Here is a 232,923-nt window from a genome sequence, read left to right as displayed (position 1 = left end):
AACCACACCTAAACTTCAGTCAGGTACCACGAGCCCTGGATGGCATCCTCTGACCACGACAGATTTCTGGCTGCCTCACCCACACCCCTGTGCTTGGCCCCAAGCAACATTAGGCAATAGCTCATGAGCTCTGAATAATTTATAGATCTATTTTATTATTATTCTGATTTCCCAGAACCAAGGCAAGACATCTTGTGCCTGCCCCTTACATGGCAGCAGGGTGCTCCAGGGACCAGACTGAGACTTGCTGGTTTTCCATACGTCTGTACTTTTTTCTGGGTGGTAAGGATAGGGATTTAAAAATCAATGAAGCAAAATGTTTCAGGCCAAATTCACTATGAATTCACAAATTCATAGCTGTGCGCTATGGCTCTCTGAAAACCTGATGTCCTGGAGAAGCTGGCAGGAGCTGCCACAATGGAGCAACTGGTCCTGCCAGCCCAGGAGCCCCAAGCACACATGGATTTGGGATGCTCCAGGATGGAATTCCCATCACAGAAATCACAGGATAGTGAGCCACTAATGCAGTTTCTTCCTTCCCATCCTGAAGTGTAAAAGAACCCCAAACATCCCTCCTCACCCCCAGCAATTATGGCCATTGGATTGTTCCTCCAAGAATCAGCGGTGATCTTCAGCACATCAGTGATTTGTTCTGCATTGCTGGGTCGCTGCATAAGACGGCAAAAGGCAGACTGATCAAAAATGCTCTTCGACTTTGCCACAGTCTTGGCACTGAATCACCTTTTAAATTTATTCTGCCATGTGATTTTCACATCAGATGCCAAAAAGTGCTGCTTTACAGCAAATGGTAACCAGGTCCAGCAACTCAAGCATCTAAATGGACAATTTACTTCGTCTCAAATGTCTCTAGAATAGAGGAAAAGCAGCTGTCCTGCATATTACAGCTCCCTGGCCCCAGAGCAGAACCTTAACTCCTCAAGCCCCAAAGGAGGGCTGTGAAGGGAAGAGCTAAAGGAGGTGGCAAACCTCCTTCGGGGCCTGTGCCTGATTATAAGGATTAAAGTAGCTCCAGGGCTGCTCTGACTTCTGCCTGGTCTGGCTCCACCCTTCAGTCCCAAAAAAAAGGAAGAAAACAAAATGAGTGTTTGGAGCTGCCTGTGCATCGTCTGGTCTGTGCAAATGACCAAGTGATAAAACTAAATTGTTTAAATGAGGATGAGGGGGGAAATGGTTTTGCAGAAACCACAGTACCCTGGGAGGGGTTTAAAAAGGGGATTCATATTTGCTGTGGCTCTTTATCACCAGTTTGAATGATGGTTAAGGTGCAGTGTAACTCTTCAGAGATGCGGAGTTTTATACAGTGTAGAAATCCCTACCTGCACCCTAGGTAATCCAACAAATCAACAGCAAAGGCAAAATAAGAACATCCTAGGCATCCTTAATTTGCCCATTATGTCTTTTTAATTGGGGTGTTTTACTCATTAAAAGCATGGCATGTAATTTCATAATCCTATTTTAGGCTCCAAAACTAAGCTTCCAACCTGCACATCTCATGCAGATGAAATCTTTACAACAAACATACACCTAAAAACCCCAGACCACAAGAATAAACAAAATTATCTCGTTCAAGTTGGGGCTTTACTGCCTCACACTAAAACAAAAGTGAGCTGCTATCAAAATGAACCAAATGCATCATAGCCAATAATAAATTGATCCATTTGCTGTGTGTCTGGCTTCATAGCACACACATCATATTTTCATGAGCAGGGTGATATTGCTGCTCTTCAGGTCAGATTTTAAGGGGTAGCATCACCAATTCAGAGACATGACAGGCTTTTTATTATATTTCTGTTTATAATTTTGATTCAAATCCTCAGCAACACTTCAGATGCACAAATCCTTATTGAAACTGGCTTGATGCGGATTACAGCCTGAAGCACAAAGGAAGTCTTTATCACTTATGGCCAGTGTTTTAGGAGCTTATAACTGTAATCAGGTAGGGATTATATCAGCATGATCCATACAAGCTGAACGATGGCAAAAAGCTTTTTTCTATTTGACCTTCCCATGACAATAACAGAAATGGAAAACATGCAACAAACAGATGCCGCTGAAGTAGAATCACTGTCCACTGCAGGCAGAAATTACTACTTTGTATTTTGAAAGAAAAATTAGTCATTAATTAGTGGAAGCAGATCCTTGTATGGTGCATTGTTATCCAGGATTATTTCATTAGGATCTGCTGACCTAATTTCTGCATTGGAAAGAGAATTACATTTTTTCACACTATTGGGATTGGGGAAAAGAAAAAATAATAACATAGATTATTCAAACTTTTAAAAATATGGTTGCAAACAAGGAGAGGTACCTGTATTGATACGTCTACAGAAGCCAAATGAAACAAGGACCATTACAAATATGTAACGATGTCTTCCCTGGAATCGGATTTTGGTTTTCTTAAAATACATAATTCCTAATTAAAACATATGGAATCCAGCTAATACAGCCTCATGACTAAGGGATTTAGTGAAGAGCAGGAATTTTTTTTTATTACTGCTACGATGGTCCCTCTGTCACAGGTCATCCTTAGCTTACTCCTCCTGCAATCACCCTGGGGATAGCTGACTCAGATAAATTAAAAGAGCTTCATTTGGGAAGCTTCCCCAGCACACGAAAGGATTCGCCTCCTAATCTGTCAAAATCCAATAACGTTAAAGCAACTGCAACCTGCTGACAGCTCAGCAGGGCCCCAAACCAATGGGCAGGACCCACAGCCCAGCCCTGGACAGGACTAACACCCACCTGGGAAGCAGCAGCAGCAGAGGTTTCTGCTGCTGAAATATTTTGTGCCCAAGTGCTGTGAGCTCACAGGGTCCGAGTGGTTCAGCCACCCCAGGATGTTGCCAGTGACCCCTCACCCCCTCAGAGGCTGCACACAAGGAGGGACGTGTGTCCCCAGAGCCCTGTCCTCTGCCCCTCATCAGCACTGGCACAAAGGCTCATCTCCACATGTCTGACATTGAAGGTCCTTGCTAAGAGCCCACCACAGGTGTGCTTAGTGCTCTGCTCAGATCACCTTCCAGCCACTCACCTGCATGGCTCAGAGCAGCAGCTGCTCTTTCATGAGGCCTTATGGAAGCCTGGGAAGGGGGCAATGCCACAAGCCCTGTTTACAAAGTGCAGGACAGAGGAAAGAGCTCCCCCAAAGCTACCCCATAGCAGGGACATCTTCTAATACTGAGCCTACAAAGCCACAGACAGGTATTTTCTCTTTTTTATGAACTACTCTCCCTCGCTAATAATCTCCATGTGCCAGTCAAGTAAGCAGGAAGCCTGGGAGTAACATCAGTTTGCATATTCCTAAAGAACAAGATCACCCAAGAAGTTCAAGAAACCCTTTCTACCAAGCTCACAGGCAAGATGGGACCCTCATAACCTTCTGAAAGCAAAGGCTCAGGTTACCTTGGAAGGCAACTTGTCCTGCCCAGGAGTGATGCTGGTTTGTGGAGGACAAGAGAAACAATGCTGGTGAGAAGAGCTCTGCTGCCCTCCCAGTGCAGACAGCTGGATGGGGTTTTAAGACCTGCCAACCTCCTTCTGCCATGCAGCTCACCTTGTTGTTAATGATAGATATGTGTAAAATTCTCTGACAGGTTGTACCAGCAATATTTTTAAAGGGGTAGCTGTGGTTTTTTGCCATTACACTGCTGGTAAGGAATCCAGATGCCACTGCATTCCCACTCACACCAGCCCAAGCCGTTCCTGCAGCAGCAGGAACAGTCACTCCAGGGGAAAAACTCTTTCCCCGTCTCTAAGGACTTTTCAAGGAAAGTTGCTTTTTCCTTTTTTCTTTCTGTTTCAGCTCAGTCAATAGCACTTTTGTGTAAGCACAGAGCTGCAGCAGGCCTTGTTTTCAGTGTTTTGGAACCTGCTTGATTTTTGCTATTTTTATTGATGTTTTATTGCAGAGCCCATTAGGGAGGAGAACCTTCTGGTGAGTTACCTGCCACTTATAGCACCTGGTGACAAGGGCTAATGTACCTCCTGCTTGCCCTGTCACAAAGTCTAAGATGAAGTCTACAAAGTCTGCAATTTACCCATTGCCTTTAATCCTGCAGATAACAGCATAACGAGATCCACTGTCTGGGGGCTGAACCTAAACTATACACTTAGGTGTCCATTCCAGTGAAAGTAGGATGGATGGATGTGAGAGCAAGGCAGCCTCTCCTGCCCTGGCAGGTGACACCAAGACCAGATGCATCTCTGGAACAGATGACTGAGGTCAACCATAAATTAACAGGCTCATTTTGAGGGAGGAAAGAATAATTCTGTGTCCAATTGCATGGTCTGATATGAAGGAGACCAGAGGAGATGGGCCAATAAGTCTTTTCTGCACTCATGAACTTTCTGAATCTTTCTTATCCGGAGGGGAAAAATGGCAAGGGCTCCCTTTGCCATGTTACCATGGCTGACTTTTAATCACTAGCAGGGCTGGCAGTAGCTGTTGTGCAACACCACTTTCCCCAGCACTGGGCCCTGTTCCCCTGCAATGCTCCCAACCCCTGCTGGTCTCAGAAGAATTGAGCCCAAAGCTCCACATAGCAATTCAAATGCATCACCAGACATTAGGCCACCGGGTTAACCACTGTTTAATTTCGTCACATTTGTTTGTGAGTTATGTACGTGCCTTTCTTTTGTCAACATCTCCTTTTAGAAAGGATATTGATTTTGTTTTCAAAGGCTCTCGAAAATAAAATGAATGACTACATTCTAAGGAAGAGTCATTTTCTCAACAGCTGTAAATAATTTATTGTTCGCAACCCACCCAGATCAAAAGATACTTCATCAACTGATGTGGCAAAATCTGGTGCAAGCTGCATTTCTATTATCTCAGATCCAATTAACCATTTGGAGCAGACTAAAACATAACTAGATCAATCCAGAATCAGATTAATATCCAATCCATAATCACATTAATCACAATCTGTCCATAATTAGCCATCAGATAATCCCATTGGACAGGAGGTGACATGCAGTATCCCATTATCTCATTAATTATCTATTTTCAGTATCAGACATTGTGCCTAAACACAAGGAAATGTTTTTAAAGGAAAATGGATAGGGAATTCTCATTTTGCTACATCTTCCCCATTGAAGCTCCCAGTGTCTCAGTCTTGGAGTTTTACAACATTTCTTTGTTTTGCCGTATTCTGCTAGGACCAAGGGAGGTTTTTTGAGAGACATCGTCTTTTTAATAAAATATGACTATCTTAGGAAGATGGATAAATGAAACATTTGTTTCATGTGAAGAAGTTTGTGAAAGAAAGAAAACTCTTCATCAAAGGTTTTAATGGTAACATGATAACAATAGCTTTGCAATGCTAAATCTTATTGCAGATGGTTCCTGTCCTTTTTTGTAATGTAAGTGAAATTGCGTTCCATCTGTTTTAATTTTATAATGGACTTAATCCACGGTTGGCTCTGAAAGAATCAGCATTTACTGCCTTTGCAATCTGCTGCAAACAAAAAAAAAATTGTTACCGTTTCCCCCTTCTAGAGGGAACTTGTACATCTATTTGGGAGCAAACCCCAGAGCTGCTCTGTAGAGAGCAGGGAGCACCCTTAGGCAGCCTCAGCCCGTGGCCAGCAGCCCCTGCCAGCTCTCACACCAAACCCGACTGGAGCTGCTGCAAAAGAGGCTGGAATCTCCGGGCACTGGGTGGAGGAGAGCGAGGAGGAATCAGTGTGGCAGGAGAGATTGCTCTTGGCTTTGACCAGAAAATGCTTCCAGCACTTCCAAGTCACCTGAATGCAGGGGTCCAGAGGTGCCTCCTGGACTGAATTATTCCATGATTTCATGATGTGCTTTCCCTTACCCTCCCTCACCAATTATTGTACAATTAACCTGTTTGTAAAACATGCGGTATCAAGCTGGTTCAATGCCTCATAGCATTACCTGTAGTCATTTTAAAGCTTTTTGTATTTCATAGAGGAGATGCAGGGCTTTCAACACTTTTCTAGCAAGTACTTTTTTTGGCTTTTCTACTATACTGCCTGTGCAGCACTGCTACCCTGTTCCTACCTGCCTTGTTGTGAAGTGAGTCCAGTCCAATCACACCTGCCTGGTGTGAGCACATTGCTCTGTTCAGATACAGGTGTGACTGCAGCACAGCTTTGCATAGGTTTGGAAAAGTTTGGTTGGCTCAACTGTAACTTTACAAATTCCTAAACTGGTGGGAGGTTTGGGAGAGAAGACAGGATCCTGCCCTTGAGTGGGAAAAGGGTGATGCAACACAGACCATCCCTGCCAAGCTGCTGTATTCTCAGACATGTCTCATTCTCCTATCACTCTGACATTTTTGCATTTTATTGTTAACACATGCAGATACTGACTCACCCGGAATCTGAATTCTGGCTCAGGCTGAAGTCACCTTCCTGTACCCTCTTTTCTGCAGGTGTCCAGGCATGGACCTGTGGTGCCCCACAGTGCTGCAGAGGTTCCCATCCCCTATCCCTCAGGGTGACCCCAGTTTGAAGAACTGACCAAACTTTTCCAATTGCCTTCGTAACTCTCACCCTGCACCCAGCTCTGCCACTGGCCAGCGAGCCACGCTAGCGGCAGGCAGCAGTCAGACCACAACCCCCAGCAGGGTACACAGGCAGGGAACACATGGGCTCACCCTGCCCTGAGGATGTCACTGCTGCACCGCTCCTCTGCACCTTCGCACACGCAGGAGCAGGCAGGGATACCAAAATCCCTTGGAGACATGCGTGCCAGCTGAAGCGGGTGCTTCAAATGCCATCCACCCTCCTTTCCCCCGCAGCTATCATACAAATTTAAGAGCTTGCTTTCAGCATTTGGGGCCCTCAAAGGGGTAAGCAGGAGCTGTGACCAGGCTGGGAGAGCGGGTCAAATAGTGAAGCACTTTAGCCAAGAGTCCTCTCCCCCTCCCCAGCTTCTGGGGCTTCATACCTGCAGGGTGCCTGTCTCGCACAAGAGACAAGTGCTTCAGCTGGAAACCCATCCCGCCTCCCTCCTCTGAGGAAAATGAGCGCAGCCTGCCCTTCCTGAGCCAACATCCAAAGTCACCAGGTCCTCCCCAAGCCATACAGGTTGGCAAATGTCTGTCAAATTCCACGTATAAAATTCAAAAGGTGATTGCATGGGGGTGAAGGAAAGGACCAAAGCCCCAAGACAGCAGCAATCCCAATTCCAGCATATTTAAGCTTTCCTGGACCTTAAGAGGCACTCGTGTTGCTGTGTTGCAAAGTCTTTGGGAATTTAACACTGAGTCAAAGGCCACGGAAGTGCTCTCCCTATTTTTCTGCTAATGCACGGGAAGCCCATGGTGACTGGGGGGAAAGAAGGAAGAAAAAAGAACAGAAGGAAGAAAAAAGCAACAGGAGAGGTTCGGCTGCGGGAACAGCATGGAACCAGGTGCATGAAAATGCGGTAAAATACTATTTTTCTCCTCTAATTTCAGCTCGTCACGGGGCTGCTGCCCGGGACGGCCGCCCGACGATGCGGTCGGTTCTGTTCGGGTCCGTTGGGGCGGCTCTCCCGCACACGGGTCTCAGCAGGGAACTGCTCCGCGGGTGCGCAGCGTTGAGCCGGCGGCCAGCGCGCAGCCCCTTCCCGTCTGCCGCGGAGATGCTCCTGTGCGCAGCGCCGGAACTGTCCCGCCGAGCCCGCCTGCGGGCACCTGCCAGCGGCACGCCGAAACGCGGGAGAAAGAACAACGAAATAAAATGCAAAAGAGACGAGAAAGAAAAGGAAGAGGGAAATTAAAGGAGAAAAAAATAGGCGAACTAAAAGTCAAGAAGAATAACAGGGAAAACAGAGGAGGGAAAAAAGCTACAATGCATCTCCTTCTCCTCGGGCTGCCGATGCCGCCGTTCCCCGTGCGCGCAGGGCCGAGGCGCAGCACGGCGGGCGGGGCAGAGAGGGTCCCGCGGCGGCCCGGGGCGCGGGGCGCGGGGGAGCTTCTCCCGCGGGGCGCGGGGCCGCGCGTCCCGTCAGTGCCGGCGTCGTGCGGCTCCGGGCCGGGTCCCGCGGGGCGTGCGCCCCGCTCCGCGCCCGCCGCGCGCCCATTGTTCGGCACCGCCAATCCGCGGGCTCTCCCCGCGGCCGCCAATCGCCTCCGGGGGCCGCGCGGTGAGGTCAGCGCCTCTGCGCGCTGACATCACGGCGCGGCCCGGCGGGGCGGGCCCGGGGGGGCGGGCGCGGCCCCCGCCCCGCGCCGCGCGGGTAGTGGTGGAGCGGCGGCTCCGCATCCCGCATCGCTGCCGGTGCGCAGGGGGCCGCCCGCATGGTGGACATCCTCCTCCCGCGGCCGCTCCCGGGCGCCATGGGGGAGCCCTCCAAGAGTAAGTGCGCGCAGCTCAGCGAAACGCGGGGCCAGGGCGGGCGGGCGGGCGCGGGACCCTGCGGGTCGAGCTCCGCGCCGCCGCTGCCGTCGGGGGGACTGGCGGCCCGCGGGCGCGCTGACAGCGCCGGGAAGGGCCGCGGCCCCACGGCGGGCGCGGGCGGCTGCGGGCTCGGCCCGCGGCAACTCCGGTGCCGCTATTCCCGTTCGTGCCCAGCGCTTCCCGGCCCCGCTGTCCTTTCTGCTGTCCGCGCCGCTGAGCTCATTTCTTTCGACTGTTTCCATTTCTTTCTCTGCTGCCCTCTGCTCTTCCTTTATTTCTTTCTTTCTTTGGTCGTGTTACCGTTTTTCTTTCTTTATTTTTTTCGTGTTTGTTTGTCTTTTTTTTTAATTTCTCTTTTCGTTTTTAAAACCAATTATTTTCTTTCTGTTCTTGTTTAGTTTTATTTCTCTTTCTGTCTCTTTGATTCCATGTCTCTTACGGTTATAATTTGTCCATATTCCCATTTTAACCGTCTCTGGGTTTTCGATGCTTTTGTATCTCCTTCCGTCATTCTGTTTTAATTTCTTTTTCCTTCTTTCTTTCCTTTCTTCTTTATTTGTTTCTTTCCTTATTTCTTTCAAGTTTTCCTCAGCCGTTGTTTTATTGTTTTTGTATCTCTGCTTTTATTTTCCTTTTCCAAAATTCTACTTTTACGTCTCTGTCTTTCTGCATTTATTTGCCTTGCTCAAGCTTCTGTCTTTTTTTTCTTTCTTTCTTTCTTTTTTTTTTCCTTTTTCCTGACCGTATTAATTTGTCTCCTTTCATGTTTCCATCCTTTCTGTCCGTGTGTCTGTCTTTATTTCTCTTTCTTTCTATTTTGGAATAAAACCAAAACAAATCAGAATAAGAAAAAAGGATGAAGTGTAAAAAAGAAAAAGTGCTTTTCCCTAATTGCTGACCTCTGCTCTGGCACTGCTGGCTCTGACCGTACCCCGCTCGCTCCCGGCAGGGCGGCCGGGGCTGGCCCTGTGCGCGGGCTGCGGGGGCCGCATCCAGGACCCCTTCCTGCTGCGGGTGTCGCCGGACCTGGAGTGGCACGTCGCCTGCCTCAAGTGCGCCGAGTGCGGGCAGCCTCTCGATGAGACCTGCACATGCTTCCTGCGCGACGGCAAGGCCTACTGCAAACGGGATTACAGCAGGTGACCCCGAATGCGCCGGCGCTCGTTAGACAAAAAAATAACCTAGACCCGGAAAAGCACAAAAGCCCCTTAAACTCCCCGAATTTCCCCCAACGAAAGCCCGACTCTGGGCCGCTGCCCGCCCCCGCGGCACCGCCTGGAGCCGTCCCGACGGTGCGGCCGCGGGCCCTGACGGCGCGTCGCGTCCCCGCAGGCTCTTCGGCATCAAGTGCGCCCAGTGCCGGGCGGCGTTCAGCAGCAGCGACCTGGTGATGCGCGCCCGCGACCACGTCTACCACCTGGAGTGCTTCCGCTGCGCCGCCTGCGGCCGCCAGCTCCTGCCCGGCGACCAGTTCTGCCTGCGGGAGCGCGACCTGCTCTGCCGCGCCGACCACGGGCCGCCCCCCGACGGCGCCGCCGCCCGCGGACCGCGCAGCCCCGCGCTGCCGCCGGCCGCCGCCGCGCACCTCGCAGGTACCGGCTCCCCGGCGGGGCGGGCGGCGGGGCGGGGAGGGTATCGGGAGGGCTGCGGCGGGCGAGCGGGCGGCGGCGCTGACGGTGCGCGCCCTCCCCGCCCGTCGCAGAGCCGGTGCCCGGGCGGCCGCCCGCCCCGCGGCCGCCGGCGCACAAGGCGGCGGAGAAGACCACCCGCGTGCGGACGGTGCTGAACGAGAAGCAGCTGCACACGCTGCGGACCTGCTACGCCGCCAACCCGCGCCCCGACGCCCTGATGAAGGAGCAGCTCGTGGAAATGACGGGGCTCAGTCCCCGCGTCATCCGCGTCTGGTTCCAGAACAAGCGCTGCAAGGACAAGAAAAAGTCCATTCTCATGAAGCAGCTCCAGCAGCAGCAGCACAGCGACAAGACGGTGAGCGCCCGCCCTCCCCGGCGGGGAGGGAGATGTGGGTGGGGGGCTCGGGCGGCAGTCGCGCTGAATCCCCGTGTGCCCGCAGAGCCTGCAGGGCCTCACCGGGACTCCGCTCGTGGCCGGCAGCCCCATCCGCCACGAGAGCGCCGTGCAGGGCACCGCCGTGGAGGTCCAGACCTACCAGCCGCCCTGGAAGGCGCTCAGCGAGTTCGCCCTGCAGAGCGACCTGGAGCAGCCCGCCGCCTTCCAGCAGCTGGTGAGCCGCGCCGGGCCGTCCGTCGGGCCGCAGGGGACGGGCAGATGCCGGCCCGCCGGGCCCGGGTGCTGAGGGAGGGGGACGGGGCAGGGGGCGACCGCGCCAGGCCCTCACCGCCGCTGCTCCCCCAGGTCTCCTTCTCCGAGTCCGGCTCCTTGGGCACCTCCTCCGGCAGCGACGTGACCTCGCTGTCCTCCCAGCTCCCCGACACCCCCAACAGCATGGTACCCAGCCCGGCCGAGACGTGAAGCGGCCGGTCCGCCCCGCCGCGGGACCTCCGCATGCCTGCGCTCCCTGCATGAGACACCCGGCCCCGGGCCGCTCCCAGAGCGCCGGACAAACGCCTTTGTTTTTTAATTATTCTTATTTAAAAACAAACAAAAAATATGTTACTGTCGGCCAAAAAAGCACCGGGATCCTCGCTGCCTTCACCAGACCGGAGAGAGAGCCCCCGCCCTGGTTTTTTCGTGGTTTTGGTTTGGTTTTTTCCTGCCCTGCGGATTTCGGTGTTTCTTTTCCCCAAAGAAACTCGGATTTCCCCGCCGAAGCCCGGCACAGTGACAGGCTTCCTCGCCCGCTGTTTGAGCTGGGGACGGTTTTTCTTTCCTTTTTGAAAGGGAAAAATAAATAGTAAAACCAAAATCTACAAAATGGGGAGAGACTCCTCCGGCGTGCGGCCGCGGAGCTGGCCTGGACCTTCCTCCGCGGAGCCGCGCCATCCAGCCTCATCTCACACCGATGCCTCACTCGGGCCACGCTGCCCGACCCCCCACGATCGCTGGAAAAAAGGGACACGGAAACGAGACTTTTTAACGGGAAAACCAGTACTAATAATGTTAAGTTATCAATGGACGAAGGACGGATTGTTTGCGCCTTTAACGATCAAAAGTAAGTTATTGTTATTTATTGTCAGAGTCAGCGGTTGAATAGTGGGATTAAATATTTTGGACTTAATAAAAAAAAGAAAAAAGAAAACAAAAATGGTTTTAAACGAAAAAACCAAAAACGAACTAAAAAACGTCGCGAAAGGGAGGCGAAGGGGCACACCAGGCGCGGAGCGGTGCGGCCATACGGATCGGGAGCGGAACAGAGAGGGTCGGGACGGGCACAGCGCCGGCTTCTCCCGCACGGCCTCACCGCACCGCGCTAATCGGCTTTCAGAACCGGGGCCGCTTATTTATAGCCGGGGAGGCGGAGCGCAGGTTTCCCTTTCGGAGTAGCCCCCAGGCTCGCCCGGCCGTGTCCGCACCTGCCGCGGTGCGGGGCCGCCTCGCCTCCTCCCGGGGGTGGCGGGGCTGGGCGGCGGCGCTCCCCCGGGGCGGTGAGGCGAGCCCTACCTTCCCGCGCCTCCATCCCCCCGTCCAGACCCAGGCGGCGACTCCTTATCTGCCTCTGGCATCACCTGGGAGCGCGGCAGGGCCGCTCCAGCTCCCGCGCCCTCCCCCTTACCCGCGCGGGACTGCTCAGGGCCAGCTCCCCGTGGGACCGCAGGCCCGGCCAAGCTCAAGCCACGGGGAGCCGCTCCCTTATCCCATCCCTGGGCAGCGGGGCGAGAGCCGGGCCCTACCGGAGCCCTCCGGGTTGCAGGGGATGGGCAGCGCAGCGCCGCGGCCGCTCCACTACCCCGACAGACTGCGGAGAGGGGTGCAGGGACCGGGCTCCCAGGGCGAGCTGCCGTCGGGGGGCACGGAGCGGCGCGGGCTGCGGGGCCGCCTCAGCCCGGGGCTGCCCTGCACCGCCGGGACGAGCAATCTCCCGGCTAGGGACAGGTGGGGATGGGCATCCTGCCGCCCTCCCAGCCTCGCCGCGAGGCCCCCGCCGTTACCTGGCTCCGTCCGGGTCGGGCTGGAGCTCGGCGCGTTCTCCCGGGGCCGGGCTGGAGCTCGGCGCGTGGCTCGCCTCAGGCCCGCGCCGGGCCGGGCCGGGCAGCTATGGGCGGCGCTGGGGCCGCCGAGAAGGGACCGTTCCGCTGCCGGTGGCGATCACGGTGCTGGTCCTCGCTCCGGCACCGGTCGCGGTCCCCGTCCTGCCCGGGTCGTGCTCCCGGTGCCCGCGGGCCGGGATCGGCGGCGGCCCCGGCGCAGCGCAGCCGGGGCGCCGGGAGCCCCCTCAGCGCCTCCGCGCGCCCCCTCAGCGCCGCCGCGCGCGGGAGCGGCCCCGGGCGGAGCCGGCGCGCGGAGCCCCCGCCGCGCACGGAGCCCAGAGGGCTCCGCGGGCCCCGCTCGAGTCCAAGCGAGACGTTAAAAATGCATGAGCTCTAAAATATCTGTCCTAGGTGACGTGTCCTCAATCACCCAAAAAAATATAAGCAAACTTTCCCCGGGGCCAGATCTGACGAATTACTTTGATTTGATTCCGATTGACTCTTGATTACCGAGAAAAACATCTTATGAGTGTTTTTTTCTCTCTTTCTGAACCGTGTTGCTTATGGTAACTCAAACATACTGATGATTTTAACACAGGAATCACACAAGACAGAATAAGTTATTTTATTACAAGATATATAGAACATATTTTCTCTGTTTGCAACCTTATTTCAGCAGTTCTGCAGTGCAAGTCCCACCACAGGGCAGAAAACACCAAAAATCATGACATTGGATACAAGAACGAAATAAACTCAAATTATCAAAATTACAAAACAGAACTTGGAAGTATCTACAGTACTTATATAAATAGTGCAAATTATATATCTATAGGATAAGTATTTAGAGTATCAAAACCATTTTGGAACAGCATTTTAAAGAAGGTAGTCAGCAGGAACTGGTCAGTGTGACGATGTTAGGGATTTAAAAGCTAAATACAACTCTTATTTTTTCAAGAAGAACTGTCGAGCTTCTTCCCAGGACTGCCGGGGGAATCTGTTGGAGAGCTCAAGATAATCTTGAGAACTGAAAAATTTTTCTGTTGAAGAAAGAACATAAAATTACCAAGTTATTCCCTCTTAAGATAAGATGGCAGTAAAACAAGAATAATGAATGTGCAGCCAATTTAAGTGATTTACTCCCCTCCCCCTATCCAAATCTCCTCAGACCATGGGGTGACACTTCTGTGGAGCTCATGGCATCTATGCTTGCCTTTAAGAATGGGAGCAGAGGCTCTGATGAGCAAAGGCTTCCATTTGTTAGCTGCTCAGGCTCTCTGCCCTGTGCAGAGGAACATTTTACATCTTTGCCCACTTCATGTTCTTGGGCACACCACTCAGCCTCCTTACACTCTGGGCAGCCTCATTTTCTACTCAGCAGTTTCTTTTTTTTACAAAGGGCTGCAGAAGAGTTGTGTTCCTGACTGCCCAGAGCTCAGGGCACAAATGCAGCTTTCACTCCTGAGAGTGTGCAGTGACGTGGACAGGACTGCACTGTGCCAGGTTTGAGGGTCTGACCCTCCACGCAGCACCCAACTGTGAAGTTTGTGCTTTCAGGTTTTATTCCCATCAGTGTTACTATTCCCATTTTTTGGGGGGACACCATCCTTCACGTTCAAGTGATAGAAGAGATAAAAATAATCCTGCCTACACTATTACTAAGTTAACCTTTTTGCAACTGGGGAATGTTTAGAAATCACACTCACACGTTACCACATTTTTGTTTAAAAGTTCCTCCAGTTTGAATAGTGAAAATAAAAAGCAAGTTTTCTACTTGGATTTTAGATGTTTCTTGAAAAGAATCTCATGGAAATACAATCCTGGAAAGTTGGTGCTGCAGACACTGCACGAGTCTGCTTCAGACTGAGATGGCTGATGTTGACAGTAACAATGTCCATAAAGTTACTTTCACTTTATAATTTATTTTTAAACAAAAACTTGATGCTTTAGACCTAGAACCACTCATCTCCTAGCAAATGCTGAGGAAATGGTGGTGGATTTCTACTTATGGGGAGGGAGAAATGACTGTCTGAGCGTCACATTTTATGCACAATTCTCAAGACCAGATGCCCATCGACACTTGAATTTCAGATGTGTTTAGCAAGTAACAGCCATCTCAGCCGAGAATCTTTCAAATGTTTAGCCTAGAAAGGTTGACTGCATTTAAAATAATATCTATAACTGAGGAGGGAAAAAAAAACCCCGACTCTTCTGCAAACTGACAGACTTTAAAGGACAATTACAGACAGTATTTTAGAGATTTTTGGCTCCCTGAGTGTATTGGCATGGCTGTGTAGCTTCTGCAACCTAAAACTCTTGAAGGCAGCCTTTGTGTCAGCTAATTAAATATGTACAGGTACAGTATCACATTTTAAGACACGACACCACATAGCATTGAATAAAGATTAACAGCCTGAATCCCCGACAGAGGAGCAGCAGGCTGGAACACACGGATGTGCAGGTCAGGATGTGAGGCAGAGAGCCCACCCCAAACTGTACATTTACTGTATTCCTCCTCAGCCACGCCGATTCAAGGAACTTAAATCACAGCAACTCCACATTTTGCTACCCAGTTGTTACTCTGTTACACTGCAGGGAACGTACCCCTCTGCTGAGATAACTGATTTTCCATTTGGCCTGAGCTCTGTGCAAAATCCTATGGGGGAAAACAAACAAAAAAAGACATCAGGTTTTCAGATCTTATATCTGAGGAATTAAAACAACATTTAGAAGTCTTCACAGTCATTCAAAAATACTAATACTTCATGTAATCTGTAAATGAACAAACTCTGGCTTGTTTTCTACATATCATAACACAGTACTGCCAGCACTTAAATTCTGTAATTTACAGTGGATTTTTACACATTTATTTATATCTGTTTTCAAAAAATATATTTTTAGTGAATGTCTTCTTAGGAAATAGTTATTACTGTGATTTTTATTTAGCCATTTAACCATAGCAATGTTTCTGTAAAACAAATGGTGTTTCAGACTTTTGCTCCCGACTCCAAATACACTCTTACAAAATTCATGACTGATCCCAATTTCAATGGCCGTGCTTCCCAGCAACCTGGGAGCCTGAGGCGCTATCTCCTGGGAGAAGGTGGAGGTGCTGCCCAGTGCTGCTGGCCCTGGCAGCCAGCTGTGCCCCAGCTGTGCCCCAGCTGTGCCCCAGCGCAGGGCACCACACGATCTCACTGCTGTGGGGTGTTGGGGTGCAGCATCCTCGGAGCCAGCACGGACACAGACCTGGCCTGGAACCAGCCAGCTCCCCACTACAGATCCTGTCCTTTGCTGGAGTCTCCACCCAGCAGAATACTGAAGAAGGGACTACCCGAGATAAGATACAGCACAGCAAATTGTGGATACTCCTGAATGTTTCTACTTATTCCTGCACATCTCCAAACAGAAGTAACAAAAATAAACAGGCTGATGCAAACTTCAGTTGATGGAAATAAATCTATCGGTAGGGTAAGTGCTGTAAAATGCAGAAATGCTCTTCCTTTGATTTTGGCTGCACATTTAACACACTGTATTTAAGTGTTATATTCGTACACACCACCAAACTTTTATGCAAACAGGACTTCTTTTGGCGTTCCCTGGCAAAGGAAGAATCTCATTTTCTAGTCACAGGCCAACATTTTCCAGTCTTTCCCAAACCTTTGACTGAAGCAAATGAGAGATTTGCTTGACAAACAGCAGCGAGTTGAAATAGAAGTGGAGCAGCGAGTCCCTTCTGCGTGCACGGGATCTCCGCATTCCTTGGATCCTGCCAGCACCGCGCTCCGTGTGTGCGTGTGGGCAAAATACTGAAGGACCACCGAAGCCAGCAGTGACAGCACACTTCACAGCACACACAGCTCTTCCATATTTTCATAGAACACCTTTTTTTAAAAGCCTACAGGCATAGTACATGAACTTGCCATCTAGGATATAACTAACTGGAAATTGTATTAGTAACGTTGACCCTTATAAATATACTTACACTTTACCGTAGCTACTGGGGATTTTAGTGCCATTCCATCTCTTACAGAACAGAAATCAACGTAAACAACCTGAATTATTCATATAGGGAACATTCTCCTCCACTCTCCTGTTTTTTTAGCTGAAAAAAACTCAAACTAAACTTGCTGCAATAACTAATAATGCACAAATTATATTTTTCAGTTTCACTATAAGAAAGGCAAAGAAGATGAATTATAGCTGTGTATTTAACCAGAAGTTCATTACTATACGGCAAATGTTTTTAATACAAAGTTCCAAACTTCTTTTTAAAAATTGCTGTGCAATTATTTTAGAATTAAAAGGATAAAAAGTAGCTGCACTCATAAATTTGATGTTATGCAAAGACTTTTAGTAAATATTTAGTTCTTGTACTTTCTCTTTGAAATGTATGTAGTGTATTATTGGACTAGCTGTAAAGCATTAGAAAAAGGACTTTGATTAACATTTCTTTATCAACAGCAGTAACTTTCAGGTGACTGATACAGGGTTACAGACTCCCAAAAGAGTATTATTTTTAACAGTACTGTGTTTATGAAAACTACATTTATTCACTGGAAACAGCAAATAAAATGCTTGAAAACCATGAGGCAGGCAAAAAATCTGATGGATAAAACAATATATAAATTTAGACAAAGGGAAGAAAAATAACGCAAATCTTTATTCAAAACAGTATTTGTAATGACTTCGGTGGCTTACTGTCAAAAATAAAGCTTGCAAGATTAGACTGGTAACATATGTTTTGTGTATTTTCTGCATAAAATGCATACACTAACCCAGCTCCCTGTAAATCTATGGTACACAGTATACAACTGTACATTTATATGTAAACACATTAATATACTGATTTCAGATATGCTATATGGGCAAGAATTTTTAAAAAAATAAATATTTTAAGATCTACATCACATCTTCCCAGTACATCCAGAAACTTGAATGCAAACTGGAATCTGCACAAACAGTGAGAACCTGAACTACTCAGTAACCTTTGAGTGTGATAAAATGCCTCAAGTACAGGCATCATGTGTGGTTTGAGAAGAGCTGCAGAGAGTCTGGAAGCACTTGAGTGCTGTTTGCTTGTCCTAGCGCAGTGAGGATCCCCACCCTGAGAGCAAAGGCGAGCACAGCCGTACCTGGATGAAGGTGGCCAGTAAAACACAGCTCATCTCCTGCTCCAGGATGATCTTGTTCTGAGGGTTATTGTAACATGCAGCTATGAGTGAAGGGAAGAGCACTTTGATTAAACGAGGATCACTGAAATACTGGAAAGGCAACTGGCAGAGCTTCTGCAGCACCGTGGGGTGACGGCCAGACTGTACAATGATCTGAAAATACAAACAGAACAAAATTCAACCACGTGATCTATCTGTTCCTCTCTTCCTCTTAACCACCAAGGGTGCTGAAGTCATGCTAAAAAAATGAGCACGGATGAGGAGTAAGTACTAAAAATAAAGCCCATAACATTTACTTCAAATAACTTCTGTTTCAGTGTGCAAGTACTATTTTTATTGTGGAGTAATATAAAAAATACAAAGCTCTGAAAGTTCGTTTTTTCTGTATCACCCAAAAAGACAACAAATAAGCAAGGGATTAATTTACAGATTACAGTAAAATAGATAATTTAATACCTTAATTCAAAAGACAAAGAATTACAGCTCAGGGACTGTTCTAAGGTAGAGCCATGAAAGACAAAATGCCGACCTCTGCCATTTGAATGCACTTAGCACAGGGGAAAGAAAAATCCAGGATTTTAAAAACCCTCCCGAAGCTTGACCATCCTTCCTGGGGCTGGCAATTCGAGAGGACTGTGTTTCAGGGGAGATGTCTGCCACGAATTCTCAGGCACCAAAAAGAAAAGGGGATTGTGAGCTGCCCAGTGAGGAGTTTCTGTAAGGAGAGACTCAGAGAGATCCTCCCATCTGTGCTCCTTATCTCGGTTTCTATCAGTGCCATTGGCTCTAAAAGGAGAATTGTTTAGATAAATGGGACTGTTGTCATGAAGAAGGCTAAGTTTACAACTGTATACATCTGAAGAAATAAGGCAATGCTATCACTGGTCTCCTACAAAGGAACCTTTCCATTTCACTTGATATTCTTATAAAATCTTTGCCATAAACTAAAAAATGCCCAAATCGGATCTGTTCCAAGTAACCTTGATTAGACAATTACAATATGAAAGAGCTGTTTGACCCAAAGTTGGCTTTTCAGCATAGGAGGAAGCTCCTATAAGGCTGGAACACTGTAAAACTGAGGGTCATGACTGTAAATTGTACTTGGAAAAACACAATTTTACAGGTACACACCCAGACAAGACTGCATTCAAATTAAAACCAGAAGGACAGAAAGAAGCAGTTGAGACTACAGGAACATAAATTACAGGGATTTACAAGTTTTCAAAGCACTTTTAACAATACCTTCAGAGCACACACTAAGTTGATAATGCAGTTCAATTTAAAAACAAGATGAACAAAATAATAGTTTGCATTTTTTTTTCAGTTCACCAGTCAAAAAAGACATTGAAAAACCTTTCAAAATACTGGTAGCAATGTCTTAATGTCCTTAAAGACAGGAGCAATTTTTAAAAGACAGCAAAAAAAGTGACAATTAAGCACACATTCAGACATTGTTTTGAGGAAAATATCACTGAAGCATTTGGATGATTCTAAACTCTCAGCTCCCACCCTGTAAGCAAGAGGTGCCCCCAAGTTTGGGAGTACTGTTGAAATTTTAAATTAACCAGAGTGGCTATTATACTGTTCTATTTTGCAGTGGTAAATTCTATAATCAGAAAAGTATTTAAAGTCAATCACAATTGCTACTAAAATAACTACAATTGGCATTTCTGATCCAGGACAGAACAAGAGAACTCTTGGTTTCTTTTTCATGGCCACCATACCTTTGATGAATAGGCAGAAGAAAATAAGTTTTTGGGACTTTTTATTTTTCATTTCACAGTTCACTTCCCTTACCTGTCCTAAAAATGCCATGGATAGTTAGTGAAGTCCTGCCACACTCACAGTGCAGATACCCAAATAGCTTCCACAGAATTACTATTTCATTATCTTTTTATTTTCAACAGCTTTACTACTATGATGCTATCAACATTAAAGATAGGAAGGGATATAGAGGGGTTGCTGGCTGTTTTAATCTGGTATTTATCACATGTGGAATCAATTTAATGATTTCAGCTCATTGTACTAATGCAGCTACTAAACCTGATACACTATATTATGTACTCCGAAAAAAAACCATGAGTCACCCCTTACTGGAAAAGAAGCCAATCAAATAAACCTGCAGCAGAGCACATATTCCTTGCTTCACTGTCAGTGGGTGGAGAAAGAGAAGGCCAGCACTTGACTTAGCAGATGAACATCAAAGAAAGCAAATGAAAAACTTACACTTCTCTTGCTTGATTTTTTTTTTTTTTTGAATGGTCACTTGGCTTAATAATCCCAGGGACTTTTGCAGGCCTGGAATATGGAATGCTCATCTTACAAACTGCTCTCATACAAGAGATACAAGCTCCTTGCTGAAATGCAGCTTGCCTCTCCTCCTGCCACAGACTGGGATCCAGATGCATTTACCTAGAATTAGCTTTTCTTGTTGCTCTCTCTCTAGCCTGCAAATCAGATATGCCTGTCAAATGTAACAAGATCCTAATTAAATCACTGCACTTCTGTACAGCCAAGCATTTAAGCACCTGCTTAACTTCAGCTATGTGCCTATGTTCCATTAATATTTCCTTGTGGTTTTCTTTTTCTGAACTGAGGCCTATCAAATTAGTCCAAGCTACTGCAATTATTGTTTTTAAATCAGAGCAGGAAACTCACATTGATGTTTTCTGTATTTCTTTTTAAAACCTTGCTTATTCTCAAAATTTACACATATTCATACAACTTTATTGGTTTTGCCTGTGCTTAGCTGGAATTAATTCCAGCTTAGTTTATCTTATTTATGGCCCAACATGTACTAAATGCTGGAACAATCCTGTGAAGACCCAAACAACACACAGGTAGGAGACATAGCAAATAGGTTTCTGAAATGCTATTTCACTGAATGAAGGGAGTTTTCCTTTGTGCCACCAGTCAAACTCCAGGCCCTGGTCCATCCTGGAGGTGGAGCCCCTGTTACAGAGTGGGTGAGAATTCAGGTTCAGCACAGCAGAAAGCACTGGCCAACACTGCTCTCAGTGTAAAAGCCTGCTGAGGAGAGACTGGAGCAACTCAGATGCTCACTTTCAGGACTGCAGCCTTGCCTGGTTGGTGTCTGTCTGCACGTCCAGGTCCCCCACACCACGCAGGCTGCACCCACAGCCAACTGTCCAGCACCATGAGTGATGTGGTGACCTGTGGGAACTTTCCACTGAGCAACACCTTGCAGGGCTGCCTATCAGTTATCTTCTGTCACTCCCACCACTTTATAGCCCTCTGCAGGTCCTGCTAATTGACTTAATCTCCAATAGCCAGCGGGTCAGGCTCTCTCCCCTGCCCTAGCAGCAATCCCTGCTCCCGTGTGACTCTCTGGGAAATGCACTCTGCTCTCACCAGTGCAATCACCATCCCCATCCACTGCACTGGTATTTCTGAAGTTTATCACTTAGGAAAGCATGATTCATGATTTCTGAAGTCTCTAGATGGAATCCATGTTTTCCTTACATTTACTCAGGCCAATATTCACTGTGAAGTGTATTGCTTGGCCATTTGCTGCACTTCTCACTGTGAAAGTCTGAAGCAGTATAAAAGTCAGTCTTTCAAAACAGACTCCAATGACAAAAGCCAGCAATATGCCACACAGCACTTGAGCAATAAAATAGGACAATCAATCAAAAAAATTAAAAGCTCCATGTGGTATGAAACAGTAATAAAGTAGTGAGGGGAACTCATCATTCTCTGCAAGATAAGGCTTCCCCTGTCACTCAGGTAGGGTCTGGCTCCAGACCTGATGTGACTGCTGGAAGGATATTCCAGAAGGATATTCCATCCTGGGTACTCAGTCCTTCCCTGTATGACCCCAGGACAGCAGCCTGGCACTGCTGCCACTGCTTCCTGGCACCTTGCAAAGGAGAACTTCCCAGGACTGAATGCCTTTGCTAAGGAATTAACAGACCATAAGAATCCAAAATACTTGGGCACGATTTTCTTCTGGGTAGCAAAGGGAAACGCTGCAGCTCATTTCATTTTTCAGTCAGCTCCAAGGGCCCCAGAATTAATGTTCTGATGCTGCTGCAGGAATGAGAATCATAAAAGTGCAGCTCCTTTCCTTCCTTGCAGGGAGACAATGAGTAGCACACAGAGGGACAACTTTTGCCCAATAATTAGCAAAGGAAAGATGTTTTGCTGAACACCTCCTAATTCTATTTATATACTGCATATATATATATTTGTTCTTCACTTCATCTTTCTCTGTATTCCTTTTATCAGTGAAAACTACCATTACTTTAAAATGCATATGTGTGTATTGTTGTCAAAGGACGGTAATAAAATCCTCATACTTAACAGGATCCAGAACTTTGGAATGGTACAGCAATGACACAGCATGTCTCAGCAGCTACATGTCAAATCAGATGTAAAATCTTACCAATTCAACAGTTAATTTTACAGAAAACTAAAATAAGAATCTTCTTGCCTTTGAAACTGGATTTTCATAATCAGGTAACTGAGCGTACAAACAGGATTTTCATCAACAAAACTAAAATGCCATTTAGAAAGTTGAAGAATGTCTGTATGTAAAATACTGACAAATATTAGTTACATTGAAGTGAATTGATAATTCATAGATTCATATCATTCATATATTCATATGTTCTGAATAGACATGTAATGGAGATGCATGCTAGTAATTTGTCAAGAGCTAACAGTTCAATTAAACTGCCCTGTGAAGATTTATTATGGAGTAGCACTTTTGGGGACAATCTGAGTTTCTTTTTCCAAGTTGTAACTGCATTCAAAAAAGAGGAACTAACTGAATATAAAACTCTGCTTGCCATCTTCCAGAAATTTAAAGAAGATTATGATCTCAGATTGTTTTCCAATGGTTCTCTGTGTGTATGTTAAATATTGTCAGCTATTTTATTACAAATAACAAAATAAAGGGTTCAGTGTCAGACCAAGAACTTTTTCACCACTTGTGTACCACACAAGGTTAGCCCAGGATTACTGCAGACTGGAAGTGCTGATTTTTAGAGCAATATTTAGTCTAGTTCTACTGGTGGATTTAGGTTTTCTTGCTTCACTTGGACATTTGCAGCTCTGTAAAAACATCATTCACGTGAGTTGTTTCTGTCAATATATACAATAAACCCACCAGAATGATCTTTTAAAGAAGCTAATTAATTTTGTAGAAGGTAGAATTAGGTAGAAGAGTAATCCAGCAGCAAACTATTTTGTCTGTGGAAGGGCAAAACAAAGAACTGAAATGATTCACTTTGGGAAGAAGCTTTGGGAGCAAAGGCACAGCTGGCAGGAGTGGCACTGCTGGGGCACATGGCAGCCACAGGGGCATGGCCAAGGCAAGAGGAGACAACACCCAGCAGCTGAGGCCTGGCAGTGCCTCCCAGCACCATTCCCAGCCAGGCCATGGGAACCATGCCTGCCTTCTGCAGCCCATCAGCTCCTTTCATCCACACAGGAAGGGGAAAATGGGCAGCAGAGAAAGGAAAAAGATTGCCAAGGAGAGAACTGAAATCTGTAGGCACAAACCCAAACGTGGAGTTTTGAACAAAACCTTACAAGCCATCCAAGTGCACTGCTCTTGTGTGACTGACTCTGCCTGAAAAACTGAAACTGAGACAAAGTTCTCCTAATGTGGATACAGGAACAAGCAGTTGGAAAGCTCAGAACTTCCTGAAGCAAAACTTTCTTTGGCTCTTGCAGACAAACCTGGCAGTGACATGGGGTGTTCCACAGGTACTCAGAAACAAATACAGTGCTTATTAGCAGGAGCTGAATTCACTTTCTAGAAAAACATCCTTCCCAATAGAATTCCCTTTCATTTTTATGAAACCAAGCATTAAAATGTGCCTTTTACTTGTCTGTGCTCTTCTGCTCTTATGTGGTTCACGTTCAGATGCAATTTTCTTAGAACAGCTCAGTTTAAAAAGTGAGTGGTTCTCTGAGAGGCACTCCCTGCCTTCTCTGCCATCTCAGATGACCTGTGCTGCCAAACTTCAACATGGCCATGACAAACATTAGCATCTTCAAATGGTACTCCCTATGGGAACCACTAATATTTCTAATCCATGGATTTTTCATTTATACAAATGCCAATTCTAATTTGTACTAACAAGTAATAACTTCATTGAACAGGAACTGTGCATCTAATTCCTGTACCAGTATTCTATCAAGCAGTTAAATCCTTTTGTTTGATGTTAGGCTATTTACAACTTTGTAAAAGAAATAAGTCTTTATATTAGTAGTGCAGAGTTTCTCTTCAAAGCTAGATCTGCATTATTTCTTTGCTTCTATATAAACAGATCTCATACTGCTAGTATTTAATCAGCAGAATATGTCACCACTTAGGCTCTTCTTCTGTTTTAAGGTCAAGCTCTTTTCTTTCCATTTTGCAAACTCCACTATTGGCAAAGCTCTGAGCAAAGAATGTTCTAAATTCCTCCTGGCATTTCTCAGGAATCACAGCACTATTTCCATGCAAAAAGAAAGTTCCAGAATGCTACACTGAAATTTAGAAATAAGAATTTTGTCTATTTGAAAAATTCCAGTGTTTATTTTCTTAGTGTCACATGTAAGTCTTCAGAGGGAAGATAAGAGTGGTTCAGGAATAACATCAGCCTTCCTATAAAGCACATTCTAAGCATTGTCCTTTTAGAGCTCTATGGTTTAAGCAGATTCAAGGGTGCTCTGTGTATACATCACAGAAAAAAATTGTTGCATCAGTTTTTGTGTAACTATCCTAAGACATATGAACATTTAAGATAGGACAAGGGCCAACCACCAGGACAATGATGCACTGGAAATGTAAAAATATTTATCAAAAGTGATGCTAGTGGAAAATCTAGCAAAAGGTCATTATACAAAGCTTTTGAAAAAATGCAGCCCAAAATGACAACTAACATGTCCTCTTAGTTATAAGACAATAAATGAAGTATATGTAAGATTAAATTTAACAATAAATAAATAATATTAAACAAATATTGTAAAATATAAACTTCGTTACAATGTGATGAAAGGAAAATGGAAGCAATTCTAATATGCATTGAGGTTACTTGTGAATTTAATACTTGTCCAAGCTCTAGGAGAAAATAATAATCCAATATCTGACCAGGAGAAGGTATTAAGGAAAAGCCTAACTTCTGGAGTGACAGCATTTTAGCATTTATTAACATAAAAATAAATATTTAAATGTGAGGTTGTTCTCACACTTTGTGTTAATGATATACTTAAGGACCCTGTAAAACCAAAGGGTATCACTGCTTTCTAGAAAATTCTAAGCTTCATTGTTTCCACAATAATGTAACAGAAGATTCGTATGTTCAAGTGTTGGCCTAATAATTTTAAATCAGAAAGTATGATTATACATCCAATGTATGAGAAATACCTATCTTCTGTCAGATAAAATTAAAAATCCATCACGACACATCTCGGATCCTCAGGGGTTATTCTGAGCCCTGAAGTGATCAGAATTAGCCTTTGTAGCCCTGCACTGTTTTTGAAGAATCATCTTCACACTCAGATAACATCCCCAGCCTCGATGATGAACCCCTTTAAACTCAGGCTGCTGCTTTGGGCACGGCTCTGCAGTCATTTACTGTGAATGAAATCCAACTGATCTGAATGAAGATGATTTAAAGGGCAGAGAAGAAACAGGACCAGTCAACAGAAGTTCAGGCAAACTGTTGGCTGAGGTTTCTGCCAGCACCCTTGGAAACTGCTAGTTTGGGTCAAAATCCCCAGAAGGTGTGAATAATTCCAACATTACAGTCTAAAACACATAAAATCTTCTTGTGTGTCTCAGAGCATTTTCTCTCTTCAAAAGCAAATATTTCCTGTCACACTCTGGAACTCTACTCACAAGTAAGCTATATAGTCTTGGAATTATTATTCCTAGCACGTTTTGTCTTATGGTTTCCACAAGAAATGTAAAGGGTTTGTCAAAGAACCCAATCATCAACTAAAAAGCTTGTGAAACACTGAGCCACTGGACATATTACAGAGCTGTCTGAGACAAAGCTTCAAAGAGAGAGCAAGAAAATGTTCTTTTCTGCCACGAAAAACAAGCTCCAATTTACCCTTTACTAAGGGGAGAGGAAGACGAGCAACATTTTCCACAGTACTCCATTAATGCATTTTGTTCTTTATGTTTCAGTATCGCTTCAAACAAGTGTGACCGGAGCTGAACACGAGCCAAGGGGCTGGAGAGACTCCTCCGGGGCTCTCGCAGGCTGCCAGCCTCGGAGCAGCATCCGAGGAAGAGCTGTCAGCTCCGGGACACAGAGCAGCCGCCGCTGCCTCGCCGTGGGGCCGGGCACAGCCACGGCGGCTCTGCGGGGCCGCGGCAGCCGAGACTTTATGAGAGAGGCACAGGGAGTTCCCTCACACATCAGGCGAGACAGACAATAGCTCGCAAGGCTGATTAAAGATTTGCAGGCTTTAGACTCTAATGTTGAAAGTGTCCGTGTGAAAAGCGGTTCCCAAGCGAAGGGCGAGCGCCGCGCTGGGTGGGAGCGGCAGCGGAGTTGCGCAAGCTCTGCCTCCGTCCGAGCCCAGCTCCGAGCGGGAACAAACTGCGGATGGAGCAGGACTACGCCAAACTCTGCGGTGTTTTCTCCATGTGGACGAAGTTCCACCAGGGATTAAGCCGAGACCACCAAACTCCTTTTATCCTAACCCAGGAGTGAGATTAGAACGCGGCTGTCCGGAGGCAGCAGCAGCTCCCTCTCTTCTCTAAGCCTCAGTTAGGGACTGTATTGAAGGCTGATGAAATTACTGGCTTTTATGACAATGAGAGATAAGTTTATCCTTCCGTGTTTACAGTTTGAGAGGAAGACAGTAAGATAAATCCAAATGCATTAATTTCTCACACTAATTCCCATACACTCTCTCTTCTCCTCCAGACAGGAACGAGCAAGTCATCATGAACTGAAACTAAATACACTTTACTTCATGTTAAGTCTTTGCTCATATTAAATTACCTTCCCCACCTCCTCTCAAAAACCCCCCAAAATCCAGGATGTATTTTGGAATGTTAGAAATACAATCAGGATGTGCAGTCATGAATGTGCAGTCCCAAATGCTTCTGACATACTTGATTTGCTTTGTCATAGATCATTCTTTAAAAGAAAAAGTTCATCAGGAAGCTCAAACAACAACAAAGGTGTCTGACAAATTACCTAAAAGGCATCCCCACTTTTGCCTGACTGCCCAGACAGGAATGCCATCTCTCCTGAAGACATTGGTTCACTTAAGTGAATTTATGTGGCTGAGGATGTAAGGCTGTGAGAGCCAAGGCATACATTACAGAGCTGCCTTAATGTACTCAGCTCTAACTCGGGCACTTTAATCCTCAGGGGATTTCTGTTCACAAGCTCAAGTGCCTCTAAATGTGAGTCAAGACTACAACTTCACATTAATCACTCACTTGCCAAAATCAGATATTCCACAAAATTTACCAGGTATTTCTTGTTCAAACCTCTAAAGCTTTAAAACATCAGGGTGTGGGGCTTTTAAAAGAAGTTTTAATGAAAAAACCTGTAACCTCAACATGAAATCAATACTCCTAAAAATCCCTGTTTGAGAAGAAACTAATAAAATCAGAATTAAGTAAATTTAGATCTTATTTACTTACAGATAGGGATGTTAACTGCATGGTAACTACCAATTCCTGCCTCTTTGCCATATTTTCATAAAGTCCACCTACCAGATCAAAATTGTTCCAGTTCCTCCACAGCCCCAAAAGCAACATAAACTATGAAAGCTTAATGATTGCCTCTAGTAAACAACCCATATGGAAACTCTACATATTTTTATAACTTGCAAGTTTTCCTGTTGACTTCTATTTTCACAATTTTTCCATTTTAGAAGTATTTTTCTTCCTTCCTGTTAACACTAGAGAAAACTGGCTCCATCCTAAAACTCAGTATGTACTAACTCTGTCAAAACCACAAAATAATTTCTCTCCAGAAGGTCACTTTTAATCTTAAATCCCTTTGTAAGTGTTCCTTGCAGCCCAGTACCTATAACCACAGCTAGGATGTGTCATACACAGATAGATATTTGTGATACACACTGTGGGACAAAGGCTCCTGCTACTTTATGACAAAAGAAGGACTTACCACACAGGAAAAATGCTTAGAAGAAAATATGACCATAAGGCAATCATTTAACAAAAAAAGGAAAATAATCTTGGAATGAAACCTTTATTGGGGACTAACTACCACGCTTTGAGTGCCACAAGCGAGTCCTAAATTTCAAGGTCCTTTCAGAACTATGCCTACCATACAGTATTTCTATTTCTTTACACATTATATTTTTACCTGTGATACTGCTGTGTGGTATTTTACATATTTAACATGGGAGAAATTCCCTCCCAAAATATCCTGTACTCTCACTGCTCCTTACTCCTTTACCTGGAGTTAGCAGGGATGCCTGAAACATGTTTTGCAACAAATTTTCCTGTATAGCAAGGAGTAATTTCTAGTAGGTGACTGATACTATTAAATCTAATTCCACGTGCTTCTATTTTCAGCATATGGATCATCAGATATTAACATTTCAATTATTTAGAGTTTATAGTAACAGACCTTGTTAAGGACACAAATGTCTGGGGACAGAGGGTTTGGACAGAGAAGTAAGTGAGACTTATGCAGCTGGAAGACTTCTGGGAATGAAATTCCTTCTTCAAGGACACATAGTGTGCATGTAAATTTTTGAAAAACTTCTGAGAGAACTTTTTACTTCTATCTACAAGCCTATTTTTATAACAAAGTTCTGAAAAGCTGCACACACTTTTTCCTAACTCTTTCGGCAGAGATTTTATTTTGCAGTCTAGCAACTGTATCTTCTAGAAACATCCAATTCATATCTTACAAACCTTTAAAGTTGGTGGGATTCTTCTAGAGCATTCTAAATACAGTGTGTACCAAAGACTGGCAGAACAAAAGCTATTTTTATTTAAAGAAAGGCATAGCAATGCAACTTCTTTTGGAGCCTATCAGCAAGATCCTGAGTCTGAGGATCTGATTTGTGAGGACTTTCCAGATGAAAAATATTCCCTAACTGCAATGAATATGGAAAGATTTCTATTCCCAATGCAGCAATGTGAAAGAAAGCAAATCATCTGTCATTCCTGTTAATTTAATTACAGGACCACATTCAATTATTCAATATAATATGCAAATAAGGTGAGTTGACAGCACATGATAATTATATTCATTATACTAATTAAGTCAAACAATAAAAGGGAATAAAAATGTAATGAAACAGAAGGATAATTTAAATTAACAAGACTATTTTAATTAGAAACTGTAATTCTACAGTCTGATATAGTAGGGTTGGCTATTGAAAGATTGGACATTATTTTTATTACACAGTTTAGTTTTAATGTCCATCCTTGGTATCATGGGACCTGTTTTTGTATAGCAGCAGATTAAATGGTGGCCAGAACAAGAGAATCCCTTTTCCCTGCTGGTCCCTCCCGAGGAGCAGATGCCCAGTGAGGCTGTGAGCAGGGGCTGTCTGGCTCTGCAGTAAACAGAGCTCACGTGTGGATACAGAACAGACAGGGCAGCTCAGGCTCACCACTGGCTTTGCAGAGCTTCAAATATTAAAGAAACACTCCTTGCCTTCTGCAGTTTGCACTTCCATAACTGATTTATTTCTTCAGTGACAGCAGCTGCCCTGGAAAAGCTTTATGAATGTTAAAACAAAATAGGAACGAAGGAAGGGAATATTACTAATATATTATATGTGGGCAGAGTCAGCAAAATCACAGCCTTTTTAAAATAAACAGAGCAAGCACTATCAAAACACTCAGGAATGTGTTCCTCAGGAATCCATTGTCCTCAGTGCTCCTGACAGAATCACTTGGGGCTGCCCAAAGCCAGGCGTGGTGCAAACACCAAGTGGGAGCCCAGGCAGAGCCTCTGGGTGGGACCCAGCAGGAGCTGGGGGGAAATCTCAGGCTCCAAGCTGCACAAGAGAAAAGCACTTTCCTCATTCCTTCTTCATTTGCTACTCAGTTAACTCTAAAGACTTCTACAGACAGCATAACAAATGAAGCCAACCCTGTATTATATTAAATGACTGGCATATGATGCTCTTGGAAGATTTTGTTCTATGAATGTGAAATGTTTAGGAAATTGCCCTCTTATGATTTTGACTGCATAGTGGTAGTAGTTCACTTACTTAAATCACAGTACTACTACAGAAGGTCAATGCTGAGGTTGACAGGCCGTAAAATTTCTGTTTTAAAAAATCTATCTATTCTCCAAACTGGGGAACTGCTTCACTTTTTTTTTTTTTTTTTAAGTTGCTTTATTTTCCTTCTTCCAGTATGCTGCTTTGGATATTTATCTGTTGATGTGGATAGAAAAAGGAACAACAAAAAGGGATGCTGAAAACTCCAAACTGTTTGTCCTTTTCTGTTTTGAATATGGAAAGGAATGAAAACATACCTCCGTTTGTAATAAGAAATACAAATATACAAATGTAGAGAGGAAAGGACTTTAAACTACAAACAAATGCGTATTTGACTGCAAGAAGAACCTGAATCTGCCTTGAAATACATCATTTATGGACTCAGTTAAAGTTGATTCAAATACTAAATAGAGCTTTCTGGCTTTATAGAAATTTGTTTTCATAGCTCAAGTCTAGTGTATCTATTTTTATTACACTGTACTTGCCAGGACTTCAAGCCTACTATTTGAAAACTTTCACTGTGAGACCAATTTTTTATTTTTAGTAGGACTCCCCAGATGATCAACAAGGGAAGAAAAAATTGGAAGCTCTTAACATAATAAAAAATTCAACCATAACTGAATGAATAGAAAGCACTTCCCCCTCCATGAAAAGCAGCCTGTCTAGTAGAAGTCACAACACAAAGAGCACCTTAAAATAATGACCATAAGCAAGTCATACTGCTTTGCCTGGTAGTAAAAGAAAAATTACTTCCTTTCACTAAAAATCCTTCCCAGTATTTTTCAAGTACCTGAGTGAGGAAAGCCGCAGTTTTTCAAAATGCTTTTTTAAACAAAAAAGCCAAACCCAACTGCCTCAGTTAAAATCTCATTAACGAGGAATATTAGAAATGACATAAAAAGTTAAGCACGTCATGACATCTGACATTGGTGGCTCCAAAGCAAAGCACCCTAAAAGAGAGCTTCTAGGGTATGAGAAGGACTGACACAGCAGGGCTGTCTGCCTGAAACCCTAAACCCGACACTGAGGGCTGCAGAGGCCATCTTCAGCCCCAGGAGCACAAGCTGAAGGCTCCAGGATCCAGCTGGAAAGCCCAGGCCCAGCCCAAGGCTCCCCCCAGGGAGCTTCCTGCTGGCACTGCTGGCATGGCAGGGTGGCACTGCTGGCACTGCTGCAGGAGCCCTGTGCTGCAGGAACCCCTGTGCTGCAGGAGCCCTGTGCTGCAGGAGCCCTGTGCTGCAGGAATCCCCTGTGCTGCAGGAACCCTGTGCTGCAGGAGCCCTGTGCTGCATGAGCCCTGTGCTGCATGAGCCCCTGTGCTGCATGAGCCCTGTGCTGCAGGAGCCCCTGTGCTGCAGGAGCCCCTGTGCTGCTTGAGCCCCTGTGCTGCATGAGCCCTGTGCTGCATGAGCCCCTGTGCTGCATGAGCCCCTGTGCTGCAGGAGCCCTGTGCTGCAGGAGCCCTGTGCTGCAGGAACCCCTGTGCTGCATGAGCCCTGTGCTGCAGGAACCCCTGTGCTGCAGGAACCCCTGTGCTGCAGGAACCCCTGTGCTGCATGAGCCCTGTGCTGCATGAGCCCCTGTGCTGCAGGAGCCCTGTGCTGCAGGAACCCCTGTGCTGCAGGAACCCCTGTGCTGCATGAGCCCTGTGCTGCAGGAACCCTGTGCTGCAGGAACCCCTGTGCTGCAGGAACCCCTGTGCTGCAGGAACCCCTGTGCTGCATGAGCCCTGTGCTGCAGGAACCCCCTGTGCTGCAGGAACCCTGTGCTGCAGGAACCCCTGTGCTGCAGGAACCCCTGTGCTGCAGGAGCCCTGTACTGCAGGAACCCCCTGAGCTGCAGGAACCCTGTGCTGCAGGAACCCCCTGTGCTGCAGGAACCCCTGTGCTGCAGGAACCCCTGTGCTGCAGGAGCCCTGTACTGCAGGAACCCCCTGAGCTGCAGGAACCCTGTGCTGCAGGAACCCCTGTGCTGCAGGAGCCCTGTGCTGCAGGAACCCCCTGAGCTGCAGGAAGCCCCTGTGCTGCAGGAAACCTCTCTGCTGCACTGCTCCTGCAGTGCCAAGTCCTGCATGCAATGAATCCCATCTGTTTGGACTTTGTTCCAGAACAGAAATCCTTGAGCTGCAGAGAGAAGATGACAGGGTTTGCTGTCACTGCTGGGGCCAGCTCGACCCTGGGGCAGCAGAGGGACTCAAAATGGCATCAGCACCACACAGGGTTAAAAATGACCGCTCTGAAGTGCTGCCAACAGGCAGATCCAGATCCCGAGTGGGATTTTGGTCACACAGGGTAGGGAGGCTGCAGCATCCTCCCTCCAGCTGTGGCCAATCCCACAGAAGCATCACTGTATAATTATATAATACTTGTGACAGCACTGTCAGCTTTAAGATATTACAGTGTTCCAATTACAGCCAATAACTGTAAGAATGTTATAGAGCAGCTTTTCTCTAAAATCTTTCCTGACAAGTTTAACACTTCCTCCAGTTCATCAGCTGAACTGAGGGCACTGAGCTCCTCACCCTGAACCCCTATCCCAAAAGCTGAGCAGAACAGGGAACGAGCACACAGAGAGAACACAGTGAGTACCTTCCCAAAATGCAGCATTCACCTGAATCATACCCAACACATGGGCACTGTAATGCAGTACCTACACACTCAGAGTCAGCTTCTCATATTCCAAGAGCCAGTGCCAAGCCCTGCCCAATACACCCTGAGATGTTACAGATAAGCTGAGGAAACCATGAGATTTTTAAGACCAATAAATTTGAAATATTTTTTGAGTTTTGTGTCTGTTTTACTTTATAAGCCAGTAAGAGAGGTCACGGAGTCCAGTGGCAAAAGTGGACAACAATTAAGGAAGCTAAAGGGGAATTTTCACTGTTTCTTGAATAGGGCATTTAGTTTATGACTGAAAAGATTCATGGAGAAGAATGGCTTAGACCTGAGCACTGGCAAGCAGGGAGACAGCTACATTGGCATCCAAGGTCAAGTCTTCATGGGAGAGTAGCTTAGTTGGTTTTAAAAAGGTTTAACTTGGGTACCACAACCATCTGATTAAGCTGATGTGAAGCTAACTTAGAATTAAAAATATCAGTGGCTAAGTGTGCCTTGGCAGGGTGCAAGGCCAGTTCAAATCAATGCAATGGCAGCAGAGGAACTACAAATGGAGTTTGCTTATGGACACACAAAATCAATGTCTTTGTCTTAACAACAACTTCAGTTTCTCTTTAGCAAACACATCCGTTTGTGCTCACAGAATCCCAAGTGCTTCAAAAGCAATGCTGAGGGGATGAATTTCCTGACTAAATGAGAGATCCATGACTAAATGTGCCCTTGATAACTTCTGAGCCCCTTTTCCATTTGCCTTACCTGGTTATCTGGGTTGTTTACAGTGAAGTAGCCCACACAAATGATGACTTCGTGCAGCAATCCTTCACAGGTATGCTGAGAGCAGTACCACAGCAGGGAGCTGATAATGTGCCTGAAGGCCAGGGACAGCCCCTCAGCTCCCACAATCGACTGAAAAACACCAAGAAACAGAAATCACACTCCAGCAGCATGTTCTAGAACTTGTGTGAATTGCATACACACCAACTGCACCCTTCTGGGGTGTTTTTGCAAAGTACAGACTATGTTCTTCCTTGTGAAAGGCCACAATCAGATTTCTTTTTTCAGCTGCTTACTGTTCACAACTGGAATATAATATTAAAAGCCACAGAAGCAAGAATAAATTCAAATTTTCAAGGGACACAGAAAAAACTCGATTCTGCTTATCTGACATTCAGTGTAGCATTAGGTTGACAATTTCATTTGACATACATTACATGATCCAGGAATATTTAGTAATATCTCTTAGAAATAAGCAAAAGAAACCAAACCATCTTCATTTTTGCAACAGAGCAAAATGCATTTCTCATTAATAACTCACGCTCTGAATGGAATAAAATGATTAATAACAAATAATGACTTTTCAAACATTACAAAAAGTTAGAAACATCCAAAAGGAGAGAACAGTCAGCTGCAAAGCTTCTTGGGATGTTTTTTAAAAGTAGGCAAATAGCTGTAACGTGGAGCTTCAGAATTAGATTTTATCTGTGCAGCCTACAGCCTCTATTTAATAAACATGTCAAGCAGACAGAGCGACACAGGGTCAAAGGGGAAAACTAAAGCACAAGGAATGAGCATGACAGTCTCCTAGCTCTAATGAAACAGCAATGCAGGCCTGAGAAAATCTCTTTCATTTCAGAGTTTTCTTCATTTTCTACCTTGTAGCCTGTGGTAAATATATATACATAAATCCCAGGCTGTGGCATAGTTTAGTCCTGCTGAATTCCAAATACACCCAGAAAAGCAGGATCATCCTTGACAGTGGAAGCAGGCTCAGCTGTGGATGCTTTCGATCTTGAACTTCAATAGCATTCTGGTAAGTCAGTGTATTTTCAAAATTTAATGCCCAATACAGCCACCATTTACTGCTTTATGTCATGTGAATGCCATGTTCTCAGGTCCATCCTTATTTAATTAGTGCTGCCTGTGCATGCTGTGACCCAGTGCTCTGGGTTTGACCTCCTCTGATAACAACAGGTCAAAGGGCACCTGAGTTTGTGTATAAAAGTTAAACTAATTTTTCAAGGAAACTATGCTTCCTTTTTAGCCAGAATTAATATCAGCTCAGGACCCTGTACTGTTTCTCACTACCATCTTTCAATTGTTTATACTGTCAAATTAAATGAAATATATACCCATGAGCCATCTGTGCTAATACAAACTCGAGAATACCAGACCTCTTTTGCTAATCAGAACTCCTATTCCACAGTCCTACCAATTTGTGATAAAACTATTCCTTAGAGATAATGATCACACAGGAGGCTCTTCCCTCTTCTGTCTGCCAGCCTGCCATGGCCCATGGGGTCAGTGTCCAGCAAACTGCCTCAGGTGGATGTTATTTTAAACAGTACAGAAACAAATCCCATTAATGCACGGAAGGGAGAGCTGCTGAGCTAGCCCAGGGTGCCTGTCCATCACACACAACAGCATCCCCACAGTCCAGCAAACAGCTGGACACCTCAGGGTGCCTGTCCATCACACACAACAGCATCCCCACAGTCCAGCAAACAGCTGGACACCTCCTGAGCAGAGCCCTGTGCCCCTGAACTGAGAGAAGCAGCTCCCACTGCTGGGGTTCTTCATGCAAGAGTTACTGACTTGAACCATTTTGGGTAGAACAGACTAACACAGACCATGGGGTTTGGAGGTTAATGCTGACTGTTTATTACAAATGCTGGGATGTAACAGCGTGGGTAGAGGGTAAATACAGACAGGGTAAGCAGGAGCTGGTGTTTTAAAACACCAGTGGTTTCTTGGGATAGCAGGGAGCAGCCCTCCAGCCAGTGGGATCTGCTACAGCTCCCCTGCCAAGTGTACCTGTTCCAGTCAAGGCTGACTCTGGCATACACCTGTAACACCTACAGCAGCACACAGACAGCCAGTCTGTCACAGACCCAGAGTGCTGAACCAAGGTCAGGAGGGAACTGCCTTGACTGACAGAAAGAAATGGAGTCAGTAGTGTGTGCAATCAAACTCCAGTCAATATCCTGCTTCTGTCCCTGCAACAAACCCTGACTGGACTGGTGCTGCAGCTGAACTCTGCTGCACACACAAGTCTTGATGCTGTTACAGATGATACCAAACGTACTGAAAGTCCATGGCAAGAAACACCAGCTGAAGGAGCCACACTAAATTCTTCACTTGTGAAAAGCTCTTGCTGAGTTTAATGCACTTCAGACGGAGAGTGTGGTACAGCACACTACAAATTACACATTAAATGGAAAAGAAAACTGTTCTGTTGAATTGTGTAAGATTGATGCTGCTAAATGTGTTTTCAAAGCAATGCCTTCTGACAAGTTTGATATTAACAATACAACTTTACTAACTTACCTGAGAAATATACCACTATTTGTATGGCAAAATCATTCATTTACCCTTGAACTCTGTTCATAGACAAAGGTAAATAGTCCTTCTCAGGACTCAATTTTATTTTTAGTTTAATAAAAATTATGAAAACATATTTTCCAATTTTTGGTCAACAAAATTTTACTTGCTAAGGAAATTATATCAAGTGATTATCAGTTTCAGCTGCACAATCTTAAATCAATTGGCCCCCGAAAGCACTGGAAAATATAATATGTGGTTATAATACAAGCAAATCCTTTCACATAAAATAAACTGTTATTTCATCCTTTGGACTAAGATTTTTCTTTTTACACTTTTGGGGCTTAATAAATATAAAAAGCATTATGCTAGAAACAAGTAAAAAATAAGTTGGAAAACATAATGGATTTGATTCAGTATTCTAAATTTTCACTTTTTGGTTAAAGTCATCAGCCACAGCTATATGGCAGACATAACAACAGTTAGAAATTTCATGCCCAAAATCTAACATTTAAAAACTCCTTCAGTAACTAAGATCTTAAAGACAAAACTTAGTCCAAAGCTATAATCAATAATTAACATCATCCCACTACGAAAAGTTTTAAAACACCCGTTACCTGGAAGGCAGGCAGGTCAAGAACAGCAAAGCTATTGAAGAACCGTAAGCTCTGGATGGCCACCTGCACGGTGCTGGCAGCGTAGCTGTCCTTGGGGCTGGCAGTGCTGGGGTCGGAGCTGGTGCCGTGGAACAGGACGCAGTAGAGCATGTGCAGCACCCCCACCAGGTCCGTGGCCTGCAGAGCCGCGCTCAGCCCCGTGGGCTCCTGCCGCCCGCTGTCAAACACGCTGCAGCACCTGCCAGGGAACAGCCAGGTGACACACTGAGCTGGGAGCCAGGGCAAGCCTGATCCTGCAAGTGCCCCGAAACCACAGCACTTCCAGAAAACACTTGCAATGATTGCGGCACCGTCTCATGCTCTCTCTAATTGCAGTGCAGCTGTATCGTTCGGGATCCTGCTTCACATCCTGCCAGCGCCCAGCCTGGGGACACTGGGAGCACGGAGGGGCTGCATGCAAGCCCTGCTTCGGGTCAGCAGCCTGCTCTCACCTTTGCTGCTTGCAATAGCAGCCAGCAGCAGTGGGAGAACTCCCTGGAGCCTCTCCTCTCACAGTGATGGGCTGCAGGCACTGGAACAAACTGCCTACCTAAGTAGCGAAATAAGTTACTGGGAACAGACGATCTTAATCAAACGGGTCTGCAGGAATTCAAGAATGAAGTGTGGAGCAGTAGGAAAACACACTGCTCCTTACTTCAGGCAGATGCTGTTATGGGAGAGTGCAGCAGGGCAGCAAAGCACAGGGAAGCACAAACCAGCACAGCTCATGCACACAGACTGGGTCCCTTTGCCACCTTCTGGGTGTGCACATAAAATAATGGAGAAGGTTTTTGGTTATCTTGGATATCAGCACAGATAGGCAAATAACTCAGGACTGCCCTTTCCATTCTCACATCCAGACTTCCAAAAATACTTCACATAATCCTTCACGATTTTTACTACTCATGTTTTTTCACGTTATTAATAATCCAGAGGATGATGCAGGACAACTACTAAGGAAGACTAAGAGTATCACTACCCTGGAGGCTAAATAATATGTGCAGGGTAGGCAACCCCAAAGTGAAGCCTCAAAATAATTCAGCAAGTTTTATATTCTCTGAATTCTATTTCAAACCAATAACATAAATTACCTGAATTTCATTTTGGAAACATATTTTGTCAATACTGGTAATCAAAGGAAACACTAAAATAATAAAACACAGCAAACAGTAACAATGAAAATATGCTACATCAAGGACTGGTTTTTACCTCATCTACTATATTTCCATCTTAAAAAAAAGAAAAAAAAAGGAAAAAAAGAAAGGAAGTGTCAATATCAAAAGAGACTACACAGATTGAGTGTATATATGATTCCTTGCTATAATTAAAAGAAAATATGACAGACTATATGAGAAAACATTATAAAAGGACAACTTAAATGAGGGTATTTTCCCCTTTTATAACTACTAAAAGCAAAGGAAATGGAAGTGAAAATCAGAACCATTTTCTAAAATAATCTGTAAGTTTGAAGACCTCAGTTTAAGAAAGCAAAGACCAGACACTCACAGGGCTCAGAATATTCCTGTTGAGCAGAATCAGAAGGATTTCCCTTGACTAGAGCAGCTCTCAATAATCTCTCTGTATCTGTACCAGGAGCACCCTGCACTCCTCTGCTACAAACACTGGCTCCAGTGACATTTCCAACACAGATTCTAGGCAGGCTGACTAATCCTGCTTTTTACAATTGCAGACAGACTTCTTCAACAGAGAAACTAAACCATGAGCTCAGCAACGACCACGTTTTGGCAACCATCATCTTGTTCTGTCCTTTTCACTTTTCCTAGTGAAGCAAATAAAGCAGGCAAGAAAGCACCACCTTACCCAAACCAATGTCTGCCCACAAGAATTTCTGTCTGTCAGCAGCACTCCATCCCTTCCTTGGACCTCAGGGAGGGAAAGAGGCAGAGCAGGATGAGGAACCTGTTTTCCCCAGGTCCCAGAGCAGCCCTGGGCTCAGCTGAGTATGACAGGGCAGTATTTGGGCTGTACACAACCTGCTCTACTGGCACCCATCTGTTTCCACCACTGTCCCCTCTTTACCTTTACCTTACCAGATGAGGTAAGCAGTGCTCTCATCTGAAATTAGCACTAATGGGTACAATTTCTGAGTTATTTCTATTTACAGTCTGTGAATATTCAGTGCTGCTGAAAAAGCTGTTCAGTGCTGTACCCTCTGCTGCTACCCCCAGGACCAATGTCCCAGACCCACTCCAGGGACACCTGAAGCTTTGAGGCACAAAAACCACCCCACACTGCATGAGTAGTCCACAAGCCTGTGACACAAAAATCAGATCTTTAGTAAAACACACAGTAAGAAAAAAAGCAACACAGTTGTGTCTGCTCTCCTTAAGACCCTAAGATTTACTCCACAAAGAATAAAAAGTGGAAAAAAACCCCTAGAGTTCTAAGTGTGTTTGGGTGGGGCTATGCTGCACAACAATTTATGGCAGGGCTTTGCTTTCCTTGTGCCTGGAATCCATGCCCCAAATCTTCATTTTGAAGCTCTGTGGTCTCTAAGTGAGTGTGTGTGAATGGAGTCAGCAGAGACACTCCCAGAGCCATCACCTGCCTGTGCCAGCTGTGCCTTTGGAGATCCCTGCTGCAAAGTTCCAGGTGTGCTGGCACATCAGCCTGGCAGGGAGGGAGGCACAGGCCTGAGGAGGGAGAGCTGGCAGCTCTGGGACCACCCTGAGCACAGCTCTGCTCTGTCTGGGCTCCCTGGTATCCCAGGATTTATCCTGCAGGATGCAGTAGCCAAAATGTGCTAACCATCACTTAGTTACACTGGACTAACTAGAATGTTTATTGCCACAGGATCACATGAGAGCACAGCTCCTCCTGCCAACCAGGATTTCCTAACTTCACTCTTAGCTTTTTCAGCTGTACAAAACAGAAAAGTACACTCACAGTCAAATGATAACCCCAAATTAATTACTGCATATGATACCTCACAGAATTTTTTCTGACTCTGTGCAATCAGAAGATTGACCAATTTTACCAAAGGTTAAAGTTAGCTTGCTTTCAACTCTCACTCCATCATTATTTTTAAACAATTCCATATGAGAAAGCTTACATTGCTGGATGAAATCCTTTTACCATTTTGTGCTGCTCTGGGGCAGAGAATGAATCAAAATATACATTAAAAAGTCAATTGTAAAATAACTAAATGCAAGCATTAGTTTTTTCACACAAAAGATGAAAAATTTTGAAGTTCGTACAGAACAAAACTGTTAAAGAGAAATTAAAAATCTGTCTGCTACATTTGATGGATTGAAGGAAATGCCAGAAAAAATTTATTTTGGATGTTGCCTGTACTACAGCTAATGTGCATGTGAACAGAACACTGGCTCCTGTTGAACTGTTGGTTCCACCACTTTAATCCTAAATGTTTACAATAAAAAGGTAAAAGAAGTTACTTGTACTTGCTATGGGCTTTAGAATGAAAAAAACCTAAATGAAATGATGTAAAATAAAGCATGAACCTCTGCCTCTACTGCTGAGTGATTTTTGTCAAGTCTGCACCACACTGGGTTTCATACATTTAGCAGATTTTTAGTTCACCTCAAAACATGAGCCCAATGAAAATTCAGTTCTGTTGGGACAGACTGAAGTAAAAACCCCCAAAACCTTCATAACATAAGACAACAATGTCACACCAGAAAATCAGACTTTACATAACTGAAGTTAAGAGATCAGATTCCTAGAGCTGCAATTCCTCTTAATTCTCCTATTTAAAGGAATTTGGTCTCTAACAGCTGCAAAAGTAAAATAGTCACTATGGACAAAACCTCTTCTATTAATCCCTGCAGGGAAGCAAGACCCACTGGATTTTTAACACTGGTTGACAGAGCTGGGAAAACAAACAAGCTTTCATAATTATTGTGACTTTAACAGTCACAATAATTATGTCTTAAATATAAATACAGAAGAACAGACAAATATTTATATTATGGTCAAACAACCTGCACTATCTTAAAAAAAAAAAGGGTTTAATGAAATGCACAAATTTTCATTATGGGCTGCCACTGTGATTTTCAGCTTGGCCATCAAGGGCTTTCAGGAATTGGTATGTGATCTATGACATACAAAAAGAGTTTAAGAATTAAAAAATATGGATATATCCATCACAAGAAAGAAAGAAAGATACTAAGCAGTGTTACTTTGTTGCTTAAAATACACCACTATTTATTAAAAACAGGAATTCAATACAGCTTGATAAGAAACAGCATACTCTGCAGAACAAGTATAAAACTACAATTTCTCCAAGCTTCAATATGAGCAAACTGTTTATATCTGAAAATATATTGTTTTGAAAACTGGCTGAGCTAACAAGCAGACAAGCCCCTCTAAGGGTATACATTATAATGTTTGTATATTTGAAATATATACTCCTGATTAAAAACACTGAGTGAAATGAAAACATGACTTTCCAAGAGGCTTAGAATATAATCTGTTGGGGTTTTTTATTATTAGGATTTAAAAACTATCATCGGTACTTTTTGCTTCTAAATTATTTTATTTAGAAAGAGATGTCAAAATAAAGAGGCCAAATAATATAATAATAAAAGAAGAACAAGGAAGTATTTAGCACCTGTCAGACCTTGCTGCAATTCCCACTGACTGCAGTGCTGCACAGAGGTGATGAACTGAAGCCTTCCAGTAACTTCAGACCCAAGTTAGAGTGAGTTTAACAGCAAAACCAAGGCTCAGACAGGCTTACATCTGATTCCCCATGCAGCAGCCAAAACAGACATTATCTTAATGACTGCAATAAAAGTGAGCCCAGGCCACTTCCCCTTGTGCATCTGGGGCAGGACAGGCAGGGTTTCCCTGGGCCTGACCTGCATCTGCAGCTTTCTGCCTCTGCAGCTGGGAACCACAGCTTCATTAGCTGCTGACACACATTTATACACCCCACCACTGCTCTGGGATAGAACAGCAGCTATTTCATTACTGCACTGCTCTGGCACTGTCTTTTCCAGGGGTAATGAGAAAGCTTGAAGGCAATTTTTAAATAGAGAAAACAGCAAAAATTTTGAACAGCTGGTGCTCCCAAGGACCTACATAATTTGAGAGACTATTATTTGCAATACTCCCTGATGCACAATGCAGTATCCCCCTTGGATCTGTGTTATTGCTCTCTGCTGTGCTGCCCCAGTGACTGACCCTCACCCTGCAGTGCTGCCCTGCTTCCCCCTGCTCCCTGCACTAACTCTGGGCCAGGGGGACTTCATTCACTCACACTCATGGGCAAAAGTGAAACAAGGCATTAACTCCAGCCCTCCACAGAGCAACAACTTCTGGGACAGCAGCCTTAGGTCCAGAGAATTAGGGAAAGGGGGATCTAGGCTGGATGAACTCTGGGCAGTACAGGAGAAGACAGGAACACAAGCAGAACCTTTGCTGTCCTGATTAAGGACCTGCCATGGAGATGCTCACTCAGTGCTCCCCCTGCTCTTAGGGAAGGTTGAGCTGAGGCTGCAGGGAGGCCCATGCCTTCATTAATGCTCCTTGCATTCCAGGCTGCTCATTGTTTTCTGTCCTGTGGGTACAAGCCAAGCACATTCCAGATGTGTAGTCAGGACCTGAGGGCTCAAAAGAGGCCTTGAATCTCTCATACTTCCAGTGATACACTTGGAAAACAGGGCTGTCATCTTGAACATTGCTACTGGACATCTGCAATTCCACACAGATTCCAAGAGGTCTATATGGCCACACAGCATTGTTATTCCATACAAAGTGTATTTAATATTTTGATTTATTTCAGGTTAATAAAAATGTCTCTGTTCTCAATTCTGGCTACTGTTACTCCTAATGGTGAGCAAAAGTCAGTTAAGCATTACCAGGGTCACAATTTTCAAGTCTAAGTATCAAATGCCAGGTTCACCTGCTCAGCAGAGAGAGCTCAATATTCAGACCTGTTGCATTTTCTGATTTCTCCCTACAAACAATAAGGGACAATGTCCTCTTTTCAGCTCTCATACGCTTTTTTTAAAAAAACTCATCAGGGAGGAAGGAGCTCTCACCTCCACTGTTAGCTATAGATGCAAAACAGCATCAGAAAAATGGGACTTCCAGTTGGAGGTCTCAAGCCACCCACAATGATTCTCTCTGTGTAAGAGAAGAGGACAAAAAGTATCAAAACAAGCTTGAAACAGGATAACAAGTTATTAAGGTTTTCAACAATTGTTCTTTTATGTGTATTCCACCGTGTTTGGAAAATGTGCTATTCCATCCACAGCAAAATTTCAATTAAAAGAATCAATTAAGCATTTATTAGCCAGTATCAAAAATGATAATTTGAAAAGTAAGATCAATATCAAAGTTAAATCTTTTTTAAAGACCTTGATCATTAATGGAAAGAAAATCCCTCTCTTATAATAGGGTATGTTTATAACATATGTTCAGAATATATTCCCTTATTTCAATAACATTTTATGATTTTAAAATTGAAAATCCTCCAATTTATGCTTCTACATTAGTAAGACTTTTCTTTACTGTATCTAACTCTATGATTTTGGACTTTTTTTCCCCTACAAGTCTACCACAGTAATAAAAGAAGTCTCTTAATTCATGTCTTAAAATTTTACCATCTACATTATATCAACCACAGACCTCATTTAAAACATAATGTTGATTTATATTTATATATATATATATATATATATAATTTGAGGCTATTCTCTAATAATCACTATTTTTGTGACACCTTGCCTGATGTAGAGGCACATGCAGAGAGGGACCTGGCTGAGATCTCTTCACTGCCTGCAGAATTCTTTCCATGAAGGAACTGTCCAAATACACACTGGGTGTCAATCCAGAGCTTGGTTTAGAAATACTCTGCTGAATTTGGAGTTTCATGAGATGTGCTTTTGAGGAAGGCAGGAAAGTCAGATTGACAGCTCTTCCTACCTCAGAGCTCCAGAAATGGCCCAACATACTTTGTACCCACAGGACTCGATCTTTTAATTGTTTCAAACCTGAGTTTTGAACAAGAATTTCTGGCCCTCTGGGGATATGGCAATTACAGCTGCAGTACAGTTCCCAACAACCTGGTGGGATCTGAATGCACAGGAGAAGGATCCCACAGCTCATAGGGGATTTCCCAGTTGTGCTGGGCTGGTTTGAGCCCTGGGGTGGTCCTGGTACCCCACCCAGTATTTACTGTCCTGTGTCAGCTTCCCACTGTGCCACTCACTGCTGAGTGCTGAGATCTGCACACAGCCAGACAGCAACACCACAGGGATTTCATATGGAATGACACCTTCCTGTGTGACAGGTAACAGCCTGAAAAGCTCCACTGAAAAACAAAAAACCAGATTAATTTTATATCCCCATCCTCTGGTTACCAATGAGGAGCATAAAGAAATTTCCAACCTGGAACCATCTTATATAGGAGGATATATGAAAAGAACATTTCAAAATTGCTCTTGCAACAATGGTGAAAGCCTGCCATTATTTTGGCAAAACTTCTTTTCATGCTGCAGTGAAATACTTGAAATACTTGCTGGGCTCCTCAAACCTCAGTAACAAGCTCAGCCCTTGGCTGATCAAGGGCTGGGATGCACAGAGGGCTGTGACAGGCAGGCTGCTTTGGTGCTCAAGGCTGGATCAGCTGAGCTGAGTGACAAAAGCTCACTGCAAAGGCTGCAGTGCCCCCACCCCATTCACCAGGAATGAAAGAGGCATCTGTCCTTCTCACAGAGGGGCTGCCTTTTGTGCTGCAAACAGGTCTCACACATCATGTATTACTGTAGTGTGACATATTTAACAATTCAATAAATTTGAGCTCTGTTCCTGCCACCTTAATCTGTGTTTGGCAGTACCTTTTTCCACTTAAATCACCTCCAGCACTGAGGACTGCTGTAACAAGACAGAATTACACTCTGCATACACTGCTTAAATGACAGGGGCTCAGGTGATGAAAGACATGTGATTTAAATTGCCCTTCTAATCAGTTACTTCAAGGCTTTTGATCTTGAAGTGAAAGACAACAGTTTTGAAATCTCCAGGTTCATTCCTCTCATTTCTTCTCATGCTCAAATGAACGATGTAACCTGGAATCAGGAACAACCAGCACCTTTGGATAAAATCCAGAGCATTGCTGTTTATGGATGTGGTAGGATCAGATACTTCTTGGTGTAACTGTGAAGAAAAACACTCAATCCCCCAAAATTATCCTGGTGCTGCAAAGAACAGATGCTCTTGATGGATGTATGTCTGCAGTGCTGTACTATTTTGGGGTGCAAAGATCTCTAATATTTTGATGAAGTGTGTGCCTGCTACAGAAATTGCAAATATTGTATTACTCACTCTGAGCTAGAACTATTATTCCACTAACAGAAGGGTGATATTTTTATTATTTTATTTAGTGAGTATTTGACTTCTGGCAGTGCTCTGCTGGAGTTTAAAATGCCAAGTTGGCAGTTTTCAGAAAGGGAAATTTCAGTAAGTTGGGATGGTCTCTTTGGGCTCATATTTCTTGTAGTTCTTTTTCCATGTGTTTGTGTCCCTGGCTACCAGCAACAGCTCTTACCTAAAGCTTTGTTTCTTATCCTATGTTTTATTAGCTCTACTTTTTCAATCCTAGCATCATTTTACCCTTCAGGAATGCATTGTGAAGTTCTGCCAGCCTTGATTTTTTCCTGAAATGTGTAACAGTAATGGTGTGGTAGGTTCTAGGAAGTGCAGCCCAAAGCTCTGAAATTTTGACTCTCACATGAGTGTCAAGCTGTCCTACACTGCAGACCACAGAAGTCCAGATTTGCTGGCAGGCACAAACCCTCATGCACACGTCCCACAGCCTTGGTTAGGTTACAACAACAAGCATTTTGCATTAGAAAATTCCCTGACAAATCTAGTAATAGCTTTCTTTATGGAAAATAGAGTTCCCTTACTGACAGTGGTATTTCAAAGAGCAAGAGCTGAATTGGCTGCTCTAGAGACAAATCATAGAGACAAATCAATTAACAGTTGATTTTAACCCATAATGAATTCCTCTTGAAGTCTTTGAGACTGAAGATTCAAACTATCAGTGATAAAAGGCAGTGGGGAATGATGAGTAAAGGAGGCAAAGTTTGCAATTCTGATAGGTGGCTCAGAGGAAGCAGGTTCAGTGCAAATAACTCATTACAGATTGCTGGTAAGAGGCTGAACAGAGGCGATCTCCAGCACTGTCTCTGGCCCTGTGGGTCTCACAGTTCAGGCTGGCAGCCTCAGCAGGAGGCCCCTGCCTGAGCACCACGCTCTGAGCTGCCAGAGACAGAGCACCCACCTTCCACTGAGAGCCTGGCACATCCCATTAGAGTGCACCCACCTTCCACTGAGAGCCTGGCACATCCCATTAGAGTGCACCCACCTTCCACTGAGAGCCAGGCACAGCTGGCACATCCCATTAGAGTGCACCCACCTTCCACTGAGAGCCTGGCACATCCCATTAGAGTGCACCCACCTTCCACTGAGAGCCTGGCACATCCCATTAGAGTGCACCCACCTTCCACTGAGAGCCCAGCACAGCTGGCACATCCCATTAGAGTGCACCCACCTTCCACTGAGAGCCTGGCACAGCTGGCACATCCCATGGAGCACTGCTGTGGCACTCTGCAGGAAACTTGCTACACTGGGGTTCTCATCCACAGGGCCTTGCACAGACAGGAAACAGCAGCACAGCTTGTCCACCAGTCCTATGTTCACCACGTAACTACAATCAGAGGAAAAAGTGTATTACAAAAAACAGTTCCACAACAGTTTTGGTAACTTTGCAAAAGAAGTAATTATTGCTCCTCTGCTATCAAACCACTCAAAAAGCAGGTTGTGATCACTTAAATACTCCTTCTAAAAGGGTTCAATAAAACAATTTCAATTACAATAATCTCAGATCTGGCTCTCTGGACCATCAGTAGTTTTTGTTATGAGATCTGAGAGTTGTAGGGTAATTTGTATTATATTGTACAAGAAAGATGAGTGTAAATGTTTATTTTAGCATACTGCTAGGAGGACAATGGAATTTTGCCATAGTTAGATGATTTATAATAATCTTGATAGCTCTGCAACAACACAATTTCTTTTTAGCATGAAGAGGTAAACTCTGTAGAACACACTAATTCAAGAAGACAATGATGTTACCCAGATAATGTTTTATAGCAATTCACACATCATAGCAACCACTGGCCAATTGTTGGGCTTTGTTCCCCTCTTATAAATACATATATGCAACAGCTCAGGGACTAATAGAATATTAACAACCTTCTATCAGTATAGAAGGATCAGGATCAAAAAATCTCCTCAGGACTCAATCAAATTCAATACAGAGAAAACCATGTAGTGACTTTTTTTAAAAACTGAAAACTCCCTTCTTTTTTATTAGGATTAACCAGATCATCATTGCTGATCCTCAGATCACAACTGCTGAACTTCCTTCTTTGAATTGCTAATAGCTTGGAAACATATGTCCAAAAAATCTGCTCTTCACCCTTGTACCAAGATCTCTCTGTCCACAGCAGGTTCTCTCACACCTTGATCCGTATCAACTCCACTTAAACCATGCACAGATGTATTTTTCCATGTCACTTTGCTGATATCACCTCACTTTACCTACTTTCCTTTTCTACCACAAACATCCAGCTTCTCAGACTTTAGCCCTTCTCAACCACCATATTCTGCTGACTTAGGTGAGATCAACTCTCTTTGTGGACACAAAGGTCCATTGTAATCATCTCCCTTTCTTTCCCCTCTAATTTTCTCTCTGTTTTCCTCCACTCCTATGAAGCAGGAGAAACCTCTTGTCAAAACCAGAAGAACTGCAGTTTTATCCTGTGCTGAAAAGACATGGGGAAGCAATTGCCTTCAGACAACAACAAATGATCCCCTGTTCCTGCCCTGCCTACACCAACCCTCCTGAGATCACTGTCCCAGCAGCTGCTCCTCAAGTGCACTTGGCAGAGATGGCTCTAAGGACAGAGCTCCTGGAGAAGGGAACACCACTGGCTTTAAGTTTGCCAGACTTGACTAGACCACCCTAACTTGACCCAATAGGGAACATTATTAAATAATATTGATTCTAGTCAATAAAGACTATTGATTAGATAATGCTTCTCACAGAAGTACAACTGTTTATTAAAAATAACTATTCCCTCACAACATGTCCTACAGTCTGATTTTGAAAGAACAGGGGATTTTGACACTAGAGAAGAAAACCTCCTATTTTTCAGACACTGCTGTTGCTCAAAGACAGATTTCTCTGCCAATGTCCACCCTAGTGACACAAAGCTTTTGGAAGAAGTGAAGGAATTAAGAATAAAAATACACTGGATATAAAGCAAGAAGTTGAACTGCAGCATAGAAGATTTTTAAAGCCACTGAAGTACAGCAGTTAAAAACACATAAAGAAGCACAAAGATTATTAAGTGCACACTCATTGTGCAGGTAAATTTGTCTGTTCTATTTAGCAACATGAAAGGTTACTAGCATTAAGTTTCTTGCCAATTTTGATCTAAGCAATCCACCTGATCACACAGGTGATAAACAAGTTCTCCTGCATTAGTGGAATAATTCCAGGAACAGAGCTGGGTGTTAGATACATCACAGTCACAGAGAAATGCTGAGTGCTGGAAACAGCTCTGAGAAATAGGAGGGAAGAGGAAGAACTAAATAAAATAGAGCTCATGCTGATAGATGGTGGCTCACAAAAAGGCACAACCTTTCTCATCAGCATTCTCTTCCCTAGCAGCATCTCCACAGTGTGACACCTGCAAACTGTGCCCACTGTCCCTCTCCTTCCCACCCACACCTGGGCACAGAGCAGCTGCTCCTCTGGCAGAGAGGAAATGGATGTGAGCTTTCAGTCTGCTGGGACTATTCCTCCCTGGCACCCGGAGACATCAGGAAGATGCATGGAGCCCTCCCTTCCTTGAGGAACTGAGCACACACACAAGTGGAATGTCAAAGCTCTCTAATCTATTGCCTCTATCTCTTTTTACCCACAGGAGCACAGCTGAAATAACCTGGCTACCCATTTGATGATACCCAGACAGCACATAGATAATTGGTGTTTATGCATCAGGTCTAATAGTCCCAAATAGGAAAAAAAAAAAAAAATTCAGTGCTCCTCTTTCTTTGCCCATCTTCCTAAAACTCTCACTTAATCAACTCCCCATGACATATGATACAATGACCTGGAGGTGAAAGATTCTCATTAATGACAGAATTTGTCTGTTTTTGACTGGTTTAAAATGCCCTCTCTCTTTTTTTCCTAATTGCACCATTACCTTGTCATCATGCCTTTCATTCCCCATTTATAACCAGATCCCCTAAAGTGCCTCAGGTGAGGGACCTGCTCAGATTCTCATGTCTCTCCTTATCTTGAGGGTCTGCCTGTGCTGGGCCCAGCCAGTGTCAGATGTCTGCTCAGCACAGACCTCCCACCCTCCCATTCATAAATTGCGGAATACAACATCCTGAAATTTCACACTCTATCAAAACCTGTTTGGGGAGAAGGAGAGTTACATGAGAACACAGAAGTTTTAGAGGTCACTGGTATCTATGACAACTACTTGTTTTGCTTTTCTCCTCCAGATGTCCTCTTTGTCTCCATCAGCATCACACCAGACTTTGAAACGTCTCAGGGCTCACTGTGACATGTTTTCAGTAGCATATAAAGAAGAACTGCATTTCTTCAGGGAGCTGAAGACACACTGGTGACTATTTATATGATAATTTATTGATAACTATTTATATAGCTTACCAGTGAAACTGTGCACTTTTAGCAAGTCTAGTACACTGCTGGATATATATTACTTTCATATATTTAAAATATATATTAATTATGTATGTACTAATATATTTAGGTTCAGCTATTAAAATGCAGCTACACGATAAGATCAGATTCTAGGAATGACTGGGTGACTTTTATAATAGAAAATGTATTTTTTTTTGACCAGCTTATATGAATGCATGTATGACATGAGAGACCACAGGCAATGGGCACACACAGTTGGCATAGAGAAGTGAGAGAAAAATATATGGAAACTAGCTCCTAGGTAATCAGGAGAGAAAATTAATGGAAAGAACACTAAAAACAAGTCCAGAAATAAAAAAAAATCTTGGGTTTCTGTATTTCTTTGTCTGCAGTTTTTTGAAGAACATTTTTGATTGAGAATATAGTATTTCAGTAGTCTTCTTGACTACCCACACAAACTACTCTCACTTGTGCATCAAGGTTAAAGCAGTTTGTTCCTCTCTTAAATCAATGCAATTTGCTTTCTCTCTCATAAGGAATACTTAAAAAAGTTTCATCATCTTTTTTTAAACCTGATTAGGTCTTGGACTCTGCTGCTGAAGGCTTCCACTTGTGAGGATTTACTTTTCACTTCCTGCAATATCTTCAGTGCAGTAGAGTGGTTGTTTCCATCTGGGAAGCTGGAGATGAGACATCTGAAGATCACAGCAGTTACCCTCAGAAGTCCTGTTGTTAAACCTTCAAATACCTGCTTATTTACACTTCTGCCTGCAGTAGCATTATGGTCATCTGGAACACTAACCTAAGTAAAGAGAAAAAAACACAAACAACCAGAATTCAGTAAAACTAATCAAAGATTCTAGAGAAACATTTACAAATTCGCCTAGGCCTACACTGAAAGTAATAATAAAGTAACATTCTAGCAGTGCTGATGAACATGAAACCATTTCAGGTACAAGGTAAGGTAAAGCACATAATCCAAGCTGGACCAGAATAAATCAAGTCACAAGAAGCAAGGAAGCCAACAGCAGCAGATTATGCCATTACTATGACTGTGTTCTTATGCATGAAACATCAGCAGCAACCACTGCACTTGTCCATCAGAGGTCACCCACCTGCCAATCATGTCAGAAGCACAACACCCAAGTTCTCTCTGAGCAGACCTCAGAGGAATCTCATTTTTCTAAATCATTTCACTAGATCCCACTCCTAAAAAGGTGAAGTTGAGCTGTACAACATGTAAATCTGACGACAAATCTATATGCAGGATACAGATCTGGAAGGAGATTATTACTCATGGAGAGCATAATTTTTAAAAAATTAATTTCATTTTTCCATTTCTGCAATGCAAGGTAATGAATCCAGCTGAAATCCTGCCCTGTTACCATCAAACAGTAAGTGGAGTGTGTGTGAAGTCCTGCAGTGCTCAAGGCAGACACTGGCAGCAGTCAGAGCTCGGGGCTCCTGGAACATCCCCATGGCTGATGCTGCTGGGCCAAAGCCACATCCCTCTGCTCTGCCACAGCCTGAGGGCTGCCACAGGCACCAGGGATCAATGCTGGCTGCAATGCCATTTTCCTTCCAGGTTAAAATCATTTACACTCAGAATATGCAAGCTCGGCCAGAGAAAAGCATTCCTCCTCGTACAGGAGGGATTTGGTGACACTTGGTGACAAAGAACAACATGCACATTTCTTTATTATTCATTAGCTCTGAGCCTTGTGCTGGTACTTAAAACTCATTGTAATGGTCTGTTGCTGGTGCTGAGCCAAGAGAGCAAGTGAGAAGTCTTTAGCTGCTTACTCAAGTTCAATAGGAAAAGCAATGCAACGTGGCTCCAGTACCATTTGTTGGTAATTATTAAACTAATTAATGCCTAATGACACCAATTGCTCACTGAAACAGAGGGACTGAGCTTTGCCATGTGGAAATCAATTTAAATGGGGCTTGGTGCTCAGAACACCAACTTTTAAAAACTGCTAATAAATGCTACTTACTGCTTTTTTTCACCTTAGATAAAAAATTATATGTGCTATTTTTAAAAAGATTTTATAATATCTTGCAGCAGAGCCTTTGTTTTGCTGTAATGAGCAGTACTATGAGTGGATAATGCCTGGTTTTGTCTTCCAGTTCAATGTACATAGGAGAAATATATTTTCTAAGTATATAGTCCTTAGCTATGACAGTTCATGCTTTGAAATAAAACTGCTCTTCCTAATTTGTAAAATAAATAGATCTGGCACTTACTAGAGTAATTTACTGCAGAGCTTATTTCATGTTCACTTTTTTTTTGGAAAATGCGTGTGTGTTAATTAATATCAAGTGAGAACAAATGTGGTTTTTTACACAGTGTTATGTCAAACAACAGATAGAAGAAAATAGGTAAATTTGACAGAAAATAGGTAAATTTGAACTGAATTCCTTGAAGATTCTTCTTTTACACTAACTCAAATGAGTGACAACAGATCAGCTCTTTTACTGAAGAAATAATTAATGGGATAGTGTGAAAGTGTGTTGAGATTTATGTTCAAAATTAATTGGTGTGCTTGCAGAAGCAAAATTAATTGGGGTGCTTGCTTGTTGATTATTATATCAAGCAAGGGGGTAAGAAATCTTAAGATTTAATAGTGTAATTATGAAAGCTTTCAGGCTCTGGTTTCTTTGTGTCAATTACACAAAGAGTTAATGACATTCAGAGAAACTGTGCTGAACATGAGCTGTGAGTGGGTAAATGTAACAACACTCCACATTCCTGAGGTTTAACAGTTTCTCTGACACAAATCTACAGGTGTGATTACACACTTAAATTGATTTGTTGAGTAATTAGAATAAAACATTTTTAAATCACAATGGAAGATCAGGAAATTGTAACTACTGTCCAAATATCTGACACATCCAACATCTCAATGCTACTTTAGCTTTTGTGATGGCTGGCTTTGCTGGGCCTAATCAGGAGTCCTCCTTTCTTTAAGTTGGTTCTTGAATTGGAACACTCTGGTGACCTGACACTCAGCTCTGGTACAGACCCCACACAAGTCATAAACTATTCCTTGGAGAATTCACCCTGGGCAGGGGTTCCCATGCTTGTGCAGAGCTGCCATAAGCTCTTCAGCTCTGCCCAGCATCTTGGGCTTAATCCTGTAAGATGCTGCAGAATATGGCCCCAATCCAGTAAAGCACTTAGGCACGCATTTAATATAGCTGAAAATGCTCCTCTGTTCTGACTCACATCACCAAAATACCTCTGCAGATCAGAGCACATTCTCCTTCTGTGCTAACAAAAAACACCAAACAATTTCCAGTTAGCAATGCAGAGGTCCAGCACTGACAACTCATTCATATTTTTATTTCATAAAGGCATAGTCCTCCACAGCCATGAAGAATTTCAAATGTAGAGTTGGTAAACCTAAATGGAAAGACTTCAGACCTTTAGAAGCACACGATTTCTCTTCATGTGGTCAATTATTTCATATAATTCTCCCATTACCACGAGTGATTTTGTGCTTTTTGCATGTGTAGTCATTGGGCTTGCCTCAAAAACACTGAAAAGTACACCTCAGAAATCTCAGTAGGATGTCAGACTCTCTGTGCAGTAACTAGTGAACCAAAGAAATGGAAATGGCTCAGGGAGGGCATGGCCTTGAGATGGTGCAGGTGAAGGTTTCAATTCTAAATTCCCTACCCCTGAACACTTCAGCATGCCATTACCTCTTCTACTCCAGCCCTGTTTTCAGGATTTACTACTCTCCACATGGGCTTGTGTCCTGGTTTAGGGAAAATGTGGGAGAAACCTCTAAAGGGGTTTCCTCTGGAAAGCAAATTCAAGAGGCCCCTCCCCCATCTGGTTTGGGAAGAGATTTCCTTGGAGAAAAGTGGAAAAAACCTGTTTATTCAACAGGCAAAGCATTCACCAGCACAAAAGAAGAGCAATATTAAACAATAAAACTTCCTGCTGCTCTGAAGAGATGAGACACACTCAGCAAGTCCCTCTGGGGCTGTGCTCAGCTCACTCAGTCTCTGATCAGTCCCTCTGGTGCTGGAAGTGCCACAGGCCAGGCCCAGCCCAGTGGCCACAGGTGGGAGCTGTGGGTGCTCTGCTGGTGTTCAGGCCAGAGCAGGCTTGAACAGCTCTAAAGAAAAGGGAAAAAAGAAAAAAACCCCACAGTCCAGGGAACTTCTTTGCCTCAGCTAGCTAAAACTAACTAAAAGCAAAGGAGAGCTCTGTCCTGCTGTCTGTCTGTCCGCAGACAATGCAGTCCAGGAGCAGGAATGTGGAGGAGTGAGAGCAGTGTCTGCAAACAAACTGTGCACTTCTTCTCTCCCCACTTTGCTCTCAGAACCAGTCTTAAAAGTGCAAAACTTTTTTCTGGGCAGACCAATGGGGATAGGAGCATCATAAAGTCACCCCAGGTCAGCTTGTTATTAGGGATTGAGGGAGCTGTCAGTGCCTCACAGCTGAACCCTGTGGAGACAGGTGTAATTTCAAAATGGACTGGAAAAGCCCAGCAGCACAGATGTACCTTGGATTTCACAGCTCTTGGCATCATCAGTGCTAACATGGAGCTGCTTTATTTGATGCAGCACAGAAGACTAAAAAAAACCTGGCCACAGGTGGTGAAGAAACTGCAATAGGATGTATACTGTCATGCTGAAGAATCCCAACTAAATGGCAGCATATTCCAGGCAAGAAGTGGAGGAGAAAAATTACTTTCCTGTGACTAGATAGCCAGATTATCTTAAACCCAGCAAAATTTCATAGGCCACTAACCTAAAATATGGTCCAAATTTAAGCACTGTATTTTGGAGAAGAAAAAAGTAACCAGCAACTGGGTTTTGATCCCTACATTTGTTTGATGGCTACCTCACCTAACATTCATTGCACATTCACTAATGATGTCTTAGCATTTTCAGATACTATTCCTTTAAAGATTGCCTTAAAAAATAATCACAGGGATCTGCCATGGTATCCCACAGCCAGGTATGGTTTAGGTGTATGGCTTCTCAGGTATCTTTTGGAAAGTACATGACAGCTGTCACTTGACTGGAAATAAAACCCTTAAAGTATGAAATGATCCTTCCATGCCTATAGCTCCATTAATGACTTGGTTTTGTTGGTATGAAACCTTCCAAAACACACAACTAGAAAAGCTACAATTATTGTACAACTGTTTTCTGGCTACAGTAGACAAAGAAGAGCAGACAGCAGTGAATAAAGGAAACTCCAACTCCAGGACAAGAGCTGTAGGAATGTAGGTGGGAAGGTTTGATCCATTAATCATGGAAATCAGGAAACAGCCCTGCTGTCCTCAACAGACACTGATTTAGGCATTACCAGAGCTAAGGAGGCTGAGGAAGGTAACAGGGTAAGTCAGGCTACAGAAGGTTTCCTAGCAGTGCCTCAAGGCAGGAGGCAAAGAAAGGTCTGAACAGGATACTTCAAACTATGAACCTGGACAGGCTGGATGACACACACACACAAAAAAACCCAAACCAAAACTAAATCCACATGAAACTGGCTGGAAACAAGGTTCATACTGGATGTATTCAAGATTATATTGAAATGCTTCTCAAAACAGTACTGTTTCTGTGTTCAGCAAATATTGGTGGACTTGTTTAATAATTTGTTAAAACCTTGCAAATATACATTCTCCTTTATTACTCCTGGTATTACTTTGGGTTTTATTTTCCAACAGTAATTGGAAATACACATGACATAGGCAAAGACTGCATCACATGGCTCCTCCAACCAGGAAAAGTGGAGGCAGTTAAAAGTCTCTGGGGGTATATTTTAGTATTTTGGTATTCAGAGCTGCTCTCAGTTTGTACATTTCTTTTTTGTAAAAAAAAAAAAAAAAAGAAAATTCAAACTTGATCTGATTTATTATATTTTCAAGAGAGAAAAATCAGGGTTAGAAAAGCAGCACTGTTTTTGGGTTTTGTACTCAAATACGCACTTCATGGAACTATGAAGATATCCCAGTTTAAGGGCCAATTCTGCATGAAGAGAACATAAGAGACTTTCTGTATAGAAAAGAAAAGTCCACTGTGGATCATGGGAAACATTAAGCTTTAATTACAGTTTTGCTGCAATTCAAGGGTAGTATTTGGCAACAGACTGAAAAGAGCTCTAAGTGCAGCAAATTTCCCTTCTGCAGTATCTGTGAGCTCTAGGTGGCCAGCTGTGCCTGAGAAATGCCCTGTGTGTCCTGCAGGAGGTGCAGCACAGAGAGCCCTGGCACAGGGGGAGCTGCTGGGGGATTCCCCAGCCAGGGGTGATTCCCCAGCCTGCCTGCCAGAGCACCCTTGCAATAAAATTGGTTTACTCACCTTTATTTACAATAGGACAACACAAATAGAAAGGTACTTTTTCTTTCAAGTTGGGTAAAGCCCAGCTGCTCTTGGGTCTGGTATGGTTACATTTCGTTGTTCTATGTTCATGTACTTATTCTAAATAACTTTAACTGGTACCATACCAAATTAACTTCCTTAATTAATTAACTTGGTTTCTTTATTTTTTCTCACATAAGCTTTTTGTGCTTCTTTACACAATTTTTGCACCCTCCTTTTTTCTCTTAATCTTTCTCATCTAACTTCTCAAGCTCTCCTTCTTTTTGTAATCTTTTCTCTTGCCCATCATTCAACTTTTTAAATTCTTTCTTTACATCCCCTGTGTTAAAGGAGAGCATTAACAAATTTAACAATTCCTGATGTGGTACCCTCAGTAAAAGTGGGTGGTATTTTCTGCTCTCATTTTTATTACTCTCACTATTGATATTTTCCTTGCTTGCCTCTGTGTTCTCTTTGAAGAAGAAGAATAGGTAGCTTTAGGAGGAGCAGCTGGTCTTACAGCTTCCTCTACAGGCTGAGGCAGGGGAGGTAAATTGTCACAGGACTCCCAAGCCTTATTCTTGATTGTCAACTTGAACTCTTGATTCTGACTCATCTCTCCTAATTTTATAACTTCGAATTTGTTCTTTTTAATTTATTTTTTTTTCTACTTAATCTCCAGAGTGCTGTCTGGGCCCCGGAAATCTGTCCACGGGGGTTATTCCCAACTATTCCCCAGCTGTCCCGCCCCTTCCAGTGACACCTGACACCCCACGGCAGAGCGCACAGCCCGCACTCGGGTTTGCTTTGTGTCACACAACTCGGACCCTCCTTCCAAAGTGTTCATCAACAGCCCTATGGCTTGTTGATTCTAACAGCGTCGCTTAAATTATTCAAAGTATGTACATAACTTTTCAATTAACAAACTGCTTGGCTCATGAAAATACATACACACAATTTATAAGTAAAAAAACAGGACTAAATATCTTATGATGAGCAGGTCACTATGAATTAAAAATGAGTTTTCAAATAAAATATTTAATGACATTTCAAATTAAATGAAACATTGGAAAATTAAAACTTTCACTGCTAAAGAGTCCTATTTAAGCACTTCAGCAAATCAGACTCTGGCAATGTATTGACCTGACTTAGATTCATGACACTGAAACGAGTAAGAATCAAGCACACGGTCACAACTCATTGTGATCTACACTCTAAATATTCCTATAGGGTGAATTAAAGAAAACAATCTCAGAAAAAGATAGAATATCCACTCATAGGGTTCCTGGTACACATGCTTTTGCAGAAGTCATTGTAGAAGCAAATACATCAATTTCTACAGAGTACAGTAGATACAGCCACCAAATACAAACAACAAATGAATTTTAATCTTTCAAGCCTTTATTCTTATTTACCTCCTGGTGTTCTTATACTCTAAATACTTTAACATGTTTGTGAAGCATGCAAAATTTACAAATTAAAGAAGTTATTTTACCTACCGTAAACTGGTGTATCAACAGGTCCATCAGAAAAGTGATCTTATTGCTAAAAAGAACATAGGTGCAGTTTTCTATGCAGTTGCTGCAGGTGAGGCTGTAAACATTTACTGTACTGCACAGTGACCTAAAAAGTCAGAAGGGAAGAAAAATTAGAATTTTACTTCCTTCAGTAAATTTAAACCAAATAAATGGCAGCATCAAAAAATAAGCTTGCAGGAATTCACATTTATTTTCTTTAAATAATACCTTAAATGAAATCAATTCAATAACTTTAAAACAGTAAAGCCATACTTATCAGAAGCCACACATTCTATGGGTACTGGACTCTCCTGTAATCAAAACTCTGACCAAAACTGACACAGAACATCAGCCAATTTCACAGCTGGATAGGTAACATTTCTCTGTGTGTGGCTACAGCTATAGAACACACTGAACCTTTCCCTGGCAGGACCTTCAAGCCCTGTGTGAAGTCCCTGACAGCAGTTCCCAGCTCAGCAGGGCCTGTGCTCAGCACAAGGGACAGGGAAGCCCAGGGAGCTGGCAAACCCAGCAGGTGCTGGCCCAGGTCCTCTGGGGCCACATTGTCCCCTCTCCTCAGAGCCTGCAGTGCTGCTGTGCAGCTCCATGGTCCCCTCAGAGCCTGCAGTGCTGCTCCATTGTCCCCTCAGAGCCTGCAGTGCTGCTGTGCAGCTCCATTGTCCCCTCTCCTCAGAGCCTGCAGTGCTGCTGTGCAGCTCCATTGTCCCCTCAGAGCCTGCAGTGCTGCTGTGCAGCTCCATTGTCCCCTCTCCTCAGAGCCTGCAGTGCTGCTGTGCAGCTCCATTGTCCCCTCAGAGCCTGCAGTGCTGCTGTGCAGCTCCATTTCCCCTCTCCTCAGAGCCTGCAGTGCTGCTGTGCAGCTCCATTGTCCCCTCAGAGCCTGCAGTGCTGCTGTGCAGCTCCATTGTCCCCTCAGAGCCTGCAGTGCTGCTGTGCAGCTCCATTTCCCCTCTCCTCAGAGCCTGCAGTGCTGCTGTGCAGCTCCATTGTCCCCTCAGAGCCTGCAGTGCTGCTGTGCAGCTCCATTGTCCCCTCAGAGCCTGCAGTGCTGCTGTGCAGCTCCATTGTCCCCTCTCAGAGCCTGCAGTGCTGTTGTGCAGCTCCATTGTCCCCTCTCCTGAGGGCCTGCAGTGCTGCTGTGCAGCTCCATTGTCCCCTCAGAGCCTGCAGTGCTGCTCCATTGTCCCCTCAGAGCCTGCAGTGCTGCTCCATTGTCCCCTCAGAGCCTGCAGTGCTGTTGTGCAGCTCCATTGTCCCCTCAGAGCCTGCAGTGCTGCTGTGCAGCTCCATTGTCCCCTCAGAGCCTGCAGTGCTGCTGTGCAGCTCCATTGTCCCCTCAGAGCCTGCAGTGCTGATGTGCAGCTCCATTGTCCCCTCTCCTCAGAGCCTGCAGTGCTGATGTGCAGCTCCATTGTCCCCTCTCCTCAGAGCCTGCAGTGCTGCTGTGCAGCTCCATTGTCCTCTCAGAGCCTGCAGTGCTGCTGTGCAGCTCCATTGTCCTCTCAGAGCCTGCAGTGCTGCTGTGCAGCTCCATTGTCCTCTCAGAGCCTGCAGTGCTGCTGTGCAGCTCCATTGTCCTCTCAGAGCCTGCAGTGCTGCTGTGCAGCTCCATTTCCCCTCTCCTCAGAGCCTGCAGTGCTGATGTTCAGCTCCATTGTCCCCTCTCAGAGCCTGCAGTGCTGATGCGCAGCTCCAGCAGCACTGGGGAGCCCCACCTGTGCCTGGGGGAGAGGGCACAGCTTTGCAAGGGGAACAACACAAAACAGAAGCACGTGCACAACTGCTCTCTGCAGCACGGGCAGTGATTTCCATCTGCTCCAATTAAAGTGTTCTCCTCAAAACAGGCCCTGCAGGGAAGCTGGGACCAGTCCTAGAGAATATTGTCACAGAGAAGATTAATCTTACCAAAGAGAACCCTATTTCAGAATAAACAAAAAGTTTGTTTCTTGAGCTTTGTTGCATATCACAAAAGCCATCACTGTTACTTCACAAACACACACACAACACAAATGCATCATGAATACATCCAATATAAATACAGATGGCTAGGACATTCAAACTGTTTCTCTAAAGTAAACCAAAATAAAAAGAACTTTCACTTTGTTGAGTTTTTCTCAACATATGAAAAAATGTGACTAAGTTCAAACAAGCTCCAAAGAAGAAAATAAATTATGAGCACTGCTGAAAGGTCATACAAAAAGTGGGGCTGCAACAAACACCAAGTTACTGCACTGAAACCATCAAAGCTGGTATTTAACAGAACAAGCTGCAGACTAATTCAGAATACTTCTGGAGCTGAGTTTTAGGCTTTATCTTTCTCCTAAAATACTTTTTGGAACAACAAAATTATTTACACAATAAGGACTGTGGCTTTGCTGATGCTGGGCTCTTTGCTGTGGTATCTGGTCACTTAGCCTGGCTCCCCAGAGCTGAACTGGTAGCCTCTCACATACATTGTATTTTTCAGGCAAAGGAAAGCTGGAAATGCTCAGAGGCCAGAAAAAGTGGAGTAAAATTCTTTCATTTGTATGGCTGGATTGTCTTCTCTTCAGGTGGAGAATTTAGAAAATAAGTGAATGAACATTTATACTTTCGCTCCATTTCTGAGTATCACCGTATCACTAGTTATATTAATCTAACTATACTGGTAATTAATTTTACTCTACTGCCTAATTAAATCAATTTCAATCTGCAGCTTACATGACGTGAAAACAATATTAAATAATTACTCATTGACCAAAGGCAGGTTGATTTTCATCTATTTCACCTAATTTTTACCCTACAAGGATAATACCTAGAGATAATTGAAGCAGGATGCTTCACATGCATTTTTACAAATCTGTCTGCAACACTATTCTAAAGGGGATTTAGTTCCCTTCTCTCAGTAATGCTGAAAAATATTTTCATTAGGCACCTCCTTCTATCTTTCATGAAGATTATTCCCTTGTGTAGGTATGTTTAGAGGGGGAGAGAGAAGAAACTATATTGGTAGTATCTATTTTCTGTTGAGAAGATGCTTTAAATCACCTTCTGTCATTTTATCAGCTATTCTAAAATAAAGATCAGTTCTATTTAAATATAAACATTATAATTCATCCAAAGTGTCAAATATGAACTTGTAGGTTAATTCTGACAGCATTTCAGAGTTCTGAGGTGATTTAGTTAATTCACTGCAATAAATGCTTTTTGATATATGGCATTCCTAATTCCTAAGAGGATAATTTATTTTACACTTGAAAACACAAAAACTTCTCACTTCACCTAAAGACCAAGTTCCACTGTACGAATGCATCACGCTTTTGTATTTCCCAAGTGACCCTCACGTCACAAAGAGTACTGCTGCTTCCAGAGACTCTGATAATGCCTTTGAAAAGGTGCTGGAAGCAAATGGATGTCAAATGAATTTTTCACAGCAATAAAGAGGGTTCCCTTAACTGATACCATAGGCTTGCTACCAGCAGCTCGTCTGAGCACATTCTGATCACGGCGTGCTCAGCTCTGCTGCAGCTCCACAGCCTGACTGCAATCCAGCACCACGAGTGTCACACAGAAGTGTCCCCAGGTGGTTGGCAGTGTTAAATGGCAGATTAGAGACAGCACAACTAATTTCTTTACTTTAATCTTATTAAGAGAACAACAGCTGTCAACTGTCACCATTTCTGCACAAGGCTGCCGAGACAAGCGAGGGGCTGCGAACGGCAGAGCTACAACTTTATTCACCCACACCTTCAACTGGCTGGCATGGAAAACCCAATGCACTTCCCACCCTCTTCTTCCCTTTTGGAGGAAAAGAACTGCTCTGTATTGCAAAGGTGTCATCTCCAGAGATGCCAGAGGCAGCTGAAGGGCTGGAGCAGGAGGCTCTGCAAAGCAGGTGGTTATTGATCACGGCTGTTGCTCTAAACTTTGTATCACAGCCACAAATCAGCTTTCAGCTCTGGCCCCTGCACGTTCACTCCAGCCCACGGCCAGGCTGCCCTCGGATGCAAAGCTTTCCTCCAGAGTAAATCCAATTATAAAAACCTCCTTATGGTACACAAGCTTGGAGCCAAAAAAGAAATCTGTCTTTTAACTAGACAAAAATACGCATCTGCATGTTATGTTTATTTTACACAAATATGAAGGAGGAGGAGAGGAGGATTCATTTTAATAAAGCTAGATCTCAAGAGTTTGTATGTCTGCACGTGATTATTTTTTAATGTTAGCTCATCTTCATTTCCTCAATTTGCCTGATATGAACAAGTTGACAACCTTTAAACTTCTATTAAAAATACTGAGGCATTAACAATATGCAACCATGGAAAACTAATCCATGATAGTGCACCAGGATACAGAGGCAAGAACTCAACTTATGCTTTACAAAAACCAGGGCATCATCAACATACAACAATTTACCTGTTTCAAGTGTAAAGCTCTTCCCTATTCTTACAACTTCTCATGTTACAAATGAACATACTTTGATTATCAATGAATAACCCTAAAAGCTCAGTTTGGCAGTGCAATAATACAACACTAAACACTATCAAATTTAGGATGTGTTAAGTCAGTAGAAAACTGCTCATTTTTAACCAGTTTGAATATTATGCAGCAGTCTGATGGGGAAGGGGATCAGTATTGGAAATTACCTGCTCAGTTGCAATGAATTAGGAAATGAAATATGACTGAAAAATGGTGCACAGTATGGCTGTAGAGTGGAATGGGTAAGGAACCATCAGGGTAAGAATATGGACTGAAACAACAATAAAACTGCATGAACAGCAACACTACAGCTTAGAAAGTGTATGCTCCTAAATGCAAGTAAAAATTACAGAGAACAACATATAAAACCAGCTCTTAGCTTAAAATAGTTCTTACTGAAAAATGTCACTTGTATCAATGCTTTCCAAAATATCATGGGGACACTAATTTCTTCTTTTTATATATGTAATTATGGTTTGAGCTTTTTTACCCTGATAATATTTGCTTTAAATATATGATGCAAGAAAGTGTATGAAAATAGAAGATATATTAAACTTGACTTCAATCCCATCTTAACGTGTAAAGGACCAACATTGTTCCTTACGCAATTACTGCCAATTTCTCTTTTAAAATACTCATCACTCAAGGAAGTCAAAGCATTTCCCAAATGTTAATTAAACAAACCCTACAAGCCTCATTTGTTAGCAGGTTTGTTACCAACATGTCATGGTAAATGAGCTGCACATTGCAGGGCAACCCAGGGGAGGAGACTCATCTCCTGCTCCTCATCTGAAGGCATTCAATTGTTTTGCTGTGCAGCTCCCATTTGCTTTTCTGTACAAGAAGAATATCATAGGGCTCCAAAATCTTTACAAATTCTGCTGACTGTGTCTTGTTTTGTGGAGAAGTGGACAAATCCTGGAACACTACAAAATGCTGCTTTGAGAAATAATATGGCTGGACATTAATCTTTATGTTAACACCAAAAATAAAACTTACTATAACCCACTGTTTTCTCTTCCCCTTTTCTAGTGATTTATTTGAAGGGGAGGAAAATTGCCCCAACACCAAATGTATCATCTGTCTCATAAATGTCATGTGCTCCTCACAGCATTTCCCATCCTGCTGCTCTGACTACTGAGCTGGACAGTGGTACAAAACAACAGGCATATTGTTAAATCTTCTGATAATAAAGCTTTATCTTGTAGACATGGGATTAAAGTTCTGAGCTGCACCATACAGCCAGGATTTTGGGGAAAGAGAGATGTAGATAATAGCCCATGTAATCTCCTCACCTACTTGTAAATAGCTTATCCTCATCACAAAGCAACAGACAAATTCCCAATTTAAGATGAGTACAAATGGTTAAACATTGCAAGAACCCACAAACAATCTGAAGTACAGCAGTGTCCTTTAGCAAAGCATATTTGGCTGGGGAAGACTGGAGGGCAATTCATGAAAGGTCTTCATTCAACTTCTCTCCACAGGGCTTTGCTTTGTCTTTAAACAGAGAAAATTGCCAGAGAAAACTGCTCCTTCACTAGATTCAAAGTTCAAGAAATCAGGATGCAAATGACATTTGCACAAAAGAAAGAAAAGTAACTTCAAACTTGTTTCAATGTTAAATGAGAAATGTGATCTGAATTTTCTTCCTTGTTTAAAGAATTAAACATATTCTGTGATTGTCCTTGGTTTTGAACCTCCCTTGAACACTCTGTATGTAAAAAATTTCTTAAATCCTTTCAGTGAGACCCTAGCAATACCTGTGAATACAGTTTGTGCCTGGTTCAAACTGCTCATAGCAAGTCTCACCCTCTGGAACTATTGTTGCTCTCAACAGCTGAGGTGCAGATTCTGCACAGAACATTCTTCCCCACCAAAAAGGCCACAGAAATACCAAGAGAGGAGCCTCTGCATCCCATGCAGCACGACCAAGATCCTTGGGCCACTTCCAGCTGACTCCAGACTCCCTAAGCCAGACTCTCACAGACCAAGCCTGCAAGAGCAGTTTGCTTTAGAGAGCAGGATTCTGTGTCAAATTACGTGCAAGCTGATGGATAACTTCCATACTTCCAGGTGCCTACAAACTGGAAAGTGCAATTTGCTGTGAAGTTGAATGAAATGCTGTATTTCAGGAGTGGAGCAAAGCTCTTCAGAAGATGTTTTTAACACACAATGCTGTCAGAACAGTTTACATTAATCTCTTTTCTGCCCCCGTACTTCCTTCGGAAATACAGCTAGTAGAAAATCTGTCTTAATAAAACAATGTTTAGAGAATTTTTCAAAGATGCAAAAACTCTTTTTATAATTCAGTCATAAACAGTCCCAGGAATCTGAGTGATCACTGGTCTGAAAGGGCTGTGAGATAGACAGGGACTGTCAGAGAAAGGAAAACCTCTGATCGACTGTTGGGATGTGATTTCTGTTACACAAATGTGGCTGACATGGGGCTTTATTTATCAGCACACAAACTCCTTCAAGACCTAATACATCCTCAAAATGCCTCACAAACTTCAAACACAATGTTTTCAGTAATGTAAACGCAATGTTCTCAAACCTTCTCAACAAAGGTTACCAAAACAAGACTATTCTTAAAAGGAAAGAACAAAAATCAAAGATGTATGGGTTGTGCACATTCTAAGAGTTTAAAGCTCAATTTAAACGAGGCTTTATGTGGGCACACAGTGCAATCCTGTCCCTAGTGAAGTTTATCCCACACTGATGAGATCACTCAAAATTAGAGACTCTGCAGAGGAAGAAGCCCCAGGGCTGTCTGTGAGCTGCTCCCCACAGGCCCAGCTCAGGATTGCTCACCAGAGGAGCTGGCTGGACCTGCAGCAAATGCAGGAATTTTATTTATTCTCTTAGAAGTGCAAAGTCGAGATATCTAAAAATGTTTTTTCCTGAGAGGTCTTTCCTAGCACTTCACACTTATGTATGTCCCATAATGCATTATCAGCCAGTTTTCATCCAAACTCTCACACTAAATTACAGCAGTAATTACAATTACACCAATATTACAAAATATCTACAAACTATGACAATGGTACATACCAGGATATCCTGGATTTGCACTAAAACCATGCCTAGTGTGCTCTGAAAGCACCTATGTGTTCTTGACTGTATAAAACCTAGAGTGAGAGATTAGGGAAAAGAGCATGCTTTTGAGGGACCAGGCTTTGCAGGAATTCTGCATAGTCACCACCTTCTTTTTTAGGGATTAGGCATTTAAACCCTTCCATTCTTCTGTTCTGTAAAGAGGAATTTCTCTAATCCACAAGAATTTTGATTTACCTGTTTGTAGGCGCCCTTTCAGCTAGCAGTATCTTCCAACTATTTAATTTTAAAAGCAGACAGATTCCTGTGAATTACAACCCTTTAAAAAGTTCCTCTGCTTCCCACTAGAGATCTCTGCAGACTAACTTCAAAAGATATGGATATCCTCCTCTGTTAAAACACAGTTTTGTCTTCTCTCTTTTTACACAATTAGCTGCTGCTCAAATATATCATAGCTCAAACTAAAACCACCAAGTTAGGAAACCAGGAGCTGAGTGGAAATGTCTTTCCCCTTCCATGACATAGAGAACAGCTCAGTTTTTTGCTCTAAAGTCCCACCCAGGACTAGGAGAAGAAGAAGCAGTGAAGCAGCAGATATGAAATGAATATTCCAGTGATTCTAAATGCAGGTGAAGGACCCATCAAACTCACTTAAAGGGAACCCTGGCAGCTGCATTCAGGTTGGTGGGAGAAGTCACCATCTGAAGAACATTTTCCAGAGCAGTCAGTCCTCCTGCAGCCCGGAATGCAATTTTATCTGCTGTGTTCTGGAGAAACACAAACACAGAAGAGAACCAACAGAAATTAAAGAAATGTTTACATAAAGGGTACATCTGACACTTGTGGATTCTGTCAAAGTACAAAGTCCTTAATACATTCATTTATCATGTTGGACACCTTTGAAAAAGAGCATTTCACTGCCCATGTACAAGGAAGAGGCTTTCTAGAGCAGGAGTTGAAACTCTCAGGTGTTATGGTTTCAATTATCATATATACATACCCAGTACTACACAGGTAATACACTTGAATACCATATTTTCTGTAAGGACATAGAATTAGAGGGACTTTAATAAAGTTCACCTTTATCTGTTGCTATTACCTTTGGAGCTATGCTGCTTTGTATGATTTTAAAAATATAGACAATCTCCAGATGGGTAATTCCTCCTTTTTACAAACTTTTCCAACAGAAGACAACCTCCAGGCTTGGTTTATGAATATAAAAGAAAAGGGCAGATCCCTTTTCCGAGGTATCCACTTGGAACTTGCACATACGAGAATTTTACACTTAATTACCATCCTATCATTATTGTCACAGTTTGCAAATGACTGGGGTTTTGCTGCAGCAGATCCAGTATTTTAGAACTTATACTTTTGTCCTTTCTTACAAAATTGGTTTAGTGTCCTCTGTTTACAATAAAGCAAGTAAAATCATCTTATTCTCTACTTCTAAGCTGCTAATTTTGTAGTTTTTTGGCAGTTTGTATTTGATCATTCTGATTTTATCAGTGATGATGATATACTAGTTAATAAGAAATAATTTCTTCTTTTTTCCCCCCAGCGTTGCAAGCACTTCACATATGGGGAAAAAATGGGAAATCCTCTATAAACATGATTATTACTAGTCTATAAAGAATGTATTCTACTGTAACAGACTGCATAACAGAAAAAAAACCCTAATAACTCTGACAATAAAATATTTATTTGAACAACTACAAAAATAATTAAGCAGCTGTAATATGATTTAGATGGGCAACATTTTTCCCTATGAGATCAGACACTGCACACAGAAGTACATATCTTACTTTTTATTTAAATCATGTAACTTTCTCTCCATTAAGTTTCTGTCAAGCAAACAGCTACATTGTATTTAATTTACAAGCTACAGAAAAGCTATTCACAGAAGGCAGATATTCAAAAGGGAAGCCTTTTCCACAATTAATATGAACTGCATTTAGATTTTTAGACAACCAAAAGATTTATCTTTCAAGGAATAAGTGGCCTCAAATGAGTGGAAATCTGTGTGCCAACTCACCAAGCAGTTAAGAAAATCAACCAGTGATTTCCTACTGGCTAGTTGATAAGTAAAACTTCTAGCAGTTAATTTTAGCCCAGTGAGCCCAATAAGTGTGCCTTAACTGCAGAGTTATTTTTGAGTTTCACTCATATATTCTTCCTCTGTTTCCTCTTCCTCCCATCTAAAAAAATCCCAAGCCCCTGCCTCCTCCTTAAGCTCCCTTGGCTCCCAATAACACTTTCCACCAACTCCTGGTAGAGCCATAAAGAAAAGACCCAAACAGCAAAGGAACAGTCCTGCCATAAATCATCCTTATTGACTTCATGTGAGCACCTTGGCTCACAGCCACAGCTCCCAGGCCTCCTCCTGCCCTGCTCCCCCAGGGCTGCACAGCCCAGACAGGGCCCAGGGCCTTTCTAACCCTTCCCTCTCCCTTCAGCTGACACCCCCAGGAATCAGAGATGCTGCTGTTCGCAGAGTGCCTTTCCCTGGGACGGGCAGAGCCTGGCAGGGCAGAGAGGAGCACACAGGGAGCTCCGAGGGGGCTGTGCAGCACAGCAGCAAGGGCTCTGACACTGCTCATTTATCTGTCACTGCTCCTCCAGCTCCAAATGTGCCCAGCACTTGCCACTGCTCACTTTCCCTATTTCTCATGGGATATTATGCCACAACCTATTAGCTCTTGAGGCAAGAAGTCTTTCCTGTCATTCAGACCAAGTATGCCCTTTCTCTATTTCATCCCATTACTCTGAGTTATATCCAATTTATTGCATTCATTTTGTTTGTCCCCTCAGCAACTGCTCCATTCTTGAGCTCGTACACTGCTTCCTTTTCCTACTTGGCTTGTTTCTCAACTCCATGTTCTCTTTAATGCTAAACCCCACCTTTTCTATTTTTTCATGTGAACTTTTCTTACCTGTGATTTTTTTTTTTTCCCAGAACTCCTCTTTTTTCCAAAAGTACCCAGTAATGAAGTGTCCAGAAAGGAACGTCCCCCTATCCCAGATCAGTCACTAGAGCCACTCTGAAAGAAGCAACAACATCTCCCTATTCTGAGGGGAGGTCTTCACATCTCTATTCTAAAAATATATAAATCTTTTGAAGCTGTTTCATTTCCTATGTGTTCTCCTTCCATTTCAATCTGGAGCATCACTTGCTTTATAGACAGAGTGCATAGTTCACTTTTGTTTAATACTTTACTAAAATACAAGTCTACTTGTCAAAATACAAATTTGCCTTTTAAAACCTTCTGTTACTACTACAGTTTTCTACCAAGCAGAAGGGAGTCTGTAATTTCTTCTGATTTTATATGATTTAGCTACGTGTCCTATCCCTCCTCTTTCTAGATTACTCATAAAAATTCATTAGCATTTTGATACTTAGGAATGAAAATAAATTCCTAATGATGTGCATGGAAGAGAGGGAGAAGTTTCAATAAAAGGAAGATACAACCAGCAGCAAAGCTGGGTTAGAGCCATGAGCGCTGTATTTGTTACCTGTGCTCACAGAGGTCTGGAAAACTGCCACATAGGGATGCATGGCTTTTAGCACATTTAATACATTTCTCTCCAGAGATTCTTATAAGATGAGAACTTCCAGGGCTCCTTCCCCATGTCCTGGGAGGCAATGCTGATGCTGAAGTCGCTGCTGGTATCTGGCAGTGTGAACCACCTCGGTCCCCACGCGAGTGCCCAGCTCTCAGGAACGCCAGCATCAGGCACAGCTCCTGGAGCTTGGCCATGGGAGCTGAAAGCAAAATGTGCCCTGCCCACAAAGGAGCACAAGAGTCACTTCAATACTGCACTGCTGGCGTTTGCAGGGTGAACACCTGGGACTGGGGAAACCCTGGAAGAAGAAATTGTCCCTGAGCCACCCGTGCCAAGGCTCACTGAGAGCTGTTATAAAGGGATCTCCCCAGGGCTGAAACATGTTGTCATTCCATCTCTGAAGCAGCCAAATCACACCAAATTCTTTTAAAATATGTCTGAATTAATTCCTACTTAAGGCATTTTTCAAATTTTAAGTATTTTTATACTCATCTAAAGAAATCTTTCTTGGATCATAGAAATACGTGAGCAAGACATTTTATCCAATTGTCTTTCTCTGAAAAATGAACTAATATCCTTAAAAGATGATGTCCTGAAGTGCTAAGCTTTGCATTAGCTGATACATATTGCAACAGGGATTCAAAAGAAGTGGACTGAGGCATCTCAGTTACTCAGAGCCCTTGCTCACATACTTTTCTTATTCAAATTGTTCCCTGCCTGAACCTGTATCAGAATGAAAGACCCTTTAAGGTAACTACAACTTTATTCTGGTGGCACCCAAAGCTCTGAGCAGATTAGGCATCATGTGAGTATGAAAACTGATAGATCCTACGGGAAATAAATTTTAAATCCCTATTTGAAAAGAGCATAAACCGACATTGCATGGTTTTGCTGCTTGAAAGGAGCCTCCAAACTTCTAACTTGGTCTACCAAATGATTTAGCTCTCCTGTTTATGAAACCTCTTTCTTAATTTCACTGTTCTTTGAGTAGCTGCACATTTAGATTGGGAGGGTTATTCTGCAACTGATACCATGTGATTCGTGTTCCTTGAACAACAGTAAATATATAAACATGTTTTTATACATTGTTTTTAAAGTGTGTAAAAATTTGATTTGCTACATGTATTTTTCAAAATTCACAACTATTCAAATAACATTTATAAACAATTTGATTTTTAAACACAATAGGATTTCTGTGCTCTGAAGTTACCTGGTGACACAGGAGAGCAGAGACAAATGAACAAGTAGGCAAAAATTATTACTGTCATCTCTGCACTTTTTAATAGAGATGATGAGGCACAAAAACCTTGGGGAGGCTACCTAGATGTGTCATAAACATTAGGAAAACAAAAACAGAGATGCAGCTCCTGAGAGCAGCAGACACAGCACTCAAACCCAAGCCATGAAAAGAGCCTGTTTTCCCTATCCCTCCCAAGTCCATCGTTGGGAACTGCAGTGGTCATGTTTGCACAGGAGGAAAGCCAACCCAGCTGATGTGACAGGAAGCATGTATTTAATCTCTGGATCATTATAAACTTGTCATTTGAAGCCCACAGCCACTAATTTAGGCAGAACACTGCATGAATCAAGTAACTCAGTGGGAAGTGTGTGTACACTAATGCATGTGGCACAGTAAACAGAAACCGTGATAAATTAGACAAACCATGTAACCATTTTGTGGATTAATTATGAATTAAACATACTTAAAAATGTAAACTTAATCCTTATAAAAGGACAAAGAATCAAGACAGCTCCCTGCACAGTGGGCAAGCATGGCTGACTTATTTACCTACCTGTTACAACACCTTAATGGATCTGAATTTGCCTTCTCTCCTATGGCTTGAGTGACAACTGACTAATAGGATTACAGGCTCTGTTCCAATAATACAGCTCAGCTACATGCCAGCAAAAAATGACAGCCTAAACCTGAATTACATGGCCTGGGAATCCATCCAATTATTAACTAAAGTAACTGTTATTACCTAACCTAATCAAAGGAGAAGCAGCTGTTAATCTTTGGTGGCCTGCAGTGTAGTAGCGGTCAGACTGGATGGACTGTCTTTGTACTTGACTCCTCTACAGACAATAATTATGTCCTTTGTGATCAAGAAGGAAGGGCTTCCTAACCTTTCAGACAGAGGCAGCAGATGGGGAACAACTGTTTGTGTGTTCATTAACAAGATAGGGTAGATTTTATCAGGGTTTGGCATCTGTGGCACCCTCAGAAGCACCACTTACCCGAGGACACAAGTATGTTTGGCAAATTCGAAAATGAGCAGACTAAATAGAAAGTTCAATATAAAGTTTTCATCTCATTATCTGACATTTGGTACAGAAAATACACACAGCTCAAAAAGAGTGATTTACACATATGCCACATCCTATCCAACGTGGCCAACAAAGAAACACATGAAAAGGCCAACTGGCCTGTGCTGGTACTTGGCTGGCTTTTGTTGCACTCATTAAAGCAGTCACACCATGTGAACTGTGTGCTTCAGAAATGAAACCAAACTGGGGGAAAATGCTGCTGAATTTATACAAGGCAGTGGGTAACACTAAGTAACAGAGAGGAAAATAAAGGCAGCACTGCTTTGCAACAGCTTTGGGTTGTGTGTTCAATATTCCAGGAGAGAAGGGAGAGCAAAGCCTGTCCTGCACTGCTGGCACTGGCAAACACAGCACTTGCAGAGCAGCACAGGTCAGGAAATCTGTCTCACCAGAAGCACAACAGAAGTGCAACTTAGTTTATGCTGGGGAAAGTAAAAAAATGCTGAGATAACATTGTGGAAGGACCTGAATGGGAAGATGTCTGATAAAACACAGGAACAACCAATATTTGGAAGCTGAAACTGAATGAATTCGGGTGAGAATAAAATGGGGGTTTTTAATGCCAGGAGTAATTAATGATGAGCATAATATACTTAGCATATATAGTCGACTCTCAATAATTTAAAGTTTTTAAATCAAACCTGAATACCTTCTAGAAAAATATTATCCCAGTTAAATCATAATTTATTAATTTGGTGCAAGAGTTATTGGGTGAAATCCAATACTGGACCAAAGTACTCCCTTCCATACATTTCTCCTGTTAAAGTATTATTATTAGTTAATAAGTAGAGCAGAATCAGAAATAATGCTGAGCTTCAACAGCTGAAATGATTTAATGCCAGCATTGCTATCTCTGCTCTATGTGACTTTAGCCCATTTTGACTATTTGAAATATTTTGAACTAACTGAAATACTCTGGTGCAGACCCTCCCTCAAAGGCAAACCTCCAAAATAAATATTTTCATGAAGACTAAAAAAGGAAATTTAGAAAAATTACTTTTCCTTCATTAACCCAAAGAAGGTTTTCTGCTGGTCCTGCAGAATGTCCAAATCAGAAGCTGATCTGGAGAGCCCGTTTGAACAGACTTCAGGAAATGAAGTATTTCAGGAGAAATTATTTCTGAATGGAACCAAATACTTTGAAACATGCTGACTTCTATTTCTGAAAGAACACACTTGTGCAACTCTATTTTAAACTGTTCATTCATGGAAGAAATAATAACTAATTAGTAAAATATAGTAAAATCCATCTTAAGATTTTTTTTCTTTCCTTTTATCTACTGTTTGAAGATTCTATCTAAAATGCCAGGGGCTAAGAAATGCAGTTCAAAGCTTGCTTAGAAAAACAAACCAGACAACTGAATATTGTGCTGGCTTCTCCTTTTTTCCCCACCTTTCCTCTCCCTTTAAACAAATTCACAAGTATGTCTACATGCACATACACACCAATGGACACATTTCTGACTGTAGAAAACCTACACTCTTTGAGTAGGTCTCCAGACTTTATACAGTGAAAATCCCTGGAGAGTACACCAAAGGAGTATTTTCTATTAAAATAAGCAATTTTCCTGCCTACAACCCTTCTCTGTAGTGAAATTAGTGTTAAAATAATCCCCCACTCCAGGTGTAAACCTCAAACGGGTTTTCAAACATAATTGAATTCACCCACAATAAAATTTCAACCACTGATTATCAATGAACAACTAGTTTAGGAGTAAAACACGAGCCAGAACTGGCTAAGTGTTGTTTGAATTGGAGGGAGGCATTACTCACATCAAGAAGTATCTCTTGTATTTGTATCCATTCCTTCCTCCTGCACTGCTTGCGTGTTAAAGCCCGAGCAGGGAGGCCTTGACAAACACCCCCTCCCACCTTGTCCTGCTCAGCAAGGGGCACATTCTGAGCCTGAAAGGGGATTCTGGGGCCTTGGGGAAAGGCAGCTGCTGTGTCTGTGCGTCCTCAGGCAGGAGCAGAGGATCCCTGGCACCTGGGGAAGGTGTTCCACTCCCTGCTCCAGCTCAGCCTTGCAGAGGTGCCTCTGGCTCCTGAGCCATCTGGGTGACACTGGCCTGTCACCTCCACAGCTCAGCTGTGCCAGCTGCAACTTCACAGCCTGCATTTAGCACACAGCAAGACAAATACCTAAGAACCAAAAGGGTGAAAAAGCAAGCACTTGATACAGCATTCAAATGCCATATAAAAAATGAGGCTCACCTTACTTTTTAACTGTATCAAAAATAAAAGAAGAAGAGGCATTTTGGACTATCCTCTCTGAAAGTCTACCATTGACAAGCAACCCAAAATTTGTTCAGGCCTAGGGACAATACCAATACTAAAAAATTGATTCTTAAGCCTGTCCTGAAAACACTAAGCATCCTGTGCACATAAACCTAATTTCTGTCTATGCCATCATATACTTAACTCATTTTTCTGCTTGCTAACATCTGCCCACATTGTCAGGTCAAACCAAATTCAATAGGACTCCTTACTGACTCACTGAATGATCTAATTGAACAGGATGAGCCTTATTTACACAATCTCCTTCCAAGTTCTGCAGTGGCTTTTCAGTTTGCCAGTGAAGTCCCAGAGAAGCACCCTGTTGTACTTCTGTTGATGAGGACAGGACCCTCACAATCCTAATTGTGAAAGCCATAAAGGAAAGACAGGTAAAGGTAAACCAGGGAATTCCATGCTCTCTTTTCATCTGCTTTCAGCCATGCCAAGCAGCATTACAAGAAACACACAACATTGCTTGGGAAAGTAAGAATTACCCTCATGGATACCCTGAGAGACAGCACTGAGCACTGCAGCACTTGTGCTTATTAAAAATAAATGTCTGGTCTATTTATAAATAACAGGGCCTCTAGTAAGTGCATCAATTAGAGGAGGAAAGCAACAACAGAGCTTTAATAAGAGGAACAATAAGAGAGCTCCTGGATCTCCACAGATGGTTCCATTAGCTGAGGCTAATTTGACTTTTTCTGATTAATCACAAAAATAAAAGTTCCCAAACAGGTAAATAGAAAGCAAAATTACATAATCCTATCCTGTCCTCTCTCAACATTTATTGGACAATGAATTGCCCAGTGAGCAGGCAAGTCAGGTCTCTCTGAACACTGAATCTGACAGGTGACTGCTGAGAGCTGGCAGCCACTAGAAAGCAGTTTATTTCTGCTGAACCCAGACTGTGCAAGCCAGTGCAAGCCAGCCAAAGAGAAGATACTAAAATTATGTGGGAGAGGACATATGGAGAGGGAGCTGTGGCTGTTTAAAGACCTGTCATGAAGTCAAGAGCACTTAAACCCTGAACAGAGCTTTTCCCCTGATTGCCTTGGGTCCTCTCTTGTGACCAACCTCTCAGACCATGAGCCCACCTCCAGGACAGCCATAAAGGACTGTGGGGCACAGGAACAGGGTGGGTTTGTGAGGTGCTGCAACATCAGAACAGACCTCTGGGTGATGTGTTCTCAGGTCAGAAGTGATGGTCTCAAATCACTGTTGAACCTAAAAATACTTAAAAGAAAATATATGTATATATATACCATCAGACTAAATGAAACAAAAAACTTTTCTTTAGAAACCATACTAATCATTACTTTATTATGATTTCTAAACTGGCCTCTGCTATTGGCAGAAATATGCCTGGGCAGGCAGTTCTCCTCACTGAGAAAGCAGTGCCTGGGCTTTAACAACACTAAAACATAGCTCTTGTCTTGTAGTGGAGGAACTTTGCATACCCTGCAATGTATAAATATCCATTATATCCATTCTGCTATGATGTATTAGCTCTAAACTGATGTAGAAGCCTGATCTGACAGCAAAAAGCCACAATTAGTACAACACTGGAAGCTGACAGCAGTTCTCAACTACACCCACTGGGCACAGAAATTAACCTCCCAATAATCTTGGAATAAGAACACTGCAGAGCTTATCTGTGAACTCAACTTGCCTTATAAATACCATTTCCAGCAAACAAGTTAAAAAATATTCTGTGACTGACCCCTAGTTACAAGTTCCTATTTATATGTTCTTCTTGGGTAAAAGGTTAATCCACAGATTACAGAAACTCTGGGCAAAGGAATTATTGATGAGATAAAGCTGCCTTGCCCAACCTGCGGCACATGACACACACCTGACCTGTTGACTTTTTCCAGGCAGTGACAGGAAAAGGCTCTTGGGGTGGGAAATGCTGTCCACAGAGCTCCTGCTGTGCTTGCCCACTGCCTCTGTGCTGGCACTATCAGATCTGCTGCTGCAGCTGATACAGAAGAGGATTTTTCTACTCCAACAGCAGCTTGGACCATCTGCAGATAAACTGGTGCTGGCAGGACAATGCTGATAGTCCAGGCTTTGAACACTGCTGAACCTTCTTCAAGCTGTGTTTGAGTGGCTCTGTGCATCACTGGCACTCAGTGATGATCACCTAGACATTAAAATTCTCTAATTCTCACTGTTACAGTCTTTAAAGAAGCAAATTAATTTTCAGGAGGGTTACTTGCACCTCATCTTTTCCAACAATTCTATCTGCTTTATCCTTTGTGGAGTTCATGCTCTGTACTTAACACTTGCACCAAAAAAAAGCATAAATACAGAATTCCCTATGTTACTTTCTGTATTTGCAAAATTTTTAGATTTTCAGTGGCAATATACAAAGTTCCAAGGGTCCAAATTCTAGTTTTAGCTGGCAAAACTTTTGAGTTTAAACTTGTTTTTTACTTCAAGAAAAAAAAAAGTTTTAAAACTTATTTTTATGTTTTGTAATTCAATACCCTTCCTAATGTTTGGATTTTGAACTTTAAATTGCTTTTAAACAGTTATAATTCAACTTTACATTTGATTAAATACTTCCCTTCATGTGACATCACTGTAGCTCTGGAACTGGCTACTGCAGGAGTATCCTGAGTTGAAAAATTAATGGATGGATTAAAATATGAATCCACTATTTGCATAGAAATACATCATATGTTCAGCTAAAATGAACCTTAAAGTTTTAACTGTTCATTGTAACAAATAAGAGTATCAATTACTTTCCCAGAGAACAAAACCTGTAAGGATGAAAGCACAGTTAAGGTGGCATGTGGGTGTTTGGTTTGTTTTTTAAAACTTTGGCTAGGAAATGCCCCCTGTCTGATAGAAAAGAAGGCTTTTTGGTGTGAACCAGTGCACTGTGCAAGAAAATCTGCACGTGGCAAAAAGCCACGGGAGTGAAAGGCAGAGGCTGCCCTGAGAGCAGCAGGGCTGCCAGGGGATGGGGAGAGGAGCAGCCTCGGGACTCTGCAGCTGATCCCAGCCCAGCTCTGGGCGTGCCCCCAGCTGCGGCACAGCTCAGCCCTTGCTCTGGCAGCGCTGCAGCCCAGCTGCAGGGGCTGCTGCAGCCAGACAGACGGACAGACAGACAGCCCGACGTGCTCACCCACCCTGCCACGCCAGGGCAGCACCGACAGCCCTGCCACCCCAGAGTGCCCTTGGACTGTGGGCACACAACTGCTTCCTTTTGAAATGAGAGCTGTGCATAGCTGTGCTTCCCCTTTTGCTGCAGAATGAACTCGGTGTGAGTGCAGGTTTAGGTTTTGTCAGGATATGCAGTGATTATCCAGGTAATTCCCCTGGGCACCCACCCCAGGAGACAGCTGCTGTAAGCAGCTTAGCAGGAGAAAGAGCTGTGTGATTTCCAAGCACTATGGTGTCTGAACCTGGCATCAGAGAGAAGTTCTACTTCTAAATAGATTTATGACTTGTAAGGATTCAAAGGCTTCTGCCGGTGGTGTCCCCTAGTGGAGAGCGGCAGATGCCGAGGACACGGGGACAGGAATGGGCTGGCCCAGAGCCACCCTGCCAGGAGCAGCCCTGCTCACAAACCTGCCAGGAGCAGCCCTGCTCACAAACCTGCCAGTACAGCCCTGCTCACAAACCTGCCAGGAGCAGCCCTGCTCACAAACCTGCCAGTACAGCCCTGCTCACAAACCTGCCAGGAGCAGCCCTGCTCACAAACCTGCTGGGTACAGCCCTGCTCACAAACCTGCCAGGAGCAGCCCTGATCACAAACCTGCTGGGCACAGCCCTGCTCACAAACCTGCCAGGTACAGCCCTGCTCACAAACCTGCCAGAACAGCCCTGCTCACAAACCTGCCAGAACAGCCCTGCTCACAAACCTGCCAGTACAGCCCTGCTCACAAACCTGCCAGGAACAGCCCTGCTCACAAACCTGCCAGGCACAGCCCTGCTCACAAACCTGCTGGGCACAGCCCTGCTCACAAACCTGCTGGGCACAGCCCTGCTCACAAACCTGCCCAGGGACAGCCCTGCTCACAAACCTGCCAGGAACAGCCCTGCTCACAAACCTGCCAGGAGCAGCCCTGCTCACAAACCTGCCCAGGTACAGCCCTGCTTACAAACCTGCTGGCACACTGCTCATGGCTACAATAATGCCCACAGCTCAAGTTCTGAAATCCTCAGCCAGCTAAGTAATGAATTCACTGTGAGGCTCTAGAGAATAATGTCAGTTAAATTACATACAGGAACTGTGCCTCTGTGCACGTGCATGGAGATAGGCAAGATCCCAAAATACACTGTGGGTCAAGCCACTGCTTCATGATTAAGGTAAATTCACTGTGACTGCAATTTTCACTCTTTTTCATACATAATGCTTTTTTTTTGACTTATGTAAGATGGTGAGAGTTAGGATGGCAATTCTCTCTTTGAAGGCCATAGCTCTCTGCTACACTAGGAACACACAGTTCCTTGGGTGCAAATATCTGCAGCACCAAAATTCAATGTGCAAGAGCTTGGGATCACAATTCTCACTGTATTCTTCAATATACTTTAAGCAACAATACTGAGTCTTTATAACAGAGTATTTGCTTCTCAAATCTATTTTGTCTGTATATATATGTCATATATCTGTTTATATACACATACTCACACATATACACACACAGGGCAATTTTAAATCTCTGTAGAGATATTTGAAGAACCTTATCCCATGTTCCATTTAACACCGCTTTGGTTCCATACATTAGTTCTTCAACAGTTTTTAATTTTATTGTTTCTGTTTCTGATGATGAAGAGTTTGTATTATTGGGGGGATTGTCCCTCTTCACCCTGGCTATGGTCACCATCCCCAAGGGGCCCAAGAGTTTAGAGAATAAAACATAAATACAGGGCCTGAGTGTGTTGTTAGAGCCAGCCATTTCTGACAGTCTTTACAATGGGATAAACACTGTCTGTCTACAGCCCCCATGTATTTGAAAGCTACGACAAACATTTTACTGAAATGTAAATAACTGACATCACCACTGCTCAAACAGGAGGCTGAAAAATCTCTCTAAAAATCCCAAACCCAAAAGCATTGCCTGACACAAAACAAACCATTAATGGTCACTGAGAGAGCATGTCTTAGAGATCATGAGCATTGAGACCATTTTTTTAGAAAATGGATTAAACCACTGCAGTCAATTACTAGCTCATATTCACACATTTTTCAGTTACAAAATGATACCCTTCTCTAAGGAAGTATATTTTCCCCCTGGAATCTGTTTCCAGTAAGAATATTATTCTGAATTACTAATGGAAATAATCATACTTAAACTTAGCCTATTCAGAGGCAGCTGCTTCTAGATTTGCATGAAGAGAGCTGGTAAGTAACTATAAGCACTGTGGCCCAATTTATTAAAAGCCTCCTGTTTTATTTTGTGGTTCCATGTTAATTCCACACTTTAACAATTTATTTTGCACTCACTATTATTTGCTGAGATTTTTATATCACATAGAGAGCCTGAAGGAGATCAGGGACACAGCTATCCTCAAACCCATCCAAAATCACAGTAAGTTTTATGAGCAGAAGCAGTGAAATCTTCTTTGTAGGACTTTGTGCCTTGTGAGTATATGGGAGAGCCTCAGCTGTCCTGTTTGTGCTGGGCCATGGATTAAACCTGCACCCTGCTCTGCAGCCCTCTCCCAAAGCAGAGTCAGGAGAGCTGCAGACAAACCACTCACTTAAAGGAACCTTATCACTCCTCTTGTGGTGGAGATCTTTTTCAAACCAGTAATCAGCTATAAGCATCATATAAAAAGCAATTCTAGTTAAGCAGATTAACTGTAGCCCTTGAATTCCAAAAATCATGAGGTTCCTTCAGAATCCCGCTGAATCTGTGTGCCGTATTCCCAGTCAGATGGAGAACAGACACATCAAGGGCTTGTCTAAATGTCACATGTAAGTGTTGTACAAATTTAGCTGGAGTGATTTAACTGCAGTGTTTTAGCTGCAGCTGAGCCAGGTGAAAAGGCCACTGCCCACAGCTGCTGTCACCATCCCTTCAATGGCAACAGAACAAGTGTCTGCCAACCCTGCCCAGCACAGACCTATCCAAAACCACACAGGACACTTCTAACATTTAAAAGCAGGACTTTTAAAACCTGAAGACACACCCAACCCTCTATGAACAAATATTAGGAAGAACTTTAGGGAAGGGATGTTCTGTTGGCAAGTGTAAGGATGACCATCTGAGAGGCAGCAACCTCTGACCCAGGCCAGGGTCACAACCTTTAGAAATGTATGTACTTCAGTCAGGTCAGGGCCTCATGTGTATGCAGCAGACATTTTTTAATCAGTTGATCTTTTCAATCAGGGAAGTTTTAAATCAGGGAATATCACCTCTTTACATAATAGGGAAATACATGCTATAAGCATAAGCAAGTTAAAAGTGTAGCTGCAGTCCCACTAACAGGTTACACTGCTCTCAGTACCCTGTTCGTAAGAGTTCCCATCACAGGACATTTCTGTGGGACTGCTGAAGGCACTCACTGTGGGAAACTGTGCATCTGAAACACACAGCTACCCTCAGTGATGGATGGGGAAAATTAGTCCTTCAAGGAATGAACATGCATAAAATCAAAAGAATCATGGCAGGACAAGTGCTCTAGCCCTGCCACTTCAAACATCAGCTCCGCCTTCTGGAAGAGTTTTTCTTTTAGCATCAAAGGCCCATTCATAGGAGATCTTAAACTGAGGGTTATCAGATCTTACTAAGAGCTTGAAGAGTCCCATATGACATCTGCCAACCTCAGGCCAGGGCTTTCTGGAAATATTTGCATGCATTCTGCTGTTGTGGCTCTGTGTGTGTTTGTTTTCCTAATGTCCTTTTAAACAAAGTAGAGGTGAAAGTGAATACAGCTTCCTTCCAGGATTTCTGCCAGAAAGGGTGAGATACACAAACCCAAGGACTGCCTTCCAATAATCCAGAGCACACCCAAAGCAGCACCCCTGGTTGGACACACCTGGGGAACAGCACTCCAGGCATACACAACATCAGGAGTTGTGCTCCTTGCTCCTACCAACACGTGCTGGAGGGGCACAAACTATTGAAAACTGGAAGCATATGGTGGTTTATGACTTTAGAGTACCTCTTATGCATATTTAATTTAAAGGCACGTGAGCCACATGTTTCATGAAGCTTAATGGCCACACTCCAAGTCAGATCCTCAAAACCTGCACTTCAATTTGCTTATTCTTCACAAATCCTTTTCCAGCATTGGACACAAAGCTCCTGCTTTTTGTAGAGCTTCATCCAACTAAGCCAATGTGGGCACATCAGGAAGTGTTTGGAGATCTAACAACCACTTGAAGCAAAGCAAAGCACATCTCTTTCATCTGTTAGCACTCAAATATGCTGTGCTGCACAGGGATCCAGCAGCAGTGAATGAGGAGCAGGTAAAGTGCTGCAATAAACAGCCAGGACTCCAAAATACACAGTGGCTAAGATGCATCTTTGCCTGAGAGAGATTCTCAAATCTGAGTACCTAGAGGATATATAAACCTTTCAAATTGCATTAAACAAGCACTTCTTGCTGTACTAGTGGGATCACTTGGCCCCAGGTGCAGAATGTGCTGTGTCCAGCAGAGCAGGAAGGCAGAAACAAGAGCAAGTGTGACCACAATAAGCATGCAGGCATGCAGCAGCCTAGAATGTTCTCACACCATGGAAGAGGTTCAGAAGTGAGAGAAAGCCTTATTCAGTACAGTGGAGCACATCAGATGAAGGCTAAGTCCAAACAGAAATTGTTAGTGTGATCTGATTGTACCTGGAGGCAAATCCCATTGAGACACGGCTGCAAATCTTTTGTGTGTGGCTTTTTCTGTGATTCAAGTTTGCATAAATATGACACCCCACCCTTTCAGGCTGTTTTAGCACAGTCATGGAATTTCTAATGAGCTGAATAGCCCTTCCTTCTGTTGAGAAATTTAATGGTATATATTTCTCTTATTTACTGTTACAAACACCAGCTCAGCAATTCATTTCATAATCTGTAAAACCAATCCTTTTTTTCCTGGTGAGCCTGAATACATAAATTTTTCTGGCAGTGCAAACTATTAACAAAAGAAAAATCCAATGTTTCACAGCATGAATGAAAAGAGGGGTTTTGGATCAATTATATCTTGTAATACTTTTGCAGGACTTCTTGTGAGTAAGAAGAATTTCTAGTAAGTGGCAAGGATCTATTGTAGTGAACCCTGTCCTCCCTCAGGGCAATTCTTTATTCAAGCCAGGCCATTAGCAAGGGTAAATCAATGTTATCAGCTCACACACACTGACAGCTTGTGTGGTTCCCACTCCCCCTTCCTCCCCCCACATTAGGTTATATTTTTATGCTCTCCAGGGAAATTCAATTAACAGTGTCAGTCTCCTCCTCTCAGTCCACCACTGACACCATCAGGGCTCTTTCAGTGCCCACTCACATGTAAGATGTGGCTGTGGATTTCTGACTCCCAGCTTAACAAGAGAATTCCCATCCCTTCCTGTAAATGGCCATGTAAGATCTGTGCTGTGAACACTGCAACAGTTACTGAAATCAATCCCTCCTGACCTTATTGATCAGGACACTCAGATAGAAAATACTTCTCCAGAGGGAGGTAAATGTTTTGGGGGAAAAACCCCAAATCAACAACAAAATAACCCACATCTATTAATACTATCAAATTTAGTTTTTAATTCCCCACTGCAGACTCAACAACTAGCAAAACCATGTAAACAATTAATGAGTAAACTTAGCTGCAATTCACATGGCATTTTAAAAAAATCTCAGCAGATGACTACTAGTAAAAAGGCTGGATACAACTCCACATTCCAAAGAACTTCCAAGGATTATTTAGATAACTTTCACACAGATTCATCTTTTCATCACAGTCATGCAACAACATGATTTCTGTATTTTGAAATCAATAAAAAATGAGTTTTTCAATAATTAATGGAAGCCCTGTGAAATGTGAAAATGGCACAAGTCTTTCAAACACACTCTTAAGCTTGATGAGCAGCTCCAAGGCTGCTGAGGAGCCCGTGCATCCCAGGCAGCCTCCAGCATTTAAAAGCATGTGCCATTAACAATTGTCTTCTCCACACTGACCAAGCTGTGAAAAGCATCAAGCAGAGCTCTCATTTTCACAAACATCAAGTCTGAACCACAATGATGCAATCTCCTCCTCAGATTTCATTAATTTGGTTTCTTCCAGAACTAATTTTCATTATGTCTTGATTACAGATAAGAAAGAGAAGTATTTTCTAGTGGTTGCAGAGAGAACAGAACATAATGTCCCGGCTGAAAACCCAAATACTGTGGTCCTAATGGAGCAAAAAAACCACATTACAAGTCAGAAAGCACTGTGGCAGCAGACTGACAATGATGAAATGGGAAAAAAGATGCAAATGCAGTGCTATAAATTAAAAAAAAAAATCCAACATTTACCATAAAGCAAAACATGCTCTGCAATCATGTCACTTTAAAAAAGTCAAAAATGTAGGAATATCCCACATACATGCACATCATACCTTCCTCCTCCAGTGAAGACCCACTGACTTTGTTGAACTCTGGCAAAACTCAACAGATTGGTGTTCCAGCAAACCTGGATCCAATTCTTTCCTCTGTTTTCTGCTAATTGGTTTGGCCCCTTATTGTAAAAGCTGTTTGTGGGTAAGCACTACAAGCTAGATGACTGAAATGACCCAGGTTAAAAACAATCCTCACGAAAATACAGGGGAAAAAAGTGAAAAGTGTTATAGCAGACACTGCTTGTTACATAGAGGTCATTTATTCTTCAACATCTCACATTAAACATTCCCAAATCCACCCTGATGAGACTTGAGGGCAGAACAATTTCTAGGTCAGTCAAAAGTCACAATACCTCTTTCTCCAGAATCCGAGAGATCTCTCCTAAAGTCCTGTCCAGACCAGGAACTTTGTGGTTCCCCAAGGAACAGCCATCCTGCATTTGGAGGTGCCTCAGAAGGTCTTTTGCTAATCTCTGTAACCTTCAACAGAAAACAAAGAGCAGTTAAAGCAAAAACTGCCTTATTAACCTACATCTTTGTAATGAACCTCAGGTACCAATGAAGGAATCATGAAAATCTATGTTAAATATTGTTATCATCCATTCTGAACAGGATGCCAAGGAGATACTGTCAGCTTGGAGTGACATTTCATTATCTACTTTTTCAAGGAAACAGCACAGCTATAGAGTGAACAGTACAGCCATAAAGGTGCTTTATGAGCTACATTTGTTTCTGCTGTTTCCCTATTCCCCTTCCACAGCTTATCATGGTAGTTTTTGCCATCCTCATTTTCAAATGGTTTCACCCTATTTAAGATGAGTAAGGGAAATGGAACAGCAGGACCACTTGGCTGATTTCTTATAGGCATCATAAAAGAAATGGCTCTTCAGGGTTATTTGAATAAGAGAAAAGCAATGGCTTTGCAGCTTACCTCAGAAAGGGCATTTTATTAACAAGGGTCAGTAATGAAGCCAAAATGCAGAGGTGGGAATGATGTAGACATACATGAGTTGGGTTTCATTTCAGTTTTACACATCTGCACCTGGGCTATTCACCTGTACTCTGCTGCTCAGCACTGAGGGGAAACACCCAGTGCCAGGGCACAAAATACAAAATACAGCAGTGAAAAGAGCCAGAGTTTTTATCCTTCTGTGCCCAGAGTGTGAGGGTGCAGTGGGAGCAGCAAGGCAGAGGAGACAAGGCTGCTCGAGTCCCCTAGCTGCAGACTGAGAGCAGTCAGGAGGAGGTGTCACTCTGTCCCTGCCATGGCTTTGGTGCCACTGCCTCAGTGTCCCCTCCTGCTGCCCTCAGTGACAAGGCTCAGGGCTTGCTGGACCTCTGCTTTCATCTACTGGGCACCTGCAGTGAGTGGGACAGAGCTGGTAACTGAGCAGGAGGAGTGGCAGACACTGCTGGGACTGCAAGCCTACACACAGAAGTCTAAAGGAAGGAAAAAGAGGGGAAGGGTAAGAGTGCTCATCATAAAATGGAGATGTCAGGGTTAAAGGGCCAGAAGGCATTCACAAAGTGACCACAGAGTATTGGAAAAGAAAAAGATTACATTAACCAGTCTCCCAGAAGTGAGGCAGGAGATGGAATAGCTGGAGAATGTACCACAATAGTCACACTATATTAAAAAAAATCCCCAAAATCAGAGTATTAATTTATAGAAGAATAGGAAGTTTCCACTTAATCAAGAGACAACAGGTACTCTGTGTCTTCTCTTTGAAAAAATTAGGAGCTTCATTAATAGCTTTCAAGACATGCTGAAGATACATATATGTTCTTGAAGTACAAATAAAAATGATTTGTAGAATTTTGAGTCTTGGACTCTTATCATCTGGTCAGCTGAGCCCACTAATATACAACCAGGATTTTTGTATGACAAGAAAAATAAAAGGAGATTACATCCTGATGAGATTTTTTTTCACTGCTATTTCCTCTGTGGAAAATGAGGTTGGAGGAAACCTCTGTCTATCTTCATAAGCCACAAGCTAAAATGGGAAACAAAACTAAAAGCCAAAGCCCAAATAACTGCAGGACTTGGACAGTAAATCAAAAGACCACAGCACCAATGAGAAGTGGAACTGCTGCAGTCCACAAGCAGAGTATTTTCATAGTGGGATTTAGAATGGCTATTGCCTTGGCAATATCCTAGCACATTAAGCAAAAAAAATACTTTATTTCTTTGGTATATCTACCCAAATTCCACTATTAAAGCCTATATAAAGCCCACCACCCTATATTGTAACTTCATCTGACAAAAGACAGCAAGACAGGTTTCCATTTGCTTCATTTAACATCACAGGAATGGAATTCCACCAGGATTAACCACAGAGGCTGAAGAAAGGCACTTCTCTAATCTCCATCAGGCATCAGCATACAAAATGTGTAAGGTTTATCAAAACACTGCTCACAGGGACTCCAAGAGAACATCATCATTTTACACAGCCTTCAGCTGGCACAGCTAACACAGGAGTCTTTCTCTTCAGTCTGTTAAGATGCTCCATAGGTTCAGTTTCTGTCCTCACTTTAAAAACAACCTGTACAGTACTAACGCCCCAGGGAAAGCTTCCAGCTTTCCATTTCTTCTGAAAGTCTTTCTGGATACTTTTAGCAAAATTCAAACTTTCTAAGCATGTGTTCAGCATCACAGAGTAAGAAACTGGAAGAATGAATTTCCAATTCTGCCACATTAAAGAATTACCTCTTACATCCTCATATTCTACTGCAGAGGGAGTTTTCTACCAAAACCAGTCAAAGGTGCTGTGTGATCACATGGGGAGGAGAGGGGAAATAAAACCTTCCTCCTCCCACCAGTGAGCCTTGGAGTAATTACTTAAATATCCTTCATACTGACTTCTTGGCCATGTCAGGGAAATAAGAATAATTTTTGGACTGCTTCAAAGGACTAGAAATCTATGCTAGAGGACTTGTGCTTGGATACAGAATTTGCCATTGCTACGAATGGATTTGGAAAGAGAGGGCTCTTTGTACACACTGGACTCCTGGCACACTCTTGGTATGCACCAGGGATTACTGGGACATGGCATCCACACCTGATCCAGTGATTCTGGAAAAATACCATTGAATCCAAATCCAAGCATCTCAAGACAATTAATTAGCCTTCTTTCTGTCCCCCAATTTTTACTCCTCCAATGCTTACTAAGCCATACATAGAATGATAAATAATTGAAACTTTGCTGTGCAGGATAATAGAGAAAGTTAATGTTTTTTCCCATTAAATTATTTACATCTCACTTATTAAGGTTTTAGTACTCCTCACAAATGGATAATTCAGAATGCAGAAGAAGTATCAGAAGGATGTAAGGCCCTGATTTATCTTGGAACACCACCATAATGTAAACTAATAAATTGTATGTTCAGCAAATACAAATACAGTATCTGAACTTTTTCCACTGCAAATGGCAAAACAAGGGCTATTCATATCAAAGGTTTCTAACATGGGCTAAATACTTTAAGCAGGTTTAATATATTTTATAGGCCAAAGGAAAAAGATCTGTCAGTATTTCTAGGCCACATTTCATCTCCAGAAAAATGCCAAAAAGCCTTGAAATAGCAGCATCAATGTACCCAGCACGTGGGGGTTTAACCTGATGTCTGGGCTGGGCACTGATGCCCAGGGAAGGATGGGTGTGTTTCTGAATACATTTATTAGCATTCCCATGTTAATATTTTAGCTATTTTCTGAAGAGGAAATCCACTGCCTGCCCAATCATACCCGTTACTTATCTTGTTTTTAAGTTTACCTGAATTTTATTTTATTTACACTCTAGCTCTTCTACAGTTTCCACAACATTTTGGAAATTAGATTTTGTACAAGTACTTCCAGTTTCAGAGATTGTCTGTTTTTTTTTCCTCAGTAATCAGTATTTTGGTATAATATCTTATAACTGGCCTAACTGGCCTCTAAGCCTTCTATACCAGGAAAACCTACAAGGTAAGTTTATCCTGTGACTACACTGATATATTCTAATGAAGGAAAGAAAGTATTTTATCATCTAAAGGCATTTATTTTTGGGCTTCTGAAAGAACAAACTTCACACTACATTCCCATCTCGTCTGCAGCAGACTGTCACAGGAAATAATATTTCTTTTTCTACCTCTTCTTTTTGTGCTGCAGTCTGTTTCCAGGATAACAGTGGTTCCAATATCCATACTATCTGAAGTATCCCTTTACAATTAAAAACAAAAGGTAAATAAAAAGAATACATTAAAACAATTCCTTGTTATGTGAGGAGAGACTAGTTCAAATATTAGAACAAAACTTCTCCCCCTGAAACCTGCTAATTCCCTTCAGGCACAAGGCAATCTTTCATTACTTTAGTTTCCCTGTTGTATTGAAAGATGACAATTATTCTTTGCTACTTGGATATTTAACACTGAAATACATGGTCCTGCCTCTGCATTAGAAAATATTAAACAGATGCAAATAACCCTCTAACTTGTGAAAATGTTTTCCTTCCCTTTTCAAAATGTGCTCTGATGGACACCTGAGAATGCTCCAATGGACACCTGACACACCTTTTGCCACGTTATCCCAGTACACTGGACACTAAATAATTGCTCAGATCAGTTCCCAGAGAATATGAATTAATACTACAAACCCACCAAGAGTTCACCAGACCAGCACCTACAAAATTACCTAAGTGCCAGCAGGGACCAACCAGCAAAGACACATGAGAAAGGCAGGGAGCAACACCTGGCTTCTCCAGGTGACAATGCCCACAGTCCTTCCCTTGAATGTCCCTCTTGGCAGGTGGAACAGTTCAGACACCAAAATACTGACCCAACAAGGCAATATTTGGAATTATCCCACCCCTCTCCCTAATGCACACCATTTTTTAACAGATACTAAAAACCCAACTGTCCCAGCCATCTTTTAGAAGTCATTTCTGTGGAAGAACTCCTTAGAGTCACTGACAATCCCAGCCATGAATCAGTGCTGTACCACTGAGCAAGGGACACCCAGTGTCTATCACAGCAGGACAAAGGCTGCCAGCTTATTGCTGTTAGTGTAGTACCAGAGTGGAGCTTAGAAAGGACTTGGATCAGTGCTTCCTTAGTGCACAAGTTTTTATAAATCTGCAAACCTTCAACTAATAAGAACCACTGAAACAGTCTATCAGTTGCATCAGCAAATCAGTGGTCTCATACTATTAAAGTGGCCTAATCTTAAAGGTGATCTAAAAAGGCTTTTTACCTGCCAAAGACTAACTCTGGTTTCTGTCTTTCTTCTGTAACAACTGACAACATGACTAAGAACTAAAATCAGATAAGAACTTGCATTCCATAAGTGGTTCTGGTTGTGAAGACACTCTCAGTTTGGGGCTAGAGAGAGGAGTAGATAAAGAAATGTGGCATAAGAAAGGAAGCATAAAAGAATTTAATTCTAAAACACATTGCTTCTGTTAAGCAAATAAATAAACCTACCAATTGTGTCCCATTTTAAATAGATTTTAAAAAGGAGCTTCTCCATTTTTAAGCTCCACAGCCCACTAAGTCAAAAGATATTTTCTGTTCATTGGTACACTTCACTCCAATCTGAGTACCTCAAACCTTCCCTTGGGAAAGACAAAAACTCTTCCCATTTGTTTTGACCCAAAGATTGCATTTAGCATTCAAAGGTGTGATTTTTACCCCCTTTGTTCTGTGGTGGGACTTTACTCAGAAGCTGTGCAGATCTCCTGAGAGCTGGGCAGACTCCCAGCTGGCAGCAGCTTGCACCCAGCCAGGTCAGGCACAGCATCCCTGGCACACGGTGTCCTCTGACTGCCCACACAGCTTCTCAAGGTAACAATGCTTCCTTCAGACCTACTGCTCTTTGTTTCTTTGTGCTGACTGCTCTTCCTGCTGGCCTGGCTGAAGTAGGATCCCCTACTTAGTTCTGTGTTTTCCTATTATTTTTCTCTATATTAAGACTAGGTTGTCCCATGTTAATAGATACAGTCTAAGCTAAAACTCTTGCCTCATAAAATTTCTTGCCCTCTCATCCTTTCTCTTACAGAAAGAGATAATACTTCCCTATTCTTCTTCCATTTTCTAATATGTGATGTGCAAAGTAAACACATTTTAACAGAAATAAATGGGCTTCTGGCTGACTCACAGACATTCCTCTACCTTAAAAGCCAGTTCAGACTTGAGGTCCCATTTTTAACCTGCTTGATTTCAAAGAAGCTCAAAAACATTTAAGCCCTCATAGCAGGTAAAAAGTTGTGTAATTTTGGAAATAACAATAACTATGGTTCCTGAAACAATATTTTAAATAATTTAGATGAAGGCAGCTGATAGAGCTCTAGGTTTTTACATGAAGGCTGCAAAGAGACCCCCCAGACTGTGATGGAAGTGAGCTACACAGTGGCCATCACCAGCTCACACCTGAAGGGCATGGCCCTACCAGAGGCAATAAAGGAAGAAACTAAAAAAGCAGATGGAACAGAAGATTCTGCCTGAAAGCAAATAAGCAATTAATTACATAAAGAGAAATGAAAACTGTAAATTCAGGATCAGCCAAAAGATTTGAAAACATTTAAAAAAATTTAAAATCTGAGTTTCTCTAGCGCTACAATTGAGACAGATCTGACCAAGTTACATCACTGATAATGTCAGAATTTAACACAGAGACACAAGAGCTTATTAATATCTTCAGAGTCCAATGCAGACATTTCTATTTTCTGATGACTAGAACTTAATTTTTTATTTTCTAGCAGCAAAGAAAAGCAAAACACAAAAGCTACAAATCTGGAAGTCTCAATATACCATGAAATTCATCTTGCAAACTGAAGCGCTGATGGCCAAGAAACAAAGCCAACTCTTTCCCATGTGTTTATGCAGGTGTGCCATCTGCTGGAGATGGGTCATTTTCTTGTGTCTAACCTCAGTGATGGATTTTTATTATTTCAAAATACATCGAAGATTCAGCAGCAGTTTTCAAGCTTTTGAAAAGCCTATGTAAAATATCCTTGCATACAGGCTAGTTGCATGTACATTAAGGAGGTCTAACTGCAAGAATCTGAACTGCTTAACCACCAGCAGCTTGTACAAAATGCCACCTTCCTCAGCAGTTTAGGAGTGATGGAAACAACCACAAACCAGACAGGATCTGGTACAGGTTATTACCTCAGTCTGAAGAGGTAATATCCCCAATCTGAAAGTTGTTGCAACTCCAGGATGAGGGTTTTTGACTCCAGCTCTGGAGACCCCGCAGCCCCTTGACTGATGCCACAGACTCCCTAAGCCCAGCTCCCAGCAAGGCACACACCCCCTCTGCCCACTGGGAGTGGATGTCTCAGGGACACTAAGAACAGCCCAGGCTGCATAATCCTCTTTCCTAATCTGTTTGTTTCCCCACTTCTGGCTTAGGAGTCTGTGAGGCTGGCTGTGCTTTCCTAGAGCTGCAGGGACGCAGGGAAGCTGGCAGTGAGCACCCATGGGAGCTGCCCACATCTCCCTCATGCTGCACTGACAACACTGGGTCTGCTTTCTCTAGAACCTGGCTCCAGCTGTGCCCTGTGCTCCCTCATCCTGGTACCAAGGAGACAGCAAGCAATCACCATCCATCTTTGCCATGCCATTTGTGACACTGCAGATCTCTAGAACATAACCCCAGAAGAACTTCTCCCTATTACCATATTTTCCTCCAGCAGTAGTACTAGTTTACTTATTTCCTGATACATAAGACATACCTGAAATCATTACATATTTCCCTTTCTGCTATCTCTCAACTTTTAGCAATTGTAGCTTATCTGTTCAAAGAACTTCACATCCTATTCAAAAGATGCAGATGACCCAGGTATTTGTACCTGATGACATTTGTTCTGTTTTTGCTTGTTTCTAAGTAATTTTACTGAAGAATTTTTATGAGCTGCTGGGTACTGAGCTCATATTTTCCAGGAACTACCTAGCCCATCTGCTAATTCAAGGCCCACGCTTTTATGTGAAGATATAATTGAGTTCTGTCTTCCCCCTCCATTGGGTAGCACTCAATATACACCAGATTTCACCTGCCATTTTACTGCCTGCTCACTCACTCTCTTCAAAGTTAGCATTCAGCACCAATTCTTGTCTCTACTGTGCTGAATCTCTGCATTAACATTGCACTGTCCCCTCACTGTTGGTCCTCATTTTCCAAGTCATTTGAGAATATGTTGACCATCACAAAACTGCAGAACTCTACTGGTATCCTCCCTGTCCTGCCAAGGACTGATGAAACTCCACTTCTTTTCAATTTCTTAACTGTTTTGCACTTAAACTACAGCTGTATAGTTTCTTTTAAAGTCTTAGGTAATAGAACTTATCCAATTCATCTTGGAAATCCAAATATTTTGCATCTTTTCCCAACTGGTTTCAATGGAATCAGAAAACAAAAGCTGAGCAATTTCCACTTTCAAACTAAGCAGAAGGAATTTGTCAGTGATCACAGATCTTGTTTTCATCTACCATCCAGCTGTTTTCATCTGTGCCTTATCCTTGACAATAAAAAGGTCTATTCTTAAAAAAGCCCAATGTCAGCCTAAGACAGCTGTGCATTAAAGCATCTGTGTTTCCACCACAAGTACCTTTGTTTCTAACCAAATGGAGGTCAAACATAAGATTTCCAATTCCAGAAGTGCAGCTGAATTTTCACCCATCAGTCTTAAAGTACAAGACTGGAACCCTCTTTTTTCCAGGTAAGAAAAAGGTAAGTGTATGTTCTCTTTACCATTGCAGGATGATATAGAGGTATGATATACAGGTTAAGATATACAGTGTCTTCAGAAAAAAAGACACATTTATTGTCTTTATAGCATTTATCGAGGTCTGACCTTTTGTATCAGGGACTGATCTGTAATTCAGGATGGAAACATGTCCCAAACTGGGGGAAACCTTCCACACCTGTTCCACCAGAAATTTCAGGGGCACTTCTGTGACATACAGGGGGAAAAAGCTTATGTCTAAAATATATAGAGATAAATGCTTACTTGGCTTTAAATGGTGAATCAGACACAGCATTTTTTGCTTCCATCAAGCTCTCATATTCCTTTGCCCTGGAGGAGAAAATATTCATTATTATTGACTATTGTCTAAAGTGTACAGGATGTAAGAGCAGCAAGCAAGTTCAAACCTTTGTGTTTTTCTGCTTCATAGTACAGCACAGCATTTCTGTCAATGCTGCCCTGTCATAATCCATAATCCACTGGTGTTTAACTACTGGTCATTGGCCATTAACAATTTATGATTAACACCACTACTTTAAATAACACCAGTACACAAAGTGTATATTTCAGTTGACTTTTCAAATGGTAGAAAATTTCACAAGTGATATATACAACTGTAGTAATCTACTGCATACTATAAAATGATTAGTGAAATAATGCTATATAATATTATGAAAAATATATAAATAATATTATTATATAAAATATAAATGACTTAGACACGTAGTGCAGACCAGATTAGTACATCAGAAGATGACAATGAACATACAAATAATTGGCTGTATTTGCAGGCAGGGAGCGTTTTTTATGTAACTACTGACTGTGGTGTAACATAATGAATGTTAGGTGAGCAGCACAGAAACACCTCCACCAAGGACTCCTTTACTGCTGGAAAGAGAAACACGACCTCTTTAGTCCCTTAAAAGTATTGTTTACACTGGCCATATGCCAAAAAGCAGGAAGAGGGAGACAAGACCTTTTTCCACTGCTTGTTTTCACTCCAGCCAGCCTGTGCCAACAGGTGAAATCTGTGAGTCGTTCCTGGAGCAAGGCAAGACCCACAGCAACAATCCTGCCCCCCATTCCTAACAGCACACATGTAAAGCAAAGCTAACCCAGGCACTGCAGGGATGCAGATGCATTTCTCTCAGATACATATATTAAACCTTCTTTATATTTTCTGTTCACCCTAATGGCTCAAGTTTCCCAAAGCTACTCAGATTTTCCTTTCGTTTGCTTCGCCATTCCAACTTAAGCTCCACACAAATATTGTTACATCACCACCAGCTCTGATTTGTGGGTCATTAATAAAGCCATTAATCACAGCTGAATTTAGTATTAAACATGAAGGTGAAATTCCTTTATTAACCTTTTGCCTTCTTCACCAGAAACAACACATTTCAGCTTCTGTACAGACAAGTCAGTCAAACCTGAATTATCACCCCAAACCCCTGTTACTAAATGCACATGGCTGGAATGTGCTTTAAGTCCCCTGCAAAGCCTGGACCAAGTTCCTGCTAAGCACAGCTCTGATGCTTCTATTCAGCTTTCACCAGCCCTGCTTCTCCTGTGTCACTATCCAAACATCCTCCTGCTAGCAGCACGTACATGATAACCTGAGCTAATTTACTTATCTTATATATCAGTTGTTACTGATAGCACCAGTTAAATGGCTTAGGGTTATAAATATAATTAATAAGACTAGTGAAACTTCTCAACACATCTAATATCCCACTGATCACCATTTGTCCCCTCATTCACCTCTGCCCTTCATTGCTTTGATACTGCAAGAGTGATTTAAGATCTGGAAACTCAGGAGTGTAACAGGAACCTATTTGGTTGCAGTTATTATTTTTTCCCAGTTTAAAATATCACAGCTTCCTAGAAACTGAAATGAAGTGACATTTCAAGTGCTGAGGCATAGGGGCATTCGTTGTAACTATTTATTTTCCCAGAGAAGAGCTGCAAAGATGTACTAAAACATGGTGTGTAGACAATCTGCCAACATCTATGAAACTCTAAATTAACAACACCAAAATACCTCTGCTTTATGTTGCTACTGGACATTTTTATTAGTAAGTCCTTTGTGTCAACATCAGAAAATCTTCTGTTTAACTCTGAGTTATCTTCAAGGACTACAAAGCCATTGAAAACTCTAGCCACCCTTTAAAAGTAAAACCAAGCTTAATGAACATGAACTTCACAGCTCCTCAATATAACTTAGATTTTGAAACTTCCACTGTATTTTTCAATAGCACACCACTATTGTAAAATGATGGCCCTTTATTACTTATTACTGTTTTATTCACAATTTTTGATGACAAATATGCTGACTCACCAGCAGTCTGACACATACAAACTCAAAATGTTCTGAAGAAATTTTTCTCCTGTTTGTGCCAACAATAAATTATTATGTCAACTTGCATTCCAGGGTCTGACAAATCTTTGCCTAAATTCAACAGAAGTCACCCTGGAGAAATAATTAAAACTGGACACACATACTGCATTAAATCAACAGGTCATGTGAATAACTCTGCATCCTGAACATCCAGAAACCTGAAGAACATTATCCAGTTCCCATAGTGATATTCAGCAAGTGATCTGCTCATCCAAAGAGGAAAGCAGTCAGAACAATAATACACTCTAAGAGTGTTGTGGTTTTGCAGGCTGATGTGCCTGCTAGGAGTTAATGAAATATCTCACTTTACTGGAGTTCTAAAAATCTGTGCATGCTTTTTTCTCTTATGTGAAACCCTTCTTGCTTAAACAGGCAGAGAAAATGTGTAACAATGATTCTTACCTAGGTGAGAAGTATTTTTAGAGAGAAATGCAAAATATGCTACAATATTCAGCTGAGCATTAACCTGAGCTGGGACCATTCAGCCATAGGGAGTGACAGTGCCAGTTCATGGTGTAATGATGTCCTGCACATCACACTGATTTGCAGATGTCACTTTTTAGACTAAGAACAAATTGCACGTCTGACAACTCACTTTCCACTTGAAGATATTTTTAACTGTCTTCTTGTTGTGACAGGCAAAAAAAAATGATTAAATTTAGTCATGGGATTTGACACTACAGCAGGCTGACTTCTATTTGTTGATTACTATTGATTTTCTTTGATACTTCATTTAAAAATCAATAGCTAGAAAGAAAAATAGGCATGGTTTACACAAATTTAAACATGCTATTGTATGCTAGAAGAGGCTACAGTTTTGGCAGGGCACTGGCATCCAATTATGAGAAAAGCTCTTAACAGGTGAAACCAAGGGCTCCAGATCGATATTCAGTTTTCTTCCTCAATCAGAGAAAGTGGCCATAAATTAGGCTCATCAGTGTTATTTGCAAGACACTCCCAAAGCAAATAATTTTACATTTTTTTTCAGCCTTCCACTGCACTCACACTAGAGGACAGAAGGTAAAGTTTAGAACAAAACTTAGAAAAAAATAAAAAGAAATTGGTACTACCTGGAGTTCATCCGTGCCTTTAGCTTTTTGGCTTTCTTTTTAATTTTCTGTTTCTCCTCTCCATCTTTTAATGGTTCCACAGGAACAGAACTCTCAATCACAATGTCCACAATGTACTTTTTTAATGACAGGTGCTCCTGCAGAAAATAGGGGAATAATATTTAATGGTACAGTATGTGATGGAGATCACAGATTATCTTCCCAGGAAAAAGAACAGTGGTGAATATTTATTTGAAGATTATGAAAATTAAGCCAAATTTTTAAAAAAATATTGGGAAAGAGATTATTTCACACTGGAGAGAACAAGCTGTGCATTTTCTAAAAAGGGAGAAAAATTATTAAAAGAAGAACAATAAATAGTGTGCCTTCTTTTCAAGAAATTGTTACCTAGCAAGTATGGACTCCAAGCTGACATCCTCTCTCTCCTCCAAGCTGCCTTTTACAGCTACAGAAAACCTGCCCTACCAACATAACTCATTACATGAAATAAGCTAGATTTGGTTTTTATGTTAATTCTTCATCAAAATCTAAAGGTGTCTTAACCTTCATTAAAATATATGGAAATGTATTTTATTCTTCACTACTTACAAGGTTACCATTTATTAATAGGACTATTACTTTTCCTCTCACATTAAAAAATTTGAATTTAGGCAAAATATTGGTAAAATTTCAGTTCCCCACAGAAGAAATGCTAAACAATCAGTTCAATGCCAGTTATTAGAACAATTTACACAATTTTTAATATACTGAGGTTTGTATCATTTTCTTACAAAATACCAAACTTATTATGAAGTACAGGCCCACCACAGCTTATTAGGATCATTTATCTTTGAATATTATTATGGCCACAATCAGATGTAGCTGTTCTTTCCCTTTTGGTAAGTACCCTTAAAATTCAAAGTAAATGGTGATGTGCTACAAAAATTTATAGACAGTATTTTCCAAAAAACAACCTCTATGTTCTTTCATTGATCAGGAAAATACTGTGCCTGCTGAAAACAAAATAAATCTCAGTGAAATTTCCTGGAAAAAGAGCATTTAGTTTTTGGAAAGCAGTGCTGCATGGTATAACCTAGGAATATATATCTGGTGGAAACAGTAAATGAAATATCCATTTTAAATCACAGGAATGCAAAATGAATACTGAATTAGTAGGTCTAATTCTACTGAAAGAGATCCAATGTTATCCTCTAAGCAAATTCTAAAGGTAATGTTGACTTTCTCTTTGCTCCTCTGCCTACCTTGGCTAAGTCCCAGCACACCTGAGAGTCTTCCTCAATGAACTGTCCACTTTGCTCAAACCATACACATTGCCACAGACTGCTATAGTGGCTTGTAAGGGAATTTTAACAGCTTTTGTAGGCATTTTCCCTGCCCTTAATGGTTTCCATTTAGTTTTAGCAAGAAGGACTTAAAAGAAAACCTTCTCAGGTACCTCCAGAGGCTGTGCCCTTGGAGCATCACTGCAATGAGTGAGTTCTCCACCAAGCTGCTGCAGTGCAGAATGAACCATCCTTGTCCTGGTAATGAACCTGCAGCTCAGTTCTGTCTCATCAAAGAGATGTATCCCTCAACACCCACTTAAAAATACCTTTTGCACTAATTTTCTTTTTAAAACCAGAAATCCAGTCCTTAGGTTCAAACTGCACAGGAAACAGGTGGGTTGGAGTTTGACAGCGTTAAGAAAAGGAAGGGCTTCCTCAGAACAGACCATGCCACTGCTGCTTTGCTACCAGCCTTCAGGGTACCTTGACATCTATTGAGCAAGGTATTTCTGAATGATTCCCATGGCATTTGGGATGAACATCCCTGCTTTCCAAAGGGTACGGGCCAGCACCTCCAGGAGCCCACCTCAGGTCTCTGCTGTGAGCGGCAGCACAGGCAACACACAAAACTAACCAGGGCTGCTACTGTGCTTCTGCATCTCCCTTCAACAGAGCAACTGGCATTCTGCTTCATCACATCTGTCACTGCCCCAAAGTGGAATAAAGTTCCCACTACACTCTGAGATGGCCACCACACCACACCAGGGCAGCCAGGCTGCTGTGCAGCCACACCAGGGCAGCTGTGACCGTGGGGTCACACTTGTGCTGGGCACAAAGCAAGGAGACAAAGCTTTGCACCCCCCTGCACAGACACTCATCTCTTTTTTCATCATCTTATCTGTGATTAGCTGCTGACTTGAAGAGAAGTGCAGGGTTCAACAAGCACATTCATGCCCCAGGCTGTGGGGCCAGGAGAGCAGCCATGATGGTTGAACACATTTGTTCACAGGAACTCGAGCACCTCTGTGCACCACGGTTCTCAGCGTTCTCAGCTTTCACGCGGGGCACTGTGGATTAATATCAGACTTCATCCACACAGCTCATTAAAGTCAGACCAGAGTAATAATGCCTTGTGTCACAAAAACAATCTCCCTCTGAAGGTACAGATCAAAGCCTGGGATTATCACCGTGGGCAGACTGACACCATTCAGGTGTGAAACAAGAATAACAAATAGCTTGGGATTGGGTGACAACTGGCACCTGAGGAGAACTGCTGCTGCATCACCCTCCAGAGCAGAGGGAAAATCTTTATCAGTGTGTTTTATTGAGCTCTCACCAGTTACCTGAAAAAACTGAGGTTTTAGAATCCACTGAGTCACACTGAAGTACAGGAAGTCCAATCCTTTAAATAATTAAATTCATGAGTAATTTTACCTGCACAGCCATAGTTCACACCACAAAAATAACAACCATCAGAGCATAAAAGGGAGTAAGACCAGTGCAGTGTTTTCAAAGCAAACTTTTGCCATCCTTTCATTTAAATAAGAATGAAACTCATCCGTTTGGGGTGGGTGTATTTCTAATAAATGTTATGCAGGATAAAGGGGTAATCAGCACACTTCTTCTCAAAGCCTTTCACTTCTTTGTAATTATTATTTTTATATAAGTAAATGCTAAGTGCAGTCAGAATTTCAGAGATTAAATTAATTTATCCTCTCCCTAAAAGCATTCTGGGTTTCTTCTTATGGCAACGTGAGGGGTCATCACTGGTCTGGTCCTGCACTAGGCCAAGCACATTCTGGCCCTAAATCCTCAGATACTGGGAAACCACCAGATCTTTGGAGAATTTAGGCCATTATAAATGCAAAACATTATAAGTAGAGGCTCTTTTTTAAGGGAAGCTGCTGTCATTATGATCTGTATTCAGCCTACCAAAACTTTCAGCGCAGTTTTAGTTTCAGCTACATCAATTTTAGCTGTGCAATTTCTCTGAAGCTCTGTTTTAAAGGCTTCTGTACAATATACTAATTTTGCTAGTTCTGTCCTAACAGAACACTTTTGATCTCAGGATTAAACCAGAGCCAGCAACGATGGTCATTCTGTACTTCTGCCATCATTTTTCATACTTGCTACTCATCCTCTGAGCTGCACAGCTGAGATCAGCAACATCACAAAGTAAGGGCTCAGCTCCTGTGAAGGTGACAGAATCTGTGCCACAAAGAGCAGGCACTGCTCTGTGCTGGGATGTACAGCTGCAAGATAAAGAAACAAAACAAGAACTGAATGCTGACATGGGTTTCCTCATGGGCACCTGTGGATGTTCCTCTCTGCTCGTGTGATGATGGCTCAGTGACCCATTAGAGTAGAAATACTCCTGCTCCTTCTCTCCTGTGTTATTGCCATGCATTCTCCAAAGCTAAGAACCACTGGTAAAAATCCCAAGGTATCCTGTACCTGTCTCAGGGGGAGACCCTCAGTCTCCCGCTGAAAAAGCCATGAAGTAAAAGTAAGATAGGAAACATCCACCATGGGATATTTAATGGCATTTTGTTCAGACACATGTTGTTGTTTAAAGTTTTACAGAACACTGAAGTAATTTTTAGAACAACTGACATAAATTTCTGTAGAAGTTTCAATACTTTATTTACAAACAAGGTGATAAAGACTAGTATTATTGCCCATGTAAAACTGCAGTCATCACAAAGCAGACAGAAATTAGATTATTTACAAAAAATGTCTTTGCTATTCCTTCCTTCTCCCTCCATTCTCAACTGTTCTCACTTTTGGTCAAGTCATTGAAAATCCTGAAGCTTTCCAAATGCAACAGATGGGCCTCATCTACAAACTACATGAGAAATTGAGTTGCCAAAAGCATTAAAGCTAAAGCTAATAAGGTCACCCCTGAAGTCACATTCTTGCTGGTTATTGCCTAGTCCCCTTCAACTGCCTGAACCAGAAAATCTGCCCTGTTAGTCTGATATCTTGAAGTTCATAATTTTAGTTGACTAAGCACTTCTTATAACCAATGTTTTCTCTGTTTCTTAAATGATATGTTTACACTACAAGGATAACAGCATTATAATCAATATCCGATGAAATAAAAGTAATTTTTTTCAGACTCCAGAACAAACATAATTGCAAAGTTTTCCATGGACAGTGCAGCAAATGCTACAGAATGCTGAAATGCTATATAGCTGAGCAGGGTCCACTTCTGCTTGGATGAGGAAAACCATACCTTAAACTGGATTCTGAACCTCAGTAATCTGTATAAAATACAGCTGCACAAGAAATTTCCCAACTGACATCCACTCCATACAGCAGCCATTCACAAGACCAATATTCTTCAGCAGCTCTCCCTATTTAGTGTCCTAATTACAGCAGGAGCACCCATGGATCTGTCCCTGGCAGGTGAAACCTTGGATATGTATTTCTCAAACCAGAACACAACTGCAAAATTATGTTCCTACCCCATGTTTTTCACTGTGACACTTGGCTCTCTGTATTACATATAAGTTATTATTCATTTCACTACTCAGAAAATATTAATAGGAACTTTATTAAATTGTGAAGTGTGCCAAAGAGAATTCTTCCTAACAAAATTCCCTCCTTCTAAAATTAGAGGTAACCATAACACAAATACTTATTTCCTGTTCCTTTCTTTTTAAGTAAGTGTTGCCTTTTTATGAATTCTGCCTGGGGCATGCCTGCACAGGCAGGACAATATTGCAGCAAAGCCAAGAAAGAATACAAAAATAACAGGATAACCAGCCCTACAGTATTTTGGCAGTGCTGGTGCAGGGCAGCCCCAGTGCAGATGCTCTGTGTTATTTATCCCTGCTCTCCCTAAGCACAGAGTTCCCGAGCACAGGAAGGGCAGGGGGGCTCTGGGATCCCTGGAGCAGGAGAAGGCAGGAGCAGCAGGGTACCCAGGGGACCAGGAGCTGCTGGCACCTGCTCCAAGCTCAGGAGGCAGCTCTGCAGGGGGATCCTTGGCCAGAGGGGCAGGGCAAGGCTGGCAGTGCCACGGCCACCCAGGGCTGCTGACCTGTGCTCCATCATTCACAAACTCACCAAGCCACAGATCTGCAAAACCTTCCTGCCCACTGGACTCTCACCCACAAAATCCGAGCCAAAATGACCTTGCTGAATCTCAGAGCCTGTAGGTTTTTTCCCCCTCTGTTATTTTTTCATTTTCATTCCTTTCTATATTTCTGGATTCTGGCCAGAACTGAAGCAGAAGTGCCAAAATACTGTAAGGCTGGTTATTCTGTTATTTTTGTATTCTTTCCAACCTTGAATCCCCAAGTTCTGAAAGAAAAGGCATTCTTCTAAGTGTTCTAACCCAGTTCTGCAGACCAAGGCAACCTCAAAAACATCTGTCTCCAGCTTTTTATCTAAACTGAGTCTTCAGAACTTCCAAATACTTGTTATTACTTGCCCTCTCACATCAGCATTAAAATATAAACATGAGGAAGACTATAAAGAAATACTTGTAGTAGCTTATATCACATAATAATAGCTGTCATTCATTTACCATTTTTATATAGAAAATACATATATCAAACTGAGTATTTGCCATAAAGGTAATGTACATAAGGAATATATTCTAGCAAATCAATAGGTAACTATTCTGAAGCCTACATATATCTTTTGGATTTACATCTCTACCTATTTCAAAATAAACAATAGCCTGCAACTGCAGAAAATCATTAAAAAGTGTTTTCACTATTTATTACCAATGTCAGGAATAATGGTTTCTTACTTGTGTATATAATCCCTTAAGGGATATATTTGCCAACTTTAGAAGGGTTTTTAGGGTTCACTTCTAAATCACACTACCACAGGAATATTTGTTCATGATTTTACTACATGTTCCAACAGAATTCCTCACTATCTTATTTTTTCCTCATGATCTAGGACAATATTTAATATGGAAAACAGATGCTGAAGCAGACTATGAGTTATATCAAAAGCACACTTCAATTTTAAACAATGACAGCCTGAAACACAAATGATCAGTAATTCTTCATCATGAAGAGATCAAATACTAGTATAAGACCACAAGTGATGATCCACTCCAAAATATGAAGAATCATACATAACAAGGAAGGTAATCCTTATTAATAAATGTTACTAGAGGTGCCACATGTATAAGAAACAGCTTATAATGCAATGAATTTCAGATGTTATTTTCTCAAAATCAAGATTTTAATTATTCCCATTTCTATGCTAGACTGTACTTTAGAAGATGAGTTGAGAGCACTAAAAAACTTTTATTATTCATTCAAAACTGAAGAGTGACCTTTCGTTGTACAACTAGGTTTTCCTTGACATCTGGGATTTAGGGTTTTTTTTTTCCATGAGGGACTAATCCTGCTTTTTTCAGCATGCCCAAATGAAAAATTGTTTTTACTGCTGATAGTGACTGCACTTTCAGTCACCTTGCTTGTCCATGCATTCAATGACAACAGTCTGCCACTAAGATAAATAATATTCTTAATAGGAACTTTGAGTATTTCTTCAGATTTTTAATACCATTCCCACTTGGAACTCCAAAATGCAGGAACAGAAAGTGAAGTAAAGGTGTCAGTTCTGTGTGATGAGAATTCTGCATCCTGGCCATGGAAAGCATCCCTGCAGATGAGGGAGGAAGGCTGGGAGGCTCTGACTTTATCACCTGGCTGCAAGGACAGATCAAGCTGAGGGGAAGGGGGAGATCAGAGTCCAGCTGGGCCTGCCAGCAGTAGTTTCTTTTACTGGTTGTGGATATTGGAGATGCCCAAGCCAAAAACAGGAAGGGTGCAGCTGCTGGCAGTGATCTATCCCAATTAAAGGCACAGCCAAGACACGATTAATCACAGCCATTTTTGCCAAGAAAAACAATACTTTATAATAAATTATAGGTAAGAAGCTATTGCTCTGCAAAGTACAAAAAACTAGAATTGATGTATGGGGTACTGAGAGACCTTCTGCAAGCTGCAACAAGGATCAGACTTTAGAATCATTGATTTTCATGACAATGTCTTCCAGGACAGAATTATTCACAGCAGAATGACATGGCCAGAGCTCCTGGACTGAAAGGACCACAGGCACCACAAGGTATGAAATATCCATAAACAAAAATGAACCACAGATGCCTGGCACAATTCCACTCCTCTAGCAACACAACTCTGCTCTAAAAGACATCCTTCCTTCCTCAGGAAAAAAAAAATTGAGTAAAGCCAACTCAACCAGAACCCGAGGCTTTACTGGGATGGGAAGTTCTTGTTTGCAAGTGATTTACAGATTGCTTCCCCTGAGCAACAGAGAAGAAAAATGGGCTACTGTTGGAGAACTATAATAAGATGCCAAGAAAAAAACTGAATCTACTAAGAAGTCTGTGGATAAAGCGAACAGGAATATTGTTCTACATATGACCAAACCATATGCAGCACCGTACAGCCCAGAAATGGCTGCAGCACCACCAGAGCTGGGCCAGGGCCATCTCCCTGAGCTGGAATGGTCATCATGGAGCAGCCAAATGCCAGGAGAGGTGAAGGCAAACACCAGGGCAAGAGCAAGGCTGGACACACTGACCCCCCTGGGGCTGCCCCTGGATCCTGCAAGTGCCCCAGGCCAGGATGGACGGGGCTTGGAGCAGCCTGGGACAGTGGAAGGTGTCCCTGCCACGGCAGGGGTGGCACTGAGGAGCTGTAAGATCCCTTCCACCCAAACCAGTCTGATTCTGTGAACACAGGTAGACATGTAACATACATCTGAATGTTCCAGAATAAAAAAGTATTAATTGTGTCTAATGGTTTTTAAAAGCCACATACCCACAGGTATAAACCTCTCCAACTCCTCTATTAGATGAAACTAAAAATGTGACCCTGCTTAGTATTGTTACTCACACTACTCTTCATTTAAATACAAGAACTTGAAAACAGTCTGATCAGAAAGGAAAACAAAAGCATTTTTTCAATACTGCAAAGGCTAAAGCAACAAAACAGTAGTGATATATAATTTTATTGGAATGAAAACATAGTGTATTAAAAAAAAAAAAATTAGCAAAATCCTGGCACCACCATGTGTCTAGACAAGAAAAATCCTTGTAGATACAGATGAGGAGCAACAAGGGTCAGACATTAAGCTATTGCCACATCTTTTCCCTCAGTAGTTTCCTCTGCAAGAAATAATGGAAGCAGCACACACCTCTAGGAAAACAGCTCCTTGCCCCTAAAATCTAAAAACCTTTCAGAAGTTCCAAGTGCTGTGAACAGGAGCTCTGGCTGTGGGTGGTGCTGGCTGGCACAGCACAGCTCTGCCTCGGGCTCCCAGCACCCCCAGCCTCACGGGGTTCACAGGCTTTACCTGGGGCACTGCCAGCACAGGAGGCACTCTGTAAATCACAGCTGGGCACAGCTGGGCCAGGACAGCTCCCACTGCAGCCCCAGCCAGCTGGGCAGCCACACTCCACAGGGAGCTTTAGTCACTGGCCAGCAGCTTTTTTTAAAGGAACGTGTGTGGGCTCAAGCAACCAGGTCTTTATATAAATCCCCACATTTTAACGCTGTCAGTCTTCAGACAACAACCACCCCTCTACTCCATCATGGGATTATGTTTTCATTTGATCTAAATGCACCTCTTAGAAGTCCTTTGTTGCCTTTATATAATGACAAAAGAATCAGTTTTCTCTCCTGATAAGAAAAAGTACATTTTTCACATGTGCAAACAACAGTTCATTAATATTTCTCCATCCTTCTTTGGAATACATAAAATTGTAGCATGCACCTTATATAAATTAACCAAATCCTGCCCAGTTATCTACTGCATCTGGTTTTTAGAAGAGCTTTTCACTTATTAGAAACATTCATAGACCACATGGAATGACATGATTTATATTCTGAAAGTCCCTTTAAACCATGGCATTTAAAGGCCAGGAGATACAGAGAGAGCTGGGACAATGGTTCAAAGGGAGCTCTTGGGTGTATTTCTCCAAACAAACCAGGAGAGACAAGAAAGGCAAAGGCAAAAGGGAAAGCAGAGGGGCATAAAAGGGGCATAAAAATACCTAAATTGTGCCTGTAGCTCCTAAAATCTGTAGGAGCTACAAGTAGGAGAAAACGTCCACAAGGTCCTTGCAGAGACTCCTCAGCATAATGAAATCACCAGGTGTTGTCCTGTGGCTTTTGCAGGCACCTTTTCAGTGAGGCCTTTGTGCCACACAGGCTTTCATTCAGCAAAGCAATTAGTCAGGACTACCAACATACTAATTGATTCCAGTGAAGTCAATGAAAGCAAATTGCTTACACTGTTACATCCTTTGCTGAACTAAAAGCAAGGTGGATGTTGAGAGAGGGGACGGGAAATCAATAGCACAGAAAATGGCACTGCAGAAGCAGGAGAAGCTGAGAGTTTGATGGAAGCAGCCAGGCACTTATCAGAGAGATAATGTAGGCAGCAAGCTCTTACTGCACAGCAGATAATGCTGAAAGGATGTGGGCCAGTGGGAGCTCTGAGAGCTTCAGAAATGCACTGAAGATGATTTCAGCCTGCTGCCAGTTTTACCACCTAGGTGAATTAATGCATCTACAAGAGGCCAGACAAAAGCAAAGTTACAAAGGAAGTAACCAATGTGAACAGAACTTAATTTGCTTTTACAGGATAACACTGTTAGAAAACCAAGAGCTGTTTGCTGTAAGAGAAAGCTACAACTGTTTCAGCTGCAGATTAATAAAGCCCCAAATGAAGAAAATCCAAAAGGCTGACGTGCAATGAAGCTGCCACACAATCTGAGAATGAACTCCATGCTTTTCATTTTTGTATCTTCATTCACAGCAAAACTATTTTCTTTGCACGTTTCACATCCACAAATGAATTCCCCTTCCTGACAGTGTAATCCCAGTTGTCAGCTCCTGCACCAGACATGCTGGAATTAAGCACAATAAGCACTTAATGCCAAACCAGTGAGACTTTGCTCCAACATGAAGTCTGCTTTTACCTCTGAAAATGTCTCTAAAATTACAGAATTTATAGACATTACAGCAAAGAGAAAACCCCTAGAATACAGCAGCTTCTTTTTATTTCTGGAAAGATCAACTCCTACCACCCAACTGGCCCAGAGGAACCAGTGTCCATGACCATTAAGAAGTTTTTAACTTTTTGCTTACAGTTAAATTAACCAAGAAAAATCCTTATGTTGTGAAGAAAAATTATACAATCATTTGCTTCAATCAGTTTCCAAAGCCTTGAGGAGACACCTAAATCTGAGGTACCAATATGGACAAAATTAAAGTATTTCAAATCTTGTGATTTCCCAAGTAATAGTAAAGAAATTCTATTATCAGATTAGAATTTTATAAAAGCTTTCTTTCCAGGCAGCTACCTAATATACTAAAGAGGCTGAACACAAAATGAGTCAAAGATCAAGAGTAAGTTATCTGAGGTGTCAAGTGCATAAGGTTAAAGGTGAAATTTTATTAGGTCAAAGGTGATATAAATAAAATCTTTTATGTCAAACAAGAAGGGTCACAGACAAGACATATATAACCTAAAGACATCACAGATGACAAGTAATAATTTTAAGTAGCACAAGTTTGTTCTCACTAGAGTTAGCTTCACTGACTGAAAAATTGAAACGGGTGATTAACAAGTAACTATGACTATTACAAAGCTGCCCTGGAATGTGGGTTCACTTCTGTATAAAACTTGGGAATTTTTTTCTCAAGTATTTCAAAACTTGAGAAGTTACTGAATGCTTTAGTTGTGAAGTTGGCATTAACTATGCTTGCTGAATAATGGATACACAAAGCAGATTGCTCTGGTTAGTAAAAGTGCTTTCCTCCTCTACACTGCCCAGATCTATAATGAGCATCTTACTACTGCTCTTTGAACAAAAAAAAAAAGGTAATAAAAAGCAGAGAAGGCCTCAGACCTGGAAAATTTCAGGTTACAGTAATATAGCTCAGAATTTTATACTTGGACTAAGTGAAATATAGCCATGAATACTATATAAAATACCTAAGAATGGAGGCATCCATACATTGCCAGTATGCCAAATACTGTGCACCATCCTGATTAAGGATATTGGAATCTGCTATAATAACTCTCAAGCTGTTCATTCACTTAGAATTGTTCTCTCCTTTCTCTCTTGCACTAAGCATTATTCAAGAAATAACCTTCATCTAGGTCTTAAGTTTTCATCAAATTTTTTTGCTAAGAAACCCTGGATTTAGGCACAAAAATCAGGATCTTTGTGCCCTCTAGTGGAACTTCTGTTTCCCCAGCTGGGTGCAAAGGCAGCTGTCAGTAGCTGACTGTTCTCCAGAAACTGGAACTGCTCAGCTGTCAAATGAGATGTGGAGAGAGTGGAATGCCCAGTCACAAGGAAATCCAGTCCAGTGTTCCTCCAGACTCTTCTGAGCCAGCTGCCCAGCAAGAACCACACTTCAGGCACCAGCAAAGGCCAGAGAGATCCAAGAAAACATCAATCCATACCTGGGAGTGCCCACAACAGGACAGATTCTGGGAAATCTCACTGCTGGTATCTCCAGGCAAACAGGTGCAGTATGGAAATGTCTCACATACGTACACCAGCAAGGCTGGCACCTAAAATCCAAATCCAAAACCACCCAACTCCCACTAACCACTGTCCAAGAGGAAGAAAGAAACTGATAAACCAGTTCAGGTACTTTCACTACAGCTGGGAAGGGGCAGGAAAGTGCAACTCCACAAATATTTATTCCTCCAGACTACTGTGCCTCTCCAGTTATCTTTTTCTGCTTTTTCAGTGATAACCACCTCTGTGGATTCTAGTACTTCAGAGACCCAAACTCTCCAAAGCTTTTTAAAAAGGAAAACATGTTACAACCAGATGTAAGAAGCTGAAAACAAAGAGAAGATTTCAGTAAATAAAATTAGTAAAAGAACTATGAAGGAAAGTGAAAAAATCAGAACTACTGGACAGTGCCATCTGAATCAGCCTGGCTAGAAACAGATTTCCAAATACAAGTTCAATCTGAATTGGTGCTGAAGAACTGGCATGCCACTATTGCATGCCACTATTGCATGCCACTATTGCATGCCACTATTTCCTCCTAAAACCTGACAGATATAATACAGGGGCAGTCAGAATTTTTTCTGATGTGGCAGAACCCAAATTCTCATTAAAAAGCCCTTGACTTAATACTGTAGTTGAATTCTGGCATCAGCAACAAAAAATTACATGAGACAACTATGCAGATGTCCTTCCTACAGAGGAGTAGCCTCTTGGTAAAGTATAAAATCCTCAGTGCTTCCTCAAAATCACTCTAAATGCCAACTCTTCCAAAGAAGCTACTGAAAAACTATTATTCTTCTTAGCAACATTAATACTTCCAAAACGTTGCAAATCTTACATTTTGAAGTAATTTAGCACTACAGTTTTCAGCAAGATGGACCTTGATATACAGGATAGCACACCTGCTCACCTAGAAAAGGACTAAGAGATTTTCAGCAACAAGAAGGAAAAGAAAATAGCAGGATGGTGACAACTGTAATGTATAAGATTTTTAGGATGAAAAGATAAATGTAGTGTCATGAAAATGCCTTTGATTAACAGAAAAGCAATTAGCCACATTTTATAAAGAATCAACTTCAAATGGCAATTGCCTGCAGTATGTCAATGCACTGTTTCCTTCATTGCTTTTCATGGGCAGTCTGCTATGATCCCCATGCTAACAGAAACAGTTTTGTTCAACTCCTTTTCCAAGACTTTCATAGGCTGCTCAGCTGAATGGCATTTAAAACCAGGAGTAATACAGAAAAAATAGCAGAAAATTTACCACTTCTTCATCTGAAAGCTCTCGTCCCTGTATGCTACTGTTTTCTCTCACAGCTTGTTGGTGTTTTTTCCCTTTAATATGGCTGAAAAGATACACTTCTGATGAAATCTGTAATGATAATAATTTAATAGTTATTTTTCCTTTGCAAATTCAATAATATATAAATAACAGTACTTTAAATGTAATACAAACATGCTAATTTGTCAGGGGTATGTTCAGAAATTCAAGTACAGTACTTTACTCCTCAAGCTAATTTACATAAACATCTTTTATGCAAGACTTAACAATAAATTACAGAATGATTTGCTAGCCAGCAGTGTAATAATAGATAAAAAAATAAGTTAGGCTCTGCTCTCATTTTCACTTCAATCTAATTTTATATATTGGAGTTTCATTCTGAAATGCAACATCAGTGAGTACACAAGACTCCAGCCTGCTGAGCCTGACTTTCTGTTCCAGCACTGCCTGAGGTGATCCCATGCAATCTTGCCTAATGCAGCAATTACAGAGAAATAATGCTCAGTGGCATGTAAGGCCCTGATAATGCACAGCCTCTGCAGAGCACTGACAGAGTTATCAGTAGGAGATCTCCCAGCTCTGGCCCAGTGGCTGTGTGGCTTCTCTCCCCCACCATTCCTGGGACAGGGAGGGCAGCACAGGCAGAGAGCCCCAGCTGAGGTTGGGACACTGCCAAGCAATGTCCTTGGCTTCCAACAGAGACCAAAAAATCAGACACCAAAGGGAGAGAGGAGACAAAGAGAACACTCCTTTTCCTGTCCAACACTTTCAAGTGTCCAACCAAACTCAATTCAAGAACTTCTTGAGCTTGATGTGGTTTCTCTGTGAATTTCAGTCCAACTACACTTAACTAATCAGCTCCTGAACTCACAGGAAATTCAAATACCCACAGCATCTTACAACAAGGTGTTCCCAGCTCAGCTGCCTGCTATGTAAAGGATCACATTCTTGACTTTGCTTTAATCCATCTTTAAACTACCTTCTTCCATCTGATGCTCCTGAGTTCTTGCTTCTCTCAGCAGACAGCCAATAACTGAGCACTGCCCAGAGTCTCCATTCTACCCACAACTCTACAGCTCTTTTAAATCTTCCCTAACCCACCTGACTCATGGACAGAAGAATAAGATGCACTTTTTACAAAAGCAGAGCAGGGATACAGTAAATGTGCAAGTGAGTGAAGCAGATCTTGTAGCTTCATGCCTTGGGTTTGTCCTGCAATTCCAGCAGTGTCCCCTCTGCCCAACTCACCGTGACATTGCACAATGAGCACTGCTTCTTTCGCTCATAGGGTGTGAGCTTGGGTGCATAGTCAGTATTAGCATGTCTTCCACTACTGAGTTCAGCTGCTTTCTCTTTTCTCTGCTCAATTTGTTCCATGTGCCTTCTAATACTTTCATCATGCTGAATGGAAAATAAACAAAGCAACGAAGAGAAAACACATTGAATGACAGCAAGTGGAATTGAACTGTGCAAAGAAATATTGATGTATTTTTCAACTAATGTATCTGTTTATACCTTCAGCTGAATCTTCTTCTGCAGTTCTTCCATGGCTTCTTGCTGAGCTGCAGTAAGAGCTGCCAGCCTCTCTTCTCGATCTCTAACCAAAGGATAGTAAGTACAGGGAGAATTTGTATCAGTGTAAAGCATTAATAATACTGACACATTTATGTCTGGAATGCAGAACAAGAAAACCCAAAAATTAAGTTGAAGATGGTTCAGTAGAAAAGAAAAACAACAAAAAACAACTTAGAGAATATGGATGTTTTCATTTGAAAGACTTAATCAAGACAAACACTTGAACCTTGTAGCAGAACCAGGATCACAGCTCAGTCCCAATCAGAGCACTGCCTATCAGAGTGATAGTCAAGAAGATGCCACAAAAGAGTGATGACTGTGACACCCTGTCACTGCTTGCATTCTTCAGCCAAGGGCTGCAGTCACTGAATCAAAGGGGAAGAGCAGATGACACAGTGAAAAGCCCCCTTTGCAACACTCAGGGCAGTGCTCTATAAAATGTTCATTGGTACAAATTTAAATACAGAAACTCCCAGAGAAAACTCTCACCAACAGTATCACCCTGTTGAAGAGATTTAGATTTTTTTTCTAAGGAAGAACAAGGGGTGTAACTTGACTTGTAACCATGACCATTAAGGAGAAACCCACAGGTAGAGTTTCATCAAGACCAACTTCCCAGTGGTCACTAAGCCAAGGGAGCAACTAAATCCTGAAGGGGAAGAAAGTCAGCTACTCATGCTGTTTATACAAACAAAATTTGTAAAATGTGGTGGGAGAGAAGCCTGGCAGCTCTAAAGACATGATGAAGGCTCTGGGTAAAACTGAGCTATGCAGGAGTCAACCAAAGCCACCAGCCATCTTTTCAAAAGCATTCCAAAATTAAAGCAGCCTGAGTGCCAAAACTAGAGAGCCTGACATAAGGACTATTATCCAAAGAGCAATGGATTTTGTCATGTGTGGATTCCTGTTTGTCTGGCTTTTTAAACAGAAATCTGATAGAAAGAAACAAGATCAGTTCCATAAATGTAGAAGTAACATTTTTAAAACAAAAAGCCACAGGAAATATAAAAGTGGATAGGAAAGAAGGAAGGAGAGGAAGTAAATCAAATGATAAACACTAAAAATTGTTCTTTCAGAGAGAAAAAGTGAATGAACTCTTCCAATCACTGTGTGTGTGGGAGGGCTGGGGAGGAGATTTTGGGTGAGAAGCATTAGGTACTTTATGTGTTATCACCCCTGAGGTACAGAAAGGAAAACTGAACTACAAGCTTATTTTAGTTGTTTCTTTCAGTCTGCATTTTTACATATTTGTTTAATGCTACAAACTACAACAGATTATCACCATTCATAGTTTGGGCTAATAATGTTTTGTCTTTGAAACAAAATTTTCAAGTTCCCATTTATAGAGCATCAACACAACTCCTGCACAAGCCTTTCTGAAAAGCATTCTTTTTCCATAGTTAGGATACTTTTTACAGTTTTATGATTTCTATTGACAAGAACAACATTTTCTGTAATGTGGATTTCAACTCTCTGGAATATAAAATACTTTGAAATTACAACTAAAGCTTTACTGGAAACAAGTTAAGGGCAGAGGGGCTTTTGAAGTCAGTTTTAAGTACACTATTCCATTCATACAGATGTTTTAATCACCCACAGATGCACATGGTAAAGCTTATACTCAAGAAACTTTAACCAGATATTGCAAAAATTGCTCATTCCAGCCAGTATTAAATCTTCAGGATACAAGCCAAATCCTAGCTGCAGGAAAAAAACCCAACAAAACACCCAATGATACCTCCAAGGTTCCACCAAAACACACTGCAGTCCAGGACAGAAGGGACAGCACAGCCAGATTCCTGTCAAGCTGAGCTCCAAACCCAGGACCCTGAGTCCTCCCCTCACTCTGTTATGGTATAGAAACCTCAGAACTGTTATTAGGGGATGTAATGACTGACAGAGCAGAATCACCACATTTTAAGGCACCGTATGCATTCTTTCCTACTCTTTCCCAAAATTATCAAAAAAAAAAAAAAAAAAAGGAAAAGAAAAAAAGAAAAAAATGTCTCATGTAATCAGTATCTGGCAAAGAAAACAAAAGAAAAACAAGTGCAAGCACAGTACTGCCATATCAAGTACAAAGGGTTTAAAAACTGAGTGTTAGAGCAACAAACACAGAGATTTGCTGACACACAATAGCAACAGAAGGCAAATGGAAACTGCTTCTCCTTACAAGTCATAAGGAAATTAATGGGGTGCAACAAAGGGATGGGGCAGATTTAACACTGATTAAACTCAAAGAGCAAGGAATTTTCTGCTTGAAGATTTTCAACAGGATCTAACTGTAGAAGGCTTTAGCCATTTGGTTACTTTGAGGGTTTCCTCAAATTGCAGAAAGATATAGAAACCTCACACATGCAGGGTCTATCTTCCCAAAACAGCATAACCAAATTCCCCATTAGTCCCAATCTTCCTCGAGTATTTGCAAATGAGTGTAAGATCCTGAAGGATCCCTTCCAACTCACTCAACCTCAGGTGATTTGGGCTCAATACAATGAGGAAAGGTCCATGAAGTCCCAGCAAAGGCTACAGATCCTGCCCAGAATTCATTACACTTCTAATGGAAAGCTGACTCTCTTTATGATGTCGCTCAGGACTTCAGAAGATGAAAGGGATCAATGCATTTCTGAATATTTTACTTGGGGGAAAAAAATCCTCTTTGTGACAATTTTGAAGAAAACAAGCCATGACATTAAAAATGTATCAAGAACCATTAGCAAACACCCATCATAGAAAAGACCTTAACTTTTCCCAAGGTTTTAAGGAATGCTTGTGGCAGGGGAACTGCAGGAAAAGAGGAGAAATAGGAGGTGAATATAAAGAGAATTTGGTAAATTAAACAAGTAGAATATATCAGACTGCATCAGACTGGAAAGTAAACCTGTCTTGCACACCAACATTCATTCTCCCTGCACCTCAAAAGGAAGAGAGAGAAGAGTCCATGTGAAGTCCCCTTTATTAACTTTTAATTATGGGCAAAACTATAACTAACTATATTCTGCTGCCTATAGTTCACAGGCAGCAGAATTAATGAAGCCTGATTTCCTGGCTGTGTGCTTCTCAAATGTCATCTTTGGTGTCTACAACAATGTGAAATCAAATTGATGCCAGTAAGTCCAAAAGTTTCTGGAGGAAATGGAGAACATGGGTACATAAATCTTGTTTCCTTTAAAAACTAAGGTGAAATATGAAAAAGGCAAATTATTACAAGGTCCTGTCTGCAATAAAGCTAAGACGAATATAATAAAATACAGCCTTACAACTTATATTGTGCATGTATGTAAGGAATACAAAAACATAATGCAGAATTTATGATGACTGACCTGATTTCTTCTGTCAAGCCATTCATCAAGCATCCCTATTAATGATACTTTTGAAAATCCTAAGTCTGACAGCCCAGGAAGGTACTGCTGTTGCAGAGAAGGTGCAGTTTGCTGGGGAGGATAACGGTGAAGGGAACCAAAGAAACGATTGCAAAGTTACCTGGCTCTCTCCCGTGCTGCATCTTCTCGTGCCTTTTCCTTCTCTTGCCTCTGCTGTTCAATCCGTGCTTCCTGCTCCTTCCTCTTCATCAGCAGCTCCTCCACCCGGGCCTGCCGCTCCGCTTCCAGGGCTCTCTTGCGCTCCTAGCCAGGGAAAAGAGAATTCTCATTGCTCTTTTACTCATGAAACACACAGGAATTAAGAGAAGCTGCACTTGAACACAAAGCTGTATTTCACTGTGCCCTGCAGCTGCAGACCTGCCCTACCTGAACTGCCTCGTCCCGTGCCTGCTTCTCCTCCTGCCTGCGCTGCCGCTCCTCCTGCAGCTCGTTCAGGCGCTGCTCGTACTCCTTCAGTTTGTTCAGCACGTCGTGCCGCTTGTTCTGAGCCTCCAGGGTGTTTATAAAAGCAATTTCATTGACCTGAAAACAATCAGAAAGGGTAAGAAAAGACCCAAGAAGTTGAAATAGATTTCATCTTGGGGAATTTCATCTATTTGTTAACTATTCATTTGATAATTAAACCGGTGGGACATTTCTCCAGAATGAGTTGGAAAATCATCAACTTGAGGATAAGTCTTTAGGTTTTGTAATGATTTTTTATTGTTTTGTTTGCTTTAACCAAGACAGCCCATGGAATATAAAAAGAAAATTTGAATTGTATCAGAGAAACAAGAAACTTTGGGTAAAATACAGAAAATTTCTCTCAATTCCTGTCAGCATCGAGACTTCATCAGTCCATTCTCTCAGTCACAAAATGTGTAATATTAAAACCCAGATGGATGAATCAGTAAAATACACAAGTGCTAGTAGAATCCAACAGGGCTTTTGAGCTAACTTTAAATACCTGTCAACTTACTGATCAAAAAAGTGTAAGTATACATAGTATGAATAAGAAAAAACCAAACAGGCTCATAGTCTAATATTTCTTATCCATATAGCCTATTTCATGAACATATATTATGTTTTTCAACCACAGGACAGTGCAATACATAAGAACAAAAAAAAATTAGTAAGAAAAGGTTAGCTCAAAAGAACTTCAATGTGTACACTAAATAAAACAGGTAAAGAGAACACATATGGCACAGACAAAAACAGATCATGAAAAAGGGTGGTAGGATTATGTTTGTAATTCTGTTTACTGACTGGAATCCATTTACAGGATGGCTTTTACAGGTCAGTAAACAAGCAAGCACTGGGAATTTAGATAACCAACTGGGCAGCAACAGTCACCATGGTCTGCAGCTACCCTACCCATCAGCTATTTCTCTAAAGCCTTCTGGCCCAATTAACCTTGATTTCCAGAAAACAAGAACCTCATGAGCCAGCAGATCCCACACAGTTAAACACACAATATTTGAAACATCTGCTTATCTGGGGAACTATGGCAAGTGTGATTTAGTTAGTACAATTACAGAAGTCACACTGGTGTAATGGAATAGTAATCAATGTATGGCAGACTGAATTAGGTAGTCTAGAAACCCTTTTAATCCAAGAGAGAAACAGCAACTAAGTAAGAAAGTGCAATCAGTTTTGCTGTGCTTATCTTGAAACACAAATGAACAGCTGCATCAATCACAGCTGAGATACATGCTCATCATATAATGAAACAGTTCCAAGGAGATGCATGTATCTTCACTTAGGAAAAACAGATTTTAAAATAAAATACTTCATTTCTTTTATGCTGCTTTTGGCTGGAATAGAGTTAATTCTCTTTGCAGTAGCTAGGATGGGACTATGTTTTGGATTTGTGCTGGAAACTATGCTGACAACACAGGGATCTTTTAATTACTGTTGAGCAGGGCTTGCACAGCATCAAGGCCAAGGGACCAAAGGGATCTCTGAGACCACAGACATCAGTGCAGCAACAAAACTGGGGAGAGGCTGGTGTGGGGACACTGCTCAGGGACTGGCAATTGTTTCTTTTGGCATCACTTGTCTTTCTTTATCGTTTCTCTCTCTTTGTTATATTCCTTTTTCTTTGAACTGATTTTTCCCCATCCAGTTATTAAACTGTTTCTGTATCAACTCATGAGATTTCTTACCTTTACACTTCTGATTCTCTCTTCCTCCCCCAGTCCCATGGGACAGGAGGCAGAATAAGTGTGTGGTTGTGTGGTGCTTAGCTGCAAGCTGGGGTTAAACCACTAAAAATTTCATCAAAGTACTATGAAGGAAGCAAACCAAAAAGCACCCATCTAGTGACTGCCTTATGGAATTATGTATTAAGTCAGAAGAGCACTAAATATACTTAATTTAGAATAGCTGCCACATACTAACTGCAGGTCTCTGTCTATTCCCAGCTGCTCAACAACATCAGTGGTACAAAACACAGCAACACAACTACTGTTTAAGGACACAGAATGCTGGATCTAGAATGGCTTTTTAACAAATGAGAAGAAAAATGAGCTTCCCCATGGAGCTGGAAAAGCAGAGAATTGATCATCAGATCTAGTCCTTCCAGAGGACTAGGTATCACCAAAAATGCTGCCACACTCTGTGAGGAACAAAAGCAGCAAGATAATGATCAGCTCTTTCTTTCAACCCATCTTTTCTCCCACAACAACCCACCATGATGTCTAACAACAGCTAATTAATTTTAAGTTGTTTTAGAGAAAAGTGCACCATTGAGGCATCAGCATTCATCTGCCTCATGGCTCACAGTGTTCATATCTAAACTGCACTGTCCTTCACAAACTACTTCAAAGCACTCTGAGTACAACATTTACAAAAGCATAGCTATTATATAGTTCCTTTGAAAACAAAGTCACCCACCTTAGCTTCTTCCTCTTGTGCTTTTTTCACAATTGCTTGTAGCTGCACTTCACGTTTGAATTCTGCATGGAGTAACTTCTCCTCCATCATCCTGCGCCTTTGATCTAACAATTCTTCTTTCCATTTCCTCACATCTTTCTCCTACACACAAGGAGTCAAGTCATTACTAACACAACCTCTGACAATAGGGCCTGAATCTTCTGATCCTTGAAGCTTTCTTCACAGTAATAAAGTATTTTCATGCCCTACACAAAGCCTGCCTTAAGTTTAATTCGAAGTACACTGCTTCAGTTTGGTGAGTTTTTACCATTTCTGTTGAATACATGCAACACATTTCTCCTCCTGTCATACCTTCCCTGAATCTGAGATTGTTGCCTATAAAACAGTCAAGAAGTTCATGATTTGAAATAATGCTTTCTTTAATTGCTGTGATGCACAAGTCAGCTGTGAAAACTATGTAAACTCAGATGCAGATGACAACTTCATTTCCACTAGACAACTTCATTTCACCATTAGTTTGAATCTCTAATATGTCTACTATGCGGAAAAAAATCCTTTCCTGCTAGGCAGCAGAGCAGCCCTTTATATCACAGAAAACTTACCCTCTCCATTAATTTCTGAAGCTTCAGTGTCTTTTCTTCACGTAACTTTTCTCTCAGCTGTTGAGCTTTCATTTGTTTCTCCTCATGCTTCTTTTTGGATTCTGCTATTGTTCTTTTAATAAAACCAAAGAAGAGTAAAATCAAGTTAGACAATATTAACTGACAGTGCAGCAAACATTTCTATGCCATTTCACTAACAGAAAACAAATAGGCCACTGGAGGGCAATTATTTCCTGCAAATGTGAATACTGTTCTTCTAGACTTCTTTAGTTAGCGGACAATGAAGTACGAGCCTACTCATGAAAAAATACAGATTTCTGTAGCACTTTCCACCCAGAGACTCAAGCAGAGCAGATTTTTGAAGAGTTTCCAGCAGCCATGAGTTAGGCTGCCTGTTTTCCCTGGCTGAGCCAGGCAGGCTCCAAGGGCAGCACCTCTTGCGTGAGGGTGAGGAGAGTTTCTCGTGCATGTGGATGCCGTGGCCGGGGGGACGCGCGGGCTCCTCCTCCACTCGGTCTCCCCAGGAGTTGCTCTGGCGCCACGACTCACGAGCTGCACAGGTACAAACAAAGGTGGGGTGTCACAGACATGGTTTAGGAAAAATCCTTTCCTTAGGATTTTTTCTCCTGAGGCCTCAGAAATGAAATGTAAACAATGATTATCTGCTGTGTGGAATGCAACAGGTGCATCTGTGATTGGTGTCCCGTGGTTGTTTTTAATTAATGGCCAATCACAGCCCAGCTGTCTCAGACTCTCTGGTCAGTCACAAGATTTCATTATCATTCCATTCTTTTCCTTTCCTTGCTAGCCTTCTGATGAAATCCATTCTTCTATTCTTTTAGTATAGTTTTAATATAATATTTATCATAAAATAATAAATCAGCCTTCTGAAACATGGAGTCAGATCCTCATCTCTTCCCTCGTCCTGGGACCCCTCCGAACACCACCACAGTGGGGATAATGTAAACACACTTTTCTACAAGAAATGCCAATAATAAGGATTAGTCTCTCTAGTTCTCTCTCAGATGGGTTTCCTTGGGCCAGGGTGCAAATACAGACTGAAGCATCTTTAATACCTGTCCTTTTTTAATGCTTAATGATTTTATTACACTTTTATCCAGATGATAATATAAATCTGGATTAAAAATCATAAAATCCTAATAGAGAGATGCAGAAAGAGAACTGAAAAACAATGAGACACAGAGACAGTCTGAACACAAAGTCCATCTTTCCTCAGGAAACAACAGAGAAGATAACATTATTTGGAATGTGTTGGGCAAACTTCTTAATTGGCCATGAATAAAACAGGCATTTTTCTAAATTTTAGATTTCCATGTAAGCACAGTAATATACAAAAATTTACCTTCATAATCTGCCAGAACATCATTCCAGTCCATAGACAAGCCACAGAAGGATATGCTTCCATTGCCCATATTAGCCTGAAATTTAATATGAACCAGAGAGTAAAAACATAAACTTTAACTCACAGGTGCACACACATTAAAAATGAAGACTTTTGCTTCATCTACTCTTCCACAGCAGCAATGAATGTAAGAAATGTCAGCTCCCCCTGTTTTGCACCCAGAAATCAGCAGCAGGACACTGACTGTAAGCTCAGAGGGCTCTGCACCACTCAGCAGCACAGTGCTGCTGACTTTAGTAAGACTAAATATCCCTCAGTATGGGACAATTATTACATGGCACATGTCAAACAGGTTACTGGAATGCCAAAAAAAACACTAAAAATTCTATATTCATTCTCCACTGACAACACAGCTTTAACAGGGTACAGTACAATGAACTGGACACTCACAGAGAAGTCACTGTCATTGTCAGTCTCGATGTTAATGTCATTGTTCTCCTCTGCCTCAATCTCTCTGGTTAACTGCTCCTCCTCTGCAATAGCACTGGCAATGGCTTCTTCATTGGCCTTCTCCAGCCGATCTGCCAACTCCTCCTTCTTAGCCAGGACTTCTGCCATGGACTGGAGCAAACATGACACCAGAAAAATAACCAAAATCAGTAGCAGGCACAAAAAGGAGGATTCTACATAGTTAACATGAATTCTATGGTATTTTGTTCAACTTCTCTTTACTTACAGTTTTTTTTTTATTGATATATTTTGTCAAAGTAGCTGAAAATACAAACCCCACTAAAAAGTGCTAGCAACTACTAATTCACTTAGTAACTACATGGAACACAAAATTAATTATTCACATAATTTAAAAACTCTTCTGCCAACCCTGTCATTAAAAGCACAAAGACAGTTCTCCTGCAATTACTGCTTTAAATACTTACTCTTAGGGACTAAGCAAGGCATACTCTGAGACATGAGTGCATGCCATGCTGTCACCTCTACAAAAGTAACCATGCCCCAAAGTATTATTTAAAGATGGACATTATCTGCATGAACTGTATCTGGAAATTTCACCATAGTTAATATAATGGAATCTCAGGCTGTACTTGATTTCCAACATGAATGAGAAAAGAGTGGGGCAAAAATGTAAGCCTGGAGATGCTGATTGTGTTTCCTTCTTTAGTGTCCAGCATTAACCAGACCACTTCCACTCCAGTACCAGACAGTGCACCACAATACACAAACTGGGGTTTAAAGCAGGCTAATCTGGGGCAGTAAAACCCTTCCAAGAGACACAGATCCCACCAACCTGGCAGCATCCTGAACTGCTAAGAACTAAGCATCTCAAACAATGTTAGTGGCTGAGATGCTTGAAATCTGTTCTAAAAGCAAAAAGGTACTTGGCTTGGAAATTACCTAGCAGGACTCCAGTTTGCAAAAGTTTAAGGGAAAGTGATTTACAGGAAAGCTTCTGCAAATCAGAATTTTAATCTAGTTTCTGACAAAACAAAACCAAACCGAAATGAACACAACCCCCTAAAAACCCAAAACAAAGCACCTGAAAGTATAACCTGGGTTTTATGTAACATTACTGTAACTCTCCACTCAGAGAATCCCAGTGAAGCAGACACACCCTGAGACCTGCAGAATTCTCTGGACAGGAAATGATATTCTTTTTGGGAAACCAGATAAAAACAGAAAACTGACTTCATGCTTTTTGCTTTAAGAATGGCATTCCTCCAAATTGCTTGTTGTAAAGGAAGACCCAGCAGAGCAGCTCAGCAAGACTTAAAAGGCAGAGGTCTGACTCTGTTTCTAACAGAATTTTGATATCCCATGTGTTTCCAGTTTGAATGATGAGCAAAACTGAAGTAAGACTTTAATGAGAGCGTGACTTAAAATGACTGCTAGTGGAAGGAAATGAAAAATTAGCACAAACATTATTAAAATAAGTAATGAGAGAAAAGATCTATTTATTCCAAGTAACACACTTCTATCTTTCTAGTTTAAGTTCTGAAACTTTACCAGAATTAAATTTTACAAGAAAAGTATCTGTGCAACAATTTATTTTTCCTACAGTAGGTACCTCATAGATTTTTCTACAGTTTTTACATAAGGCTAACAGCAAACACTGTGCAACACAGACTGAGAAAATTAAGGCTTAGATTTATTATTCACTCACAAATCCTATGAGGTTTCTTACCAATCTGGCAGCACTCACATTTGAAATATCTGCAGGATCCATTTCAGTTTCAGATTTAGCTTTTTCTGTTTGATGCCAGTCTGCACAGCCAGTGCTCTGGGGGGAAGCCTCATTCATCTGCAGAGTTTTTGAACTGCAGTCAGTGCTGCTGAGAACTGGAGGCATCTCAGGAGCTGGTTCTAAGGAATCCCCTTGCAATGCTGTGCCAGTGCTCCCATTGGCTTCCGAGGCTGGGAACTAACAAGAGGCATTTGCAAAATTAACAAAATGGAACATACTGATTTTTAAAGTCAGAGTCAAATTTGAAGGAAATAACTGGCAACAACAGTGAGTGATGCAAATAACTTCACTTATTTCAGGTGCTCATTACCTTGCAAAAGTTGGATCTTTCTACCTGAAATGTATGTATGAGATGTGTTGAATGCTGACTTGCTGGAAAACATGGAAAAGCTGTCCACAGCACCATAATTTTAATTAGCCCACTTAAGCTGACATCCTACTGCATTCCCATAAATGTAACTGAAATAACCATTATTTGAACAGCCTTTCCCGATCTGGTAAGTTCACAAAAGCTCTAGCAAACACCACTTTAGAAAATGCTCTGAAGAAAAGTTGCAAGATTTAAGGTTAGAAAACAGTTCAAAATGATGGACTGACCTGAGTCTTCTCAGTAAGGGGACCCTCAGAGTGATGCAAAGGATCCTTCTGTACCAGCTCTGTGCTTTCAGATGCAGCACTGCCAGTGACTGAGCTCCCATGCTTGTTTTCTGCTGGTGGTGAAATGACATTTTCTTTGTCACTGTCACCTCTGGACTTGAGTGATTCTGCAGCTGCAGGAGCTTTTGCTGCCAGAGCAGTGGAGCGAGATCGAACGGGCCTCCCACGCTGCACCGTCTCCCAGCCCTCTGCGTCCTTCCGATCTACGGGAGAAAAACACCCCCACCCTCAGACAGGAACACTTCTAAACAAAGCACTAGAAACAACTGCTTTGTTACAGTATTACACAAGCTGTGGGAGAAAGATGCTCTCTCTAAAAATCAATACCAAAAAAATCAATGAGATATTCTTCAGCAAAGCTTTTTACTTGAAGGAATGCTATTGGTATTACAGACACAGACAACTCCATTCACGGGACACGTTCTGTTACTGCAGAGTGAAGCAGCTCAGGCACAAAAAGGTGTGGGAAATGGCAAGGTGTACCTAAGCTTGCCATGTGTTTCCTTGCTATTTCATGAGATGGTAAAGCACAACAAAGCAACAGCATCTGCTCTTCTCTGCAGCAACAGTAACGTTAGAGGCCTTTTGTGGAAGTGCAAGTACAGACAAAATAGCACAACTTAGCATGGAAGGCAGAAATGTGGCTCACTATCCTTACTATTCTGCCAGTGCTTTCTTTACATCTTTTTCTATTTGTTTCACTCTGGTAACAAAAATATACTAACTGGTGTCAGCTTTTAGAAAATTGCTTTTCCTGGATTCCAGGAAATAGCAAAATATTGCTAGACTACGACTGCAAGCTAAAGGAGAAAATAGAAAAGCAGTTTTCTTCAATTACTTTGATTTCTATATAGCTGTTACATACAACTTTCTGATCAATATTTCTGATGTTGGTAAGTACTTGAAAACCATTTAAAGTTACATTTGTCTGCCTGAAGCATCAGGTCCCAGGTGTGACCAGATTTCAAGGTGAACTCCTTCTCCATACCTAACATTTTTGTGGCCAGCAATTAATAGCAGCATGTAATTTGCCACACATCTTGAAAGAACCATAAGTGATTTTTTGAAGCCTGACAGTACAACTCACAAGTGTGAAAGGTAAGCTCAGGCCTGTCTATTTGCTGAACAAAAAACTCAAGAACTAACTATGTATATATTGTCCAACATACTGGAAAAAGCTGCTTTCAAGATTGTTCACATGAAAAGAGGAGAAGGGTGTAGGAGATGATTTTTACCTGGAGGAGTAGAGATGCAAAAAATCCCAACACTGTTTTAAGGTAATAATCTAGAATAAAACTTGTATAAACAATTAATTCTCTGGGTGTTTCTAAAGCTTTTACTAACAAAGATAGTCATACAGCTCAGGCAGAAAGATCAGAGCTGGAGCTCAAACGTTAAAGTTTAACACATGACCTGGATTAAACAGCCTTTAGGTGCACTTGAACTGCTGTCCAACAGCAGCAGTAACCAGAAAACTGGAAATGAGCCAAACCCAGAACTGATGGCACGTTTATCCTTCGCTGCCCTTGGCATCCAGCATTTTACAAACACTGCTATTAACTGTGAGGTGCTTTTAACATCTCAGGATGAAACACAGCAGCCTGGCCCAACAGCTGGTGTAACTCCTGAGTTACCAGGGAATTTGACAGGACTGTAGTGGAATTTATCTTTGCTGAGCAGCTCATGCAACAGCTGGTTTTACATAACTATGTAACTGTTCACAAACCTCAATGATAGATACCAAAAAATAATTTGGTATTTTACTGTTGAGACAGTTTCAGTCTAGAAAAATTACTGTGTATTTTTAAGTAAACAAAATTCCCAAACTGTCAGAGTGAATATGGCTGATCTCTTCAGCTCACTGCTGGTACCAGAGTCTGCAAAAAGCCTTTCTGTGTTCCTTCTCCTCACGTGCATTTGCACACATTTCAGTGTGTCCCACTGACAAGAATAGCAGTCAAAAAAACACCAATTAAATTTTCCTTTACCACAGACTTCCCACTTGACCCCTGGAGGCAACTTTGGCCTTCTTTAATTTCTTCATCTTCATATAGAAAAAATATCATCTCCAGGACATGGTGATTGGAACATATTGCCCTCCCAGGGACAATCTTAACTGCAGCCATTCTCCAGGGAACAGGGTTTAATTCCCCAGGAATCACAACCAGATTTACTGCAGAAAGCTCCCAGCCTGTGCAGCACCTGGCTCTGCACCCTGTGGGACAAGGACTGCCCAGGCACTTTGTCTCCCACCCCATCCATTTTAGTAACCAATGGGACCACGAAGACTCTGCTGTATCTGGCTTAGGACCCAATCTGGCCAAGAAATTTCTCTGGCAAGTAACAGCAGAGATTGGTCTGAAGAACTGCTAAAATCAACCAAAAAACCACCACTGCTTTACTGCAGCAACTTTTGGGTTGCAAGTCTTTCTGCTTGTCATTTGCAAAACAAGATTGTTGAAACACTTCCCTGCTATTTGTTCTGAAAATTGAAGTCACCTTTTACATAAAAGCATCTTTTCTACATTAAAAGGATCAGAAGATACCCTTTTGTTGTATCTACTACCTAAACATAATTTTACTAACATCTAGATAATAAGATATATTAATCATATAAATGTATCTTAATAATCATACTAGTATCTTTTACTAATATCTACTAAAGCTTATTCTACCAAAAAAGAATATTCTTGCCTGTCTTGCCTAGTTGTTCTTTGTCTCGTGGCATATTTCTTAGTAGTCTAAAATGACAGAATGAATCAGAATAAAATTATTCAGAGCATAGAAAAACCATAATCACACTTACTAAAGTAAGAACAAATCTTTTCATGAAAGCCACACATGTTCAATTTTTAATTTGCATTTGTTCACTGTCAGATTCATATTTATTACCCAAGACTCAACCAAGCATTTTAACAGCACAGAAATACTTGCATTTGAAAGAATATTGTTTGGTGACTTCTTTAAAGACAAAGCAGTTTTTAATTCATGGATGTATTCAGACTCCTGACCTACCTGGAGCCAGTTTAACAGTGTGATGCCACCTGACAATTGCAGTGCACCAGAAGATTCTGTTCATTTTAATTCACCAAGCAGTTCAGGATTCAGTCACTTCCAGGCACGTTTTTAAATAAGAGTTTGCAAAGCTAATATGTTTATTGACATTAGATCACATCTAATGAGAGACAAAGTTAATACTCAGTGAGGCACCAATCTTCCTCCATGGTTTTTCCCTCTGTGTGGAATTCTTATAGCCCAGTAGCCATCTCCACAGCCTACATATCACATGCTGGGTTTGATTACTCCCAGAGCTTTGTGAATGAATAATTCATGTGCCTGCCCTGATCATTCTCTAGTTTCATGTGAACTTGGCTGTCCCTGCCTGCTCTTGTGTTACATGGATGTGACAAGCCTGTCTGTCATCCATCTGTCATCTCGGGGCCCTCCAGCCTCCAGGCTCTTGGCAAGTTGCTCCATCTGGAAGACCTGGCCAAGGAGCTCACTGGAAACACCACACACAGAAATCCAGGCACCTGTGTGCAAGCTCCTGGGGGTTCCACCTCAGGAGATGCACAGCACCTCTAAAAAATTTACTCACCAGTGACTTCCTGCCCAAACCCCCACATAAATAACTTCAGCCCCATCTGAGCCAAACCAGGACAGCTGCCTGAGAGGGCTGGACATCCTGCAAGGTCTCCAGTCTTAGGTACATTACAGAGGACATCTATTCACAGCTATGGACATGAGCAATTCATCCAAGAAAGACGATAATGATAGTAATAACAACAAAAACCAACCAGATTCAAGTATGGCAGCAGAAAAAAAAATTTAGTGCTTTTGAGAAGTTCACATGTTCTAGACTGTTCTTTGTCCTAAATCCTGTAATAACATTATTTTAATTGTAAGCACCTATTCCATTTCTAATACACACTCTAAACTTGTATAATTCATCTCACTTTTTACCACAAGCACCAGGGAATTCATGAACAGAAATTGCTCAGACAGTAAGAAGAGATTACATTTCATATTGTAAAAAACACTCAAGCATGAAAGACAATTTTTTAAAATTCATTAAAATATTGAGGGTAACAGTAAGTTTAATGAGGGAAATGAGATAAGATGATTGAACCTCATTTAATTATGCATTCAGAAAAAGAAAGATTAAAGAACTATATGGAAAAATAATGCATTTTCTTTCTCCCTAAGGGCTTACTTAGTTAAATTTGGAAATTGCATCAACCATGAAACAGATACAGTATCATACCACTCATCCTCATCAGAAAACCATTGTGAGACCTAATGATAACGTTGTTGGAAATCACTGGAGAAAAAGTGTCTGGGAAAATCCTGTGGCTGCAAGCCCCAGCTGGGCTCTGGGTGGGCAAGGGAGCATTACAAGAGGTAGGGGAACCCTTCCCCCAAGGCCCACATGTCCCAAACAGCTGTTTGGGGAGTGCATTAGCTGGGCAAGGGCAGAGCAGATACACGAGCCTCAGAGCTGCTCCAATAATGCATGTGAAGAGCCCCTGTGGCTCCCTTCACATAAACTCCACAGATTTTCTTCTGTTTTCATCAGTGGGGATAGTTGGATCTTACCAAAGTGATTCCACCTCCCACACACAGGACAACATGCTCCTACAGAGAACTTGATTTGTTAAAAACATAACAATTCAACCACCAGCAAATCACTGAAAAAATTCTCCAATGCTCAATGTCAGCAATTAGGGATTCCTAAGAATAAACAAAGTCTAGAGGAATGACTGTTGTTTCTTAAAATGAAATGTTTCAAATCTGGATTGCATCCTCCATTTGATTTGAAGATTCCTGAACACTTGTAGCCAGTACTACATGACCTAAGGGGCTTCTCTCTTTTTGGAGCTCATCAGCTGAAAGCAACATTCAATAAAACAGCGCACAAGACTGATTCTTCAGCCCTCTAAAAGCCTCTGAAAGTAACAAAGTATTTTGTTTTCCTCTTAGCCCCTTAAAATACATTATCCATATTGAAATACAGATCACTTTTATTCCCTGTGTAGATAACAACGTTCTCCCTATGCACAAGAACACCTAATAAAGGAATTTAGCAACAGCTTGGAGCCCTCTCACTCTATTATGAGCGACAACCACCAGAAAAAGCTTTTGTTACAAGCAACTTCAACCACTGGTTTATCTCAAAAGTGCAATTACACATCAACTACAGTGCTGAAAACTCAGCCACACAGCTCCTGCTCTCTAAGCAGCTCACTGCAACTGTACACAGGCAGCAGCCATGGATCCCCCTTGCAACCAGCACCCTTGGAGTATGGCTGTGATGGTTCTGCTCTGAGCAGAGGAACCCACTCCTGAACTCATTCAGAGTACATGCCAGACCCCTGGACAAGGTGTTCTACTTCCATGATATGCCACAAGTCTGCAAGTCACCATACAGAGCTTCTACTGCTCCTAGGTTGAAAATACAACTATCTTAAATTGATACATGCACTTCCTGAAACTTAAAAAAAAAAAAAAAGGCAGTAAAGGCAGTGAACTTTTAATTTTCTTTCAGAATATCCATTTCTACATCCTGCCTGATGGTTTTGCAGAAAGTCATCTGAGACCACACATGAAGAAAATAAATGAAAAAGAATGCATTTCTGAAGACAATCTCAGGGATCCAGTGCAAAGAAACTGATTTTATAAACCAAATGGTAGTTTTCTATGTCTGCAACTAAATCAATCTTTTCTAGAACAAAAGATCCTGAATCAAGCATTCTCCAAAGAGCATCTTTAGAAAACAAATTCATAACTAAATGTGGTAACTCTTGTCTTCCAAAAAAAGCATCAATTGTTACTTCAGCATAGTTCTAATAGCATGTTCTTCCAGGACACATAAAACTATCTTGAGCTCTTCCCAGATTCCTGGACATGCATTACTCTTTATATTGTTAAGCCATCCCAACTTGCAGTCAGTTCGATTGGCAGTTTGTGACCTAAGACCTTTTGCTTCTTAGGATGTTATAAACTGGTTTTAGCAGATCAAATTCTAGTTTGTGAAAATACAGCAGAATTTTATCTTCACATGAAAACCCACTTTTGGCTCAAACTTAACTATCGCAATAAAAGGCTGCATGAATCTTTTATCTCCACACTGAATTTAAACACTGTACTTTGCAAAACTAGGTTTAATTTTGCTTAGAACACAGATCATTACATTCTGAATTCACTTCATCCCACAGAGTTTGTGAAAATAACTGAGGCCACTGAAGGGGACTTGCCATTTTTCCGCAGCGCCTTCTGTGCAGGAGGTGCCAGGCAGGCTTGTGCTGTTGCCAGCTCAGGATTGGCAGCTTTAGTTCCATGGTTGGCTTTTACCTTATCGGCCCAACTTACTCCAGAGGGAGCCAGGCGTGTTGCAGAAATTGTCACTGCAGGGTTCCTAAATGAAAGTCACAGCTCTTTTTAGTGTCTGGTCAAGTAACAGAATGCTTTGTTAGAAAGCTTTATCAGAGTCTCAGAGACCATCAGAACAGTGCTGAACAGAACAACCTCTCCTTTGGCAAACTCTCCAGCTTGCAGCAATTTACACTGAAAAGTTGTGTAATTTGCTCAACTAATTGCTGTTTTTAATAAACAAGATTAAATTTAATTGTTGTAATACTAATTTCTGAAGGCATTAATGTTTTTGGCAACCAAAGCAATGCATCATAAATTCTACATACTAAGTCTTGACAAATACTCCTGTCATTTCAAGCCTGGCATTTGACCATTTAGTACTCCCAATTCCTTTTCATGAAAAATAATGAACAGATTTTCCTACTCATCTTCCACATAAGTGATTTTATTTATCACACCCTTCTTGTTAATCTCTTCTCCAAATTCATTTGGTTTTGCATCAATGTTGTTGGATACCTCTGATTGTCCCTGTTTCTAGTTTCTGTACTTTCCCTACTTTTTCTACACTGCCTTGGGGAAGATGTGAAGATGACTACAGGTATGAATCATGAATTTCTACAGAGCTACACCACTACCTGCTCTTCTATCCCCTATTCCTTTCCTAGTAACTCCTAGCATTCTGCCAAAAAATTCTGTAGCACCAAGTATGTCTCAGCCCTTATTTTCCATCCTATTTTCTCTCTCACACACAAAATATTGTAGCCCTATGGGGTTGCCTTGCTGTGAGACACACACTAAGAAAAAGATTTGCAAGTGTGAAGGACAGAAAACTCATCTTGCTGTTCCTTGCTCTAACACACAGTTTCTCATCATGTTCCTGTGATTGTGAATAAAACAGCTCCAGCAGCAATAGCAACAGGTTATTACAGCCAAATAAGGCTTGGCTGAAAGACTAATTGTGCTGAGCTGTTGTGTTCTAATAAAAATAAAAATAAAAGAGCATTGATTTCCACCAGATTCAAGTGTTTCATTTGAGTGCTTGTGCATATTTTCTCCTCACCACCAGGCATTTCAGCAGACACCTCTCAGGTATTGTCAGGTAAGAATCAACAGATTCACCTACACAGGGCCTACACCAAACACACTTTGTAGTATTTTTGTAGAAATACCTGATTTTCAGAGAGCTCAATCCTCAGAGGTGCTGACCAAACAGTGCAGTGTCACATCTCTGCTGAGGACAATGCAAGCACTCAGGAAACTGGGCAGTGTGTTCCTGAGATCCCAACAAACCTGAAGGTTGTTGTTTTTCAGCACATGCTCTGAGAAAGATTTCAACTGCACACATCTGTGCTCTCCAGACTGAGACAGAGCCAGGCAGTGCTGCTCTAAATCTATGCACATTTTTGTTGGACTGCTTTCAGACAGTTTCATTTCAACAAGTAAAAGATGCTTTACTGTAGTATACAACATGCTCTACATTTGAACTAGTATCAGTTTTGCCACTCATCATCAGAACCATCATAATCTCACTTTACACTCACTCTTTCTGACCTATATTCACTTGTGCTCATTCAGCTGGCCATTCACATTGCATGCACTGGCCATTTTAAAATCCAGTTACAGACATTCTGACCTTTGTTTTGTAGAGAGAAGAGAGTACTAAACAGATCACATGAAATACACTGACAGTATTTTATCTTCAGGTCTTTGTAATGACCAGTAATTAAATGTATTACAAAGTCAGGAAAAAGTAAGTCCTTGATAGGATTTTCCTTTAGAGATCATGGGCTCTTTTTAGGAATGCAAAAAATTGCTTATATGATTTAATAACAAGAAAACAATAGATTGGTTACTACAGAAAAATAGTGCATTCATGAGCTTTGCTTCAAATTAATCTTTATTTTAGCTTCAATAAACTTCTTAGTTGGTTTCATACCCAAAATTTAAACTCCTTCGAGCATTTGATGTCACACTAATCCTGTCTGTGGAGGGGCTTGGGATCACATGGCGTCCTGGAGACATTTTCTTTACTTCCCAAGCCAGGGAAGTTGGTCTGCAAACCCAGGAAAGAAAAGTTTAAAAGTACAATTCACAATAACTCTTCCTTTATCATCTTAAAGCAAAGCTAGAACCAACAAATGCTCAGTATAGTAACAAATCCTGCTGAATTGAATCATTCATCTTAGCAATTGTTTCTACACTAACTACAAACCCTATCAGCCAGACCCATATCCAAAATAATGTCTCTTCTCAAGATTACAATGTTTATTTCAAATTCCAGTATAGAGCAAAGCATCAAACCAACCATTCAAAAGGAAAAGATGAGGGAAGGACTGAAACATCCTCTACTTCTAAGTGACAGTGACAATGCACATAAAATGTCCTCACACCCACTTTGTCCAAAAGGAAAATTGGTTCTATTTGCTGAAGCTCTGCTAGAAAATGAAGTTTACTGTGAACTTTACTCTCACTGTAGATTAAAAAAATATAAATGTAATTACCTGCTTTGAGCATCAGCTTTTTCTAGCTTCTCCTGTAGTTGTATCCAATCAATCAATGCTTTGAAGTCCCTTACATAGTTATCAAGCATCATCAGGACTTCCTGAAAAGCAACCATCACATCAATCTTTCTATTTAAAAACAATCCCCCACCCCAATAAAGGACCTGAAAAGAAAGAAGGACATTTACTATTTAGCTTTCTCATTAAAAATGAACCCAGGAAAACCCCTGAAAACAAGAAGGCACAGATAATTAAGATTTTTACGTGAACAATCATTAAAACATTTATCCTAAAAAAAAAGGTGCACATTCTTCAAGGTCTGTGTCAGCATCAATGTATAAGGACAAAAGAGCAAAATTTGCAGGAAAATAATTCTTAACACACATAAGGACACCTGTTTCATTATTTATGCCCCTTTTTCAGTCAGTTATCTTCTGAAATATGCTGAACATACATCACCAAGAAAGCAAAACTGCATAAAACCTAACAGGCCTGTGGAAAACTAAAAATATCACAGTTAATCTGTTTGTGAAGTAAAAGCAGACAAAACTACACAAAGGCAGCAGCATCAGAACCTAGGTGGGATTAAAACCGACACTGTCAGAAACTATGTGGGCATGCTGGGGATTTACTCAGAATATGCAAAACCTTGATGAAGCAGTTTGAATCTGGAACCACATGTTGGTCTCCAACAAATAAAATGAACTGTTACAAAAGGACACATCAATTAACTTCACACTACACCAGGAAGAAAATCACAGACAAAATGGCAGTGGCTGAAGAGACTTGTTTCTGATTAAAACAACCTGAACTTTGAGAAATTTTGACTGTGTCTACTGATGCCCAGTTGGCACAAATGTGTGAGTGTGGTGCCTATGGTATGGTCAGATTACATCCAGAAACAAGGAAAAATTCAAGGTAAATTGCCTCTACTCAGTTAATGGCACCAGTTTTTCAGTGCAAGGCAGAGCAAAACATACTATCATGGAACTCTCACTTGTGTTACCTGGGCAAACTACAGCCATCTGCTGCCACTGGCAGGGAAAGGAGCAATTCTTTATATTCCACACATGAACTCAAAAATCATTGACTGAACATGACAAAACACAGACCTAAGGCACCTCCTCAGCAAAGCTGAATATCACCAACACAGCACATGAATGGCCCTCTCAGGGACAGAGTGTGAGCTCATGGCAGTCAGAGAGAGCAGCTTTCATAACTACTCTATCCCAGACAAGAAAAATGTGTCCTGTACTCTGTGGTGACAACGTGCTGAAAAGAATCAAAATCCACGAATGAAGCTTCAATATGAAACTTCAATGAGCTTCACATGCAGAATGTAAAGTACAGACATAATTTTATGGTATAAGGAAAAACACTAATGACAAAATGCTGCTGTTTCACAAGTTCTTTACTATGCCAAAGTCAGTCCTGCTGGTAATAAGACAGATTTTCTGCTCAAAGTGAGTAATTATTACTTAGAAATTTTGGGAACAATTACAAATAAGAAGGTATTGGTTCTTAAGTGTATAACTACAAATTTTAACAGCAAAACCTTTGACACCGAAACCAATAAAAACACTCTCCTACAGTCCAGGTAACTAATGCACATTTTTGCAATATCAATCCCATACATATTTACTTTTAATTGTCCATCTAACAGAAAAAAGGCCTCTAACATATGAAAAATGTTTTTTCATATAAAATCATATGGATTAATATTCATTTTGTTTAACGTTGAAATTCAGCTTCAGTTTTGACATGAGCATCCTTTTAACTACTCCTTATGACACACACATAGCATATGCTGGTTGCTGTAAGGGAAAGGCACCAGAGTCAGACACCAGGGAGGGAAATCAAACAGAATCCCACTGCTGATGCAGAAGTTCCTCTTTGTTTTGAAATATTCCCCAAAAATGCTAACAGAAATCTTTCTTACAAAGCAGTTGGTTTACAGCACCAAAATAATTAAGTAAAGTCTGCTACAAGAAATGAACAACTCAAGTGTCTCAACCAGTTCTCTTTTTTTGTTCCACTAATAAAATTGCAGCTTTCTAATCCAATTCATGTCCATTTAGGTTAGCCCATGCTAAGTTGTGCTGACTGTGACTAACAATGAGAGCATAGAAACCAAAATTTAATTCTGAATAATTTATTTTTCAAGTCAGCCACTTACATATTCCTCAGGAAGGAAAAAAAAAAGAATTAACGTGAATATGAGTTATATTTCTGAAGTTAGCTAGCACAGGAAAAACCCACAATAAATGGTTTAACCTATTTTAAGGAATGTTTAGCTCCACACTATCAGAAATGATCAGAGCAGACCCATGCAGCTGTAACCCGAGCCATGTTTTATGAACAAGGGAATACAAACAAGACAAGCAGCTGGAGCGGCCCCACACTCACTGATGCACATCTCTCTCCCTAAAGCCATGAGGGCCATTTTGTCAAGCAGGATGGAGCAGAACAAAAGTGGCTCAGAAAGCGCCGTTGCAGGCATGCAGATAACTCCATATAGATGTCCAGCTAAAATTACCAATTAGCTCCCCGATGGGCTGCAGCGGCTTCGATTGGTGTGCGAGGGAGCCGCGGCTGGCGCGGGGCAGGCGGGCCGGCGCCGTCCCTTTGTCCTGTGACACAGGATCCCGCCGGGGCCCCGAGCCAGCCCCGCTACCTGCGGCACTCCCTCAGCCCTGCCGAGCCAGGCAAAGCTGCACCACCCGAGAAGCTGCTGACAAAAAGGAACCTCCGCGGGCCGCTGTGCTGCGGCCGCACTGGAGTCAGAACCGTTCCATAGCTCATGATTTCTCAAGGTCACATCCATCCTGGACGGTTTTTAAAGACAGTTTGAGCTGAGTAGAAAGCAATACTGCTGAAAACAACCCTTCAAGGAAAATCAGCGACATGAGACTCAAACCAGACACAATGTAACTCCTGTTACCTTCTCTCTGTTCTCATCAGTTCTCTGATCACCAGTTCTGCATGTTTCTTTTTTGTTTTCCCTTCTTTTCTCCAGCTTTAATTGATCACTCTGCTTGCCATGTATTTATCTCAAAGTAGGACCTCTAGTCTCTTCAACAGGGTGATTGTCGGGACCCAGGGCATCCCTCTGGCTGTCCTGAGCAGCCAAGACCCCAGCCAGGGGGCTCAGAGACCCTGGCACAAAGCCCAAAACACCTGTGGGTTTGATTATGACCCGTGGAGCAAATCACCAACCTTAGATGAAGATCTGCAAGCCACAACAGTTTAGGTAGAGTAATAGTGAAGTTATCATGGGGTGGAAAAGCAGATTTTGGGGTTTTTGGTATGGGGGTTCAGGAGGCAAGATGGAGGGATCTGAGTGTGTCCAGCCTTTCTCCTTCTTCTTCTTAGCCTCCATCTTCTGCTGTGATGTTGGCACTTTTGGATTGGTTTAGAGTAGAAGCTCACTGTCTAACATAGGTGATGGGTATTGGAAAGTGAACTGTAAACATTGTACACGTAGTTTTTAGTATAAAAGATAACACCAGCCCTGGGGGCAGGCAGAGTGCCTGGACTGTCTTGCTGAGCTGACCTCAGCAGGAGAAAGAATTTTATAGATAAGAAACAATGAACACCCTTGAGACTGAGAAATGAAGAGCCCTGACTCCTTCTTCGACCGCCGGGCCGGGCAAAGAGACTTTCTAACGTATCCCAGGGTCACTGTGAGCAGCTGGAGACCCTGACAGGTGATCCTATAAATGACTTTGTAACCAACAAAGATCTTCAAGAGTAGCTGCTACATGGGAACAATCCTCAGTCAGGTCTCAGGCCCTAGATAGGCCCATTGAAATCCCATTTTACAGAATGGAAGTGCACTTCAGAAAGCCCTCAACCACTTTGAAATGTCCTTTCATGCATTTATTCTCCATTCTCAAAAAAGGAAGAGGCAAGCAGGGAAGTACCAAAGACTGTAGGATTTTAAGGTTAGTCCAACCCAAAATAGTAGCACATGAATCAGGGAAATTAATTCAGTCACCACATTTGTACTTTAGCTTATTAGCCAAGCTAGAAATATGGGTTCTATTTTACAAACCATGGCTACTATCACTATTGCACTTTATGCTGTTTCATTATCTATACTGAATATTTTAGTTATGTTTTTACCAAAATAAACTCCAAAATAAGCTTTTACCAAAATAAACTCTTTTTTATACTGGAGCATGCTTTTAGCACACAAACGAAGTTCCTTCCTTCTTTTTTAAATGTATGTTTTCAAGGTTAACTGGGTGTTTCAGTAATTTGACACAAAAATTGCTTCCAAAAATTCCTTGTAGCCTTTTCATACAGTTGAATTACAGATAATTAAAGCCAGCTCTGGGGTTGGTTCAACCAATGTGATTGTCAAAGTGACTCTTACAGCTTTGGGAAAGGATGAAGGAAGCAGCTCCTCTAGACAAGGACTCTCCTTATATCAACTTCAGCATGTGACAAACAATATTTTAAGCAAGCACATGGTCTCCTAGACCCAAGTGTTAAATGCAGCACATCTGGCCTCAGCTGCTCCTCACTGATGCACCTTGAACATGGCAGCCACAATCCCCTGCCTGAAAAGGATGTGCTCCAAGGCACCACCACCATTTCCAAAGGAAATTTTCTCCAGAAGAATTAATGCAGTGGCACATGCAAGGACTCAATCACACCAAACTTAAATACACACACACACATATACACTTAGATGTCTGGTGCAAAGGATGGAGAGGCAGGAAAAGGAATACTCAGGCTAAAAGACATGCTGGCTTTTCTGAACAGATCTGAATAGATCTCCATTTTGAAAGACCTCATCCCTTTTTATCTGTAACACTGAATGCTTGATCATGAACCCATTTTCCTGTCCTCCTCTGTTGACTCATCCATGGAAAATGACAATGAATGAAAAGGTAAATGCCCATAAGGAGGCAGCAGCTCACAGAGATTTTCATTGGGCACAGACTGCCCAGTGAACACAGCCATAAGCTATTTCTTTAGGAAGATATTTAGTCCTGTTAAATATCCCCAAATTCAGAACTAGAAGGTGTATTTTGTGAGTGCTACATGGCTTGGATGCTTTGTGTGGAAAGGTGTAATGAACTCCTTGCCTTGCACCCCTGTGCCACACTCCAGCTGCAGTACTGCCTGTCCCAATGCCAGCAATGGCTCAGCTGCATGAGCAGGGCTCTCAGGCTGCACAGAGAGAGTCAAAGCTGTGGAATTTGCAGACCCAGGCCCAAAAGCAGCCCTCAGAGAGGCTCCTCCCTGCTCCTGGGAGGCCTCAATCAACTCAAGCCCTCTACAGACATCCCCTGACCCAAAGGCCTTAACCAAAATTGATTCAATGGGTTCTTTCACTGAGGAATGTCATGCAATGTGTCTAAACTTTTAATGAAATCTTTAGCCATCTCTTCACCTTGTGCTGTTTGTGAGGAGCAGAACAACAGAACTCCACTGCTGAATTTTCCATTTTGTAAGAGGGAATAAGAATCTCAAGCAAAATTAAACTGCTTTCACGGAAGCAGACTGATTTAAGAAAGTATCTGTAAGCTTCAGAAACAAGAAAAGGCCAAAAGCTTCCAGAAACACACCAGAAACTAATGTTAGGTGAAAAGGTAAGAGATTGTACAAGCTCTAAGTAATGCTAAACAGCAATGTAAAAAGAATATAGAACTAAATTTTTAAATTATAAAATTCAGCTCCTTTGAAAGGAAAAGAATAGTTGTGTAGACATGGATTCTTACACAGCTGAAGCTGTTAATTCATTCTAGGAGGAAGAAACCTCCAAAATTAAGTTAAAGGCAGTTTATACTTGCTGTATCATTAGTTGTTGGATCCAGTTGCTCAAACTCTATCAATAACGGGTTTATCTAAGTGTGCAGTGTTTCTGTTCATATATACATACACACACACATATATATAAATACAAAGTTGCTGAGACACCTGAAAACACCAGAGAAGAACAGCAGCTGAAGACATCTGCTGCATTAACCAAAACTGACTACAGAAACTGCCTTCTACCCAGCTACAGATCTTCTGGTCTTAATACCTTTTATTACACAGCAGGAGATTTAAAGGCATTACCATTTCTGCTCTGCCTACACTTGCCACCCAAACCTAGAAAATAGTCATATAAATACACAAAATATTCATATAAACACACAAAACCCCAGCTAATATAGAGAATATCCACACAATTGCATTTCAAATGTTGAAGGTTACAGCCATATCTACTAGGACATATTTAATCTTTTATCACTATTGCACAAGCTGATTTATGTACAGTGAGATGATGCTTAAACTTGACAACTCTTCCTTTATTTCAGAAATAATTCAACCATGTTGATTACACCTTTCCACACAAAGCATCCAAGCCATATCTATATATCTACATACATGATTTGAGAGTTCTCAGTTCCAAATCAATAGCAGAATACCAACTTCAGCAGAGCCCAAGGCTGAGAAAATACACACAAGCACTGATCCTCTTACACACATTGCCACTGTTTGGATCCTCACCACAACCCTTCTGTCTGCAGTTTCAACCACAAACAGCCACCAGAGCCCTCTCCCACTGGGGACCATCAAACATCTTCAGTGACAACACGATCGATAAAACTGCAACAGCTCCTAGGACAGGGGACAGCAAAAGGCACAAAATACCAAAAAATCCCAACTAATACTTTTCTACCAGGTTGAACAGAAGGTATAAAATGCCAGAAGTTGTCATGTTTCATTTTCACAATGGGTCTTCTTAGAAGACAACTTTTACACAACTACAATGGTTAAATGGAATAGCACCTGCCCACTTGACCGAGACAGAAATTTAAAGGGTCAAAATTAAGGAAGTTTTTGATATTGTGAATTTATCTTAATTGAAAGGATTTTTCAAAATACCACTTAAAAATGAAGGAAAGGTTAGCAGTAGGACCATTTTGGTTTCTTATTTAATATTATTTCCTACCTATGTCCAACAGTCAAAATGGGAGAAACTGGACTGTCTGTCAAAACCATCATAAAATAATGACAAATAATAGAATTTATAGAAGAGAAACATTAGTAAAAATTCTTTGCAAGACTAAGCAGTTTCACACTTCATAACTTAATTAACAGAAATTATAGTAATTTATCAAAAGAATAGTCATAATTTAACAGTAACCTGTAAAAGAAAATCCCAGAGAAAAGACCAGAGCACACATATTCCAGCTGCTTAGGTGAGGCACACTTGTGCTGAGAAAAAAAACTTTTTGAAAGGTAAGAGTAATATGAACATTACATAAGTTTCACAGCATTTGACACTGGACTGCCCTGTTTGCTCATTGTTGGTTTTTTTCACCTCTGTTTTGCAAACAAGGACCCTGATCCACACAGATACATACATCATTGTCAAGAGTCTGCTGAAATGAAGACTTTTCACTCAGGCTACGTTGTGTCCCCATCCTAAAGCAGATCAAGCAGCCCGATTAAAATGTTGAATGATATCTAACCCCCAAAAGATGTGATAATGACACAAAACGCTTCTGTTCTTCCAGTCACAAAAGTTTAAAATGCTAATTTAATTACAGTGCAAGGTTGGCTGACTTTCTTAAACCAAAAAATTCTACAGAAAGTTTCCTGAGCAGGAAGACAGTTCAGTAACAAAATGTTAAATTGTGTTAGACCAGAGATTTGGAAGCCTCTGAGCTACTGTTCAGTTCTCAAAGCTGCTTTCAATGAAATGTATTTGTACACTAATCTCAATAGCAATTTGGCTGTGTCTGATTACAGCAGAGAATGAGATGCATAGGATAAGAAAAAAAGTTTACTTAAATTGATATATGAATTTTTTTACAGTGATTAGATAATCATTTCCAGAATGTGTTGAGTTTCCAGCCATGTTTAATATGAAAACAAAGTCATCTCTTTAACATTTCTTTTATAATGTATTCTGACTTCTCTTAATGCTTGTGATAAATTCCATTGCCAAAGCATGAGTGATTTTTATTAAATGACAAGGGTATTTCTAAAGATCTACTAGAAAATCACAATAAAATGTGTACCAGATGCACAAGCTATTACAAATCCAGGTTATTTGAAACTGGAAGTGTCTTACAGTGACATCCCAACCAGACATTGCTTACAGTCGACCACCAATCACTTTCTTAACAAAGGGAGAATGAGAAGAGTGATAACTATCACTGCAGAAAGGGAGCAGAGTGTAATTAAGCCACTTAACAGCAAGCAAATGAATGTGAAGAAGGCTGAACTACAACAGTGCCACCTACAGTAAAGGACATTACTGGGAGAAAGAAATCAATCAGTGCTTAGTCACAAAAATAACAAAATCAGAACTCAATTAACAAAATCTGATTTCACCAAACAGCTGAGCTCTAATAATATCATGTACAACATGACAAGTTTTATATAATTAAAAAATTAGTCCTTGCTCAAGATGAAAGCATTTTCCTAAATATGAATACATATATCCTCAGCTTTCCTATCTAAAAGCCTATACAAAATCTGATTTCACCAAACAGCTGAGCTCTAATAATATCATGTACAACATGACAAGTTTTATATAATTAAAAAATTAGTCCTTGCTCAAGATGAAAGCATTTTCCTAAATATGAATACATATATCCTCAGCTTTCCTATCTAAAAGCCTATACAAAATGCAAATGAAGCTCTAATTCCTCATTTACCTCTTTTGCAAAATATAAAACAAACCAGACAGAAGGCAGACAGGCAAAGGGCAGCTGGGGCATTACCTTGCACTCCACCACACTCTGGTCTGACTCACAGGTGACGTAGATCTCATCGACCGCCCGCCGCAGGTTGTCGAACAGGAAGGCCCAGTAGCGAGCCCGCAGATCCACCTTCCGAGGCTGCCTGGCTTTCGTTGGGCTTTTGTCAAAGTTCTTGTCTCCAGCTCCTGCTGCTGTTAATTTACAGTCCAAGGAACTGTTCTGAAAGCAAGAAGGTACAAGGGGAAAGGAGAACAACAAACAGAAGTGTGGTAAGGAGTTGGGTCTCTGTGCAACACACCTTTCATCAACCTATTGAAACACCTGGTAAACAAGAACATTTTCACTGAAGATCACCACATCATTGCACTCACTTGAGGTTTTTAACACACACTTTCTTAAATATAGGCAGCACTTATGATCAACTAGATTCTGTTTCTTTGACAGTTATCATATTTGCATTCCACAACAGTATGAGATACTCTGCCTCTCAGCACACTGGAAAGATCCATTTTCTAATTACATATCCTGTATTACTTTTTCTGACAGATGTGTATATCCAGAGGTGAAAATAGCATTTTACTAAAACATAACAGCAATATTCCACCACAGAGAAATTCTATTACCAAGACATTACATATGATGTGATTGTTTTTAAACCCTCATGGTAAAACGTGTTAATGCCACTGAAATGCACCCTAAACCACAGATTTAAATGACCAGTACTGCTTTGCTGCACAGGTGCAGGGGACAGCCAACATGTATGGAAACCCAGGGCACCAGAAATATTTCTGTGTCTGCTCTGGGGTGTCCTGATCCCCAGGGGAGCACTGACTTTGACCCTCATTCATGGAGAAAGTTTCCTAGACTTCAAGATAGACTGGAATCCACAAAAGTGTGGAATAGATTATAGAGAGCAGAGTAGGTATATATCACTTGGTGAGATAATTAGGTTTTTGGATTTTTAAAATGTGAACCAGAGGGTTGTGGATGGAAGCAAGATGGAGGGCACAGGGTGTTGTCCTGGGTTTCTTCTTCTTGCTTCTTCTTCCTTCTTCTTCATGGGTTTGGGTGGCATTTTGTAATTGGACAGAAAAGTCTGCATTGGGGGCTCTTTGGGATCAGTTACTGGGTTAAAAGGGAAAATAATCTAGGTGTCAGCTCTTAATTGGATAGTTTAGTCTTAAAAGCCCTTGTACCAAGAGATTATTGGCCATTTTGTGCCTTCTAATGAAAAGCTGAACTCACAGTAGTGAGACTGTTTTACTGATAAGAAATAAACACTTGAGTCCAAACACAAATCACTGTCTCAAGTGTCTTCAATCCAGACCCAGAAAAAACAATGACTGGTACCCCCCACAAACATGCTAAATGGGATGGGTGTGCAGGACATTCCAAAGAGTTCTGAAACACACCTATTTGGCTAAAAATACCAAATCACTACTTGGTTCTGTGACACTGCCCTTATTAAACCTAAACTTCTCTCCCACAGAAGAAAACAAGCTGTAAAAGGCTGCTACCATAAGCTTGTGCATTCCATATCCAGTGGACCAGCACCCTCAGTGAACAGCAGGTGACACCCAGCTGTGTGCTATGTCCTGATGGAGCTATCAGCTACCTGTTAAGGTAGTCTGGTTTGGGTGGGCTTTTTACATTCATGTATTTAATAGCACCTTTAATGTAGTTTTGATGCACTGCTCCACTGAGGCATGTATCTGCAGCACATCAGTTCCTACTGGAGTACTCTTGCAGGGGTTAATGCAAAGTCCCACTGTAAATGCTCTACTTTGGGGACTGAATAAGAACAGCTGAAACTGACCCCACACAGGACAGTACATAGTAATACAAATTTATAATTAGAATATCCAATCACTAACTAGAAACACTGTAATTTTCAAAACAATTGGCCAGGATTCAAGCCTTTTTGTCCTGTACCACACACCATCAAACAAATTCCACTTTGCACTTAGGGAGGGAGACACAGTGCCTCAGAGTGGTTATGCTCTCATCTGCTTTTGTGGTGAGATGCTAATTTTTCTGTAAGTTGCAGAAGAATGGGCACCTGATTTACTACAATCACACCAACATCTTGGCTACCCTTACATATATCTCCAAGTGCTTCAACTGTACTCCAGATGAACCCCAGTTAATGTATGCATGAGAGTCATGCTCAGAAAGATGCATGGCATAAACAACCAATGAAAAGCAATTTCAGAAGGGTTTCATATTTTTTCTTCCATTACATAAGTCACCTTTTAAAAAACTGCTAGGAAAAATGATGCTCCTAGGCTGAGGCCTTGTGTAAAAACATTTAAAGCAAAGCTTATATTCTGGCTAATTTATAGCTCCTTGAAACTACTGTTTATAATGAAGCAAGCACAACTACAGAATCATAAATAGCTACATTAAAATAACAGTGTTACCTATTGCTGTCTGTATTTATAAAATGGGACCTCAGGAAAGATTAGGTTTACAGTCATTCAGATAATACTGCTGATAAAAAGGATCAGTTGTTTTGGAATGGGAAACATGCATAATTCCCACTCTGAAAGATACATGTCCAAACCTATCTTTAATGTCATGAAATATGTTTTGATATTTAGCAATAAATGTTATCCATCTGCTGTATTTGGCATCCATTTATCTTTTCTCTTATATATCAGCCAAATTTTAATGAGAAAAACACCTTGTGTAGGCTCTGTAAGCCACAGCAGTTCCATCATTATCCTGTAAGCAGACTTTCAGGGTCTCAGTAAAACCCAAGCAACATTTACTGCTACCAGTGTTCCAGCAGAACACCTTTGAAAGGGTAAAACCCTCTAACCTACCTGATTTCTTGTAGACACTATCACACAAGCAGGTTAGCATTAAATCAGAAAAAGTATTTTAACTTGCAGCAACAGTTCAAACCTTCAAGTGCAGAAGATGCAAAGCTGATGTACCTTTGAAGTTAACAGACACAGAAACACCACTTCTTACATCCCAAGTAACCCAGCACGGACAATGAAAGTGATATTAAATTAAATCTCATGGTGTTTTTTAATTTGGTTTTTTTTTTTCTCCTAATAGTTTCAGTAATCTCAGGATTTGTGGAAAGCATGCAATGTATATTTAAACTCCTGGGATGCCAAAATTTATTGAATGTATATTTGCCAGCACCCTACTGAAAGGAAGATGAGGTTGGTAAGATCATATGAAACAGCTCTTGTAAGTTTATTTTCTTGAGATTAGTGGCCCATTTATATGTAAAGGAAAATTAAATGTGAAAGCTCGACAAAACTAAGCCAAAAAAGAAAAAGCCACCAATTACAGCAGAATCCAGTGTCTGAAAAGCAGCAGAAATGAAGGTGCTGAATGCCAAATTGAGATGCCAAGCTGCACAGACACTCAGCAGTGCTCAAACCTCAACTGAGCCACCAGGAATGCACTGTGTCAGTGACAGGAGCTTCAGCACAGCAATCCCACCCTGAGTAGCAACCAAGCAGTCTCCTGAAAACTCAGGGTTCACCTAACCCCCAGGTGAGACAGAACCCAAAGTACACATTGCCCTCCACCTCCCCCTTCTGGGGGCACACCCTGAGAGGGAGCCCCAGGCACACCAGGGATACCCCCTGCCTCACCAAGGGAACACCAGGGACACCAGGGTCACCCCCTGCCTCACCAAGGGAACACCAGGGACACCCCCTGCCTCACCAAGGGAACACCAGTGACACCCCCTGCCACACCAAGGGAACACCAGGGACACCCCCTGCCTCACCAAGGGAACACCAGGGACACCAGTGACACCCCCTGCCACACCAAGGGAACCCCAGGCACACCAGTGACACCCCCTGCCACACCAAGGGAACCCCAGGGACACCCCCTGCCTCACCAAGGGAGCACCAGGGACACCAGTGACACCCCCTGTCACACCTAGGGAACCCCAGGGACACCCCCTGCCTCACCAAGGGAACACCAGGGACACCAGTGACACCCCCTGCCACACCAAGGGAGCCCCAGTGACACCCCCTGCCTCACCAAGGGAACACCAGGGACACCCCCTGCCACACCAAGGGAGCCCCAGTGACACCCCCTGCCTCACCAAGGGAACACCAGGGACACCAGTGACACCCCCTGCCTCACCAAGGGAACACCAGGGACACCCCTGCCTCACCAAGGGAGCACCAGGGACACCAGTGACACCCCCTGCCTCACCAAGGGAACACCAGGGACACCCCTGCCTCACCAAGGGAGCACCAGGGACACCAGTGACACCCCCTGTCACACCAAGGGAGCCCCAGTGACACCCCCTGCCACACCAAGGGAACCCCAGGGACACCCCCTGCCTCACCAAGGGAACCCCAGGGACACCCCCTGCCTCACCTAGGTAAGCAGCACACACCGTGTCTGTAATGCAGAACTGTGTGAGCAGGGAACACAGATGCCAAACTGCACTGGGAAAGCAATGCCTGGGTTTGAAAGATGCAAATACATCTCTATGGAAGCAGAACATTTTTATTTTTTTCAAAAAATAACATCTTCCATATGCTTTATTACCAAATTCTGACAGGCTGCCTCAAAACATTAAATGGCTAAAGCTGTACTAATGGCTAAATCCATAAATCAAAGAAAAACAGTGGTTAAAAATATTAAACATGAGGAAAGATTGAGGTATTACTTTATTAATGTAATAAAGGTTGTCATTCACAGAGGGAAAAAAAAACTGAATAAAAATAGGAGTGGTGTCTTCTTTACAATTCTCAGTCAAATCTGCTTTCCAGTCCTAACTCTTAGAAATTTTACTCACCTGGACTCTTCTCCAAATTAAGATATACTGACTTGAGCCACTGACACATAAGGTCAAGAAATTTCCTTTAACTAGAAACTGGGAAGAAAGGCAGCCCCTGTATAAGCAGTGTATTACAGCAAGACTATCCTATATCATTTTATTGAACAGCACTTTCCTTCAAATAACTTCAATGCCAATAAGTCATGTGTGCAGAGGCAGGGAAGTGCCAAAAGGAAAGGCTGAGCAAGATAACCTAAATTCTGGCAATTTTAACTTCTCAATACTTGACTTTGAAATTCATATGCTTTGAAAAGACAATGTATGCACAGTTTTAGAAAAGCATTAATCAGCCACCAATATACCAGTGATCTAACAGAAAAAACCAGTGTTATGTCATCTATTTTATGTCACAGTAAGAAATGAGCAGATACCTGTTTTGCAGTCTTGTGTGTTCCTTGAGTCACCCTTTTTGTTTTTCCACCAGATTGCCATTTCGATTTTCCTGTGGGAGAAGCAACTGTTTTAATCAACAATAATGATTTTAATTAAATAGAGCACTCTAAAATGCACATATCTCATCTTGCAGTGTACTGAGAGGGGCACAATTTCTGAGTTAAGAGGTTTGGCAAATTTTATATTCAAAATATATATTCCACTGTTTAGAATGTGGATAATGCCAGAAAACACTAGAGAATGAAAAAAATACAAGAAAGGCAAAACACACAGACTTTATTAAACAAAGGTAAGCTTTGAGTTCTCAGTGCCTCTAAAAATCATAAAATTACAATCTACATGTCAAACATGATACTAGTTTTCTATATAAATTTTAAGAAGTCTGCTTTTGATTGATTGCTCCACCAGCTATTACAGAATTCAAACAAGAAATACATTAATTAGGAAAACTAAATGTAATGATTTAGTTCTTCTGAAGCTGTTCTGACAAGAAAGATGGGAAAAAACAGAACTTAGGTCAGGATTTAGTTCATCAACATTTAGATAGCCAAAGGAAGAGAGAAAAACATTCACAGAACACAAGCCCTTCTCCTTTAGACATGAAATCCCTTCTCAAACATACCTGTCTTCCTCCACTGTTTATACAAAGTAACTTGAGCAACTGTGCTTCCAAAATCAGTTTAAATTCCCAGTCAGAGGGGGTGATTCCAGGTTCTCAGTGCTGCACTGGTGGCACTTAACTGATTCAGAGTTATCTTTGCATAGAAAAATCTGTGTTAGCCTAGACCAACCTGATCTGTGTGCACTTAATCTTTGAGATTTGCTATAGGGTAATGTAAAAAGAATTATTCCTCCAAGTATCTAAACTTGCTCAACACAAAACTCATAGGATCCAGTTACCAAAAATGTAAGCAAGTTAAGACAAAACAGTAACTATGGCCAGAGTTTTCTCTAGCAAAGATTACATCCAAAGAGAAGTTTCAAGATTATTTAGCTGGATGAAGCCAAGCAAAGCAATGCATTAGTTGAATATAGTCCTTCCTAGACCATGGAGATATTCTTAAATTTCAGAATTGTCCAGTTGAGTTTTTAACAGATGAGGCCAAATTCCCCAATGCAGCCCAGCTGTTTTACATTGCTCTGGTTATGTAAAGTAGCTGCAAACCTGTCTTAATCAAGCAGTGGTACAGATGGTTTGCACAGCTGGTTTGGATCATTGGCTATTCCAGGCAACAAGGCTTTTCATTTAAAACAAATTAAAAATGATTTGCTTGGTAATTCATTTTTAAAATGCTACATTAGCCAAAAAACAGGTATAAACTAATATATTGAACTCAACTTAGCAGCATTGAGGAAAAAAAAAAATCATTCAGGTACTACCTGTATAAAACCTTCCTAGTCACTAAAAAGCTTGAACTGGGGAATATTCCATGGTAGACTTCTGATAACAGAAATATTTCAATCACCCAAATCTCTCTTCTGATGTGATTTACATTCTGCAAAGACAAGGTTTTGAAGGCAATGGCATACAGGACTTGCACAGTGAAAAGGTTTGCCACAAGTAAGGGTTTACTGAAATAAAAAGGGGCAGAGAACACATCAAGTTGCAGACTTTTTAGATTCTATAAAATCCAGAATAACAATCCATCATCTAAGATCTGTGAGATGTCTGAACAAGTCCCTTCTAAAGACAAAAGCAAGCTTCCAGGCACTTCCTATATGGGGCAGACATTTAGATGCACAATAGCAGGTTTTGCAAACTCAATATAGTGTGGGACAAGGACTAACTTTTTCTTAAGGTGTGTAGGCCAGAAAACTTTGCATTTCAGCAGCAGCCACATTTTCAAGCTTTCTTGTTCATTTTCTTGTTCATTACTTTACAATAATGGCTCTGGTAATGAGAAGATTATTTCTCCTTTTGTCTCTCTATACTCCCAAGCAGTGGCAGCACTGCCCAATGGCTGTTTGTATGTGCAGTGTAACTGGTAACTGGTGTGTAACTGGTGTGTAGCTACACCATGCTGGCTTTGCTAAGAGAGGCACAGACTTCACTGACACCTGAAGGGCACCCCCTGCTAGCAGCTGACTGAATTGTAAGGAGAGAACAATTGTGCCCCAAAATCATCTCCTTTAGCTATTAAGTTGCCCATGTGAAATATATAAAGTATCAAAGTTCTGCAGCATTGGAGGAGCTACAGCCATATTTTACACTAGAAGTCCATTTCCTCCCTGTCTGGTGTTTAAATATGAAGCACACAGGGCTTATGATTTGTGAATCTTCCTGTCCAAAAAGCAGAGGTGCCAATACCTGCCAAAAACCCCCGCTGATAACCTATTTTCAAAAGCTATCTTTTACCTAACAACCTCAACAACCATCCTGCTCACCTCTCTCTTTTGGATACTTTTACTGGTATGGGAAATGTGGGAACTGCCTTCACATTTAGGAGTTAATTGCTGCCTTTATTTCTGTCCTGGCTATGGCAGAAATCAACTGCATATGTTGGTTCAATGTCTTTGACACTGTTCATCATCACACCCTCAGCAGAAATGGTAATTTTATACTGAGGAACCATACTGAAGTTTTTAATTGTATTTTGAACCACATCTTTTAAAAGTTTGTGCAGCAGCAGTAGATGCTATTTTTCTAACTGTACTGTGCTAAGGACCTTGTTGTTGTTCTATTTCTGGAGTCTTATACTGTTGTTATCAGATTCCTAAAGTCCCATACCTCTTTGGCATGTTCTTACAGCTGCAGATCGTCACAGCACAGACTCTTTCTTCTGCATGTTGTCCTTTCTCAACTCAGGGCTCTTTCAAGGCTCTCCCTGACTGGCTACCCCACCCCCTTTTATCCCAGTTATCTTCATTGGTCACAGCTGCAGCTCAATTAAGGACAACCGGGACTTTCTGGGGCAAAGCCTCTAGACAGATATTCAAGTACAATAGGTGCATTTTGCTAGGACTCAAAGGCCACCTCTACTATAGTTCTTCCTTTTTTTACTTGTTAACAGTTGTACAGATATTCAAGTACAATACACATATTTTTCTATGACTCAAAGGCTATGTACAACACACATAGCTCTTTGCTCAAAGGCCATACTCTTTCACAGCTCCTTGACTCAAAGGCTATGTTACACATATTTTTCTATGACTCAAAGGCTATGTACAACACACATATTTCTCCATGACTCAAAGGCCACCTCTACTATAGGACCTGGAGAAATGACTGCCTTCAAGGATGGATATAACCAAAATTCTTCGTGTTTTCCCACCTCTAAATTAAATTACAGCAATATATTTTGCACAAAATTTATTTTATGCATTACCGTCAGGGTCTCACCCAGAATACAGTGGCCCTGTATTCACCTACCTGCACTAGACTGATTGCCCATTTGTTCCAGTGAAATTCAAGGTTTGGGACTGATGAGCCTTAAAGAGTCCCCTTCCCTCCACACCACATTCTGCCAGGGCCCCTCAGACCCTGCTGCAAGGGCTCACCCCAATGTGTGCACTCAGGACTCTCACAGTGCCTCACGTGGCCAAAGAGAGACAAAGTTCATCACTTTGATCACAACCCACAAAACTTCTTTTCTGCAGCAGTTGCTTGCTAAAACAGTGGAATATGCTGCAAGCTCCCCAGAGTGTGCCAGGTACCTTTCAACCACTAAAATATGTCTCCTTACCCTGAAATGCTTAATCTGCAAATGAATTCTGTATGGCAAGAGCCCAAGGGATTTTAAACAAATAGGGAATAGGAAGAGAACAGTCACAAATACCAGATTTTCCAATTTTTCTACACATCTCAAAGTTCCAGAGATATCTTCCCATCTATTAACATTTACATGTCAAGCCTCTGCAATTTTTTAACTGTTGCTAATATAATACCTAAGATTTTGTAATAAAATTTGTGTGTAGTTGCTTATCTGCATTCAGTGCCTCAAACTTAATTCTAAGCATGTGAAATAATCACAAAAGAAAAAATTCTGAAACCCTCCATTGGAATTATCACAGCCTTCCAAGGTGGGCAAAAGCAATGTGACTGCAATTGGTGACTGCTGGCTGCAGGTTTGGAATACAAATTCCATTCTGGAAACAGAATACCAGAAGAGTGAATATTTCTGTTTCAAGACTCCTCCAAGACACCAAGCTGAAAATAGGGTTGATTAGTTTATCCAACAGAATCTGCTGTGTACTACTGAATTCTGTGAAGGAGTATTTGAATGTCAATGGTTGGGAAGTGTTACAGTCACTCTCCTAGAGCATCCCCACCGTGCCTGGGACTTGGTCATGGCATTGATCTGTATTCATAATTAGAATTTCAGATCTGACATAACTGGGGTGCACACTGCTCCAAAACACACAACAGACCTATCACCTGCCATTCCAGAAATCTCTTTCCTTTTTAAGGAAATACTGCTTACTGGCTGGAACTATGTATGGAATCAGAAGGTTTTGATTTCTCTTTTATCTATGTATGCTATATAAAATACACAAGTCTTTCAGAGCAAGAGGAAAAAAATGGGAAGAAGAACACAAGCACACAATTTTTAAAGGAAATAGAAAAAGGATACAAATGGAAAAGGTGAATTCAGCATTTTAATTAATCAATCCTCTATAAAACCCTCTATAACCCTAGTAATAAAAAGTGCTTATACCTTCACTGTGTCTGGAAAAAAAATCTCATTATGAATAACAGTTTATAATTTAAAATGTTAAATCACACACTGGTGCTGCCAAATCAATACCTCTGAACATTATGAGCAGAAGAAACTGCCCAAACACAAAATTCTGCTTTGTACAGGAGAGTGGCAGGATTGGCTCAGGCACCCTGAACCTTTGGCCTGATTTACACAACCCTTGAACAAGTTAGAAGTGTCCTAATCCATAATATTGCTGTGTCATCCCTCAGGGACACAGCACCTATGGAAGGATCAGTAAAAAATGAACCAGAGCTCACCATAAACACCCCCACACCAGGCAAGGGTCAAGAGATAAAGGATCTGCCTCTGCCAGGCTTTCACTAACCACAAGTTCCTTTTCACAGGGAAACTTTCCATCAGGGAATAATCATCAGATCCTTTGCATTGTGCAAAAAGGTCAGCTTATAATTTAAGAAATATTAAAAAGAAAGCCCCACTGACAAAGTTTTAAAACTACAATGGGGCTAATATGACCAAAAGAAGGGAATGAATACAGCTACTTGGACTTTAATTACTGTACATAACTACTATTTAATGAAAGCTAAAAATTTACTTTTACATTCATTTATCATGGTTTAGCAGAATTTGTTAGAGCAAACATTAATCTACAACTCACAGACATTTTTAAGGAAAAAGCATTCAAGTTTCTAAAATAATATTACAAGCAAGGTAGTATTCAAAAATAACAGACTCTTTACACAGAAAGTGAATCAACTCACAACTTGCTCAAAAATACTACTGGAAATACACTGCATGTTCCCTTACCTCACACACATTACTATCACCACCTTCCCCAGAAGTGTCATTTGGAAACTGGAAATACTTTGGGCCCCAGTTCTACTCTGCTTAAAGACAGTTTGAACTTTGCATCAGACATAAGGTGAATTATCTTGCACCTTAAGACATAACATTTGTTAGAAATATCTTTTCCAGTGGCAGAATCACAGAGCAGCTGAGGTTGGAAGGAGCCTCTAGAGATGGTTTAACTCAACCTCCAGGCTGCCCAGAGCTATGTCCAGGGAGGTTTTGAGCATCTCCAAGGAAGATGATGCCCACAGTTTTTCAAGGCAACTGGTTCCCATGTTCAACCATCTTCACAGCATAAAAAAATTTACTTTTAGACACTTAAAAGCTGCAGCACCTGGACAGGGACATGCAGCTACAAAAATATTTGAGATTAAGTTCTCAAAACCAGCATTCAGACATCTGGAACAGTTTGAGTAGGATAAAAATAAAAGTCAATTCCTGGCTCCTTAAGTCATCATACCACAAGAGAGTATTACAACAGTAATAAAACTGTTCTGAGGACTTGCATTAGGGAAAGCTGTCCCCACATATCCCCTTCTTTAGAGAGAAGTCTTCATTGGCATTTACCAAAGCTGAAATGATCCCAAAAGAAACATCCAAATTTCTTTGTTTTAGAACACAGAGAGCAATTTGTTAGATTGTTCTAAGTCATCCCTACAATTCTGAATTCCCCAGTTACAAGAGAGCACTTTAGGACAACATCATTGTGTTACACAACTATCTTGACAATATCAGCAGAAGAAAACAGTCTTAGATGTCACTTGCAGATAAATTAAAACAGTTTTTAATCTGCCACTGGAGGTTTTACAAAGTGATCTGCCAACTACAAGGCACATTTTGTAAAAAAACCTCTAAATTACACTATGTATGCTAAGCAGAACATCTTTAAATAGAGAAATTTTACATAAGGAAAATATTTCCAGATGAGGAACTCCAGATGACAGAGGGATGGAAGTGCAAAGACTGGGAAGACTATTAAACACATACCATCATCTTCCTTGTTTTCCAGTGGGACACTCCAGGCAATCAGGTTCCTTGCTGTCCGTCCCTCTTCTGCCACTATTTTCCTCACTTTGTCATGGCTGTTGGAGCGTTGGAAAGAAGCCTGAAAACAAGAAATACATCCATGGGCACAAAAGAAAGAGAAATCTTTGGTTTGACATGTTGATTTCATCCAGTATGTGGCTACACCATCCAATGTGGGGTGCACAGCTGCTGAATTTTCCTCAAATATCTGAAACAGGTGGATGCATTCATTTTCATTGCCATTCTTCTGCACAGAAGCAGATTTACTCAGCAGCATAGCATGGGAGTAACTACCCAGCCCTCAGGGTGGGTACCTTTAGACCACATCACTTTCATTTAATTGCTTGACAATGCTGCTGGGACATCACAGCAGACTTCACAAATGTTTTAATTACCCTGTGTCAATTAGAACTAATTATACAAGCTAAAGGCAGCAGAGACCAAATACATGAGTTGGCTGATGGGTGAGAGCCTGGAGAAAGGCATGAGCTGTATGGGAAGCATCTGAAGCATGACTAAAATCCCAGCTCTCTCACTGAGAAGAACCTAGAAAGTATTTCCTGGCAACTGTGATGGGCTGTTACTGCAAAGCTGCAACCACTCAAAGACAGAGTAAGAGACACTGGGGATGCCCTTCATTTACTAATAAACACAGTTCTTTGCACTGGGGACATGCACCATCACAAGACACTTGAAACCAAGTACATTAAGAAGTATTTGTATCAACTGACAGATGTCAATCAGATAAAATCTTGCCTCTTCTACAGTGCAGGAGAGTTAATCCTCAGACAATAACTTGCAACAAAGCCAAAGGATGTACAGTGATGATACAGTTATGTGCCATGATAGCACAAACTGCTGACCATGTTAGCTTTAAACACTGGCCAACTTAACCATGAAGAAGTTAAACAAACCTAATTATTTTAGACTGATTTTCTGTAGAACTAATCAGGAGGTACATTTTTCCTCTTTTCATTTTTACCATCATATAGCTCAAGCCTGCAACCACTTCTACATCTTTAGAAAGAAAATACAGTAAAGTTACACTAAAAACAAATACAGAAGATGAGTAGCTAGAATTTTTTAAGGCAGCAGGATACATAACACAAATGAGAAACTCCTTTTCTTTAATGCTAATCTAATAGTTTTTAACTTGGGTTTCTCTCATCCAGATGTCCTCAGCTGCCTTTTTGGAAGGCACAGTGTGCCATCTAGTGCTTCACAGACCCGCCCAGACACACGACCAGGCAACACAACAGAGGAAAAATAGCACTGCTGAATCTGTGAAGTTTTGGAAAACAGAGCAAAATTACATACCTTGGCCCAAAGCAACTCAAATAAAGCACATAAAACCCCCAGAACCTGTACAGAACTGGCTCCAATCTATCCTTATTCTATAAAACTAATTGCCTATTCTTGCTAGGAGTTTTTAGTAAGCATGACCATTTCTGCTGCAGCAAGTTTGGTTTGGGTTTTTAATCCCTTGTTGCTTAATGAAGTGAGTCTAAAACTTTGCATTAGTCCACAACAAACTAACTTCCCAAATTATTTATTTTTATACAGGCCAGAAAAGCCTAAAAGGAAACATTAAGTATCTCATCATGACATTTCAAGGTATTTTGTATAATGAAACTAGAGCCTAACTTAAAATTCTGATCTCTGTAACCTGGATGAGTCAAAAGGGAGGCCCAAGCAGGAGTCAGCAATGAGGAACTGCACAGGCAGAAGTGGGAATCACTGTGCCAAGGGCAGGAGGGGCTAGGAACAGCCTTTCCATTTGACAAGAGCTCACTGCAGTCCCCTCCCTCACACACTGACCCCTGGCTTTGACTGAATCCCTGCTGTTTTCTACTCAGCTGTCCAAAGGAGTTTCCTTCTGCTCTGCATACAATCAGCCCTCAGGCCAAAGGAGGGACAGAAACAGCTCAGCCTAAACAGCAAATGCTTCTTATTTAGTCTGTGCTACTTGTCATGGGTATAAATACTAAAGGACCTTTTATGAGGATTCTTTTTTAAATGATGCTCATAGATATAAATACACTGATGCAAACAAACAGAGCAGTTTCATCCACTGCATTCCCAAAGTCATTCAGCTCTAAGCTCAGCCCCTTCCAGGAACACCACACTGTTGAGTGTGACCAAACACTGAGGTCTTACACCACAGCACAGCTTGGATAAAAGCAGCTTAAAATGGGAGCCAGCTGAAAAAGAATAAATGCAAAAATCCCCCCATACTAACACAACTAGAAATTATGCAAAACAGAAGAAATGCTCAGATTTATTCTACTGTAAAATTCCTTTTTGAAGGTTCCTCTCCACAGTATTAATGAATAACATTTATTAAGCTCCTAGAATCAATACTTTCATAGAAGGTACAAATGAACTGATTTATTAATTAATCCCAACATGAAAAATTAGTTTTTCTTGCTGTTGAAAAAATACCATACAGTGTAATAGCTACTGAATGTCTTACCATCATGTTATAGCCTTCCTCTGCATCAACAGGCTCACTTATTACATTTTTGGATGACCCCATTGAGTTTTCATACCTGTGTCAAAAAAATGCAATTAATAATTTTACCTTAAACCACTTTTAAAACTACTTTTAACTTGTTGGCAGCATTTAGGTCATGTACATCAGATGAGCACAGTAAGGTTGTCAGAAGATAATTTTATTTGTAAAGTGTTTGCATTGCTCCTTATTAAAAACAGCCAAAAGTCCAAGGAGAAAACAAAAAGAGACTGACACTACAGAAAAATGTAATTTTCTATGTGGTTAGACAGTAAACAGTACAAAGACTATCAAAACTTTCAAACAAATCATTGCATGGACTGCTCCACAGCAGTGATGCAAGTAGAATCATCTTTCCTGTGACAGAGAACTGGGCAAGTTGGTGATCAATTCAGAAAGAAAAACAGATCAGAGATGCACTAACAATCAGCATCAGCTAATTAATGATGAAGTAAAATAAAACTGAAACTTCTGTTCTTATGTAACTATAAGATGTGAAGGCTCCTGTATAAGTCAGCTCTGGCAAAGTGAACCTTTATGCAGCTGTAACAAAGAACCATTGCCACAAATGAAGAAAGTCCACAGGGGCAAATATTTATAGGTTTATCAAGAATTTCCAGAACAGTGTTAACAATTCTGAAATAAAGTTAAATCCTTGGCTTTAAGGTTAATAAATTCTAAACAGCTGAGTGCAGTCTATTTTTAGTGCAGTCTAATCTTACTTATCTGAAGAATCAGACACTAAATGGAACTTAAAGACACTTCTAAATTATTCAAAATCAGGTAAAAAGACAATATTAACCTTTAATCAGATCCAAAGTCAGATTCTGTTGGCCTTTACCATGAATGACACTGCTTTAGCAGACTGTTCACCTGTTGTCACATTACATAAAGAGCTGAATTTTCTATAAGGATTTAGCCCAGCCTGTGTCAACAAGCCCACGGATCTCTGTATGCCTTAAGACAACCTACTAAACCCATACAAACCAAAATGTAATGCAGTTGGATGAAGGGAGTTTTTGAAAACAGAGATTGTATTTCTGCATCACTTCAACCATCAGAACAGACCCACCACGGAGTCTTCAAACACTGAAGCATCTTAGAAAACATCTCTTGTACACCAAACTTGATTGTAATCGAGGGATAATAAAAGCTCATTAAACTGACATATATATTTGAAGAGAGAATACGAGGATCCATGTATTCTCCCAGTAGCGCAGTTAATTTGCAAATAATGCAGAAATAAGAATCTGTATTTAGAGAACTGCACAGAGAAGACAGACCGTGAGTACACTGCGAGACCTTCCGTGCTGTCAGCCGTGATTTTGTCCCTGACAGCAAAGGAAGAGCACGGCTTTACACTAGGAACGACATTAGCAGTTTCTAAGGCGCAAACAGTCATACAGCATGAGGCATTTGACACGGGTTCACAGCGAATTTCCTCAGCACGGCTGCATCTCCCCCCACACACAACTCCCGCTCTGGACAGGTGGGCCTGTACAGCCTAAAGGACCGGCGGGGTCCCAAGCACCGGGACCCCCCTCAGGCTGAGTCCGAGTCTCCCCACGGGCAGTGCGGGAACGCCGCGAGGGGCTGGCTTAGACGGACAGCCCGTTTCTCCCTCAAGGCACGGCCTGACCCACACCCACCGCTCCCGGTCGCCTGTAGCAACCAGGCTATCCGTGCCCCGTCTAGCCGGGCCGTGTGGCGGAGCCGCCCGCCGGGGCTGTGGGGCTGAGGGGGGGTGAGGCGGGCCCGCCGCCATCTTGCCCGCGCCTCCCGCGCGCTGCCCGCTCGCGCCGGGCCCGCGCGCCGGCCACTCACGCTCTCCGCCGCGCCGCACCGTCCCGCCCGCGCGCGTCCCGCCGCGCTGACGTCATCGCACCCCGCCGCCACCGCCCGCCCGCCCGCAGCCGTGCCGGCCCCGCCCGCCCGGCCCGCGCATGCGCGGCTCCTGCCGGTGAGGCGGTGCCCTCACCTGGCCCCACACCTTCCACCCGCCCCGCCCGGCCATGCCCGGCCCGCGCCGGTGCAAGCGGTGCCCTCACCTGGCCCCACACCTTCCACCCGCCCCGCCCGGCCATGCCCGGCCCGCGCCGGTGAGGCGATGCCCTCACCTGGCTGCACACCTGGCCCCACACCTTCCACCCGCCCCGCCCGGCCATGCCCGGCCCGCGCCCGTGAGGCGGTGCCCTCACCTGGCTGCACACCTGGCCCCACACCTTCCACCCGCTCCGCGCCGGTGCAAGCGGTGCCCTCACCTTGCCCGCGCCTCGCCCCACCCTGAGGGAGCCACTGAGGAGGTTCCCGCGTCCCCTCGGGCAAGGCCAAGCTCGGGGCTGCCCTCAGCCCCTGAGGAAACGCTGGGGTGCGGTCACAGAATCGATCTGCTTCGGAAAGGCCTCTGAGACCACTGAGTCCTATCTATGACCGAAGACCACCTTGTCACCTAGACCACGGCACCAAATGCCATGGCTAGTCTTTCCTTAAACACCTCCAGGGACAGTGGCTCCATCACCTCCCTGGGCAGCCTGTTCCAATGTCTAATCACTGTGAAGAAATTCCTGCAGATGTCCGACCTAAATCTCCACTGGTGCAGTTTGAAGCCATTCCTTCTCATCCTGTCACCATTGCCTGGGAGGAGAGACCAACCCTTACCTCCTGTCCCCCCGGGGCGCTGCTCCTGGTGCTCCAGACCCTTCCCCAGCTCTGTTCCCTCCTCTGGACACGCTGGAGCCCTTCCATGTCTTCCTTGTTGTGAGGGGCCCCCATGTGAGCCCAGGGTGTGAGGAGTGGCCTCAGCAGTGCCCAGCACAGGGGGATGGAGGTCACTGCCCTGCTCCTGCTGCCACAGCGCTGCTGGTACTGCCCAGGGGCCAGCAGCCTTCTTGCCCGCCTGGGCTCATGTTCAGCTGCTTTCAGCCTGACATGTGACTGTGCCAGTGCGATCACTGAGTCATGGCAGTCAGCCCCTCAGCATCCAGCCCCTCCCCACTGCTGGGAGCAGAGAAAAAGTGAACAGTAAATAACTGTGTGCAGTACATGGGGTACAGGTATAACACAGGCACCTAATCCTGGGGTGTAACACTGAAGGGTGGTTTGGGCTACTGTGTCCAGCTTGCCCACCTGGGCTGCCAGCCTTCCTCATGGGATCTGAGGCCTGGGAAATGTGATTTGTGAGGAAACACTGGACAAGTGGAATCTAATAAGACAAAAGGGGAGGTGGTAGGAGTGTTCAAGCATGTAAAAGCATGATGTGAAGAGAATAATCTGTTTCCTTCTGTGTGACAGGAATAGCAAGAAGAAAGAGGCCTAAATGATAACTTGGGCAGCTCAGGCTGTCATCTCTAAAACATTAAAAGTCCTGCAAGGATGGCAATAGATGGCTTGGGAGATCATACACACTTCAGTTGGACCTGCAGCAGCAACAGCACCTCTCAGAAATGATACATCACTTACCCAGGACTCAGAGCAGAGAGCTGAGCCATGAAGGTCCCATCCAAATCCCTCACAGTGCCATCCTGTGATAATGCACTTACAATTTATCAGCTGCCTCCTCGGTGTGTGGCTGAGCTGAGTGCCCTGATACTGTGTTGCATCAAATCCTGCTGTTCTGGTTTGATACCAAATCAGATACAGCATCAGAAGAATCTCCTCTCATAACCTATTTCCTCAGATATTAATAACTGCACTAAATGCAAAGAACTAGAAAAACAGGCCAGTAATGTCTGCAGAGTATAAAATACTTTCTACAAAGTCTTATGAAACAATTGGAACATTCAAGAAGTTATATGTGGGTACTACCAAAGCAAATTACTGTCACTTTGAAATCCAAACACAGGGTATTTAAATGTGATGATCTTTATAAATTGCTGCTCAGTTTTTTCCCTTATTTAAACCTAAAATCAACAACTTTTATAATGGAAAAAGGAAGGATAATCTTTGCATGCAGGTCTTAGATAAACCATCTCCTGCAGTTTAAAATGTTGATGTGATAATAACAAAATATGTCAAAATGGAAGCCTATCTAAATAAAGCTACTGTCAATCAATTCTGACAGTGTATAAATGACATACATTAGAATAAAATTAAGTAAGGCTTATTCAAGTCAAGCAGTGATTTATAAAACTGAAATGTAGAAATGTCAAAAACTTACAGTGAACACCAGATGGATAACTTGACTTGTTAGAAATAACTGCTCAGGAACTGGTGCTTGTGCTGCTGGACAGCTGCTCTCATGCTGACAGTCCAACAGACCCAATTTACACTTGCAGATCTCACAGAGAAGTTGTGTTGAACATGATCTTCTAACATTCTCTTTTTCTTTGTGACCAAAAGAAGGGCTCCAAATAGATTTTGTGACACACTGCATGTGATTTGGCTTGAGGGAAGGGCAGATTTTCCAGAAAAGTCAGGAAGTTCACCACATAAAAAAGTTTTTATATAGCATGACTGATATTCTGATTTAAAAATAGCTTCTCTATTTTTAAATACTCCTTACAATAGTGATGCATTTGCTATGCAAGTGGTTAAAATAATGGAGGGAACAGAAAAACCTCTCTCTTTTCCCCCGCTGCATTCATACCAGAATGGTCTTGAATTTTATTACAAAACTGGTTTAACTGTGTGCTGGAAAGGGTCTGTTGTATTTTGACATGGAGAAGAATATGATTTTCTCTGTTTTTTTCTCTGATTCTTTTGCTTTTTCTCTGTTTTTTTTTCCTATTGTATGGGATATAATGAATTTCCTAATAATAATAATAAATAATAATAATAAATAATAATAATAAATGTGGTCTTGCTGGTTGTGTAGGCACTGAAATGTCCATTCTGATACACTTGTCAAACCTTGAGATACACAGCAAAGAGGGTTTTTGTAGTGTTAGTAATGCATCAGACAAAGAAAACAAAGCATCCTGAGTGCTATTTCAGAAACTAATCAAATCATATTTCTGACTTGATTGCTCATAGGATTTGCTTTGTCTACACATGCCGCAAGTAGTAGGACTTAATTCACATTTTGTACATGTGATTTATTAAATACTGATGGGAAATTTGACATTTAAACCAATAAAAGATATTAGACTTAACTCACTATTAGATTTTTTAATGGAAAGACATTTCTTATACAGGCAGGAAATTGCAATAACACATTTACTGATTTATTGCAATATTTTACTCTCGGATCTTCAAAATGAACTGTCGTAGCTCTTCACAGTTAATAGAATTGGGGGTGAACTGGGATCAGTCTATCGCTGTCCCCATGGAAGGGACTGGACAGTGCAGCAATTTCCATTACCTTGTGGCTCTGCCTAAACAATGGTGTTCATGGAAACACAGGTAGGTTAATCTCACCTCTTTCTGGCTAAAGGAGAAATTTTGAAAATACTCTTGTATTGAAAGGAGAAAAAACCAAATCTAACAATGGTCCCACATAAATCTCAACCCAGTAACAATGATTAATTTGACCGCAGTGGGGTTGGGATCAGAGCAATCCCAATTTCATGTGACAGCTGTTAGGAATGATATTCTTGGGGAGGCCCCTGCTCATTTACACGATGTATTTTCAGTTTGTCTGAGTGGTCAATGAGGTTAAATTTATTTTACAGCTTTCTATTATCTGTGTTGAACAGTTATTAAAACTTGTATTGATCCAGTTATTAATAACTCTTACAAAGCCTTGCTTCCCTTTCTCTTTGCCTCAGAAACGTTACTTGTGAGTTGCGACCTTAAGCAAGACTAATGCTTGTTCCTTTTTGGTACAAAGCTTTCACACACTTTGTTTCCTGATCATCTTCCCCTTGCAGGGTTTGTTGATGCTTGCCTGAAATTCTGGTAATCATAGAATCACAGAATATGTGATTCTTAAAGATGGGCCGAGACAGAGGGGACCCATCAGGATCATCCAGCCCAACTCTGTGTCCTGTGCAGGGCATCTCGAATAGTCACTCCTACCATGTCCAAACGCTCCTCGAACTCAGTCAGACCGTGGTAAATCACTTCAAGTCTGACAGGCCTCACTGATGTTTAACAGTTGGATAATTCTCAGTATATCCTGATGCTATTTGGTACCTTTCGCTGGTCGACCAGAAAAGCCTAGGCGAGAGAGGCCCGTTCCTGTTCCCGAATGGCTGCCACTGCGCGAAAGTGACACCTCCGCCCGCGGGCCCGACCCTCCGCCCGCGGGCCCGACCCTCCGCCCGCGGGCCCGACCCTCCGCCCGCGGGCCCGACCCTCCGCCCGCGGGCCCGACCCTCCGCCGCGCCCCCCGCCCGCCCCCGGCCCTCTCCCCGCCCCTCGCCGCGGATCGCTCTGGGCGGGCGGCGCGATGCGGCCGGTGCTGCTGGCGCTGGGCCTGGCGCTGGCGCTGGCAGCGGCGAGCGGGCAGCACCGCGCCGAGTACGACCGGGAGGCGCTGCTCGGCGGGCAGGTGGGCCGGGGGCGGGCGGGGCCGGCCGCCGCTCCGGCGGGGCCGCGGGGCGGGCGCGCTCCCCGGGCCGGGCCGGGCCGGGCCGCTGACGGGGCGTGTTGCTGTGCCGCAGGAGGAAGCGGAGGAGTACGCGCGGCTCAGCCCGGAGGAGCAGCAGCGGCGGCTGAGGAACATCGTGAAGAAAATCGACGCGGACGCGGACGGGCTGCTCAGCGAGGGTAACGGCGGGGGCCGGGCGGGCCGGGTTGCTCCGGGAGGAGAACGCGCTCTACCCGTGACACAGCCCGTGGCTCTTGGGCTGGGGAGAATCCCTGTGGAAAACATCACGATCCCTTGCACAGTGAGTTAGAAACACTGACAGGCTCATACAGAGGCTACCTCTGTGCCTAAGGTTTCTGTTTGACTCCAGAAGAGACCACTGAGAGGGGACCTCACTGATATGTGTAAATACCTAAAGGAAGGGTGCCAAGAGGATGGAGCCAGGCTCTGCTCAGTGGTGCCAACTACTTGGACAGGAGGCAATGAACAGAAACTCATGCTCAGGAAATTCCACCGCAATATGAGGAAGAACTTCTTTCCTGTACAGAGATTGTGCATTGGCACAGAGTGCCCAGAGAGGTTGTGGAGTCTCCCTCACTGGAGGTACTCAAGAACCTTCTGGACACAATCCTGTGCCATGTGCTCTGGGATGACCCTGCTTCAGCAGGGAGGGTGGACCAGATGACCCACCGTGCTTGCTTCCAACCTGACCCGTTCTGTGATGGAAGGAATGTGGCCAGCAAGAGTTAGTGTAGGTCAGAGCAGTATCGAGTTGAAGGTACCTCCTTTGCACTTGTACCTGCATCTTGCATGTCTGAAGCTACTTGGAATCAAGTGGGTTTCCATGTTTGTCATCCTGTTTTGTGCAAATCAGAGAGCAGGTGTAAGATGGAAAGAAAGTACTGCAGCCATAATACTACATATGCAGCCATAACACTGCATAGGTGTGCTTCAATACCTGATGACACCAAGTGACATTGAAGGATCATATTGCATCATAGAACAGTATCAAATGGCTCTTCAGACAGGTTTTTGTCAGTCAGATTTAGGAGCTTCATAGTAAACTCAGGTCCTCTCAGTACATCATTATGATAATCTAAATTTAATTTTAAACTTCATTATGAACATTTTTTTTTGCTCTGCTGCGATTTTGACAAAAAAGTCTCTTGTGTGCTCACACAAAGCAAGCAGAATCCTTGGTCAAATGCCAGAACATTATTTCATTAAAATGACATTAAACATGCAGGAAGCTTTCTAGGTGAGAGAACAAAATGCAGTTTTAAAGACAAGATCGAGTGTCTTTTGAATGCTTTACAATTTATACACTGAATTTAATCAACTGCACCCTTATTTCAGCGTTCCTGCATGGACTGTGTAGAGGTGAGATAGTCTGTAGCTTCAGTGGGATGGCTAATTCCTGTCATACACCACAAGCAGCTCACAACATGAAGGCTTTAAGGAAAAAGGTCTGTATAAAAGTATAGGAATTCCAGCCATACTTGGTGCTCATGGTGTATTTACTGCATCTGATTCTCAGTCTAATGAAAACTTGCCTTCCTTTCACTTCCCAAAGGTAAAACTCACAGTGGAATGTGTTTTGACAGTAAGAAACTTACAGTACTGAAGCTTTTTGAGCTCAGTTATTCCTCAGTGTATTGCAAAACTCTTGAGAACATCTCCCTTACTAGTGCCTCCATTTGGAGGCTGACAGTGAGAGAAGATGAAATATATTAATGCTGCTTCTCTAATGTTGGAATATTAAGTTTTTCTGATTCATGGCACTGGATATTATGTGGTCACGTGGCTGTGCCTCACACCTTAAGTGCTGGGAAAGAAACCATTAATTAATGGTGCCCATCTTTAAGAAATGTTGCAGTTTCTTGTAAGGCAGTGCTGGTTTGTGCACAAGTCTTGCTGGCACACACACCTCTGCGTGTTCAGTCAATTCACAGACTCTGTTAGCAAGCTGGTCCCTTTGCTAATATAAATTCAATACTCAAAATGTATTTTAAAAAATCCCTTGTTGCTTTTCAAGGATATTTAAATAAACCTAATAAAGTTGTATTGATGCCTCTGCCAAGAAGGAGAGGATAAGATACTTTAGTATTTAATAAATGCTGTAAGATTTTTCTGCGTCAAAGTAGTGATTTCTATAGGACTCCTTTTTAGTCATCATGACTCTTCAGAGCAGGATTTCAGTTGAGTTAATTAGGATGTATAATTTTTGCAATGCAGAGGGAGATGTTTTTCCCTTCCAGGCACCTGAAAATAACTGAGAGATACTGGGAGAATATGTTCTCCCAATCTTCTCTAAATGAAGTAACTTTAATGTATTTCTGTCAGTTCATTGGTATATTAAGTTTTATTTCTTTTAGCTACATTTGTATAAAAACAGGCAGCTAAAAAACCTTTCCAAACTATGTGAGGCTTGATTTCAGCCCCAAGTAAAGGGAAAGTAGCACTACAAAAGTAGTTAATATTTTATTTTGGGTAATTAAGGCAATGACACAAAATAAAGGGGTTTTTATTTCAGTTTGTGGATTTTTCAAAAGAAACCCCAGAGTGATGGGAACAATGGTTTTTTGGGATACCAAATTAGATTTAGAGTTGTCCGTTTAAACCATACTCAGCATCATTTTCATAAAGCTCAGGAGAAAAAAGAAATGAGAAATGATGCTATACTGTTGATTTCCTTCAGATTAGAAAAGACAAGGCCACATAACCATTAACAAACCCCCTGAAGTCTGTAGCTGTGATCTATTCCCTCATTCAGTTACCTTGGGAAAAGCCACAGCGTGGAGCAAACAGACTGGTTTGCTTCCAGTAACCTCTTGCCTGTATGCTTTCATCTGAATTGCAAAGTGTATTTCAGACAGAATAGATCTGTGTCATCTTCACAATTTTTATGGTGCAGATGATTCTGATTCTCTTTCTTTTGTTATATTTTTAATGTTTTCCACAGATGAGCTGAGCTCCTGGATACAGCAGTCTTTTAAGCATTATGTTACACAAGAAGCTAAGCAGCACTTCAGTGACTATGACAAAGATGGTGATGGACTGGTGTCCTGGAAGGAGTACAACTTGCAAATGTATGATCGTGTCATTGATTTTGATGAGAACACTGTCCTGGAGGATCAAGAAGAAGAATCATTTCGCCAGGTAAAATGTTTCAGCAGCAGCTCCTGTAAGCTGCTGGCCAAAGGCAGCAATATTTGTTTATTGTGACAGAACAAGATGGGTAGAGAAAGCAGAGCAGCTGGCATATGGTTAACATGTTATGCTATCTGAGATAGGGGAGTAATTAAAGGAAAGTAGTGGAGTATTAAAGCTGCTACTGACAAAATAAAGACACAGTGAAATGGTACCTCCTGAGTGTATTTTGCTGGCTGAGTGGAGCATAAGTCTATTGACAGTCTTACAGCAGAGCATGGTCTCCAGCCACCATCTTAAACCCAGGGTGCAATCCATTGGGTCAGGTCTGCAGCCTGACAGAGTCCTGCCCTCAGCAGGGGCCAGCACCACTGGGGCTGGAGCAGAAGGAAGCTCTTTAACCCCTTGGTTGCACTGTTTCAGCCATTCTTTCAGTTACTGCTCAAGCACTCAGTGTGGGCTGTCAGTATTGCCTGCTGTAACATTGCCTGTCCATTAGAGACCCACAGAGAGAAACAGCCATTCAAACAAACAGTTTTAAGCAATGAAAATGCAACTCCCACAGCTAAAAATGGATGTTTAAACACAGAAGTTGAGTGTGAGTCAGGTCTATGAAAGCAGATGCTTAAGGAGGGAAAGAGGCAAGAGAGACAGGGGGAACAGGTTCACAAGAACCACCACATAGCAAAACTTGTTTCTTTCAAGTTCCACATTTATAAGTACATGTAAATGTTTCCCAGAAAGAGAATAAGTGTGTTTTAGACTATTCTAGTCAGAGGTTTATTTTTTTTCTGTGAGGATTGCTTTGTCTGCTTTTAGTAAAGTAGTAGTAGATAATTTAGGATGTTAGCAGAAGTTAAACTAATGTAGTGAACAAAGAATTTTGCACACTGAAGAAACAAACTGTAAAGGTTAGAATGTCACATAACTGAATAATTACATAGCTTGTAAATACCACAAGACTTTCAGAGGAACTTCCAGTTAAAATATTGATACCAATTTTGAGCCATTGCCATCACAGATACATAGGGAGCTATAAATCTTTAAGCTGGGATAGAACTGCTTGCTCATGTTATGACTTGACTGCTTGCTGCATTTTCCTGCCTGCTGACTTCTCCAACGTAGATTGTAAATGAGCAGCATCGTACAAGCATCACAGGTCAGGCACCTTCAGCATTTTCCTTAGGTTTTCAGATTAGTGGTCCTGCTCTGATCAAGATGAAAGAAAGAGTAAGATACAGTTTAGAAGTGACCTCAGGTAAGAACAGGAGTTTACCAGAAGGTGGCGGCCTTGCTCATCACTTCCCAAAAAACACTGGAAAACTTTCTTTCTCCCTCAATGGTTCAAGCTTACATTGCAGTATAGTGCTTTCTGTAATCCTTCCGGATTGCCTTCCTAGTTAAACTCCCAGCTAAGGTCAGCTTTTCTCTAAGAGGACATCTAACTATTTTGCAGAATAGTTAAGATCTTACACTTCATTTGTTACATGTTATGCTCTGTGTTCATCAGCTTAGCCTGATTTTGAGAGGTGTCAATAGGTGAGATAGAAACCAAAAGTACAATTTCAAATGGTTATTTGTAAAGTGTTTATGATCTCTGATTTGCTGGCTACTCCTGTACCCAGATCACTCACACTGATAACACAGCACACCTAAGGATGGGATTCCAAGATTTTTATAGTTCACATGATCTGCAGTTTGAGCAGAGATCAGTTGTCAATGATGCGGGTCTGTATTTTGTAAAGAGATTGTACAAAATAAACCAAGAAAAAAATAGGAAATCTTTGCACATCTGGAAAACAGAAAGTGCAAGACATTCAGAAATAAGAACTTGCCTGCTTATATCAGATATTATTTATCTTTAATGACATACTAATACATATACTTAAAACATGTTAGAGAAGTGACTTTTAAAATGATCACATAAAATATAAACATAAACACTAAAATATTTAAAATGATCACATTTAATGGACAGCAGTCCTGTAGTAAAGGAATCTGGCCTTAAAATGGCTTCAGAAAAGACATTTTACATACATGATCTTTCAAGACCTTCTCTGAACTACAGATAGCCCTTGACATAAATAAGATGTAGATCTATTATGAAGTGTCTTTAAAATGTAGGTTTTGGAATTTGCAATGGCTGCCTTTAATTATAATAATTGTACTCCAGTTTGTTATTTCAGAAATTGGTGACTTTTAGAAGAGGATGCACATATCAAAATGAGAATTCTTGGTCTTTTTATCATCTCTCTTTGGTTCATTTTAAATGTCTCCTTAAATTGGAAAAAACAGGGTTTTTTGTGATTCTTAGAATAAAACACCTCAATTAAAAGTGTTGTTCTTATTGCTCTCAGTGAGCTGTTTTTAGTGAAAATTTAACATCAGTATAGTATGAGTAGATAATGTGAAACAATTAATATCCTAATGAGCCAGCTACTATTATGTTGTTTTTCCTTTCCAGTAAGGGCTCTAACTAAATCTATTTTCTAAGCTTCATTTAAAGGAGAAAAAACGTTTTGAGAAAGCTAATAGAGATGATGTTCCTGCTCTAAATGTGGATGAATATATTGCATTTGAGCATCCTGAAGAGGTGGAGTACATGACGGTAAGGTTTATGGGGGAAAACCTTTATCAGCCTGTGTGTGGGGGTCCTTTCAATGTGTGTCCTGAGCCTCAGTGGCACAGGAGGTGGAGCAGTTATGGATATGGTTTGGACACCCCAAATTAAAATTGGGTAATGTCTTGTGGATCCAGTGCTGGAGGTCAGGAGCTGAAGCAGGAGTTCAGTGCTTGCTTTGAAATCTGTTCCAAGAGCTAGGATTGCTCAAGTATCCCCAGCTTTGGGGACTGGACTGACTTAGCCACCTCACAGCTCTGGTAGGCTGCAAATTCATCAGTGAGATTTTAGCTCGTGGTTTTGGCTCTCTGGTGGACAAAAGACCAGCCAGTTCTCCCAACAGTTCAATTAAGTTGCAAGAATGCAAATTAGTGAATCCACCAGATAAGAAAAGTGGAATTGGATGGTAGAACTTTGTACATATTCATGTTTCTCAGCTGCTTTTGTAGTTTTGAATTGTGTTGAAGGATTCCAGCTCTATAGACACCGTTCAGATTTGGTTTTCATGAAATCTGACATTCTAAACTCTTAAGGACAGATCTGTTTTATTCCACAGGAACCAATTACTGCACTAGTCTGCATAAAACACAAAAAGAGATTTGAAATGAGTGAGTCTTTAATTTAAGGAATACGTCATTGCTCTAAAATGATTCAGTGCTGTTTCTCTTGATCATGAGTTGCTAATTTTGCTCTTTGTATGTATACAAAAGGACTTTGTCATTCAGGAGGCTTTAGAAGAACATGATAAAGATGGTGATGGATTTGTTAGCCTGGAAGAATTCCTTGGTGATTACAGAAGAGACCCAAGTAAGGAAAAACGGGAAAGGGCATGAAAGAGGGAACCAAAAAAACTTTTGGTATGGGGAGAACTGGATGCACCATTATTTTCAGCTTTTCACATTAGACCTACAGATTCTGAGGAAGATTTTCTGTCTTAGAATAATTTTGTTTTCTGGAACTGGGCACAGTAGACTCCTTATTTCAGTCTGCCCCATGTGTATTTGGTGGTGATTTGTGTGTAGCCCATTCCACAGTTTCCTTGCAAGTTGCTTCTTGTTTTCTGAAAGACTGAAATGAATTCCTGACCACAGAGGATGCAGCTGAAACAAGGTGCAGCTGTATTTGCCAGCTGAGCACATCTGCAGATCCAGCTAGCAGGAATGTAAGGGTAAACTGCCCTGGCCTTGATCAGCCTGAGCAGGCAGCTGCCAGCCTTGCTTTGGGAGGACTGAGCTGAGTGTGTTGAGAGGGGTGGAGGAGAAGTGTGAGGAGCCACTGCACTGTTCCAGCTATCACAAGCCTGATTGCTGCCTTCACTCTTTGGTTTGCTTGGGTTTGTTTTTTTCCAATCTTGCCATTCCTTAAACTCGATCTGTTCCTTCTTTAACAAGAAGAAGGACACTTACCTGATGCTTATCAATATTTCTCAATGAATATTTTACACACTGTATTTGATTTGCTAAAAGCTAGGGCAAATAATTCTTCCCATTCCAAAAAGCCCAGTAACTTGAGTTTTGTGGAAAGTCTGCTTGTCCCAAAGGAGGGCTAATTCTGAATTGCATCCTAGCTGGGGAGAACTGTGTAATCCACATGAGGATATGGAGAACCAGGGGAATAATCTGTTTTTCTTCACTCTAATCAGCCACCTGGAATTTCACGTTTTATAACCATCTTTGTTTGTCAGAGCCAGTAACAACAACTGATCTCTGATGCAGCTACAGAATTCTTTATCTTTTTCCTGCTCTAACATTAAAGAAAGCTTTTCCAAGCCAGTCTATAAATGTTGTTGGAAAGGAGTGAAATTATTGCAGTAATAAAGAAGATAACAGCTTTGTCTTACAACTTGTTAGCAAGACTTGAGAATCACCTGTGATTGTACAAACTACTTCAGCTTTTCTCTCCTGCAGACAGTGTTCCTGCAGCACGCTTTACAATGACTAATAGGCTGCATGGGGGCTCTGATTCATAATTAGCTCATGGTTTGGGGCAACACTGTATGGTGAATTGTGGCATAAAGGGAAAATCTCCTTGCAAAACCAAATGTTAGAAAGGAAGGAGAGACTTCATTTTTTTCTTCTTTCATAATGAAATTGTAATTATTTTGAAAGTGTTACTTACCTGCTTGTGATACCTGCTACTTCTGACTTCCATAAGGCTTAGAAAGCCAGTTCATGCTTGTCTGCAGTGTTTATAATTTTGATGAATTACTTCTCAATTACTTGAAGAGTTAAGGACAAGTCTAAGATTGCTGTAGACTGCAGGATGCAATACCTCTACATTGGCTAAGTATAAAACAAGTATGCAAATAAATACTGACAGTAAATGAAATTGCTTTCCCTACTTTCCTCTGCCCATAATGGTTTGTTTTTGTTTAGTGACATCACTTTTAGGTAATGTTTTATGAGAATAAGTGTATCTGCTTAGGAGAAAAGATGAAAACCTCTGCTTTAAAGTGAAGAGTAGCTTTAAACTTTACACTTGTGTCTTACTAGCTGCAAGGGAAGATCCAGAATGGATCCTGGTTGAGAAGGACCGGTTTGTGAATGACTATGACAAGGATCATGATGGAAAACTCAACCCTCAAGAGCTGCTTTCTTGGATAGTACCCAACAACCAGGGAATTGCACAAGAGGAGGTTCGTGGCTTGAATGCTGGTTAGGTTTTAATTACTGCAGGAGAATTTTGAAGAATCACAGTGAAATGAGAGAAGCATTCAGATTTATCGTGTCTTAGTTATTGAAAAAAAATATCAGTAGATCTTTGCATATGTTTTTAATTTCTTTTCACTTTGACAAGGAATGCAGGTCCTTTAACTGCAAATGTGAAGTTCCTATTAATTGTGTAAATGTTTGTAAATTAACAAAGTGGTTTTGTACATGTTTAAATAGCTTATCTGCTTTGACTCAAGGGTACAGAATTTTAATAAGTCATTTTTAGTTGTTGTAGGTAAATCTAATGAGATGCACTACCTAAAGAAACAGCATAATTTTGAAATAAGAAATTGATTGTAATTCTTCTAACTGGATAAATCATCATAATTGTAGAACTAAAAACTGGTTTTGAGTACAAGAAAATGGAAATACTCTGTGATTCAAGATGGTGTAAAACTTTGATGATGCTAATTAAAATGGTTTAATCAGGGATAGAACAGCATAATAGCTTTTAAGTGGATTCTCATTTTAGCTTTTTTTTTTGTGGCAGTTTCCAGTCCCTGACTGCAGTAGAGAGGATTTCTGCCTTTCTTCTAGTAACTTCTCAGCTAAATTTTCCATTGCTTTACCCTGGAGGATTTTGGTGTTCAGAATGGCAGGAACGCCAGGTCTTCCCATGGTCTCATATTCCTGGGGAAGAGAGGCATCTCCCTGTGTCAGACATCAGACACACAGACACACGGACACACAGTCCATGAGCTGCTCCCTGAGCTGCCAGCTGTGCCCTGCTGGGCTCTGGGGCCAGGAGCAGCCCTGTGGCAGCAGCAGCAGCAGCCCTGGGTGCTGCTGTGTGGGACCTGTGGGATGCTGAGCTGTTCTGGGAGTGCTGCTGTAAATGGAGATCTGAGAGCCTTTGCATGGCCTTTTCTGGCTGTGCTCAGTTCTTACTTCACAGAAATAGCACTGCTCTGACATGAGCTCTGTGCTGCTGGGGCTGTTCATATCTGTGTTAGCTTCCTTGGTTTGGGTTTTTATTTAGCTCTTCTTAGCAATCTTTCAGATTTTGGCTTACAGCAAGGCCATGCTGTAGTAACAGTTCAATTCTGCAACTAATAATTTGTTTTACTTGTTTTTCTAATTTGCTCGTTTTTTTCCTTTGGGTAATATAAAGGCTTAGCAAAGTCACCTGTCCTAAAGAGAAGGTAGCATTGCTTCAGTCATAAACTGCTGTTTGAAGTCAGAGTATCACACTTCCATTTCAGCATTTCAAAATGACTTGAGAAACCTGGTAGTTAAATAACATAAAAATAGAGAAATTACTATCTATTCCATTTTCAGGAATTGACATGTGTTGGCCAAGATGTTTGTCATATTAATCTTTCAGCTTTTGCCATGCAGAGTGCTTTTAAAATCCCCTTGGCTGACGTTTGTCCCTGTTATTTTTGGCTCAGTTACATTGAGCCAAACCAATCAGGAAAAGTAGGAACAGAAGGATTCTCTAAATCACAGTATTTGTAGATGTTCAGCAAATGAAAACAAAGCCCATGTAATACCAGGACTCCTATTTCTCAGAAATAAGTGGTCCAGTAGAGCTGCTGCACAGCCTGTTAGCTTTGAACTATGAAATACTGGTGAATGAGCTACAAATAAAATACTCTGCATTTGGTTCTTCATCTTACTGCTGAACTTCCCTCTTTTTATAATATATAAATAAGCAAAAACCAGAATTGTTTTAACTTGGTGCATGTGGTGGTCTGTTTCTTTTACAGGCTCTGCACCTCATTGAAGAGATGGATTTGAATGATGATAAAAAACTTTCTGAAGCAGAGATTCTTAAGAACCAGGATTTGTTTCTTAACAGTGAAGCAACAGATTATGGTAGGCAGCTTCATGATGAACGTTTCTACCATGAAGAACTTTAGATTATTTATTTTGTAATCTTTTTTTCTTCCCTTTCTTTCATTTGAAGCTTTTGTTAAAAGCCCATCAGCTGCATTGCAAGTTTCATGCTGTAATTACAGTACACTAATGTTTTTGTAAATAATTTGCATTCAAAATTAAATTGCCCTCCTGCAAACTTCCTGGGCCTCTTCTAGCCTTCACAATTAATTTGTAATACTTGCTGTCAAAATTCTGTAGTGTTGGGAAATAAATTACTTCAGGGTAGTACTGTATTGTGAAGAGTTGTTCTACTGTACTTGAAGAAAATGGAGAATCTAGATGGTTCTGAAAGAATGCAAAATATAGTAACTGAGACTACTATTTTTCTAATCAATTAAATTAGGGCAGAGTGTGGGGAAGGTGGGGGGATGTTTAGAGTTAGTATTAACTGTGTTTTGTTTAATACCTTTGGAGAAATACTTACATAAATGCCTCAGTTGTTTAAGAGGTTTCTACTTGATTTTGAATGGTTTCTATACTGTGTTTTACTCTATCATAAAACTTGCTATTTTTACATCAATAGACAAGAATTATTTTTAATGTCCAGTTGTAGAGCATTAGCAATGCAGTGGTATTTTACTGTGTCGAGACCTTCTTCATTTGTTGGATTAAAACTTAAAATGTTCTATCTTTCTGTGTTTTGTACATCTGTTTCTCACCTTGGGTCACCCATGGCAGCTCCTGGAGATGTGAGCAATGTGCATAATGTCCAGTGGCAGCATTCCTGGCTTTATTAACCAGAGATGTGTCATCTTATCTGGCTGCTAAAGAAGATTAAAAAAAAAAGCAAGGTGTGCATTTAGCATTTCTGGACAAGTTTGCAAAAGCAGTTGTGTTTATTTTTTGATTTGCAGTATATGGAATGCTAAAGCATCAAGGCATTACATAGATAATATTTCTAGTAATAACCTCTAAAAGTTAACCTCAGCTGAAAGCTCCAGAGGTGAGTGCTGTCCCATTTTGTGATTATTTGAAATAAAGGTTAATGAAGGGTTAATGACACTACAGTTCAGTGTAGGAAAGTCCAGATATTCCCTTCTGTCTCCTGGAGAGAAATGAGCTGAGTATTCCAGACAAAGACAAAGCCTCACAGAACAGCTTGTGTGGAGTGTGTTAGGGTTTTTTAGTTCCTTTATAAATAACTCTGGTAATGCTCTCACAGTGTTGTCCTTGACTAATGTTTTCCTTCCTCCAGCTCTATTGAGTAAAAGCAGCTAGTTCTGCCTTGTTTTTTTCCCAGGATACCACCTCTTAATTATGCTCAGAACAAATGGAATTCCTTTTGGGGTAAGTGCTGATGTGTCAGTAGAAGGTTAGAAATTTTGATTCAAAGCAAAACCACATACACTATATTTTTTGATATCATAGTAATAGAAATTCAAAACACTTTTTCAGTTTTAGTGGTTGGATGTTTTTCTACCCATATTTTTTAATGTCAGTTCCTTGGGAATATGAGTACAGCTCCTGCCATAGTGGTGGTGAGATCTGATTTTTAAAAAAATGATGTCTAATAAATCCAGTGCCCAGGAATATTAAAACAAACAAAAAATATATTTTGGTGATGTTTCTAAATGAGCACATATGCTGAGTATTGGCTAAAATATGCGAAGGAAGCTAAAGTTCAGCCTCCCATGATGCTAAACAAGTCACTGCTGCTGAAGAAGGGGCATTTGGTCCAGAGGCAGACCTGCTGCAGATGATGTTTGGGACACAGGTCCTTTTGAGACATAGAAACCTCCTCAGCAGCACCAGCATTGCCTGCTTGGCTAATGAATGTGCAGTACTTGCACATGAGTAGTGATTTGCTTTGAATTAAGGCATGGACAAAGCCAGTGTATTGATAAAGCATTCAAAAGGTGTCAGAGATATTAAAAACATCTTTCAGAAGGTACCTGAATTTATACCAAGAAGAGGGGGATAAAAACCCAAATAATTTCATTTTCTCATTCACAAAGTGCTTCTACTTTTCTCCCAAGAGCAGCCCAGTCCTGTTTGTGCTATTCAAGGCCCCAGTGACATTGCACTTCTCCAGTTCCCTTCTTCCTTTGTTTGCCTTCAGGGTTAATGATAGTTTAAACCCATAGGGAGCACAAAGAGACCCCACATTTCTATGATACAAACATTGTATATTATATACAAAGTATCACAATTTAATTCTAGAGGAAATCCATTCATGTTCTTTATGATTATGGCAGAGGCTGATGATCTTTTTCTTGGGTAAAACAGCAGAACAGGGTCCACCTTTCAGTGATGGCCTCTGTTAGAAACTGCTGTGAAATGTTAGATAAGAGGTAAGAACAGAGCCTGTGCAATCAATCTTTCTATCAGTTATGGATTTTTACTGAAGCAGAAGGCCAGCAGGACTGCCTTGCACTGTGAGACTGCTTTTGGAAGGCTGTTCCAGCAGTTCCCTCTAACAGGAGCAGAGGGAGTTGAGTTTCAGGGCTGAGCAGAGCCTGGGGTGGGGTCTGGGCCGTGCTGGAGCCTCCAGCCACAGCCACCATGGCCCAGAGCAGCTGGAACAAACCAAGGCAGGTGTTCAGAGGCTGCAGTTTCAGTTTCCATGGGAACACAGACTGGCTGCTCACAGAAGGCAAGGTGATTTCAACATTTTTAATGGGTATGATTTGGGATAATTTGCAAGCCCCTGACCTTGCCTCCATGGAAATTCAGAGATCCATTCGTATGGAATGAGAATGGATCAGTGGCTGAATTGTGTCTATTTTAGCCAAGGCTCTCCTCTGGCAGTAGTTCCCTTGCTGCTGCTGTCCCCAGGCTGTGGGGCTCAGATGGACACTGGGGGCTGGGCTGTTGGAGTTTGGACATGTTTGGGAGCTGTATCTCATATGTAAGGTTCTGGAGGCTGGGAAAGACTGCACCAGTGCCTTCCAGTCTCCATTGGCATTTCCCAAACCACCATTCCAAGGGACCACAATACACCTGAGGACTTCTGACAATCCCAACCATCTCAGGGATTATCTGAGTATTCAGCATTTCTTTGTCTTCTGCCTTAATGCTTTCTACATGGACTCCCTCATCCTCTTGCTATGTAGAATAAAAGGTTTACTTTCTACTTGATCAGCCTCCCCAAAATCAGAAACATTTCCTCTGAAGAATCACTTGCTTGGCATCCTGGATGTGCACAAAAATGTTTGTAGATGCTATTTTCATATTTTTCCTACTTTCAAATCCAAACCTGCCACCCAAATCCCTGATAAAAAGCTTTGCTTAAAGTAGTATATAGTTAAAAATTAAATGAAACTTCCATTCTAAAGAATGAGAAAATTTGAGGGGTTTTAAAACAATATTTTTAAAGAATTAATGTTTTTATCCTCACTTTTTACTACAGAATGGACTCAAATGGTACATTCTGCTGCCAAAAAATTTAATTACTGGGGGGAAAACCCCTCAGGAATTGTGGTTTTGGCGCTATCAAATAGAACACCTCTGAGAGCAGGGGTGGAAGGAGATGCAGTGGCTGTCAGGAAAGAGTTCCACTTAAGGCTCCTTGTTGGCACTGCTGGATTTCCGAGTGAGCCTGTCAGGTCAGGCTGAGACCCCTTTAATGCTGGAGCCAGGAACATCACAAAGCTCCCCAAGGTTGAGGCACAGCAGCCGGCTTGGCTGGAGCACCGTTCTCCAGTATGGCGCTGGTGGTCTGCGCGCTTAATCCTGATTGGCTGATCCTATCACCAGCCAGCCAGCCAGCCAATCACTGCTCGTGTCCTCAGCGGCCTGGGACCCTCCCTGGCAGCCCACGGCACTCTGGGTACATCATGACCGTCATTAGCCGTGTTTCAGTTTGTGAAAAACGCCAATCACTTCTTTTTAAAATTTTAAAAGTTTAACAGTAATAAAATGGTTATAAAAATAGCAATATAATTGGAGTAATAATAATTTGGACAATTTGGATTAGGACAATATGAGACAATAGAAACAAAGAGTTATGGACGTCTGGGTACCTTTTTCTGGGCAACATAAGCCTGAAAAAGGACACACGTTAACAGAGGATTAACCCTTAAAACAATAACCTGTTGCATATTCATACACCTCATACATGATGCATAAATTCCATTCAAACACAGAATTCTGTCAGGGCAGTGTCAGCTTCTTCCTCTGAACCCTCACAGCGTCTCAGGGCTGAGCAAGGCAGGAAGAAGTTAATTTCTTCTGATAATGGAGCAATAAATTCTCTTTCTCTGAAAGATTCAGGTGTCCTGTGGCTGCTATCTTACTGCAAGTCCTTTCTTTTAAAAAAAGTATCTTACCTAGCATAGTTTCTATTTTAACATTATGTTATAACCTAAAACTATATTTAACACACTACTTAAAAAAATTAATACAGCATAACTTTCTAACATAACCCATATAATATTCATTTTAATATTTGCAAAAAGCCAATCATAAAATAGGTATTTTTCACAAGTTATAACATCGGGATCATGTGTAACTGAGGCCTTCAGGCCAGCTGTTAGCCACCACAGCCTTGATGGCCTGTTCCTGTTTGTAGCAGAGGGGATACAGAATCCTGTCCCCCTTGTAAAGCCCTGCAAAGCCACCCCTGCACGGTGCAGCGCCCATGGACATAGCCCAGCGCCACCAGGGCCTGGGCCAGGGACCCAAATCAACCCAAATGTGCTTCATCACAGCCAGGGCTGGGACTCACACCAGCTGCTCTGACAACTCATCAAAGCACCCGGCCTGGAGACCTGCTCTGGGCTGGTCTGAGGAGCTCACCCACTGCAGGATTCACATTCTCTGAACCTGAGAGAAGCAGAGAACAGAATGATCAAAACAATTCTTATCTCATTGGCTGTTCCTGTGTTGTGCCAGAGTAGAATGCACTATGGAGATTGTTTACCCACAGTGATGGTGGTTTGGTTCCTTGGCCTATCAGTGCCAAGTGTGTGTGTGTGTCAGGACTGTCGGCTGACAGTCACGAGATTCTGTGCAGTTGAGTGCTTGGCAGATTCAGTTTAGACGTAATCTAATATAGTGTAATATAGTATAGAATAATATAGTATAATAAAGTAATTATTTAGCCTTCTGATAAGATGGAGTCCTCCTCATCATTCCTCCCGGACGTCAGACAAAAATATCAGCTATAAGCCACAGCACAGTGAGCTGCCCATGCTGATGGTGTTGGAAAGAGAGAGAGAGAGCTGGGAGCTGCTGGGAGGTGACTGTGCTGCACCAGAGCTCTTGGGTGGGATGGATGGAGGCTCAGCCCAGTGTGAGGTTCAGTCAAATAATTGGCTTTGTGGCTGGAGGCCAAACTAAAAATAACAGGAAAGAAGTGTAACATTTTAGAGGGCTAAAACACACTCAGTTTATTTTTATGAACCCCAACAGCAGCAAAGATGGTTTCAAAACACAGCTGTAACTTGGAAATAGTAACAGGAAGCATTTGGGTTTGGAAGGACTGAGATAAAACTCTCTAAAAAGATCCTTTTCTTTTTCGATACAGATCAAGTATGACTAGTGCCCATGCCCTCAAAATACATTTTTTCAAGGAACTTTCCCTTCTGGAAGAAAGCTTCACTCCTTTCTCCTCAACACTGTCTGCAAGTGAATCCTCACATTTCTCCTCCCACTCTTATGCAATCATGATTTCTTCCTGCTACACCTCTGACCCTCCAGACTCGCATCTGCCCTCCCCTGCTTGCACTTCACAAAGTCCCTGCACATTCCCTGTCTTCTTCAGACCATCAGGAAGGGACATTGTAAATTCTTTTAAACAGCAGCTACAGACTGCCCATGGAATGAGATGGGGTGACTGCAGCCCCCAGCTGCTGCAGAGCTCTCTGAGCAGAGCCCCGAGTCCTGCTGGAGCCCAGGGAAGTTGCAAGAGTTCCCCACTCGGAAATTATCTGCCCAGGGCTGCTGCTGGGGGCAGCAGGGAGCAGCAGCACCCAGAGCAGTGTCAGTCAGTCAGCTGGAAATCAGTAAGTCCTGATGTGTTCTTGGTGGGGACAGACAGCTTTCACATAGGCAACCACCACAGGACTATTTTTCTTTTCCTACACCCCAAAAATGCAAGTGAGTATTTAAGAATGCTTAAAACGTCCTAAGGAGGTGAACAGAGGCAACCTCACCTGGAGGACAGGTGCTTTGGAAAGGGTTTCAGGGAAGCTTTAGAAGTGTTACCCTGTGCTCAGGTATTTGCAGCTGTGTTATAAGAACTGGAGGAGCTGATTTGAGGAGCTGCCTGAAATACCTGGTGTCAGCAGTGTGCTGAGTGTGGTCTGGGTGCTGCTCCTTCACTGGTCTGTGAGGCTTTGCTCAGGTCCTGGTGCTAACAAACTCTTAGCTCTCTTCTTTTTCAAGACTTTGGATTTTACTTCTAAATTCCACATATCTTGCATATTCATATGAACATTTAGTGAGGGCATGCAAATCAGGACTGTTCTCTACATCGACATCCAGGTATCGAAATGTGTGCAGACACCTGCACAATTCTCAGGGTTCTTAATTTAACCTGAGTCCTGAAAAGCCTTTCCAGCTGCAAAATGCAGCTTTGAGCTAAGCTTCCCATGTGCAGAGGCTAGCCCCAGAAGGTGCTGCAGAAATGGGGCACCTATGTTTCTTTTGCTTCTTTTTCTTTGCAAGACCACAGCATTAGAGAATAGCTTGTCTCTTTGTATTGTGCTGGTTTCTTTTGCACTGTAATTGTCCTCTCTCTTCCTGCAGCTGATCAAATCATTTTACTGAACTTAGTGCCTTTTTTTCCCCTCTATTTTTTTCCTGCCCGCTCACACACACCCATGGCAAGGAGCAGCCTGACACCATTTGACATCTCCTTGCTTCCTCATTTCAATATTAACTGTTTACCAGAAGAGAAACAGGTTTGGGGTGCGGGTGCTGAGCCTGTCTCTGTGTATGAGCAACAGCTCTTTTGCCCTCTGTCCCTCACAGCCACAGGTCATTTCTCTGAGCTGCCTGGAACAGCCCCATGCTATTGGCACCAGCCTGACCTCAGGAGGGACGGGTCTGTGGATGTGCTGCACTCTCTGCTTGGGCTGGGGTGCAGTGACAAGGCTCAGAGCTGTGCCTGCTGCCACTCTCACCCCACAACAGACTTGCTGAAGGATTCCTACCCCTCCACACAGCAATAATAATGACCCAGCTGCAGTTTAAAGATGCTTTTTGGGTAAGTGAGCATTTACTATGTGTTTCCTGTATTCAATGTATCTGTATTTTAATATTTTTTAAATACAACTTGGTTCTATATATAGTTTAAACTAATTTAATGCTGTTCTCTGTTCTCAATTTAATTTAGTAAAAATCCAGATTTGTCTCCAAGCAAAAACATAGTGTTTAGTAGTGTGTTTGATCCTGGGTAGAAGGATGCAGTGTAGAGACTATATCGAGTCCCCATAAAACCACTGACATTCCCAGCTCCTGTGCTAGGGCCAGAAGCCTCTTTTGAAAGGGACATGGATTTGTCTGTGTCACAGTGAGAACCTGCTTGCAGTGAGTGTCCTCAGCTCTACAAGTGGCTCCCAGGTGAGCTATTGCTAATTATAAGCTGAATTCCCTCCTGTTTGCTGAAGAGCAGAGCCAGCAGCTGTGAGCAAAATGCTCCTGCTCAGCTCCCTCCAGGCTCCCACCCTGCTGCCAGGAGCATTCCCAGGCATGCAGAGCCCAGGAGCTGCGAGGCAGCACAGGTCAGAAAGGACCAGCAGTGACACTCCATAGCTAGCAAACCCTCACAGCTGACCTTAAACCAGCAAATACTGAAACGAGGAGATCTGCTCCATACCTGTTATTTGACTTTTGTTTGAGAATCCCTTTGGTCTCCTGTTTTTAAGCTCTTTCCCTGCAGTTACAAGGTAAAAGCACCTTAGTAATTTCTCTGTGATAATCTGAGTTTCTCTTGCAATTGGAGAATGAAAGTTCAAAATCAAAATTCTATCATATGAAAGTTGAGTAAACAGGATGTTATGTGGTTGCCTCTTTTCTGGGCAATCAGTTATTTAGCATCAAGGACTGACTTAAAGAAAGACATGAAGCTGTATGAATTCTTTCTGCTTGTGCTTGCTTTCTCTCCACCCACGCTTCAGGGTAAACCCTCTCTTGGTAGAAAACAGAAGGGCAGAGGCAAAAACACATTTCAGTGAAACACCATCCTCTGGGCACTTCCAGGAAGCCCTCCCCACCCCCTTTGCAGGACTAGATTTGAACAGTTAAAAAGAATAAAAATACAATGAGGAAATACGAAAGTCGCTGTTGATGTTGGGACTAACTGTGCATGACCACAGCTATGTGAGATTCTCCTCATTTCTGCACCCTCTGACTGCACAGTGCAGTGCACAGGGTGGGACACAGCTGGGGGCCAGGGCTGCCCTGGGAGCTCCAGCCCTTGCATTGCTGAGCTTCCTAGGAAAACAAACCAGCTGACTTTTAGGGCTGGGACATTTGGGGTAGTTACTTTTCAACGCCTTGGTCTTCAGGGAGAATCAATCAAGCTATGGCAGTAGTGTGAGGGTGATTAATGCCAGCTGACAATCTGGCCAGGCTGGTTCTTCATGGCTCTTCTTCCCTAAACTTCTGCCCTGTGCTTAGTCACATTACCATGACTCAAATCCTTGCTTAGCTTTGAAGCTAACACCTTATTTAAAGAACACCTTATTTAAAGGAAAGCATCTTTGGATTTCATATTTTTTGGCTGGAAATGTACTGCCCAGATTGATTAGGAGGGCAAAAATGTATCAGGTTGCAGGATAGAAGCTATAGCTATAGAGTAAGCCTTTAAAAGTGAAAACTTACAGGATGTTGCACAACACAGCACAAGTGTGCAGCATGCCCCCCAGATCACAAGATCAGCAAATATTTTTGCATTCATAAGGTTCTGTTGTGAGAGGAAAATGTATTCATGTGGTTTGCTTCAGCGAGCAATTATGTCCTGTATTTGGTCTGTACACTGAGCAGAAACTTTCTGATGGACACCCAGAAGGTGTTTGCCCCTAGTGGGTGCCTCAGCACAGAGCCCTGACCTCTGACTGCTGCACCCCTCCCTGTGCCTCACCCTGAACAGCTGCTCCCTGCTCCACCATCAGGAAACTTTTGGATAAGCAGGGGTTTCCTCAGGACCTGCCTCAATGTAAACTATGGAAAGAAACCCTTAAAGCAGGAGATCTCTCCCAACAAGCAGAGAATCCCTCCCCAAAGTTCTCCCTGTTCATAGAACAGGCTGTGCTGTCTTCCAGGGAAAAGCAACTTGCTCCTCATAACAGGTTTAAATTTTATCCTCTCTTTTCCATATAAATGTAGCAGTGATAGTACTATACTAAAACTTCCACACTTAGTTCACTTTCATTTTCTTTGTAGCATAGCCTGAGCAAAAAACCCATGGATTTTTAAATTACAGTTTTTATTTCTATATACTCCACACTCTCTGTAATGGTTTAAGGGACAGTTGCTCAAAGTCTGCACTAAAATGTGCTTCCTAGCAGAAGTTTTCTATCCTCTGAAAATATTTTTTGGAAAATGTTAGTGAGATGGAAATTCAGATGGGGTTTGACAGCCAGTGCAGGGAAGTTGCTGATGGATTAATATTCTGCTGGGCTGCTGTACAAGCCTGGCAGATGTTACCTGTCTTCTCCAGCATCACAGGAGACAGGCAGGGAAATTCCTGTGCTAAAGGAGAGTGTGTGTGTGGCACCAGCATGTTCCATGTTAATGGGGTTATGTTAACAGGCAGAGCAACAGTAATTTTGTTTGTTACAAAAACCACTATCCAAGAAAATCTTTCCCCCTCACTCACAGAGTGTCTTTCTGAGTCTCATTCTTTGTTCTCGCACTCATTGTTGCTTTTCCTTTGCAATTTCTGTCATTGCCTTCTCCTTCTATTTAGTCTCCCTCCATCCTGCTGCTCAAAACTGCAGCTGCAGCCCCTGAAACGCACCTATTTCTGGCCAAGAGATAGGAAGGTACTGGTACCACTTCCTGGCTTTGCCATACCCACCTGGGAACAGGGAATGAGGAAAACTTCCAGAGGAGCTGGTTGGTTTTGGGGCAGGCTCCAAAGTGCCCAGAGTTGAGTGGGAGCAGATCTGTTCCTTCACACAGCTTTGAATCCAACTCAAGCAGCCAAGTCAATTCTGAAAATGTGTCATGGGCTCCTAAGGTACTTAGGATTTAAAAATAAGTGCTCGAAGTGTGAAATGCTTGCTCCTTCTCAGCTGTGGAACGAGCTTGGGGCTTGTGAATTCTCACAGCTCACATATAAAAGTGTGGGGGAGATGCAGGCCAGGAAACATGAAGCAGGCCTTGAACATGAGCAGGGGGGATTTGCTCCCTGCCCTGCTGTGGGCTGGTCCTTTCATATCCCTGCCTGTGGAGCTGTGGTCAGACACTGCTGCTGTGGGAGCCATGGGAGTGCTCCAGGAGCAGGGACTTTACAAAGATCTTTAATGTCTCTGGCTTTGGCTTCAGGCCATGTTCAGCCTCAGGTTCAGTGTGAAGCTGACTTTGTAGATGAGCCTCTCAACTTCTACTTCAGCTTTTTCACACAATGGTCTGTTATATATGCCAAAAAAGATGTAATTAGCTTCACAAATAACTTAGCTTCTGATGAGACTCTTAACTGTGGAACAAGAGCTCTGTGGTGATAAAAGTCACAGTAAAGCTATTTCCTAAACTTATTAGGCAACATGCTGAAGAAATACAGCATCAATTGTTTTACTCAATATAGGAAGTGTTTTTATATAGCAGGAGCTACCCTGCTTTCCTGTAGAGGCTGAGCTTTGCAGGGCCCATTGTTTTGCAGCAGGTATGTGAGGAGGAAGTGATACTGGGCAGGTTTGTTGGGAGGAACTGGAGCTGGGAAGGCTCCTGCTGGCTGAGGCTGAGCTTGGACAGGCAGGGATGAGGCTGGCAAACCTTCCAGCCTGGCATCCCAGCTTTGCAAGAGGGTCCCACTGAGTTTGATTTGAATGGCATGGCACCAGTTGCATCTGGCCCTACTGACACAAGGCAGGTTAAGATAAATCATCTCCCTGCACAGCAGCACACAGGTGGGATCTGCTGTCAGCCTGTCCTGCACTCCCTGAGCTCCAGAGGTGGGGCCATGGCCCTGCACTCCCTGAGCTCCAGAGGTGGGGCCATGGCCCTGCACTCCCTGAGCTCCAGAGGTGGGGCCATGGCCACAGTGCTGGTCACATCCAGGCCAAGGCATTGCTGCAGGATGTGTGGAAAGGGGGAATAAAGGGGGAACCAGCTTGGAAAAGTTGGACTGGTTGCCAGCTGATGTCTGTGTTTGTTGTGAGGTCGACTTCATCTCCACAGAAGAGGCTGCTCTACTCTTTTTTTTACATGTAATTTCTTCCTCCATTTCCCCAGCTGCTCAGAGACATTGGCTCCCTGAGGCAATGAGAAGCACCCGTGGAGGGGGAGCAATCACAACAGTCATTGAAACCAGAGGAAATTACAAGTAGAAAACCTGAGCAGTCATTGTGGCTATGGAAACACTGGTGTTTCACAAGTCACTTCTGAGCAGAGCACAACAGCTAAAATGAAGCTCAAATGAACTAACACTAGATGAATGGATTTACAGAGAGTTCATTTTGGGTCAGTGACTGAGATAATTAGACAGTTAAATACACTTTATTATAATTTTCTGATGACCATGTTGCAACTGAGAGGTTTGAATATTAAAATTGGTTGATTGATGAATTAAGTCACTGTGACAACTTTGTTAATATTTTTACACAGCTGTATCTGGTTTGTTTTGATCCATCCTGCTCTGCAGAAGTTGGTTGGTTTTACTTGGGCTCAGGGAAGGGGAGGATTCTTATTTCTGCCAATTTTAAGTATGCCATGAGTCTGTATTTTAAATATGGAATAGATGAGTCATGGACTCTGCCCACATGTACACAGCTACATCTAACCACCACCACTTACAGAGTGTTTGTCACACCTAGCTTGAAATGGAGCCTCACTCAGAGATCAGAGGGTGTCCTCTGGCTTGTTAGAGCAGCCCACTGAGGTGCATTTTGTGAGGCAGAGTCACAGAGTGGCTGAGGCTGAGAGGGGCCTCTGACATCTCCAGCCTCACCTCACCCAGCACAGGCCCAGTCACTGCAGTAGGAGCTCAGAGCATCTCCACAGGTGGAGCCTCCACAGCCTCTCTGGGCAAACTGATACTGTGTCTCACCACCTCCTGTTGTCTTATATATCAAGAGTTCTATTATTTTTGTCTTATATAGCAAGAGTTCTATTATCATTATAGTGCAAGAATTCCATATCACCAGAGTTTCTTACCTCCTCAATGTCTCCCGCAGGGAGCTCCTCTAAGCACTGACTGTTCCTGGTCCTTGCAGCAGCCATCTGACTCCAGAGCCCCCCAATCCACCCTTTTATACCACTGTTCTTATTGGCTACAGGTGTGGCCTGTTAACATCAGGCCTGCTCCTAATCTTTAGTAATTGGTCCAGCTGCAACTCCTTGGGGGATAAGATTATATTGTATACTACCTTCATTTGCCCATACTGTATCCCCCTACAACCTCTCAGCAAAAACCTTCCTGTGCTAAACAGGACTTCTTGAATTTCCACAGGTGCTTGTTCCCTCTTGCCCTGTCGCTGGGTGTCCCTGCGCTGGCTCCATCTCCCCTGCTCCCTCCCACAGGAATTTAAACACACTGAGCCCCTTTCTGCAGGCTGAGCAGTGCCAGCCCTCAGCCTCTCCTCCCACCCAGAGCTTCTCCAGGGTGAATCTCAGAGTGTCCCTAGGAATCTCATTTCAACAGATTTTTTCCTGGCAGGGCTGGGTGATTCACAGCCTGTCCCTTTCGTCCCTCTGGGCTGACTCTCCTGACGCTCCTGCAGAGCTGCCTCTCTTTCTTCAGTCACTGGCTGCAGACACTGAACTTGGGCTGCTTCCTAGGCACAGGGGAACACTTGGAATTTCAATCCAGTAACACTCATTGCATACTTGTATGGAAGGCAAGTTAGGCTGCTTGATTATATTTCAGCTCCTTTAGCTCAAGAAGACCTTTATCTGATTTCATTTTCCTGCCTTGCCACAGCAAGGTAGATTCCAGTGGGCATTTGGCACAGAAAACACTGGTTTCATCTCCAGTTTAATCTAGGTTTTGTAATAAAACTTTCCTCAGCAGCCAGAGTTCAATAATGTACAAAGCTTGCTGTGTTGTTCAGTAAGAGTTTGGGGATTTGGGGCTGAGATGAGGTGAGGGCTAGGGGAACAGCTCTGCATGGAGATCACTCAACCTTGCTCAAGGTGTCAAGGTGAAGAAAAAAGCCCACATTGAAAATACACATCTGGATCCCAATAGCTTTTCAGTTCCCCAGAGAATTATTCCCTCACTGTACACAGAGTTTAGTAATTCTTTAAAGTGGTAGAAAAATGTCACTGAACAAGACTGAGGAATTGAAAAGTTCCATAGTTCCTCATGCAACTTTTTCTTTGCTTGAAATGAAAGGCAACAGTCTTGGGAATTAAGTGAAAATGTACCAGCTCAGGCTAGCTTAGAGATACCAATTCCTGTGGTTTCATTCAGAGCAAATGAATAAATAAACACAAGATTTTTCCCTTTAATGTAAGAGCTTTTCAAATCCAGAAGCTATTTTGTGCTGCTCTCGATTTGTCCAGGCCTAATGTATTCCTAACATGAAAGAAAAATAAAAAATAAAAGGTGGGGACAAAGACAAAAAGGAAAGTAGGTGGTCAGCAGCTCTGAGTCTCATCACTCGATGCTCCTTGCAGTGGGTGCTGTAATTACTGAAGGGTTATGAACAAACCAGGACTGACAAACAGCCCTGGGGCTGCTGCTCAGTGGGATGGAAATCCCCAGGAACACCAGGAGAAGGAAAGGAGGGCCCTGCCATTGAGAGAGCCTGGATGAACATTTGGTTAGGACATGGGTTTCTGACAGTCTTTTTTTGTGGGAAAACACAGCTTTACTGGAAGTAGGGGTGCTGGTTTGGAAGATGAAGCTGGGCTTTGATGAAAAAGTTCTCACCTGGTAAAGGCTTTCTCTGGAGATGGAGTGTTGCTATAGGACATGAAATAACACAAGCTCACACCACTGCTCTCAAGGTGAAGAAAAAAGGGAAGTTTACTTTCTGACTCCAACATTTATAGTTTTCCAAGAGTGACAGTGGATTGGAGGGTGACAGTGCCACCTCTCCAATGACACTGGACAAACCAACAGTCCATCAACTTCCTCCTCCTCCATAAAGGAATGCAAAACAATGAGTTATTTACAGAAAGTGTGTGAGAAAGTTTGTTACAAGAATGTCAACATCAGAAGGCTTAGAAAATCTTAAAAAACCAGGGTGACAATGGAGAATGAAGGTGCATTTGCTAAGCAGAGAGGAGGAGGAGGAGGAGAAGAAGAGGCTCCTAAAGCCCTCTGGTTCTGGGAGCTCTGCAGGGGAAGGCACACTCTGGAACAGGAACTGGAGCTTTCCCTGCCCACAGCCGCTGCCTGCAGCCTGGAGTCCTCCTGCCACCAGGTTCAGCCCCACATAAAACAGCTGGAGAAAGATACTGAAATGCAGTTCCCCTTCCCTGTACAGGCAGCACGTGGGGGATGGTGTGGAGCTGTGGCAGGGGTGTCTCAATCAGACTCTAATGGAGTGTAAGAATGTTGCATCATGTTGAATAAGCGGATATGTTGAAAATTATCATTTAGGTGGCGAAGATCTCTTGTGAAATGGAATTGGTAACATGTAGATATTGAAATAATCTTTACTAAGAAGTGAAGTAAATCTTGAATTCATTCCCCTTCTACAGCAAGAGCCTGGGAATATTTCCTGAAGTTTTACCCTTCCCCATGTGCCAGGGGACACCAGTAACAAAGGGAGCATAGGTTCAGCAGTGACTTTATGAAGTGCCTTTTTCAGAACTGACAGGAAACAATTCTAAGCCTTTTAAGACAAGGAGGGGAAGACACATAGTTTTTTTAATAAATTAGTGTACTACCTAAGCAGGTCTGGTTCCAGTGGCTCTGTAAGACCTGGTGGACAGTTATCTCTGTGCTTGAGCAGGTCAGGGCTGTTTCAGTTTCACTCACTGTGGTCTGGGTTTGAGCTCACAGTGCTTGTAGAAGGAGAGGAGCCCTCTTATAACAGAGAAGGAAACTGGAAGTGGACGAACCAAAGAGGAATAGAAACAAAAGTAATCTCTGACCATTATTTTGAACAAAACAGAAGTATCCTCTACTTGTAAGATTCTATTTCTCCTCATTTTTCTTCCAGTTTCTCTTGTGTAGCTAATGTTACTTAGTAGGAAACTGAAGGAACATCTGATCTCACCATTGACAGGTTTATCTGTCATGTTTCAGAAGGACAACAGTGCTGTGCCTTCTGAAAGACAGGTGCAAATTCTCACTCTGGCCTCTCTGTTGGCTCCCAAGGAGAAGCCACTTTAATTATGGATTTAGCTGTTGTCTGAAGTCATATGGAGAAAATACAAAGGGATGCTGCCACCTCAGACTTGTGTCATGTAGCCACATCAAGCTCCCATTAAAAACTGCTGAGGGATTCTGCTGCCTCCTGTCCCATTTCTTATTATCCCCCTCACGGAGGTGTTCCAGAAGTTTATTCTATATGGATTTCCTGAATGGATTCCTAGGTTTTTGTCATGGTTTTTCTTGTGATATATATCTGTCTGCTGGCTCCTTCTGCTAGCACAGGAGCACTGGGGCTCTGAACTGCACTCAGAACAATGTTTAATCAAATTATTAAGAAGACAACTTAAAACAGAGGTAATAAGCACAAGCAGAGTCCTTTTAGTAGACTGGAATTGGGACTTTCCAAGGCTGCTCCCTGTGTGCCATGAGTCTGCCAGCCAGCAAACCACCTGCAAAAGTGAGGCAGGCATCACTTTGGATCTGTGCAAATCAGGGGGCATTAAAACATGAAGAGAGCCAAACAATATGCTGTGACTGTAAGAATGCCTAATACGTAACACATGAGCAGTCCAGAATGCCAGTGAGGAGGGTGAGTAGAATATTTGCAAGCAGCCCCAACAAAGGAGGGAATGATGAGGAGGACTCCATTGATATCAGAAGGCTAATTAATTACATTATTATACTATAGTATTCTACTCTACATTACACTATGTTACATTACATCTAAACTGAATGCTAACTGAATCTAAACTGCCAAGCACTCAACTCTGCACACACTGCACAGAATCTCATGAGCAACAGTCCCAATAAACACACACACACACACACACACACACACACATGCTTGGCCCAGGTAGGCCAAGGAAACAAAACCCCATCACCTTGGGTAAACAATCTCCACATTGCATTCTACTGTGGCACAAACACAGGCACAGCAAATGATAAGAATTGTTTTTCCTTTCTCTGAGGTTCAGAGAATGTGAAACCCAGAAATATTCTTGGGAAGAATTGAGCCTTGGTTTTGTCTGTGAAGAGAAATGTGGCCACAGGCGAGGGCTCAAGAAGCTGAGGAGCAAATTCCTATGTCAGCAGAACTCGAAATCAACCATTTCCTTCTCAGAGAAAACCCACAGGGTCAAGAGCAAAAGACCACTGAGGAGTTACTGTTCTGCTCAGTGTCATTTGCACTGCTCCTGTACAGTTTATGGATCTCAATTTCAGTTTTACCTCTGACCATCCTGGCTGCTGCAGGTTTGAAGCCTGGTGAGAATCTTGCTACAGGGGCAGTGGGGGAGGCAGTCCAGCAGCCCAGCAATTGGAATGCTGCAGAGGCAGTGGTTTCCCCTTTAATTTTTGAAGGTCCCATTCAAGGTTCACCTCTCTGCTATTTTCTGACAATAAATACCATTTGCTGCCCATGAAAGGTACTGCATGTCAGATTTAGGTAACAGACTGCAGCAAAACTGCAAACTAAGCTCCTGTGGAAAATGCCCAAGTCAACTCGTGGAATTATCACCAAAATGTCCCTACCTACATCCTGAGCAAACATTTATGTTTCTGATACACAAAGAGTGAATTTACAAGAAATGACAGAAATCTTGTACAGCCAGCTTCAACCCACCTACTCTTTCTTGCTTTTTCTGCTTATGTGGGGAAAAAACATCAATACTTTAAAAAAATAGATTTTTTAAGCTCGTATAAATTCTGCAGTCAGTCTTGGAAAGCACAAGCACCCATCACATTGCCATCCATTCCAACTGATTTCAGCCAGTAGGAAGAAGGAACTCTTACACAGTACAGCATGAGCAAAGGCTTTTAAACCCACTAAGCAGTTGATTATGACATGACCATGTGTGAAAAAGGCCTCACATCACACCTAGCACTGGTCAGGGGAGGAGGTTTTGGTCAGAGGTTTCCGATGTGGCACCGCTCTGTTCTGGGCATGGTGACCTGAGTGTGCTCGGCTCAGAGTGGGGATGCTGAGCTGCCTTTTCAGCTGCTGGCACTTGCCCAGGGCCAGGCAGAGGAGGGCCAGGCTGAAAAGCTGGGGTTGGTTTTGCAAAGGGCCCTTTGAGTGCCCCTGTGGTGCAGCAGAGCTGGGAGGCAGCCCTGGAACAGGAACAGGAACAGGAAGAAGCAGCAGCACAGCAGCTCTTATCACAGCAGGGCACCCCGAGATAAGAGCTGCACTTGGGATTTCAGCACGCACACAGCAGGGTGCTCACTGCTGTCCTGTTCATTCCAGGAGAGCACGTGCAGAAGGGCAGCAGTAAACTTCCCAAAACACTGTGTACCAGGAGTATATTTCTAAAAACACTATGAAATTTTAAAGTATACCAGGGGAAAAACCACCAAACATAAAACAAGTGATTGAATTACAGTGAAAGGCCATGCCATGACCTTGACTGGAAATATCCAGTCCAAGGTACTTGGAGATTCTAAGTCATGTTTAAGTCTGTTTGCTGCTCCTCTACACATACAAAGCCCTTGGCAGAGCACTTGACAAGGAGACTGGCAGATCAAGGGAACAAGATTTGAAACACTCAGGGCCAGTACCCAGTGGTATGGTGCAAGAATACAATTAATTGATTTAACTCAGTCAGAACAACTTACTTTCAGTCCAGGACTGAGATATCATGTGTGATACCACTGTGGATAGAAAGGATTTCTTTCTGACAGTTGAAAAAGATATTGTCAAAATGATGCTTGTTCAAAACTTCACTGTGCCCTGTTCTCACTAAACTTCCTCCTCACACCAGTACTTATTTCCTTTTTAACTCTGGAAAAGTGGATCTTAAGTTTTTGTTTTACTAAGACTGTTACAACTAAACAAATATGAATGCAAAACCAGTTTGACTTAGAGAAAAATTCCAAACATACTCATAACAGATTCAGTTATTTTTCTCTTTGAATATCTGTATTAATAGTTTATTTGGATCAGGTAGCAGCATTTAGCATTTTCAGTCCACAACTATGTGAGAACACTCTGATACAAGCTTTGGAAAAATATCATTAGGAACCAGATGAGGAACGAACTTTAATAACTAAATATTTTGAAATTTAGGAGAAAGTAGAGGGGGTTTAAAAGCTTTTTTTTTAAATATTAGCAGATAATACATTTCAAATAATTCCTAAATGAGGGCAGATTAGGCTGAAGGAAGCCCTGAGAGCTCTGCTGTGGCTGTCATTGCTCATGCCAGCCCCCCTGAGAGGCAGAGCAGGTACTGGGGGTGGATTCTGCTCTGTTTAGCACCACACCAGCTCAGCACTGTCCTGCTGGGTACTGAGCAATGCACCCAGTGTCTGCTGTGGAGATTTTCCTTTTCCAGCCCTTCCTGCCCATCAGGGTGGTGCCACTGCCCAGCTGTACCCTGGGGTTACTGTCCCTCTTCCCTCCTGCACCCGGCTCCCTACAGAGAGCAGCTGAGCAGGTGCTGGAGATGCTGGAGGTGCTGGGATGAGCCCTTTCCTGCTGAGAGGCAGAGTTGCCAGAGCCCTGCAGCTCCCAGAGCCCTGCAGCAAGCCCAGGTGGAGCTCTGGCACTCCCCAGACAGGACACACAGCCTCAGCAGCACAGGCTGCCCTGGGGAGATGCTGAGGTGCTGCCAAGCTGGCTCATCCTGCAGGAGCAGGGAGAGCTCTGAGCTGGGCTATGTAAAACGCCTCTAAACAAAGCCCTGGGTGAGCAAGCCAGGTGCCAGCATGGTTAGGAATGCTCCAAGGAGAGCAGCCACTGCAGAAAAGCCCAGAGTTGCCTCACCACGGCCACAAGGGCCTGATGAGTTCATGTCACTGTGACCATCACCAGCCCAGCTGGACATGCAGAGTGTGCCATGAGTGCTTTGTGCATGGGTTTGGATGGTTTTGCTGCAGACCATCACCAGCTGGACATGCAGAGTGTGCCATGAGTGCTTTGTGCATGGGTTTGGATCGTTTTGCTTCAGTTCAGTCCATTGGAAAAGCTATTTATTGAGAGCTGCTTCAGTAATGAGGACAGCATTTTAGTCTTTCCTCCTTGATATTATTACAATAGGAGCCTTTTCACTTCAAAATGTGAACTCTTGTACTTCAAAAAGCCTTGCAGTTCCCTCTGAGCACCCAGCAGCAGGAGGCTTAGAGGAATGTTCTGGAATAAGGCTGATCCTTAGGGAGTTAGACACAAGGTTCCTCACCTTGGTGCCACCAGAAGGTAAGAAGAAATTATGTCACCCCCCAGCAATCCTGGTGTTTCCTACCCCCTGGGCAGGGAACTGACACTGCCAGTCTTCCCTTGCAGCTTTCATAACCAAAGCAAAATCCTCAGAGCCTCTCCCTAGTGGCTGCAGGAACCATAGCCAGCCCTGAATCATCTCTGCCACAGTTAACTCCCCCCATTTGCCTGGGTGGTTACCTATGGAAAAACCTGTACCAGGAGGGACAGGGCACAGTCTCAAGGCACAGATCTCACAGGAAGATGCTGATGGGAGGGAGCAGCATTGTTCATCCTCAGGGGAAAGAAGAATGGGTATCCCAGTGTGCTCACTGTCATCAACTCTGCTTGCAGACTTCCATGGCTCCTTTCAAGTGTTCTAGGAAAAACTGTTCTGCTTTAACTACAGCACAGAAGTTGTAGTTTATAAGGGTTTATAGAGTAGTTTATAAGATTCCAGTCCTAGAATCCCCTCCACATTTCTTTTGTCTCTGAAGGAGCAGTGCTGCTCATTGCACTGGAGGGAAGCAACTTTTGTCACTGGGCAGGGGGGAGGAAAGGCTGCCCCTCCTTTACTGGGGATCTTCAAGAAGAAAACAAGAAGAAAATCCCCAGGCAGAGAGCAGAGCACACGTGCAGAGTTCGGGGGTGAATTTCAGGACAACACAACTCTGCTCACAACACTGAAATCCCTGTCAAGCACTTTCTTGTTGGTAATTATAGGCCTGTTGGACAACGAGGAATAACTAATCTTTTTTAGCAACAAGGATTAAATCCTCTTTTACAGCCACACAGGCTTTGACTAAGCAGAATCCCTTTACTGGCCATGAGAGAAATTACTGGTGGTGAGTCAAATTGCCCTCTTCCAAACAACTAGATTTTAGTATAAGCAAATGAGGTTTTACACATTTAATGCCTATATTTATTATCTAATTAAAGCATTTTTTAATTTCTAAAAAATATAAAATAAGTTCTTTGACTAGTCATTACTTCTTAGAATCATAGCAAAATCCTTTCTGAGAAGTACCAAGCACTGTCTGACTAGTGCAGCTTAACAGCTTTTGCAAAACCACTCCATGAGAGTGCTAATTATAACACAAAATGGTAAATGGAAAATAGAATAGAGGCGAGACAGCTTAGCAAGGCTAGACAGTTGTTTAATGAGATCCAATCTTGCTGTCTGATTGTCTTGACAAAGAAAATGTGGGGTCAGTTATGGTGCTACACAGGAAATCCTTAAGACACTAGATAAAAACAAAACAGGGCTGAACAGACAAAGCAGGGGAAGAACTCTAAAATGGGCAAAGCCACTGATCTGGGGGAGGTGCTGGATCCTGCCATAAGACCTGAAGAAGGGGCTGGAAATAGCTGTGCTTGAAACAAAAAGGTAGAATGAAATATTTTGCAGGAGGTATCTGATAACCTTCAAGAGTGAGGTAACAGAAAACAGATAAAAATCAAAGTTTCAGAGTACAAAATGGGAGTAAGAGATCAGTAGCGAAAAAATCCAATATACTCTGAGACCTTGTTGAATAAAATAGCAGGAGAGGAGAGATTTGCAGATATATCTGTAGATCATGGCTCATTTAAGTGCCACTGCTATGATTTGATAGTGAAAGAAGGCAAATACAATCCTCTGATGGACCAAAAGTGTTTCTTTGAGAGCTGACATTAATGCCATGGTACAAAGCATCACTTGGTCTTTACTGGAGTGGTAAAGCATCATCCTTGTCCAACAGGGATTTATTCAGCCTTGAACAAGTGCTATAACAACACATGGGAACCAATGGGATGACAAAGCAGAATGTCAGGAAAGGGCAAAGGAGGTTTGTTTGGATGCAAGGAGAGGCTGAGAGGAGATGCAGTTGTACAACATGTGAAAAAAGAAATAGAGCTGTTGAAATGAAAGGGAAACATTTGTGCGAGTAAGCTGAGGCCTGAGTGATTCATGGCTCCCTTGTGGTTGGAAATTAAGAAGCAGAGCTCCAGGGTGAGTGACCAGAGCAGCTCACACTTGTGTCTCACCCTGGCTGTGCGTTTCCTGTCCCTCTGCAGCCCGGGCAGGCGGCACGAGCTGCTCAGGGCACAGCCAGAGCTGCTCCCTTTGCGCCCTGCTTTGCATTTCTGACCCTGCTGCTTCTGAAACAGGACCTCCACATTCTTTGGGAACACAGAGGAGGACAAGAAAGCAAATTTTGAGAGGACTGCCCCCCAAAATGAAGATAGATTGAGTGTCTGAAGTAGGAGTTCTCCTTAGGAGCCAAATCTCTCTACAAGGGCCAGCCAGGGGAGCACAGCCCAGAGGAACCTGGCAGGCAGTGATGTTTCCAGGGGTCTGGTGAAATTCCCAGTGGACTCAGCCCATCAGGCTGCCCCCAGCACACTGCTGTGCTTGTGTGCATGGTTTTGGCTTGATAACAAGTTAGGGTTGCACTCTCTGTTTAGGGAATTGAATAGGCATTCTCTCAGACATAAAGAATTTGTCATCCTTTCAGTGTAACAACTGTGCCAGTTTAAAAGAGGTGGGGGAAGGCACCAGTTGAGTTTTAGCATTTACTGAACAAAGAGAGATCTTGAACAGAAAGGCAGACTAACTTCACAGTGAGCTTATCACTGCCTTTGTTGCCTGTGGCAGTGGCTGACTGCTGTGGTGATACCAACCCACAGGATATTTTCACTTACCTCATGGGCAGCATTTCTGGGACAAGAAAGCTGTGTACACAGCTATGAGAGATAGCTGATTGCATCTGAAAATGTACAATTAAAATGCTGGGGGTGTGAGCTGGTTGTGGAGCATCTGACCAGAGTTTCTGCCAGGCAGAGGGACCCATTTATGGTAATTTTTTTACAGCAGTGATGCCTTCTGCCATTGGAATGTCCTCAAAAAAAAGAGAGAGGGGGGAAGTGCTAAGTCCATTGCCTGGGTATTATCAAGAACCTTTCCTACTTTTCTCTCTGAATGGCAAAACTTGCTGCTTCTCATTTATTTCACAGCAGGATCCCTTCCTGTGATGTGGGTGTAAATTGCCCTTGGAAACATTAGGAAAACGAATGTTTTGGGCTTGAGATCCTGTTTCTTCAGGGGTGATGGCTTTAACAATGGACTGTAGCACTGGAAATATTACTACAGCCTGTAGGTTTACAGGATTGTCTGCAGAAATTGATCCTAGCTCTTGAAGAACCAAAAAAAAATTGTTCCTAGATCTGCAAATCTCCTGGGAAGCCCCAAGGCCTGTGTGAGCAGCACCTCACCTGGTGGAGGCTGCCATCAACCACCTCCACTCATCCCCAGAGCTCCCCTGCTCCTCTCCAGTCCCAGCAACAAGGAAGCAAAGGCACAAGCTCAAGTGCCCAGCAGTTGCTTGCCAGAGGATCTTTTCCAAGTACCAAAACTTCAACAGCTGTCTTCTTCACAGTGGTGGTGGAAAGCAATAAAGTAACCCATTTATTAAATGGTAACTGCTATGGGGACAGTGGATGGATGTATAAACTGCATTCAGTTCACATGTAAGGGCTTGTATTGTAGATAAACTGCTTGAGGGAAGGAACACACTCATTCTCTTTATGGTTTCAGAGCCTGTGATTTTACCATAATGCTGTAACATAAAGCTCAGAAAACATTCACCACTACATTTTCAATAGCATTATCACTATGTACTGGTTAACTCAGGCTCCCTGTGGAAAAATGGCTTGTCCTGATCCTGTTGTGAGGCAGTGGGAGGAGCAGGAGCAGAACACAGAAATCCTGTCTGCCTGTGCTACAAGCCCTCCCATGAAAACACCGCTGACCAGGTGGCACAGACACCGCCCCACAGGCTGATATTGGTACTGAGCTGACTCTGACCTTTGCTTTTAGAAACAGGGTAACAGGAATTAAGGAATAAGAATTAGAATTAAGGTAAGAGGAACTCATGTGCTGAACAGCTATTACTTTTTCTTTCTGTCTTCAGTGCAAGGAGTTCACCTTCCACACTGGCTACGAGGTGCTCGTTCAGCGGCTGCTGGAGGGGAAGAAGATGTGCAAAGATGTGGAGGATTTGCTCAAGCAGAGGTATGAAAATCAGAGTGTGAACAGCCTCCTTTTTTGTCTCATTTGGCATCCAGAGGGAATAGCAGGCTGTTTCTCAGTTTGGTATTGTTAGGAGCTTACATAGAAAAGCCTGAATAATTTGAATCCCAGCCTTGTGATGTGAAGGTAGACCAATAAAAATCTCAAAGACTTGAGAAGGGAAGAGGTTGAAAGAGTCAGAAACCCAGAGCTCCACTAAGACCCCTCGTTATGGGTCCAGAAGTACATAGTAGCACCTACATTCACAAGTAACATTTTTAAGTTTCCCCTTTTGCAGGGCAAAAATGACTTGCACATTTTTGTTTCTCTTTGAACATGCAGTTGCCATAGGCACTGTTTCAGTTTCCTGCCAAAAATGAGACCTTTTTTCAAATACAAAGCTACATAAAATGCTACCTAAAGCCTTACCCAGACACCCAAACCAGCCCCTGTTGTACACCAACCTTAGCAGGCTTTGAGTAACGATGTTGTAGTTCATGCTCCTGATTATGTGCTTCTTGCTGCTTCTCAACAGCAACTATGGACAGCTGACAATTGTATGGGTGAGAAAATATGTATCACACTGCTTCTCTGGCTCCTTTGCCATTCATTTTTGTAGTTGTGACTTAGAAAAACAGCTCTGAAATTTGGTTCTGTTTTTAGGTGGTTTCAGCAGTTTCAGCATGTAGCACGAAGCACACACGTACTCAGGTGTGACATGTAGGAAAGACCACACAAACATGGATTATTTATCCAGCAGGCATCTCAGAGCAGCTCATCTCAGCACTGTCCCCTTATGAATATTGCTCTGCCTTCCTGCTTTTTCTTCCCATGCTGTCCCCATCTAGTTTTTTGGGTTTAGGGGTTTTCTGAAGACTGATTTTAAAGCCCTGGTACTTTCAAGGGGGTGTGAGTTGTCAGACTCAAAGGTGGCTGTTTCACCACCTGTGAAGTCTCCCATCAAAAGCTGAAGCTATTTAAGTTGCTTTTCTCAACCACCAGTGGAAGACTGTGGTATTGGAACACATCACACCATCCTGAAGTCACATCTGCCTGATGGCAGCTTAGCTGCAAGTGTTTAAAACAGCTCCTTTGGGCCTCATACTGTGGCATTCACATCCTCTGAAAAATCCCTTCGCTCAGGATTTTTCTCCTGGGAAGCTGAGAAGCCTTAGAGAAAAAGGAAACAATAATTATCTCATTTGCTTCTCCTGTGTTTTGCTTGTCTGGAATGTGTTTGGAGATTGTTTACCCACAGGTGATTGTTCCATTGGATTCTGCTGTGAGTTGTTTTCACTCATTGGCAATCAGGGCCAAGCTGTGTCGGGACTCTGGCAAGAGTCACGAGTTTTCATTATAATCTTTTTAGCCTTCTGTAAGTATCCTTTATGTATTCTTTAGTATAGTTTAGTTTAGTATTCTTTAATATAATATAGATGATAAAATAATAAATGAGCCTTCTGAGAACATGGAGTCAGATGCATCATTCCTCCCTGCAACAGGGCTCTCTGCAAATACAATATCAAACCCTACAGAGCTCAGAAGTGCACTGCAGGCCTTGGGCAGTGCAGTTCTGCATTGGATGCTGCACATGCCTGTGCTCCTTCCAAAATATTGCAGAGGCTTCTGAAAGTTGCAGGATGAGGTTTTTCCTGGTTAATTGTGGAGGCACAAAGCTCTTTCTGTAAAGAAGAAAAAATACATGTACAGTCATTTTGCAAGTATTTCCATGAGGTTTTTCACATCCCAGGACACTGCAGAGATCGTGTGTATGTGTGTGTGCCCGTGTGGGTACATGCCTGCTGGGGGGAGGAACAGGAGACGAGAAGTGAGCACTGAGTCAAAGATGTGATTTCCAGTTTATTGCTGGCAGATGTTTGTTTCAGCTCAGTCTCACGTCACTCATAGGAATGACCCAGCAGAAGATCAAAGGATGGGATGAATCTCTCTTCTAGAGGCTGCCCATACCATGTGCTTCACCTTGGAATTTCAACAAGGGCTCCCGCAGCCCTGAAGCCAGCTGCCCTGGCCCTGGCCACACTAACACTCCATCAGTTTTCCAACCACAAATCCCCTAACTGGCCCAGAGAAAGGCCTAAGAGGTTTGGGAGTGAGAAAGCAATTGTATTCCAGAACAAAGCCCAGGGTTAAAACACAAAGTATGTCCTATCTCTGAATGGCTGCAGGGAAACCGAGAAGCTGTGTGCAGGAGTGCTGTAAAGTGGGACAAGCAGCACATGTGAAGAGATGGAGATGGTGTCAGCCTCCTGTGAAATTCATCTGACCCTGGGCTAGTCCAGTCCCATCCATGCAGAGGTTTCAGGAGCTGGGACTGGCTTAAAAGCTGGCCATGCTTTTTTCCCATGAGATACTTGTGTACTGAGCAAGCAAAGTGGGAGTAATTACTGGAGTAATTTTCTCTTGCTGCACAGGCACTGGCACTAAGCAAAGCCTCTGACTCAGAAGTGTTTCTTGATACTGAAATCAGAAGACAATCTATTCTTCTTCTGCAGCATTATGTGTCTGGAGCATGTTTCCATTTTGATGGAATTTCACTCATCTAACATGAAAAAGAAGTGGTGCCTCTGCATGGCCTGTCACCATATTTTGCACCCTGTTCCTCTAACAGGAATGCCAGCAGTGATGTAGGAAGACTCCAGTGCAACTCAGCAGTTCTGAGTGCAGGAGGGCAGCACATGCATTGGGAGCCATGGGCAGAGGCCAGGCACACTCAGCTCCTGCTGCAGGGCCAGCAGTGCTGCTCCAGTGCCTGACACATCTCCTTGGGCTGGGGAGAGTCCCAGGATGAGCCTGCCTCAGCTCCAGCAGATGGGGATTTGCTCCCAGAGCCAGGGGCAGCAGGAGGGGCCATGGGACCCTCTCAGGAACCCACCCCAGCAGCTGCCACGGGGCAAAGCTGCAAGAGCAGCATTCAAACTGCTGGAACTCAGCAAAGGCAGACCAAGCACCTCCTGGCCAAGTGGGAAGACTGATGGGACTAAAACCCAGCAGGGTTGTGGGGCCTTGCACCCACATCAAATTCGTTTTTTGAACAAAGAGTATGTTTCTCTAAGGTGCCAAGTTTCAGGCCAAAACCGTTTGAAATGCTTTGAAACTGCTCTTGAGAACTGGACCCTAAACAAAATCATCCCTCCCCGCAGGTGCTAGCACCAGGCTCTCTGTTCATTATTTATTATTGACCATTCCATAGTTTTTAGCAAGACTGACAGCTTGGCTCCACCCTGGTCTTGCACTCAGGAGAAAGGAAGTAATGCATTTTGTACAAATACTGTTTTAAAAGAGAATAGAAGTTTCCTCCAGTGCTAGGGGAAGGGAAAGCAAAGGAAATATTTGTATTTCTTTATTAACCATAGAAACAGAGCCACTGTCCTGAGTCACCAGTTACAGTTCCCCATTAGGTGAGGTTGTCCCTTCCACAAAGCTGCCCCAGCCTCACCACACAACCACCAGGGCTCCTCTGTCCTCAGCCTCCATGGCAGCCCTTCCAGCAGTGCCTCATCTTTCCAAAGGATGGAAAAACTCCTGCTACCCCTGGCTCCCGTTTATTCCCAACATCTCTTGAATGGATCCTTCGGAACCTGCTCTTCACTGCTCTCACAGCTGGTGTTTTCATGGATTGAGTCAGCCATCATTTTTAGGTTCCTTTTGTTCTGTTATGAACACCTTCATCTCATCTCTGTTCACCTCCTTCTTCCCACGAACTCATGTTCTGGGGGCAGAGCTGAACATGGCATTCCACAGGAATCAAAGCCATGAAGAGGGGCTTCATTTTTATCTCATTTCTTCCAGAAATAACTTACCCAAAGCATTTCAGAGGTTAACTAACAGCACTAGGATTGAGGAGATAGAGAAATCAACTAAGTTGCATTTCTGATGTTTTGCACCTCAAATACAATTAGAGGATTTGTGTAAATGTGATCCTGGTACCACTAAGAGAAACTGAGTAAGTTTTTCTTTTAACAGAGCACAAGCAGAAGAGAGATATGGGAAAGAGCTGGTTCAAATAGCCCGAAAAGCAGGAGGACAAACAGAAATCAAGTAAGGAATTCTTTTATTATTACTGCAAACAAAATTATTTTGGAAGAAATAGCAGACTCCTGTGTTTTGCCTGTGGATGAGGTCACAACCACTCATTTCAGTGCATTACACAGCTCTTCCCAGGGAAGTGGGGAAACACCACAGTCCTTCACAGTGGGATTCACTGTTTGTGAATAGTTTCTATTTAGAAACTGTCAGTAGGTCCTTTCCTGAGTTTTTTTTTTTTTTTTATTTAAAGATTCTTAATGTTTAATGTTTGCTTCCAAAAGCAGACCAAGTGAAGGGGAAAAAAGAGAATGGAAAAGGTTGTGAAATGTTTAGGATGGTGGGATGGTGGCTTGACAGTTCTGGAAAGCTGGTGAACACTGAGAGACTGTGACAGAACAAATACAAAGACCCCAAAAATCAGCTTCTGCAGCAGAAAAAAGGCTTACCATAGGAATACAAAATGTAAATCTCTTTGAAGGGACCTAATTTGAAATAATTCAATGGGACTACTGAAATACACTAAGATGACATATATTTTTCTCTGTCTCCTCTATTACTATCTTAAATTATGTATAAATTGTGTTGGGAGGGAAGATAGATATTGGTATGGAATTTAACTTAATAAACACTGCTGATAAACTGCTGCTATTATTGATGGCAGCAGCAATAATGAGACATTTTGTCATTATTGTAACAAGTAATAAGGTGGCAGAGGATGAAGATGAGGGGTCACAGAAGACAATCCTGAAAGAGAAGACCTCAATCTAAACACAAACCAGCTCTATTGATCCCTGGGGCCTGCTCCCCTCCTCCTCCCCATAGCTCATTCCTTAATTGCAGTCTCCTTTTCACCTTGATTTATCACTCCCAGTGCAAGTGGTTTCTGTCCATGTTTTATGGGAGAGCTTGACCCCAGAGCTGTGCCCTGCCATGGCAGGCAGTGCCACAGCAAGGCTGGCACAGGCACTGCTGGGCCTCCCCGAGTGCTGGGAATGCCAGGGAGTGTGCAAGGCTTTCCCTGCCAGGGCTCCAGCCTGGCCCCTGAGCAGCACCCAGGGATGCCTCAGTGCCAGGAGATGCCTTCTGCCTTCCTGGTGCCTCAGTTCACTGACCTCATGGGGGAAAAGGAAGGAAAAGAAGAAATATTCTGAAATTAAAGCATCAGGTTAAGAATGGATGGGTTTTTCTCAACCCAAAGGCCAAGATCAGCATTCCAGGATCAAAGAAAGGCTTCACCTCAACTCCTTTAGTGGCAACACAGGGCAGGCAGAGCAAATGTGTTCAGCAACAAGCATCTTGGGCTGCCCTTCTGTAGCTCAGTGACAATTCATGGGTCTGCCTTTCCTCAAGAGATTATGAGAGTTTGATTTAGAAGCAGAGCCAAGTCCCAGTGTTGGGATATGGATCCAAGTTCCCCTCAAGTTGGGGGAAGTTCGGACTTGGGCCCAGCTCCACTTTGATCCAGCAATTTTATAGCTTGGCATGGAGGGAAGGCTGAATACACAAACCAAGCTGTGCTGTGGGGCTGATTTACTGTTTCCATAACCCACACCTGGCCAGGGAGAGAGCAGCTCTGCTCTGATGCTTTTATCAGAGCAAGTGTCTCACTGTGCCTGGTCTGAAGCAGAGAGGACACTTTCTGTCATCCAGCATCCTCTGATTGTTTAAGGATTTACACAGACAGTGAAGGGCATTTGTCCAGGGCAAACAAAATTCAGAGAAAACTAAAGCCTGTCCAGGGTTGGAACAACACAAGAAAATGCAGTGTTTGGTTTTGATACCTTAAAATGGTTGAATTTTCTGCGTCTGTGTGTTCTCCTCAGTGTGAAATTTCTGTTTCTATGACATTGATTGCTGGCAGCAGTTCTGCCCTCAAGGTCAGTCCTCCAGGGAGACTTGAGGGAGGGAATCTATGTGCTCCTTATAATAAGAAAAGCTTGAAAGGACTATGCTGCAACTGTGCCAGTGCATTTTTCCAAGAGTTTCCTCTTTATGGGATTCCTATTTTCATCTAGCATACTAGGTCCTGATAGAGCTACAAGTACTTGATTGGCTGAGCAGGGCTGTTCACATCTTCAAATGCAGCTTTGGGTAGCAGTATTTCTTAAAGTCCAATGTATTTGTACCTAAAACTTCCATCTGACAATCACCAGGATAAAAGTAGCTTCCAGGGTGTTTCTGCAGACCTTCCTGTGCCATGCTATGTATGGAAGAGGAGCAGGAATTACTAATTTTAAATTACTCAGTCATTTTCTTGCTCATACAAAATTATTATCCTCTAGTCTTAAATTTAGCCACCTTTTAAATATCTCAGATACTGAGGCTTTCTGTTACTTCTCCTGGGAAATTCACACCACAGTAGTTCCCATAATATCAGGATACCTGATATCCTTTCAAAAAAATCTATAAAGGGAACATAAAAATTGCATCCACAACAAACACCCCAAACCTTCCAGTAGGACAACATTCCCAGAAGACCTTAAGAGAAACAACTGCAAGGCTGAGGTTGATATTTCAGCACAGTCAGGGTAGCACAAAACAAGGTGCAGAGAATAAGCAAATGAGTAAATGGCAAGGACCAGAGCAGCCTGGAGAAGGTGGTGGCACACTGCACCAGGGAGTGGCCATTGCTGCAGAAAACGCTTCTCTCCCAAGCCTCCCCCATATTTTAAATGCTTTTATGTTTGAATCAAAGAAAAAAACAATTTCAACCTTTTTTCAGGCTTGCTCCTTCACTCCCCAGATTCTGCTTCAGCTGGAGCAATTGCTGAACTCAGCTAAATGTATAAATAGATTCTACTGCCCTTTTTGTTCACCAGAGACACAGATGAAGGAATATGCTGCTGACTCCAAAGATTGTAGGGAGGGTTCACTGGAATGTAGCAGCAACTCTGGGGCCACTCTCTCTTGCTTGGAGAAGGCTGCAGGTGGCAGCAGCCATAAGGATGCCCTCCTGTATCCCTGGGATATCCCTGTATCCTCCTGCATCCCTGGGTGTTCCCTTGGCTCCAGCCCCTCTGATGGAGAGCTCTGCCCAAGCCTGGCAGGGACAGCCCCAGGCCAGGCACGCAGGGCCAGCGCCAGCAGTGACAGCAGTGACCAGGGACAGAGAGGGGCTGTGTCCTCTGAGGAGTGCCCAGGGCAGGAATGTGGGAGCACTCTGAGCTCAGGGCCAGCAGGGACAGGGCCTGTCCTGAGTGTCAGCAGCAGTGACTGAGCCAGGGCTTGCTGCTCCTGTGCACAGCAGGGTCAGGATTGGCCCTGGGAGCCCAGAGGTCAGAATGTGTCTGACAGCACCAAAACCAGCAGGGCAGACACACTGCACCTTTTCTTATTTCTAGAAAAAGCCAGGATGGGGTTTCTAAAAGCAGCTGGTGCTGGATACCACTGACAGAGCAAACAAATCCAGCTCAGGAGTCAAAGTTGCCTCCAAGTGCTGACAGCCAAAGGGCAGCAGCACTGCACAGGCTGCTGCTCCTTCCCAAAGCACTGCAGGGGTACAAAAACTCCTTCCCTCTTCCCCAGCCAGGGCACAGCTCTCACTCAGCACCTGCCACAGGCCCTGGCCATTCCAAGGCACAGAAGGATGCACACACTTCAATCTAAGGCTGCAAGAAGGATCACACAAGCTCAGACTAACGCCTTGAGCTGGATATTCTGTCCCCAACACTGGGTCCCAAGGGAAGGGTAGAACAACAGGGCAAGCATATAAAGATATTTCTTCTAAATAATCTCCTGGCCATAGCAATCAGTAAGTTCACAGGATGCCACACCAGTAGCAGCTTTCTAAGGAATAGCCTCCACTGTTTTCTTGTTCTTATTTGAAGCCCTGAAACATTTTAGCATCCACTGAGTCAATAGGTAAAGCAATGTATGCCTGGTACCCCACTTTTAAAGCTAAAAAAATTAAATCTGCATCACCATTTCCTAGTCTCTACTCATAAAGGAAATTATAAAAAGGTGATGACAAACCTACAGCCACGTTTTCTTGGCAAATGACAGCTTATACCATATCCAGCAGAGGAGAAAGAACTACAGGCTTTGAAGTTTAAAGTGCAGTATTTGTACTCTCAGTGGTGCACACATGGGAGGGGTTGTACAGAAACTGGGATTTTCAGCCAAGCTACAGACTGAGATCACAGCTGCAGTTGTTTCTGGGGGTGTGCACAGCAATGATGCCTCTCACACTGGAGATGATTTTCAGCAGAGCTTCAAGTGCCTTTAAGAGGAATCACCCTTCTGGCTGCAAGGTGCCTGGGAATCTCCATGCAGTGGCTTTGGGCAGCTCCTCAGCACAGCAACAGGAAAGCAGAAAATGCTCCAGAGCCCAGTTCTGAGCTGCAGGCTCAGCTTCAGCCAAACCAGGCCCTCTGGGAACTCTGTTCTGTAAAATAACTGATGCAAACACACACTAGCTGGTTAAACTCTGCCTAGGCTGACAACAGCTATTTTTGTCATTTGCTCTGCTTGTCTCTTCTCATGTATATGATTTCCTACATTTTTCATCCCTTTTTTCTACTACCACCTCCTTAGGACCTCAGGAAAGGGTAGCTCCTTCAAGCCCATGTGTGCTCTGCTCTTCTCTGTGGTGCCTGAAATAGAACATTTCAGTGAGTGGGAGGTGAGGGCATCTGTAATGAAATGCCAATTGCTGTTTCCTGTGGATAAAAATAGTGCATCTGTCACTTAATATACAAAATCTTGTGTATTACTCCACACAAAGCAGGCATTTTTGAACTGAAGCTAAAAGTCAGTGTGGAAGGTCACATCCTTCCATGGTTGCTTATTCTCCACCCAAATGTTCTGAACCCACCCAGAATTTATACACTAGCACTTTGAACTTTCAGGACTATGAAAATGGACCTAAGCCTCTGCTCAGTCCCTGTTCAGTTTGATCTAGATAAGCTCTCTGCTGATGAGGACAGGCATTTTTGAGCAGTGCTGCTCTCTTTCTGAGAGATGTGAGGAAATTTAATCTTATGTTAAAGGCACAAAATTTGTTTTGACTGTTTTAACCTTTGATTTGGATGGCACAGCTCATTCTGGAGCCACAAGGGATCTAATTTGATGTCAGGTTTACAGGGAGGAGAGAGAACATGGAGATGTTTCCTGTTTGCTCCCCTGCCCCAGGAAGGCCTGGGGTGATGTGTGTGTGCCCCCAGCCCTGGAGCGAGTGAGGACACAGCCCCTTCCCTGAGCTCAGGGCACTCCTGACACACACCTGGGGATGTCCAAGCAGCAGAAGGTGGATGTGAACCCCCTCAGCACCAGAGGAGCCCTGCACAGAGGCTGCTGCTGCCTCCATGAAAGCCACAAAATGCCAGAGCTGTCCCTGAGCCCAGCCTGGTGCCCAGTGCAGCCTCTGAGCAGCTGAGAACAGCTCCTGTGGCTCCACATCAGAGCCCAGCTGTCAGGGAACTGACACCAGCCCTTCCAGCTGCAGCCAGGGCTGCTGCCTTTCTGTTTAGAGCTCCTCTGAGAACAAGAAAACGCCCTGGCAAAATTCATTCTTCAGTGTTTTTGCCTTGTGCCCACTAAAGAAGGTCAGACAGTGCTGTGAGCCTGGCCTGGGACTGGGCTGTGCTCAGGAACCTCCTAAAGAGCAAAGAGCACAACTCCTCCCCTTCATTTCTGTTCTGCAGTGCAGACACAGCCCCAGGTGGGAATGAGTTGAGAGCAGATGATTTCAGATGCATCTCCCCACACTTTGCTACCCCCATGGGGCTTCACAGAAGGAATTGTTGGTAAACCAACAATTTTTGGGTGTTCCTGTGTGCCAGGAGGAAAGGCAGATGTTGAGGGTGGCCTCAGAGGGGACTATCACTGCTGGGTGTCACAGCTCTGCTGTTGGGCTCCACGTTTCTGGGGCTGAGGGGCGACAGCACTGCTGGGAGCTCTCTGTAGGGCTCATCTGGCACAGACTCCTCTCAGTTTCATTAAAGGTATTTTTGAAAATTGCAAGAACAACTGAACGTTATAGATCGTACCAATGTCAAAATAGAAACCTCCCAGAAAGGAAGGTGGGGTTATTTCACATTTCTATTCACCAAGCAAAGGTAGCAAAGAAAGAAAATTAAAAAGCATCTGTGGTTTTCCGGTTAGAAGAACCTGTTTTACCTTCCTGTGTGCAAGATAGAAAGGGACTCTCTAAATGACTCAGTTAACCCAGGGTCTAAAGGCAAAGTACTGGCGAAAAAATGCCCAAACTATCAAACTTAAGGCTGAAAAAATTGAAACAGATGAAACAGTGTGGTGCAAGAGTGTACTTGGTGAGAAGAGCTGTCACCCAAGCCCTGCCAGTAACAGGGCTCTGCTGATTACACTCAGGTGAAACAAAACTCTGCTTTTGATGGCTGGGAAGCAGATGAGAGTAATTCCTGATGGTCCCCGTGGCACAGAGGACTGCCCAGCACAGCTCAGTGTTTCAGCCTAAACAAGGTCCACAAACAAAGCACAACAAGCACAAAAGCACAAAAAGCACAAAAAGCACAAAAAGCACAAAAAGCCAAAGCAAGACTGAGAACATTGTAAGAACATCGCAGCCACTAGATGGCAAACCCCCCCCAGGCTGCTGCACGGGCTCTGCCTGCTCCCTTCCTCTCCAGTCAGGCACTCCTGCTTCCTCCAGAATTAATTTTGACAAATCCAATCTTTAAATGTACAACAGGGAGTCGTTTAACAAACACACAGAGTGAATTTGTGTGCAGCCTTATTTTCAAGGAGACACCTGCAGGATTCTCCACGTGGGGGTGCCCAAAGGGAAGGCTGAAGCTCTGGCTTTAGCCAGAGTGGTTTATTTAACAGTCTTCCAGAATGTATGTGAAAATCCCAGAAGTGAACAACTTTAAAAAAAAAAAAAAAAAATCAAATTTTCAGTGGTGCTTGAATTGTTTTCAACCCTAGGTTTTCTAATTTAGCCACAGGACAAACCCCAAAAAATTCAATTAGCACCAGAATGCTAAACAGCAGCATCTACTGAGGGTGAAAGACGTTCAGAGTGTCCAGGAGAGTGAGATGTCCTCACTTTGGATGCCTCAGAGTAAAGCCCATATCAGTCCCACTGGAAAGCCAAACCCACCCAGAAGCAATCAGTAAGAGGTGCTGTACGTCCACACCAGCACAGACAGAATTAAAACTCATTCATAGATCAGCCACAGGAGTCACTTCCATTAAACCCTGTGAGGCACTGAAATATTTCACTGATATAATCAGAACATCCAGGAGCAAATCTACAGCACTGCTGCTGCAGCCCAGGAGTCATAAAGGGAGTCCTGATGGATCCACAGGTCAAAATTTGATTGATTTATTCTCACCCAAGTGTATAATTTGGCATGATGACATATTTGCTGGCCCTTTAGCCCTGTAAGGATCCAATTAACTGATTTTAGAAAATTATTATAAAAATAAGGAAGAAAATGGCTGAAGTCTATTTCAACCTACTTGCAGCAGTCAGCAGCTATGGAATTGGCTGGACAAATCTTCACACAAGGAAGAAAAGGCCAGAGATTTCTGAAAAGGCCATTAGAGACCATGCAGGAGAGAAATGGATCCCTCTTTGGGTCACAGCCAGGTGCATTACTGCACAGAGACCCCTGGCCTTAGAGAGAGCCAGCAAAAGGAGAAAGCTCCATGGCTGCCTTGTGGCCATGAACTGCTCTGGGAGCTCCGGGGCCTGGAAACCAAAAAAGCAGCAAATTGCCTTTGTCCTTGATAAAAACTGAGAAAGTGCTATTCTTCATTATCTACTGCAGCAATTCTGTCCGTTTTTGCATAACTTGAATCATCAAGAACAAAGGGAAAAAAGTCTCTGAGAAAGAGAAATCAACACAGAATGCAAACAGTATGTCCAGTTTGCAACTGCCCTCTGTTTTTTTTAAATTCCAGTATTTAACTGTTTCAGGCATGAAGTTGTTACTACATTCCTCACCTCCTATTGGAAATTAGTGACTGGAAAAGAAGATTTTATTCCTTGTATATATTTATTTTTTCAAAATAATCCATTAGGAAAAGTTATCTCTGCTGCTGATATTCAGCTTGTCTTTTACTGCCAAGCTTTTAATTAGCTGAAACTAATGCTACTTGTTTCCTTTATGGTGTGAAAATTTAGTTTCCATCAAAATTTCACACCAGACTAAATTTTACAAAGCAAACTTCAAATGTATAAGTATTGTTAGGAAACCATTTAAAAATCAAAACAGAATGTTCTCCCTGGCTTATCTCAGGAGATTCACCACAATCTAATTGAAACATGATAAAAAAATCAAGCAGCTCTTCTTTTCTGTCTGAAAGTCTTCCTCATATTTCTACAAACTTAGATCTGGAATGGGTTTCCAGGCAGTTTTTGCTGAGGACAGGCCCAACCTTTCCCCTCATTTGTGCATTTTTCTTATTCCTGGCAAGGCAGCCTCCCTGCTGGGAGAATGTTTGATCAGCAAACAGATGTCCAGCCACAATTAACACAGGGCAATTAGGATCCTTCTGTGCCTGTAGGGCTCCCAGGATGGCCCAGGAGATGCAGATTTCCCTGCCCAGCTGTGGGTGCACGTGGCTGAGAACTCATAGCAGCCTCTCCTGGGCTCTCCAGGTACAGAGATTTGGGGAGATTTGGGGCTCTTCATTCACCAGCTCTTCCCTGGGCTCTGCCTGGGGCACACCGGGGCTCCATGGAGAGCCCAGCACTGATTCCTTCCAGGAACAACTCTGGGCCTTGAGGAGATCATTTCCAGATCTGAAAATCTTCCAAGTCACACCCAGCCCTGGCTGCTGTGTATGCAAAGGCCCTGCCAGCCTGCACATTCAGAGCTGGAGGAATCTATTCAGCGGGAAAAGCCTCTCACACACCTTGTGCCCTCTCATCGCATCTGTGCCGGTACCTCTGGTGCCTCTAGAGCTGCATCTGCGCTGGCCACAGGCCGGGACATCGGTCTGGGGCTGTCTCTCATGTCCCCATCCTGGGGCAGTGTGGCTGTGTCCTGCAGTGTCCCTGTCCTGGGGCAGTGTGGCTGCATCCCGCAGTGTCCCTGTCCTGGGGCAGTGTGGCTGTGTCCCACAGTGTCCCTGTCCTGGGGCAGTGTGGCTGCGTCCCGCAGTGTCCCTGTCCTGGGGCAGTGTGGCTGCATCCCGCAGTGTCCCCATCCTGGGGCAGTGTGGCTGCGTCCCGCAGTGTCCCCATCCTGGGGCAGTGTGGCTGTGTCCCGCAGTGTCCCCATCCTGGGGCAGTGTGGCTGCATCCCGCAGCTCCGTGCACAGCCAGGGATGGGAAGCAGGAGCGGTGCACAGCCAGGGATGGGAAGCAGGAGCGGTGCACAGGGCAGGGATGGGAAGCAGGAGCGGTGCACAGAGCAGGGATGGGAAGCAGGAGCGGTGCACAGGGCAGGGATGGGAAGCAGCAGCGGTGCACAGGGCAGGGATGGGAAGCAGGAGCGGTGCACAGGGCAGGGATGGGAAGCAGGAGCGGTGCACAGGGCAGGGATGGGAAGCAGCAGCGGTGCACAGGGCAGGGATGGGAAGCAGGAGCGGTGCACGGGGCAGGGATGGGAAGCAGCAGCGGTGCACGGGGCAGGGATGGGAAGCAGGAGCGGTGCACAGGGCAGGGATGGGAAGCAGCAGCGGTGCACGGGGCAGGGATGGGAAGCAGGAGCGGTGCACAGGACAGGGATGGGAAGCAGCAGCGGTGCCGCACGGGGGTGCTCGGCAGACGCGCTGCGGGCGCTGCTGCGGCGCAGGACCGGGCACCGAGGACGGGAATGGGGCCGCACGCAGCGCTCCACCCTTCAGGCTACTTCACCTTTCAGGGGTCGCTGCACCCCTCAGGTTACTGCTCCAAAACCCCCCATTCCCCCAGGCGCTTCATTCGTATCTACCTGCGAGGTGCAAAGAGAGAAAACATTCTCTCTTTGTTGTAAACATTCACGGCCACAAACAGAGTATGACGGAGGAAGAGGGTGCACAGAAGGAGAGGTGCAATTCCCTGCTTCATGGAGCATTTTATTGCGTTTCCTGATGGTAGCAGACTGATGCTATTGTGCTTGTTAGCATGGTCAGCTTTTATTACGAGGCCATTACAGGTTTTATCTCTATGTGGATCTTTGAGGTTCTGAGGGAAACATTTTTCCCTGGATTCCCAATCCACCCTTAGAAGCCAGTACTAATACAGTGTCTTGTTTCTGCCCCACAGCACACTGAAGGAAGCGTTTGAGATGCTCAAGCAACGTAAGTATTTCCCTGTTCCCTTCTGACCTGGGAAACACAGGCACCCAATGTGTCCATCCTGTTCCCTAAACCATTCCTAGCTTTTCTTTCACAAGCTGTGGTGCAAAGAGGGGAGGAAAAGGGTGCCTACTCAGTCTGGGGGTAAAGAAAATGGCTTGTTCATCACATAAATTTTATCTGGATCCAGTCACAAGATAGGAACTCTGTCCCCTCTTCTGCAAACCACTGACAGCAAACCAGCTTCCTAAATGTGCCCAAGGCTCAATGAAACCCTTTCACACACACAAAATGCAGCACCATGAGAGCCAATAGGACACTGTACCTGGTCACTGGCACCTGCTGTTTACACCAAAAGTCCCTCTTGAAAAGCAGCTGCTGGACTGAGATATTTTTAGGGCCTGGGTGGGGGAGTTCAGCATTTCTGGAAAATGCAGGGTTCCATTTCAGAGGCACTGAAGCTGAGAAATGCAGAGCAGTTCCCAGCCATTTCAAACAGCACCAGCCAGGTGCTCTGAAATTCAATCCATCTTGGCTAATCCTTGGAAATTCTCAGCATGCAACCATCTAATGATTGGCCACTGCTGGCAGCAGCTCCCAAGAGCAGGGACAGCCCAGCAGCACACCCAGGCCAAAGCACACCCAGGGATGATGGAGGCCAGAGCTCCTTCCCTCCCTCTGCACCACAACCCCTGACCCTCAGTCCCAAAGAAGGGGGGGGCAGCTGGGGTAAATGGGGCCATGAAGAAACTCACTCTGTTCTTGAGCCCTCAGTGATGTCAGGGCATGCAGAAACACAAAAACCTTTTTTAAGGCTGCCGTGCTTCTGACAACTCATACAGCAGTCACATCACAGAAACATCTCCTAAAAAATGTGACTTTATCTTTAAAGACTTTCCCACTGACTGAATATGAATTCTGATTTGCTTTAGAAATTGAAAATGTTGGAAACTCTCACATCCAGCTGGCAGTAATGCTGAAGGAAGAACTGAAAGGAATAGAGGAGTTCCGAGAAAGGCAGAAGGAGCAAAGAAAAAAGGTGAGAAACTAGAGAAATGTTGAAAGAGATTGGGTCAGTGGGCTGTGCTGATGACCTGTCTCCAGCCATAGGCTGGGAGTTGTGCAAAAGATCATAAAGCATTACCAGCATGCCCTGCTCCCTCTATAGACTAACTGTGGAACAAAAATCTCCTTCTGATCCCAGCTGGAAATAAAGTAATGCTCTGAACTCAGGAGCCAGAGACTTTAGTCCCTTTTACTCTCTCTGGTGTAACTGCAGATGCTGTTGTTATTATTTCTGTAAGAACTTAATCCTTCCTTTTCTCTTTTTTATACCCTTGCTGATGTTTTTCTTTGATATGACCCTGCACAATCTCCAACACGAGCTAAAGGCGTAACACAAATGTTTAAAACATGAAAGCAAATTAATGTCATGCTGGATGCAACAGCAATATATGCTGAATTGCAAATACATGGAATAAGTAGCATCTAGTTGATGTTATATAATAAAAAATTTGAGTATATTTATGGCCATTTCATCCCCTTTGACCTCATCAAGCCCTAAGTCTATTGAAAAATAGCTCTCAATAGAGACAGCAGGGACCACTCTCACACCTTTGCTGGGTCTGTGGGGTTGAAGACAAAGACAGGACCATCCCTTCACTCTGACAGCATGGAGTGATGGAGGAGTAAAATAAATATTCCTTTCTTTGCTAATTTTAAACAGGTGAAAATGCATATAACCAGTACCCAGTGCCACAAAAATCGTGTGTCTACAAGCCCCTGACACACAGGAACTTGGAATAGCAAAGAATTCTGAATATGAAAGTGGGTGAACCAGTGCTGCTACTGAGATCTGAGGTTGACAGTGATCTGATGAACTAAATGAGGCATTAAAAGACAGACAGTGGGCACCAGGTTCATCAGTGTTTGTCCCCCATTCCCTTTGCCACTGGGATGTGCAGAGAGGCTCTGTCCTGCTGACAGCTGTAAGCCTGTAACTCAACTGGGAACAGATAGAGAGGCCTAGGGAAAAAAAAAAAAAAGGAAAAACTGCTTTGGAGTCTTAGATAAGCTTTTTTCTCTGTCCAGCATGTGAGGAAGCCAGCATTAGACATGCTGGATGGTGTCAGCAGTTTTGGTAGCCTCCCAAAATGCTGTGATTTGTGTTGTACCGTAGCTGCCCCAGGACTGTGCCCAGTGTGAAACAAGCATCTGGGTAGCCCTGGAGAGAGTTTTGCCTGAGCAGAATGTAAAGATTGCAGGACCAGAAGTCCCCCTGAAGAAAGCCATCCCCTGCCAGTAGGAGCATATCTCACTGTCACATAAAGCTGGGCATCTCCCAGCTAAAACCATGGAGAGAATCCAGCACTGTCCTCCCAACCCTGCCCCGATGACTCCAGCATGGAAATCAAATCCCATTCAGCATAAAGGTGCCAGAAGCAGTGAATATACAAGAGACAGGAATTGTTTGGATTGAAAATGGACAACTACCTGTGCTCCTGTGGGTGAGACAGGGGTTTGATCTGCAGAGATGTGGGATCAAGCTCTGGCAGCAGCAAAGGAGCTCTGCTGGCAGAGCCCCCTGTGACTGGGTGCTGCAGCATTTCATCTCCTTAAGAAAACAAACAAACAAACAAAAAGCAAGGAAGACAATGAAGATCTACATCCTCTCTGCTATTAATGGAAACCACTGAAGCAGAATTATCTGGGACTATTTTTTTACCTGGCACTTTGATGCTCTCTGTATCACTTCGAAACCAGTCATTTACAAAAGCAGAGTGAAGTAATTTTGCCCACAGGGAGGTGGCTATAGAAAGGCCCTGACTGTGGTTCTCCTAATCCTGCTGCTGGAAAGGGGAGGAAAAGTCCAAAGCAAGAAATGCTGACCTGTGTGTGTTTCTTACAGTACGAGTCTGCAATGGAGAGGATGCAGAAGAGCAAACTGTCCCATTATAAGAAAACCATGGAGGTAAGCAGGGAGGGCTTGGGCAGCTTTCCTGATGCAAACTGGCTCCAGGAAAATCTGTATCACATGTACCTCTATTTAAAGAAAGGTCAAAGCTGTGTGAGTGTGCAAGGCTGTGTGAGGGAGGAAAGGTGTCATTCCTGCTGTGAGGAGGAAGCTGATCTTCCCTGCTGCACCCACTGAAAAGTCTCCAGAAGGTTAATGCAGGATGAATGGTGCCCCAGATCAAACAGGACTTCATTCTCTCTAGGCAAGGGTGCTTAGAGGAGTAAATGTAATTTTTCAATGTGTGTAAGTACAATTTTAAGAACAGTGGGGGAATCTTGTAGGCAGGAGGAATCCTCTCCATCTGGAAAGCTTGCAGGTACAGCAACTACAGGCAGCTGGGACTGGTTTCCATTGGGCAACTGCCTCTAAAGGAAAGTAGCTGCAGATCTGTCAGTGCTACAGCTGGAGGTGTACAAATGGTTTTGTTTTTTTTTTTTGAAATGTGGTGGTTCTAAGTGCATCTCTAAGATACAGAGATGTTTGGTGCAAATAAAGATTTCTCCTGCTTCTGAGAACTACCCCAAGACTGTTGCCTGTGGGGTGGTGGCTCTGCCTCACAGCTTGGAGCAATGGCCAAGGCAGCACCTCACAACCCACCCCACAGGCCACCCCGGGAATGTGGGATCCCAAATTCATCTCTCCTTGGCTCCTGGGCAGATACCTGGGGCACCAGTGGTGGTAGAGCAGCCTGTGCACTCCTGACCCCTGCAGGGAGTTGCAGTTGTGCAAAGCAAACAATTTCAGAGCCGCAGGAAAAGGATTCAATCTGTGCTGTCAGCCCCATTCCAATGTTTCAGTTCTATTTTTCCGCCTCCTTACGGTGCCATTGGGATTTTTTTTCTATTGCCCACCCTGGGCACTGATTTGCTGCCCCAGACTGCAGAGGAGGAAGTGGCTGGAGCACCTCTGGGGGGAATCCAGCCTTGCTGCCCCAGGCAGAGCCTAATGTGTGATCTCTTTGCACCAGTCCAAGAAGAGCTACGAGCAGAAGTGCAGGGAGGCGGACGAGGCCGAGCAGTCCTTCGAACGCACCAGCGCCACAGGCAACCCCAAGCAAACAGAAAAGGTACCTGAGAGGACACAGCTGTCCAGGGGGAAAATGGGGGTTTACCTTCTCCAGGTACAAGAGAATACAATTAATCCATTCTACAGGATGCCAGGGGCTTTGTTTTGAAATTAACCTCAAAGAGTCCTCTGGGAAGGGATGAAGTTATCTAATTAATTTATACCAGGCTGTGATCCAATTGCTCTATGAATCCTGAAAGGAAACTGAATGGGATTTTTTTCTGAAATTACTCATTACAAAAAAGAAACAAGTCAAAAATATGTCATGCAGTTAGTTTTGCCTTTTGGTCTCTTACAATTAGTAGGTGTAGCATCTTACATTAAAATGCATCTTTTTCCTCAACATTTTCCTCCTCATGGTGAGTTTAATTTCAACTAAATTTACAGACTCAAAAATAAATCGTTGGAAATTAAGGCACTGCAGTCCTTCATTGCATCGTCTTGATACTTGCAGCTGACAATTCACTAACTTTTAATGGGAACATTTTACAGTGAAACAGATGGAGAAAACAAAATAAATGAACTCCCTTTGGCTCGATAAAAACCAGTGCAGTGTAAGCAAAAAGGATCAAAAATCATCTCAAGGAGAGGGAGTTGGTGGTGTGGAGACTCTAAAAACAGCATCAGAACTTTACATTTTATTTCCAGCATTCCCTAATCTTTGATAAGCAAACCCCTGCAGCTTAACTGCAAAGAGGGGATGGAATCCTGGCCCTGCCAAAATGACACCAAACATTTCACAGCTCCAATGGCAGCTAAACCTGACCCAGCTCCTTCCATGCAGAAGGATCCCAGGGTGCTCCATTGCCAGTTCTTCCCTGAACGTGCCAGCACGTTGGGAATGCACAGAGGCAGCTCAAGCTGTTTAATTCTGCTCAGCATTTGCAAACAGTTTGGGCCAGGAAGCAAATAAGAATGAAACTTCTATTCCCAGCTTACTCCACATTTCCCAGCCAGCTGTGGTGAGGAATATGATCATAAGAGCCCCTACCTGAGCCTTGTCTGCAAGGGCAGGAGGAAGAATGCATGGCCCTGACGTCTAGAGCAGAGCATTACTGTGCTGTCACCCCATCTGTGCAGAAGGACCTGAGAGCACAGACCTGTCACTGATGGCTGTTTTCTCATTTGCTGAAAGCTGCAGGTTTTTAAAACAGAGGACTTCTACTTAGAGTGAATTTCACTTTTAGGCTTCTGAGTTGTTGTGGGAGATAATCTGGCATTTGCAAAGTATTTTAAAAGTTGTGTGCTTTTCATCTGAGTATTACATGAGGAGCTTGAAAGATGAAGAATTTTAACTGCCATTTATTTCTGCTTATAAATATCTATTAGAGAAGCACATCAAACAATTGAGAAAAAACAGCTCAGCCAGCAGGCACAGCTTCAGGCTGGATCACCCTGGCTCTGAGCTCCTCTGGCAGGGATGTCTGAATGGAAAGATTTCCCTTGAAGTCATTGCACCTGTGGCTGCACCTGGGAAATCCTGGTCCCTTCTCCATTCAGCAGAACTGTGCATGAAGGGGGGACAGCCAGGAAGTTCTTGTAAGTTAGAGCCTTTCCCCTAGGGGGGAAAAGAGAGCAGGCAGCACAACAAAGTGGGGCAGAAGGAAAAATATGTCAGGAGTTAATTTGGGGTGTTTCTTTTTCTGTTTCAGAGCCAGAACAAAGCCAAGCAATGCAGAGATGCAGCAAATGAAGCAGGTGATGCTGTTTGCAGCTGAACTGAGTCTTCTCAGCAAAGATCTACCAGCACAGGCTTTTGATAGAGCACATCCAAATCACCCAGGCTGCCAGGGTTCCCAGAGTCACCTGCCCAAATATTAATGAAAGAGCAGCAACCTGAGAGTCACTGACACTCCCCTCTGTGGAAATGCCAGTGTCCTGTTTACATTAAAGAATTTACAGAAGACTTCCTTTAGGGACTCCACCAGGGAAGAAAAGCTCTTCTTGAAGCAAGTCTGAAAGCACAGTAGAGCTCAAATTGCCCTGAGAGAGCCCAAATCCCATCCCCCATGCCCATGGGCATGAGCACAGCAGTGATGTGCAGCCACAAACGTGTGTATGGCCAGCAGGACAGGCCAGCACAACCTGAGCTGGCTCAGGAGCTCTGGCTTGTGCCTCCCTCGCCATGGAACAGCTTCCACCAGATCACATGGCTCATCTGGCTGGCTGGGAATGGAGAGAGCCTCAGGATGCTCAGTGCCCAAGCAAGGTCCAGGCTCTTCATCTCTGAATTGTGTTATCCCTACCATACAGTTTATAACTGACCTGCAAACCATACTGAGAGAATCCTTACTCTAGTATACAGCTACAAAGAAAAAACCCAATAATTATTGTGCCCCACCAGTCCCAAGCTCACATATCCTTGTGATACTCAAGCAAACCACAGGCCTGAAGTATAGGAAATTACAGGAAAGGCTCAATAGGAGGAAAGAGAAAAAGGCTGTATCACTTTTTCCCTGACTGCTGGGTTTGTGTTCTGTGTTTACAGAGAACGTTTACAAGCAGAACATTGAGCAGCTGGATAAGGTCAGGACAGAGTGGGAGCAGGAACACATCAAAACCTGTGAGGTAAACATTGACTTCTGCAGAGGTGTTTGCACACTCTTTATTTTATCCCATTGGAAGATTTCAGTCTAAGGCCTGAAATGCCATCCCAAGGGTTTTGCTGTTTGCTTTATGTGGAGTTCCAACAGAGGTCTTTGCAAAATTACTGCAAAAACTAGAGTTTGTTTAGACATAGCTGCTCCTGTATCACTGACATTCTCCTTGCTTGGTCAGCACAGCTATGTAAAAATGAAGGAGAGGAATAAGTGCAGAGGTGGGAGAGGTGGAGCAATATATGAACTGGTACATACCCCAGTCACTCTTCATGTTTATAGCACTTTGAATTCACCTGCAAGAATATTTGTCCTCTGCAATGAAATAATCTTTCAGTTGAAAGGCAGTGGTAGAGAAGTCTCTGTCTCCATTTTACTGAGGATGGACAAGGAGATTTGCACTTGGCTATTAAGTTTTGCACAACAATTTACAGGAACTGGTTGGCATCCAAATCAGCCACTCATTTGATCACAGTAATTCTTCAAGTACATTTGCCCATCTGCTAAAGTTTGCTATATTTACTTGTTGCAGGCTTTATTTCCACATAAAATAAAATGCCAGGAGGATACATTTCCAGTTCCCTGCTTCCTCTTAAATATTCCCTATCTGAGAGGACTGAAAAGCCCCACAACTGGCACAGACATTTCCACAGATATTATGCCAAGCCTTAGTCTTCCAAAGATGCATATTTTCTCTCTTCTTAAAAAGCCAACAAACCAGTGAAGCATTCCACAACCTCACACTCTTTTTGTCCCATATAGCTAAATCCTGGCCAGCCCACAGAGCTTGTGACCACTGCTTAATCCAAACAGCCACTCATAAAGCAAGGGCATCTTCAGTGCCTTCTTTTAAAAGTGCTTGTAAAGAGAAGAACTGATACTCTTTGGGGTTTTTTTAAACTAGCAATTAGTACAAAAAGCAGCTTAAAATCCTACACTTGTGGCTGCATAGTGGGGAATCTGGAAGTGCTGGGGTTGCTTGGGTCTGTAACTGAGTGCTGGACAACCACAGCCTGAAAGTGCTGCCTGGCAAGTGGCAGCTCTGGGGTGGCCTTTGTCACAGGGGCTGTGCCACGTTGTCCTGGAATGCCCTGGTTCTCCAGCAGCACCAGGGATGTGTCAAACACAGCACCCAGCTGTGCTTTTCTGGCTTTTCTGTGCTTTTCTGGGTGCTGACAAGGGCTTGAAAGGCCAGAGTCACTACAGTTCCTCCTTGGATTAACTGCATTTCCTGACAGGGCACCATTTATCTGGAAAATTCCCTGTTGGCTCTGGTGCTGTTTCAGCAGCCTCGAGGGCCACAGGCTTTCTGTTCAGAATGAGCATCCAAATACTCATCCTCCACCTTGCAGGCTCTCTTTAAAACCTTTACTCTCAGAAACCAGACCCCACAGCAGCTTGCTCCCTTAACAGATTCCTTTTTCTGGGTTTCTTTACTTGGTAAGTCATTAGATGGCAGGAAGCATACCCAACTGAGTGTTCTACTGAATGCTGTATACATTTGTGGTGTTCTGGACATAATTACTAGCAAATAGAGATGGAGACAGATGGCTGGAAGCATCTGAGATTTTCACACCTCATAGAAAACCAAAACTTTGTTCTACTTTTAACAGTACAACGTAGAGATCAGGGTGATTTGGTTTTTTTCAAGTTTTTAAAGAAAGAGCTTATCTGCCTCTTCCCCCAAATCAGTTCACACTTCTCTCTCCCTTCCTTCTCCCTAAGCAGTGCAGCAACATGAGGAAGCCAGACAGATAAAGGAAGGGAATAACTCTGAAGACAGAAAATCGTCTTCTCTTTACCACAAAAGTAACCTTTGATAGTCAACTCCAGAGAGCCCCAAGTACTTTCAAAAGAGAAAAGTTTACAGCAGCATTTTAGATGGCAGAGGTGGATAGTTTTGAGTTTTGCCTCTACCTCTAACATAAATACAATCCTTTCATGCCAGTACTCTACTGCTCTGTTAAACATCCAGATTTCAGTGTGATGGGCAGACAGGACCCTGCCTCTGAAATCCTCAACAGCAGAGGTAGCAGTCAAATCCAGATCTGGAATCCTCTCCCCTGCTTTGTTTTTGTCTCTAAAATAGAACTTGAATTTGGTGCAACCAATTAGAACAAATTTTTGAGCATGAACAGTAGATGTAGTTTCTCCACCAACTGAAAAAACATCCTTTACCATGGTGCCCTCAGCACAGGTTTGCATCCCCAGCCCTGTCCCAGCCTGCAGAACCAAGAACTCAATACCACAAAGCTCCATCACGTTTCCTGTTTGCTTTTAGGTCTTCCAGCTGCAGGAGTGCGACCGCATCACGATCCTGCGCAACTCGCTGTGGGTGCACTGCAACCAGCTGTCCCTGCAGTGTGTGAAGGATGATGAGGTACAGCCCGCCCTGCCCTGCAGGGAAATGTCTCCCTCCTGCTCTCCCAGATGCCATCCAGATGCATGTCTGCATGCAGGCAGGCTGTGGCACTTGGTGGCACTCCTTGGTGTGCTGGGAAATGCTCCCTGCTCCCAAAACACTGCTCAGTGTACCTGGGCTCTGACTCAATTTCAAAAAAGGCATCCAGTCATGGCCTCAAAAGTGGAAGATGTAAAGAATACACTAGATTTGACTTTGAATGGCTGTTTCCTGCTATTAATTTCTTTATTGAAGAGTTCTGGACTGCCTTTGTCCTGCTCTCTTTAAAGACCATCCAGAGCACAAATAGGGGTGTTTACAAGAATATTGGTACAGGGGGCAGGCTGAAGAGCAGCCAGGTCAGACATCTACCAAGTATAAAGTGTTTCTTAAGGGGACAATTACTACAATAGCGTTGTTTATTAATTCAATGTGAAATGTTAAAAGTTAAATTGAACTCTTGGATTCTGTTTTGTAGATGTATGAAGAGGTTCGGGTCAGCTTGGAGAACTGTGTTGTAGAGTCAGACATAGACTACTTCATTAAGACAAAAATGACAGGAACACAACCTCCAGGTAATTATTCCTACTGATCTTGTCAGATGGCTTGTGCAGTACACGTCCTTTGGAGGTGAAACCAGCTGGAGGAATTCCTGCTCCAACTTTTCATTCCCACCTGCCATAGCTCACTTCCCCCACACCGTGCTGCCATCACTGCCTGAGTGATGCTCTAAGTGGGATAGCAGAATGATCCAGATTAAAAATAACCCTCCAAGGAAGAAAAAACTTGTTTTGGCTTTGGAGCCAGGCTCATTTCACAGTACAGCTGAATTGACACTGCTAAGGAGGTGGCAAATTGCCTTGCAGAAATGGCAACTTCAACTTCCTGCAGTGTGACAAGACAGAGCCACCTCACCAGTAACTGCACCCCAGTGTCCCCTTGGCAGAGGTGCTGCCTCCTCATTTACAGCACAGAGAAGTTTTCTATTCTGTTCCACATGCCCAATGGGGAATAACAAATCTTCTGCTCTCTGGAAGTTTGCATAAGCCAAGACTTTGGCTGGGAGAAATTCTGAATGAAATTGGCTTTGTCCCAGCACAGGGAACTGCTGTCAGGCTCACAGGCTCTGGCCATTCAAGCCAAAGCTGCTTTTTCCTTGACTTCAGTGCTCAAAACCTCTGGTCTGAAATGGAGATTGACCCAGCATGAGGCAAGAGCAGGTGGAGAATGAAAACCTGCTGCTCCAGGGTAGGAGTTCTCCAAACACCCTGCAGGAAAGGAGTTGTCAGATGTGTCACATGGCCAGACACAAACCACACCTGTACTTCAACAGACAACACAAGAGAGTTACATAAAGCCCTTCATGCTAGGAGTTGTACAGGTACAAAATCAGGGCCTGATCCCTGGGGATAATTATCTCCTACAAGAACAAGTTCCACCCCTTTGATTTCACTGCAGAGCTCAAAGCTGGCAGGAATTGCACCCCAGGCTCTTCTTCAGCAGAGCTGGGTGCTGCCACTAACTCAGCACTGAGCTATCTGAGGCCTGCTTTTCACTCAGCCTTTTTGCCATTACTCTTACGGTGGCTAAAAAATGGGATTTTTGGGATTTTTTTTAAACTAGTATATTGATATTAGTGCACTGGATGCCATTTTGCTGCTATAGTTTATTCTTCTTCACATAGGGGATTTAAATTCACTGAAAAGGAATTTATCCAGGAAAAATTACATTTTCAGTGGCGGAAAGGAGAACTGTGCCTTGCAACAGTATAAAACCCCTTCTGTATACTAAGAAATGTGTAATTCTCAGCTGATGTTTCTTGGTTTAGGTTTTTGGGGATTTTTTCTATTTAAGATTTGTCATTCTCCAGTCACCTAGGAAATTTCTACAAAAAGCTCTTGGCCATGTCAGAGTCATTTCTAGTAAGAAGTAGGTGGAAAAAACCCTTGAGAGCTTTATGAAAGGCAAAGAAAAACCTGACTTGGTTTTTTGTTGTTTATTTTTGTCACCTTCTAGAAAATTACAGAAAATGTTCTGGAAGCAATATCCCAGTTTCTCCACAGCTCTGGCTAATGAGTGTGCACTGTAGCACGTGGTGAGCTGTTGATCTGTGCTATTATTTGCAAAAGGCAGGAGGAAACCCAGGTGTCATTTTGCATTGTGTGGCAGCAGACCTTCATCCTGACCAAACCTTCCTGATGGTCTTGCTCCCTTCCTTTCCTACCCAGTCTTACAATGCCCTCTAGACTGGAAACTGCACCAAAGTGACAATGCAGAAGGGCAACAGGAGACCCTTAAATTGGTCAGAAAACTCCCTAATTACTGTGAGTTTTATTTGTAGGGATTCTTCACACTCTCTAGCTCTGGGTGCCTGCTCTGCTCAGTATCCTGGCTGACACAGTGTGAGAATGTCAACAGGACCTTTAGCCCCAGTCTAATGTCTTTGTTAAGGTGCTGCTATCAGGGCTGAGATAAAACACTATCACAGGCTTCACTCGTGTTTGCTTGGCTCTCACTGGCGCAGGCTGTGTGGCCACCAGCTGTGAGACTGCACCTGGGAGCTCTGAGCTGACAAATAAATCCATCTGTAACTATTTCATCTGTAAAGTTACACTTGGAAACAGTCTGAATTTCACCCTTAACAACACCATAGGGGAGAGCGAAGGAACTGCAATCTAAATGTGTTTGAGAGAACAAAACCCAAATATCTCTGGGTAAACAGCAAATAAGCTCTCAGGAGGTGGATGGGGGAGGTATGAAAGGTGGGGAAACACACAAGCAAACACCAGGAAATTGCTCGTTATTGCTGCAGGCAATAACACTCAGAAACATCCGCAGCTCCGGCAAAAATTCCTGACTGAGGAAAGAAGAAACAAAATGCGCTGCAGCAAATTCTGTCATGAACACGGTTTAGGGCACTCAGTGACCATACTCTGCCCCCTTAAATCCTGAGCTTTGAGGCCACAGAAGAAAGAGCCATGGAGGAAACTGCCTTCCTCATTAGGGCAGTCACAGATCCTGGAATGGGCCTTGGGTGCCTGGCCACCAGGGCCATGGCTGTTCACAGCCACTGGAACCACTCAGTTCCCCTGAGCTGCTCCAGCCTCATTCCAGGTGTGACAGACAACTGCTCACTTTGAAAATTTAAAGAGGTTTATTAAACCTTAACAAAAAGACAACAAAGGACTACATTAGGAAAAAGCTGCAGTGCTGGGAACTGCCCCTCATGCATACCATGCAGCCAGCTCATCTTCAAGATGGGTGCTCAGTCTTTTATACCCTTGGGGGTGGCATCAGCCAGCCCTGGCCCTCCAAAGTCTGTCTGTCAGCTCTTCTGTGCTATTTATCAATGGAGACTGCTTTGTAACTGTGTTGGAGGTCAGATGTTGCCATGCCCAGCCCCTAAGCACCCCCAGGCTTTTCCATTCCCACCTGCCCCATGCAAGGGACACCTGTGCAGCCTTCCTTTACCTGTGCTAGACAGCCCTGGCTGTCTGATGGCAACAATACAGGGGGGAAAGGGAACTATGAGGAGAACAGAGGACATCTAAACTACAATAACATAACTGTACATCACTAAAGCTTCTCCTAATATTCACACAATAGTTAGCCCTTAATTGCAAGAGCCAATCATCTCATTATCCATCTATAACCCAGGTGAGGGCAGGCAGGTGCTGCCCTGAGTTTGCTCCAGCAGCCCCAGGGCACATTGTGGCAGGGAGCAAACAGAGTTTTCTCAGTGGTTCCTGTTTGAACACTTTGCTTTTCTTGCCCTGTGCAGATGCCATAGGCTACGAGAGCTACTACAGCCGGGAGCGCAGCTGCAGCCCCAGCCCCAGCCCAGCCTGTGGCATGATCAAGAGGTGAGGCCAGAGGTCCCTTCCCGCAGCAGCAGCCCTGCCTGGGCACTAAACACCACTGGGAAGCCATTGCTTCCCCCAGAGTAGCAAGAGGCAGCAGTGAGTGTGACTTGAGACAAGAAGTGAAGGTACTGAAATGCAGTGGGAGTGATCTTGGCGTCCCTCCAGTGGGAGGAGGGACAGGGGATGAGTTCATCACACAATTACTGGGCCAGCAGGGGGGAGCAGCCAGAGTTTCCTCTTTGCTACTGAGTCAGGGCACAGGGCAACAAAACCAGTTTGTTCCAGGGAGGGTGAAGGTGAATGTGGCTGGGAGCAGAGGCTGGAAGAGCTTTCCTTTGGGGCCATTCCTCCATGCTTACAGCACCACTCAGCTGAGCAGAACAAAGAGCTGCTCTGTCAGGATCCAAGGGGGAAAACACAGGATGGAAAAACTGTGATGATCAGGGAGGCAATTTTCCTCATTCTGATCCCTTTCTGCTGGTAAATGTTAGAACATGGATGCAGTCATAACAGCAGAAGAGCATGGTGCCTCTATTGGTTTAAATATTTTATACTAAAATGGCAAATTCACAGTGGGGAGGGCATCACAGTTAAAGCAGAAGAGATTTAAAATTTAACAAGCCCTATGACATGGCAAGGACAAGGAGCAGGCAGTGATCTCCCATTTGGAATGTGGTCCAGGCTTGCCAGGGAGCTGCTCAGGGTTGTACACAGGGCTTTGTTTTTCAGTTGGAAACTGGATCTTCTCTAATAATGAATTCAGTGCTGCATCCTGTGCAGTTACATAAGACAATTGTCCTGCCATTCAGAGCACAACTGTGAGCAGCATGGGCAAGGAGCCTGGAGAGACTCAGCCTGAGTCTTTCAGGAACTCTTGAGAGAGGAAATCCATTTTCCAGAAAAACTGAATGTTCACTAGCTGAAAAATCAGGCCCTTTAAATATGCCTTAAGCATGCAATGCTATTTCTATCTCTGCTTGAGAATCCTAATCCATTTTCTCACTTTGCTTAGTCTTCAGTACCCAGCTGTGATATAGGAAATAACTAGGGATAGATTAAAATAAAAATTCACTTAAACTCACAGCTTTTAGAAAGGCTTGTTACACAAGCTCTGTATTTTAAATTGTATCAGGGTTTTCCTCAAACACAAAGAGATGTTAATCTCCTATAAGCAACTGACAATTTTCATCATTTTAACATTGTGGAATAATTGGAGTTTCACACCATGAGCCTTTGGCTCAACAAAAAAAATATTATCTGCTGCATTTCATGCACAATTTAGTGAAGGCTGATGGTTCAATAGTCTGCTGCATTTTTAAAAACACATTTTTAAAGGAAGATTAATATATCTATAGCATAAAAGAAAATAGAAGGCCATGGGAAGAGATGACATCTACTCTGTGAAGCAGATGGAGGGAAGGCTGAGTCAGAGCTGAGATGAAGGAATGCTCATACCCAGGCCTGTTCACTCATTTTGGTTTTGGCTTCTCTTGGTTCTGCAGATTCTCTGGACTACTGCATGGGAGCAGCAAAAACAACACAGAAACTGCCACTCCTTCAGCCCCTCCTCTGGGTATGCTCTGCAGGAAATCAGTTTACCAGATGTGTTTGTTTAGATTGTGTTGCTAAACCAGGCTTTGACATGGAGCAGAAGTCTACAGCAGATATTCACATGTTGGCAGGCAAGAGTAGTCTGGAAATTAATTTTGCTTGGATGTATATTAACAAATTTCCCAGTTTAAAGTGCCAAATAATCCACAGAGTCTTCAAAACTTCCATCTAGGCAGGGGGAACCTGTACATTCAGAGCAGCAGTCTGACATAGCTATTAGTTTTCTCCTTGTGTACCATAACTACCACTAAAAAGCCCCACAGAATACATACCATTTTTAACACACCAGGCACATGGCTTATTAATACAAATATCCATCTCACCTCACAGTTACACTGCTGTCTTGTAATCCTTATAACTAGGAATTTATCAGATGATATTTAAAACACAGTATTTTGACTATGTAAAAGGTAACAGTTTATGACATTTTTATTGATTTGATATTAAACAAAAGCATTTTAACTGTAGTTCTTACCGAAAGAAAAAGTTGTTTTCAAACAGCTTTAAAATCAACTGCCTCTGCCAGCCCTGCCTGCTTGGGCACCCAGAAGCAGAGCCCAGACTCTCTCTTGGTGCTCAGCAGGGGAAGCCCCCAGACAGATGCTGGGAAGAAAGGAGAAGTTTCCCTAATTACAACAAGCTGAATTAAAACAAAACATCTGCAAAAAAAAGTGATGTCCATGACAAATAGCTACGTGAGAACTGCAAAACCCCCTGGAAAATGTCTGGTGACCCACTGGCTCAGTATTTCCCATTTTTCTCAAGGAGAAAAGGAAAGTCTTATGTGAGCCAGGGAACTGCTAGAATTTTATGCCCCCAGTAGCAACTTGTTAAACCATTTTAATCAGTGTTTCCCTCCTTGGATGACTTGGATAGTGTTTTACCAGGGGAAACCTTTTTCCCGACCTGAGGCTGAAGCTAGTTTCTGACCTCCCACAAAGTTCAATGGGTGTATTGTCATCCCATCAATGGGGGACAGTTTTTGTGCAAGATTTACCTACAGCTCACAGCAGCTTTTCTATATGTGTGCATCTCCAGGCAGGGAGAGAACAGAAAGCTTTGTATTTGTGAAGTCTTGCATATGATCCCATGCTTTTGTAAGCAACTGAACTCTTTGTTTCTGTGCTGGGTATTTCTTTCTTATTTCCCCCACCCCCTTGCAGAGAGAACAGAAGGAGTCTATGCATCCATCTTTGTAAATGAAAAAGCTGAGATCACATCATCACAGGACTACAGAGTGCTTTATGACTACACAGCCCAGGTAAAAAAGGCCTCAAAATTAACACTTCAGAGAGTCACATTTAAAATAAGTGATGCTGATTGAAACATCCTGGAAGTGTAAATTGTGTGAAGGAGATATTACTGTCATCTTACAGCCAGGGACATGGTCTGTCCTGCTCCAGTTTAGCACACTGGTTCTCCATGCTGGAGGGGGCAGAATCCCATAAGGGACATTCCTTCCTGTACTTCCACGTTGCAAGCTGCAGAATCACAGTGGATGTGGTTCATCTGCCAGCTTAAAGAGAACAATCTACATCCTGAACTGGGATATTGAACTCTCCCTGACTCCAGTCCTAACTAGGCAGAATACCATTAGTAAAAGGTTGTGAATGGACTGGTTATAAATATTTGTTAATTCAGATGGACTCCAGAACATGGACTCCAGCCCTTCCTGTTTTACATGTCAGTTTAAAGGTTCCTTTTATTGGCTTTAGATCAGCAGAAGAAACAGCATCCAGGATGTTTCATGTCTCAGTGCAGAAAGCCTCACACCAGGGACCTGCCACCAACATTGAAGAAATGTGACAGTGACAAAATAGATAAATGCCAGATAAATTATGAAAACAGAGAAAAAGCTCAAAAGGAGCACTTTCCCTTAGGTACAGCAGTATTCCAACATCTTTTATTTGATGTTGGGTTGTTTGGGGTTTTTTTGCTTAATTTTAAACTTTCTTTTATTATTTACATGAAATTTCATGCAAGCATAGTTGAAAGCACCTCAACTGCTAATGGCAGTTCCCCTAAGGAGACTACTGGATCACCTCATTTCTGCAGGAGTCCCTTAAAACTGTGCCACACAGGGATATTCCCTGCTGAGAAAAGAGCCTGTTACTACCTTTAGTATATTGTACACTGAGGCCTCTCATTTTTTGAGTCCATTCTTACCGACTCAGGTGCATTAAATTCAGTTTTAGCTGACACCTCAAACATCTCTGGAAGCCTCCCTTATGCTGTTTTCTATTTTCTACACTGTAGGCAGCAAAGTGGTTTCCTATGGAAAATAGGACAGCACCACTGAACACTGATGGCTGCCTGGGAGCTCAGGGAGAGCTTATTTGCAACTACTGCATTTGTCTGGGGATGAAAGTCACTGCTGTCCAAGAGTCACTGTCCCCCACTGGTCACTGCTGTCCCCTGCTAAAAGAACTGACAGACCTATTTCAGGCAGGGATTAGCAGAGGCACTGTTACCCCCCTTAGGAATTAAGCTGTGCTCTATTTAGCAACACCTGCAGACTATGCAGGTCATGGTGAGCTGCTTTAGGAGAGTGGTGTTTAACCCTTTCTGGACTTCCCCAGTGATAAAAGCATCAGGTTGTGCAGGAGGAGGCACCCCGGAGGCTGGGGAAATCTGAGCATTTTAAAGAAAAAGCCAAAATGCTTAATCCCTCACTGTGTGGTGTTTCAGAACCAGCACTGCTGATGAAGAGCAGGATTTAAAAAACCCCACCAGATACTTCTTGCCCCCACTGTGCTGTCAGGCTGTCCCATTTGTCTCCCTGTCTCCTTTCAGAACACGGATGAGCTGGACATCAGTGAGGGGGACACCGTGATTGTCATCGCGGAGAACGACGACGGCTGGTGGACAGCAGAAAGGAACGGCCAGAGGGGCTTCGTGCCAGGCTCCTACCTTGAAAAGCTTTGATGAAAAGGAGCCCCAGTCCTCAGACTTTACAAATATTCTATTACTGAAAACAATCAGCACACAAGGTCTGCTTCAGGACCTTCAAGAGCATCCCAATAATAATGTTTTCTACAACCACCAGTCAGGAAATAACCAACTGACCATGCTTTTCTCTCCCTTGCTCCTGCTTCATGCCATTATTCTCCTGGCCTACACTATCTGAAAAACCTCCTGAGAGATTAGGACTTGCATGTTTTGGCACAGTCACTCAGCACACTGTGCTGCCAGCAGTGTTTCAAAGCTTGGTGATCCTGGGAGGAAAATCCCACCCAGATCTCAGCTGTGCAAAGGGAAAGATCACAGAAGCAAGTGCAGTTTCTGCAGGCTGGAGAACTGTCCCCAGCCAGCCTGGGAGCCACCCTTATGGTCATGACAGCCACATTCTCTGCCATGGATCCCTTTCTCCCCATGCACAGGCCATGCTGGCATTTTTGACAGAGGATGGTTTATCAGTCACGGATGAAAATACAAAAAACAGCAAATGCACCCAGAGAGGAGCACCTGAAGGACCAGGACACATCCCTTGTAGGAAAACTTGATGCAGTCCCCATCACAACCATCTCCTAACACAACGGAATTCATGCTAGCCATGGGCTCTGCTTTGCTCTGCATTCTGGGACAGATGATGGGCCCAAGGCTTGCTTTTTCCTTGGCTGGAAGGTTTCCCTAACACCCCTCTGGGATTATGAAGTTTAAAAATCCAACAACACAAACAGCAGCTAAGCCAAGCCTCCAGCAGTGCTGCACTGCCCTGATTCCTCTCCTGTGAGCCCCAGAGAATTGCCAATCACCTCCCCTGCAATGTCAGCAGGGCAGCCTCCCCTCCCTTCCACTGCTCAGCCCCTCCTGCCCAGGCTGCTCTGGCTCCCTGGGCTGCCTCAGCCTCTGCACCTCTGTGATTGCTGCCACAGGGACACCCTGGGCCTTTCCAGTCACCTCTAATGTGCTCATTCTGCAACAAAACCTCTTCAGAGGTGTTGCACTGTGCAGGTTCACTGTATTTCACAGATTTCAGCTCTATCAGTCTTTCTAATTTATTATTTAAGAATGTTTCCAACTGTTACTGTACTGTACAAGGGATTGGTGGATAGTTTCTGCCATTCTTCCCTTTTCAGTATTTCAAGATAGTTTAAAAAAATTTAAACCTGGTGATTTAATTTGAATCAGAGCAATCTATTTCTGGGGTCAGAATGACCATTTGCCAAGGTTTCAGGCCTTAAAACTGACAATGAAAATTAATCCTATTGCTACCTGAAAGGCATGGAGGAGAGAGGAACTGTTAGCTCAGACATACAAAAAGGACAAGAGAAATCAGGACAAAAGGAAAAGGTGTAATGGTCAATGCAATCTTTTCTGAAATGAAACACAGTGAAGGTCAGAGGTACATGCAGTATCTTATTTGAATTCTGCCTTCAAGGATGGAACAGAAGTTCCAGGCCCTTTCCCTTTGGCTGCCTGCAGTGCTTTGCACAGGCCCTTGTCCTTCTCCCCAGTTCCCCCAGCACATCCACAGCAGGGCTGGAGGGCCATGAGCCCCTGGCACTAGCCCAGGCTCAGGGGCTGGGATGGCACTGAAGGCAGCAGAGTGAGAGCAGCAGCACTGCCCAGGCTGAAGGGGAAGGAGAAGCCTCTGTGACACACCTCAGGTGACACAAAGGACAGCACTCGTGCAGGCTGCCCAACAACCACAGCATCCCTTCTTAGCTACAGCAGGAGAGGAAACCAAAAGCACAAGAGATTTCATGTATTCACTTCTTGAACACTCAATCTTCCACAAAGAAGACTGTAATGAGCCAATAAATAAAGAAATTTAGATAGATATTTTGCAGATTATCTTAATTAAACAGAAAAAAAACCAAAACCCCAAACCCACTGAGATACACCTTCCCTGCTGATGTGGGACACACAGATTTTGCAGGACAGCTCATTTCCCTGGGGGCCCAACTTCACACAAGGCACTGCAGGGCCTGCTCTTGACTGCCCTGAGATCCAACTGCAGATCATCTTTGCTTCCATGGACCACATGGTCTGCATCACAAATGGACAGCTGGTGGAATGGTGCCTGCTGTTTCTCTCACATCAGATCATTCCATATTTTTGCTGTTAAAGTCAGGATACCAATTTCCTTTCTACCAGTCTCTTCTTCTGTCAAGTAAACACTGTTGAATGGCAAGAGGCTATAGGTATTTCAAAATCTCCCCAGTGTCACAGCATTTGGGTTCCACATGCTAACTCCAGACTATTCAGGAAATGAAAAAGCAGCAGCAGTGTTTTCCCATGAATCCTCTGCTTCACATTGTTTAGATATGGCTTGGAACTACTTATCAGCCAAATGCTTCAGTTTGCCCTATCTGCATGGCAGCACTTGTCACAAATAGAACAGAGATATCAAGGAATACCCACACCCTCTGAGAACAGCCACATTTTAGGTGTCATCCATCTACCACCCCCATCAGTAGGAAAAGCAGGAAGGTCAGTTGTAGGTTACTGCCTTAATAACATTGCCCTTATTAACATTTCCTCTCCAGTTTGGTAACATTTGGGCAATAAAACTGACACAATCAAGTTATTATTCAATTTTCAGCTAAGGTGGGAAGCTGAAATGGGCTCTTTCCAGTGGCATTCTTATACTAAAGTCAAAATGTGTATTGTTTTCTTTTACCATTTACTACCAATTAAGGAGAGGAACAGGAAAACCTGTATGAAATAACATTTAACCAATGACAACCACATGTAACTAGGAAATGTCTGCAAGTGTAGGGCAAGGTCCATCTCTGCACAGAACAGATTTCTGCATATTAAGAGCCCACAAGCCAGTAGCAACAACAAAGTAGTATCAGACTAGAAACAGAGATCCAAGAGACCCAGCTCTTGGACAGCCAACACAGCCAGGCCTCCTGCCAAGCTCAGTGATCCATAGAGCCAACCAGCTTCCAGCATTTCCAACAACCAGCAACTAAGAGGAAGAAATCAAGCTCTTCCCAGGTGGGCATGTAGCAACAGCAGGAGCACAGTGACTGATCAAGGTTTGAAGTGTTTGCCACCTCCCCCAGGACCCTTGGCTTGAGCTCTGTAGTGTGAACAAGCCCAGCACACATCAGCCAGAGTGGTAACAGATGATGGGCATAAACAGTGGAACTCTTACCTTGGCTTCCTTCCTGTCTCAAGGGCTGAACTCATGGTCTGAGCCTCCTCTCCAGAGGTAATATTCTCCCATTTGCAGCTCATCCCTCACTGATTACTGAATGCAGCTGAAGTGGAAGCACATGGATCCAAGAGGAGATCATTTCAGCCAAGCACCAGGTGGGTGTCTGACAGGAGCCTGGGTGGGCATTGAGGAACACCCAGCTCAGCTCTGGTGGGAAACTCACACACTCTGGGGTACCACAGAACCTCCTGGCAGTATCACAGTGCTGTGGCTCAACTGTGCAGCACAGGGGACTCTACATCAGTGCTATCCAAACATGGTATGAAAGTCACTGCTCACCTCCAGTATGGAGTGGCAACAACTCTGCAAGGGACAGGACAAACTGTAGAGGCCTGAACTGCAGCCTGGACTGCTCAGCACCATCTCTTTCCCCTGGCTTTCTTGTTCTCCAGCTTGCAGGGCTGGGGCATTGGACACAAGAGCAGTCAGCAGCCACACAAATACCAGTACTTCCCATGTCCTTACACAGGAACTCCACTCAGAGCTAGTGAGCAAGACAGGAAACAGAGTTGTGATGCTGAGTCTTATCTGCATCACAACTTTGGCTGCTGAGGGACTACAAGGGCTGATGGGCTGGATTTTGTAGGGGAAGAATGCTTGTATGGAGAATGAGATTCTGGGACAGGAATTAGTGTCCTGCCTGTGATTATGTTATTAACAAAATGCCAATGCTGCATTCACTTGAGAGGGCAAAGAACTACTCAAACTGTTAGCCATCATCTATCCTTTGTTAGCAATTACCTAAATTCAGCAGCCAGCTCGCATTTTGCTCAGAGCCACAGTTATCCCCAGATTTGTGCACTCCTGGATCCTGCACGGTGCAAATTTGCCTGTTTCTAGAATAGCTGGATAATCATATTTCCATCAAATTAGCCAGTTCCACGGGGTACAGGGCTCAACTTGTCCTTCTGCCAGCTGCTAAAGGACGGCTGACACCTGATCTGGCACAAAGCTGCAGGGGCACCATTAAGAGCACATTTGCAGCCTATCACTGCTGGGTGACATGTGGCTGCAGCCATTCTGTCCCATACACTGGCCCAAAGGCAATTTTACTGAGTTGTTCTATTCTGACTGAAAACACAGACTAAATTTCGCTTTTAGATAGAAAACTCTAACAGAAATCACCGTGTACTCCCAACAAAATCGGCAGAAATCAGAGTTGACATCCCTGAAATTTCTATGGAGAAAGACAGTATCATCCAAAATCACCAGGCAACAGAACTCAGCTTGGAGCAGAGCTTCGAGTTTATAACCAGGGATTCCACATATCATCCTGAGGACTGAGGGTACAAAAACAGCTGGGGGCAGAGGTGAAGTGGGAACAGATACCCTAAGAGGATGTTTGAAAGCAGGAGGAATTTTACTTACCAGATCTAAAAGAGCCATTGTTAACCAGATTTGGAAGCTTAAACCAGCACTCGTATCCCAGCTTTGCTGCCCTTACCAGAATTCCACCGAACACCAAATCAAGGCAGACATAAAGAGAAGTAACCAGTGTGTTAATGGGTGCAATGCTGAATGAGCTACAGCTGCGAAAGTGGTGCTTTGAAATTGTCTTTGACTGAAACGCAGGCATTTGCCTCTGCCTCAGGGTAAATGGACGAACAGCACAGCCCAAGACATTCCAGCCTGAACTTGAATGAAATTTCCTGCGTGTCGGATTACACACTTGGATTGTTCAAGCAGCCCAGGCTAAACTCTTGAATAAATCAGTGGCTTCGTGAAGCAAAGGTATGACTGGAGAAGTCGCACCTCACCCCTCAACTTCCCCACTCATCGTGGGGGGCTTGTAGTAATCCACTCTGACACCGAGCTGAAAATCCTCCTGGCACACTCAGCATTTTGGTGATTGTTCAATCTCAGACCCAGCCTAAACAAGCGAGCATTGGGTGGTGGTCGGATCAATATTTGCAATGGAAAATCTCGTACAAAAGGACAAATTTTATTGTGTACACAGTGCTCGTTTTGTAACAGGACTGGCTGGCTCTGAGGAAGGGGGTGCAGACATGAGATAACGCTCACAACTCAGTGCAGGGAGCCTGTGGGGGAGTTCAGAGCATTCCCCTCCACTCTGCAAGGACACAAATGCTCAACAGCTGCATCCAAAGAAGGATTGTTCTGCATTTTTAAGCCGAGAACAGTCCATGGAGGAACTTCTTGGGAAAGTGGTGAACTTTAACCTCGCAAGGATAAGAATGCTAACCTAAGTGTGAATGGGAAAGCTTTCAATGCACTGATAGACGTGAGAAGTGCTTTGTCTTTAGAGAAAGGCTGCACAGCCCTTCTTGTGTCTGAGCCCTGGCTGAGGAAGGGAGACTGAAGCGACAGTGACTTTGTTCCGCTAAGTGGCAGCTAAAGGTTTCACTAGGTCACTGCTCAATTCAGCAGCCATGGGAGGATGCAAAACCGAAGAGGGAGAGAAAGCATCTGGAGAAATGCATCCTCCCTGCTCTGCAGGATCCTGTGCCAGCTTTCATAACCACAGCACTTATCAGCACAAGTTCTAAATTTAACTTCTGTTTCCTCAGTGTCTGTAATGTATCCTCAGTGCACCACTTCTCAATGCTGAAGGTGCTACTGTACAGGGGGAAACAAAGCTATCAGGATAAATGCTGGATTTAAGCTTTCAAAATGGCCATTGCACTCGAAGGGCAAAAACACTTTACAGAGTGCAAGACTACTGCACCACGCATGCTTCCCAAGGATGGGGCATTCTTGCAGGGCTGGAAGTCCAAGGAATGCTTAGTTCTGCAGTGTGTACTGGGAATTGAGTCCTGCCTGTTGCCTGTGAGGTGCTTGGTGAAGGCTGGCACAGGACTCAATGCCACCTTTGCCACAGGGGCTTTATCCTTCTCCTCCTCTCAGCTGAGAATATATGAACACTACCCCTGCACACACTCATGTGTGGCAGACTTGTTCAATGCAATTCAAGGGCAGACTCATTCAGGCAGGAGCAGAGCTTGCTGCTTCCCTTGGCCAGCTGGGAGAAAAACTTCAGAACTCCATTTCAGAAGTGGTTTTCTAGAGCAGACTGCTTGTGCATGCAAGGCATCCTAGATACTCTCAAACCCCACAACTCCAGTGGTTTGCCTAAGTGTTTTATTTGCATGAGGGAAGTGCATTCCAGTTCTTCAGTCACAGCCTGACCTAGCAAAGGTCTGACAGGACAGCTATGTTGAAAAATGCCTAGATTATTCTCTGAAATGGGGCAGGAGCCCATTTAGTGAAAAGAGCTGGTAGCTGAAGCACCACACATCCAAATGCAGGCAAAGCTATTTTCTGGAGTGCCAACAGGAACAACTCCATGGTCCCACACTGCTCAAGTCTCAGGTCCCCATATAGGAGCTCTGATACTCTCACTTGTGCAGGTTTAAGTTCACATACACACTTAATCTACAAACTCTAGCCTGCTTTTAAATGTTGAATAAACTTCATGTTCATCTACAGTGTAACCCCACACAGAACAACTGAACTCCTGTCCTGGAGTGCACATACTGAAAGAAGCAACATCTGTTGGCAGGCACAGATCCAGCAGGGATTACTGCAGCCACAGCAAGGACCAAATCAAAGGCATATGCCTGGACTAAATATGTATTGTGAGCACAAAACCTGCATTGTGAATGCAATTGCCAGACTGAAGAAATAAAGGAGTGGGTGAGCAAATCTAACATTTACCTCTGCCACCCTGGGCAGCTGCCAGGACATTTAACATGTCCAGGGTGCAGCACATGGCCATGGAGCAGCTGTGCTTCCCCAGCACCTCCTCCTCCACCTAGGAACAACTGTCCTGCAACTTAGCATTATCTTAAACACCAAACCTTGTATTAAGGCATACAGAAGGAAACACAACTTGCTACAGGACTACCTCAGGACTATCTTGTGGGTTTGTTGCAGATAATCCTTTCATGGGGCAGTAGAAGGACAAGGTTTACACCTACTGCTGTGTAGGGCATAGGCAAACTGTGACTGCCCTATCAAAATCACATCATACCCTGACTTTCAACAGATCAGCAGCAACATAATTCTGCTATCTACCAATCAGTTTGCTCTCTCCTAATCAGTCCCAAAACTGAGACTGACAAATAGCAAGCCCAGTTATCACAACAGACATGAGAGATCCATGCTGAAGCAGTCCAGGAACAGGAGACTGATCTGCAGGACAGTGGGAAACAGGCCAAGACTGCCAGCACCTTACCCTCCCACAGCCAGGCACGGCCTACAGCAACCACTTTATAGGCACTGCATCACATCAGCAGTTTGGCAGAGGAAGCTTTGTGCTCACATCAGTTCAGATGTGGCACAGATGGAAGTCTGCACTGTGCCTTTTAGCAAAAGCCCAAGCTTACATCATGGTTTAAAAGAGGCTGCCCTCAAGAGAGCTTTCCAACTGCTCAATGCAGCTCCAGGGGAACAGATCAGCTATGAGAGGCCCAAAGAAGTAAAACCGAGTTTATTATGTGTAGCAAGGACAGCTGCCCCAGTCAGTAGGGGGGGCACCTAAGAGCAAAGACTGCAAGGGGCAGGGTAGAGGCTCAGGTGGCATTCTCCAAGCACTGCAGTCACCCCAGAGTGTGCTGCTGCTGCAGGACACAGCACACAGAACGCCAAAGGTCCACTGCACTTGCAGACTTGTCATGCATTCCGGAGGGATTTGTCTCAGGCCCAAGATTAAGTCAGTTACAAGATTCACTAACTGTCCTCTGAAGGCTATCACTGATACTGTTATCACAAGTACTTATCTCAAATCTCATCTGAAACTGTAGCGCTGAAGAATCTCATGAACTATCCTCTTTGGCTATCAAGGCAGAAACTTCTTTTTTCACTAAATTTGTTAAATTGAGCTTGTTAGACCACCTCTCCTCTGTTTAATAAGCTAAATAGAGATGATCATACTTTACTAAACCACAATCTGAATGAGACCCTCCAATTCTCATGAGCCTCCTATTAGGGTGCTGAAAGGCAGGAAAGCACAGGACTTGCACTGCAATGTACTTAAGTCACTTTAACAGCAGCGAGAACAACAGAACCCAATTAAAACCACCCCTGAAGGCAATTCTAATTTCCTGTGTAAACCCCAGTGGATCAGGCTGCAGGAGAGCTCCATGCCTGTGTGTTCCATGCAGCACACACAGATTCACTCAGTCTGAACGATTTCCTGTGCAGTCTGAGCCCTCTCAGACTCCTCAGCTACAAGAAAGCCAAGAAGAAATTAATACAGGAACTTAAAAAACCAGACAAAGGAATCAAGGAAAAAAAAGAGCTATAATGAAACTAAATCAGCCCTTGTCCCCTAAAATGCACTGCCAGATAGGAATGTATGAATTAGGAAGGCCAAACTACAGCCACACCAACACTCCTGCCTAATGCAAGCAAGAATAAATAAAAACATTTATTCATTTTGTTC

The 232,923-nt window shown here is 42.9% G+C and overlaps 4 protein-coding genes across 6 annotated transcripts; 3 read left to right on the top strand and 1 right to left on the bottom strand.

The window, feature by feature from the left end:
- Positions 1-8,270: 8,270 nt before the first annotated feature.
- Positions 8,271-10,926, top strand: ISL2 (ISL LIM homeobox 2). The gene is made up of 6 exons (XM_036389847.2): positions 8,271-8,328; positions 9,320-9,509; positions 9,703-9,962; positions 10,073-10,356; positions 10,442-10,612; positions 10,744-10,926. The coding sequence occupies exons 1-6, from the start codon at positions 8,271-8,273 to the stop codon at positions 10,858-10,860; spliced, it is 1,080 nt and encodes a 359-aa protein (XP_036245740.1). The 3' UTR covers positions 10,861-10,926.
- Positions 10,927-13,077: 2,151 nt separating this feature from the next.
- Positions 13,078-153,935, bottom strand: SCAPER (S-phase cyclin A associated protein in the ER). Of its 2 annotated transcripts, none has more exons than XM_036389682.2 (32): positions 153,916-153,935; positions 152,053-152,128; positions 149,541-149,658; positions 143,025-143,095; positions 137,850-138,047; positions 129,115-129,215; positions 128,550-128,666; positions 126,496-126,656; positions 120,182-120,444; positions 119,543-119,761; positions 117,778-117,948; positions 117,328-117,403; positions 116,399-116,516; positions 115,965-116,076; positions 115,363-115,503; positions 112,855-113,010; positions 112,589-112,731; positions 109,046-109,127; positions 108,779-108,931; positions 107,513-107,620; positions 94,447-94,583; positions 91,243-91,308; positions 82,615-82,741; positions 65,202-65,317; positions 56,997-57,120; positions 49,743-49,972; positions 45,979-46,134; positions 36,396-36,633; positions 33,217-33,366; positions 17,609-17,800; positions 15,078-15,129; positions 13,078-13,513 (listed from the first exon to the last, which is right to left on the bottom strand). In XM_036389682.2, exons 2-32 carry the CDS (start codon positions 152,113-152,115, stop codon positions 13,419-13,421), a joined length of 4,254 nt encoding a protein of 1,417 aa, XP_036245575.1. In that variant the 5' UTR covers positions 152,116-152,128; positions 153,916-153,935; the 3' UTR covers positions 13,078-13,418. The 2 variants fall into 2 exon arrangements, with proteins under 2 accessions (XP_036245575.1, XP_036245577.1); XM_036389684.2 differs by lacking the exon at positions 153,916-153,935 and adding an exon at positions 152,894-152,983.
- A 4,451-nt stretch (positions 153,936-158,386) lies between these two features.
- Positions 158,387-169,550, top strand: RCN2 (reticulocalbin 2). Of its 2 annotated transcripts, none has more exons than XM_036389469.1 (7): positions 158,387-158,521; positions 158,634-158,739; positions 161,523-161,719; positions 164,217-164,318; positions 165,041-165,137; positions 166,823-166,965; positions 168,751-169,550. In XM_036389469.1, exons 1-7 carry the CDS (start codon positions 158,420-158,422, stop codon positions 168,901-168,903), a joined length of 900 nt encoding a protein of 299 aa, XP_036245362.1. In that variant the 5' UTR covers positions 158,387-158,419; the 3' UTR covers positions 168,904-169,550. The 2 variants fall into 2 exon arrangements, with proteins under 2 accessions (XP_036245362.1, XP_036245361.1); XM_036389468.1 differs by having other exon boundaries at positions 164,205-164,318.
- Positions 169,551-169,617: 67 nt separating this feature from the next.
- On the top strand, positions 169,618-226,130 carry PSTPIP1 (proline-serine-threonine phosphatase interacting protein 1). Its single transcript, XM_036389467.2, has 16 exons — positions 169,618-169,713; positions 175,838-176,072; positions 192,441-192,541; positions 196,523-196,597; positions 206,763-206,797; positions 207,727-207,833; positions 209,703-209,765; positions 210,778-210,876; positions 212,528-212,573; positions 213,364-213,443; positions 215,754-215,852; positions 216,352-216,448; positions 219,655-219,736; positions 221,239-221,309; positions 222,511-222,608; positions 224,141-226,130. The coding sequence occupies exons 2-16, from the start codon at positions 176,040-176,042 to the stop codon at positions 224,270-224,272; spliced, it is 1,218 nt and encodes a 405-aa protein (XP_036245360.1). The 5' UTR covers positions 169,618-169,713; positions 175,838-176,039; the 3' UTR covers positions 224,273-226,130.
- The last annotated feature ends 6,793 nt before the right edge of the window (positions 226,131-232,923 follow it).

This window comes from Molothrus ater, chromosome 13, assembly GCF_012460135.2.
Source record: "Molothrus ater isolate BHLD 08-10-18 breed brown headed cowbird chromosome 13, BPBGC_Mater_1.1, whole genome shotgun sequence".
In the NCBI taxonomy this organism is placed as follows: Eukaryota; Metazoa; Chordata; class Aves; order Passeriformes; family Icteridae; genus Molothrus; species Molothrus ater.
The sequence above is the reverse complement of the archived record's forward strand: the minus strand, read 5'-3'. Positions and strand labels throughout refer to the sequence as shown.

What these genes read in the sequence shown, in the direction of transcription:
- ISL2 (XM_036389847.2), top strand. Translation starts at nt 8,271, where the DNA reads ATGGTGGACATCCTCCTCCCGCGGCCGCTCCCGGGCGCCATGGGGGAG. An exon ending in TGCAAACGGGATTACAGCAG is followed by an intron (nt 9,510 to 9,702) that starts GTGACCCCGAAT and finishes GCGTCCCCGCAG; the next exon opens with GCTCTTCGGCATCAAGTGCG. An exon ending in CCGCCGCCTTCCAGCAGCTG is followed by an intron (nt 10,613 to 10,743) that starts GTGAGCCGCGCC and finishes CTGCTCCCCCAG; the next exon opens with GTCTCCTTCTCCGAGTCCGG.
- PSTPIP1 (XM_036389467.2), top strand. Translation starts at nt 176,040, where the DNA reads ATGACCCAGCTGCAGTTTAAAGATGCTTTTTGG. An exon ending in ATTATAAGAAAACCATGGAG is followed by an intron (nt 209,766 to 210,777) that starts GTAAGCAGGGAG and finishes TCTTTGCACCAG; the next exon opens with TCCAAGAAGAGCTACGAGCA. An exon ending in TTTATGACTACACAGCCCAG is followed by an intron (nt 222,609 to 224,140) that starts GTAAAAAAGGCC and finishes GTCTCCTTTCAG; the next exon opens with AACACGGATGAGCTGGACAT.
- SCAPER (XM_036389682.2), bottom strand. Translation starts at nt 152,115, where the DNA reads ATGGGGTCATCCAAAAATGTAATAAGTGAGCCTGTTGATGCAGAGGAA. An exon ending in AGCTTTCAGATGAAGAAGTG is followed by an intron (nt 94,584 to 107,512) that starts GTAAATTTTCTG and finishes TATTTTCTGCAG; the next exon opens with GAGCACCTGTCATTAAAAAA. An exon ending in TGCCAGGCTCTCAGTGGAAG is followed by an intron (nt 36,634 to 45,978) that starts GTGGGTGCACTC and finishes GTTCCCTGGCAG; the next exon opens with GTGCTGCAGCGTGTTTGACA.
- RCN2 (XM_036389468.1), top strand. Translation starts at nt 158,420, where the DNA reads ATGCGGCCGGTGCTGCTGGCGCTGGGCCTGGCGCTGGCGCTGGCAGCG. An exon ending in AGGCGCTGCTCGGCGGGCAG is followed by an intron (nt 158,522 to 158,633) that starts GTGGGCCGGGGG and finishes GCTGTGCCGCAG; the next exon opens with GAGGAAGCGGAGGAGTACGC. An exon ending in AAGAAGAATCATTTCGCCAG is followed by an intron (nt 161,720 to 164,204) that starts GTAAAATGTTTC and finishes CTATTTTCTAAG; the next exon opens with CTTCATTTAAAGGAGAAAAA.